General features: G+C 37.4%; 7 protein-coding genes across 11 annotated transcripts; 5 read left to right on the top strand and 2 right to left on the bottom strand.

Annotated features, from left to right (window-relative positions):
* Positions 1-535: 535 nt before the first annotated feature.
* On the top strand, positions 536-6,411 carry shbg (sex hormone-binding globulin). Its single transcript, XM_051914913.1, has 8 exons — positions 536-710; positions 1,881-1,972; positions 2,122-2,311; positions 4,480-4,641; positions 4,732-4,891; positions 4,970-5,106; positions 5,566-5,752; positions 5,930-6,411. Exons 1-8 carry the CDS (start codon positions 630-632, stop codon positions 6,085-6,087), a joined length of 1,167 nt encoding a protein of 388 aa, XP_051770873.1. The 5' UTR covers positions 536-629; the 3' UTR covers positions 6,088-6,411.
* Positions 6,412-7,328: 917 nt separating this feature from the next.
* neurl4 (neuralized E3 ubiquitin protein ligase 4) lies at positions 7,329-37,702 on the top strand. 2 transcript variants are annotated; one of them, XM_051914910.1, is made up of 30 exons: positions 7,329-7,534; positions 14,140-14,656; positions 16,322-16,387; positions 16,484-16,914; positions 17,448-17,559; positions 17,718-17,806; positions 17,885-17,957; positions 18,045-18,318; positions 18,437-18,618; positions 19,921-20,006; positions 21,174-21,336; positions 21,443-21,653; positions 21,767-21,843; positions 22,316-22,366; positions 24,296-24,374; positions 24,477-24,646; positions 25,433-25,561; positions 25,704-25,849; positions 26,454-26,672; positions 28,904-29,002; positions 29,092-29,244; positions 29,352-29,516; positions 30,196-30,354; positions 30,542-30,721; positions 31,679-31,772; positions 31,860-31,967; positions 32,118-32,262; positions 32,362-32,474; positions 32,597-32,756; positions 35,649-37,702. In XM_051914910.1, the coding sequence occupies exons 1-30, from the start codon at positions 7,370-7,372 to the stop codon at positions 35,851-35,853; spliced, it is 4,821 nt and encodes a 1,606-aa protein (XP_051770870.1). In that variant the 5' UTR covers positions 7,329-7,369; the 3' UTR covers positions 35,854-37,702. The 2 variants fall into 2 exon arrangements, with proteins under 2 accessions (XP_051770870.1, XP_051770871.1); XM_051914911.1 differs by lacking the exon at positions 22,316-22,366.
* Positions 37,703-39,646: 1,944 nt separating this feature from the next.
* hdlbpb (high density lipoprotein binding protein b) lies at positions 39,647-59,081 on the bottom strand. The gene is made up of 28 exons (XM_051914912.1): positions 58,996-59,081; positions 57,882-57,961; positions 56,710-56,808; positions 55,353-55,501; positions 54,975-55,190; positions 52,926-53,132; positions 52,636-52,851; positions 51,898-52,104; positions 51,686-51,793; positions 50,380-50,484; positions 50,078-50,156; positions 49,106-49,245; positions 48,897-49,001; positions 48,662-48,775; positions 48,124-48,210; positions 46,785-46,916; positions 46,463-46,681; positions 46,133-46,354; positions 45,837-46,055; positions 45,460-45,598; positions 45,238-45,353; positions 44,821-44,925; positions 44,140-44,274; positions 43,887-44,030; positions 43,523-43,702; positions 41,634-41,750; positions 41,378-41,527; positions 39,647-41,288 (listed from the first exon to the last, which is right to left on the bottom strand). The coding sequence occupies exons 3-28, from the start codon at positions 56,783-56,785 to the stop codon at positions 41,196-41,198; spliced, it is 3,780 nt and encodes a 1,259-aa protein (XP_051770872.1). The 5' UTR covers positions 56,786-56,808; positions 57,882-57,961; positions 58,996-59,081; the 3' UTR covers positions 39,647-41,195.
* Positions 59,082-60,005: 924 nt separating this feature from the next.
* Positions 60,006-83,703, top strand: arhgef15b (Rho guanine nucleotide exchange factor 15b). 3 transcript variants are annotated; one of them, XM_051915242.1, is made up of 16 exons: positions 60,006-60,419; positions 62,547-63,038; positions 70,378-71,142; positions 72,705-72,756; positions 72,880-72,941; positions 73,110-73,363; positions 75,374-75,534; positions 75,879-76,031; positions 76,128-76,257; positions 76,793-76,867; positions 77,382-77,474; positions 77,880-78,034; positions 78,244-78,408; positions 82,087-82,172; positions 82,323-82,427; positions 82,535-83,703. In XM_051915242.1, exons 2-16 carry the CDS (start codon positions 62,636-62,638, stop codon positions 82,696-82,698), a joined length of 2,823 nt encoding a protein of 940 aa, XP_051771202.1. In that variant the 5' UTR covers positions 60,006-60,419; positions 62,547-62,635; the 3' UTR covers positions 82,699-83,703. The 3 variants fall into 3 exon arrangements, with proteins under 3 accessions (XP_051771202.1, XP_051771201.1, XP_051771203.1); XM_051915241.1 differs by having other exon boundaries at positions 60,007-60,363; XM_051915243.1 differs by lacking the exon at positions 60,006-60,419 and adding an exon at positions 60,540-60,977.
* A 1,158-nt stretch (positions 83,704-84,861) lies between these two features.
* On the top strand, positions 84,862-113,449 carry nsfb (N-ethylmaleimide-sensitive factor b). 2 transcript variants are annotated; one of them, XM_051914793.1, is made up of 22 exons: positions 84,862-84,993; positions 88,127-88,212; positions 88,317-88,416; positions 88,962-89,001; positions 90,848-91,014; positions 91,131-91,238; positions 91,335-91,410; positions 93,431-93,586; positions 98,690-98,889; positions 100,361-100,526; positions 100,648-100,722; positions 100,801-100,988; positions 101,386-101,481; positions 101,697-101,853; positions 103,828-103,961; positions 104,098-104,164; positions 104,569-104,648; positions 106,398-106,532; positions 108,424-108,537; positions 110,688-110,743; positions 110,839-110,903; positions 112,368-113,449. In XM_051914793.1, the coding sequence occupies exons 1-21, from the start codon at positions 84,982-84,984 to the stop codon at positions 110,867-110,869; spliced, it is 2,244 nt and encodes a 747-aa protein (XP_051770753.1). In that variant the 5' UTR covers positions 84,862-84,981; the 3' UTR covers positions 110,870-110,903; positions 112,368-113,449. The 2 variants fall into 2 exon arrangements, with proteins under 2 accessions (XP_051770753.1, XP_051770755.1); XM_051914795.1 differs by having other exon boundaries at positions 84,908-84,993; positions 112,371-113,449.
* A 1,282-nt stretch (positions 113,450-114,731) lies between these two features.
* wnt3 (wingless-type MMTV integration site family, member 3) lies at positions 114,732-149,967 on the bottom strand. Its single transcript, XM_051915505.1, has 4 exons — positions 148,413-149,967; positions 128,623-128,864; positions 121,910-122,175; positions 114,732-117,327 (listed from the first exon to the last, which is right to left on the bottom strand). The coding sequence occupies exons 1-4, from the start codon at positions 148,490-148,492 to the stop codon at positions 116,848-116,850; spliced, it is 1,068 nt and encodes a 355-aa protein (XP_051771465.1). The 5' UTR covers positions 148,493-149,967; the 3' UTR covers positions 114,732-116,847.
* A 9,008-nt stretch (positions 149,968-158,975) lies between these two features.
* Positions 158,976-169,037, top strand: ormdl3 (ORMDL sphingolipid biosynthesis regulator 3). The gene is made up of 4 exons (XM_051914883.1): positions 158,976-159,260; positions 159,471-159,685; positions 160,922-161,073; positions 163,248-169,037. Exons 2-4 carry the CDS (start codon positions 159,512-159,514, stop codon positions 163,381-163,383), a joined length of 462 nt encoding a protein of 153 aa, XP_051770843.1. The 5' UTR covers positions 158,976-159,260; positions 159,471-159,511; the 3' UTR covers positions 163,384-169,037.
* Positions 169,038-243,793: the final 74,756 nt, after the last annotated feature.

Genomic DNA, 243,793 nt, shown 5'->3' with positions numbered 1-243,793 from the left:
AGTACTTAATGACAGAAATTTCATTTTTGGGTGAACTAACCCTTTAAATAGCACCAAAACAGTATTTATTGTTTGAATTTTGTAATAAAATGGACAGAATTTGAAAGCTGAGACTAAGCACAAAGCTTATTGTGATTTTTGGATGGGAGGCGCGCTACAAAGTTTTGTTTATCATCAACTGAAAACAGCATAAAAGATATATTTTTGGGATTTAAGAATTGATATCGGTTAATAAAAATGAGAATCGATTAAAAATGAGAAATTGATATTTTTTAACCCAGCCCTATCTGTTGTATGAGACTTTCTTAATTTTGTATTTTAGAAAAATGAACAGGGGCAATAGTCTGGAAACACAAATATTTTTCCATACTTATCCAGACCTGGAAATGACTCGAATCAAATTCCATACTTTTCCAAACTGCGTAGGAACCCTCAGCGTACAAAATACCTACACACTCAAACAAACAAGCCCAAAATCAATATTTTCCGGTTCTGTGATGTCGACATCTTTAGTCTCTTCCGGGGAGGCTGTGTGCTAGACTGGAGTTTACTCACTTCTCAGATAAAAAGAGAGAGAGTGAGAGTGAGAGAGAGGTAGTCTGACGGAGTCTCTCCGGAGGTAAAAGAGAATGAACTATTTCAAGGAAGCGGTCATACTATTGTTAGGCCCGTACCTGATTCTGCTGTGCAGGGGAGTGTCAAGTAATCAGGTGAGTATGAGATCTCTGAAGAATGGTCTAAAAAAAAACAAAAACAAATATTTTTAACTAGCGTTTCACAAGCTACAAGAGATATGTATATTCATCAAGGCCTTTTGTTTTTTACTATGCAATTATGTTGAGAAACCGGTGCTTTTTTACTATGTTACGTATGATATGTAAGCATAAAACTGCAAAAGCAAATGTTACCATGCAATTTAATCTTCAGAAAATTGAAAAGTAAATGCTACATGTTGACAGCACACATGAATGAAGAATCTATGTATACTGAGGCTTACCAGCTTGCTTGATCCATTTCACTAAAATACGACTTCTGGTAATATCAGAATAATTAGAATTATTTATATAAGCTTTACTATGAAATGAGTTCAATTGATGCCAAAAAAATAAACTTTCTTTGCCTTTTCTTTAAATTAATTCCTAAATTCAATTAAATCGCTCACTGTTAAGTGAGCATTACTATGTAATGGAAATATTATATTAAAGTGAAAATTATTCAAGCCAATTTCATTGGTTAGATATACAATAGATAATAATGTATAATCTATGGTGTTTTTTTTTTTTTTTACTTCCACATAAAATAAAAATTTAGTTATTTGGATTTATATAAAAGATTTTATAAAACTATACTTTTTATAATTTAAAATTCTTAATTCATCACATCTATGACATTTAAAGGATATATATATATATATAAGCTCTTTTTTGTAATAATTATATTTTAATTATTTGAGAAATATTAATATCCTTAACCAGTATTGGCATGTTAAATAAGATCAGATTGGAACAACAAAAAGAGCCTATGCACCTGCTAACGTGTTCAAATTCTACATTGGAAAACTTATTACATACGATAGAACATTGCAGGCAATGTATATTTTGAGCTGACTGGCTGGCCAGGAAGCAACTTTAGCTGACAAAGTCATTGCACCGTTGGCGTATTTGACTCTGAATTCGCTGAACCCTGGTTCCACACTTGCCCGGGGCAGCAGTATTTACACTGGCGGCTTGTCTGGGATATCACAGACGCTTGTGTTTACCTAGCTTTTAGCGAGAGTGAGAGAGATATGTCTAAATGTAATCTGAGTATGCTTGGCTGCTGCATGATGTTTGATGTATGATGTCAAAACCATTCTCTGGTTTTTGGGATGACTGAGACAGATATCCGGCACGGAAGTTGTCAATCTTGCACACAGACAGTCCAAATGGACTCCTTTAATGCAGACGAGTGCAAATCTCTCTGACATCACAAGGTGAGTTGATTTGAAATCTGTGGATTTCACTTTACTTTCTAAATTGTAATTCCTTTGTGCTTCGCTGCTGTAGTTGGTAATCGTGTATCTAATTTAAACATACAGAACATCTTAGTGGTAGAATTCACTGTCTTACCTCACACATACAGCATCAGATCTTACTTTGAGTTTCGGACCCTTGACCCAGAGGGGGCCATCTTTTATGGAGACACCAAAGAAGGACAGGACTGGTTTGTGCTTTCATTGCGTGATGGCATACCTGAAATGCAGATTGGGAAAGCAGACATCTTAGTGAGCATAAAGGGAGGTCGTAAACTCAATGACGGGGCCTGGCACTTGGTAAATAATGTTTATCTTTTTTAATCTCTACTGATTTCTTTGAACCCTGATGGCAATTTAAAGCAACAACCATTTGTATGTGCTACTAGTTTGGGCTCTGTGAAATTTTTAAAAGTTTTTGAAATAAGTCTCTTGTGTTCACCAAGGCTGCATTTACTTGATCAAAAATACAGCAAAAACAGTAATATTGTGAAATATTATTACAATTTAAAATAACTGCTTTGTATTTAATATATTTTAAAATGCAATTTATTTTTTCAGCAGCCATTACTCCAGTCTTCAATGTCACATGATCCTTTAGAAATCATTCTATTATGCTGATTTGGCGATCAAGAATCATTTCTTTATATTATCAATGTTGAAAACAGTTGTGCTGCTTAATGTTTTCGAAGAAAAAAGTGATAATTTTATTTTTAGGATTCTTTGATGAATAGAAAGTTCAAATATCAAATAGAAATAGAAATATTTGAAATAGACTTCTTTTATGACACACACACACACACACACACACACACACACATATATATACATACAGGTGCATCTCAATAAATTAGAATCGTGGAAAAGTTTATTTATTTCAGTAATTCAACTCAAATTGTGGAACTCGTGTATTAAATAAATTCAATGCACACAGACTGAAGTACTTTAAGTCTTTGGTTCTTTTAATTGTGATGATTTTGGCTCACATTTAACAAAAACCCACCAATTCACTATCTCAATAAATTATAATACTTCATAAGATCAATAAAAAAAGGATATTTTTTAAACAGAAATGTCAGGCTTCTGAAAAGTATGTTCATTTCTATGCACTCAATACTTGTTTGGGGCTCCTTTTGCATGAATTACTGCATCAATGCGGCGTGGCATGGAGGCAATCAGCCTGTGGCACTGCTCAGGTGTAATGGAAGCCCAGGTTGCTCTGATAGCGGCCTTCAGGTCATCTGCATTGTTGGGTCTGGTGTCTCTCATCTTCCTCTTGACAATACCCCATAGATTCTCTATGGGGTTCAGGTCAGGCGAGTTTGCTGGCCAGTCAAGCACAGTAACACCATGGTCATTGAACCAGCTTTTGGTACCTTTGGCAGTGTGGGCAGGTGCCAAGTCCTACTGGAAAATGAAATCAGCATCTCCATAAAACTTGTCAGCAGATGGAAGCATGAAGTGCTCTAAAATTTCCTGGTAGATGGCTGTGTTGACTGTGGACTTCAGAAAACACAGTGGACCAACACCAGCAGATGACATGGCAGCCTAAACCATCACTGACTGTGGAAACTTCACACTGGACTTCAAGCAACATGGTTTCTGTGCCTCTCCACTCTTCCTCCAGACTCTGGGACCTTGATTTCCAAATGAAATGCAAAATTTACTTTCATCTGAAAAGAGGACTTTGGACCACTGGGCAACAGTCCAGTTCTTTTTCTCCTTAGCCCAGGTAAGACGCTTCTGACGTTGTCTTTGGTTCAGAAGTGGCTTGGTATGTGGAATGTGACAGTTGTAGCCCATTTCCTGAAGACGTCTGTGTGTGGTGGCTCTTGATGCACTGACTCCAGCTTCAGTCCACTCCTTTTGAAGCTCTCCTAAGTTCTTAAATCGGCTTCGCCTGACAATCTTCTCAAGCCTGCGGTCATTCCTTTCACTTGTACACCTTTTCCTACCACACTTTTTCCTTCCAGTCAACTTTCCATGAATATGCTTTGGCACAGCACTCTGCGAACAGCCAGCTCTTTCAGCAATGACTCTCATTGTAGAGGGTCTTGATGATCGTCTTCTGGACAACTGTCAAGTCAGCAGACTTCCCCATGACTGCTATTGGGATTACTGACCTAAATCCAGTATTTATATCCTGAGAATGGTAATTTAATAGAACATGAAATTAAATATTCTAATAATCTGAGATACTGATTTTTTTATTTTGATGAGCAGCAAGCTGTAATCATCAAAATGAAAACAAAAAAGTCTGGAAATATTTTACTTATGTCTAATAAATCTAGAATATATTTAGTTTTTACTTTTTGAATTAAATTACATTAAAAAAAAAAAACTTTTTCATGATATTCTAATTTATTGAGATGCACCTGTATATATAAGCTCTGTTTAGAACATTTATCATTTCATAATCATTCATTAGGTGATCAATCTTCTAAGTATTCTCTGATGATTTTGGACAGCTAGAATTGCGCAGTGAGGGCAAATTTGTGGTGCTAGAGGTAAACAACAAGGCAGAGCTTGTAGTCGGTCTCCATTCTAACCTGACAGAAGATGAACTAACAGGAAAGATACGTCTGGCTCTTGGTGGCATGTTGGTGGACAAACAAAAGCTCTTCCATCCAGTAAGATTAACTGCCTTTTCCAATAATATTTTAATTGAAAAGTGGAAAAAAAAAAAACATTGACTGACCACAGTCCTTTTTTTTACTCAGTTTGAACCGGAAATGGATGCCTGTATTAGAGGAGGGCACTGGCTAAATCTCAGCACCCCCTGGGACACAGACTCAACATGGGAACCCAGGCCCTGCTTCTCTGAGATCAAGAGAGGGAGCTATTTTCCAGGAACTGGAGTGGCTATGTTTAATACATCTGGTGAGTGAAAAATCATGTATATTTAAACTTGCATTGCACATGAGATAACATTATCTTTCCATGCACATATAATGGCAGATCTTCCTGGAATTAAGACAGAAGAGGCCGGTATCACAGTCGAGATCTTTGGCTCTTGGACCGGGACAACGTTGAGTCTCCAAAGCCCAGGATTTCAGCATGTTGTGGGAGAGTTAGATGTGCATAAAGATGTCAAGGTATGTATATAGTACACAAAAGTCCATTGCATCATTAACAAAATGGTATTAGTATTTAAACGATGAAACCACTGATTATTTCACTGAAAACTGATGCATATATTAACATCTGATCCTCTTACTTTCATTTAAATGTATACAGGTCTATTAAAAGCAACCTTTTCATAACATTGAGAAATAATGTAAATAACATAATAACTAACAATGAGAAATAATGCTAAAGCATTTATTAATCTTAGTTCATGTTCATTTCAACATTTACTAAAACATTATAAAGAAAATCTGTTAATATTCATTAATGGACCTGTGCTGACATGAACTAACAATGAACAGTTGTATTTTTATTAACTAACATTAACAAAGATCAATACATACTGTAATAGATGCTTTGCTCATTGTTAGTTAATGCATTAACTAAAATTAACTAATGGGACCTAAGTATTATCTGCATTGTAACAGGAGGTGCAGTTGGGCCTGAAAGAGGGATCGGAAACTGTTGCCCTTCCCCGTGAACCTGCAACACTTACTTTCACCATACTGAAACATTCACTTGTGGTAAACAGCAAACCAGAGCTCAAAACGGAAAGTCTGGACTTTTTCACTATGTGGAAAAAGGGGATGCTACTGACTTTTGGGGGAGTGCCAGGTAAATTTGCGAGGTGGAAGTGAGCAAGAATTTCCGTGCTCAAGTACTCTTCCATTCACCAATATCCTCTATGTTCTGTGTTAAATTCTTTATATTTAACTTGTATCTGTCAAGTAGACAGCTGTGTCTTATCTCTGGGAGTATATAGTCAATTCTCTGAACTCTTTTTTTTTTCAGGTGACAGTGAGGCGGAAAAAAGTACACATTACCTGCGTGGGTGTCTGGAGAAAATCCTTGTCCAGGGCCAGGTCATTGATCTTGATCGGGCATTGTACAAACACACAGCGGTGTCATCTCACAGCTGTCCTACAGAAGCAATAAATGAACTCACTTAATAGAGATTTAAGGCAACAATCTTGGCAGGCTAAACTCTAGTATTCCCTTCATGGTCCACTCATCTTATATCTGGAATAGATAGGCCTGTTCAAAAATGCTGAATGTTCAGGTGACCCAAAAATAACCTCCAAAAATGTACTGATGGGCTGTTATGTTACATCGAGCAATAAAATACATTTGAAATTAAACGGTATGTCTTTCTAATACAGTAATTTAATGATTGAACAAGGAACATCCCATTGAACTGTTTACAAACACATCTAAAATTGAATGTTTATCAATGAACATCTTTCAGTGAACAAAATAAATCAAAATCAATAAAATATGTGGTTTCATTCATTTTATCATTCCACGAATGCCTCTGATGAGCAAATCTATATTTTTTCAACCCAGCTCCTTTGTTTTACAATAGATAATTTAATATCTATGTATACTAAATACAAAGAATTGAATAATATTTTGACACTTTTTGTATAATTTGACAACATTACTGCTTAACATGAGTCAAAAAATAGTCTAATCACAAGTTATATTTTCCCTAAAACTATTGTGGTGGAAATGACAACACTGTGGGTCAAAATCTTTGTTCATCATAGTTAATACTTAATATATGCATGGTGGATTTTCATATTTTGAGACAAAGTTTTTGTCTAGGACAATACTAATAAAAAAAAGACATTGTATATATAATATTAATATAGCAAAAACGAAATAAAAAGAAAAAAAAAATCTAGAACATAAATCAAAAACCCATCTAATATTTTGCCTTCACGAGCTTCATAAATCAGTTATGAAGGTTTATCTGTAATCTACTGCCATCTAGAGGATTTTTTCAACAAACGTAGTATAGTGCCCACAAATTTTAAATGGGGTTATTTTTTTAAACAATTCCCAAAAACAGCTAAGAACAGCTACTGATAGATTTGTAAACGCCAACATGATATATCATTATTGTTTTTCGTGTGAGTGTGTTATTTAATTTACCACTAACTTAATTTGATGTTGTGACCTGTAATTTGTCTGTATTTACATAAAACCTACCTTCATTACATTTATCCATTTTTATCAGCCCTTGCTCGTTTTCTGCATTCTAATATAAAAAAATAAGTATTTATTTTTGTTGCCCCATCTAAAAATTATGTTCTGTGTGTAAAACACTGAAGTTACCACTGCAACTGATACGCCAAAATATACCCACAGCCGAGGGCGAACTGCCCACAAGCGGCACTCTACTGTCGCAAAACGACGCTTGGTGTCGTGCACCGCGCCGCCCGTGCGAAGATGGCGGCTGAGCTGCATCCGCGCAGCGGAAAACTGATCGGTTTGTCGAACTCCAACAGAACCGCTCAACGGAATCAGCCGGTACAGGAATTTAATCACGGCCTGGTCCTCAGTCGGGAGCCGCTGAGGGACCGCGATGTCTTCACTGTCCGCATCGACAAGAAGGTAAACAAGCATGTCTCACCAGAGAGAGAGAGAGAGAGAGAGGGAGAGAGAGATCGAGAAAAGGGTGTGAGTGTGTGTCAGATCGTCTGCAGTGTTTCATTACCTAAGTATGACGGTCTGTCAGAGCTTATTCATAGGTCATGTGTGGTCTGTAGGTATGTGGATGTCTCAGGACGTGTGTGCTGCGGGTTTGCATTGATCTGTCATGGTTTGTCAGTGCTGTTGATGTTTGGATGCTGTCCTGCCTGGCTATTCCTGGACTGTCATGGGGTTAACGAGATGAATCCGTGTATGATCACAATGGCCTGGATATACACAGCATATTTTTGAGAAATACTACTATATTTGTCCCATCGGAAGCCCATGTAAAGTAAAAACCGTTTGTGATGCCGTTAGCTACAGATTTTGGCTCATTCCAGCGAATCGATTCATTTGAATTCTTTCAAATTTGTTCTCTGATTTGTTCAGTGACCCTTTCCGCAGGTTACATCAAGTGTATCTTCCTGTGTTATGAGCGAGTCACTGAATCACTCAGGTGATTCGTTAAAAAAATGACCAAAACAAGCAGAGCATGGTGACAGAGAACAAATAGGAACGTTGTTCCAGGCCCTATGACTAGAGAGGGTCACACTCTTTGGGACTAGGGGAGAAATGAACCAAACAAAATCTTTGTCCCAGGCTCCATGAATTTTAGTATTACATTTTTTTGTTTGTTTACAAAGTATGTAAAGATTGTTTAAGCAAACAAATATAAATCAAGTATTTTTCCTCCATTTTGTGAGACAAAATCAGTGACAACAGGAACACCCTAGATACATAATAAACATAATAATGCCTTTTTTGGTTCGTTCATGAAGAAGTTATCCCAGTTTTGTTGACATGTTAGCAGCTTCTGTTTCAAAAAACAAAAACAAAAAAAGCATTGGAAAATTCGAAACTTCGAAATTCACGTTTGAGGTGTTTGTAATTAATGTTTTGGAACTAAATGTGAAAGTTGCTGCCTGTATGCAGATGCTCATTGTCATTATATATTTCTTGTTAGTTTTCGCTTCACATCCACCTTGCAGCTAGCAGATTAAATCAGATTGTAATATCATCTTACTAGTTTAAAAATGATACAATTTTTTTGATGTCCTCTGCTTAATTCTTAAATTCTCTTAGTATTGTTTCACACCTTTTAAGACTGATAGACAGCTGATTAATGTAAACATGTTTAAAAATGTTTGTCTAGGATATCTTACTTTTATCCCTCTTAATACATTTCAATAGATGGTTGAGCAGCATTTAGTTTATGCTGGTAGTCTTTAGTGCTGTCAATGGAGTTTTCATTAAGATAGACCTTGCTGTCTGCTCACGTTCCTTATGGCTTTCCAGCAGGTCATTTCTCACACAGCCACTGCCACTTCCGTTTGTTTTTGTTTTGTTTTTTGCAGTGTATATAAGTGTCTTAAAGAGACTATGATTTTAAAAGTGAATAAAATAAAACCAGTGATTCAGTGATCAAGGTCTTAAGAATTAATGTAGATGCAAACTATGAAGGCAACTAAAACTAATTATAATTTCATCTGAGGTAAGATATATATTATGGTTCTGACCACCAGAGAAGGATGGTGTTATATTAAAACCTTGTTTTTTTTACACATTGGGTCAGTATAAGATAACTGAATTTATCAAGTAGTGCTGAACAGATGGCAAGCTTTCCAGAAAGTTTTCTGGGAAAATAAGTACAACCTAATACTCAACACATTCTCTAAGCATGTGTACACATGCGTACACATTTGTTATTCACCAATAACTTTATTCTAAATTTAGGAAAAAGGAAAGAAAAACTGAAACTGCATGTACGCAAAAATCACATACTCTGGGTGGCCTTATAACCATGTTAAGATTAAATTTTATACCTAGATATTTCATCTTAAATATATTTCATCATATGCATTGAAAAGTAAGAAAAGCTGTGTTTATATATAGCTCGAGCTGTTAAGGTTTCTCTGTATAACAGTGCAGATATGCATATGTACAGCTGGCTAATCAGAGGTCTGTAATCTGGGTTTGTAGGTGTTTATTGTGTAAGAACTGTTTTGAGGATGGCACACTTGGCATTGGTTGAGGACCTTGCTGCGCATGCTGGTATGTGCGATATTGACATTGACAAAAAATTATATCTCAATATTTTCTGGGATTTTGACGATGACGATGATTAGGCAGTATTTTGCTGAGTGTGTTATTGTGCTGGTACCTTGCCTACTGCTGTGGACAGCTGACTCCTAAACTTTTGTTATTCTTCATATTTTGTGCGATGGTGCACAGCAGTGATGGGTATTACATTTTCCAATAAGTTTAAATTGATTTTTTTTTACCTTTTATCTGCATTTTTACCTTTTTATAAGGGTATTTTTTCTCACCTAATTAAATAGCCTATTCATAATTTATTTATTATCTTTTTTTAATTTTAAATTTTTAAATTTATTTTTATCTATTTATGCATCAATGAAATCAGTATCAGCAAAATCAGTCTTTGCAATTCAGGGGAAACACAAGCAGCATCTGAAGTGGCATTTAGATGTATTTACATAGACTGTTTAATGCAGCTCAGAGATGACATAAATGCATTAAACTTGCAGTTACAAATGCATAAATAATGTTTTGATGTTTTAAAAATAAAACATTGATGATCTATAAAATGATTTTGAAATTAAAAAGATACTTTAAATATGAAACTAAAACTGCCAGTCACTGTTCATAAGTGAATCATTGTGACATTAAACCGATTTGTTTAAATGGTTGATCATTTCAAGAACAAAGCATTCAGGTGCGTTTGTCTTGAAGCAGCGGTGTGCAAACCGATCGGTGTATGACATAATCGAGAGAGTGATTAGAGAGCAGAGGGTTTTGTATGCTTTTGAATAATTCTCGCTCTACTTTGATGTCATACTCCGATAAAAACAGACAATATTGTGTCTAAAATGTAAGTCACTTAATTGTTTATTAAACTGTTGTATAAAATCAATATCGCATTTGCAATCGTGTTGATATTTAAAAAAAATTCAAATATGATTGCTTAACTATATCATATGATATAAATATAGCCTAAAAGACAAATACTCATACAGGGGCATTTTTACTACATTTTAATAGAGTAATCATGCAGTGCACCCTAAATGCGCACAAGCAGTTGTCTAACCTAATCCGAAAAGGCTACATCACGCAGTGTATGCACTTTCTAGGCATGGTTTTATTGGTTTTTGCAAAGTGAGGGACATACTCGATAATGTCAGATTGCACATAGTTAAAACAACAATTACGAAATTATCGTAGATGATATATATCGCACACCCCTACTTTAGAGAGCATCATATTGTTTACCGAGAGTGATGAAAGACTGTTAAGGCATGTGGTCGCTCATTTAGTACTCCAAATTCATTAAAATTTGCATAAAGTCGGCATGAAACATAAGTTGTGATAGTCTTTTGTTACGTATTGTGATGTATATCCGAGAAAATTGGCTTCTCGAACAAGAAAATGTATATTTTTGCAGATGCATGTTATGAATTAGGTGTTAGGTAAGTTCTCCTGTGCTTACAAAAACGAAATAATCCATGCAATTACTAGTGAATGAGACCCAATAATCTTATAAATATACAAATCATGGTACTGCAATAGTACTTTCTTGTTGTCATCTGGAAACATTTAGCATTTATAGGCTGATGCTGTGTATATAATATATATATATATATATATATAATTATTTTTTTATTTTTTTATTTTTTTTTATTTTTTTCCTCTCCTGCATCTAGTCAGCTCCTACACAAAGTGCTTGTTAGAAAAATGGATTTTAAGAGGATGTGTTTTAGACAGATTTGATCATTTAAATGCAGTCTAAACAATTTACTTTCAGTTTTATGTGGCTATGATGAGCTGGAAATTGAGGTTTGATAAAGGAAGTGCACAGCAAAACAATATTATTCATAATGTGCCTTGATATTATTCCTGTTTCCTGTATGTTTTCACTCTCTCTATTTCCTCACTTCTAGACAGAGAGGAAAATGACAATGAAGCAGATTACTGGTCACTTATGTAACCAGATTAGAGAAATGAGTTTATCACATTCAATGCCGCCTGTCCCTCTTCTCAGCCTGCCTTAACCCAGATACACACGGCCCTGCTCCACTGACAACCTACATACCATAAACATAAAGACATTTGAGGAATGCAATGATGATGCAAATCTAGAGACAACATTTCACTGAATGGTTTGAGATGGAAATTTGTTTCATCGAATGTTCCTTTATTAACGGCGTCTGTTGCATGTTAATTGCCAACGAAAATAATTTCACCTTGGTCTTTGTTAAAGAGGCCATATTAAGCCCTTTTTTTTTTTTTACAAAGTTTTTGTTTTGTTTTTGGGGTCTGCTAGAATAGGTTTTCATGCTTGAATGTTCATTGTTGCAGCACCTCTCTTTCCAGTCTGTCAGTAATACTCTGTTTAGTTCCTGATTCTATTAAGCCCCTCCTTCCGAAAAGTGCAATGTGCTCTGATTGGTCAACTGGACCAGTGTGTTGGAATTGGTGTACGTTCCCAGAAGAAAACTCAAGACTAGAATCGAAGCATTTCATGGAGTTCAGAAACAGTGCTTAGGTCCTCTTTAAAACAAACAAGTATGGCTTGTAGAGTAATGCAAGTAATGAAAGTCTGTGGGCAAGAAAATTAATGAATAAAAAAAGAAAGTAACCATCCACAAAGTACTGTTCTATTGGAACTAACCCCACACACAGGAAATACATTGACGCATAACTGTTTGTCTGTCTAAAACGGTAGGCCCATCACTAAAAGGATGATTTAGACAGCTTTCATAGCTCGGATAACACAATTTTGAACAGAAGAAGCATTATAATTTCTTGAACAGAAATATGAGTCACATAGACTTCAATAGTGGATTACTGTAAACATGATTCTTCTTTGGATTTTATATCATATATAAACAGTTTTCTTGGTTCAGTATAGCTCTAATTAAGGGTAAATATATATAAATGTACTTAAATTCAAATGTTTTTGAAAGAGGTCTCTTATGCTTAAATTTTGATCCTGCAGAAAATCATTCTAATATGCTGATTTGGTGATTCAAATGTGTAAATCAATACTGACTGAAAATTTGAGATCAGAGAGAACATCAAATAAATGTTACATTATTCTGAAACTTGTAAGATGATATTACAGTCTAATTTAAGCTATCTGCCGGCTGCAAGGGGAATGTGAAGCTAACAAGCAGTATATTATGGCAATGAGCATCCGCATACAGGCAGCAACTTTCACGTTTTGTGCTACAACATTAATAACAACTCAAACGTGAATTTCGAAGCCAGTGTTTTAAAAAAAACATAAGCTGCTCACATCACAACAAAACAAGGGGTGTGTGTGTTCACACTTGGCATGTTTGGTTCGATTAAAACTAACCCTGTTGCAATTGCTCTGTTAGTGTGTTTCTTTTGAATAAGGGTGTATTCACACCTGTCTTGTTTGGTTCGATTGAATCAAACTCAAGTTCATTTCCCCCCTTGGTGAGGATCTTTTGGGCAGGTGTGAATACAGCAGTCGCACTTGGGTGCGGACCAAACAACCGTACCGAGACCCAGCTGAAGAGGTGGTCTCGGTCCGGTTCCAAACGAACTCTGGTACGGTTCTCTGCTTGAGAATTTTTGTCCAATGAGTGGATGACCTTAGCACACGTGTGGTTTTGTTTACAAAGTTTGGTTCACTTGCAAAAAGGGCTGTGTGAAAGCGAACCACACCAAACAAAAAAAAAAATCAACATTGTATTTGGTCTGGACCAAAGCAAGCACTGAACTAGCAGACTTTCCTGGTGTGAATACACCCTAAGTGTGAATGCTGCTATCCGCACCAAACAAGCGGACCAAGACTGGGTCTCGGTCCACTTTCAAACGAACTCTGTTGTGGTTCGAATGAAATATGAGCTCAACAAATGCCAAAGAAATGTAAACAAAACAGGACATGATGTCACAAGATGAGATGTCAGCTCCATCATATTCCATCGTATGTACGCACATACAGTGAGCGTATTTAGCCCAGCACACAGCATTGTTTTGGATGTTCGACACATCGCAAAATATGTCATAAAAAACATTTCTTTTGTCTTATATCTTTAGGTTCTGTGTTAAAAATAACATCGTGAACACTAAGCGAACTAGAACTAAATGGTCTAACTACAAGTCGAACAAGTGTGAATACACCCTATAGTTTGTTCATGAACGAACTAAAAAAGGCATTATTATTACATAATTATTATGTATAAATAATATTTATTATTTATCTAGGCTATTACTGATTTTGTCAATTCATAGGAAGTTATTGAGGTGAACATAGGATCATAATATGTTGCAGGCCTGGCTTGAACTTGTGCCACTCAAATGAACACCAAAGCTCAACATGACATGATCGCATGCACTAACCAATGTACCATGGTTCTGAGACGTCTGAGATAATTTATAAAGGGAGAAATCAATGAAGATGCTTCATTAGTTGGGATAAACAAACTGTAATTTGACTAGCATTTAATTAACTCACATTTCTTTTCCCTTTGGTCCAGGTTAACTCTTGGAGCGGTTCTATAGAGATCGGCGTGACTGCGCTGGACCCAGCCGGTCTGGAATTTCCCAGCAGTGCCACAGGGCTGAAGGGGGGCTCGTGGATCGTGTCCGGCTGTTCTGTGCTGAAGGACGGCCGCTCAGTCCTGGAGGAGTACGGTCGCGACCTGGACCAGCTGGGGGAAGGGGACCGTGTGGGGATCCAGCGGAATGGGAAAGGAGAGCTGCACTTGTGGGTGAACGGGCAGGATTGTGGTACAGCCGCCACTGGACTTCCTTCTCGTTTGTGGGCTGTGGTGGACCTCTATGGGAAGTGTACCCAAGTGACTGTGGTAAGCTGTGAACCCCCATCTGAAATGGAAGGGGAAGAGAATGAAGAGGTGGAGGATGAGATGGTGTCAATGCAAGCAGTGTCCATAATGGCAGATGCTTGCCGTAGCCACGATGATAGGGCTGGAGCTGTTGTGCTGTCTGCAGCTGGTGCTACAACAGCAGTGATGAATGGATCAGCGGAGGAAGGTAAAACTAGACCACATAGTATAGAGTGATGGAGAGGTCTTCAAAAGTACTTGAATAACGTAATATTGTATCTATCATTTATTTAAAAATCCTTGACAAGGAAACCTTTAGTTTGGTATAATCTTCTATTATTATTTGTTAGAAATATATTTTTTTAACAAAACTGTTTATTAATATTTGAATAACTTTTGTCCACTAAAGATCTAAGTCATATGGTGCTTTGAAACCACACATAAATATGAAAAATACACACTGGTCAAAGGTTACTCCAATATACTCAGCCATTACTCCAGTCTTTAGTGTCACATGATCCTTCAGAAATCATTCTAAATATGCTGATTTAGTGCTCAAGAAACATTTCTTATTATTATCAATGTTGAAAACCATAATACAGTAATAATCGTAATTAGTAAACTTTTGACCCGTAATGTATATTTAAAAACGTTTTTTGAAAATAATGTTTCAGATGTGTACACTACCATGTATTCAAGTTTTAAGAAAAATATGTTATTACATTTTACTTGATGGTTACACCTAATACACCATTTGATATTTTTAGGGTTATTCAATTAAAGCTTTTCTTAAAGGCACAATATGTAAGATTTTTAGATTAAAATATTCAAAAACCACTAGAACAATGTTATATATTTTGTTGACTTGTATACTTACAGTATCCCAAACGTTTCCAATAATTTTTAAATCCAGAGAAATCAGTGACGTTATATCTGCGTTACCCTCGAATTTCCAGTTTTGCTTTCGTAGAAACCATGGAAACACCAAAGATGTTTTAATATATTATGTGTTTGGGTGAGCAACTGTTTGGATACGTTTATCAACAGAAAACTAATCATTGTTATATAGCTCAACACGGTTAGTTGTTTGAATCGCTTGTTTTCTTGATTTACCACGAGTACCATGTTTTTACCATGCCTCAGAGACAACACTATTTTGTCAAGTGGCTAACATAGCATATCAGAGAGAGATTTTTCCATCATACAATATATTTTTAAATTAATTGCATGTAATTTAGCAACACAAGTCATCCAGTTTTTATTAATATGATATTCTAATATCGATCTAGATTACTGCAAAGTGCAACAAGTCTCTTATACCAGCCACCGAGCGAATGCACAAACGTTATAACAACTTTCAACAGACTCAAACATATTTAGTATGATTGTTTTAACCATGTAAAACAGCGCTGCGTTACCCCACATAAGCAACGAAAGAGCAGAAGCAGCCGACTGCAGTAAATGCATAACAAAAGCTCCAGTGGACTCTCGTGGCTCTCGGCCCACCCTGCTTCATTCCACAAAATGTTAATAAAACTTTAATACATTAGCTCATCCATGAACACAATTTCTGCCCGAGTTTGTCGGATTGCTTTCCATTGGCTGTGGAGGCGAAAACTACAACTCCCATGATTCCACGCTCATTCACGGCATCATCAAGCTACGCCTTTGTTTTGAATAAGCGACCTCTAGTGGCGAAAATTACATATTGTGCCTTTAAAACCAACATGAAAAAAAAGAGTACATTTCTAAAAATCTAGTACATGAATTTTTACTTTTTGAAAGATTTTTCCATTTCTTTGTCATGGACACTCTAATATGTCACTGCCCCAATTGTGATGAACAAATGTTCACTGTTTTCTTTTCTCATCAGTGCCTGAGGTGTCGAGGACGCACAGTCGGCCGGACAAATTTCCAAACAATTTTGAGCCTGATAGTGGTAAGTCAAAAACCAGCCCAAGATAGTAATCGTTAATATGCGATGTCATTGTGGTTCACTGTATCTTTTGCTCTTCTTTTCCTGTTCTCCTCACAGTTTTGACTGAGCATCAGTTATTTGATGTGTTCAACAATGCCATTGTATCTCTGTATCGTTCAGAGGATGAGGGTGGGGAGGACTTGGGAGTGGGAGGTGGAGGAGGTTGCTCAGACTCCTCGAGGGGTGGCACAGGAAGTAGCGGTGGAGGCAGAGGAACAGGAAGCGATAGTGGCATTGGTGGCGGAGGAACAGGCGGAGGCAGTAGCAGCAATAGCAGTCCGGCGGGGAGCTCTGGTGGGGCAGCGGGGCTGGGGGTGGCCGCTGGCGGCATGACGACCAATGACGCACTGCTGTTCCATGAGAAGTGTGGCACGCTGATCAAACTTAGCAACAATAATAAGACAGCGGAAAGGAGGAGGCCGCTAGATGAGTTCAATAACGGAGTCGTCATGACCAATCGGCCACTCAGACACAATGAAATGTTTGAGGTATGAGCCTTTATATTCTAAATGTGATGACAGCCTTTATTAGAAAAAGTGTTAGTTGTGATATTTTAGGAGGATTTTCTGTGCAAAAAAACTGTATGTATATAATTATATGCAGAAGTGTAAAAAGTACTGGGGAAAAGTATCAAATTTTTACTAAATGTAATTTCTAAGTATAAACAAAGTAAAGGTTTCCACTTTTATTTGGACAGTATTTAAGATTATTTAGTATTTACCAAGTATTCTATCAAGTATTTAAAAATAAAATGTATTTTTTTTTTTCTTTGAATTTGATTATTGAAATAGCTGAAAAGAGATAAACACTTTTTCTTTAAAGTAACTTTATTTATTTTTTTATTTTTCTTTTCATTTAATTTTATTTTATTTATTTCAAAATTATTATTTAAAGTACAAAAGTTAGAATAGTCTTTAATCACTGTTTTCGGCAATTTTCAAGAATATACTTTGGAGGCAAGTTGTATAAATACTGTATATATCAGTTATTTAGTATATATTGCTACACTTGTTTATTTCAGATTCGCATCGACAAACTGGTGGATAAATGGTCTGGTTCCATTGAGATTGGAGTGACAACCCACAACCCAAATAATCTTGACTACCCTGCAACAATGACCAATTTACGCTCAGGTACACACTTTCTTATCAATAAACTTTTCTCACACAACTATTTCAATGTACATAGCAGGTACATTTGTATTAGCGATGCATTGTGTGGAGACAGCTGTATCCGACGGCTTTCTGAAATAACTAAATCACATTATTCATCACGTTTTGTTGTCTTTAAGGCACAATCATGATGAGTGGCTGTGGGATTTTAACCAATGGGAAGGGGACTCGTCGGGAATACTGTGAATTCAGCCTGGATGAACTCCAGGTAAGTTGGCTGCTGGATCTGTAGGTCTTATGTTTATCTCATGCAATCTAATACTCAAGATGTTGTTGTCATTTATAGGAGGGAGATCACATAGGGCTGATGAGGAAAGCCAGTGGAGCTCTGCACTTCTATATTAATGGCATTGATCAAGGTGAAAGTGGCACTTCAGATCTCAGAAATAAGAGATTCACACTTAGTTCAGAATTTTCTAAAATACTTTTGCGAAATGATTTTATAGGGGTTGCAGCTAATCAGACTCCTGGCGTAGTGTATGGAGTGGTGGATCTCTATGGCATGGCAGTTAAGGTCACCATTGTCCACAACCATAACCATAGTGACCGTTTACGCCGCAACAATGCCATTATGAGGGCGTTGTCACCTGACGTGGGCCGGCCTCGGCCTGCTCTCTCATTGACTCCTGAGCCTGATATCCCGGACCGCTTGCTTTTCCATTCAAACTGTGGGCAGAAGGCTGCAATCATCAGTGATGGCCGCACTGCTTTACGGCCTCAGTGAGTTCATTTAATCAAAAAATTACTATTTTAATTAACTGATCTCTACCTGCTTACATTAATAATAGTGGCACTGCATTGTGGGGGCAGTTCAATGAAATGTTGATCTCTGGCACAGTGCGACGGATGACTTCAACCATGGCGTTGTGCTTAGCAACCGTCCGTTGCACTCCAATGAGGTTTTCCAGGTGCGCATCGACAAAATGGTGGACAAATGGGCAGGCTCTATAGAAATCGGTGTGACGACTCATAACCCCGCCTATCTTCAGCTACCATCAACCATGACCAACCTGCGCTCAGGTAAGACACTGCCATAGTTGCCATGGCCATTTTTTAATGGGACAATCTATATTAATTAACAAGTACATCATGTAAATGTGCCAGATTTAGCCATACAGGCTAATTTTAATCTGTAGTCCCTGGCAGGTTGATGGTAAAAAGTCTGTAAGTACATAAAATATTAAGAATCATGTAAAAGCACATTTCAGCAAACATAGCCATAACCAGAGCATATTAACACAATTACTTTAAATATAAGGAGACAGAAACAAGCCATTACTTCAAATTATAAAGACACGTTTGATTATTCAATAATAACCACTGTTTTATAGGTGCAGAAAAATAAATAAAATATGTAATTTTTCTTAGTTCTGTGGGTATAGTATTCCAGGTATGTGCTGCTCTAAAATAAAAGGCTCTCTGCCAAAAAGCACTTCTTATATGTGGTATTTTACATCCCCTCTATTAGTAGCTCTAGTAGATGAATTATGATTTTGTCTAATAAACTCTTTAAGTGGAGGTGGAGCCATACCACGCAGAATTTTACATAAAATATCTGCCAATTTAATCATATTTTCCCATTTTAAAAGATCATATTTAGTTTTTTTTTTTTAATTTTTACAATGATAATATAAATTTGACTTTTTATCCAATATTTTCAAAGCCAACTTTTTTAACTTGTTCTTTGAATGTAATTTGTGAGCCTATTATTATGCCTAAATATTTATACTTATGCACTGCTGATAATCATCTTCCTGCTACTATAACATCTGTAGATCTCTGTTTGCAAACTTTGAAAAAACATACATACAGTTTTACTGATATTAAGATGTAAACATGAATTTTTTAACAAATTAGAGATATGTCAGGTGGGTCATTGATATACAAACTGAAAAACAAAGGACCCAATATTGAACCTTGAGGTACACCAACAGGATTGGTGACTATTTGTGAAGTCCGAACACACTGTTTTCTATCAGTAAAGTATGATCTTATCCATTTAATTACCTTTAGTGAGAAACTATAATTTGATAACTTATTAATTAAAACCTCATGATTTATACTGTCAAATGCTTTCTTTAAATCCAGGTAGACAGCTCCCACCACACCTCCTTTGTCCAATTTAGATTTTATATTTTCTAAAAGAAAACAATTTGCAGTTTCTGTGAAATAATACTTTGAAATGAAACCCAAATAGTTACCCACAGGTCACAACTGAAAGCACTGAATAAAGAGCCAATGAGTCAAGGCCACCTTACCTGTAGCATCGAATGTAAAATTCATGAGTGTTGGCAGATAACTAATCTAACGTTATCTCCACAGGAACCTGGATGATGACAGGAAATGGTGTCATGCACAATGGAACTACAATTCTTGATGAATACGGGCACAACTTGGACCGTTTAAAAGTGAGTTTGAAGTCCAGCTGAACTTCTGTTTTTAGTCTTTTTAAGAAAGTTTGCTTAAAATGAAAAATTACACATTCTAATATCATTCCAAATTGATCCAAATATGCTGTTATTTTTTTCTGTGGAACACAAAAGTAGAATTTTGGAAAAACCTTCAAACAGTTTTTTTTAACAATAGGTTTATAGTGACCACTAGTGATGTGCAGAAACTTTGGCAACTAAACAAAATAACATGTAATTTACTTTAATTGCTGCCGTCTATTTAAAATGTTTAATTAATCTGAATGAATTACTTAAAAAAATCGGTTTAAATAAATAATTCAATGACTCATTCATAAAGACTCATTCATTACTGGATGAATCAGCATTTTTTGAAATGATCTCTTGATTGAATGATTCAATGACAAATACATTTTTAACAGCCACGTGTCGCCACCTGGTGGCGTAACGATGTAATCAATACAATCATTATTTGAAGTGCCATGTTACTTTTAAAAGGTGATTTACTCTATTTTGATCACTTCAGTAGACATCAGTGTTTATATCTGAACTATAAACTTTTATCCCAGATCTTCTGTGATAATATGAATATTTATAACACAGAAATAACAATACTGTGCGGTTGAAAAGACTTTGTGAAGCGGTTTCATACCTATACATGTACCTATACAGCTGCTTTCTCTGGGTCAGCAGCAGCGCCAATGCAGATTAAAATGTTCCGGTGTGATTTTGTCAAAGATTTAATAGACACAGGCGAATCATTGTCATTAATCAGATCGGGTAGGTGTTTGAATTGAGATTGCGATCTTTTAACGATTAAGGATTTTTCAAAGATATGTAGTATCCTATCTATATAGGTCAGATATGACCTGTTAATGGTAAAGAGCTGCATGAAAATTCTTTAAAACATTTTTTATTTTTTATTTTTTTATTTTACAGAAGAAAGATAGTCATATGAGTTTGTACTGGAGTGATGTGACCGAATAAATGACAAAATTTTCTTTTTTTTGGTGACCTATTCCTTAAATGTCTCCTTGATATCTACCAGGGTGAATTCTATGAGACCTTTATGCCTGCTATAACAGTTATAAGTATAAATTCTTGGGAACTTATCCTAGTTTAGCTGCTAGGATTTTATATTCACATGCCTCATGTGAATGTTTACAGGCTGGAGATACAGTGGGAGTTGTCCGAAAGGAGGATGGGAGTTTGCATTTCTTTGTGAACGGAGTGCCTCAAGGCCCCGCGGCCTGGAATGTTCCGCCCAGCGTGTATGCAGTTGTGGACCTGTATGGACAGGCTGCCCAGGCCACCATCATGGATGATATGGGTGAGGGCAACAAGGATGGTGTAGAAATGGAAGGATGGTAGACAACCTAAAGTACCCAGGTGTCTTCAGACCTTTAGTTAAAAATCTTCATCTCTCTCTCTTTTAGCCGATCTCCCTCCCTTGCCTGATGACAGTTCTGAGGGCCCTACTGCCATGTCTCCTGGTAGCCCATGTTCAGTCTCGGGGGCTACAGCTGCCAACGACCTGCGCTTTCATCAGCTGCATGGCACAAACGCAGTCATCACTAACGGTGGCCGAACGGCACTTAGGCAGAACTGCCGCAGCGAGTTTAATGATGCCATCGTTATTTCAAACAGGTTACTTTTGTTTTAGCATGAACTCTTTAAAGTGCCCTTAGATCATGCTGGTTCATCCTAATGGATCAGACATTGATTAAATGAATATTTTATGTTTGTGTTTTACTGAACAGGTGCCTTCGGGATGGAGAGCTCTTTGAAATTGTGATTCAGAAAATGGTGGATCGCTGGTCAGGCTCAATAGAAGCAGGTGAGCTTGTATAAAACACCCTGAGTTACTATAAAACGCCAATAATTTACTAAAGAAATACCACTGATTATAGGCGCCGATTTATGTTTAGCCTTCCCCTGGCCACGGACTTGAGACTAGTGAATTTTTTCACTCAAACCACTGCCTGCTGCTGCTTCTGATTGCTTTTAGAGGGAAAAGCTGCCCATAACTTCTGGCCTAGGATCAGTTTTCTCCGTAATAATAGCATAATGACAAAACAGATTTGGCAAACAATCCAGTGTGTATCAGTGGGCCTGTTTACTCCTGGTCACTCATGCGTTTTTACTGATCGGATAGCTACTTGATTTGTTGAAATGGCTCCATTTACACTTGGCGACATAATGTGTCTCTGCAAAACGCACATAAATCCGATCTTCAATTCCCGCGCTATATGCAAATTCACGTCAATGAAAGCAACAGATATGAGCTGCATTTCATTTATTACCATCAGCTAATATCAAGATCAAAGACCACAATAGGAGAAGGAGCGGCATCAGCACTGGTAAGATCATTTAGTCTCACTACTTTTAATTAAGATGATTGTGTGTTGAGCGTCTTGCGGCAGTTTGCGCGTCGGCTTGCTGAAGAGATACACGGCTACTCATCTGCGGCGATGCGTGTTGCAGTAGCGCTGTCATACCTGGCTATAATAACATGTTTATTTTTTTTTAATTTTGGGAGGAGAAAAATTTACATACAGTGCCTATAGAAAATCATCATACCCCTTTGAAATAGTTTATTTGTCGTACAACCTGAAATCAAAACCCATTCCAAAAAAAAAACTTTTTCATCTTTATTTACAAACTTTGCCTTACAACATCAAAGCAATGAAAAAACAACAGTTCTGAAAATTAATAAAAAACTGAAAAACTATAATAACAGGGTTGGAAAAGTCATCAGTCCCCTGATTTAATACTTCGTAGAGCCACCTTTTGCTTTAATTACAGCCATTAATCTTTTTAGATATGTCTATACTAGCTTTACACACTTAGATTGGGGAATATTTTCCCCGTTTTTTTTCCTGCAGAATTGCTCAAGTCCAGTTAAATTCCATATTGAAGGGCAAATTTGACTGCTCCAGTTTCGCCTGGAATGCATCTCAGACCACCTTTTAAAGTGGATTAAGTGATAGGATTTAAATCTGTCTCGAAAGCGTTTCGGAGGGCATTTAAACCTGGTCTTTTCACGATCGGATAGTTATCCGATCAAAGAAAACTCATTAAGTGACCAGGTGTCAGGCCCTATGTTTGTTGGCCCTGTGTTTTTTATTTACAACGTCTTTTGCAGCGTTGAGTAATGCAGCCAATTACAGACATATCTGTTGATTTCTTGAATGCAATGGCCAATCAGAGGTGTTTAAATTAGTACTGAACAAAAACTCTGCACGCTCGCAAATCCTCTCAATATAACAAAGTGTAGACATTATGTAAATAAGAGATTCATTGTGCGGTCAGCTTCTTTATAACAGAACTTTGTGAGATCACAATGAACTAAGAGTGACAGATTTTTAGTGATTATAAAGGGAGCGCTCTGTGCACTTTCTGCATGCCAAATCTCGCATACGGTATGCTTGCTTTTTCTGTTAAAATTAACAGTGGTTTGTAAACATAGATGCTTTAATAACAAATATTTTATTGGGAGCATTTATCCTGGAATGTGTAGGTTGTGTGGCGACACGTAAATTGAAACTATTAGGCTACAAGGAAATTTATGTTTTGAGTTGGTTCACTCTCCGCCTATGATTACCAACCAAGCTAAATCTCACATTCTTTCCATGAGTGTTGTCGCAAGTCGCTCTCTCGCTGATATAGCTGATGATTTTGGAGTTAATTACGTGAATTGCAATTTATCATCGTGCACAAAAAAACAACAACAACAAAAAACAGAAAAATAAGTTTGTTGTTATGTTGTTATACTAAATATAACGGTAGAATTGTTTGTATTTTTGACCCACCGAGACCCGCTGTGAGATCCACCAATCAGACAGGTTCCCGAATCTCAATCGGATTTTGATTGGATATAATGAATGATGAATAGCTTGTGTTTTTCCGTGGGATTATCAATCGGCACCTATGCCACTGATTCATTAAAGAAATACTACTGAATCACTAAGAAAATACCACCGAGTTACTAAAGAAATACTTCTGAATCACTAAAGAAATACCTCTGGTTTGCGTAAGAAATACCACTGATTCATTTAAGAAATACAACTGATTTACCAACAAAATCTATAAATCTTATATTCACTAAAAATTACTGGTTCATAAGAGTCATCTGTTTGGGAATGTGCTGTAGTGCGGGAAACACTGTCAAAGTCATTTCGTTTGGTGTCCTGTCTGTATTGATAGAAAAATACTAGTTTCCAAGAAAATGTAAAAATGTAACCTGGATCTGAATTAGAAACTGTTGTTGATTTTTGTTTTGTGCATAGGAGTTACAGCAATCAGACCAGAGGAACTGGAGTTTCCTAATACGATGACTGACATTGACTATGACACATGGATGTTGAGGTGAGCAGTTGTTTAATGGATTTCAATATTATACACAGCATAAAAGTCCTTTTTTTGTCAGACTGATACCTTGCATCTATCCTTGCTCTTTCTCTTCTGTAGTGGCACAGCGATCATGCAGGATGGAAATACCATGAGGAATAACTACGGCTGTGACTTAGACTCTCTGACCACGGGCTCGAGGATCGGGATGATGCGTACAGCTTCTGGAGACCTGCATTACTTCATCAATGGACTCGACCAGGGTGTAGCTTGCACTGGGCTGCCATCAGGTAATTTTCAAGGGAACCTAACTTTATGTAACTGTGGCTATGCTTCCATCCACCGATTTTTAATGCGAATTTTGGGTTATCGCATTAAAAAAACACTGGATGGAAATGCCAAGATGCGCATAAAAATGTATGCGCTCAATTGAGGCTGATTTTTTTTTTTTAATTTTTTTTTTTTAATCTGATAAGAAGACATGGGCATAAACTAAGATAGAAACACGTTTACAGAATAAATCCCTTGATGCACAACAAAAAGACCCATGTGGCTTTACCTCAACAGAGGATGTGATTGGATAACTTAAATGTTGGTTTGGTCATTCTGAAATGCCTGAGTGAAAGACTGTCATCAGAATGGTGGGTTATAATGACCTATTAGAACCGTCTCACGCGATTGAATTCCCAAACACTAGGCATCTACCTCCAAATGCAAGATAACATGACAGAGTTTACTTTGTTTCATCTGCACCACTTTGAGAAGCAAGTTTATGATGTACTAAAAAAGAGCCACAGTGGCTTCCCCGATTGCAGCAACTCCCATTTTTATTACAAATATTTTGGCCCAAATTCCCAGGAAGTGATGATTTTGTTCTCTTGAACACATGGAACAGAAATAATGCTTTATTCGCGAATGTTTTATGCAATATTCCAATTTTGCACATAAGTTAAATTTGAAACTTTGAATGGAAACATAGCTATTGTCAGTGACTTTATATTATTTCAGAACTTAGTAATGTAAAATTTTCTGTCCTCCTTCTTGTCTTTCCTTCCTTCCTTCCTGTCTTTTTTTAGAAGTGTATGCTGTGATCGATCTTTATGGTCAGTGCGTGCAAGTGTCCATTACAAGTTCTTCCGGCCCTCTGGATAACAGTCTGTGCACCAGTAACATCACAGAAAAGAGCTTCCCTATACACTCCCCAGGTATTGTGTTTTCACAGTATATTTGCTTATGAGGCTGTAGGAATTTTTAAGATTGGAGAAACCATTTTAAAATGAGTTATAGATTATTTAAACCTGGCCTTAACATGGTCTTAACATCTTTTGTGTCTTTGTCACCCTCTAGTGGCAGGGGTTGCACATCGTCTGCACAGCAAACATGGGAAAAATGTGGTGTTATTAGGAGATGGCTGCCAAGCACTGAGGGTCGGGGGATATGCTCATGGAATCGTCTTTAGCGCGAAGGAGCTCAAGACGGATGAGTTGTTTGAGGTGAGATGTGAAACATGCTTTAATTTACAGCTGAAAAACTGAGGGAAAAAAATTGGTAACACTTTACAATAAGGTCCCATTAGTTAACATGCATTAGTTGATGCATTAACTAACAATAAAAAAGTTACATTGTTGTAACTTTGTTAGTTACTAACATTGTTAGTTCATTGTTAGTTCATATCAGCTCAGGCCATTAAATAATATTAACAGGTACAACTTTTGATTTGAATAAAATATTAGTAAATGTTTGAAATTAACATTAACTAAGGTTAATGAATGCTTTAGAAGTATTTTTAGTAACATGTTTAAGGTGTTTTTGTTACAGTGGAATACATAATAAATACATTTAAGTACTGAATAATATTAACATGTACATGTACTTACTATAGAGATTAGGGTTTGGTTTAGGGTTAGTTGCATGTAATATGCAGAATTTATAGGTATTACTATAGTAACTACATGTAACGTGTAACGAGGACACTGTAAAATAAAGTGTTAATGTATTTTTAATTATTAGTTTGTGTTAACTAATGTGGTAACTAATGTGGATCCTCATTGTAAAGTGTTATTGTCTTATTCATATATGGTTCTGATGTTCTTCTAGGTGAAAATCAACAAGGTAGATGACAGATGGTCTGGTTCCCTTCATGTGGGTTTGACCACCCTGCAGCCCCCCGACCTACCATCCTGCCCTCTCAGCGGCCTCTCGCCTTCGCTTACCCAGCTCAGGTCAAAGGTCACCTGGGTTCTCGCCGGCTCTGAGGTCAGACGCAACGGAGTGCTGCAGAGACAGAACTACGGCTGCTCTCTAGATCGGCTCACGGTAAGAGATTAATGGCCCATTCGCGCCAAGGCCGATTATTATAACATTTTAATAATTATTCTAATTCTATAAGAATAGGGAGCTATAAAAATATAATGACAAAAAATTTAAGGCAACAGATGATATAACTGCAGCGTGTGCTTAGAATAAAGGAATGTTATTGTGTGCTGGTGTGGACACTTATATAGTTCATTCTTGGTGTGAATGAGTCCTTAAAAAGCATTTGTTACTCATAAAAAGGCCCAGATAGAATCTGCTGGTTTTTGGGGTTTTTTTGCAGTGGTTTTTGGAGTGGAGATATTATATACATTCACACTACCATTTAGGGTCTATAAGAATTTTTATAAAAAGTCTATAAGAAGTCTCTTACGCTCACCAAGGCTGCATTTATTTGATCAAAAAATACAGTAAAACAGTAATATTGTGAATTATTAGGGCCCGAGCACCAATGGTGTGAGGACCCTATTGTAATTGCTCGGCCAATTATTCTTCTTCTCCAAAATGAATCACATTTTTGAGGGCCTAAACATGCTCAAAAACTCATGAAACTTTGCACAGGCTTCAGAAGTGGTGAAAATTTACATCTGATATGGGTTTCAGAATTAGGTGTGACAAAATGGCTCGATAGCGCCACCTACAAAATTTCAATTAAGTGCCCTTTGCGCTACGTTTCACGTACAGTTATGAAATTCGGTAGACACATGTAACATCCCAGTACCTACAAAAAAGCCCCTGTGTGCAAAATCTGTAAACCCAACAGGAAGTCAGATATTTTGAATTTTCTCTGCAAATTTTTGGCAGTTTTTGCCATTTCCACACGTTGTACTTTAACAAACTCCTTCTAGAGCTTTAATCAGATCAACATCATATTTGGTCAGTCTAATCTAAAGGCCTTTGTGACATTAAATTGCGAAGATCTAGAGTTTTCGCTGAAGGGCGTGTCTGTGGCGTCCTGACAAAGTTTAATGTTTCGCCATTAAACAGGAAGTTGTTGTAACTCGGGCATCCAGTGTCCGATCTGCCCCAAACTTCACGTTTTATTAGAGTCCTGGCCTGAAGACATCTACATGGCAATATTTAGTTACAGTCATAGCGCCACCTGCAGGCAACAGGAAATGACATGTTTTACACTGTGATTAACTCCTCGTAGAGATTTAACCAGAACCACATCATATTTGGTCAGTCTAATCTTAAGACTTTAATGATGTTAAATTGCGAAGATCTTGAGTTTTCTTTGAAGGGCGTGTCCGTGGCGGCCTGACAAAGTTCAATGTTTCGCCATGAAAGAGGAAGCTGTTGTAAGTCAGGCATACAATGTCTGATCTGCCCCAAACTTCACATGTGTGATAAGAGTCCTGGCCTGAAGACATCTATATGCCAATATTCAGTTAGTCATAGCGCCACCTGCTGGCAACAGGAAATGGCATGCTTTACACTGTAATTCACTCCCAGAAACACATTTAAATATGCCATAAAGTACCAAACATACTAGAAACACGTTAAATCATGCAACAAGTGCTAATGTATGTGATTAACGCCACGAAACAGGAAGTTGTTGTAACTCAGGCATACAATGTCCGATCTGCTCCAATCTTCAAATGTTTGATAATAGTCCTGGCCTGAAGACATCTACATGGCAATATTCAGTTACAGTCAAAGCGCCACCTGCTGGCAGCAGGAAGTGTGCCACTTTGAAATGACTTTGCCATAATTCTCCTGTATTTTCTCGCTTACATGAATATCGCCCACTGTTCACTGTTTTCCTGAGGCCAACGGGTGGCGATGAGCCCGGGTGCGAGGGCCTTTTCATCGCTGCTTGCAGCTTTAATTACAATTTAAAACTTTAAAAAACTGTTTTCTATTTTAATACATTTTCAAATTTTGCTACAGTGATGACAAAACTGAATCTACCCTTTTTGGGTCCATTGAATTCAAGATTTTTTTTTAGCGCAAGTTCTTGAGAAAGAATTTTCAAAGACCATTCCATTGTGCTTCAACTAGCTGTTTTTGTACACAACAACATGTCTTATATAAAAGGGGGGTGCTAAATTTTGCAGAATTAATTCGTTCATCAGAGCTAAAAGTACTGCACTCTTATTGGTAGTTGAAAGTATGATCATTTGCACTAAATATTTAATAAACCAACACACAAGGGACGGATGTGTTTAGTATTGCGAATGATTGATATCTACTTTCTCTTACACCTCTCTTCTTTGTTTATCGTAATATAGGTGGGAAATCGTGTCGGGGTGAAGAGATGCAGCGACGATACAATGCACATTCTCATTGATGGAGAAGACATGGGACCAGCAGCCACTGCAGTGGCGAAGGTACCAGTATCTTTCTATATCTCTTAATGGTGAACGTGATTTTTTCAGTTGTATGGTCTGCTCACCCACGTTTATACTGCATGTTTCAGAACGTATATGCAGTTTTGGACCTGTATGGAAAGGTGACGGCCGTGTCCATTGTCAGCTCCACACTAGTTGAGGATTCAGAAAGTGTGAAAGCGCCCTCACTCTCGTCCGACAGCTGCAGTGAGGGAGAGGAGGACAGCACTCCTGTCCGAGAGGTGTGTCTTCTCAAAGCATCATATTTTGAAGCTTTATCTGTTATATATTTTAATCTCACACTTAATTTGTTCTTGTTTTTTGTTGTTGTTTTTTTTCTCAAACTCAGTGTGAGAATGAGCCTCCACTGGTTCCCACGGTAATGACGTTTTTAGAGAATCATGGAAAAAATATCCAGCTGTCCAATCAGAACCTGACTGCTGCCCGGGTATCCAGCTACAACCAGGGACTTTTGGTTACAGCGCAGGCTTTGCCCCGCCAGCAGCTCTTCCAGGTGTGTGAATGTGTTTGGAAGTGACAGTGTCAATAGCTATTTTTCCATCCAAAGTTGTGAATTTAACATATTTGCAAAATTGGAAAATCACATAAAACCTTTGCGAATAAAGCATCTTTTCCATCCCATGTGTTCAAGAGAACAAAATCTTCACTTCCTACGAAATTGGTGCAAAATAACTGTATTAAAAATGGAAGTTGCTGCAATCGGGGAAGCCACTGTGGCTCTTTTTTCCCTACACCATAAATGACTTGCGTCTCAGATGGCACAGACGAAACACAATAAACGCTGTCATGTTATCTTGCATTCAGAGGCGGATGTGTGATTTTCGGAATGCAATCATTTGGCAATCAAACCAACATTTGAGAGGCTATGCAACTAAATTGGTCAGCTGGTTATTCCAGTTATCACATCCTCTGTTGCGGCAAAGTCACAAGTTTTTTGGGGTTTTTTTTGCGCATTGAGGGATTTATTCTGTAAATGTGTTTCCATCATAGTTTATGCGTATATTATCCACCTCAATTGAGTATATAAGTTTTTAAGCACATTTTTAGAATTTATGCGCATCTTGGCGTTTCCATCCAGCGTTTTTTAATGCGATATACAAAAATTTGCATAAAAATAGGCAGATAGAAACGTGGCTTATGCGATGCTAATTGTATCTCCATCTCTTTCTCAGTTTCAGATAGACCGTTTGAATCCATCATGGACGTCCTCCCTGTCACTGGGTGTGATTGGTCATTCGCCAGATCGTCTTAACTTTCCTTCCACAGCTTGCTGCCTTAAACGCTCAGTCTGGCTGCTGCAACGAGACTCTGTTTTCCACAACTCGCTGAAGGTGATTTTTATCCTCCTTTCCCTGATCCTTACATCCTTATTTTGTTTCCGTGCTTTTACTTCATTCCTATCTTATTTAGTTTTTTATTTTATTTCCTGATTTTTGTGTGCTTAATGTCTAGTTTCCTTCTTATTTCTTTACACTATTAGTATCGTTCCTAACCTCATTCTCTCTCTAATTTCCTCAGATTTGTGAGAACTATGGTCCTAACCTCGACACCTGTCCTGAAGGGACAGTTTTGGGGCTGTTGGTGGACAGCAGTGGTTGTCTCCATCTGTTTGTTAATGGCATGGATCAGGGCGTAGCAGCCCAGGACATCCCGAGCCCCTGTTACCCACTTATTGACCTTTATGGCCAGTGTGAACAGGTCAGAACCTATAACTGTAATATCCTGTGACTAATTAGGCCTCAACAAAAATGTCTCTTGTTTTATTTCCCCTTCCAACATTTTCACAGGCTGCATGCACCACAAAAAATAGTATTTTAAGTTTTTTTTGTTTTTGTTTTTTTTAAACATCTTTTTATAAATGGTAGAAAATATTAATATTTTTAATGAAACATTGTTTTATTGATATAATATTAAATATTTTTACTTGCCCTGCAAACATTTTCACAGGCTACACCACAAAGAAATTAGTAATTTGAGTCATATTTTTATTTTTTTCATTCAACATTTTTTATTGATTGATGTTTTCACAGGCCCCATCGCAAAAAAAACTGTAATTTGAGTATTTTATTTGACATCTTTTTGTAAATGTCAGAAAATATTTATATTTTTCATGAAACATTGAGTTAATATTATTAACTATTTATATGATATTTACAGTTCCTGCCAACAATTTTAAATGTCCCATCACAAAAAAGTAAAAAAAAAAAAAAAAAGTTATTTTACCAACATTTTTGTAAGTGTCAGAAAATATGTATACATGTAAACATTTTTTAATAAAACACTATTATACATTTTAAACATTAATTATTTATGTAATATTCAATATTGTTATGTGCACTGCCAACATTTTCACAGACCCATCACAAAAATTAGTAATTTTTTATAATAAAATTTAAGTAACTTTTTATAATATTTCTATTTATATATTTATTTTCAGAAAATACTAGTTTTATTAAACATTGTTATTATTAATAACAGCATGTTATTAATGTTGTTGTTATTATTATTATATTTATATTTGCAACAATATGTCAATAATATGAGATATTATGTTAATATATTGACATAAATAATTTTTCATAATTTCATCTTCTTATGAAAGCTATGTTTAGATGCACAGGAAGTGATTGTCTCCTGTTGGTGTTGTATACTTAGGTGACTATAGTGACAAATCACGTGTCGGTGGTTGGCGGGGAACGAGGAGACATGCATTGTCAGGGCGACATGGAGAAGGCTGATATGGTGGATGGTGCGTGAAATTTTGACCTTGTGTTTTACAGTGACTTTTGTTGTCACTCTGCTTTACCCATACATGTGTGCTGTCTGTTTGTGCCAGGTATAAAGGAGAGTGTCTGCTGGACGCCTCCTCCTGAGGTCAACCCCAATAAGACGTGCGAGTATCAGGCGCTATGCTCTAGATTCAAAGACCTGCTCACACTGCCCGGTATGACTGCATTACACAAATAAACCTTTGTGGGCACAGATTGAATGTTGACCTTCTTATTTACAATTTTATAGCACTTTTCTGATCGTTTCCAATGGTATATTTACTGAGTCTTGCTGTTTCCATATCCCACCCCGTCCACTTTTTCAGATGGTTACTTTAATGAGGATGCTAAGTTCAACCTGTGTTACTGTGAGTCCTGTCACAAATTAAGGGGCGATGAGGCCTATTACAAGCGAGGGGAGCCTCCCAGAGACTACGCTCTGCCGTTCGGCTGGTGCCGCTTTGCACTCCAGTCAGTTACATTTAAATTAATTCAGTAATCAAGCTCTGATGATGTGCATATTATTTAGTGATAATTACTTACAAAGAGCTCTTGTCTGTATTTTAACAGGATCAAGACCCACTGTGAAGTCTCCAATGCCTTCAAAAAGTGGCATATTGCGTACCATGGCACTAGTGTCGGCTCCCTTAGACGCATCCTGGACCACAACCAGCTCTTGTCAGGTTAACTGCCAAGCAAAATGTTTTGTTTTCGTTGATCTGATAATGAAATGCATGAATGTGTGAATTAGAGGGAGATCAGAATATTTTTGCACAGCTGAGCTTCTCTGTTTTCCCCTGAGCAGAATCGTCCTCCATTTTCTCTTCCTCCCCGGTGAAGACAGAGGGTCACGGCAGCTACGGGGAGCCTGAAGAGAACAGCGCACCAGAGCGAGAGATTCCGCGTGTGCAGCTTTCTCCAACAATGCGCTACTCTGGCCTGGAGGCCTTTGCCCCCAAAGTGCAGTAAGTGAATGGCAGTGCTTCTAAAGAAGACCAGAGAAAATATAGCATGACTGTCTAGAAAGTGCCCATATTATGCATTTTCGGATATTACCTTTCATCTAGTGTGTAATATAGCTGTTTTGAGTGTAAAAGGTCTGCAAAGTTTCAAAGTGCATGATAAATGGAAGAACTGATTCTGAAATGCCTGAAATGAGTCAGCAAGAATTCCAGTCAAATTTGCATAATGTCAGCCTATGGTCTTCATTGGCTTTCCACCAAAAACGTCTACTTTGACCCGCTCTCAAACACTGTAGTTGTAGCTGAGGCCTGGAAGCGTTTGATTTTTTTTTTTTTTTTAGAGGTTAAACAGATCATCGTTGATGCGTGATCCGTACGGACCAGGCCCCACAGTTTGGCACGCATGTGATTCGCGGATTAGTTTAACCACCATAGAGTGAAAGTTCATAATTTGCACGTGTTTTGTCTTTCTAGTTTACATATTCAATAGATTTTAAACCATTCCAGCGCTAGAAGAGGCAAAAGAGAATTTAATTCGGTACTCAAAGGCTGTTATCTGTGCGCACAGCTGCACACACCGTTTCACCGAGGTGCGTTTCAGTTAGTGTGCGAACTCCGAATTGATTCCTCTTTTGCATCTTCTTGCACTTGGATGGACACATACACACAATATTATGTCAAAATACCCATCTCGGCCAATTCTCGTAAACACAGTCGGTTGTCTTAAGTGAAAGTAAACCGGATCTATGCATTCGATCTTAAAGTGCCTATACAGTAAATACCTGCTGTTGCCTATATGTCATTAATGTTAATCAAACAACAAAACACAGCTTTAACAATCTACAGTCAAACCAAGATTTATTCAGACACCTTGAACATTTAATTCATTATTACAGTTTATTCACTATAGTTTAAAAAAATGGTAATAAAATATGACAAGATCTCAGAGTTAAACTGTGTCAGAAAAAAATAATCTTAATTATGTCAGATAACACTTAAGCAAAACATGGTCAGGTCAAAGTGTCTGAATAATTTTTGTTTTCAAATTTGTATTAATTTTACTGGTAGTCCACTGTATGAAGAATTTTTGGGTATAATATGTCACAGTTTACTTTATTTTGCTATCCTCACTTACATAAATGAACTATAGTGTCCTGCACCCACTAGTAAAAATATATAAAAAATGTCTGAATAATTTTTGGTTTGACGGTATATTAAATTTATACAGTGAACATAGTGTTATTTTACATTTAATTATTGCATTTCTGTACCTGAAATGAATACTACAATTAGACATTACTTTATTTGCTTGTAATAAGTGTACTTGACTGTTCACTTGCCTTTAATAATGCTTGAACTTTATTAGTTAGGCTATAAGTTGTATCAGCAGTGGTATCAGAGTATTTAAAATGTGCTTTAAGTAATAAATGGAAAGCAAAGTCCCCCCCCCCCCCCATTTTTTTTCTTGTTGATCCAAAAAATGATCCCATCCATGACTCAAAAACAGTAATATGATCCGAACCGTGAGTTTTGTGATCCGTTGAACCACTAGGCTTTTTGTTTTGACATGTCGGGAACACTCTGCTTTCTGTGCTGCGAAAGCAAATCCACTTTGCATGCACTTCCAAAGAATGAGGACTCGGGGCTCGAATCGATACAGTAAAACTGATGCCATCATTACTGTTCGTATCACTGTGTATACAAGTGCTGAGGAAGCTTTCAGAGCCGAAATTAACATATGGTAATGGCCGTGTTTTTTTTTCCGACATGCGCTGTAAGCAGTAGACCAATCAGAGCAAAGTAGGTTCTTGGAAAGCAGGGGTTTAAAGGTTAGTTCACCCAAAAATTAAAATCTGTCATTAATTACTCACCCTCATGTAGTTCCACACCCGTAAGACCTTCGTTCATCTTCTGAACACAAATTAAGATATTTTTGATGAAATCTGAGAGGTATATGTCCATAGACAGCAATATAATCACCACTTTTAAGGTCCAGAAAGGTACTAAAGACATTGATAAAACCGTCGACGTGACTGCAGTGGTTCAACCTTAATATTATGAAGCGACGAGAATACTTTTTGTGCGCAAAAACAAAACAAAAATAACGACTTTATTCAACAATATCTTCCCTTCTGCGTCATTCTCATACATTGTTTATGTTCAGCGCTTCCAGGTTCTACGTCAGAACGCAGACTCATTATTGGCTGGCTCCTGCGTCAGGATCACACCCATGCGTCATGCTGCTCACGTGTGCAGTGTCGGCCAATACTGAGCCGGAATTCGGATGTAAACACGGAAGCCTAATGACAGGGAAGAGAAGAGATTGTTGAATAAAGTCATTATTTTTTTGTTTTTGCTCACAAAAAGTATTCTCATCGCTTCATAAAATGAAGGTTGAACCACTGCAGTCACGTCAACTGTTTTAGCGATGTCTTTAGTACCTTTCTGGACCTTGAAAGTTGTGGTTATATTGCTGTCTATGGACGAGTCATCTACCTCTTGGATTTCATCAAAAATATCTTAATTTGTGCTCTGAAGATGAACGAAGGTCTTACGGGTGTGTAATGACACGAGGGTGAATAATTAATGACAGAAAATTCATTTGTGGGTGAACTAACCCTTTAGAGAGACTGAATCCTTTATCGAATCGTTTCAGACACTGAGAAAACAGGTGGTGCTGTATATTATAAGAAAATACAATACTCTCCTACAATAGGTTTACATGCATCCAAGGTCAAAAAACACTTTAATATTATAAGAAAATTTGTGTTTTATGACCTTGGATGCATGTTAACCCATTGTAGGAGACCTTCAAAACAAAATGAGGAACCTTTTAAAATAGCATAATAAGGGAACTTTAACACAAAATGATGACAGTTACACTTTTCTGTGCAGATTCCGAGACCCACGTTCCCTCCGCTGTCACCAGGCCCAGGTTGGCTTCCAGGTGTGCGTACGACCAGGCTCGTACAAAGTGGGGCCGACGTCGCTGGGGATCAGCGAACCCCTTGACCCTCGATTCAGCAATGCAGAAATCGAGTGGATCACCAAGGAGAAAGGAGGCACGCTCCTGTACGGCCTGCTCATACGGGTGGAGTAAAAAGAGACTCGAGCGAGGATATCGGCATCATCTTCCTCACTATCAACCAAATTTCAGCGCTGAGGCGTTGAGGAGTTAGCATTGTTTTGCTGCCCAGACTCATTCATCTCTGCATGTTTCAGACATACTTTTGTGTTCGTTGCATTTTGAAGGATGGTGATGATAATCCCCAGAGACAAAGACACTGCCTGCACTTTATGTTTCGGACACTGGTGGGCGATTTTTAGTCTTTCTCATTAAATTCACTTGCTTAGCAGGCTCTCCATTATTTTTTTTTCTGTCTCTTCATACATCTAAATCTATGTATCATCCCCTCAGATTTTTTTTTTTTTTTTTTTTTTTTTTTGCGCTTTTGGAGCCTGTTCTCACAGAAATAAAACTGGACTGAAGCAACACAAAACCACCAATTCATAGCACAGCCCTGGATTTATACTCGTTTTTTCTTAAGACTTGCAACGGACAAATCAACCTGGAAATAACCAAGACCTGTTTCAACAACAACGTTAAGAAATCACCTAATCAGGAAGAGACTCAGTGTTACTGTTGTTTATTTCATCGCTTTGTTTACTCACTTTACAGATTCTGCTCTATATTTGGTTTTATAGCTGTGTATTTATTCACAACTGACAGTAAATACAGTGTTTAGTGGATTAAAATGTCTACATAATGACAGGAAGCTAAGAAATGCCTCGGATGGCAAGAAAATGTTTTTTGTTTTTTGTTTTTTTTTTGTGGTGAATACATGGATATAACTGTAACCATCTATGGAGTGAGACTCTTCATCTGATCCATTAAACCTCTAAAATCAATTTTTGACTTAAACTGTGGCAAAAGTACATAATTTAACTGAATGGATGCATACAAACAGAATTTCACCCTCACCCCAAAGCACTCTAAAAAAAGCTGGAGAAGAGATTTATGAAGCTATGTGTATTTGTGTGTCTGTTTCGGCCAAATGCGCGTCCCAGTTGTCGTTTGCTGCCCGTTATTTAAGGTCAATCACCTGTGGGAGTTTTTATCTTATGTTTGACATGCTTCATTGCTTTAGACGTTGTTTACACGTGTTCGGGTTTGTCTTCTGTTCTGAAGTAATGTGTGCTGATAAGCCCATTCGTTTACTCACAAACTTTAAGAACTAGGGTGTGGGTGTTTCTGGAATTAATGGTGGCAGGTACAAAAAAATTGAAGGGTCTGTTTATTTTCTACATTCAACATCCTGTTCAACAGGAAGGACTGTTTATTCAGCTATCAGGTTGATGTGCCTGAACTCATGAGGAATCATGGGAATTGAAGTCATCTATTTGAATACCTGACCCCAGGATTGGTGTTTACACTGGGAATGTGATTTGTTTTTGATAGATTGTTTACTCAATGCTAGACTTATTGCCATTTTTTTGTATTCTCTTATGACTAAGGTTGCACAATTGTAAGCCCTCGCTGGAAAACGACAACAACAGCAACAAAAAAAAATCAACTCTCTTTTGATTGTATCTAGACTTATAGTACCCTCTGTGAAGGCATATCTATCCATTTGTTTTTTTATTTTGTTGCCAATGACATACTTGAGTGTACATTTTGCATTAGTAATCCCGCTTTATTGCCAAGGGCGATGTCGGAATGAATGCTTGCTATGTAAATTGGAAAATGTGAAAACACAGGGTTCATGTCGGCCCATTGCTGCTTTTTCAGTTGTTTGTATTATTTGTTCATGTTTGTGTTGTTTTTTTTTGTTGTTTTTTTTATGTATTTACGTTGTGTTGTACAGCCTGTTAAATAACACTAACATTAACATTACCTTCCTGGTTTGTAAGAAAATAAAAATCCAAAAAAGAGACAGTTATGCACAACATATGGAAAATGTGTCTGTGTCTTTAATTAGTTCTGGGTTACTGTCATGAAATAATCTCTTCAAGCTGTTATTACTGTAAGGCAAAAAATAACCATTGGCCCTATAAACAAAATATTGAGATAACCCTCATCAACGTGTTGGGCCATCGGAACCCAACCTAATTAATATTTTACAATTTTAGTATGCACTACTATTTAAAAATTTGTGGTTGATAAGACTAGGATTATTTAATGTTTTTGAAAGAAGTTTTTTTATGCTCACCAAGGCTGCATTTATTTAATCAAAAATACAGAAAAACGGTAATATTGTGAAGTATTACATTTTAAAATAATTGTTTTCTATTTTTAATATGTGATTTATTTGTGTGATGGCAAAGCTACATTTTTCAGCAGTCATTACTTAAGTCTTCAGTGTCACAAGATCCTTTAGAAATCATTCTAAATTTCATTCTCAAGAAACATTTCTTATTATCAGTGTTAAAAAACAGTTGTGCTGTTTTATATTAATGTGAAAATTGTGACACATTTTTTAATTTTTTTTCTTTAAATCCTCCGATCACTACCTTTTCGAACTTTGATATGGTTTGAGTTGACTTTATTGTAAGTACAGTTAAATCCATGAATTCAACTACCAGTATTTTAGATCCAATTCCTTGCTCAGTTATTAAGAACTGTCGTGTATCAATCTGCCCTCATATGTGAACTTATCATTGAGTTCTGGAATTGTTCCTCCAGAATTAAAAATAGCTGCCATTACACCAGTACCTATGAATCCTGGTTGTGATGTTTCTGACTGATGTTTTCCAACTATAGGCCTATTTCTAACCTTCCATTTTTGGCTAAAGTTCTAGAGCGTGTTGTGGCTACTCAGTTAAATAATCACCTAGCACTGAACAGTCTTTTTGAACCTTTTCAGTCTGGTTTCAGAAAAGGGTATAGTACTGTGACAGCTTTAGGGGTGGTAAATGATCTTCTTATTGCAGCTGATTGTAGTGCATGCAGAATCTTGGTCTTGTTAGACCTCAGTGCTGCTTTTGACAACATTTGCCATTCTGTTCTGCTGGACGGGCTGCATAATTGGCTGCGTCTTTCTGGAACAGTATTCAGTTGGTTTCAGTTTATTTAACCAATCGTGCCCAGTTTGTTAGCTTGGGTAATCACAAATCTGAAACCGTGCCTGTTCGACAGGGAGTTCCTCAGGGTTCAGTGTTGGGCCCAATTTTATTTAACATATACATGTATCCACTTGGGCAGATTATTAGGAAACAGTCTTGGGTATCACTGTTATGCAGATGATACTCAGATTTTCATTTTCAATCTTGGAGTTATTTTTGATCCACAGTTAACATTTGAGGCACACATAAAACATCTCTAAAACGGCTTTTTACCATCTTTGCTCTACTCAGACCTTTTCTCACTTTTGCTGACACTGTAAGGCTTATACATGCCTTAGGTTAGATTATTGTAATGCCTTGTTCTCTGGCCTTCCAGCTAAATCTCTAAGCAGGCTACAGTATATTCAAAATTCTGCCACTCATGTGCTTACTCGTACTTCTCCTCGGGAACTCATTACACCGGTGCTTTCACAGTTGCACTGGCTTCCCATTAATGCTAGAATTGATTTTAAAATTCTAATTTTAACATATAAGGCACAGTCCTTATACTCCATCATGCTCTCTCCGTTCTGCTAACTCTCTTTTACCTCATCAGCCTTCATGTAAAGGTATAAATGTAAATGTCATGTGTATATATATATATATATATATGACCTAAAAGGTCTTGTAAGATTTACTCATCAATTTGAAGTATTACTAAGATTTTAATATTTGAACTAATGTATCTATATTGTGTTTTTCTTTAGTCATAAACAAATGTCATATTCTCACTCTACATGTTTAGAGTTTGGTGAAATTGTCAGTTTTTGAAAAATAAAGAACAGCAAAAATGCAATTCTACTTTATTTTTATTTGGAGTAGGAAAGTTCTGTCACTGACATGTTATTGCAGTATTGCATACCAATGTCATCAAATCTTGGTAAAAATATCCTATGGCAATAACTTAAGGCCGATAGTGTTTCTATCTTCGGTTGGTTGTAGATGGTTCTTCACTCAACCATATACACAAGCATACATTCACACCACGACTCACAAGACTCAACAAGCAGGACAGGGAATGACCCTCATTAAAGTCAAAAGACATCAGAATTTAAAGGTGAAGTGTGTAGCTTCTGCACCACTAGCAACACCAAATGGAATTGCAAAAAATAATGACAAATAGGTTTCATGAAACACTTCCCCCTCTGCTATTAGTCAGCCAAACAGAATGCCATTGGTTGAGTCAGTGTATCACGCTGGTTGTGATGCTCCAACAAACAGAGCAATGTTTTGAAATGTTCTGATAGCACCACAGAGCCACTTATGAATGGTAAGGTGAAATTATTTTAACATTAAAAAAATTAAAAGTAAATGCAAATTGAGAACCAGCAATCTGCAAGAGCGTGTTTTTGTCATTTGTGTTAATAAGTTATTTACTTTATGTTAAAAAATGAAATTGAACAAATTGAAATTGAAATTGAACAAAAAATGAAATCACACAAATCTTTTCATTTCCTACACTTCAGTTAAAAGCAAAGATAAAATGAAAAATTCTTTATATATAAACAGCAAATTGAATGACAAAATTTTGAGATTCAAAAGAAAATCACACACACACACACATAGATCTTGTGAAAAGCTACGACTAGTGCACACACACATGCACACACAAATAATTTCCTGAAGCAAAAGAAACCAAGCATAGTGCAAAATAATTCCTAAAACTGTTTTATGCTTCAAAACCATCCACACTCATCAGTTTGAATAATCAGTCACTGAACAAAATCAATAAATAACAGACATATAAATACACTAATAAATACAGAAATAAATATCAAAAAGAGATCGGTATTGATCAGCTTTCATGTCTCTTACAGTATAGAGTGAAAACTCGTGAGCAGAATGAGTGCATTCAGATGGATCACACACACACACACACACACACACACACACACACACACACACACACACAGATAAAAACCAGTAAAAACCACCAAGGACTTAAAAAAGAACTAATACACAGTGAACTAGGGGTTCTCTTGCAATAAACAGTCAAAGAAATTAAACAAAAAACAAAACATCTGCCTCGTTCTCCAATGCCTAGCCATTTGTTGTCCGATTCAAAACAACAGGTGGATAATGACGCTAACTGCTACTTTAGGTTCCGTTTCTGTGATTTCCTTTAAAAAAGACAACAGGAACTGACGCGTGACCACCTGTGGGCAGTTGAAGAGTGTTGAATAACATCTATCCACCAATGCTAAGGAACTATTCAGGCAAAGGAGGGAGAGGACAGATGTAACTCCTGTAAAGTCACTAAATGCACCAGGAGAAAGACAAGAGCAAATAATATGGAATGTTCTTGTTCTTAAGATCTGGAGTCACAACAAATCCATTTGTTTAGCACTTTTTGGGTCCCCATGCAGATGCCTGTTTCGGTGCTATTCCAGATCCAAATGTAGGGAACTCTTCAGCACTGCTCATGTCTGGTGCCTGGATGTCACAAAGAGGAAAAGGGAATGATTATGAGGGCAGTTAAGCTTTGTAATACACAGCGGTAAAGTTATTCTTTTAGAAATGACCTTGTTCCCTTGTGCATTCCAGGGGGCGTCCCGCACAACAAAGCCTTTAGCCAAGGCTTTGTTATCCTCGTCATTTCCTCCTGTCCCCATCGTCTTTGAAGGAGGCTTCATATAAGCTGCCATAGTCTCGGTCTCTGTGACACTCAACATCTAGGAGGAAAGATGAGTGAGTGTGAATGTAAGAGAAAGGAAAACAAAAGAAATGGAATCTATCTGTCGTCTAGAAAGAAGCATTTGCAATGGATTGCCAACTCACATATTCTTCTTCCAGGTTAAGCAGATGGTCAATGGCATTGTCAACATTCTCTGGCAGTCCTGTGACAGTAACCTTGTTCGGGTCCTCAGAACCTGGCTGAGGAAACCGTATATCAACCTGGAATAAAGAAGATAACTATTAAGGCTTCTCTGAAGCAAATATATAGCAATTATTTGGCTGAATTATTCATTTTCAATGTTTATTTATTTTTTATTTAATATTTATACATTTTAATAAAATAATTATATTTTTTCTGAATTATTCTTATTTTTATATTTATTTATTAATTATTTAATAATAATAGTTAAATAAAAATAACAATAAAAACAACAAGAACAACAATTATTATAATAAATATTATTGTTGTTATTATTATAAATATTATTATTATTATACTTTTTAATTATTATTATGATAAATATGATGACCAAAGTTTAGGTGTTATAGTTCTGTCACTAGTAAATAAACAGTTCTTATTAAATATATATATATTTTTAAATTATATAATAATAATAATAATAATAATAATAATAATAATATCTAATAAATACTATTTTTTTAGAATTATTAATTTTAATATTAATAATTATAATTATTATAAATAATATTAAAAATAATTAAATTATTATTATTATCAATTGATGATGTGTTTAAATAATAAAATGTTTTGATTATTATTAGTTTAATAATAAAAATAATAGTTAATAATAATTATTATTGAGGATGATAATATTTTTAATAAATCAGTATTATTAAAAATATTATCATCCTCAATAATAATAACATTAAGTAATTTTTAATAAAGTAATGTTAATTAAATTTTACAATTATTATTATCCTTTTTAATATTATTATGTTAAATATTATAACTATGTACCAGGGTTCCTACACATTTTCAATTTCAAAATTCCATACTTTTCCAGACTCAAATTTCCAAACCTCTCTGTAGATTTTTTGAACCCTATTTAACATTAATGGTTGATAGCATTATATTTGGTATATAGAACAATCATCTGTAAATAGTTTCTCAGGAATTTTTCCATTGGTTTTCTCAAAGTGATAGCATGTGCTTACATGATGAGAAGAAACCTAAATATAACTTGGGCTGAAATTGTTAATTGACATTATCGACAACGTCAACAATAAAAAAATTGACGACAAATTTTTTTGTTGTCTAATAGTCGTTTGAACTCATATGACCTATTTTTAGGGCCTGCAAAAACGCAGTTTGACCAGTGGGGCGCTGTAGAGCAATTGTAATGTAATAATTGATCAAACATACTGATTAACCAGTGAAATAATCGGCGATTAGTCGATTAATCATTCTAATAATTGTTAGAATAATCGATTATCAAAATAATATTTTGTTGCAGCCCTATTTATAACCTGCACATATTCACCTCTGACACATCAGTTTGATACTGGAATCGTGGTTTGATGTTTGTCACCAAACAGCAAAGTACAGTCTGATTTAGATGGTTGTTTGCTCCTTTATCTGTTGCTGGTTCGAGTGGCACATACACATTTGTTTAGTGAAGTTCAAAAGAGACTGGCTTATGGTAAAAACAAACAGTTTTGTGCAATGAAAATGCGCACCTTGAATTCATTCAGTCGTGTGACAATCACTAAGCGATCACTAAACTTTTGTCATGAAATCACTCTGCTTGTATGATGAATTTATTTTTAGAAATTCTTAATTTTACATTTCAGAAAACTGAATAGGGGAAATATTTTTCCATACTCTGTTTTCTTTTTTCCACACTTTTCCAGACCTGGAAAGTACTAAAATCAAATTCCATACTTTTCCAGACTTTTCCAAACTGCGTAGGAACTCAAGTTTGGATGTTATATAGTTGTTACTATTGATGAATACACAAACTGTTACTTACTTTGAACTCCTCCATGAGCTTCCGAATAGCCTTGCCACGGGCTCCGATGATGCGTGCGTGAACCCGCCGGTCCAGCCGGATGTCCTCACTCACCATTTCCTGCAGCGCTGCCACAAGTTGCTCTATAGCTGCCCTGGCCTCATTAGCATTCCTCTCATAACCCGAGATCACGATTACATCCTAGAAGGGAGACAAAGATGCGTGAAGAAAGACTGACAGGAAGAGAGACAGAAACAGAATGACAGGTATGAAAGGTATGATTACAGAAAAAGCTGAAGAATTCTAAAACAACTAGGGAAGAACCAGTCTGGGTTAAAGAATGAGGAAATGCTGCTTTTAAAATGCATTCTTTGTTCACACATACCTGTTGCTCATCACCTTTGTCAGGGAACTGCACATTGACATCATAGTCTTTGCGTATTTGAGAGATGACGGCTCCTTTACGGCCAATAATTTTGGGGTGAAATTTGGGCTCTACAGAGAGCGTCACCTTATAGCTCCGTAAAGCCTACAAACAGACATTTATTAAACAATAAATGAATATATACTTTATTTCATGAAGTAAGTCTCAGGTTGTATGTGGAAATTATGTTGTCATTATATGTCAGATGTTGTACCCGATCTTCCTGCTCTGCCTTCAGCTCCTGGACTCTCTCCAGCAGCCCCTGTTTGGCCCGTTCCACACTGTCCACCTGTCCTGTGATCTTTATGACATCTGACTGTTGTTCAGGCTGAGGAACCCAAATGTTCACCTATACAACACAGTACAACCAAGCACATTCACTCGTCATTTTGACTTTCTTTCATTCAACACAAAGGGGACAGCTGAAAAGTGCAACTTCGACATTATTCTAAACATCTCCTTTTGTGTTCCACAGAAGAAAATAAAGCCATACATGTTTGGAATGAAATGAGGGTGATGTAACTGATGACAGGATTTTCATTTTAGGCTGAACTATCCTGTTCGACCGGCCATAATTTGGAACCAGGCATTTTTTTTCTCCAAACACATGACTGGTTCCGATTTATGCCTGGATTTATAAATTCATCGTATCAGATTGATTTGTGAAGGACCATGTGACAACGTAGACTGGAGTAATGGCTACCGAAAATGACAGGAATAAATGACATTTTAAAATACAGTTATTTTAAGTTATTTTAAACTGTAAAAAGTTTTTGATCAAATCAATGCAGGCTTGGCAAGCATTGAAGACTTCTTTCAAAAACATCAAACCTCCAAACCGACCCCAAACTTTTGAACAGTAGTGTACATAAAGTACCATTTAATATGTCTCTACCTCATAGTCCTCCATCATTTTCCTTATTCCAATTCCTTTCTGTCCTATGATGTATCGATGAAGGTCATAGGAAACTTCAACATCAATCGTCACAGGAACTAAAGCCTTGTGTGTAAAAAGAAGAGGAAGGAAAAGGTGAGTAATAAAGTGAGTAATAAACACACACACACACCATTAACACACACCCGGAGCAGCGGGCAGCGATTTTTGCTGCGGCACCTGGGGAGTGATTGGGGGTTAGGTGCCTTGCTCAAGGGCACCTCAGTTGTGGGTACTGAGACTCGAACACACTACCTTCAGGTTACAAGTCATACATTCTAACCATTAGGCCACAACTGCCCCAAAAGGCGGGATAGAGAGGATCAAAACTAAATCCACAAAAGGACAAAAGAGAGCTGAAATTCCAGCATTCCTTACGAGTAAAGCTGCACGCGCCAACTCGCACTTTTCGGCCCGACCCGTCACAGTGATGATATCGCATTTCCGAGGGATGAGGTCAGTATCCCCATTCTCCTGAGGTGCAGGTTCCTGAGCTGCCAGCCACAAATAAAACAAAAAATTACAGCTCATAAACACTGTCATCATCAATAAATACAATGACAAAGTATCTGAACTAATTTGAGAGAGTTAGGAAGAGACCTGCAGACTCATCTCTGTCTGGAAATTTGATCTGGACTTCATGTTCCCGTGTAATTTGTTGTATTCTGCAGCCTTTGGGTCCCATGATGGCTCTGTGGTACCGCTGAGGAATCGACACTTCCACACTCACCTGTGACTCCTGACGACACACAAGCAGATAATGAAGGTCAATGAGTGGAATGTGTTAGTGTTTCTTCCCTGAGATTTCCTTCATAAGCAGGCTACATACACTACCGCTCAAAGGTTCGGGGTCAGCAAGATTCTTTAATGTTTTTGAAAGAAGTCTCTTATGCTCACCAAGGCTGATTTTTTGAAGAAATCTTACCCCAAACTTTTGAACAGTAGTATATATAAATTTTAACAGTCCAAAAACTCACCAAATCTCGAACGATCTCCTGAATGCGTTTCTTAGCAGCATCTACACATTCTCTGGGTCCTTTGAGAGTGACACTGTCACTGTGTGTTCCCGTCCGAGGGAAGCTAACTGCTACGCCGCCATATTCCTCCGCCAACTCTCTCAACACCTGCCCTCTTCGACAGACGAAGTGACGGTGATGCCGGGGCTCCACGACCATACTGTCCTCTATCACATCATCCTGAGGGGAAGGACAGATAAACTGAAGGAAGTGCATATAGAGAAACACTAAATACACAACTTTCTCTTCTGTCATACCAGATTTTTGATGAGAGTCTCCAGCTCTCTCTGGGCGAGCCATACAGCCTCCTCTTTACCCATGATGGTAATGTGCTCTTGTTCTGGCTCATCTGGTGATGGGAAGATGATCCGTGCTCCAGTTCGATCCCGTACGCGCCGGATATTAGCTCCTCCTCTGCCTATAAGGAACTTGTGGTACTCTGGTTTGGCTTGAAGCTCCACTGAAAAGTTGTTGACTTGCTAGTGGGACAAAAGACAAATGTCTCACATGGACTGAATGACTGGAAATATAACAGCGTTTCCAGTGTTTTTTGTTTTTCTGTTGTACATCTTTATTCCATTACTCACCTTCTCCTCCGCTAGTTGCAGCAGTTGTTTCCTGGCTCTCTCCACCTCCTCTGCAGGACCTCGGATGGTGACCTTGTCCAACCCTGAACCCTCCGCAGGGAAGTGGATATGAACACCCCCACACTCTTCCATTACGGAGCGCACTAGACTGCCCTTGGATCCAATCAAAGAGTTATGCAGCTTGGCTGGGATGGAAACCTCAGCCTCCTTCAGGTTGGCCTGGGACAATTGAAAGATTAAGCGAGGATGTGAGAGAGAAGGAAAACTAAGAGTACTGGGAATTACACCTCTAACACATTCTCTAGCTTTATGTTTCTCTCACCAGCTCTTTTTGAATGGCGATGATCCGATCTCGTGCGGCTTCACAGCTGATCTTCTTCCCTGTGATCACAATCATCTCAGAGTTGCTGTTTTCCGTTGGGAGATCAATCTTGGTGTTGGTCTCCTCACGTATCTATATAGATTTACACAGCAACATAATCTCTCTCATTAAAAAAACATTAGTATGTTTAAATATCAAGTTCACTCAAAAAAATTTTTTTTAATTATTTAATCTGAATGTTATTGTTTTTCCCACAGAACTTTCACATTGCTTTTTAAAAAAATATATTTTTCTCACTATGAACCGGTGTTATTTTTAACTAAAACTAAAACTATTAAAATAGTAATTAGTAACTGCAATAAAGATTAAATATATAAATATTAGACTATAGATTTTTAGAAGATTTTTAGAAGTTTAGACATAAAAAAAAACTTAGAAATGTTGAAAATTACAACATTAGAAACAGAAATAAATACGTTTAAGTACTAAAATTAAAACTGAAAAATAAATGAAAGCTATAAAGAAATAAAACTAATACAAAATGACAAAACACAACAAAAATACTAAAATAAATTAATATGAATAAAATATAATAAAAACAAAAAATATTTTAATATTAAATATGAAATATGCATGAATATTATAATAAATAATACTAAAAACATAATAAATTATTACAAATTATAGACTATTATTTAATATGAATATAATATAGAATATTATAATTAATATAATATACAAATTATATATATATATATATATATATAATTTAGGTATTATAATGTTATTGTAGTATTATAATAAATAATACTAAAATAACATGGTAACACTTTACAATAGTTTTATTTGTTAACTGCTTTAGTAAGAACTAAGAATGAACAATACTTCTACAGCATTTATTAATCTTTGTTAGTTTTAATTTTAGCATTTACTAATACATTATTAAAATCAAAAGCTGTATTTGTTAATTAGTTAATGTACTGTGAACTAACATGACTTTTTTTAACTAACATTAAAAAAGATGAATAAATACTGTAACAAATCTATTACTCATTGTTAGTTAATACATTAATTAATGTTAAATGAGACCTTATTGTAAAGTGTAACCAATAACATTGCAATGAACTGTCGTTGTGTGTAAGTTTCTTCAAAATGTCCTATTCAAAATATTTTTTTCCCCACAGAAGTAAGAAAATAATACAGTTCTGGAACAACATGAGTATGATTAAATGACAGAATATTCAATTTTGTTTGAACTATCCCTTTAAAGGATTATTAATTCTGTTAAAGTATTAAAAAGTGATCTTTACAAAACTTAATAAAATGGCTGTTTCTTCACCTTTTTAATGTTGGCACCTCCTTTGCCAATGATGTTTTTGTGGAACTGCTTGTGGATGGGTACAGAAATTGAGAAGCTGCTCTCAACCTAATAACAAGATGAACAAACAGATAATTAGACATAAGAAAATTCAAAGACTTAAAGTTGCTACGTTGTTTTCTATGGGGGATAAAAAAAAAAAAAAAAACTCTTGGATTTCATCAAAAAAATATCTTAATTTGTGTTCTGAAGATGAACGAATGTCTTACAGATGTGTAACGACATGAGGGTGAGTAAAAAATGACAAATTTCATATTTGGGTGAACTAACCCTTTAACAACTTCTCGACTGTAAACAATATACCTTCAAAACAGACTACAGTAGCACTTCAGGAAATAGAAAATGAAAACTAATTTGTCATCTGTTAGCATGATATATGTAATGATAATTCCACAGCTGCCTGAGCACGTATTAGCAGCTGTATTTGTGAACTTGTATTAGTCACTAAGCAAATGTTATTCGAGAGCAGGAAGGAAGCAAGAGGAAATTACACTTGTACCAGCTCAGCGATGAGTTTCTGCAGAAACTTTGCACATTTCTCCACTTCGTTTTTAGGCCCTCGGAGCTGCACTATGTCACTTTTTTGTTGCTGGTCTGGAAAGATGATAATGACCTGCAGAAATGAAACCAAAAGCATCTGTATAAAATCATCTAGCATTTAATCCTACAAAAAAAAAAAAAAAAAAAAAAAAAACTATATGGCTGTCTGTTTTACAAAATGAATCTGGGAGCACCTCAGGGAACTTGTCCCGCACTTCTTTGATCTTCTCTCCTTTCTGCCCAATTATGGTGCGGTGAAACTTCTGCTCTATGATCAGGTCTTTTGTGCGTTCATTTTCCTAGAGCACCAAAAACGCTAGAAAATTACAAATCTTAAATCATGCATATGGGTTCACAATGTCATATATAGAGTGCTTTTGTGCTTCCATATAGTACATCTCACCATACGCTGGGCCATGTCCATCAGTTCCTTGCGAGCGAGCTGTACTCCCTGAGGATCGCCCTCGATACGAACCAGCCCGCAGCGCTCAGAGTCCTGAGGAATCCTCACTGATACCTTATACTGCTCCTTTATCCGATTTACTAGGGAAAAGTACCAAATAATTCAATTAACTACTCATTCATTCATCTTCTCTGTTGACTGATCAAAACTTTACTGGCACAAATATGTTATGGATAACTCAAAGGTAACAATCAGATCAAATGTGCAACACCATCAATTATTTTTCCCAGGTTCTGTGGTCATGAAGACACATGGAAAAAAAAAATTCAATCATGACAACTCTCGGAAGAGTTTTTGCATGTTAATGAGTGTTTTTGCATGTTAATGGGCATGTTAATAGGCAGTTGCGGCCTAATGGTTAGAGAGTCAGACTTGTGACCCGAAGGTCGCGGATTCGAGTCTTGCTACTGCCTATAGACACACACACACACACACACACACACACTATGCTGCTGCTGCATGAATAGACATATATAAATCATGTAGCAGACCTAGGCAGGTGGAGCTGGGGGAGGTGGAGGGTTTCAGAGCAAAATAGCATGCTGCAGGATTAGCCTACAACAAACACTGAACCAGACTATTTGAATATTGGCTGCAGGATCAGCAGAGACCAATTAGCTTGTGCCATGCAGTAATCATGTGATTGCTTGCAGACTGCATGTAAAGGACCTATCAGTCTGCACCTTCTAGAGTTTCATGACTGAACTAGATATTTGTATATTGAGAAAGAAGTACATTGGCAACTGTTTATTTTGACACTGTGTGCTGCTTGTAATCAAATAACGTATAAAACCACAATTTGACTATTCAAATATTACTTTTTATAGCTGTGCCTTGAGCTTTATTTTTTATTTTTATCTTAAACATGACAGCAGTTTCAGAATAAACATTTCAAAAAGGGTCTAAACTTACTGTTGGCTCCGTTTTTGCCAATGAGATGTCTATGGAAACGTTGGTCGATGTTAATCTCTGCATAGTCCATTCTCGCCATCTGAATGACGGAAAATAAAATACTTAAGGACTATACTTAAACAGCATGTTTATATTCCACAAATCCGGTCTAAAGCTGAAGAAGAAACCCTAATAGCATATGTGAAATGATTTGGCAACCAAAATTCCCCTGACATTTTTTAATTTAGTTTTTAATCACATTTCTATCTTCATTTTAACAAAAAAAAAAAAACTGATAATAAGGTAATCAAGTATTCTCTGACCAGGTCTTTGATGATCTCCTGTATCTGAGCCTGGGCTTGTTCTACCTCCTCCGTCGGTCCCTCCAGACTTATACGTTCGTCTCCATCAGTAAACTCTATATGAACCTAGTGATGACAAACAGTCACATAATCACCTTTATGCTTAAGGGTTTTAATATTAATGCTTTTTATGTGATAGCATATATTATTATTCATTATTCAAGGATTTAGACATTAAGGAATACAGTGCTGCAGGAATAAGTCCTAAAACTTTTTTTCTTTTGCTTAATTGCCTGAAAAAAGATCTGTAGCTAGCACAAGCTCAACATATTTTTACATTTTATTCTATGAAATAAAATACATTAGGAATACCCACTTGTGATTTTTTAGCTTTTATGTGTCTTGAAAAAGGCAGTTGCTAACATGTAGGACTACAGAGGTTGTCGGTGACATTAAAGGGATAGTTCACCCAAAAATGAAAATTTGATGTTTATCTGCTTACCCCTAGGGCATCCAAGATGTAGGTGACTTTGTTTCTTCAGTAGAACACAAATGATGATTTTTAACTCCAACCGTTGCAGTCTGTCAGTCGTATAATGCATGTCAATGGGAACTCCATCTATAAGAGTAAAAAAAAACATGCACAGACAAATCCAAATTAAACCCTGCGGCTCGTGACGACACATTGATGTCCTAAGACACGAAACGATCGGTTTGTACGAGAAACCGATCAGTATTCATATAATTTTTTACCTCTAATACACCACTATGTCCAACTGCCTTGAGCATCTGGTGTGTGAGGTCTGAAAACGCACTCTGACACCGGACGCACTCATTGAAGTATAAGCGCGAGAGATCACTTCCAGCATCAGAGTGCGTTTTCAGACCTCACACACCGGATGCTCAAGGCAGTTGGACATAGTGGTGTATTAGAGGTAAAAAATGATATAAATACTGTTCGGTTTCTCGCACAAACCGATCGTTTTGTGTCTTAGGACATCAACGTGTCGTCACGAGCCGCAGGGTTTAATTTGGATTTGTCTGTGCATGTTTTTTTTTACTCTTATAGATGGTTTTCCCATTGCCATGCATTATACGACTGACAGACCGCAACGTTTGGAGTTAAAAATCATCATTTGTGTTCTACTGAAAAAACAAAGTCACCTACATCTTGGATGCCCTGGGGGTAAGCAGATAAACATCAAATTTTGGGTGAACTATCCCTTTAAATGTCATCATGGCTAATTAACTTGTCCACTTTTGCAGTCTCGTTGTGTTTATACTTGTGCTCTTGCAAACTATTTTAAATCAGATCGCTTTTTAATACCTTAGGCAGCTGCTGTGTAATGCGACCGATGTTCTGTCCTTTCTTGCCAATGATGAATCGATGGAGCCAGGCCGGAGCAATTACCTCCACCACTATCACACTTTTAGCCTGCAGAACACACAAGTGCCATGTGAAAAGCTGCTTTTGGCATGCATTCTATTAAAAATAAGGCCAAAAATTGTGGATCTACACAAATCTTTAATACATCTGACCTTGGCGTACACTTGCGTTAGAGCCGGACCCAGCTTATCCGGTTCCCCTCTGAGGATGATGGTCTCCGATGCGGAGTCCAGAGGAGGCATCTCCACAGACACCCCAGTGTTCTCCAGGATCTCCTGCAGGGTGTTGCCTTTCGGGCCTACTATGTACTTATGTTGTGACTTCTTCACCTCCACTGAGATTGTGGTCGTTTTTCGTTTCTGCTTGTAAATATTAAGAAGGTGGTCAGGAAATGTCACCAGATGCATATTTGCATGTGTACACAAAATAATGTCATTAAAATACAATATAATTTAAAAGTTTGGGGTTGGTAAGATTTTTAAATGTTTTTTTAAAAATAAGTCTCACCAAGACTGCACTTATTTGATCAAAAATTGAGTAAAAACAGTAATTTTGTGAAATATTATTACAATTTAAAGTAACTCTTTTCTATTTGAATATATTTTAAAATATTTCTGTGATGGCAAAGCTGAATTTTCAGCATCATTATTCCAGTCTTCAGAGTCACATGATCCTTTAGAAATCATTCTTTTATGCTGATTTGGTGCTCAAGAAACATTTCATATTAATATCAATGTTGAATAAAGTTGTGCTGCTTAATATTTTTGTGAACACATTGCTAAATTTTTTTTCAGGATTCTTTAATGAATAGAAAGTAAAAAAACAAACAAAAAAACAACCATTTACAACTACCGTCCCCAAACTTTTAAATGGTACCGTAATTAAATCACCTTCTCTTCGTAAATGGCCCGGATGCGGGCAATTGCCATGGCAACTGCTTCCTTCTCGCCGGTAATGACAATCTCATCTTTGGGTACGCTGGGTGGCGGGATGCTAATACGAGCTCCAGTCTCTTGACTCAGCTCTTGAACGAGTCGATTATATGCACCCGAGATGAATGGATGAAAAGCTTTCTCAAAAGACAAGCGTTCCACGGCACGCTTATCCTAAAGCAGACAGTGAGGACATAATTAGGCTAATGGAAGGAAATATAAAACCTTATCTTATCTCATCTAATTACCTGCTCTGCAGAGATGAGCTGGATTTCATGGCGAGCTTTCTCAATGCCCTCCTTGGTGCCGGTGATGCGGATGTTGCCGTTGGGATCGTCAGAGCGGGGGATGGCGATCTTGGTGGCTGTTTTCAGCTCCAGCTCCTGCAACTTCTCCCCATTCTTCCCGATTACAAACCGATGATGTTCTTTCGGAATAAGCACAGTCGCTGAGGCCTGAGAAGTTTAGTATAAAAGGATTAGTTCACCCAAAAAATGAAAATTCTGTCATCAATTGCTCACTCTCACGTCATTCCAAACCCGTAAGATTTTCATTAATCTTCGAAAAATCTGAGAGATTTCTGTCCCTCCATTGAAAGTCTATTCACCCAAAAATATGAGAGTTCAAAACATTCATTAAGAGATCATAAAATAAATCCATATGAATCAAAACTCTCTCTTTAAAATACCATTTGGTAACACTTTATTTTACAGTGCCGTAGTTACACGTTACTTCATGTACTTACTATAGTAATAACAGTAAATTATGCATAATTACAAGTAACTAACCCTAAACCAAACCCTAACCGTAACTCTATAGTAAGTACATGTAGTTAATTATTAGTACTCAGTACTTATTTGAGTAATTACAATGTAACTACGGCACTGTAAAATAAAGTGTAACCTACCATTTTTACAACAGCAAAATAGGTTTAATAGATCTTATGTATCCCCGCCCCTTTTCAGCTCTGTGCTCGTTGTCTTCCGGTTCATATTTCCACAGTATAAAGGTAAGATCTTACAGATTTATGAATGAACCATTTGCTTTAAAATCTTCCCGGTCTCGTGACATTTATTATGTCATCCGCTTAAAACGTTACAATGCTCAAGATAACTTTCGCTAACTCTACAATAAGTAAATCCACTTCATCTAATTACTCTTCGACAGCGATGCCATAGAAATATACAGAGCTAGCGCAAAAACAGAAGTTCAAACACAAAATTCTAAAGATGGCTGCGCATAAGGGTGCTCCAATCAGGATTTTTGGGGCCAATCACCGATTACTGGAAACGGTATTGGCCGATACGATCGCCAATACTGATCACCGAAATAAATAATACTACTCTTAATAACAATGTATTTTAAGTATATAAAAAGATAAGAGACGAGAAAGTATCAGGAACTATTCATAGGCAAGCAACATGTGCAACATATTCCATTCCCTCTCTTAGAGGTGATTAGATATAGCATTTCTGTAAAATTATAAAAAAAAAAAGCAGAAATTTTTATCAACCAGAAAGTAATCAAATGTAAAACAACACTGCATAGTTTTCGCTGTATAAATTAAATATAGATTAATCCTACTAAATCTACTAAAGAGCAATGAGTGATTTTCTCTTTGTCTTTTGTTTATTTTTGTTTTATTTTTGCGCACAAAAATTATTCTCATCGCTTCATAAAATGAAGGTTTAACCACTGTAGTCATGTTGACTATTTTAACAATGTTTTTAAGCACCTTTCTGGACTTTGAAAATGGTGGTTAAATTGCTGTCTATTGAGGAGTCAGATATCTCTCGGATTTCATCAAAAATATCTTAATTTGTGCTCCGAAGATGAACGAAGGTCTTATGGGTGTGACAGAATTTTAATTTTTGGGTGAACTAACCCTTTAAGTTTGGGCTTTTAGGGAAGAATGAAAGCCAAGCACACCACTGTAATGGAAAGTAATGCACTAAAACATCACAGCTCTAGCTTCTCGCTGTCATTGCTGCAGGGCTGATGTCATTGCAATGTCTCCGCTCTCCGCAAAGACGTTGCAAATTTATTGTCCTTTTCAGACACCTGGTAGAACTGCCAAACCGGTTAATGTAGTGAAGCAATTTTAGTTGCGCTTAGAAAAATGATCTTGCAAGTTTTGTGTCATCTGATTGGCTCTTCCGATCAGCCTTTATAGAGACCACTGATCAAACTATATAAAGCTACTATCGGCCGATAACAATCAGTTGGAGCACCCTTAGCTGCTTGCTTATTTCTCTGGCGCATAAGGTCTATAAGAAAAACAAGAATCAAACAAGCACCTGCGTCTGCAGTCGGGCCACAATCTCCTTCCTCGCTTTCATGACTGAGTCCAATTTTCCAGTCACCATGATGGAGAGGCCTTGGTCCTTGGCAAGCGAGAGTTCGATATGTGCTCCGGTCTTTTGCATTATATCCAGGCACACTTTCGCCTCCTCACCCTCACCAAACTGACTGTTGTCTTTATACCGCCGCTCCTCCAGAGGGACATGGAACACCTGAAGGTGCAAAGAGTGTGAAAGGAGAAAAAGTGTGGTAGGCTCTCAAATAACACAAGAAACTGCCACACACAAGACATTGTGGCTTGACAAGAAGAATATTTTTCCAGATCTCTTGCAGCTTACTCACATTGTACACATCTGTGGAGTAATTATAGTTACCTGAGTGATGACAGAGGCTTTGATGGGTCGGATTTTGCTCCAGGCACCTGCCGGCTCACCCGTCTTCTCACCTGGACTGCCCTTGTCGGGCAAAGGTGGAAAGGCCTCCAGATAGGTGGGTATATATGCTTCATCCTCTGGCACACTACCTAATAACAGACAATAAGAAAAGAAGGTAACACTTTATTTTACAGTGTCCTTGTTACATATGTACTTACTGTAGTAGGTACTAACAGTAAATTAGGCATGATTACATGTAACTAACCCTAAACCAACCCTACAGTACCTGTCAAATGTTTGGAAACATTTCAATTTCTTAATGTTTTTGAAAGAAGTCTCTTATGCTCACCAATGCTGCATTTATTTAATCAAAAATACAGTAAAAACAATAATACTGTGAAATATTATTACAATATAAAATAATTGTTTTCTATTTTTAATACATTTAAAAATGTAGTTTATTCCTATGATGACAAAGATTAATTTTCAACATCATTACTCCAGTCTTCAGTGTCACATGATGCTTCAAATATGCTGAATTGCAGCTCAAGAAACATTTAAGATTAAATAAAAATAGAGAAATTAATACTTTTATTCACCAAGGATGCATTAAATTGATCAAAAGTAACAGTGAAGACATTTAGAGAAAATCTAAGAAAATCTATTTAATAAATGCTTTAATAAATACATTTAATAAATGCAAATTAATGCTTTCTATTCATACAAATCCTAAAAGAAGTATCACACTTTTCCACAAAAATATTAAGCAGCACAACTGTTTGTGTACACTGATAATAAGAAATGTTACTTGAGCAGCAGATCCGCATTTTAGAATGATTTCTGAGGGATCATGTGACACTGAAGACTGTAATGATGATAAAAAATTAAGCTTGGCCATTACAGGAACAAATTACATTTTAAAATATATTCAAATAGAAAACAGTTATTTTAATTTGTAATAAAATTTTACAGTATTTTTGATTAAATAAATGCAGCCATTGTGAGCATAAGAGACTTCTTTCAGGTACTGTATTCCTAAACCTAACTCTATAGTAAGTAAATGTTGTTAATTAATATTACTCAGTACTTAAATATACAATTACAGTATAACAAGGACACCTTAAAATAAAGTGAAACAAAAAAGAAAATGTAAAATGTATACAACAATTTTTGAATCACATTATTTTGATAATAACGGTATGACACTACATAAAGATAATCAATAAATTTTTGTTGATTATTAATGGTTTTATCGATTAGTTGTTGCAGCCCTCTTTATATATCCTGCCATTACACATGAGATAAATTGTGGTACAAAAAAATAGTTTCACCCCTAATTTTGCTACAGTCGTCATACCCGTGATCTCAAAGTCCTTCAAGCCACTGCGGTGCTCCGCAAAACTCTCCTGAGTCAACACTGCCACAGAGCTCATGTTTCAAGACCTGATCCGCTATCCTGCAGAGACCAGGAGGAAGAGGAGGGACATGTGGAAAGAAATACAGAAAAACAAAAATATAACAGCAGAGAACATCTAGTCCAAACACACAGCCTTAAACAAAACTGACTAAAAGAACATAGCAGTAACGGACTACTTTTATTTGAGTGATAAAGTGCATGCTGAGCTCTGTATTCTCTGCGGTTTCAGCAGCCCAGCAGGGCCTCGACACACACCTGCATCTCCCTGAGCCCAACAGCATCTCTCCCCACCTGAGCTCTCCAATTAAAGACGCTGCAGCTGTGAAATCTGACGAAAAGCCTTGTGTGACTTTGACTAACATAATGATTATTGATCGCTGTAAAATAGAAGTTTTTCAATCTTTAAAATGCCATGGACCCCCACATAGGATCAGCCTTGTATCAGGAATCACCATCCTAAAATTTAAAAGGCATCTATATAGTTTATTGTATAAAAAACAATTTAAAATGCAAAAAATGTTAAATTAAATCATTATAATAATAATTAAAAAAACAATAATTATATATATATATATATATATATATATATATATTATTTGAAAAATATTTGGTTATTTATTTACTAATTTATTTACATATTATATTCTATTTTTTTTCTAATTATTCTATTTTCTATTTTTTCTAAATGATTAAATATTCTCATACTTATTTTTCATACTTATTTACTTATTTTGATTAATTTTTATGTATTTACATTAATCAAATTTTATTTATTTATTTTTTACTTTTACATTTTTCGCTAAACTTTTCCATGGACCCCCTAGCAATCTGGGGGGTCCCTTAGAGCCCAGTCTGAAAGCGCCTGATTTAAAACAAGTAGAATTGCTAAGGAGAAAGATGTGACTATAAAAATGATATGATATTTTGCACTTAAAGTCACATTTTTAGTAAACAGTTCTCAGAAATTTTTTTGCAGCTTATAAACTGCACACATGCATTAAAAACAAGTTGTATTAAATTTTGTAAGTGTGTGCAACATTCTTGGTAGCTTTTTTGCTTTCATATACGCCTTAATACCACAATAACGCAAAAGACAGAACATTTTCACCCACCTGCAAAGGGTCGAAAACCAGAAAGTCCGTCCAGGTGGATGCTACTGAGAACTCTTCAGTGTCAGTCTGTTCGTTCAGCCCTGTGTGGGTGAGGTTAACAAAGAGAGATTGTAACCAGCCTTGTGTTTACATACACAGCATAAAAAACAGCATCTCATGGCAAGGCCCTCTGAGGTTGACCAGGGAGGGGGGCCGAGTCACAGTGGTCTGTCCTGTGGGAGGCAATATCTAGATGTGGTGCTAAGGATAGTCTTCACTTCACTCTCAGGTGACTAGGTGTCTAATTGGTGTGTAGGTGTTTGTGCTTACTGTAGTGACAGCAAAAATACAGACACACACATGGGATTGACAGATTTTATACATACCCATCTAACACTCAGTGAGAGGCAAATTACCCATGTAGTAGAATAATACATGTCATATAATAGAGATATGGGCTATTAGGCAGACATCTGCCATTCGTTATGGTCTAATACTGTGAAGATCTATTTGCAGAGTGTAATTTCGTCTACTTTTGCGATGATAATAAGTGTGAGTAGAGGAAAAAACCCTTATATACAAAGGTTTTCACATGTGATCATCTTTTAACTGTGCAAGGCACTTGCAAATGTTTTTACATAACCTGCATGCTCAATATTACAACAAACAACAACATATGCAATTACAGTACTCTCCTCCTGTCTATTAACATACTGTATAAAATGCGTATAGCATGCTCCATGCATGATCCATTTCATCTGCAAGCTCGGTGGAGAGCAGCAGATCTGTGTAAACAAATACAGGAGCAGGCTAACAAATCTCCCTGACATGTAGCGCAATTGCCAGTAAAAAACAGCTGTTAAAACCTCAAATATCAAAGTGTGGGAGAGATGCATTCTGTATCGTGGTGGTTGTCTTAGCAGTAAATATTCTAGTTTGCAGAATATATATTCAGAATATCTGAATTTAGCTGGCCAGCTAATCTGCTACATGTAACAGCTCGTTAGCTACAGAGATACTGTCTATCTTCCTTTTAAATACGATAATCTGATTGCAGAAAACGCGGATATGTTCATTCCGTCAATAAAACGGTGCGATAAGTAGCATGTCTACGGAAACAAAAACAACTGATCACCTTATCAGACGGAAAAGCCTAGCCGCTGGTCTGCTGACAGTAAACACTGCTGATGAGAATCGACTCTCCAACTGAATCGAATCTTTGATTCATGAATGATCATTTTTAAGATTCAAATGTTGTTTTTGTTTATTTATTTGTTAATTGTTCATATGTGGTAATAAATGTTAAATCATGCAAGCAGATAATTATTTTATTAAAACATTCTTAAAATGTAAAGTATTGGTGTACAATAATTTTTTTGAGCTTTCACGAAGACTATTTTCTGGTTTATCATTGTAGAATGAAAGAAATGGTCCTATCTGTGGTGTATATTTGGACAAAAAGAATATATGTACTTATTTTTGCATATTTGATTTAAGGTTTTCTTTCTTTCAATTTTTCTTTCCCTTCATTCCTCTAGTTCAGAAGAACAAATCAGTCAAATATGTGATTAGATTGTGGAGCAAAACTATTTAAACTGTGGGCATAAATTATTTTGAATTTGCAGGGTTTGCTAAGAAAAATAGTAGGTTTTGCAAACGCACCCCACCTGTTTTTCAAAATAAAAGTCTGAGAAGGTCCGTTGGTGTTCAATGCCTGTTTTACACTTCTATATTGAATTATTTCGTAGCTTAATTAGAACTGTAAACTAATCTCAAAGCATGTCGTAAAACACATCTTTTAAAAAATAAAATAAATAAATCACTAAATAGTCTCTTTATGAACAATATTTTATAGCAATTATGTTCTCACAGCTAGTATACACCAATGTATTATGTTGTATTGTTATATATGATGTATTATATTATTTTGTATGTTTATTAAACCGTTTTGCTTATGGGAAAACGGCCATTTCCTAACTGGTAGATGATTTCAGGTTTTCTTGATCCCCATAATACGGGCAAAATCATACACACACACACACACACACACACTGAGAGTCTCCGCAGGGTGGCAGCCAAAGGAGGGTGTGCATGCAGGAATGGGATGGGATGGGATGGGATGGGGTGGAATGGGAGGAGGGGTATGCACTAATCACAATGTCCCTGTCCGGCTGTTCCACCACACATGCTCACGAGCAGGAAAACAAAGAGCCGGAGATGCGCGTGGATTTACCGGAGAGGACAACAAAAGAGGAAAGACAAAAGTAACGTCTTATCAAAACCGTATGGATATGAAGTTCACGCCGGAATGTGGCGATCTGTTGCTGTCATTTTAAGGAAATGTATTAACATGGATGTCTATGAAACTATTATGTGTCCATGTGCACTGTGAGAGTTACTCACACGACTCTAATGTTTTTATTTTTATGAGGAAGTTTGCTCTGGACACATTTCAGCAATTCGCTTTTCTTTATGGATTATATGCGAGAGTGAGACATATTTGGTGAGTAGTCTGTGTAAATCAGATGAATTGTAACCAGCTCCTCAACTGTGAATATGGTAGGCTATGTATATACTTCATCTTACCTAATGTTTATTATGTATATCTGTCAGATATATAAAATGATACTAAATTAATGACAGGTTCATTGGTTACATCATGTGTCATTAACACCATTCATCATTCAGTTTACACAGCAGATCCTTGTTGGTCATGTTAACAACATAGTAGGAGTATTGACTTTTGGATTGGATCTGGATTTTTTCTATTATTTTATTCTTATATATATTATATATAAAGGTATTATAAATGCCACCCTAACCTACACCCTATGTGTGTGTGTATTAATTGTTTCTGATGTACATCACAACATCCCAGTGTATTTAAGGAATTTGGAAGCAAAGCCAAGGTTCACAACAGGAAAGGAGGATTCTGATCCCAGGATTGTTTATAGATTGGAAGGGAAGTGTCTTGTACACATTTTTGGAAGGAAAAAAAAAAACTGGCCATCAGAGAACACTTGGGTGTCCTGTTGCTTGAGGGGATGTTTATACCTTACTGAAGTTTGAAATGTCAGAAGGACATAAAGATGAAGAAACATTATCACCCTTCTAATGGTAACCATTTCAGCCTTCCTATTTCACCCCATGGGAAAGCGTTTCTTTTTGGCATTGTTTAATGTTAGAGCACACTAAAGAACCTGACAGACCTGCTGAGTCTGTCAGAGGGGTGTGAGTGATTCAGTGACGCCAGAGGGTAACCTGACTGTAGGACTGTTGATACGGGAAGTTGTTTTGACACACCCTTTCTCTTATAATATCCTTAGAATAGGTTTATTCCAAGCCAGGAAAGTTAAGCTAATTAAGTCATTCAAATGGTTTTGTTTAGTTTTATATAATGGGGAAACAGTAAGCCATAAAACAATGATTATATAACACTAATTATGTGGTTTTAATCCCATCTTGCATTCCTAAGACTTGCGTAGTCTTTTGGAATCTGAAGAGTCAAAGTACACGGCACTTAAACATGACATGCAAGCACATATAGCTATGTTTCATACTATATTTCTAGTATGCTGTTTTAGCAAAGAACCAGTCTGATTGGAAGTTCATCTCATATTTTATTTAAAAGTCTGACTGTTGTCTGTAAGAGCAAAGTCCAATGCAGTGTGTGAGGTAATTCCAGTACAAAGATCACTGTGCCTTTTATTTTATTTAATAAGTTACTAGATGCTAATCATCATATTAAATCATTATATTGTTCTAAGGATTTTGACTCCTACTACGGTTGTAATTACTATACTCTCTTTATGAGGGATATGAAACTGAAAGAATGAAAACTAGGGTGTATCGTTATCATATTGGTTATTTGCCGATATTAGAGCTTTTTCTTTAGCTAATTTATCGTATTGGCAATATTGGATATGTGCATGACTTATACATTTAGATTACCTTTGCCATCATCTAATGCTTAAGCTTAATCTTTAAAAACACAAATCATTTAATAACAACAGTGTTAAACATAAACATTAGCAAATCTAAAAATAAAAACCGTTTTTTTATTCTGTATATTACAATATTGTGATGTCTAAATGAATTCACTTTGAGAATTTAAAATGACTAATTTTGTTTTTAGTGTTTTTTTTTTTTTTTTGGATAATGCAGTACAAATAGTGTAAATTTTAACGTCGCCATGAAATGTTTTCTAAATGCATGCTGTAGATCTTATTGTGAACAATTTATCTGTTCATATGTTTCATTACTTTATTTTTTTTGGACCTCGTAATCGTTAATCAAATTGTCATATATGGATCTTCTGAAAACCACCACTTCTTCTGGTGATGTATGCAGGACTTCTCCAATCATTTCCCCCGTTTTAACCCCGCCTCTGCAAGTTTATGTTTCAAAATCCAATACACAATCGATGCATAGAACCAAGTCCCCTCAATACATTTTTTTCTTTTTCGACAACCTGTTACACTCTGATGTACATCACCATGTTGAAGAAAAGATCTGTTACTACTTCCGTTTCATCAAGACTTTCTTAATTATAATAATTACAAGTTCATCAGTATCGGCCAGAATTGTAATATCTCTAATAAAAAAACTACAATGTCAGATGATCTTGGAAAAAGTCTGTTAAGATGCATCAGTCATGTTTAAAATCTTTATTGTTTGTTACTGCAGGTTGAAGATTGAAGGCCCTCTTGGTGACCCTGCTGCCTGGCCTCATATTGGCCAGGTTGCTTTGGTTTAAAACATCAAAACCAATTAAGATGTCTTTTCAAGAGTCTCCAAATGTGGCTCCGAAACCAGAGGTTAAACAAAGACCCCCGGTTCCCACCAAGCCCTCTAATAATACCTCAGACGCCTCATCTGTGGAAGTTGCAGCTTCACAGAAAGCTGGGAATGTCAAAAATATAGTCAACAAATTCAGCCAGCCTGAGGCCAAGGTTCCAGGTGGAGATATAGCAAAGAGCACCAGCATAGAACAGAGACAAAAAAGACCTCCTGCAGTAAAGCCCAGGCGCAAAACGAGAAGTACATCCTTCACCAACACTGACAATGCACCTCCTCTGCCTCCAAAGACCAGGCAAAATCACAGTGGACAGAAAGACGAGGTGGAGAGCCAAGAGAGACAAGAAGGAACATTGAGTGCTGTTGATGGAGGCCGTTCAGGTACAGTGAATTTACTTTCATTTTCAGGAACTTTTTATCTACTTCTGTGAAATATCTATGCTTGTTTCCAGGAATTTTCTTCCACAAAATTCAGTGACAGTTAGTTGTCGATCAATATTGAATGAATTCAGCATTCAGAAAAATATGCATCTTCAGACTATGCTGCGCAACACGCATCCGCTGTCATGTCATATTCACTGTGTACTGTATGTAGTGTTTCCTAGACTTTATTTGAAAATGCCATAATAGGATTACAGAATTAAGAAGCTGCTACCTAAAGTATTTGTTTATATTACAGATTTTTTTTTTCAAACTAAATTTTTTTTCAAATTGATAGATTTTCCAATAATTTATTCCCAATTTTTTTTAGTACATATTATGTTAAATATTATGTAAATGTATGTATTTACTATGATTAAATTAAATAGTCTGATATTATATACATCTGCATTATATCTGCCAATGGCTACCCTTCTCTCTAAAATATTGGCATCAGCATCAGTGATCAAAAAATCCACGGTCACCACTACACAACACAAATAGCTATAATTATGTATATTTATAACTCGTACAACATTCAAACATCCTAAAAGTGTTTATGTCTATAGTCCCAGACTAAAATGCATGTTTGAGCTATCTTAACTAAAAGCAGCTTGCACTGACATATCTTAAAATATGTCAGAGCCTTTGTTTTGTCTCAAGATGCACACCAGAAGGCTAATGTATTTTTCTTAGGCATGTTTATAAAAGCTACTTAAATGTCCTACTTTAACTAAAGCCTACTCCTGCCTTAATCCAAGCCCTGTCTGTGAAACCAGGCCTCTGTGTGTTTGTTTGCTGTGAGTAATGCACTCTAAGGCCTAAAAAGATGGAGAGAGAAATAAAGACCGGGATAAACATAAAGAACAAGTAGCATTTGCAGGGTTAAATTCAAGGCACCAGCTACTAAACTCATATTTTAATCAGCTTTAATCAGATCTTCATCTGAGTGGGTGTTGTGAGGGTAAACTCTGCTGTTTTCTGTTAGTGTTTCTGGTAATCTTGGAGGGATGGAATGTAAATTGCTAGTTTGGTTTTTACAGTATAGCTGTGTGTGTGTGTGTGTGACATTTCAGAAATGCAAGCTATTTGTGTTACGTATGGTAGTGCTTCTAAAACTTAAGTCAGTTTCAGTTACTAATTAAAACTTCAACTTTGTTGTACTTTTTGTTTAGTTTTTTTAATTCACGAACCATCATTCAGGCACATCGGAGGTCATTTTCTTGTTTGTTGTTGGTCAGTTAGTGGGATTAGAGTGTGTGTCGTCTGCTGAACACACAGACAGATGGGGTGTGGGGATAAAAGAACCCCTCTTGGAACCAATTACATTAAATCTACACATATACCGGTCAAAAGTTTGGAGTCTGTAATATTTTAAAATGTTTTTTAAGAAGTCTGATGCTCACCAAGGCTGCTTTTATTTGATCACAATACTGTAAAAATTGTTGTAGAAAATGTTTGTGACAATTCAGAAGAAATGTATGGGATTTGTTGCATAATATAACTATATGCAAACACTTGAAGTCAAGCCTTTATTTGTATAGTGCTTTTTTCACAGTACATATTAGAGATGGACAGTATGACTAAAATCTTGCATCATGGTATAAGTCATTTTAATATTACTTTAATAGTGTTTTTATATAGTTATTTTGGTAACACTTTACAATAAGGTTCATTAGTTAAACAGTTCATGTATTAACTAACATGAACTAACCATGTGCAAAACATTTGTTACTGTATTTACTAATCTTTGTTAACGTTAGTTAATGAAATACAGTTGTTCATTGTTCATGTTAGTTCACAGTGCATTAACTAATATTAACAAGATTTTAATAATGTAGTAGTAAATGTTGAAATTAACATTAACAAAGATTAATAAATGCTGTATAAGTGCAGTTCATTGTAGTTCATGTTAACTAATGTAATTAACTAATGTTAACTAATGAACCTTGAAAAGTGTTACCGTTATTTTTGGTGAAAACTCTGATTTCTGGAATTTTGCTTTTACAAAAGAATGATAAGTCTCGCATCTGACGCAAACCTCATTAAGCTCATTATTTCCACAAAAATGCCACAGCAAAACTGTTTTAATCATTGATAATAATGACAAATGTTTCTTTAGCAGCAAATCAGCATATTAGAATGATTTCTGAAGGATCATGTGACACTGAAGACTGCAATAATGATGCTGAAAATTCAGCTTGCTTATCACAGGAATAAATGACTTTTTAAATATATTCAAATAGAAAACAGTTACTTTAAATGGTAATAATATTTCACAATATTACTGTTTTACTGTATGTTTGATCAAATAAATGCAGTCTTTGTGAGCATAAGAAAAAAATCATTAAATTGGATAAATATGAACAGGACTGCATATATATTTTGAAAAATTTCATATGAATACTAAGTCATATGAATACATTATTACATTTTGTTAGTAAGACTGATTAAATTATAAATGTCAGCCTCACTGAAAACACCTTTTGTTTGGATTTAGACTGAGAGAATGTGCCCTGGACACTCCCAGGAAGGCTATTCCAAAGTTTAAAGGCCATATAGGAAAAAGCTTGACCTTCTTTTGGTTTTACTTTCTTAAATTTCCTGTTGGACATCATCTGATGATGTATTGTTCATAAAACTCTTTTACAACGACAATTATGTGAATTGTGTTAGTGTGGCCTTTATGTGATTACTGGGGTAATAAACCAGAGTCCCACCCTTAACTTGACATACACGTTCAACTAGTTCAGATTCCAAGAGTGTTTTTAGCAGGTCAGTCACCGGTGTAGTGAAATGGCAGAAGGGCTAAAACGAGCATTTGGGAAGATCAAGCAAAATGTATTTGAGGTGATTGGAGAGCTGCGGGTTAAGGAAGGTGAGGAGGGACAGACACAGCGCAAAGGTTCCATACAGAAGTTGACGGCACTGATAACGGCAGGCTCAAAGGCAGAGGTGGAAGAATCAAAACAGAAGAAGCGGGCAAAAAGAAATGGTAATCTAATCAAAGATCTTTAATCACTTGAAATGGGAAAGATATGAAGCCTTTTTTGGCTCAACCAAAATCAAAATGTTGCATACATTTCAAGAACAGAAATAATTGGATAAATGCTTGTTTCATTTTGTTGACATACCAGAGTTCAAGTTTTTTTTTTGTTTTTACCACTCCATTAATTAGGAAATACTGTAAACAGTCAGAAAAATCCACCATGTCTTTAAGAATAAAATGGTATATAAATAGGCAAATGTATAAACAAAAACCTGCAAAAACCTTCAGAATATAAATAGGAATAAAACTGGAAAGTTTGGTGTATGTAAGTGATACTGAAGTAGACAAAAAAAAAAACTCATTTTGAGAAAACTGCCTTTAAAGATATGTATTGTAATCAAACTTTACAGACATAGATAAATTGTAGTAAACACTTAAATATGGGTTTTTGGATGTTTTCTTTCCACTAGACCAGTGGTGGTGAACTCCGGTCCTGGAGAGCCACAGTCCTGCAGAGTTTTGCTCCAACCCTGATAAAAACTCACCTGTCTGTAGCTTTCTAGTAATGCTGAAGACCTTGATTAGTTTGTTCAGGTGTGTTTATTAGGGTTGAATCAGAACTCTGCAGGACTGTGTTTCTCCAGGTCCGACGTTCGCCACCCCTGCACTAGACTGAAAGAAGAGATGTTTTGGAAGGAATATTCCAAAATTGACCAGAAAAAATGTAGGGACATTTTTTTCCCTGTAGTGTCTCGCCTTAATTCATAAATAGACCTTAGTCAGGTTAGACGCCATATTGAATTTAACATAGATCAGGGGTAGGCAAGTTCAGTCCTAGAGAGCTGCTGTCCTGCAGAGTTTAGCTCCAACCCTCAAAAAAATTCTCACCTGCCTATAGCCTTAGTAATCCTGAAGAGCTTGATTAGCTTGTACAGGTGTGTTTGATTACAGTTTTTCTCAGTCGATTTGACACATTTCTCCAAATGAATGTAGTTGCTCTCAAAACAATTAACACAGCAAACTAAACACACTGTTATGTTGGCAAAACAGTTTCACTGCATAATGAAACTATTAATGCATTTATCAAAAATAAATACAGTACTAACAACAAAACTACAAGTGTGTTCACTGTTGATTTAATGACAAATTCAGCTGTAGATACACAAATACATGAATGAAAATACATTTTTCTTGTTCTTTAATCGTGTTCTTCAAAGTTCTTTAATGACAAGTTTAGTTGTATAACGTTGAGTTTTAGCAAAAAATAAGTAAGTAAATAAAAAAATAAACTGTAATCATTGAATCAATGAACTTTAAAGATCTTGCCTCTCATTTACATCTGGCCAAAGAATTTGGCAAATCAACATCTCAGCATGTATTTTCACGAGTCATGCATCGTGGGAAATAAAGCAGTGAATGTAGGATCCATTCTTATGCCTCAACTTCTCCATAAGCCTCACTTGAAGAACACTTACTTGGTTGTAAGGGTTGTGATCATATGCTTTCCACCTCCAAGAGAAGAATATGCTGGAAAGAACACCATCCTAAAATGTGGGTGATGCTCAAACCACTCTTGTACCGGTGCTGAATGGTGAAAGTGGACATTGTCCCACACAACTACACAATTGCTCAGTTTGCTCCTGATCACCCTGTGGAAAGTTAATTTCATTGAGGGAGATTCTCTTTCCCTCTGTCCATGTCTTTATATTTTCTTCTCTTGCTCTTTCCACTAATACCATTGCCTTCCACTCTATCTTCTCCCTCTACTCCGGCCTCTTCTCGTCTTCCTACATCCTCAGCTCTTCTTGCTTCTTCTACATCCTCAACTCTTCTTGCTCCATCTCCTCTTCCTATATCTATTCCTTCCCTGTCATCTCTTTCTACCTCTTCCACTGTTCCTCTTCCTCTCAGTATTACCCTTCCTCTATCCCCTCCAAAACCTCTCACTCTTACATCTCTTCCTTTTCCCATTCTTCTTCGTTGTTGTTGTTGTTGTTGTTTTTCTTTCCCCTTTTATAGCTTTGGTAATTGAGATAGCTGTGTAAACAATTAGGAAATTTGTATTTCCTGTGTTGTGTGTATTGCTAACTCACATAAGATATTTATTTGGGGCTAATTGAGAACATTCCAAGTACAACTGAGATTGTAACAAATAACGAAGTTTTGTTTGTTGTGTTTGGAAAAATGGTGCACAAATGATTGTGATTTTTGTAAAACCAATAAAAAGGCTGCAATTGTTTTCGCCTGATATATTAAAGTTTTGGTTGGATGTATGAACTACTGTGAAAACATTTGGGAATTTTGTGCACAGTGTTTTGAGAAAATGATGCATGTGATTTAAAATTTGCATAAAATGAAGGAAAATTTACAACCTGTTTAGGACAATTACAAAGTGTTCAGATAACTGTGTTAACTGTTTTGAGAACAGTGACCTGAGTTTGGAGAAATGTGTCAAATCGATTGCGAAAAACTGTAAGGTTGGAGCTAAACTCTGCAGGACAGTGAATTTGCCTACCCCTGACATAGATGAAAACGAGGCTGTGAGGGATAGACTTACAGTCTTTACAAAGGCATGCACTGTATAAAGTTCCTACGTCACATAATTTTCATAACTCACAACTTTTTGTCACTGAAAGTTTTTTTTTTTTTCCCTGGAAAGACATTTCATCAGCTGAGCAATAGGTATGTTGTTAAACAACAGTACAATCCATTGAACGCACTGTATTCTATCCCTCACAGCCTTGTTTTCATTCCTATCAAATTTTTTTATATGGCGCTACCCTGAATAAGGGTCTATACCATCAATTTTTTTTTGACGTGTCGCACCACAGAGAATTTTATAACCTGAGCTGACCTTCATGGGTTTAGCGAACCCCTGGCAATTTGATTTAAAAAAAAAAAAAAAAATCCTGATAATAAGCAGTTTTGTTTAAATAAATAAATAAATAAATATATATATATATATACACACACACTATATTGCCTTTACGTGCACATGAACTTTAATGACATCCCATTTTTAATCCGTAGGGTTTATTATGGAGTTGGCCCACCCTTTGCAGCTATTACAGCTTCAACTCTTGTGGGAAGGCTTTCCACAAGGTTTAGGAGTGTGTTTATGGGAATTTTTAACCATTCTTCTAGAAGCGCATTTGTGAGGTCAGGCACTGATGTTGGCGAGAAGGCCTGGCTCGCAGTCTCCGCTCTAATTCATCCCAAAGGTGTTCTGTCGGGTTGAGGTCAGGACTCTGCAGGCCAGTCAAGTTTCTCTACACCAAACTCACTCATCCATGTCTTTATGGACCTTGCTTTGTGCACTGGTGCGCAGTCATGTTGGAACAGGAAGGGTCCATCCCCAAACTGTTCCCACAAAGTTGGGAGCATGAAATTGTCCAAAATGTCTTGATATGCTGAAGCATTAAGAGTTCCTTTCACTGGGACTAAGGGGCCAAGCCCAAGCCCTGAAAAACGACCCCACACCATAATCCCCCCTCCACCAAACTTTACACTTGGCACAATACAGTCAGGCAAGTACCATTCTCCTGGCAACCGCCAAACCAAGACTCGTCCATTGGATTGCCAGACAGAGAAGCGTGATTCATCACTCCAGAGAACACGTCTCCACTGCTCTAGAGTCCAGTGGCGGCTTGCTTTACACCACTGTGTCCGACGCTTTGCATTGCACTTGGTGATGTAAGGCTTGGATGCAGCTGCTCGGCCATGGAAACCCATTCCATGAAGCTCTTTACGCACTGTTCTTGAGCTAATCTGAAGGCAACACAAAGTTTGGAGGTCTGTAGCTATTGACTCTGCAGAAAGTTGGCGGCTTCGGCGCACTGTGCGCCTCAGCATGCGCTGACCCCGCTCTGTAATTTTACGTGGCCTACCACTTTGTGGCTGAGTTGCTGTTGTTCCCAATTGCTTCCACTTTGTTATGATACCACTGACAGTTGAGCGTGGAATATTTAGTAGTGAGGAAATTTCACGAATGGACTTGCACAGGTGGCAACCTATCATGGTACCACGCTTGAATTCATTGAGCTCCTGAGAGCGACCCATTCTTTCACAAATGTTTGTAGAAGCAGTCTGCATTCATAGGTGCTTGATTTTATACACCTGTGGACATGGAAGTGATTGGAACACCTGAATTCAATGATTTGGAGGGGTGTCCCAATACTTTTGCCAATATAGTGTATATGTATATTATATATTATATCAAGCTATTAGTATCATCCTGACATTTGTGAAATATTCCATATGATTTAGAATTTGATAAGCCTAACCATGACCATAATCCATGTCCTCTTCTAGCTCCTGATGGAAAAGAAGGCAGTAAACTGCAAGCAGATCGGGATTCCAGCCCTATTCCAGAACCTCAATGTGAGAAGAACTGCGGCTGTATTTGTCACCTGCAGAGGCCTGGCATGAAGCTTGTGTGGGTGCCAATAAGTGAGCAGGATGAGGACGAGGGTGAGGATGATGAGATCGAATTCAGTGACACAGAGGATCAGAATGAAAGAGCAGGAGAGGGCGAGAACGAAGACAATTCAAATAAGGAAGCGGAATCTTTGAGTGAGTCACTAGCTAAAGGTGAAAACAAGAACGAGGAACCGCAAATTAAAAAAAAAGACAAGTTTCAGGAGACTCGTAACCTAATAGAGCAGCAGCTGAGGAGGAAATCAGACCCTGGACCTCCGGCATTGATCGCCTCTGTTGTCCCCTTTCCTGAGACTCCTATAAACGTCCCCAAAGCCCAGTCTTTGGAGGTGCCGGAGGAGGAGTCCATCTATGACATTAGCCTAGAGGTGGTCACTCCACCTAGACCTCAAAAGGGGCCAGACACTGTAACAAGCAAGGACACCCCTCCAGCCGTTCCTCCCAGAATGCCTTTAGATAACAGGTGTCCGCCTCGCATTATTCTGCCTCCGTCTCTAGCACGCCCTGCCTCCCCTCTGCTGCCCCACAAAAGCAGCCCACCTGGCAGTCCTCGACTACAAAGAACTCCACCACCACCACCGCCAGCCAGGACCTATGAGAATGGAAGACGCCTCAGCAGTTATTCTCTCAAGTCTATAGGTACAGAAAAACATTTAAAGTGAAATCAAAATAGACCCTATTTACATTCTTAAAGGGATAAATTGAAAATGGCCATAAATCCTCATGTTGTTTCAAACAGTGTTGTTTTAGTATTATTTATTAGTATGTATTATATACTATATAGTATTTATTAGTATTTTGAATTAGCTTTTATTTTAATCTTTATCATTTTCATTTTAGATTAAGTTTTAGTTATTTTGTTATGTGCTTTTGGAATTTTTTTTTTTATTAGCGGTTCAAGTGCGTTGCGCTGAAACCCTAATGTAATTGTTAAAATTTCCAAGGATCAGCATTCTTCCCTAAAAGTGATTGGGCAGACCAAACTGTAAGTCATAGAGATGTGAAACTTTGAGGGCTGGTACTCTCACCGTCTACAACGTCACCAAGGCTCACCCCGATTGGCCTGACGGGGGCGCTACAGTGTTGAAAAATATGAAAGTTTACCTGGAGTCTGATTGTCAAACAAAAAAAAAGTCGAAAATTTGATACACAGTCTTTAAGGGCTGCCAAAATGTTCGAAGTGGGTGGAGCCACTTTTACTTAAATAGTTATAACTATATATGGTCTTTGTCCAAGGTGCCAAGACTGCCTTTGAGAACATTCACGTATCTCGAAAAATGCGTCCCGCGGTGGCCAATGAAGTTTGAGCGGCTATCAGAAAAGGTTAACGGAGGCCGATCGGAATGAAACTTGCTGGGCTTGTTTAACTCATGGCCATAGAGAACTGTGAGAAATTTGAAAGAAATCGGCCACCGGGGGGCACCTTCACATTTTTCACGTTCGTAAAGAATTGAATATTACGTGATTTTTCGCACATGCCCACAACATTCATACTCCATGATAGAACTCCGCCGTTCTCCATCGAATCGTTCGTGAAATATTGGAGATTATTTCAAAAACCAGCTTTAGCAAACTAGTCCTAGGTTTTTGGCTCAATCTCAATAACTGTTAAAAATCTTTATAAACCATATATTTTCTATTGCCTGTATTGGCTGTAAATGGTCTTTTCCATCTATGATCGAGATGGTTACTGGCTTGCAAATTAAGACATTATACCTTTTTACGCATGTGCTTGAACCCCGATAATTGCTGCTCGCAGCTATATTAATTATTATTATTTTTAAAATATTTTTATTTAGCTTTAATGTATTTCTATTTCAGCTTTAGTTTTTGTAATTTTATTTCAGTTTGTTGCCAAGGCTTCTAATTTTCATATTTTTTTTTTTTTAAGTTTTTTTTTAATCTAATATTTATATTTTATTTTATCTCAACTTTATTTCAGTTAACTAAAACAATTTTAATAGTTTTTGTTTCCATACCTGTTTGACTGATTTTCTTCTTCTGAACAAATTCTTGCAACACCCACTTTTCACAATTCAGTCAATCCTTATAAAATCAAGTCCTGTTACATTTTCCCCCTCTTTGACTATCCTGTTTCACTTAGAAATGCTTTATATCACAGAAGCAAAATGTGTTAGCAGCATTTCATTAAGTGAATTAAGTGTCTGTTTTACGGTACTTAATTGTTTCTCCTTCAACAGATGAGAACGACATTGCAGGGGCTGATGGGGAAAAATGTGGATCCAATGAGAAGTATTTTTCTTCACCTTTCATCCCTCAAACAGTTTCTGTTCTCTTAATCTTTAATATTGTAGTCACACTGCTGTCATAATTTTCTTTACTATGTGTGTAACTCAATCTCTGTCTTGACTCCAGGCTTCCACGAGTCATCCTACGTAGCCAACAGTCTGTTGACTTGGAAGCTGGGATGTCTGAGGGTATATTTTTTTCTGATCTGATACATCACCAATTTAAATTGAAAATGTTGAAAGACAGACCTCATGCAAGTTAATAAGAAAAAAATCACTATTGAGTACAGTCCAATAAAATAAAGAATAAATGATTTCTTGCATACAATTTAATGCATTATTTTGTGACCCTTGCAGAGCTGTATCAGTTTTACACAGAAACATATATACACAAGGAGATCAGGAGGACAGTATGTCGCAACATCAGTAAGACCAGCATAGACTTCCAGATGGACACACACCTCACAGCCAACACAGAGAAAGGAGAAAAAGGACCCAGATCCACTAGTGTTCCAAATCTCAAGCAGAGCAATTTATGGCGGGAACAGCCAGTGGTACGAGACAGTGGTGTCCTGCAAACCCTAAGCCCAGAGGAGTGCAAGTATCAAGAGGTGAGCAGAAATCCTCACTTAACAAGCTATAGAACTCTGGGAAGAGCAAGTGCTGAGTTTTGAGGTTTAGAGTAGGATTGTGGAAGAATTGTGTTTGAAATATGGAAAATGACTTGAGAGGAAAAGAGAAGAAAGACAGGATGGAAATCTGAGACATGATGGAATGGGAAAATGAGAATAGATGAAAGAAAGGGGAAAATGGAAAGGAAGTTCTGTAAGTAGGGAGAGGGTAAATTTCACGAAAGCTGTGTGTGTGTGTATATATATATATATATATATATATATATATATATATATATATATATATATATATATATATATGTCTATCTCTCTCTCTCTCTCTCTATATATATATATATATATATATATATAGTGATGTCCGGCCTAGGAAAATTGTCATCCTCATCCTTTATTTAAATATTATTAAAAATTATTAGTAAGCATATTACGTAGTTGTGCTTGAAGTCAATTGTTTTATTTGTGATAACGACATCATTTTTGGCCAGATATATACTGTGTATATATATATATATATATATATATATATATAATTTTATTTATTTATTTTTAAAGAAAATGAAAGCATTAATGTGTAGAAAGGCCATTGTGGTTTTTTTTTTTTTTTTTTTTGCATGATAAAATTAAAATTTTCATGAACAGAATTAAAAAAATCTCCTTCTTACTGTTGCAATGTGGAAAAACTGATAAGTTACTTAAATTATTTATATATATATATATATATATATAAAATATGTCTGTGTAAGGCCCGCCCAATGGCCCAAAGACGGTTTTCCATCGAGCGGGGAAGGTTTCTTGCGTGTTCAGTCTTTTCAGTGTGGCAAAGTAGTTTAATTCAAATTAAACTATTATCTGGCTCCATTTTATTATGACCTCAAATTTAGGTTGGAATGCCAATTGATTATTGACCATTTATATGATAATTTATCTAGACATTTGATTATTCTATTTAACTCTTTACTCTTATTGTACTTGTTCATTTGGATTCCTATAACGCTTTTCGTTTTGCACCAGCCGGGTATACTATCTCATACTCACAAACTCAGTCTTGGTCATTAGGCGATAACTAATATTCTAGAGGCAGTACCCACTTTGCTCATTCTAGAATACATTATTTAGTCCCCATAGATCTGAACACACTGAATTAAAGCAAGACTATATCTAACCAGAGGTCATGACCATTACCATAGAACCAAGCTGACCATTTTAACTTCTCTAATGGTAACTTTATATAATCATGCCATGGTTTGCCCTGTACACTTAGTTAGAATAATATTACAATAATCAGAGGTTGAGGCTCACTCTATTCAGACTGGTCTAACAACACTCTGTTGTTCTGAACGGAAAACCCATTATTAGCCTACACAGTCTAAGTATACATAACTAATGCCCATGTGTTAGTTGGAGCTCTAAAATATCAGTTGGTGTGCCCCACTGCTCCACCTAAGTTGTATTTTAGTCTGTTACTAACCTGAGCGTAGATTTGTGGGGTTATGGACTCAACGTAATCTACTAGAGTATTTACTATTCAGGTAAATGTAATATGCCAATTACATAATCAATTCAAAGATGATCAATACAAAAAAAAAAAAAAAATCAAATGCTCAGAAATAGAGTAAAAGATTAGAAAAATGCACATTGCTGAGTGTCCTGGACCAACACTCACCAGATGGGGGAAGAATGGGGTAAAGGGACAGAAATTTAAATTAAAGGCATTTTCCAGTTTCTCCAGTCTTACATCTGTATGTTTTTTTTTGTTTTTTTTTTTGAGGTTAATGTTCTGAATTGTTACAAAAATAACGTCAATATGCCAGAATTATTGCTAGTCCTAACATGCTTGGATGATGATAATAATAAAGAATAACAATAAAGTAGATAATAATAGTGAATGTGAAAAAACTGAGCTATTATTGTGAATATCAAGATTTCACATTTTGTTGAAAGACTAAATTGCATTTAAATAATATCTATGTTTCCCTTTACTGTGTGCAGAGCATGTTTGAGGTGATTACGTCAGAAATGTCATATCTGCGCTCTCTGCGTGTGTTAACTGAGCATTTTATGGAGTCGAGTGAGTTGAACGACACTCTCATTATCATGGACAAAAAAACCCTATTCTCGAACATCCTGCGCATCCAAGAGGTCAGCGAGAGGTGAGTGCATGTGTATGTGAAATTTACAGTTATTACAGTTCAGATTTGCTGAAACATCACTGCCTGATGAACCCCACAAATTAGTTTTGTTTGTTTACATGAACCCCATAGACTATATTTGCAATAAGAATTTGCCAGGTGTAACCCATCAGAATTTGCTGAGGCAGCAGTGTTTGATATTAATTAAATGAATCCAACTAGAAAACCATTAAATACGAATCTCAGGATAAACACATCAACTAATAGTCTGATGCTCCAGTAATGCAGTGTAGCCTGTAAAACAAGTCACAGCAGTCACAAACATCAATTTGCAAATACCCATTGTCTATTGACATTTTTCACAGGTTTCTGAAGGACCTGGAGGAACGTTTAGATGAGCATGTTATCATTTCTGACATCTGTGACATCATCCACTATCATGCCCAACATCATTTCCCTGCATATATTGACTATGTTCGAAATCAGATTTATCAGGAAAAGACCTACAGTAATCTAATGTAAGAAACTCATTTTCAAACTATTTCATTTGTTCTCATCCATTTAAATGTATTTTATAATCTCTCACTTATTCTTTTGACTATTATCTATCACAGGCAAACTAACACTCAGTTTGCGACCATTATCACCCGGCTGCAGGAGTCGCCCAAGTGTCAACGACTGCCCTTCATGTCCTTCCTATTACTGCCCTTCCAGCGAATCACACGCATTAAAATGCTCATCGAGGTGGGTGAATAATTCACATAATGAATGTTGGAATTCCTCTTCAACAAAGTAAAGGCATTTATAATGTTACAAAAGATTTTAAATCAACAGTTTCAAATGAATGCTGTTCTTTTGAACTTTCTATTCATCAAAGAATCCAGAAAAAAAAATGTATTATGGTTTTCACAAAAATATTAAGCAGCACAAACATTTTCAACATAGATAGAAATAAGAAATGTTTCTTAAGCAGCAAATCAGGATATTAGAATGATTTTTGAAGACTGAAGACTGGAGTAATGATGCTGAAAATTCAGCTTTGCCATCACATGAATAAATTACATTTGAAATATATTAAAATAGAAAATAATTATTTTAAATTGCAGTAATATATTTTCACATTTTATTATTTTTACTATATTTTTGATCAAATAAATGCAGCGTTGATGAGCATAAGAGACTTCTTTCAAAAGCATTAAGCAGAGTTATGTTAAAGCAATCCAGGTAATATGAACGCAATCCAGATTGCGATTTTTAATTTTTTTGTTTTTTTCATCAGAACATCCTGAAGAGAACGGCCGTTGGGGCAGATAAGGAACAAACGGCATCAAAAGCTCTAGACTCTGTGTCTAAGGTAAACATCCCAAGTTCACAGTAAATGGCTCACCCTGTTTTTCCTCTCATTATAAAGTCATTTCTTACACTGTTCCATAATCAAACTAGAACTCATTGTTCCGAAAATAGCCTATTAGAGAGGAAGATAAAAGGAAAAGAGAGCAAGAACGAGGGAAAAGAGGGGGAGAGAATGGAACATAAGGTTAAATGTGAGTTGGGTCACTGGAAATTATGTTTCAGATTATATAAGCCTGCCATATTTTTCTTATGGAGTCAAAGATAACTAACAAAGTGGATTTTGTAGCAGTTTATAGCATTAGAGAAATAAAGATCATTGAGTCTCTTGTTTATTTTCATGAAAGAACCAAAATGGGTCATGTTAAATACAGTATGTTTGTAATGTTATTATGCATGCAGATTCATTCGTCTGAATGGAAAGAATGTTTTGGTGTAGCTGCGTATTGTTTATGGTTTTTTTTTTTTTTTATGTTGTCAGAATGTTCTTAAATAACTTGTCACGCATTTCCTCACAGATCATTGAAGAGTGTAATACACAGGTTGGAAAAATGAAGCAGATGGAGGAACTGATTAAGATTAATGGTATGCTGGAGTTTGACAAACTAAAGGTGAGCTACTGATTAATGTTATATATTAATGATATCAATTGCAGTTACAGTGGGATTAAAAATGATGAGACCACTAGTGAAAATGCCTTTGTTTTGAATTTTTTTAAATAAAAAAAATCATTACAAATTATATTCTCAGTTTAACACAATGAGTGAAAAGTGGAATTAACATGAATTTTAGAATTCACAATCAGTCACATGATCAGTGTCACAATGTTTACTTTTCAATAGTGTCCTCAAATAGTGCAGTTTTTTTTTAAATTATGTCATATTTTTTCTTTTTAAATGTTTTAAAATCTTATTTAAATAAAATATTTATTTAGAATATTTCCTTAATTAATATAGAATATTTATTTGTCTATATATTTATTTTATTTTTTAAATATTGTCTCATCATTTATTCAGGCAGTGCCAATTATATCTCAAACACGTTACTTGGAGAAACAAGGAGAGGTGCAGGAAATAAACAGAGGAGGAACTTTCTTGAACCTCCGCCCCAAATTCAGCCCCGTCTACCTCTTTCTCTTCAACGACCTGCTTGTCATTGCAAGCAAGAAAAGGTAGAAAGCTGAAAAACCTGTCTTTGTTATGGCTTTACTCTGTTTTTATCAGGGTTACAAAACACTGCATACATTTCACTGCATTACATTCAGGAATTATCCATTATAAAAAGTAACATGCCTGTTTGCATTTGGTGTGGATGTTTAGTTAATACCATTGTTTCTGAATCAGACTTATTTATTTCTACCTCTCTTTCTCTGTGCTGCAGTTCTGAGCGGTATGTAGTCCTTGATCATGCCCATCGCTCCCTGGTCCAGGTGCAGCCTTTTCGGGAGGACACAGCTGTCCCCAGCCTGGAGCACTGCTTCTGTCTGACCCTGCTGGAGAATCACCAGGGACGCCAGATGGAGAGAGTTATGAAAGCTCCCACACAGTATGTGGAATTATAAATAAACCATATACTATTCATTTTACTCATCTGTGATTTATGTTCATTGCTCTGTTATGTTTTGTATCCATATGCTAATTTTTAAGAGACATTTTGCAAGTCTTTTGCAATGTACAGTACACTACCGTTGGGGTAGTGAAAACATGCTTACCAAGGCTACATTTATTTGATCAAAAATACAGTAAAACAGTAATATAAAATAAGTAATGTAAATTAAAATAATTTATTTTTTAAATATTTTAATATGTTTAAATTTATTTCTGTGATTGCCAAGCTAAATTTTCAGCTATTACTCCAGTCTTCAGTGTCACATGATCCTTCAGAAATCATTCTAATAGGCTGATTTGATGCTTATGAAACATTGCTTATTATTATCATCAGTTACAAACAGCTGTGCTGCTTAATATGTTTATAGAAACCATGATTAATTTTTTTAGGATTCTTTGATGAATAGAAAGTTCAAAAACTTTTATGAAATAGAAGTCTTCTGTAACATTATAAATGTCTTTACTGTCACTTTTGATCAATTTAATGTGTCCTGCTGAATAAAAGTATTAATTTCTTTCAAAAAACAAACATCTTACTCACCCCAAAACTTTTGAATGGTAGTTTACATATCAATCATCACTTTAAAATATATACAAATGTACAAAAAGTAAATGGGAATTGTTTTCTCTCTTTCTCTCTCTCACTATACAGTTGTGGTCAGAATTATTGGCACCCTTGGTAAATATGAACAAAGAAGGCTGTGAAAATAAATCTGTATTGTTTATCCTTTTGATCTTTTATTCAAAAATTCACAAAAATTTAACCTTTCATTGAAGTAAAAGAATTTAAATTGTATGGAAAGTCTCTTTATGAAATAAATGTTTTTCTCCAAAACACGTTGGCCAAAATTATTGGCACCCTTTTATTCAATACTTTTTTCAGCCTCCTTTTGCCAAGATAACAGCTCTGTGTCTTCACCTATAATGCCTGATGAGTTTGGAGAACATCTGACAAGAGATCAGAGACCATTCCTTCATACAGAATCTCTCCAGATCCTTCAGATTCCCAGCTCCATGTTGGTGCTTCTCATCTTCAGTTCACCCCACTCATTTTCTATAGTGTTAGGGTCAAGGGACTGAGATGGCGATTACAGAAGCTTGGTTTTGTACTCAGTGACCCATTTTTGTGCTGATTTTGATGTTTGTTTTGGATCATTGTCCTGATGGATGATCCAACCATGGCCCATTAATGGATTTCTAGCAGAAGCGGTCAGGTTTTGATTTTTTATCTGTTGGTATTTGATAGAATCCATGATACCATGTATCTGAACAAGATGTCCAAGACCTCCAGCAGAAAAATAGGCCCACAGCATTAAAGATCCAGCAGCATATTTAACTGTGGGCATGGGGTACTTTTTATCCCTGTGTGCACCAAACCCATCTGGTGGGTTTGCTGCCAAAAAACAATTTTTTTTTTTTAGTTTCTTCTGACTATAGAAACCAGTCCCGTTTGAAGTTCCAGTCGTGTCTGACAACTGAATATGCTGGAGTTCGTTTATGGACGAGCGAGGAGTATTTTTCTTGAAACACTCTCGAACAATTTGTGGTGATTTAGGTGCTGTTTGATCATTTTTTTTAGGCCCCAAGACTTAATTAATTTCTGCAGTTCTCCAGCTGTGATCCTTGGAGAGTCTTTGGCCACTCAAACTCTCTTCCTCACCGTGCATTAGGACGATTTAGACACATGTCCTCTTCCAGGCAGATTTGTAACATCTTTAGTTGATTGGAACTTCTTAATTATTGCCCTGATGGTGGAAATGGGAACTTTCAATGCTTTAGCTATTTTCTTACAGCCACTTTCACAATTTTGTGAAGCTCAACAATCTTTTGCTGCACATCAGTACTATATTCTTTGGTTTTTCTCATTATGATGAATGATTAAGGGAATTTGGTCTTTGTGTTTCCTCATATCTATACTCCTGTGGAACAAAAAGTCATGGCTGGACAATTTCATATTCCTAGTCACCCTGGTGTGCTAAAAAATGTAAATATGAATGGGAAAATACTTCAGAGATATTTTATTTATAAACATTTCTAGGGGTGCCAATAATTGTGGCCAACGTGTTTTAGAGAAAAACATTTATTTAATGTGATTTCCCCCCCACCCCACTTTCAATTCTTTTACTTCAAAGAAAGGTTAGATTTTTGTGAATTTTTTTAATAAAAGATCAAAAGGATGAACAATGCAGATTATTGCAAATTATTGGCACACACCTTCTAGGCCCCATTTACACTAGTGCGTTTTCGTTTTAAAACGGCATTTTAAAATGAAAACGATCCTCGTCTACACTGTCGTTTCCACAGCATTTCAGAAATGATCTCCGTCTATACTACACGACTAAAAACGCATGTCACATGACCGTTCATGCACACTGGGCATGCGCGTACAAGTGTAAACAGTTGCCTCTTGCGCATGTAGGTAGCTGCAGTATTAAAAAAAAATGCAGAGTTTAACTGCACAATGGCTGCTAAAAATGACAACAAAGCCAGCAAAGATTGCAGTTCAGACTCCATGTTATTGTTTACACGGTCGTCAAGGATATGCAGAGCAAACGTGGGCAGCCACGGCATCGTTTTCAAAAGTCTCACTTTTGCTAGGTGTATAAAATCATGCACCTAGCCATGGAAAAAAAAGAGTCATTCTGAAGAGCTCTAAATTCAAGCGTAGGATGGCATCTTTGCAATAAGCCAGAAATTTCATCCCTGCTGGATATTCCACGGTCAGCTGCTGATTCCATAGCTGAAGAGTTTGAAACTTCCACTCTCATTAATATCAGCACAAAAACTGTGCGGCGGGAGCTTCATGGAATGGGTTTCCATGACCAAGCAGCTGCATGCAAGCCTCCCATCACAAGTACAATGCCAAGCGTGGGATGGAGTGGTGTAAAGGATGTCGCCACTGGACTCTGGAGCAGTGGAAATGCGTTCTGTGGAGCGATGAATCATGCTTCTCTGTTGGGTGAGTCTGAGTTTGGTGGATGCCAGGAGAACGTTACCTTCCTCACTGCATTGGGCCAACTGTAGAATTTAGTTCAGGGGTTGGGCTAGGATTCTTACTTCCAGTGAAGGAAAATCTTAATGCTTCAGCATACCAAAACATTTTGGACAATGCTATGCCTCCAACTTTGTGGGAACAGTATGGAGAAGGCCCTTTTCTATTCCAGCATGACTGTGCCCCAGTGCACAAAGCAAGATCTGTAAAGACATGGTTGGATGAGTCTGGTGTGGAAGAAATTGACTGACCCACACAGAGCCCTGACTTCAACCCCATCGCACACCTTTGGGATGAATTCGAACGGAGATTGCGAGCCAGGCCTTCTCATCCAACATCAGTGCCTGACCTTACAAATTGGCAAAAATTCCCACAGAAACACTCCAAAATCTTATGGAATGCCTTCCTAGAAGATTTGAAGCTGTTACAGCTGTAAAGGGGGGAACGTCTATGTATTTACTGTAGAATGTGACGTCATTACCCTATTGGTGTAATGGTCAGGTGCCCCAATACTTTTGTACATATAATGAATATATAATAAAGTAGCAATATTTCAGATGTTTTCAGGATTGTATACTGATTTTAAGGCTGTATGGGTCACGTTTCTTCTCTCTCTTCAATCAGATCTGACCTGCACAGGTGGTTGGCAGCATTCCCTAATCCTGACGGCCTCATCAATGATCAAGAAGAAGTCATATATGAAGACTGGGGTAAGTGTGGGTGTTTATTTGTCTTAGCTGCTCAGGATTATACTCATATGAGCGACATGACATGTTAGTGCTTGCCTTTGATTTTAATCATGTTCACTTCTCTCTTCAGATAACTTTCTTTCTAATCACATGGGTGTCCTTGTGTTTCAGATTGCCCTCAGGTGCAGTGTGTGCAGCAGTATGTGGCAAACCAAGCTGATGAATTAAATCTGGAACCCACGGAGATCATCAATGTCGTGCGCAAAACCAACGAAGGTGTGTCACACTATACCTTCTATTCTTTAGAAGCGCATCTGACATGTTGAAATGTGTTCCAACTTTGTTTTTTGTTCATTCATCTTACCTCTTCTTGCCTTCCGTAGGATGGTATGAGGGGATCCGTCTATCTGATGGACAGAAAGGCTGGTTTCCTGAAGCAAACGTACTGGAAATCACCAATGAGCATGTCCGACGGCGCAACCTCCGAGAACGCTACCGTGTTATCCAGGCTGCCGGCACTGTCGCCAAAAATTTGACTATGCTATAGCCTAAGAGAACTGTATCCTGGCAGATCTGGAATTCCTAAAATGGAAATAGTCTTTTATACTACAGACCTTTGACTCTTTACTAAAGTGTTTTGATCTGTCTTAAACATCCTTTTCATGATCAGAAATATTATTCTATTGGAATTTTAAACAAAGAACATGCCGCTTTGGCACTTGTTTAACTAAATCTCATTTACGTGTGTCTGTTTCGTTTAAATATTCAGTTGTTTTGGATCCTTATATGGAATGTACATGAAATGAGTTTCAGAAATGAGTGTATCTGTGTGTGTGAGTCTATGCGTGCTTGTAATATTTAGCACTTCTTTCAAGAATGTCGAACTACTGAAATTCCAGTTGAGCAGAGCAGGTGGGTTGGTATCATATGGTAAAATGTCACATGATCTGATAGGTAAGTTGGTACAAAATATCATATGCTTCGATCAAGATGAGTCCTGAATGGCTTAGTCTTCAGTTTTAATGGAAGCATTACATGTGTGTACTATCAACAAAAATGCTGTAGTACATTCAAATTAAATATGTTTTTATTCAGTTTACTGTACGGTTGGACTTGTAGGAAAAAAAAAAAAAAAGATATAGCCAACTCAGCCAGGAATAAAACTCTTTACATACATATATATTTGTCATCTACTCACCCCATGTCCTTCCAAACCTGTGTAATTTTGTGTTTTGTGGAACACAAAAGATGTACTTTTAAATGTAAATAAGCATTCATCCCAACATGAAGGTAAGTAAATGATGACAGAATTTTTTTATCTTTGGGTGAATAATCCTTTTAAGAGTGTCATGATCTGCTCCAGATATTAAACATTGTTGTGAGTCATGCTAATAACTGACTTCTCAGAAAACATATTTCACTGTATGTGCATTTTCTGTTAATGTGGAATGCTCCATTAAAGCCACGCCTCTTGTTTTGTAAAACTCTGTTTGTATGTGGGTGTGGGAGTTGGTGTAAATGTACATTAAACTCTTTGTTTTTGATGTAAAAATATGTGATATAGTTTTTATTGTGATTGTTTTATTGCAGTTTGTTTAACTGTTTTTAATTATGACATTTAAGTCCTCCAAGTTTAACTTTGGAGAACAAGAGTTATATAAATTTAACACTGTATAGCCCAATATATGAAATAATAGATTTTTTAAAATTATTTTTGTAAAATTATTAGACAAAATATAAAAAAAAATCGGTAACACTTTACAATAAGGTTCATTAGTTAACTTGAACTAATAATGAACTGCACTTCTAAAGCATTTATTAATCTTTGTTAATGTTAATTTCAAAATTTACTACTACATGATTAAAATCAAGAGTTGTATTTGTTAACATTAGTTAATGCACTGTGAACTAACATAAACAATGAACTGCTGTATTTTTATTAATTAACAAAGATTAACAAATACAGTAACAAATGTTTTGCTCGGGGTTAGTTCATGATAGTTAATACATTAACTAATGTTAACAAATGAACCTTATTGTTAAGTATTACCAAAAAATCCAAAATAAATATATAATGCAATGGAATACAATAATGATAAGGAGATGAACAAATAAATCTTCCTCAAAAGACTGTTGTATCATATTTAATACTAAAAATGGATAATAAAGTAAACTGAAGTTTCAGTCCAGTAAATGTTCAGTTATATTGTTAAAGCAAAAAGACACGTTTGGCACGACCTCTGAAGGAGGACATTTTTAGTAGCTATGAACTGTCAAACAGAAGGCATGTGGATAAATGTCAACATTGATCTTGTTGATAATTTAGAGGCCTTAGAAATTCATGGTTAAGATCAATATTCCTCTGGCGCCATCTAATGGACAATGTGCATTGATCATTGCAATTTTAAGTGCTTTAATTATGGTATTTTGATGCGACAAACACTGTTGTTTCTCTCTCAGATTAACCCAGTAAGAAGATGCTCAGTTAGTTTGTTCTGTACAAAGACCTATGCCAGAGTAAACATGAGAGGGCAGGAGTTTATACACATGAGCTGAAACATTTAAAATGTAGGCTACTTATAATAAATAAAATGTGGTTATTATAATCACCAAATTAATTATTTTTTTCTTTAATTGTTTATATAATGTTTGTTGTAATTAAATGGTATTCTAAATACAATATATTATAATTAAAAAGTTCGTGCTTTTATTTTGATGGGTTTTCTCTTCCGGTTTAACGTTCGTGTCATAGCTGAGAGCGGTCGCTAGGGGGAGCGTCTAGTTGTGCCACTCTTACGGAATTCGTCTTGATCACCTGATAAACGCAAAAATGGCTGGCCGGGTGAGTATTTCTTTATGATTAAAGTTGATTTTGAGTCGCACAAAAATAACCCATAATTTCGGGAGTCTACTCAGCAGACTCAAAGCTGAGCTCCATTCATGCGTGTTGTGTTTGCACACGTCATTCACACTCATGCAGTACCGGAAGACGAGCTCCACATCTTATGACTTTTCAGTGAAACAAAACTTCATGCATTGTTTTGAACACCACATTTACAGGGGCATTTAAAGTTTCGAACGACATCTGTGTTTTCTTTAAACTAGTTTGAAGAGTGACTATTGCGAAGTGCGTGTTAATATAGCTGTGGCTGCTGTCATTACAGATGATTGAATCAAAGTGAATGAGAGTTAATATTATGATAAATAAATGCTGTTTTGACAGACAGCAAGGATATTGATTTATGAATATTCAACTACCTAAATGCAATAAAATACATGTAATATAATATAATAAAAACACAATATGTAGGCTTTAGTTTATGTCACATTTTGTATACATTTATAAAGCCTTAAACGCACAGAGGGAGGTCTGCAGTGTTATTGTTAACTATTAAAAACCGTTTTCGTTAGTTGAAATAAAATATAAAAGTACAATATTAGATGGAAAAACTTGAACTCAAAAACTTAACCGAAAATTAGAAATGTTGCCTTAACTAACTGATGTAAAATAAGTACTAAAATGACTGAAACTGAAATAAAAGTAGAATAGAAAAATGAATAGAATAAATAGAATTTTTAATACAAAAACGCATAACAAAATTACTAAAACAAACTAAAATAATATAAAAAAGCTAATTTGAAGTATTTAATAAATGCTATAAAAGTTTTAAATAATACTAAAATAACACTAGACTTCTGAGACCATAAGAAAACTATCAAATGTAATTTTTATTTATAAATTTATTTGTAAAAAAAACCAACAAACAAACAGCTTTTCAGCGTGGTCTCAGACCTTTGCACCCCACTGTATGTGTTGCTGGTGTCAGTTGCTAATGTACCATAGAAATAGGATAAGCACAGTTAAACACAGTTACAGTGCATAATGCGTTACCCAGGGTTATGATTAAAGGCTGTATATTTAAGGAGATTATGTGAGACTCAGAAGGTCTGGAATTCATCTCATAAAAAATCTCAGAAAAGGTAATGGGGGGAGTGACTCCTTATTCAGTGAGTGTCTGTCATGATGAAAATGAGGATTTTAGAAGGAACATAGGCTGGTTGTTTGTCATGTGTTTTAATACATTATACTTTCTAAAGGTGTAACAATGAATAGAGAAGTATTATAATGTATTATTACTGTGGTTACAATTATTCATGAGATCATACAGTGCATTATAAGGTACATTACAAGGCATAATTAATGCATTAAAAATACTTATAACCCTAGTGAAAAATAAATATACAAAAATGTATTTGAAAAATGTTTATTTTATGCTAAGTATACTACAAATACATTTACATATTTATGTACTTAATATAAATACCCTGCAATTGTATTTTTAGTATACTAAACTGGTATACTTGAAGTCTGCTAAATTGGAACAACTAATTTTGTACTTAATGGACTTTAGTTATCCGGAAATAGTACTGAGGTCCAACTAAAGATATATTTAAATATATTTGATTGTGCTATAGTGGAACTGTTGCAAGTACACTTTAGGTACACTTTTAATATCTTGCATTTAAAGAATGATATTATACAGAGATCATACTATCCTTACTAATAGTGATATTAAAACACATTTTAGGCTTAATATTAAGAAGTACTAAAGTACTAAAAGCACTAAAGAAGTACTTCAATAAAGTTTAATTATAATTTTTTATCAGAAAGTCTCAAGTGATACGTCAACAAAAATGTTAATGGATTTGTAGTGTACTTAGTATAAAATAAATATATTTATTTACAGTTACAGTGCATAATGCATTACCCAGGGTTATGATTAAAGGCTGTATATTTAAGGAGATTATGTGAGATTCAGAAGGTCTGGAATTCATCTCATGTTATTGGTAATACCACACTAGGGTTTAATGAAGCACTTGAGTAATCCTATAAGATCACACAGCATTACTGTATGTTGCTTCTTTAGAGCGAGCTACAGCTGGTTAAAAATGGAGATTTAGTGTTTGAATAATTGAATATCAGGGTGCAGAAAAGGTAATGGGGGGAGTGACTCCTTATTCAGTGAGTGTCTGTCATGATGAAAATGAGGATTTTAGAAGGAACATAGGCTGGATATTTTCATTGAAAAGTATAAGGGACACTTTTTGCTTTGGCTAATTGAATGGTCTATACACACACACACACACACACACACACACACACACACACACACTGATTTAGTGATTTTTTTTTTTTTTTACTTAAATATTACAAAGATACAATATTAAGTTAACTTTGGTCAGTGCTCATAATGTTATGCCTGGTCAGTATATATAAAAATATAGTTGACAAGATCAACATATGACAAGATCTCAGAGTTAAACTGTGTCAGAAAAAAATAATCTCAGTTATGCAATAATCAACACTTAAGCAAAACATGGTCAGGTCAAAGTGTCTGAATAATTTTTGGTTCCAAATTTTTTTTATCAATTTTACTGGTAGTCCACTGTATGAAGAATTTTTGGGTATAATATGTCACAGTTTACTTTATTTTGCTATCCTCACTTACATAAATGAACTATAGTGTCATGCACCCACTAGTAAAAATATATCAAAAATGTCTGAATAATTTTTGGTTTGACTGTATATACAGTATGTATGTGTATATATATATATATATATATATATATACACACACACACACACACACACTGATTTATTTATTTTTTATTTTTTTTTTTACTTAAATATTACAGAAAATACAATATTAAGTTAACTTTAGTCTTAAAATGCAACACAATATAACACAGGTCCATCTCTGCATACACCAAGGCCTGCAAAAGGTTAAATGATCTATGCAAAGGTGGCTTCTGGATAGAATTATTAGTAATTATTATAAACGATCAGTAAGTATGCTTGAGTTTCTGACTGGTAGTGTATATGCATGCTGAATGCAGCTGTGATTTGCAATCACTTCATCACTCCTGTGCTTTCCCCATACCCCCCCCAACCCCCCCACCCCCTTCCTGTACAGCTAATGCAAGCAGCGAGATGCCCGACTGATGAACTGTCTCTCACCAACTGTGTGGTTACAAGTGAGAAGGACTTCAAACCTGGACAGTGAGTATTTAATGTGTAATGAATCAGAAATGAGAGATGTGATTATATTTAAACACATAATGTCAGAACGTGTGTGTCAGATCAGCTGTTCTAATTCTTTCTAGGCATTTGACTATTAAAATCACACCCACTCAGAAATTTGTGTTCACGGTTAAAACTCACCCGAGCGTGGTCCCGGGAACCATTGCCTTCAGTCTACCTCAGGTACGTGTTTGTGTCAACATTCCCCATAGGCTTCTCTAAGGTCCCATATGCCTTTATGTGTCTTTACTGCTGTTATAGACATGTAGAACTAAGCTGATATGCATTAGTATAAAGATGTACATCAGTGTACTGTTATTGTCAGTGTGCTTATTTCTTAATATCTTGCATTGTTTTTGCCTGCTTCTCCTTCATCTGTTAACTTGCCAGCAGCAAGACTTCTCAGGTACTACAGTAACTTTCTCAAAGTGGTCTTATTTTATGGCAGGATGTGATATTTTATGAACAAGAGACCAAGAAATGAAACAAAACGAAACTTTTATCTACTTAAACTACACGATAAATTAATAATGTGCAATACAGTAGGACCATCTATCAAGAGAAGGTTGTACAAATGTGTTTGTGTGACTTTTTTAGTAGGATATTCTAAATAATAACTGTATAATAATTGTGTAAAAAGCCTGTAATATGCTAAAACTCTGATGAATTATACATGTAGGCTAAATGTAAGATACTAGAAACTGATTAATATGCTCTCTGTGTCATAGAGAAAATGGGCTGGACTCTCTCTAAACCAGGATGTGGAAGGTACGTAGTACAGTTCAATATTACTAATCTTGGACAAAAAAAAGGATGTACAAACAACACTGAATTTGATGAGCTGCTCAATAGTTCAATAATTCAGTGAGTTTGTTTCCTGTGTTTGCTGTTGGAATATTGATTATAGTGTAGTGTGATAACACTGTGATTGGGTTGGAGAGATGGAAGGACAATAGATGTAGCGGTAATGCCTTTATAATGTACATTTTATGTAACCAAAGTTCGAATGCATTAAAATAATAATAGATTCCTTGTTACAACTGAATTTGGTTGTTTGTCATGTGTTTTAATACATTATACTTTCTAAAGGTGTAACAATGAATAGAAAAGTATTATAATGTATTATTACTGTGGTTACAATTATTCATGAGATCATACAGTGCATTATAAGGTACATTACAAGGCATAATTAATGCATTAAAAATACTTATATAATGCATCATATATAAAGGCTTTGAGTAAACCCTAGTGAAAAATAAATATACAAAAATGTATTTGAAATATGTTTATTTTATGCTAAGTATACTACAAATACATTTACATATTTATGTAAAAAAATACCCTGCAATTGTATTTTTAGTGTACTAAACTGGTATACTTAAAGTCTGCTAAATTGGAACAACTAATTTTGTACTTAATGGACTTTAGTTATCCGTTCTGAGGTCCAACTAAAGATATATTTAGTATAAAGATATAAGTATATTTGATTGTGCTATAGTGGAACTGTTGCAAGTACACTTTAGGTACACTTTTAATATCTTGCATTTAAAGAATGATATTATACAGAGATCATACTATCCTTACTAATAGTGATATTAAAACACATTTTAGGCTTAATATTAAGAAGTACTAAAGTACTAAAAGCACTAAAGAAGAACTTCAAATAAAGTTTAATAATAATATTTATATCAGTAAGTCTCAAGTGATACGTCAACAAAAATGTTAATGGATTTGTAGTGTACTTAGTATAAAATAAATATATTTTATATACATTTTGGTATAGGTTTTTTTTTTCACTAGGGAAGTGTTACCGATGCAGCCAGTGAACAATAATTACTTTATTTAATTTTTAATAAAAAAAAAAAAGTTTTCTTATTGACTTAGTCAAATAGTTTTGCTTAAGAATTTGGAGACTCCAAATTAATATGTAAATCACCCCAAGAAATATGCAAATGTAGGCTAAGTTTCTTAAAAAATAATGTCTGTACAGTAAAATACTGTTCAAAAGTAAGATTTTATAATGTTTTTGAAAGATGTCTCAAAAAGTCTCTAAAACACTAATATTCTGAAATATTAAAATTTAAAATGACAGTGTTCTATTTTAATATATTTTAAAATGTAATTTATTCCTGTGATAGCAAAGCCATTTCTCCAGTCTTCAGTGTCACATGATTGGCTGACTCTTCCAGCACACATGGATTTGTTCACTGATTCTTTGGTATTCAGCCTCTGTCACTTTTTCGGTGACGTGCCTAAAATGTCTACATTTCAATGTTTACAACCATCAATATACTGCATTATATTGATGCAACATTGTCAACATGAACTCAGTTTCTTCAGCATCCCAAAAATAAACATGTGCACTTTGGTCAGGGTGGAATGGATGTGACTAAGTGTTAACATGGATGTTTATTGCAATTAAAATAGTCATATGTCACATTTTAATACAGTTATGTTAGCTATGATTATGAGCTTAAGCGCATCAATTTGATTGAAGTATTGTGTTTACATTAGGTAAAGTGTAACCGCAGTATTGCCTGATTTCCATTATAATCGCATTACGAGGGTGCATATAAACAATGACTGTCACTTCTCTCTGTTGTTGTATTTGCAGTGAGTATCTACAACTTTGACCCATCAAGACAGTATGTGGGAACCATGACGCTAGAGATTGACTTCCTCCAGAAGAAGAGCGTTGACAGCAATCCTTACGACTCAGATAAAATGGCCATTGAATTTATCCAGTTTTTCAACTCACAGGCCTTTACCATTGGCCAGCAGGTAAGACGTTTAAAGAGCTAATGTAATGAATGTCAGACCCACACGTAATGAGGTCTGAGAACTTTTGTATAGTGTGGATGTAGTGACACATTATGTCTGTATCGTCTTCCTGGCAGTTTGCCTTCAGCTTTTGTGACAGGCTCTTTGGACTGGTCATAAAAGATATCGAGGCCATGGATCCCAGCATCCTCAGAGGCGAGCAAACCAATAGCAAAAAACAGAAGGTACCTTTTTACTGCTTACTTTCAAGTCATACCAAATCAAGTGTTAAATGAGTTATGGCGCCTTCAATAGTGTTTATCTCCATTTTTCTTTTTCAGATTGAGATTGGTCTGTTGCACGGCAACAGTCAGGTGATTTTTGACAAAGCCGAGAGCTCATCTCTCAATTTGATTGGTTAGTGTTTAACCTGCAAACACACACCACTATTGTGGCTCTAACATACACAAGCAGACAGCGCTTCATATTTACTCATCTGTTGATAACGGGGTATAATATTTCTGATGTGAATGTGAGTCTTCAGAATATTTTTTAATACAGTACCTACAGTATTTAGCTCATCATGACAGATGGGTTAGGGTTCAGGAAGATCCTTAAGATTTTTTGGTCAAGACTTGTTAACCTAAGGACTTGTCATGGTTAATCCAACATTGTCAGCAGCTGCTGGTAACATATCATTAGTCTTTCTTGTCACAGCTTACTTAAAACTAGATAGGTCGCTAATTCTTGTGAGTTGGGATGAAACATGTCGCATACTTTTACTTACTATTGGTTTTGACAAAGTCGCCTATCTGATATTAATCATGAATCACTAGAATGTCCTTTATACAAATAAACCATTTCATCTTATGTACTGTTTAGAATGATCAGAATTACAAAATGCATTCAATCACAGTTTACATTTTAACTGCACACATGCTCACATTTATTTTCATGTAACAGACAGAACAAGAACATAACAAAAAAACAACAACAACAACAACTTCTCATTACCACCTCTATTTTTAGTCTTCTGTTAACATCTCAGCAACTCACCATGTTTTAAGAACAGTTTGAAAGGTCTCCAAACTCCAAAGATCTTATATTTATCCCTTTAAATATGTTATCTTTTCCATTGACATATTTGTTACCATTTAGCCAACATCCTATATAGTATTTGGTGCACAAAAAAGAAATAAATGTTTTTTTTGTTTGTTTTTTTGCTGCAGGATACCAGTATTTTAATTTATGAATTAGTTGTATTGATATTTTGAATTCACTTATTTTTTTATATTTTTAGTTTTAATGTTAACTTTAGTTTAATTTTTAGAAATTTTGTTATGTGCCTTTGTATTTTATTAGTTTTTTAAATTGCTGTTTAGGTTTAATTGATTTTTATTTAATTTTTAATTTTGTTTAGTTTTAGTTTTTATTTATTTCCAGTTAACAATTTTAGTGCTTCAACTTGAACATATTTATTTCAGTTTAATGCCAAGGCAACATTTCTAATTTTCGTTTAGTTCAAGTTTTTCTGATAATATTTATATTTTATTTAGTTTCAGCTTTATTTTAGTTAACAGAAATGTTTTTAATAGTTTTAGTTTTAGTTAACAATAACAATCCTGCAGGATACACATGAGTGTTTTTTAAGTAATTATTAAGAAATTAAATAATAGTAATTTCATACATTAATTTACATTAATTAAAAATTAATTAAATCATTTTAAGTATTTCATTTCTGTGTCAACCATCAAATGTCAGCTCAATGACAATGATTATAAAGAAACAATTTTTTTAACGATTTCCGTCATTTTACATAGCACCTATTATTAGCTAGCAGTGTCAGAAAGCAGTGTAATTAAATTGAATGTTTTTTTTCCCCAATATTTCAATATTTTTTTTTTTACCATATTGATTTTCTGTATGACTGGTGACAATTTAATAGATGGAGCTGAAAATCAATTTGAAAGCATCCTATAATGGTTATTAATTCTTAATCACATTTTGATTCTATATTTTCAAAGTATTATTAATATTTTACATGACTCTACATATTTTTTATCTCACGGTGTTGAACTAGATTGAGTTATAGGCAAGGAAAAAAGTTGAAGTGAGAAATTGAACCTAAACGTGACTGAACAGATTAATTCAAAATAATTCCTCTGTACATGAACTTATATTTCAGTTCTGTTGCCTGTGTTGTCCAATGACTCAACGAGCAGTAAAATGTTCAGACTTCAAATAATGTAACAACCAAACCGTACCACTAGATGGCAGTCAGAACACATGTGGTTTCACCTCAACTTCCTCACTTTGTCACCTCAAATGTTTTATACATCGGTTAATTTGACACAGGGTATAACCTTGGTAATATATGATGTCTTTCTTAATTTCTTTAGTGTTCCTCAGCAGCCTAATTTTGATAATTCTTCCCCAGGAAAATCAAAGGCCAGAGGGTCTCGGCAGTCCATCATCAACCCCGACTGGAACTTTGAGCGCATGGGGATTGGAGGCCTGGACAAGGAGTTCTCGGACATCTTCCGTCGGGCCTTCGCCTCACGAGTCTTTCCTCCAGACATAGTGGAGCAGATGGGTGAGTCTTCATATCTTCTCTCCCTCTTTCACTTTGAAGCAAAAACTGTGAAGCTGCACTAGTGCATGACGCTCCTGCCTCTGTCCTGGAAAGATTAGAGATCATATCTTTTTTCTTCTTCAACCACATCCCTCTCTAAGTGGCCAGTAGAGGCTCAGCATGTTGTAGGCGACATGAATCACAGAATGTTGTGACTCCAGTTCGAGAGAGAGAGGACCAAGCCAAAATAAATAAGAATGGCTAAAAGATTGGACCGACAGCTCTCGGACCCTCCCTGCACCTCATCCTGACCATAAATGAGAGAACTGCTCAGTTATATTCAACATTGTTATGTTGACTTCTCTTTTGCTGTTGGCTTACAGTCAAAAGCCTAGTTTGAATTATATTGTCAGCCTGCAGTCTGATTGTTTTAATGATTTACATTCACCCTCTAAACAGATCAATAATTGTTAAAGATGCTATCCAGCAGACAAATTCCCATCAGATTGACTCCTGCAGCGAAAGTATTATAATCATTTGCAGTTGAAGCTGCTGTCTGCGTTTCTTTCTCAGCTTTTAGTCACTGAGACTCTTTTGCTAATAACTGTGACCAAGTGTGCAAAAAATGTTCTCAGACAGAATTTCAGATTGATTCTCAACAGGTGCTCATGTTGATGAATCCTGAATAAGGAAGCGCATGTCCATAGTAAAAAATTAGCATACCACCATGTCCTAACCAGACGCTATGCAATAAGATTCCAATGACAAGCAATTTGTCTATCCACACCAGATGAGACATGACTACGAGTTTCCTTTCATTTATTTTTAAGATCTGAGGTGAATTATCCATTGTCGCTTTCAGTATGGCCATAAAGCTCATGTAAAATGATATTTAAACTCACATTAAATTATTTTAACATTAAATAAAGCACATAAGCAGTACCTGCAATGTCGCAGAAATGGAAACTGTTTGTAAAATAGTATGGCTGTCATGGCTAGTTAGGACAAAAACTCTGATTAACATGGAAAAGATACCTTTTATCGTGTGTTGTGTCACGTCTGGTTAGGAAATGGTGTAATACACAGCCAAACTGTCTTTATATAATGGCTTTCCACACATCATCACCTGTACTGATATAGTTGTGATGCACACACACAAAGATCTTTGATTAAAACCTTTTATTTGGACTTCGAGTACAGTTGAACTGTGCATACTGTTTAGCTTTAAATTGTGTTATTCTGAAGTAAGACTTATTTTAGTGTCTCTTATTTTTTTTAAAGGGTTAGTTCACCCAAAAATGAAATTTCTGTCATTAATTACTCACCCTGTTGTCGTTCCACATCTGTAAGACCTTCGTTCATCTTTGGAACACAAATTAAGATATTTTTTATTTTTAAGATATTTTAAGATAAGCAACGTAATTATTCAAGGTCATTCAAGGTCCAGAAAGGTACTAAAGACATCATTAAAATAGTCAACAAGACTACAGTGGTTCAAACTTATTGTTAAGAAGCAACAAGAATACTTTTTGTGCACAAAAATAAAACAAAAATAACAACTTTATTCAACAGTATCTTCTCTCCTCTGTCTTTCTCTTCATGCGTCGTGCTGCTCACGCGTTACGGCGTTAGCCAATACTGAGTCGGCGTTCTGACGTAGAACCTGGAAGCGCTGGATGTAAACAGTTTAGCAAAAAGACAGGGGAGACAATTTTTGACTATTTTAACAATGTTTTTACTACTTTTCTGGACCTTGAATGGCGGTAATTACGTTGGTTTCTATGGGAGATAAAAATCTCTCAGATTTCATCAAAAATATCTTAATTTGTGTCCCGAAGATGAACAAAGGTCTTACAGGTGTGGAACGACATGAGGGGGAGTAATTAATGACAGAAATTTCATTTTTGGGTGTACTAACCCTTTTAATTTCTAATAAAATATAACTAAATATTTCGGCTTAATTCAATCCATGTTTTCCAAGGCCACCAGGAATCTGTGGTTTTTTGCGTACATATGGTATCAGTTAGTTTATCCGTAAATGTTAACACTTAGTTTGGGGTTTGGTTATTATGTTATTCTATTCTGCATTTGCCAAACTGCGAAAATGAACAGTTATGAAGGGCATATTCCTGTAAGCTGTCAGATGACTTAATCATCTATGCAGTGCAGACACACAGTTCAGTGTGTGCGCGAGGGAGAGTGAGAGATGACCTTTGTGGTGTGATGGCTGCAGGAGTTGGCCTCTGGCTCGGGCAGCTGGCTGCTCTAATGAGATGGCGGGTCTTGATAGCGCAAAGGTGAGCACCTAATTGGGCTTCGTTTTGGAGCCCAGGTGCTGAAGGAAGGTGCGGGTGTGTGTCTGAGTATGTTATTGTCTTATAGTGCTTGGGTGGGAGTTTACACCAGTACACCCAGTTTCTCCCAAAACTCCCACCACCTAAAGGTCATTTCAGTCTGCCCAGCCACAGCCTCCTCCTTCTCCTCTGTAAAAAAAAAATTAATGTCTGCCCTCCCTCAACCTGAGGCTGTCATCAAGTGTAAATGGCCATACTGATTCCCATCTCAGGCCTGCTGGTTATCTCCAGTCTTCCCGCTCTTTTCAAATGGCAGCCAACAGATGTTGTTAACCATAAACAGGGCTCTTGTCTCAGAAATGCCATTGCTCATCAAAAAGACCCTTGTGCTACTTTGAAAACAGTTGTATTGGTTACTTGGCCATACTTCGGGTGTGTGTGGCTCACCAGCCATTTTATTAGGTACACCTGTTCAACTGCTCATTAACACAAATATCTAATCAGCCAATCACATGGCAGCAACTCAATGCCTGTAGACATGGTCAAGACAATGTGCTGAAGAAGTTCAAACAGAGCATTAGAATGGAGAAGAAAGTTGATTCAAGTGACTTTGAACGTGGCATGGTTGTTGATACCAGACGGGCTAGTCTTTTTTTATTTGACATATTTGGACAATTTCTGGTCTGATAAATCTCAATTTCCGCAGTGACATTCAGATGGTAGGGTCAGAATTTGCTGCAAACAACATGAAAGCATGGGTCCACCCTGCTTTGTACCAATGGATCATGCTGGTGGTGTAATGGTGTGGAGGATATTTTCTTGGGCCCCTTAGTACCAATAGAGCATCGTTTGAATGCCATAGCCTACCTGAGTATTGTTGCTGACCATGTCCATCCCGTTATGACCACTGTTTACTCATCTTCTGATGGCTACTTCCAACAGGATGTTACAAAGCTCAAATTATCTCAAATTGGTTTCTTGAACATGATAAAAAAAAAATTACTAATACTCAAATACCCTCGCAACAGTCACCAGATCTCAATCCAATAGAGCACCTTTGGGATGTATACACTATATTGACAAAAATATTGAGGCACCCCTCCAAATCATTGAATTCAGGTGTTCCAATCACTTCCATGGCCACAGGTGTATAAAATCAAGCACCTAGGCATGTAGACTGCTTCTACAAACATTTGTGAAAGAATGGGTCGCTCTCAGGAGCTCAGTGAATTCAAGCATGGTACCGTGATAGGTTGCCACCTGTGCAATAAGTCCATTCGTGAAATTTCCTCACTACTAAATATTCCACGCTCAACTGTTTTTCCAACAAAGTGGAAGCAATTGGGAACAACAGCAACTCAGCCACGAAGTGATAGGCCACGTAAAATCACAGAGCGGGGTCAGCGCATGCTGAGGTGCACAGTGCGCCGAAGTCGCCAACTTTCTGCAGTCAATAGCTACAGACCTCCAAACTTTGTGTGGCCTTCAGATTAGCTCAAGAACAGTGCGTAGAGAGCTTCATGGAATGGGTTTCCATGGCCGAGCAGCTGCATCCAAGCCTTATATCACCAAGTGCAATGCAAAGCATCGGATGCAGTGCTGTAAAGCACGCCGCCACTGGACTCTAGAGCAGTGGAGACGTGTTCTCTGGAGTGACGAATCACGCTTCTCTTTCTGGCAATCCGATGGACGAGTCTTGGTTTGGCGGTTGCCAGGAGAACGGTACTTGCCTGACTGTATTGTGCCAAGTGTAAAGTTTGGTGGAGGGGGGGATTATGGTGTGGGGTTGTTTTTCAGGGGTTGGGCTTGGCCCCTTAGTCCCAGTGAAAGGAACTCATAATGCTTCAGCATACCAAGACATTTTGGACAATTTCATGCTCCCAACTTTGTGGGAACAGTTTGGGGATGGCCCCTTCCTGTTCCAACATGACTGCGCACCAGTGCACAAAGCAAGGTCCATAAAGACATGGATGAGTGAGTTTGGTGTAGAGAAACTTGACTGGCCTGCAGAGTCCTGACCTCAACCCGACAGAACACCTTGATGAATGAATTAGAGCGGAGACTGCGAGCCAGGCCTCCGCCAACATCAGTGCCTGACCTCACAAATGCGCTTCTAAAAGAATGGTCAAAATTCCCATAAACACACTCCTAAACCTTGTGAAAAGCCTTCCCAGAAAAGTTGAAGCTGTTATAGCTGCAAAGGGTGGGCCAACTCCATATTAAACAGATTAAGAATGGGATGTCATTAAAGTTCATGTGCACGTAAAGGCAGGCATCCCAAAACTTTTGGCTATATATATATATATATATATATAATCACTTACATTTTTTTTCTCAAACTTTTGAACCTTACTACTTCTACTATAAAACTACTTCTCTTTTTCACAAAACTTATTTCTGCAAAATCAAAGTCATGTGACCCAGCCAATATGCATACAAAAAAATATATAATTATATTATAGAGAGGATCTATGCAGACCTTTATGACTGTCAATAAATCTCTGAAAATATCAGACTTTTTTATGACGGTGTCATGTGGTGCAACTCCCCAAAAACTGATATATAAAATTATATTTGTAAATTAAAGATTAATGGTATTTATTTAAAAAAATAAAATAACATTTTTACCTTGGAAAATATATGGAAAAAGATTAAGATTTGTACGCTCACATGTATTCAAGGTATATAGAAAAAAACACTACATTTTTAAAAGATTTTTTCTTTCCTCTTATACAGTATGTCATTGTTGCTTATACAAGTTTGTGATGTTTTATGTTTCATACTCTCCATTTTTGACTTTACACCTGACAACCCCTTTCTCTCTCTGCAGGCTGCAAACACGTGAAGGGGATCTTATTGTTTGGACCGCCCGGCTGTGGTAAAACCCTGATGGCACGTCAGATTGGTAAGATGCTGAATGCTAGAGAGCCAAAAGTGGTCAACGGGCCAGAGATTCTGAACAAATATGTGGGCGAGTCGGAGGCCAACATCAGAAAGCTGTTTGCTGATGCCGAGGAGGAACAGAAGAGAGTAAGAAACCAGGAAAAGAGATGGAGACAAAATGGCATTTCATACAAATTATTAAACATTACACACTTAGGAAAAACCTTCGTTCTTTCAAGCACTTCACAAATCACTGTTCGCTTAGAAACGGCCATACAGACGTTTTGCACAACCTTACATTCATCTGGCTCTGTGGTGGAACCCACTGATATTTGACACTTTAAAGTAAGGGTGCTCTGTCAACAGTCAAAAAAAATCATGGCAGGCAAACTTGGGTTTGCTCAAAGGATGCTGTTCCCAGTTTTGGGCCCTCCAGCCGCTCTACAAATAACTCCAAATTGCTGAAATATACTTTCTGAATTACTGTAAATGGCCTTGTGTTTGCTTAGAAACATTATCATAGTTTGTTTTTTTCCAAGGGTGATGTATCATGAAGTGTTGGCAGAGAACTGCTGGTTCTGGCCGTCGTTGAGTGTGATGTTGTGCTGGTAGACTGTGTGACTACATGACACTGAAGAGCTCACTCGTCACCTCTTAATGAGAGCATTCGGCTATCTCTAACCCCTCGCCCCAACTCATGGGAGGCCACGCACACTCATACTGGCCTCCCATCTGTGCTAAATGTTACAGCCTAGCCTCTGACAGCCTCCGAGATGAAGGAGATTAGTCTTAATTGTAGACCATTGTCACAGAGTTTATACAGTCACAGTCCATTCACCAGCCTGGCATTTAAGCAGAGAGCTCAAGACAGCTCTACACAGTAATTTTAAAGGGTTAGTTCACACAAAAATGAAATTTCTGTCATTAATTACTCACCCTCATGTCGTTCCAAACCCATAAAACCTTCGTTAAAATCGTTAAAATAGTCCATGTGACTACAGTGGTTCAACCTTAATGTTATGAAGCGACGAGAATACTTTCTGTGTGCAAAAACAAAACAAAAATAACGACTTTATTCAACAATTTCTTCTCTTCCCTGTCAGTCTCCTACGCTGTTGGCGTAGTCAACGCAGTGCAGCGCTTCCGTGTTTACGCCGAACGCTGACTCAGTATTGGCCGACGCTGTGAGCACCACGACGCATGGAGACATGTGTGATGCTGACACAGGAGCTGAATAAAGTCGTTATTTTTGTTTTGTTTTTGTGCATAAAAAGCATTTCCGTCGCTTCATAACATTAAGATTGAATCACTGTAGTCACATGGACTATTTTAACAATGACTTTAATACCTTTCTGGACCTTAAAAGATGCAATGACGTTGTGGTTCAGATACCTTCGGATGTAATCAAAAACATCTTAATTTGTGTTCTGAAGATGAATGAAGGTCTGACGGGTTTGGGACGACATGACATGAGTACTTAATGACAGAAATTTCATTTTTGGGTGAACTAACCCTTTAAGACCACATTAAAATAGAATTGTTACATTTTGAGGCTAGTCGAAAATGTATTATATTATATTATATACTTTCTGTCTCTTTTTTTGTTTGGCTTTTGAAGTTGGGGGCCAACAGCGGCCTTCACATCATCATATTTGATGAAATTGATGCCATCTGTAAACAACGTGGCAGCATGGCGGGCAGCACTGGGGTCCATGACACCGTAGTCAACCAGCTACTGTCCAAGATCGATGGTGTAGAGCAGCTCAACAACCTCTTGGTTATTGGTGAGAACTTCCTTTGAGATCGACCAGCATAAATAATGACCATGCATTATTTTGTTACATATTTAATATGTGTTTATTGATTTGGCTTTGTGTTCATCATTTAATTGTACTTTATTTAAAGGAATGACCAACAGGCCTGACCTGATTGATGAAGCCCTCTTGAGGCCAGGAAGACTGGAGGTCAAAATGGAGATTGGTGAGAACTACAGTAGCCGTCATGGATCACATATTCAAGGTTGCTTGAACAACTAGTTGACTTATAATCATTCTCCAGGCCTGCCTGACGAGACGGGTCGTGTTCAAATCCTGCATATCCACACAGCAAAGATGAGGCAGTCAAACATGCTGGCCAAAGATGTTGACATAAAAGAGCTGGCTTTCGAGACCAAAAACTACAGCGGAGCAGAGCTGGAAGGGCTTGTTCGGGCTGCCCAGTCGACTGCCATGAACCGTCACATCAAGGTCTGATCTCTTCATCTCGCTGACCCCTACACCACCACAATCATAGCTAATTATGGCTGATTTAAACTAAATCCATTCTTAAAGTAGGCATGAAACGGAAGTTGCAATAGTCTTTTCTTCACTTTTGTGATGTATATCCAAGTGAAATGGCTTCTTGAACAAGATTACAATTTTAGAAGCAGTCTATGGATATCTTTATATAGCAAGACAAAGTGTGTGTGTGTGATAGCAGCACAGCTCACACACTCCCATATTTGATGGTGTTGACACACAATTCTCCCATATTTGATGAAGCTTACACAGGTGTAATAGGTCTCTTGTTTTCTTGTTTCTAGACCTTTCATTTTGATTAAGTGGATGAGTTTGAGGATCAATCTGTGTGTTTTTGCTCCTGTAGGCCACTACTCAGGTAGAGGTGGACACAGAAAAGGCTCTTACTCTGCAGGTCAGCAGGAGTGACTTCTGGGCCTCTCTGAATAATGACATCAAGCCTGTAAGTCCACTCTCCATTATTGTGTATTCAGTTTGTATAATAATATGCTGATTCGAAATCCCCTGATTAGATTTTGTTGCCAAACTTCACTATCTGAGACTGAATCTTAAATGTTGCCAAATTTTTATCCAGTATCATTTATTGATCATTTTAGCAGTGAATAAAGTCATTTATCATTGCTTTCATATTTAAATGCATTTTTTTCTTTCATAAAGGCATTTGGAACTAATCAGGAGGATTACGCCAGTTACGTCATGAACGGTATTGTGAAATGGAGCAATGCTGTGTCTGACATATTGGGAGATGGAGAGCTTCTGGTGCAACAGACCAAGAACAGTGAACGCACACCGCTAGTAACTGTGCTCTTAGAGGGCAAGTCTTACACACAAACCTCACATGCATATACATAGACATACACAAATACAATGTTAGGGGTCAAATAATTAAAATAGTGGCTTTATTAACTTAACTCATTTTATCTAGTAGAGTGACAGACTTCCTATTTTTAGTGAGTAAAAAAATCCATTCTCGCTCCCTTAAAATAAGCATAGAAAGCTTAAAGCTTTTTTGTTATACTGGTTGAAAGTCTCTTCATATCCTGATAGCAATCAATATATTAAATGGTCTAAATGTATTTTTATAAATATATATTGTCTGTGGAAGGCGTAGGACCATAAAATGTTCAATTACTATATAAAACGATATCCCTGCCTGTCAACGTATATTTTTACATACCCTCATGCTCCCTGTTCGCGCAGACATCATACGGCATCAGCGCGTTTCACGCTATGCAGAGTTTACGAGTAGACAGACGTCAGTCACAGAGCACCGCAAACAAACAGCAGCGAACTTTTACATTTCCTACGGAATCAAAACAACGAGCTTATCCTGCGTTCATGCCATAACTAACGTAATAAAGAGATGGCAACCCGTGACGTTCTAACCGGAGCTGTTCACGTCCTCAGACTCGAATTTATGTCAGTATCAAAAGTATCAACACTGAAATTAATCTGCATCAGTCAGGTACAATCTCTCTTAAGTTTTTTACGTTCGTTATTATTGTAATGTTATGTGCTTTGAGACATGAGGTAGTTTAATGCAGTCTCTTGTGACGCTTTGCTTGGCTTTGCTCAGCGATTTGCAGGACGGGTGGGATCGTATGCTTTCAATGCTAGCAGGCTAACATTAGCATTACCTACTGCACCTTTAATTCAGTTGTTCAAATGCTGGAGGGATTTTTTTGTTTTGTTTTGTAGCAGTACACAAAATATTATTTTAAATAAAATAATTATGGCTGTCAATTCAAATATTCAATCAAAATTAATATAATAATGTTTTGTAGTTCAAAACACTGTGTCAGTCACTTTGCTTGTTTAAGTTTGTTGACACCTGTTTTGCTGACATTTCTTTGTTTTTGGGAAAGAGTAGGGCTGCATGATTTGGGGATATAATTTGTCAAATTTGGGAATTTTATTTTATTTTTATTATTTTTAAAGAGCTCCACGTTTGCTGTGCTTTTATAGGGCTGCACAATTTTGCCAAAAAATTGTAATATTATTTCAATGTAATTATAAAATAATCACAATAATTATTTTATTATTATTAAATAAAAATGTTAAAATAAGAAATATTGCTATTGTAAAATACTATTTCACTGTAAAAAAAAAAAAAAAAAGCAATTGAATATTTAAGAAAAATAACATGATTTAATTTTTTTTACTGAACCTGTGAAACTAATATTTTTATGTATTAATTTCTTTATTTTAATATGCTAAACACTTCTCATTACAAATCTGGTGAGTTGAGTGCTGTACGTTGTGTTCCTAAATGCACATTATAGCAACCCAAACTGGTGGAGTTCATGTGAAGCAGTATTTACTGTGAACCTGAAAACCCCAGATCATGAGCTGCTCACATGTGAATGGACACAGTGCTCTGAAACGTGCTGCACGTATATTAATTAAACCACAATCTTTGTGATTTGAAAATTGCACTAATCCATATCGCAATTTCAATTTAATTTTGATTAATCATTCAGCCCTAAGAGAGGGTGTGTAGATGAAGATGGCAGAATTAAAACCATTTTAATGTCAATGTCATCTAATAGGTATAGTTAAAATTAACCTCAAAGCTTAAATGTAATAAGCTACTTTTAATTAGTAGCTTTTAGTGTAGCTACTTGTTCAACAGGGTATAGCTTGAAAAGTTAAGGTTGCACACGTGTACACAAACGCTGAGAGAATAGCATTCCTCCCTGCTCTTGTACTCTGGTTCACATAAGCAAACATGCACCATAATGCTGCAATCTGATATGACTGAGAGTGTGAATGCTCTCCGCTCCCGCAGGGCCTCCTCACAGTGGTAAGACTGCACTGGCGGCCAAGATCGCAGAGGACTCCCAGTTCCCCTTCATCAAGATCTGCTCTCCAGACAAAATGATCGGCTATTCAGAGATCGCCAAATGTCAGGCCATCAAGAAGGTAACAACCTGGTTGCTATAGGTTAGGACGTGAAGAGATCTGTGCGTGTTGAAAGCAGTTGTCATGGGGGATGTTTTTGATGTGATATTGCAGCCTTATGACTTTAATGGTGGGTTTATGGTTTTCATCTCTCTAGATATTTGAGGACGCCTACAAGTCCCAGCTGAGCTGTGTGGTGGTGGACGATATAGAACGACTGCTGGGTGAGTCCATCACACTGAGAATGATGCACTTCCTGTCAAAACTGTATCCCTATTACCGTGTAATTATACATATAAGTACTGAGTAATATTTATTAAGTACATGTACTTACTATAGGGTTAGGGTAGGATTAGGGTTTGGTTTAGGGTTAGTTGCGTGTAATTATGCCTAATTTATGGTTATTACTATAGTAAATTGATGTAACATGTGTTACAAGAACACATTAAAATAAAGTGTTACCGAATCAAGATGCCCTTTTATTTATTATTTATAGGGATTGGTCTCATTTTGTCTGTTTTTTTTTTGTTCTTGTTTTAGTTGAAATGATCGCAATGTACAATGTAATGGTTGGTACATACCAAACTTACCCAACGCTGTCTTCTCATCTTGTTTATCCACTCTACAGATTTTGTTCCCATCGGGCCACGGTTCTCTAACCTGGTGCTGCAGGCTCTGCTGGTATTATTGAAGAAACCGCCTCCTCGGGTGAGAATTTCACCCATTCTCAATGGCCTGTAATACTGGCAGCCACAAATAGGGGGCAGCACCTCCTTTTCACAAGAAAAGAGTCCCTCTGATTGCTGTGGAGCCACTCACCGCATTGGTCCTTTATTCATAGACATATCCGAGTTATTTTAGTCTGCTAAAATTTATTATTTCACCCATAATGTTAGGGGCTTTTAAAACCTCTAACCAAAGTATACTCCTAAACTGGTGGTTCTCAGACTGTGGTCAGTGAAGGATTCCAAGTGGTCCTACATAAATAAAATTATTGACAGTTACCAAAATCAAATTATTGACTCGGTAGGCAACGAATTAACTCACTGTGTTAAAATGAATGTGTTATCTGTGTATTTTTTTTTTTTTACATTGTTTTTAAAGGAATTAATACTTTTATTCAGCAAGGGTACATGAAATTGATCAAAAGTGACAGTAAAGATGTTTATAATGTTAGAAAAAAATCTTTTTTATTAAATGCTGTTCTTTTGGACTTTCTATTAACCAAAGAATTGTGAAAAATTGTGCCATGGTTTCCAGAAAAATAATAAGCAGCACAACTGTTTTTAAACTGTGAACTTAATCGGCATATTAGAATGATTTCTGATTGATCATGTGACACTGAATACTGGAGTAATGGCTGCTGAAAATTCAGCTTTGCCATCACAGGAATAAATTGCATTTTAACATATATTCAAATAGAAAACAGTTATTTTAAGTTGAAATAATTTTTCAAAATATTACTGTTTTTGCTGTATTTTTTTTTTTAAATAAATGCAGCCTTGGTGAGCATAATTAAATAGGATAAAGGATAAATAAAGGATAGCAAAATAAAGTAAACTGTGACATATCATACCCAAAAATTCTTCATACAGTGGACTACCAGTAAAATTTATACAAATTTGGAACCAAAAATTTGACCTGACCATGTTTTGCTTAAGTGTTATATGACATAATCAAGATTAATTTTTTCTGACACGGTTTAATTCTGAGATCTTGTCACATTTTCTTAACATTTTTTTAAACTATAGTGGATAAACTGTATTAATGAATGAAATGTTCAAGATGTCTGAATACATTTTGGTTTGACTGTATGTGTATATATATATATATATATATATATATATATATATATATATATATATATATATATATAATATGATATACTCGTAACTAATATACTTCCAACTATGAATCTTGTTTTTATAATTTGGCTACATTTGAAATATTTATCCAAATGATTTTTTTTGCTGCAGCAGTGTTTTTCATAGTGGGCCTCCCCTAACAAGCTACTGTTGTGTTGTCCTGCCTGGTGGCAGTGAGTGTGTATGTCAGGCAGGAATAGGTGTTGTGCTGTGTTTGTAAGGTGTTTTGAATAGCTGAGGGTCTTTTCCTCCAGATCAGGCCTGCATAGAGCAGCACTCAGCAGGGAGTCGAGTCTTGGGTGAGTCGATAAAAAGGTTTTGTGAGAGAGCCGGGACCTGGCAGGCCCGCTGCCTGTGTGGCACCTCATCTGCATGCACTAGCATATACTGGGCACCACAGGGGGTGACCCATAATCCCCTCTGCTCTCTGGGGCCTCTGGGAATGGCCCACCTCTTTACTCCACGTACATAGGCACCATAGCATGGCTGCATAAAATCTTCGCAAAAGTTCACCAATGAGAAATTTTGACCTTTTTGTTTTAAAAAGTACCATAAATGGTAAACAAACTCATTGCTTGTATTTATACTGCAGGGTCGGAAGTTGCTGATTCTTGGCACAACTAGCAGGAAGGATGTTCTGCAGGAGATGGGCATGTTGGACACTTTCAGCACAACAATCCACATCCCTAATATAACTAGAGGAGAACAGCTCATTGAGGCCCTGGAGGTGAGGTTTTCAGAGACAGAAAGAATTCAAGAGATGTACAATGGCCCAAAAGTACCCTATAAAGCCTGCTGTGTCATATTTGATATGTGAATTTTTCAGGTCTCTAAATTATCAACATGATCAAGATGTTGCTGAAAAACCTGCTCTACACAATCTCCTTCCTGTCATCTGATTGATAGTTCATATTTTTTGCAAGCAAAAGGCCTTTTAGTATAATTCTAAAAATGTCCACCTTCAGGTTGTGGTTAACGTGTCTTTTTTTAATAAAATAAACATATGAATAACTTTTATATTATTAATATTTCAAGATGAACATTTACTGAAATGCAGCAACATAGTTTTACTTGATTATCCATACATTATTTTTTAGAAAAATCAAGTTAAAATGGAAGTATCAAATATTTTGTATGAAGGTTCGATATTCTGTTTCATTTACAAAATTAGATTATTTCACATGTCAGGCTTTACAGGGTTAAAACCACACTAATTTCAGAAATTTTTATTTTTTTTTTAATTCAGATAACAAAATATCAAAGTGACATCAGCAAAGAAATGATGCGACAGCTTTAAGTCTTTAATTTTGAACAGTAGATCATTTGAAACCAACACTCTAAAAAAAAAAAGTGCTGTATAGCACTAAAAGTGGTTCTTGGCTCGTAATCATAGGGGAACCACTTTTGGTGCTATGTAGCACCATATCTTTAAAGGTGCTCTACAACACCTTTGTCAAATGGTGCTATGTAGAACCCACAAGAGGTGCCATATCGCAACAAAAATGGTGTTAAACAGCACCAACAGTGGTTCTTTGGCTTGTAAATAACCTTTAAGGGGGCTTAACAGATTCTTTGTATGGCAGTGGTGCTATATAGCACCTTAACCACCCCAAAAAAACACTGAAGAACCGCTGAAGAACCATACAGGGGCTTAACAGGTTCTGAACACTGTAGCGGTGCTGGTAACACTTTATTTCAGGGTTCTTTAACTAGTTGCTTATTAGCATGCATATTACTAGAATATTGGCTGTTTATTAGTAATTATTAACCATATATTAATGCCTTATTCTGCATGACCTTATTCTACAATCTTAATCCTACCTAATACCTAAACCTAACAACTAACTTACTAACTATTAATAAGCAGTAAATTAGGAATTTATTGAGAAAAAAGTTGTAGTTAATAGTGAATACATGTTCCCTATACTAAAGTGTTACCGCGGTGCTATATAGCACCTCAGTCATCCCAAAGAACCAGTGAAGAACCGCTGAAGAACCACTGATGCACCAAGATTTGGTGCTCTATAGCACTTAAAGTGTTTCCCCTATGATTACGAGCCAAAGAACCACTTTTAGTACTATATAGCACCAGAGTGAAGAAACCTTGATATTTTGCTATATAATGTAAAACATTCATGCATTTTTAAGTGTGATAGGTATCCGAATATGTTTTGGGAACACAATATATAGGTTTGAGGGGGAAAAAAAAACAAAGTTCTTGAAGAAAACAATCTACATAGTAGAAGATGTTTCTGAGGACTCACTGACATTTACCTTAAAGCACATTATCTTGAAGGGATAGTTCTCCTAAAAATGTCAGTCATAATTTACTTCCTCTCATGTTGTTCAAAACCTGTATGACTTTCTTTCTTCTGTGGAGCACAAAAGAATATATTTAGAAAAATGCTGCAGTGTTGTTTGTCAATACAGTGAAAGTCAGTGGAGGTTCAGTGTTGTTTTCAGTGGACCCCATTGACTTTTATTGTATGACCAAAAACAATACCACTTCTTGTGTTCTACAAAAGTAACTTATACGACATGTACATTAGAATATGACCATAGTTTTTGATTGATTGTCTCTGGATCCATAACTGACTTCTTTTTCCTCTCTCGTTCAGCTTCTTGGGGGCTTCCAGGAAGAAGAGCGAGCAACTATTGCAAAACAGGTGAAAGGACAAACGATGTGGCTGGGCATTAAGAAGCTGCAGATGCTTATTGAGATGTCACTGCAGGTGAGACACAGAAAGACCTTTTCACCCTGAGGGTTGTCTAGACGACTCCCTGAGTCACAGCTTTCCTGTGAAATCATCTGCGGTTTGAGTCATTGTCAAATTCAATTACTTTATGGCATCATAATGAAAACAAGCCCCTCCAGATGCGCCTTCTTTCTTGACACACAAGTAAACAGAACTCCATATTCCTCATCTGCATGTAATTTGGTGTATGTGGCCCGCTTCTGGAGATGATTGAAGCGTTTCACTTTCCCTGCCAAAACAGACTGCTCACAAAAATTGTGCAATAATGTTAACAGCTTAATGGTATTACGTTAAAAATCAATACTAATAAAAAATATCTAAAATACATAAAAAATATATATTAAAAAATGTTCACAGTGAAGAACTACTATTCAAAATACATTTTTAATGGTACAATCAAACATTAATTGTTATAATCTCACTATAATCTTTCTGACCCTATATATACAGTCAAACCAAAATGTATTCAGACACCTTGAACATTTCATTCATTATTACACTACATATTATTCACTATAGTTTAAAAAAATGGTAATAAAATATGACAAGATCTCAGAGAATCTTAATTATGTCAGATAACACTTAAGCAAAACATGGTCAGGTCAAAGTGTCTGAATAATTTTTGGTCCCAAATTTTTTATCAATTTTACTGGTAGTCCACTGTATGAAGAAGTTTTGGGTATGATATGTCACAGTTTACTTTATTTTGCTATCCTCACTTACATAAATGAACTATAGTCTCCTGCACCCACTAGTAAAAATATATCAAAAATGTCTAAATAATTTTTGGTTTGACTGTATATGTAAATAAATATTTCTTGAGCAACAAATCATCATATTAGAATGATTTCTGAAGGATCATGTGACACTGAAGACTGGAGTTATGGCTGCTGAAAATTCAGCTTTATCATCACAGAAATAAATTTTTTACTTCAGTGTTTGTGATGTTGTGATTTCATCTCAGACCAGGTTGGTTAGAACACTTTATTGAAGACATTTTTGAAATCCCTGTGGAGATAATGTTAGGAGAATTACTCTCGGAACCAAGGCCACTGAAAAACTGTCCAGTCATTGTTGTGCTCTATTATGCCAATGTTGGCTCTATTGAAAATCTGTATTTTCGAAAATATTTTGAGTTCATTTTTGGGTACACTTTAGACCATTAGTTCTGGATTAGTGCTAGTCTTGTTTAATGAGAATTACAGAGGTGTTTGTTAGTGTTGTCTTGTTTTTGTGGTGGCATAATTGGAGTTGCAGTGGTGTTTGTGCTGGATGCTGTGTAATTGGTGTGGTATGCAGTAATGTGGCAGCGTGAGTGCTTCCCCTTAGAGAGGAATGAGACAGAGTCTGCCGGGACATGCTGCAAACAGCCGCACTGCGTTTTCCTCCCATTCCCTCTATTCTTTCAGTAATTTCCACTTCTTCAACAGCCCCAGGCAATTGAAAAGCTAAGTTATTGCATACACCTTCATTAATTTTCCTCCTTGGTGCCTTCTCCCTCCTCAGAGCTTTCCTCTGTTCTTAAATCACATTGTAGTCTATAAAGGAAAGTTAATAGTGCAATTTAGTTCATGAGTAAGATTAAACATGTCAGAGAATGTAGCTCCTTAATTAATTTTGTGTACATCTCCTGTAGACATTTAATTACAGTTTAAGGATTTTAATGGTACAATTAAATGAAATCTGGGATGTTTTATTATATTTTATTTATTAATTTGATCAACTTATTATCTTGGAAATAAATATCACTCTAAACATCACTAAAATTAGTATGTGAGGGGATCAGCACTGGGTTGTCTTCTTGTCCTGGGTGAACAGGTACGCCAGCCTGCTGGATTTATCTCTAGTCTTGTCACTTCCCCTTCCCAACAGCCATTTACTGCCGCCCCTTCACAACTCCTCACAGACAAATTCAGGGCCCCTCCGAACCCTCCAGGCTTTACATAGCTGACAAGGTTTTTGTCTTTTCAACATCCCAGAACTTTCCAGAAAAGGGTGGCTTGCAAGGAACGTACAGTAGTGTAACCCAAAAAAAAAACATGAATCTTTTTCAGTTGAAGATTCACTTTTAATCTCATCTCCATTTTTCACCTCCCCTGTGGGTATTTTTCTGTTTTATCTTTTAGATGCCTTTGGAATACAGAGTTAACAAGTTTTTGGCACTACTGAGAGAAGAAGGAGCGTAAGTCCATTTCTCAGTTGGCTTCAAATGGATTTTTCCTCCTTAATCATACTGATTTTGTTTTTCATTACCATGTTGTTCATGTTGTTTTCCAGGTTTGGCTCTGCTAAACACGGGGCCATATAGTCTCGGGTGCAGAAGACAAACCAAGGCTATTTTGGTAGGACTGACACACCAAGCCTTACTTTTGTCTGCCAATATTTCAGTGCACAATTTAGAGATGATCAAATACTGAAAAACTTAAAGAAATGATCAAAAACCACAATTGTAATGCATTTGACTTCTGTAATATGACATTTTAAGTGAAACAGAATATTCAGCATTCAGCGAAACTTGATTTTTTTTTTTTTTTCTCGGAGTTTGGTTTGTCAAAATTGACCCACTGGTTAAATTAAATTTTCCCTGTCTGCACAAAAATTTTCAGCATTCAAAAAAATTTGAATTGTTGGATTTACTTAAAAAACAGTATCAAGTGGTTCCACGCAACTATATTGAGTAATAAAACTAAAAAAACATTTTAATTGTCTGAACAAAACAAATTCAAGTAAAGCTGACAAAATTCCTTTTGAGTAAATACAAATCATTTGAATTTGTCACTGTTAAATAATATTTATATGTGCAGTTTACTTAATGTTATGTTTATTATGTAAGGTGAAAACATTTATTGACTTATTGTGCATTTCACTCAGCAATGTTAAGTTGCCTGAACAAACACTTAAGAAAAGCTGACAATACTCATTTTTAGTAGAAACAACTCAGTTAAATAAAGTTCACATAGTTACATTAGTTTTTTAAGTAATGTGAACAAGGATGGCTTGAGTGAAACTAACAACAGTGAAAGTTAATTTTTTGAGTGAGGTAGAGGACATTTTTATTTTTAATTAAAAATAAAGTTTCTGTTTTTTTACATCATTGTTCAAAAGTTTGGGGTCATTAAGATTTTCTTTTTGGGAAAAAAAAAAAAAAAAAAAAAAAAAAAAAAACTATATATATATATATATAATATTTTCCGGCAAGGATGCATTAAATTGCTAAAAAAGTGAATTTATAATGTATTTATAATGTTACAAAAGAGTTACATTTCAAATAAAGTATCCTGAAAAAAAAATCACAATTTCCACAAAAAATATTAAGCAGCACAACTGTTCTCAACATTGATAATAATCAAAAATGTTTCTTGAGCAGCAAATCAGCATATTAGAATGATTTCTGAAGGATCACTGAAGTACTGGAGTAATGATGCTGAAAATTCAGCTTTTGCCATCACATGAATAAATTACATTTTAAAATATATTCAAAAAGAAAAGTTACTTTAAATGAAAATAATATTTCACAATATTACTGTATTTTTGATCAATAAGCACAAGAGCATAAGAGACTTCTTAAAAAAAAAAAAACAATAAAAATAAGAAATCTTACCGACCCCAATCTTGTGAACGGTATTGTATCTTTTATTATCATTGCGATTTGTTTTTTTGTTTCTTTAAATAATAAATAAAATAATATACATTGATGAATCATCCACAATGTGACCAGGGATGTTTATTAAGAAAATCATTTTTGATTTCATGTTGTCTTTGTTTTATAAGGTTTCTTGATTGTGTTTTTGTACCATATCTTTCAGAAGCAGTTAAAGGAGTCAGGAGAACACTGGGTGCACTTGAGAGACTGAGAGAGAGCAGATGTACCTGCAGCAAATCTCTCTATCCCTCACTTTCCTTAAGTATAGTGTACTACACGGCACTGCCCCTGTTCAACACTAGCTCCTTGATTCCTCAATATAAGTGCATAGGGTCTCATATTTATACAGTTCCATCAGGAATTTTGAAATAGTACATGCATGTATTTGAAGACCCATAGGGTATAAAATATATCATATTTATGATGTGTTGTATTTACTGACGTGAACCATTCCTGTTAATGATGCCTTACTTTTAAATTGTCCATATTCAGATGTGTAAATTTAGCAATGCTGAAATTCTCTGACCAAATCCTTTGCTCACTTTTCCCTTTATCATGGATGGACTTGTTATCTTAGAAACAGTCAGTGCCTGCCAATAACAATATTGAAATTCTCACTCCTGTACCTTTGCATGCCAGTATATTGTTGTAGTTTGTTTATTGCTTTTATTGTTTTCAGACTAGAAGATTAGTTTTGTTTTTTTAAGAAAGGGAACTATCCGTCCTTCTTAAGTCACTCAGGACATTCCATGTCAGGAACATAGGAAAGGTCGTAGTCTTAGAGATGAAATTACTCCTCATCTCAGTCTAATGATTAACATAGTGGCCTTAAGAATCGTGTACAGGACAGAAACCTGTGACCTACCTCCCCTCTGCCAGTCTGCCAACAGTGCCGAGATAGATCACATTGGCCTTGAATTCTCCTTTTCTTTCTCTCAGAACAATTAAGAACATTATGCCCCCATTATGACATTTACTGTTGAACTGTGAAAGTAATAGTAATTGAACCACACCAAAAGGGCTTGCTCTTTAAATTTAAATGAAGAATTTGTGTTTTGTGTACAATTTGGGTCTTGGACTGCATGTCACACACTAGTACTTGTTGTAGATATCCTTGTTGCCAAACATTTGGAGTATAACATGCTACATGATGTTTTCACGGCATGTATCTTTGAGGAACTAAATAATGAAATATTTTTTTCCTAGAAAATATAATTATAAATAAAGTCTTCAGTGATTCCTTAATTACAATGTGGTTTTAAGATTGCAATAAATGACTGCAATTATTGTTTTGCAATTAACATTTTTTTTTTTTTTGACTTGATTCTATGGAAGAAAAAGATCACATTTGCTATCTTCTCACAGTCAGTGTTTGGCATTGACAACTGTTTTTAACCCGCTGCTCACGCGGCATGTTCCAAATTTGAGGTTGATATCTCAAAAAATCAACTTCCAGTAAAATTTTGTTTGGGCGCGGTACCAAATGTTTCCGCTAGATGAAATTCGCTACCCATTCGTTTCCAATGCGGTCATTTTGACTACGAACAATACAAAGGTAACTATTTTTTTCCAGGACCATTTAACCTTTTCATATCATGTTAATGATTTGTGTGTGTGTGTGTGTTATGTGTGTTCACATAATAAGTGCCAAAACCTTTTACAAGTTTAGAACCATTCTGATGAAGTAAAAAAAAAAAAAATCAAAAATGGTCGAACAGCACCAGAGGGTTAAAAGGGTTAGTTCACCCAAAAATGAAAATTATGTAATTTATTACTCACCCTCATGTCGTTCTACACCCGTAAGACCTTCGTTCATCTTCAGAACACAAATTAATATATTTTTTGATAAAATCCGATGGCTCAGTGAGGCCTCTATTGCCGACAAGATAATTAACACTTTCAGATGCCCAGAAAGCTACTAAAGACATATTTAAAACAGTTCATGTGACTGCAGTGGTTCAATCTTAATGTTATAAAGCGATGAGAATACTTTTTGTGAGCCGAAAAACAAAATAACGACTTTTCAACAGTATCTAGTGATGGCCGATTTGAAAACGCTGCTTCGAAGCTTTACGAATCTTTTGTTTCGAATCAGTGGTTCGGATTGCGAATCAAACTGCCAAAGTCACGTGAACTATTGAAATTTCGAAACGCTTATGACATAACGAAGCCTCGTTTACTAAAATCACGTGACTTTGGCGCTCTGAACCACTGATTCGAAACAAAAGATTTGTAAAGCTTCATGAAGCAGTGTTTTGAAATCGTCCATCACTAGATATTGTTAAAGTCATTATTTTGTTTTTTTGCCGCACAAAAAGTATTCTCGTTGCTTCATAACATTAAGGTTGAACCACTGTAGTCACATGAACTGTTTTAAATATGTCTTTAGTACCTTTCTGGGCATCTGAAAGTGTTAATTATCTTGCTGGCAATAGAGGCCTCACTGAGCCATCGGATTTCATCAAAAATATCTTAATTTGTGTTCCGAAGATGAAGGTCTTACAGGTGTGGAACGCCATGAGGGTGAGTAATAAATTACATCATTTTCATTTTTGGGTGAACTAACCCTTTAATAACAGTGTGACTCTCAAATTGTCCTATGCATACAACAGCGGGAGCCGACCGAATAATATCTGCATAAACAGGTAAAATAGGTTTTATTTCAGTCAATATTTGTATTGTGCATTGTGTCATGCTTTACTCTGTCATTTTGTTGAGTTACTGTAGTGGAGACACCAGAGGTCCACCTGCAAACCTACAGGATGATGTCAGCGCTGGAATGACAGAGTAGATGCAGACATGGGGGTCAGATGATTGTGATCAGGTAGATTGAACCCTTTATTTAGCTGCGTGCCAGTGTTGCACAGTACTTTATTTTTATACCACTATGGAGAATGTTAAAAGTGTTGTTATCAGCATTGCATATTAAAGGAGGCTACATATAGCATAATATACCAATAGAGCAAGAGTCAATCTTAAATTAAAAAGCAAAATCATGAGACTGTTTTGTTCTTCAAATATATAATCTTAGTTCAGTCATACAGATATATACATTGTGTAATAAATAATATTTATAAAAACATAACATTTTCAGATTATAAAATAAAAAGGGAATTATGAACTTTTAAAGGCTTTGTACAAAACTTTGGATATAGCGGAAGGAGAAATGGAAAAGGGAGCGTAGATGTGACCGGTGAGAGAGGGCTCCTCGAGGATCGGTGTGGATGTGAAGTAGCATTGCGTAGTTAAACTTAATTAACGGGAAGCGTATGGGACTGTCAGAACATGTCGTATGGAAACCTCCGCTAGTCTGTTTCAGCTTCGTGAAGCCAGTCTTTCCTCCATTTATCACACACTCAAACCCACAGCAGTCCTCCACTTCCAACACACTCTCATGGCGATTCGCAGCTATTTTACATTTTGGCGAATTGGTGGCTACTTCGTATGAAATTGTACGATCTTACTTGCTCCCCACTATCGGTTAGGTTTAGGAATGGACCTTCATGCTTACTTTTTTTCGTACAAATCCCATTGTACAAATTCATACAAAATCGCCACATCGTAAAATCTCATGAGATAGGGTTGCCACTTCCCTCCTTTATTTACCCTCTTATTTCTTTCCTTCACTATTCTCCTCCTGTTCACTTGTTCTCCTTCCTCTACGCAAACTTCTCATCAGGGAAGTGTTGAAACGGAGCCTTCACAGTCATATACGAGGAGCTTTATCAAAAAGAATATGTTAAAAATAATCGTCGTAATCTCTAGAATTAGTATACTCATTAGTAGTTTTGTAAGTGCAAATTTTACTGCTCGGGTGCACGTTAGCCCAGTGTGTGTAGTCGCATTCTGCTGTCATGCATTTCACCAGCTGTCATGCACTCATCCAGAAGAGTTACTGAAGGCTTTGCATGTACATGTTCTGCAAAAAATCTACTGAAATTTTGAAGGTACCCATAATGCCTTTTCCCATTTGCACCGCCCACAGCATTCTACGCTAATTTATCGATTGCATCCCTCCAAACTGCTGTATAAAGCAAATTAACAGGAGTTTTTTATGTAGCAAACAGCAATATGTCCCAGGTTTTGAACATATATAATTATAGGGAATATGGTAGTAGTGTACAATATGTCCTTGGATGAGGAAACCTCAGAGACCATGAGGGAAAACATGAGCATTGCATTGGATTCAGTAGTATAGCAGGGCATATTTCTAGACCCGGCGTTCAGTAGTTAACCGAGAGTTTCTCGTCGTCCTCCCTCCCTCCCCTCTTGTTCTTTCATGCGTGCCTAGTGTCATTGGTCGTAGGTGAACATATCCCGTTTCGGGCCCCTGGGCAGTAGGGCGATATGATCAGAGAGATGGTGTTACAGATAAAGAAGACTGAATGTGATAACAAGGCATTTTGTTCTTTTGCAGAAGTAATGCGTGCCACAAAAAAAGAGTGAGAGGAAATGGCAGTAGTAACCATGATGCTTACGGTGGGCATCTTTTGGGGCGTGTAGATCAAAAAGGGCACATTAGTAAAGAGTTCTACCACAGAAGTGCCACTATCATGTGTGTGTGTTCTCAGTCTTTCCCTCTCCTTCTCTTGCTTTCCATGCTTTAATGTCCACTTGTCCTTTTCTTCCTCCACCTCCTGCACTTATTTACACGTGTGCACATCGTAGACCCTCACACACTCCTGGCAGCTGACGTAGCAGCACCAGTGGAAGATGCAGTGGCATTTCTCCTTACGCTTTTCTGTCCGTGTGTTATGGCCACGGCCGCAGCACAGCAAGTCGCAGCCCTCAATACCGTGCGACGACACGTTGCAGACGCGGTCACGGGTACCAAATGAACCCGTCTCCGGGTTTGGCTCGCAGAAGTTGGGAGAGCCCTCGTAGTACACCAGGTCTCGCTCGGTGGGGTGTTTGAAGAAGGCGTATTTGGCACGTAGTGTTTCCACCCAGCCTCTGGACTCCCTGTGTTTCTCCACCACCATCTCGGAGGCGCTGTCGTACTTGTCTTTCAGGTAGTCCCCCAACAGCCTGAAGTCAGGCTGCGCCCACCAGCAGGTCTTCACTTCACAGCTGCCTGACAGTCCATGGCACTTACAGCGAAGGTGCATGTTTTCCAGGATAGTCTGGAAAAGATAAAACATTGGAAATTTGATATTAGTTTGGTATTAATTTTAGTCATCTATCAAGGATTTAAAATGAAATATTTAAAATGAATTTTTTAAAAAATTTTATTGCAGTTAAATAAAACAACATTTGCCAATTGCTTTTGAACCTTTGACTAAATAAAAAAAAAAAACTCCCTCTCCCACATGCCACTTAAAGTAGACGTAAGATGGTCTGTCATTGGACAGTATGACAGAATGCGCCATAATTAACTTTTTCTCCGCCATTGACGCAATCCATGTTTTCACTGTTGTACAGTAGGGGGAGCTATTACGCATCTTCTGAAAGAGTACAGAATTTCCGGATCAAAATACAGACGAAGAAGCAGAAACAAGCGATCAAAGCATTACTTGCACATATGTAAGTTACGCGATCATCAATGGTATTAAATGGCATATAAATCAAAACTGAATAAAATGTCGACCCAGGAAGAGTTATAGAACGGTGCAAGCTTAGCTGTGTTGATGGACTCGATCTATTCGGTCTATGTTTTGATTATCGTTCTGAATCTGATCCGGACGTAGTCTCTCTGTATTTGTGGTGTTTCAGACCAGCGTATGTAAGTGGAGATGAGTTTGCTTTTTGAGTGTTGCTGTCTTTTCTTGCTCCAAGATCGCTAAAGGTTTATCGAAGCAGTGATCAAATTTAGGGTGTGTTCACATTTGTAGTTCGATTTGTGTAGTTCGTTTGGTCCGGACCAAAAAAACATTTAGTTTTGGTCCACTTAGCCAATATATTTCATGGGATGTCAAGCCATTGGCATTTTTAACACCGAACCTAAAGATACCAAACCTAAAGTCATAGGGATACGTTCACAACCTGATTGGTCAGCTTTTATGAGGTAATTTTAATGACAGAACATACTGAACATCCAAAACAATTCTGTGCTGGGCTAAATGTGCTCATTGTACACCGATCAGGCATAACATTATGACCACCTTCCTAGTATTGTGTTGGTCCCACTTTTGCTGCCAAAACAGCCCTGACCCATTGAGGCATAGTCTCCACTAGACCCCTGAAGGTGTGCTGTGGTATCTGGCACAAGATGTTAGCAGCAGATCCTTTAAGTTCTGTAAGTTGTGAGGCGGAGCCTCCATGGATCAGACTTGTTTGTTCAGCACTTCCCACAGATTCTCGACTGGATTGAGATCTGGGGAATTTAGAGGCCAAGTCAACACCTCAAACTCATTGTTGTGCTCTTCAAACCTGAACGATTCCTGAACCATTTTTGCTTTGTGGCACGTACCCACTGTTGGCGCTTTTGGCGGTGGACAGGGGGCAGCATGGGCACCCTGACTGGTCTGCAGCTATGCAGCCCCATACGCAACAAACTGCGATGCACTGTGTATTCAGACACCTTTCTATCAGAACCAGCATTAACTTCTTGAGCAGTTTGAGCTACAGTAGCTCGTCTGTTGGATTGGACCACACGGGCCAGCCTTCACTCCCCACGTGCATCAATGAGCCTTGGCCGCCCATGACCCTGTCGACGGTTCACCACTGTTCCTTCCTTGGACCACTTTTGATAGATACTGACCACTGCAGACCGGGATCACCCCACAAGAGCTGCAGCCATCATCTAGCCATCACACTTTGGCCCTTGTCAAACTCGCTCAAATATTTACTCTTGCCCATTTTTCCTGCTTCTAACACATCAACTTTGAGGACGATATGTTCACTTGCTGGCTAATATATCCCACCCACTAACAGGTGCCATGATGAAGAGATAATCAGTGTTATTCACTTCACCTGTCAGTGGGCATAATGTTATGCTTGATCAGTGAAGTGGGTAGCCTACATATGATGGTATTTTGACCAGCTGAGAACTCGTGAAGAGCTTATAATATTTGTATAGGAGTCAAAACAGCGGCAGGAATCCATCTGTCACACAAACAAATGAAGATTTGAGATGCAGTTCGGACGCCTATACTGTACCGTATTGTGATTATGATGCATTCTGTCCTTTTTAGGGTCGCATCTTGTGACATCATGTCCTGTTTTTGGTTCGTTTGCATGTCTTTGGTCCGTGTTGCATTCATATTTCATTCGAACCGCACCAGAGTTCGTTTGGAAGTGGACAGAGGCCCATATTTTCAGGGGTCTCGGTCTGTATGTTTGGTGCACTAACAGAGCAATCACACCAGGGTTCATTTTAATCGAACCAAACATGCCAAGTGTGAACACACCTTTAGTCTGAAACTTCTAAAGCATATTTTTAAATCAGAATCCACATAAGAATCCAACAACCTGGACTGCAAGCTCTTCTGCATGCTCTCAGGCCACAGGTGTTGTTCAGGTGCTGAGCGTGCAGACAGGCCCTTGCAGTTCTCGGCTAATTCTCTTCTGAAGTCCCGCCTAATGGAGTATGCCATCGGCACTATATCTCTTTGTTTTGGTTTGTTTGCCTTAATTTGCTCGCTATATATAGCTGCAGAATTCCCCAGCTGCAGCGGAAGGCAGGTGTTTGCAGGTCCCTGGGGGTCTAGTTGGGGCCGCTGACATCATGTCCCGAACTCTTTGGGCCCTGGGCGGGTCCCTGAAGCTGCGTTGAAACAATGGAGTATGCAAGGGTCCTGACAGGGCTGACTGTCTCAGTGCCTGCTCCTGTGGTCCCTCGCTGATCAAAGCGGCGGCCTGTTGCAGTGTGGTCTCGCCTATTGCCCCTTAAGCACCTTTAGCGCAAAAGACTCCAATTCTGAGTCATGACAGCAGCAGTGACGGGCTAAACCCTGAACCCCAGTGTTATTCTTCCCTCCCTGCCTTCTTCAAACCACCAACTGAGTTTACACCTCTGTCACGGATTCAGTACAGATGCAAGTTATGAGAGGCATGAAAGGATAAGAGAGGTAATTACCCGGTAATTTCTCATGAAAATACCAGTTTTAAAGTTAAAAGTCTCTCGGAAAAGGGATCAGGAGATATTTGACAGATCTGCGGTGCATTAACACCTTTGTGAACTGTGGGGTAAGACCCACCCAGGAGCGGCACAAGTACAGCTTTGTTCTTTGTTTGGTTATCATGAACCGGCTGGCTTAAAGGTGAAGTGTGTAATTTCTGTGGTACTACCGGAATCACAAGCAGTTTTAATGGCCTGACTGGTACAAAAACAACATTTTGCTCAGCCAATCATGTTTGGGGCGGAACTACCTGTTTGTCCAAGCAATGACAAATGGAGTATTTAAAAGCAGTTATTATTTTGCAGTTCTGTTTGGTGTGGCGCACAAATTACACACTTCACCTAAGTGATTTCACAAATATGGTGTGTATTCTCAGCTTTTCTCTTTTCACAATACATACAGTATGTCACCCTTTGGCATGTAAACGGCAGACACAATATTAAATTTCAATAGTGTAATGATGATATCCAGTGGTACTAAGCAGAGGGAGATATAAGGATACCCAAGTAAAGGAATACACAATATGGCTATAAGTATGTAGACACCTAAATGTCATACCTTGGAATGAATTGGGGTCAAAGTCATTAATTAGAAGAAGGGTGTCCACATACTTTTGGTCATGTGATGTATTTCTCAATGCTGTTTTCAATATGACATCCATGACGCTTGCAATCCTGACTACAAGGTACACTATACTGCTCAAAAGTTTGGGGTCGGTAACATTTTTTAATGTTTACGAAAGAAGTATACGGAGCCCCGCACATGACATGCAAGAAAAAAAATTTAATCGTGCGCACGATTTACTAATTCGTTCCCTCGATTTACTAAAACGTGCACACGATTTACTATTTCCTTCCCTCGATTTATAAATCATGCGCAAGATTTATATATCGAGGGAACGAAATAGTAAATCGTGCGCACGTTTTAGTAAATTGAGTTAAAGAAATAGTAAATCATGTGCACGATTTAGTAAATTGAGGGAAAGAAATAGTAAATTGTGCGCACAGTTTAGTAAATCGAGGGAACAAATTAGTAAATCGTGCGCACGATTTAGCCTACTATTTTTTTCATGTCATGTCTGGGGCTCCGTAGAAGTATCTGTACTCACCAAGGCTGCATTTATTTAAGAAAAAAATACAGTAAAAACAGTTATATTTTGAAATATTACATTTAAAATAACATTTTTCTATTTTATCCGATTGACAGCACTAATTTACTATATTTTGAAATGTAAATTATTCTTATGGCAAAGCTGAATTTTTAGCCACCACAGTCTTCAGGGTCACATGATCCTTCAGAAATCATTCTAATATGCTGATTTGGTGCTCAAGAATTTTTTTTATTATTATTATCAATGTTGAAAACTGTTGTGCTGCTTAATTTTTTGTGGAAAACGCATTACATTTTTTTCAGGGTTTTTTGACGAAAAAAACCCTGCCAACATTTTGTAACCTAAATGTAACTTTTGATCAGTTTAATGCATTCTTGCTGAATAAAATTAATAATCTACTTTTTAAAAATGTACTTAGCTCAAACTTATGAAAGGTATAGTATACATATGGAATTATTCATATAAAATAGCATAGAATACTTACAATCAACATTGTTTTTTTTAAATGAATTAGAAAGATCATGGGTCTCTTACCATCCGTCCTGCCTCATTGTTGTGCCTGTTCATGGCACTCCGGGCATCTGGTCGGTTCTCACGAGCGTCGGCAAACTCTCGAGACACCAGAACCCCAAACTCAGCATCTTCACTGCAACCACCCCACTTCCATCCCTCTCCCGGCGGGCCTTTATGGTGGGAGTCACAGCCGCACATTGTGGAGGTCCCCTCTGCGCACGAACGGGTCACTGCAAACGCCACTCCAGCTGAGGCAATTGCATGAACAAATGCAGATTCTCTTGTGGCTTGAGAGAAGAAAGAGAAAGAAGTGGTTTGATGACATTTGTGTAAACATTTCTGTTATAAGTCTGTTATAAGTTTTTCATGTTCTTCTGACAGACATAATCTTGGTCCAAAGCCTAGTGAGCTGCCTACTTCTATGCAAAGACTGTTCCGAAAGGTAGGCAACTTAATTATGTTGCCTACTTAATGGGATGGTTCACCAAAAATGAAAATTCTGTCATTGCTTATTTCCCCTGAAACTTTGCTTTCTTTATTCTGTGGAATATAGAGATGATATTTTTGAGAGTTTTTTTCTTTTTTTTTTGGAAGATAACAGTTTAGACACATTCTTCTTTTATGTTCCACATGAGAAAGTAAGTCATACAAGTTTGGAACAACATGAAGGTGCGTAAATGCTGACAACATTTTCATTTTTGGGTGAAAAGCAGCATTGCGTGTGTTCTTTTTGGAGAAAGCAGTCCCAGAATGCACTGTGATGAGCTCGGTGAAAAATCCAAGATGGCAGATGGGTTGAGAGAAATATTCATTATAAATAAACTCCTATTTCATTCACTACCAAAAAGTATCAAAAAAATTTTTTGTGAGTGCACTATATATTTATGCCTGTTATGGTAGAGCTTTGTTAGCATCATGCTAATTGCAAACTCAATCGCGAGTTGAGTCTCCAGTGCTATTCCCCTTGTGTAAATCTAATAGATACAGGAAGTTATTTTATTTCTGCAGCGATCATGTTTTTAATGACTCATTATAATGTGTGTTACTGTGTAGGGATGGGCATTTTTGGTATTTTTTCCTTTCGAGTACTGGATATCTCGGTAAAGCGATTAATTGGAGGGGTGTTGGGGGTGAAGGGTTAATAAACTCAATCAAACACATCATATATGAGATTAACCAGATATATAGAACATAAAAGTAATATTACAACTTAAAAGGATGTGAATGCGCAAGTGAACTTGACCGTGCTTGTCTGAATGTGTAACTCCCATTGTGGATGCGCTCTTCCCGTAACAACAACTCTGAAATGGGCAACTATGTGATTTCATTAAAGTAATTACAGGCATTATTGCGCACTTTCAAAGCCATAGTTTCACTTTAGTTCAACGGCCTGGACTATGGCTGGCATGCTGTCCACACACGTACCAATCAACTACCGTCCAAAATGCCGCAATAACCAATCAGAAAAAGATAAATGGATTTTTTAAAGTCACGCCGGTCATCATTTTCATGAACAATCGTCGCTGTCACGTTCGAGTACTCATGCCCATCAATGTACTCCTCTCGACAGAATTAATTGCCTTTCAAGGATAATAAAGTAAAAATTCTCATGGCACATGGAGTTTCTGCATATCGAGAGCATTCCAAATCAGTCATTTATGAGGTTCCACGACAGTTAGGATGCTGCCTTAGAAGTCATGTAGCTAGACAATGAGACAGCTCACTCCGTTTTGGAGCTGAACTATAGTCTATCCTGAGGCTCTTGTAAAAGGTTTGAAGGAGATCCCTGCATCTTTAACTGTTGCCCTCCCAAAAGTCTCTCATCTATCTGTGCTGTGTCTTCAGGGCATGGATCATTTTCTGTGATGAGCTCTGGAATATACTGAAGAGGTGTTTGAGTGCTGCGCTGTAAACTTCTTTGACAGCACCGGGACGATTGTTGATCATGTCACTTGTGGCTAATGCAGCCCGAGGTTACACTGACGTTGTGTCATCTCAAAGGTGTGCTGGTTTCTCTCTGGATAATGTTTCAGGAGCCCCCCCCCCCCCAATCTCCCACCAGTCCGAGCCCCGCGGCCACGTGTGTGAAAGCCAGCAATAAGTCTGCGTGTTTGGTTTCTGAAGGCATGTGCTGAGAGATGGAGTTACGCCCCCTTTGAATGCAACAGCTTATTATGTAACCAGACACCATCTTTCACAATCGCAGCACACTTACTGTGGCTCACCAGTTCTCTTGGTCTCCACAGGAAAAACTGCAACTCAACCAACCCAATACAACTTCATCACCCCAAACATTTAAGTGCCTCTAATGACAGTGGTTCTCAGACCGAGTTTGTCAGGGATCAGTAAGGCCTATAATGGTGTAAGATTATCTAAGGAGCGCCCACACACATGGAATATGCTGGATTGTGGGTAATGTGAATTTGTGACCAAAACAGAGTGCCTATTCACAATGTTGTGTTTAGATGATAGATGTCATGGTAACGTATTATCGTTTTAGTACATTAATTCTGTAAGTCTGTCCAGCACTTCATTCTTTGTTTCATAAATGTCCTCCTGAGTTAAATCTTGGATGTATTTTGAGCTTTTAACTGTTTTTAGTCATGCATTAAAAATCTGTGAGGCTCAAAACAACATTGAACACCACCTACTGTAGTGGTATGGACCAAAAAGGAGACTTTTTTTCAAAATATCGCATGTGTTTTTATAGAAGAAAGTCATATAGGTTTTGAATGACGTGAGGGTGAATGAATGATGACAGGATGTTCATTTTCGAGTGACCTATTCCTTCAAATCCTTATTATACTGCCATGAGCTCAGTGAAAATATAAATCCATGATTGCGATTCAAGCTGCAAGTTGTAGTGGTAGAGAGTTTCTTTTTAATCACTTATTACGTTCCATGATGGTTAGGACGCTGCCTTAGAAGGCAGCTTAGTAGGCTTTGGTAGTCTATCCTGAGGCAAACCACAATTGTCAAGACCATCAATCGACCAAAGAGTTTTCTGATTTTTAGTCAGTGTTTACTAGGTTTGAAGTCATATAGCCAGCATCCAAATATGCCTACTTCCCTACTATATAGTAGCTGAAAAAGTATTCATAAAACATTTTGAGAAAAGTACCCGGATACCCTATACTTCAGAGATTCTAAAGTACACATCCAATGGACACTTTACGATCCCATGATGGCAGTGAAGTGGTGCAGCTTACACAAGTCACATGACAAAGCCAACATGTGGATGTAGCACGTCTGGATTTCATTCATACCGCACGTTCATACTATATAGAACATATTTTTTTTAACCATTGCAAAGTTTGTTCCTCTTTCTCAGTATGTGATTTTGGGCACAACACTACTGTATATTCCACTGTACAAAATGGTTTAAAAACAACCCAATTTGGGTTGAAAATGGACCCAGCGGTTAGGTTAAATGTTTGCCCAATCTGCTGGGTAATTTTATTTAACTCAACTATTGTTAAAAAATTACTGTATTGCTTGCTTAAAATGAACCCAAAATATGTTTGAAATTAACATTTATTAATATGTTTAATGAATAATAATTAAACAATAAAAATTTATTAAATTGGTTATTAGTACATGTTTACATTTTGATTATTATTGTTGCCTCTAATAATTATGTGTCTGATTTTTAATTCCCAACCTATTTTGGGTTCATTTTAAGCCAGCCATATAGTGATTTTTTTAAATAGTAGTTGTGTTAAATAAAAATGCCCAGCACGTTGAGCAAACACTTAACCCAACCGCTGGGTTAAAACAACCCAATTGCTGGGTTTGTCCATTTTCAACCCAACATTTTTTAGAGTCTAGTATGCTCCTGAAAACTAACGAAATCAACGTTTAGCAGATATACACATTTAAAACAGTCTTTCTATTCAGAAAAATACTGATGACTTATCCTACACTATAATTTTTTCTCCAATCAGATCTCTCGCTCTAGAATGAGAATTTCCCTGATTAGCAAGTAGCAAATTATGGTTATGTTTCAACAGGAAATGCATGAACACAGGACAGAAAACTGTGTTCGACAAGCAATTTCACTGGGTCTTTAAGACATTATGGATATTCGTTGCCGTCTAGCTGTTTCTCATGAATTTGCAGACTCATCTCACCCCTGGTATTCTTGTTTTATTCTTGCAGGAAGTTCATGTCCGCACAAATAGACAAACAGTCCTTTTTAATAAAGGTTGTGTTTGGGCGCGCACCTCTCTGGATTTGCAGCCAGAAGGAGGCCCAGTTGGTTCTGGCAGGCCCAGCTGGGTTCACCACAACAGAGAACTGTGAGCTCTGGGCCCCAGGAGCCCTGGCCAAGGGCCAAGAAGAGCGCAGCTCCCGCTACCTGCTGGGTCCATGAATCCGCCTTTGTCTCTGTGTTGTCACACCGTATTACCCACACAAAAGGGCCCAGCACCCCGCACCCCATAGCCCAGTTCAGTGCTGCCCAGAGCAGGGGCTGGCATTCCCAAAAAGGAGTGACCCCCCCACCTCCTGTGACACACATACACAAAACACACATACATCTCATACCAGCCACTATGCCAAAATATTCCAAAGCGTTTAAAAAATCCAGTCAGGACCCATCCGGCCAATCCAAACGCAGGCAGAGAACCTTCTTCCTTATCTTCACCTCATACTGTCCATCTCCTTCATCCTCTGCTTATCCCCCTCTTGAGTTCCCCCTGCCTTCCACCTCTCTTCCTCCATGATGGGGAAGGATGGGAGATTCCCTTTCAGCCTGCTTTCATGACACAGTCAAAAGGGCGTGTGAATGGGGCGTCCGTGGGAGCCGGGCGGTAAGAGGCACACAGGGATGGCTCATACTGGCCTTCATGCACAGTAGGGGTCGAAGTGAACCCTCTAGCCCTTTTCTATTGCTTGTAATCTCATTTGGCCTCCCTTCTCTTTTTCTCTCTCTCTGTCTCTCCCTCACTTACTGCCTGTTCCTGCTCAGGTCCTGCACTGCGGATAACTGCTTTAGCATCTTAACCGTCCTGAATGTATGTGATTTTGCAAGGGAGAGACCCATTTAGCAACCTTTCAGTCATGACTGGGAATCGATGTTCTGTCACATCCTTTATTTAGGAAATTATTTATTAAGTAAAGTTATTCTTGTCCCCTTCATCTCAATTTTTCAGAACCACTCGCATCTATCAGAAAATTTAAGGAAAACGCAACAAATGTAATGTCAATCAAATGTTTATAGCAAGATGTGCATGGAAATTGAAATTGTTACACATTCTAGTCATGAAATCGCTCAAGCAGTTTTATTTTCTGTGTTGACACATTTTCTATTGAAACAGCAAGTTTGGGTGTGGGGCATATCGAAGGAAGTGTTCATTTCTATACAGGTTTATGTTTTAGCCATAGTTTTTGTCTTTTTATGAAAATGTTCTTTAAGTCTATTGAATATTTCATCATAGCATAATTATTCATGTTCGTCCATTGTATTTCGACTGAAGTGGCATATACATTTGGTTGACGTAAATAACATTTATTTAATTGTTAATTTAAAAAAACGACAGACTTAACTTTATATTCATTTAGAAAAAATCATAAACATTTATTTATTTGATTATCTCAAAATATATAAGGGAAATACATCCGTTGAAAACAGCTAGCACATCATGACTTTTAGCTAATAGTAATATGCTTGATTTACTTAAAAAATTACATAGATCAAACAAGACTAGTTTTTGTACAAACTACTTAATTTTTCTGTCTGTTGAAAGAAAATTTGCACATAAAGTAAACTTAATTTTAGCATTTCTCTAATCATTTCTTGTGTGTGTAGTTGAAGTTTCCTTTGCAATACTTTTTACTCAAACAATATAACACTGAATTAAACCACTCTTATAAAGCGTATGCTTTACTTAGAAACATCCAAGTAAATAATACAATAGATATTGTGTAGACACCATATCTACATGATAGAAGTAATGCAGCACCTGAACACAGAGACCCTTAATACTTGGTACACACAGTAACATTCGATGGATCATTTTTGAGTATGAATATATGAATTTTAAGTGGAAAATGAACTCCATGGGTCACAAAATGGCAGGTTACTAAACCTAACAACAAAAGCAATGATAAAACAGTGTAAATACATAATTGATTATTCATAACCCAGTGCATGATGGGAACACCAGTATCAGAAAAGTTGAGTAGGTTTTACTTAATTTTATAATGTTGATAAGCTTGAATTTAGTAGAATTTACTTTGTTCTTTTTAAATTCTTGCCTGAACTATCTTTTTCATGTAGAAATTACATTTGCTTTTTCTGTAGTATTTACTTCACCACAAAATCATTTTTATCAGTGTACTGAATTTTTCATAATTTTAACAATGATTTAAATTCAGGTGTTTTGGAGACAATTCAGGACACTGACTTGAATGTAGCATGCTATGAAAACAGTGTTCCACCTCAACAGTATTTCAGCCCAATAATGTCTTTCAGTATTACTTTAGTCGTCATATTTTCATCAACAATATTAAAATAATTCAGTTATCATTATTTTTTTAAATGGTTCATTTGCTACTAAATCATAATTTGCTACTAGCCTGCTGTAACTTTTAGGAGTACACTAGCATATGGTTGACCTCAAAGCATATATACCTAGACTAAAAGCAGTTTTGCTATGTAGAAAATTTGATTATTCTAATTTCAATTTAAATACTATACATTTGGTAGACTGATGTGTGCTGTTAACCCATACCTTTATCAAGTACTGGTCCAAATATGGCTAGATTGTCCTTGATAGTGGTGCAGTTCCACCTGCGGCCACGGAACTGGTGCTGACATTCCTGGATTCCCAGTTTGACTCCCTCCGCTACGCTGGGCATGATCTCAATGTAATTGCGGCAGAACCGCAGTTGTTTTGGCACCAAGCCAGGTATGGAGCCACACAGGATGGGTTGTGATCCTATGGATGAGTACTGCTGCCCAAGGGCCAGGGACCTGAAACACAAGAGTGAAGATTAGACCCACATCTGGACACACTTGGGTCTTCTACTCGAGGAAAGTTGTTCAGAGTGATTACGTAATCTAATCTTTTAGTTAATGTGTATTTTTTGTCACTATTATTATAGTTTATATCATTTGCATGTTAGTTTAGTATTATATGTAGATTGGATGTTAGTGTTGGAAAGTAGTGATCTCGTCAGTTATTATAGTTATTATACCATCTTATAAATGATCGGTTATAACCCGTGCAAGAGGTGGATTTTTCTGTGTGTGGAAAATAGTGAAAGCTTAGAATATTTATGTCTTTGCCGATCCAGTTTTTAACCCAAATCTTTGTGTGTGTGTCTGTGTCATTAGATATTTGGCTGTTGTACGTGTATTCATGTGTGTGGTTGTGTGCAGTAGCTGAGCTGACAGCAGATTTCCTTCTGCTCCAAACAGTGAGTTGCTCAATGGTTTTATGAACACTTCATGGAAACACTTCATGGAAACAGGGCCAATCTATTAGTTATTCCAGATACTATTGTTCTTTCACATTGATAAATAATTTTATTGCCATCTTTCTCTGTCCAAAATAAGAACGAAATCACACAATTGTGATTATATCCCTGTTTTGACATGCATACTATAATATTAGGTGTAACCTTTACCCACCTTTAGCTCTTCTTGCTGATTATCGCATATTTTTAAACAATTTTGTGTGTGATTTGTCTGTTCGATAACATATGCAGAACACACGCTCTGACTGGAACTGTAATAAGTCAAATATTCAGTGTTGTAAATCCTGTCAATGTCTGGAAAAGATTCAGTTGTACAGCAGAGGAATCTATTAACAGTTCTGTCCTCATTTTCTCACAGACAATGCTATAAAACATATCTGCATGAACCTCTGAACCCACTGACTCCTTATCTGTTAATGTCGCATTCTGTAAAGATCATTTAAAAATGTATAATACAAAAAGTTCAGACTATAAATTCTGATCGGATGAGCCAATGCAACTCTTTAATGCGCTAAGTACCTGCCAAACCATAAAAAGTTACTTTGTGGAAGAATTATTTAATATGATTGTTAGTAAATCAAATTCAGCCGTCTTTTATCATATTGCTGTGGACACCAATTTATAAAACAATATGGTGTTTGAGGCCCCCCATGATTAAAGTCGTAATAAAATGTAAGTAGCTGTCTTTTTTTCGTATTGTGACATACATCTGAAATGGATTACTGAAAAAGAAAAAGGGTGGGGGTTCTATGGTCTTAGTTGTTGATTGGATGGAAGCAGGTTTGAATTTGTAGTTGATTGTAAGAAACGGGCAGGTTTATGTAGACAAAATGATTGAAGAAGTCCGTTGTCCGTTGAGGTAAAAAAAAAAAAATGAAAATGAAACATATGCACTGAAGTATTTTTCACAGTAAGATCAATAACATGCATTTAAAAAAAGGGGGTGAATTTAGCCTGACCTCACTGGAAAATGTAACTATGTTACGAGGTTGCAATTTTGCATGAATTTGTACAATTATTAGAAAAAGTAAGCATGGAGGTCCACCCCTAAACATAACCACCACTGGGGTGCAAGCAGGTTGTACGGAAACGTGCAAATAAGATTGTATGAAATCATACGAATTAGCCATTAATTCACCAAAACGTAAAATAGTTTTGAATTGCCATGAGATTACGTTGGTGAATTTTCATTTCATGCCGGCATTAAGGGATTTTCTATGGAAGCCCGTTTCTGCCACTAAATAAAAAAATAAAAACAGTAATTGCGACTTTTTATCTCAGAATTGTGACTTTTTATCTCGCAATTGCGAGTTTATATCTCACAATCCTGACTTTTTTTCTCATAATTCTGACTTTTTTTCTCACAATTGCGTGATATAAAGTCAGAATTTTGAGATAACTTGCAATTGCGATATAAAGTCAGAATTGCGAGATATAAACTCGCAATTGCGTGATATAAAGTCACAATTCTGAGACGAACTCGAAATTGCGTAATATAGTCAGAATTGCGAGATATAAACTCGCAACTGCGTGATATAAAGTCACAATTCTGAGATATAAACTTGCAATTGCGTGATATAAAGTCAGAATTGCGAGATATAAAGTCACAATTCTGAGACAAACTCAAATTGTGTGATATAGTCAGAATTGCGAGATATAAACTCGCAATTGTGTGATATAAAGTCACAATTCTGAGATATAAACTCACAATTGTGTGATATAAAGTCACAATTCTGAGATATAAACTTGCAATTGCGTGATATAAAGTCAGAATTGCGAGATATAAAGTCACAATTCTGAGACAGAAACTAGAAATTGCATGATATAAAGTCACAATTGCGAGATATAAACTCGCAATTGCGTGATATAAAGTCACAATTCTGAGATATAAACTTGCAATTGCATGATATAAAGTCACAATTCTGAGACAGAAACTAGAAATTGCGTGATATAAAGTCACAATTGCGTGATATAGTCACAATACTGAGATATAAACTCGCAATTGCGAGAAAAAAAGTCAGAATTGCGAGAAAAAAGTTTCACACAATTGTGAGTATATATCTCACAATTGTGAGAAAAAAGTCAGAATTGTGACTATATCACGCAATTGCGAGTTTATATCTCAGAATACTGACTTTATAACTGGCAATTGTGAGAAAAAAGTCAGAATTCTGAGATAAAGTCGCAATTACTGTTTTTATTTTTTTATTTAGTGGCAGAAACGGGCTTCCAGATTTTTCCGTTAACCAATCATGAAGGGGGTCCCAATAAAAGAACTCTACACTGCCAAATATATATTTTTGTAATTCTTTCTGACCCTGTGAATTTAAGCAGCAGCCTTGAGTGTGCAAAGACAGTATTCCATGTTTTTATGATGAGATATGCTGCCTGACAGCGCTGGCATAGACGCTGTCTTGTGGGCCAAAGGTTTACCTGGTTCCCCCTTCGGGCCAGTGGAGGATCACACCTATTAGAGATCAGCCGCTCACGATGACCTCAGGCCCCCCGCGGGGTGCAACCCTATCACAGCGCCAATCTCTCTGACAGATGAGTGTACTGCTGCACCCCTCACACACAAAAGCCCCAGCATTGAAGTCAGAAGAGAAAAATCCCCCTCAGAGGCTTCTCGGCTTTTCTTTTGCTCTCCTCCCTCGCTCCAGTCGTACATTCTCTCTGTTTGATGTTGTGTGAAACCGTGAACACAGAGCTGGGAGATGTTAACGGGCTGCCAGGTATCAGAGGAGGTGTGAGAGGTGAGTCTTTGTATTAAAGGAGCCGAGAGTCTTATGTTGAGATAACTTGCGTGTCTCACTGCCTTTGATGCATCACATGGGTGCGTCATAGCACTGTCAGCTTTGTAATTGAGTTGACGTCATAACGCTGATGTTTGTGTTTGTATGTAGGTGAAAGTGGAAGTGTTCAAACAGCTGCACAGGTAAACATTACATGTCTTTCTCTTATATAATATTCCATTCTACCATAATCTATGCTAGAATTGTCATCCCACATCCCTTAAAAGATTAGTTCACTTTAAAATGAAAATTAACCCAAGATTTACTCATCCTCAAGCCATCCTAGGTGTATACGACTTTCTTCTTTCTGATGAACACAACCGGAGTTATATTGATAAATATCCTGAGGAATCCAAGCTTTATAATGGCAGTGAATGGGAAACAACGAGTATGAAGCTCAAGAAAGTGCATCCATCCATCATAAACATACTCCACACGGCTCCGGGAGGATAATAAAGTTCTTCGGAAGCGAAGCGATGTGTTTGTGTAAGTTATACAGCAAAATATTTAGCTTCCGCCAGACCGCCTTCCGTATTCAACTTAGGAAAAGCATGACTGACTGCACTTTCTTGAGCTTCATACTCGTCGTTTCCCATTCACTGCTATTATAAAGCTTGGACACGTCAGGATATTTATTAATATAACTCTGATTGTGTTCATCAGAAAGAAGAAAGTCATATACATTTAGGATTGTTTGAGGGTGAGTAAAGTTTGGGGTAAATTTCATTTTAAAATGAACTAATCCTTTAAAGCAGTGGCTCTCTCTCTTTTTCTTTTTTTTTTTTTTTTTTTGTCAAAGGCCGGCCATTGTCCAATTCAATATTCAAAGGCCCCACATAGGCTAAGATATTTCCTCCAGTAATTTCTGCTATAGTTATGATAACACTGCTTGCAATGCCAGAAACTGGGAATGTTGATATATTAAACTAATTAAAGAAGATTCAAGATTCGGATTCAGTATAAACATACAGTCAATAAAAACAAGCTATTGTGTGTTATTTATTTAATATATATTAAATACATTTCTTTATATTATGTGATTTTAGGATTTTAATTTGATTTTTAATATAATTAAATCATTTTTTTATACATAATTAAATGAGGCCTTCCAATGGACCCTGGACCCCTGGCTGAGGATCACTGTCTTAAAGGGATAATTCACCCCAAAAAGAAAGTTCTGTCATAATTTACTCACCCTCATGTCATTCCAAACCTTTCTGACTTTGTTTCTAACCTAGGACACAAAAGAAGATGTGTTTTTCCACACAGTGAAAGTCAATAGGGTCCAAAAGAACATTTGGAATCCATTGAATTTCATTGAATGGACAAAAAACAACCAAGACAAATTTTTTTTATTATCTTTTGTGTCCCACATAAAAAAGATAGTCATACTGGATTGGAATGACATGAGGGTGAGTAAATGATGACAGAATACATTTTTTAGGTGAACTTTCACTAATGCCTGTTTTTCTTTGCCTGTACCATAAGCTTCACTGTTTTCCATCCAAGAAGCCATGGTTACAGTATGACATTTTTATAGTATGTCATTCATATACTCCACCATTATTCCTATCAGTTTAGATTATTATTTTCTAAGTGTCTGACAGAAACCCCAGCCCCTTACATAGGAACTTACTGGAAGCAGAGCCTGTTTTTCTGCTATGTTTGCTGACTGAGTAAGTGGCATAATTACACATTTGCTTGCAGTGTAACTGTCCATTAATCTCTCACCCATGTGGATGATTAGTGTGTTGGTGTGTGCGTGTTGTTCAACGGTAGCTCAGCCTTTCTCGGCCCTCTACAGTATCTATGCATCAGGTAGAGACTGCTAATTAGACGTAGATATGTTTAATTTAGTTCATTACTAAACCGCATTCTTTGATACAGACCCGAGCGTGCTTTCATCGCATGCTTCACGTCCTTAGTGATCTGTGGTTTGTGTGGTTGAGATGTGCACCATTGACTCTGAAGTGGATGAGAAGAGGAACACGTCAGTGTGGATTGATCGCAAATGCTTAAATACACACCAAAACCGTTTTGAGGAAAGAAGGGTGCGGCGACACAACCGAGTGAGGAATTGGGTTGATATGAGTTGCTAATTTGTCTGCTGGAATCTGCTACTGCAAGGAGACACAGTGAAGCTTTAGGGTCTAGCAGGTGCTTGTCTGAGCAGGTTTAGGGCCTCCTCTAGCCTTCAGGTGTTCTCGCTCACTTTCCGTGCTGCTGGGTGGGTGGTGACTGCAGCGCAAGATGAAAATAATGACGCAAGCATTAATGAGCCATTGCAAATCACAGCTACAAGGATTATGAAGTGAGGGAATTCCTTTCTACACAAAACAGAGAAATGTTCTTTTGCCATTGGCTGAAGATTAAAGGGATACCACCCAAACATTAAGTCTCTTGAAAATTTCTTTTCAGTATTATGAAAGTGAATTAAGACTGGGGTTGTCATAATAATTAATAAAATTGTTTTTACATTTCATTTAGGCTCTTATTCACATACAAAGACAAAAATAGGACCCAATGTACTGTAATTTTCTATACTGATATGTTTTCCCCATATTTTGAATTATGCATTGCATTGTGTTATGTTTTAGAGTTAAAGGAAATGTCCAGAAACTTAACGGATAATGTCCTGGCAGAAAATTAACAGTATAACAGTATATTACAATGCATTGACCAGCGCACATACATAGAGCACATCATATATGGTAAATTGAAGTGCAAACATACTTGCATGAGAGAACTTACCTTACTGGTTCTCACGCATCAAGCAAGCACATTTGAGCTTCTGGTTACCATATTTGATGTGCTCTATGCATCAAAGTTTATATGTGAATAAAATTAAATATGTTTATCATACTGTATAAACTTTTTGAAGCATCAAAATTTTGGTGGAATGGACTTTTAATAAAGGTACAGAAATCACTCAGATTTCATTATAAATATCTTAATTTGTGTTTTGAAAATTAACCAGTCATTCAAGTTTGGAATGACTTGAGGGTGAATAAATGATGACAGAATTTTCAATTTTGGGTGAACTATCCCTTTAAGTCTCTTGTAAATCTCTGTTCAGTATAATGAAAGGGAAGGGCTCAGTATTGGCAGGCTCATGCGTCAGCATCACACGCATGCGTCGTGCTGCTCACGTGACCAGAGCCGGCCAATACTGAGCCGCCGTTCGGACGTAAACACTGAAGCTCTGCAACAAAAATAGCGTAGCAGTATGACAGGGGACAGATGAATTTGTTGAATAAAGTCATCATTTTTGTTTCGTTTTTGCGCACAAAAATTATTCTCATCGCTTCATAATATTAAGGTTGAACCACTGTAGTCACGCCGACGGTTTTAACGATGTCTTCTGGACCTCAAAAGATGAAGTGTCGTTGCTGCCTATGTGTGGATCAGATACCCTTGGATTTTATCAAAAATATCTTAATTTGTGTTCCGAAGACAAACGAAGGGTTTGGGATGACATGAGGGTGAGTACTTAATGACAGAAATTTCTTTTTTGGGTGAACTAACCCTTTAAGTAATTATTTACTGAAAATCTTTCGCCCTTGCTTTTCTTGGTGTTGTTCATGAGTGAAGTAACGATTCCTGTGGCCAGTTGCATAAACATGGCCACTATGTTTAAGACTGTGTCTTAAAAACTAGTCTGACCAACTATCAGTTAGTCAAGGGATTATCAGTCTTTTTTTTCTTTTTCTTTTCTTTTTTACATTTTGTATTCAAATTAGGCCAGAATACTTTATGTAACTGACGTTTCGATAGTCTTTCCATCCCTATTGTTACTTTAATCCTAGTGAAAGGCTTCTTGAACAAGAAAAAATACAGGGTGGAACCGATTGGATCGTTGTAGTTTGCTATTGCTGTGATGTCATGTGAGTGACAGGTTGTCCCGCCCTCACGCCAGCAAACACATCATCAGAGAAGAGATGTCATTGCAAGAGAGAGGGGAAGTTATTTTGATTAAAGATTATGAGGGCATATTAATTTTTTTTTTTTAATAATGATGTGCACTGATAAATGATTATAATAATACTGCAATATTTAATAAAAAATAAGAAGTGTCATTTGATTTCATGGTGACTTTAAAAAGTTATGTCCACTCTCAATGAAAAAAAAAGAAGAGATGACTAACTTGTAAGACTAGTCTAAGCAGCTTATGTAACCGGCCCACTGATTCATGAATAAACTTCAGTTCCCATCCATTGTAGTTGTAATTAAAAAGAGCAACCAGCACATTTTTCAAATTTTTTCCTTTTCTGTTCCACAGAAGAAAGAAAGTCATACAAGTTTGAATCATTATGACGGTGAATAAAGATGAATTTTTGGAGAAACTATCTCGTTAAGTTTTTTTTTTTGCTCATTATCCAAATAAAACAACCTGGACTACGGAGCCCTGCACATGACATGAGGAGAATATACTGTATATATATATATATATATATATAGTGGCGAATTAAGAATTCGTTCTCTCATTTTAGTAAATAGTGGCCACAATTCATTCACTCTTCTTAGTTCAGTTGTGACAACAAATTAAGAATTTGTTCCTACAACTTATTCATTTGGTCCCTCGATTTAGTAAATCATAAGTAAATGATTTAACTAAAACAAGAGAGCAAATTATTGCAACATGGCCATAATTTATTAAAACAAGTGAACGAAGTACTATATCCTGCCCACAATTTACTTAAAACAAGAAAATGAATTAGTAAAACGTGCTGATGTATTAGTAAGTCGTGGGAACGAATTTTTAATTTGTGAACACGATATACATAATTTTTTCCCCACGTCATGTGCGGGACTCAGTACTAGACAAAGCATATTTTATTGTCATTCTCCAAATGTTTTTCAGCTCTCATGCATTCACCAGCTTCTCCAAAAAAGTGGGAGATGAGGCACCTGTCTATGGCCACACTGCTGAGTGTTCTGTTTTTGTCCAGAGGCAGAAGAAATAAGAAACTCTTTGAACTTGTGAGTTTGTGACATCCGACCCCTGGAGCTCTTGAGGTTGATGCCTTGTTAAAGCTGTGTTTGAGTTCATTACAAGGCCACAGCTTTGGCCTGCTACCTCAGGCCCCAGACAGGTCAGGGAACATTCACCACACATTCCTGGCCAGCTTCTGCTCCTCTTGAGAGCTGCTTGGAGATACAGTGAGGTGTGTTTTATATGAGAGATCTTCACATTTAGGCTGCTCATTCAAATATAAAGCTTTAACAAGTACTCTCATGTCTCATCACACCTTAGATGTATATCACTTTAGTGATCACTCCCATAAAGCATCTATGCCTGTCTGAGCAGCATGAGCTCCATCACTACTTTGACTTCTCAACAAGAGATTAAAGTCATGGCTTATTCAAATCCCAAACGTCGGTCAAGATCAACAGCACGTTTAAAGATCCTCTGTATTATTAGGTATGGATCTCTGCTCTTCCTCAACTCATACTTGACATTTTAAGACAGGAAGTAGGAGATTTTTGGAAAATAACACATACCTTTTTGTGTCAAATGTATGGAAAGCATGTGTGCCTTAGGCTGGATGACCGAAGAGAGGCTCGGAGAGAGAGAAATGGGGAGGAGAAGGATTAGAAAGAGAATCACCCTGTCATAATCAGTTTCTCTATTGAATGATGGAACATTTGTAATTTAACAAATGCCTCTAATTTAAATGTCAGTAATATAGTCTACAATTGATTAATTTACAATTTCCCATTGGGCAATACAGTGGGCCATACAGTATATTCTCCATTTCAGAGACTTGTGGAACATTACAGTATTTATGGAAAATATCACTTGAATTTTCAGAATCATATTTGGAATTTTATCAAATATTCCAAGTTGTATCTATTTCAGTTTAATTATATGCTGCTTTAATTTTGGTCAGTTGCCTTATTATGACTTGAGCTCATTTTCCACTAACTTAAAAAAGCCTTAAAAGAGAGAGAGAGAGAGAGAGAGAGAGAGAGAGAGAGAGAGAGAGAGAGAGAGTTGTTAGCCTGAGGATGGGGCTTTTCCTCATTCATACTGTCAGAACAGGAACACAAGCTCCATCAACAGTTTGGGTTTTTTCTCACCACAATTTTGATTGGCATTTCAACTGCTCTGGGCTTATCAAATTAAAAAAATGTTACCCTTGAAAAATGTTCAAACCTGTTTTCAATCTCTTTTCTGCTCTGTTCTTAATAACACCCCGTGTATCCTTGCTAGTGTGCGGCGTTAAACTAGAGCACAACAACGCACTGCTGCAAATGTGTCACTGCCATTGATTAATGCGTTGTTGGGTGTCTGTTTCTATGAATTTTTCGTGGGAGGTGCCCACCCCATTGCCTAATATAATGATCGAAATAACAGATGTTATTTTATTTCAGTGAATTGTTTATTTCAGAGAAATGTCTTTGTGAGCAGAATCAGCTGCATGCTGCAAATGCTAGCTATAGAGAAGCATACTGAGAAGACAGGTATTAATTACAAGAATATAAAAGTCCATCATGATATCCACCTGTAGGACTGTGGACACATAAGTCACAGCAGAGCTAGGCCAACAGTCTCAGTACTGAGGTTTCCAGATAAGTTTAGTTCCTCTTTGGCTAAGACTTTACTTGATAACTTCTTAGATATGTTTTTCATTAATGTTATTGAAGCTTAGAATGTTTGTCATCTTGTAGCCTATTGAATGTTATTTGTAGGATAATGTGTATACATTACAGTGCTGTGAACCTACAGCAGTATAGTTCCTGAAATGTTTTTCAAATATTTTGATTCAGAGAGGCTATTCATTTTGATGTTTTTTTGTGTGTGTGTGTGTGTTTTTTTTTTGGTTTGTTTGTTTGTTTTTGTGTTTTTGTTTGCCTTGCTTTTTGTTTTGTTTTGTTTTTTGTGTGTTTTGGTTTGTTTTGTTTTTTGTGTTTTTGTTTGCTTTGCTTTGTATTTTGTTTAATTTGTTTTGTTGTGTTTTGTTTTGCTTTGTGTTGTTTTGCTTTTGCCATGCATAAAATGTCCATGCTACTTGACAGATTTCAGATTGTCACAAGAGTGGCCTGCGTGATTTTATCCAATCAGGAAACTTGGGCAACCAGAGAACATTCTCTACCTTGTATACTTGGCAAAAAAAGAAACATTCTGTCACTTTCAACTGCTTTTTTTCCAGAAAATTGTACGAACATAAAAATATTCAACAACTGAGACATAAACTAAACAAATTCACAGACATTTGACGAACAGAAATGGAATAATGTGTCCTTGAACAGAGCGGGGGTCAGTATCAAAAGTAGCAGTCAGAATCTGATGTGTCCACCAGCTGCTTTAAGTACTACAGTGCATCTTATCCTCATGGACAGCAGCAGATTTTCCAGTTCTTGCTGTGAGATGTTACTCCTCTCTTCCAGTTCTCGAACACTGGGGGGACATATGGTTAGACGTGGTTTGGCACTGCAAGGACGATCAGCTGTTCTTCCTGTCTCACTGTAGCACTGTCTTACGCGTCTTACATGACGGACATTGCAGTTTATTGCTCTGGCCACATCTGCAGTCCTCATGCCTCCCTGCAGCAGGTCTATGGCATGCTCACGCAGATGATCACAGACCCTGGCCATCTTTCTCCTGGTGTTTTTCAGAGTCAGTAGAAAGGTCTCTTTAATGTCCTAAGTTATTGGAACTGTGACTTTAATTGTCTACCGCCCGTAAACTGTTATCGTCTTAAGGACTGTTCCATATGTGCATGTGCGTTAATTGTTTATGGTTCATTGAACAAGCATGCAAAACATTGTTTAAACACTTTCCAATAAAGATATGTAAAGCTAATTTGAATTTTACGTAATTATTATTAAAATACAGTATACTGAAAGAGGGACGTTTATTTTATTTTTTTTAGGGTGTGTAAATGAGGGTTTATATTCAGGTTTGCTGACATACATTGGATTTGACTGACATGTCTTTGGTGGGCAGGGTTTAGGAGAGAAGGAGTGTGGCTGAAGGGATTGGGGTGGTCTAATTCAGTCTAATTCAGTGGCAAATGCTTGTCTTACCCTTTACCAAGCATAATGCAAAGTTTGGCAGACAATTCTCCTTTCTGTTGCACTATTGTATGTGAACTGAACTGAGCTGGATGAGGACATCACTGTTTTCTCCAGAGCTGCTGTATAGATAAATGAACTAAATTAATAACTAATGATTTCTACAACAGAAATGAATCAATACTGAACTTACTTAAGCTGGACAATGTCACCATTTTCTTCTAGAGCTGCTGTACAGCCAAAATTATGTTCCCTCTATCGCTGTAAAGCTGCTTTAACACAATCTGCATTGTAAAAAGCACTATATAAATAAAGGTGACTTAACTTTCCACACGGAATGAGAAACTGCACAACGTGACACCATCACAGCTAATCAGCAAATATTTGATGTTTAACTAAAAGGACAGATATGGAGCAGTCAGATATTACAGGTGACAGGGCTTCCCAACACAAACAATGGTCAGGACAAAATCTGTAATTTACATGACAAAAGAGTATTTCAATAGTTGTTTGTACATAAAGTAAATATGTACTGCACATCTACGTAGTACAATATTTTACTATCAGTGTTGGATGTAATGCATTACAAGTAACACAAGTTATGTAATAAGATTACTTTTTTAAATTAACTAAAGTAACGCATTACTTTTAAATTTACAATAAATTTAATGTACGCATTGCTTTGTTTTCCTATTTATAGACTGACACCTCTCCTGTCCCCATGTTGAGAGAAACTGGGAGTAAGGTGCAGAGGTGTTGTGCACTGTGTAAACATGACGGTTATTGTAGTTCTAGACTAAACGTGAACATGCATTTACATTTCTCACTTGCACAAAAACAGATTCAGTATCCCTCAAAAAGAATAAAAACAGTGAAATGCAATCTCAGAATATTAAGCAAACCTGCAATAATTAAATGTTAAATAACACAAATGTATTTAATCTCACTTTATTACCAATGTTTTTGCTGCTGACCTGCGATTATCCACTTCAACCATACTAATAAGCAAAAATGATTTAGATAAACATCACATTTGTTTCATTTATTTATTTTTTTTCATTGCTGAAGTAACAGTGTTGAACTTCCTTCTCCTGCATCCTATTCTTCTGCAATCCAGAATGGAAGCACAGCTGAAAGGTTTGTTTGAGCTGCGCCCTCTACTGTACAGGCGTAATAGGCATTTCCTTCAGCCTGAGGCTTATTCATTTCACTTTTGGTGTGAAAAAGGGCCTTAACATTTGCCAAAAATAGAACTTTTGTGTTTTTGTTTTATAAAAACAAAAAGCAAGCCCAGCCCAGGTGAGAAAAAGTAACGCAAAAGTAACGTAACTCATTACTTTCCATAAAAGTCAAGTCAAGTCAAGTCACCTTTATTTATATAGCGCTTTTTACAATGTAGATTGTGTCAAAGCAGCTTTACATTGATAACTGGTACATTGTTTGGCTGCACAGCAGCTCTTAAAGAATAGTGTCAATGCAGGCAGATCAAAGCACTGTTGAATATCAAATGTCAAGTCAAGTGTCCCCAACTAAGCAAGCCAGAGGCGACAGCGGCAAGGAACCCAAACTCCATCAGGTGACATTAGGTGGCAGACAAGTGGCAAATTGGTGTTAAAATGGAGAAAAAAACCTTGGGAGAAACCAGGCTTAGTCGGGGTGCCAGTTCTCCTCTGGCCAACAGTGCTTTGTTACAATTCAACAAAAATACAATTACCATTTTTTTTTTTTGTACTACTATTGGTGCAGTGCTCCAAGTGATGAACTAACTAAGTAGCACAGTTAGTTACTTTTTTAGGGAGTAACACAATATTACAATAACACATTACTTTTAAAAGTAACTTTCCCCAACACTGTTTACGATTACATAGATTTATTAGTTTAGCCTTGGTTATTTAGGACTAGGTTGCTGAACATTTTTCCATTTTCACTTTGCTGCCAAAGTACAATTTTAAGAGGAATGATTTAGGATGCTTGCATTATTATTTTTGAGTTTAATAAAATTCACCACACTGTAAATACCCCTGAAATCCATCTTAAGCTCCTGTTATTAAACATAGTAGCTGGTTTCTAACATGTCCAAGCTGGTCATTGGCTACTCAACCAGGCACCATGTTCCAAAAACCAGCTAGACTTCCTGAAGCTGCTTATATCTGCTTGTAGCTGGTTTGTTGTTAATGACCAGACTGAACCAGTTAGCACATCGTAAAATACAATTACCATTTTTTTTTTGTTGTACTACTATTGGTGCAGTGCTCCAAGTGATGTAAGGGCAGTATGATAACTTCTGTTGTCATTAACTCTGCCCCAAACCTCAGACTGCTGGCCTTGTGCTGCGGAAACTACTGTGACGTATGGCTTCGGGGCTCTGTCTCTGGGAGCTGCCGCCTGTCACTGTACAACTAGCGGAGCTGTCAGGGAGCTAGAAAGCGCTAACAACTCTGACTCCACCAGCACTCCCTACGTAAGCGAGCTGACACTTTTGATTAAAGTTGTGATGTATTACACAACTCCCTAAAGTCCTTCTGAGTGAACTGAGATGGACGTAGAAGTTTGGTTTTCATCAGAGCCAAGATGGTTTTTCCAATTCCATTCGGAAGCCTGACCAAGCATTAGCCAAATGTCAAAATGTGGTAGCTACAGACTGGGCAGATAGTATGTCTAATGCACTTTTATTGTTAAAATTGGTAATTAATATTTTAACCATATTTTCTTCTAAAACTACGTAGAATTATGAGAGAATTGCAATCTTGCTTAGTGAACGAATCATTCTTCAATTCGGTCTTTTCAGTGAATCTGCTGATCCAATTCACAAGGCAGGCATGAATGATTCATTCTTAAGAAATTCTCATTTTCTGTTCCATGGAAGAAAGACATTTGGAATGACATGAGGGTGAGTAAATGATGACAGAATTTTCATTTTTTTGGGTGAACTATCCCCTTAAAGAAACCTCTCACCACTTTTTTTCTCTCTATTTAAAGTTTGTGTGTGTGTGATAGGATGACTCCAGAGATAACCTCAGGTGGTCTGGATGATCTAGAGAACACAGGTGTAGGCCGTACCCATTCATCATCGAACCCTGAATGAGGGTAACTGTGCGTTCCTCTTCTTAATCCAGATAATAAGGTTAATAAGGTACTTCTGTGCATGGCTGTCAGTCATATTAAACTTCTCTCTGTGCCCTAACAAGCAAATTGCAAATTGTCGAAACTGCTACATGAAAAAATATCAGGTAATCAAAAGTTAACTGTTTAGTGCTTAATATACAGTTATGTGGGGCAGAATTTTTGAGCAATGAGATTTCACAATAGGCAGGGCCCAAAACTGTGATTTATCAGTGTTGGGTGTAACGCACTACAAGTAATGCAAATTATGTAATCAGATTACTTTTTTCAAGTAACTTATTACTTTTAAATTTACATTAAAGGGTTAGTTCATTCAAAAAGGAAATTTCTGTCATTAATTACTCACCCTTTATGGCGTTTCACACCTGTAAGACCTTCGTTCATCTTTCGAACACAAATTAAGATATTTTTGATGAAATCTGAGAGGTTTTTTATCTCTCATAGAAAGCAATGTAATTACGGTCATTCATGGTCCAGAAAAGTAGTAAAAACATCGTTAAAATAGTCAACGTGACTACAGTGGTTCAACCTTAATGTTATGAAGCGACAAGAATACTTTATGTGTGCAAAATTAAAACAAAAATAACGACTTTATTCAACAAAATAACAGCTATGCTGTTTGCGTCCAGCGCTCAGGTTCAACGCCCAGGTTCTACGTCAGAGCGCCAACTCAGTATTGGCCGAGGCTGTAACAATAAATCGGAATTCTGACGAAGAACCTGGAGAACCAATGAGATTTCACAATAGGTGGGGCCCATGAGTAGATGTGACAAAAACTGATTTAAATGGAATTTAGATGGCTTTTATCACTTGTTTCTTTCACTTTTCTACACTATAATTTTTTTTTTTTTTTTTTTTGAAGTTGTAAATAAAGATTATTAGAGTACGTTTTACAAATTAATTAAAGGATTAGTTACTTTCATATTGAAAATTAGCCCAAGCTTTACTCACCCTCAAGCCATCCTAGGTGTATATGACTTTCTTCTTTCTGACAAAGACAATCTGAGAAATATTAATAAATATCCTGACACATCCGATCTGGCAGAAGCTACATATTTTACTTCATAACTTGTTAAATATGGATATTTGTTTTACACAAACAAATCACTATGCTTCAGAAGGCCTTTATTAACCCTCCGGAGCCATGTGGAATATGTTTATGATGGATGGAGACACTTTTTCAGCTCATACTCGTTTGGTAACGCATACTGCCATTATAAAGCTTGGATGCGTCAGGATATTTATTAATATATCTCCGACTGTGTTCATCAGAAAGAAGAAAGTCATATACACCTAGGATGGCTTTAATTAATTAATACTATTTCAGTTTATCTACTTCAAAAGTTTTTTTTTTTTTTTTTTGTAGTAATTATTTGTAAAAACTATTTCAAAGTAAATCTTACACCAAACTTTTTTCAATGTATACTGTACCTAAAACAATGAACCTACACTCCAAGAAAAAAGTGGGGTTCTATATACAGTAGAACCCTATGGTTCTTGACTCAATTTTAAAGAAGTTTTTATGCCAAAAGGTTTCTATATAAGGAGAAATGTCTTAAATGGTTGCATAATACTTTCATGTTTTACAGCTTATTTCATTTTTTTCCTAGTGATAAAGTATGTTTACGAGCTGTTTAATTTAATAACATTTAATCGAAATAACAAGTGAATTACAACAAAATTAATTAAAACTAATTCCAAAAAATGAAAAGAAGCACCTGACACAAGCCTATAGAACCTTTTCTTCAAAGAGATTGCTGTTCCACAATACTACTGCTATTTGATTTGCTACTGATATTAAACCAATACATTTGAAAAGTAATACTTTTCTGACCGGGCTATCTGTTTCACCCTCCTTTTCTTAAGTGGCCCCCATTATCCCCGAACATCCTTGATCTTTTCACACTGAATTGCAGCTGGTGGATTTTCTTGCGGTATCATTAAAGCAGTGACACCGGCTGACATGCAGGGGGGGTTTGGTATGAAGGGTGTATAATGACATTCCTCTCTCGCAGAGATGAGTCAAGTCCCATTGAAGCCAGCAGGAGACCAGAGCAGGTCAGAATGCTTACTGGCCTCCTGATGCTGTCTCCTTCATGCCTATTCTCTCAAAAAAGAGTTTTCCGAATTTTAATTATTTCAGAATTAGAGTTTTATGTTAAGTGTTTGTGTATGTTTCCGTCTGAAAGGGCTCTTTCTTTTTGAGAACTATGAATGAAAGCCTATATGTCCTTAAATCCGCATAGGCTTTGTTGCAATAACAAAAAGAGCAGCTTAAATCCATACTATATGTATATAAAAAAGAGCTATTTTGCAACTTTATAAGTAGATCTATTTTTTTTTTTGTAAAAAAAAAAAGGTGGATTGTGCACAGAATGAAACAATGTCAAATTATATTGATTTATAATTTCTTTTCATTAATGTAATTAATTTGAATACATTTTTAACGATTAACGCCTCTAAATACTGTATGGTTTTGCACAGTTCACTTCCACTGTTTTGACAGCTACTTCAGATAATAAGAGCTACTGAAAAGTGTTTCCAGGTCAAGCCGTGACTTGATCATCTGAGGTCAGGCCTCTTCTGAGCTGCTGTGTTGTAACCGAGCTGAAGTTTTGATAGATAACAGATGAACAGAGGTGCAAACAGCCAGCTGGATTCGAACGTTTGGTGGCTTTGCGGTGCTGTTATGGGAAGAAGCCACAAATACCTTGTTCCTTTCTGTCTGGTATTTGGAGTGACTGCTGATTGTGTCTCAGCCTGCTCATCATCTGCAATGCATGTGAAATTGAACAAAGCTAGACAGGCTGATCGCTTTCAATAGCTCTCCCTGCTTAAGACTGAGCTTAATTAGTTCATCTTGAGAGGATAAAGTCAGATATTAGCGGCCTGGTAAGCTGTTAAAACAGATTAGGGAAGAAATTGGCCTGATTATCGCAACACTGTTCATCATAGATTTAAAGTCCATTCAGATGTGAAGGGATTAAACGGAAAGGATCTACCAGGATGGAATAAATTCTCACTATAAGACACAAATATGTCACATTGAGACACAACAACCGAAAACACACTATAAAAAGTTATTACTTTTTCTATTATATTGTTTTTCTGTAATAGCCTTTAAAATTAAATAAAAAATATTAAAATAAAATGTTTTTTTTTTTTTTTTTTAAATCAGTTTGATTTTATTGATTATCATATTAATTATTATATTATTAGTTTTGAGTAAAACTAACTAAAACTTCATTTGTTAAGAATAACCGCTATACAAATGTATGGCTGCATCATATAAAATCACATGAATGTGAGACCAAAACACAGATTCTTATTTATTTTATCACAAAAAATAGTTAAATAGGCATATTAAATCACTAGTATGCATAGATTTTAGTTTATTAAATCTCCTACTAGAGATATTTCACCTGCTACATATTTTCTATTAATCCATTTCTGTACTTTTCGCAGGTTCGCTGATGCCATTCAGCAGGTAGAAGACAAGAAACAATGATTCATCTACCTGCAGCCATATATGTTTTTGCATCACTTTCTTTCTCACGCTCTCATTTTCTCTCCCCTCCACTTTAAATTTACCTAAATCATCAAAGAAGTTTGCATTGTCAGTAGGTGAATATTACACCGTCGTCAGAAGAAACAGCTGCGGGTCAATGACTCCTTTGCTCTTTGTCAGTTTCGTCTGGTGGCACTAAATGCCAGCATATGAGTATAAGCCACGCAAATAATAATGCTTCAGCCCCGTGGCCTTTATGTGTGTAAGCATATGAGTGCGACTGCATGTTTGGCAACCATCGCTCCATAAACGAAACCAGAAGATGCTGGTGGTTTGGAACGAGAGTGCATCGGGGACCACATGCTAACTGGGACTACTAAAGCACATTAGTTCTGACAAGTATTGTATCATGAGCCAGGGGGGCTTTTGTCGTACGCCTACACAAATATTTTTGCAAAAAGACTCATGTTACAAGAGAACCCTGTGAGGTCAGTGGCATTTTGAGGATGGGGTAATTAGTGGAACTATGACATATCAGCACCATTCGGAGGTAAATATGATCCCTGCAGAATTTAGCGAAATCTACTGAACATAAGTACTTTAACAGTACTAGCATAATGTAAAATCGGAATAATATCATTTGAACACATGGAAATATGTATATATTATGAATATATTTAAATTAAAATGATATATAATTTATATATTATATTTTTGTAATATTTTAATATATCTTTTATAATATTCTGTGGGATTAAATTAGTTAATTATTTAATTTGTTCTTATATGACTGAACTCAACATATCAAGAAAAATGAATGAAGAATTTTAGTTAAAATAGGCAGATTTCACTTTAATCTCTATTTTTAATGCCATGATGATATAAAATGCTTTGATTTCAAATCAATAAACTGAAAAGTAACCATATATCTTTTATTTCGGTATACTTCAGGCCCGTTTCGCTATACTTTTTATGGATTATGCTGGAAAATAAGCTTTTATTTGGAGAATTTCATTGAACAGGTTAATAGACAATCATTGTATTTTAAATCACAAATATGGTTATAATACACAACGCAACGATTTTAGAGAAAAATAAATGTTTAAAGCAGCTTCTGGTTTATAGTGTAATGATACTTAGGGTTAAACCCCAATGAATTTATTGAGAACCAAGCCAAGGGACATCCACACTAATGCCCCAATTAACACTCCTAACACGGCTGGAGTGCTGAGGCTATTAGCGAAGACAACAATATCCCCATCCAGCAGCCTGCTGGCTGACACCTTAACCTAACCTTATCTCTGACAAACACGCTGCATCTATTTCACAACATTCCGAGCTTCAAAAACAGCCTATTTCGAACATTCAACATAAATGGAGCCGGGCGAAACACGGCAGTGAGGAAAAAGACAGGCTAGCATTTCCGTCCCTCCAGTGGCTGAGGTTAAGATTCTTTGGACTGAGCCGAGAAGCTTTTTTCCACGCAGTCAACTGAAAGTGTTCTGTATTTACTGCCCTCTGAAAAATGATCACTGACCAGCATTCTCCCTCAGTGCCACTGGAGAAAGTGATGCAGAAAGTGGGGATTGTTGCTACTCACCACCAGATGGGATAGCCTCCAAGCACCCGAGAGCTGGACAACCACATGCACATGAGATATCCAACCAGGTACAAATCCATGAGGTATGTCTTGTGTGGATGGAAATTGTCTATTGATCAGTACATAGAATTCCTAGAGAGGGGTGGAAAATTAAGTCCCAGCAGGCAAGTCTTAAGGAAAATATGGATGCTTGAGAGAATAATTACAAATTTTTTGGGGTTTAAATGAAGGCAAAAAAAAAAAAAAAAAAAATTCTCCAGGGATTGCTGCTTCTTTGAGTTGGGTGAGGAAAGTGTGTGTCTCCCAGTAGTAGTTAGGAGAGTAAGTGTCTCTTTCACACACTCGTACACACGCTCCTACTCGTCCTCTGATTCCCTCCCTCTCACTGAGGTTCTTCCCTAAGGTACATATCTTTTTCTCTCCCCACTTTTTTCCCCCTTAGGATCATCAGGGCCAATATTAGAGAGAGAGAGTAAGAGAGAGAGAGAGAGAGAGAGAGAGAGGGGAAAAAAACGACAAGTGAGGTTTGGAGATGTCAGCTGGCAAGCCAATCACAGAGCATGGCCTTAGGTTACGCAAAAAAAAAAAAAAAAAATTATTATTCCTGCCCATCTGTCAATCATGCACCACCCCCTGGTAATGTAGCAAAGAAAGAAAGAAACAGAGGGAGAGAGAGAGGAGGCTGGGAGGGAATAAGAATGAAAGGGTGTTAGGACTGAGTTTCGGAGAGGTAGATTTGTCTTATTAAGATCTATATTGTCTGTACTAACATCAAGGAAACCTAGCTGTGCCAGACTCGGGCCTGGTGCTCGCCCGGTGACCGCTTCAGGGAACATCATCTCTGTATTTAAGCACGCAGTGCCCCAAACTAATTGTTCCCAATGTGTGTGTGTGCACATACATTCACACATTGAGAAGAATTTTGTCTTGGAGAATTTTGATGGCCGCGTCCTCCCCTTGTGATTATGGGACACAAAGGGAATACAATAAAAAGCTGTAAAAGGTGGTGTGGCTGGGCCAGGCATGCAGTGTTCTGTGCCCCAGTGGCCCAAAGGCAGCGCATTTTACATAAACACTATTGTCATTCGGAATGGGCTGAGGGCAGACGACGCTGAGAAAGAGACACTAAAAGATGACAATGCATTCTAATATAGCCTCTGTCTCAGATTGAGCTAAAATGCTGGGACAGAGGTGAACTGACAATGGTTTCAGGTAAAAATACTGGAGACTTGGGAAAAAATTCATATAAATGAGTTTTGTATCAGCAAGCATTTGCGATTTTCCATTTAAAACAGCCTAGAAATGCATTGAGATAATTTACTTCATGTCAGATTTTTGTCAGATTAAAAATAAATTAAAAAAAAAACAGTTTGAATAGAGGTAACAAAATTTCACAGAACTGCAATGCAAATTTGAAGGTAAGGAAGTATAATTAAACTTAAAATCGAAGAAATTCAAATAAACTAGAAAATAAAATAATACTAGAGAAGAATAGCAAAGACAAACTGATTGTTGGCTTGAAAAATTGATTCTTTGAAAGTTTTGAAAAAAGTTTAAAAAGCTTTGAAGTTTGAAGGTTTATAGGCCTTGCAGTGCTAGATAGATAGATAGATAGATAGATAGATAAACAGATAGATAGATAGAATTCAGAATTACTATTCAGCAAATTCCTCTTCCTTTTCCATTCTGATTGGAATTCCAGTTCAATTTCCTGTAGGTTGTGGCCAATTCATTTCAAATTCCAATTCGTAATAAAAAAGGTTTTCACACAAGTGCCCACCTTTTTTCGGGGAATGTTTAATTTGTGTTATTCTCCAGTATTCTCTTGCTTGGCTGTGGTCAGATAAAACTCTCCTCCAATCCAGTGATAAAGGACTGAAGCTGGTCTCTCTGTTTATCTGCCAGTGCATCTATCTGTCTCACTCACAGCAGGGACATGGACTGTGCGCAACCACTGCAAAGCCAAAGAGAGACACTGACAGCTCTGACCGCGGTCTGGAGGTCATATTTCCATTGCCCCTGTTCTTCGCCTTTATTCTCCCACATCAAAAGGGTCAGAGCTGCACTGCAATTACGCTTTGAGGCATGAGAGGTTATTCTGATACCTTAAGTGATCATTATAAACTATTTTCTAACAGGATGCTGCATCTTTGATCTGATCAGATATGAACCTGTTGCTTAGATCGCAGGTTCCATAGACGTTTAGTATGTTCTGCGTTCCCGACGTTGGGAATAAAGATCTGCTTTCCATCAGCTGCATTGTGCCTAGATCAGCAGCTTGATTCTGCATTCTTGAAGAGTGACAGACGTGGATCTGCTTGCCATGATCGTAATTTATGAGCGGAGACGAGGAACGGTCTGCGGTCGGCATCTCAACAACACAGAAACCACGTTTCCCAGGTCAAGGCCATAAGGCCACGACACAACGGACTGGCTGGAAATGAACTCACGATTAGAATCTCAAGGACTCAAACCCCAGAGTGCACCGCCATGGTGCGAAACCAGGACAAAAGCCAGAGATGCTTGACATAGCTTCAGCACAAACAAGGCTGTTCCCTCCAAGCATAGCCATTGTGTTTCGGAGGAAGTCTTGATTCTCGTATCAATCGCACTTAATGAATTTACTGAAGTGGGCCCTAGAGCATGGAAATGAAATGCACTAGCAGATCAATGGGAATAAAGAGACTCGCCCAGAGCTTTGACCTCTGGGTCAGGAGTCTCTCATCCTCCCTCATTAAGTCATGTTTGTGGACACTCCTGCTTTTTATTAGGGCTAGGATAATACATTACCCTACACACCCACAAAGTAGCCCCTGTAATCTGGGAAAGACACCCTTTTGGCTTCCTGTGAGTGGACAGAAGATTCAAGCTATCACAAATGACACAAGCCAGTGAGTTAAAACAGGAGCACAGTGTACGTTACACCATTAAGGTGCGGTCTCATTTACCGACGTTCGCGCATTTTCGTAGGTGAAATCCATTTCAGTAGGAATCTTTGCAATTAGGAAATATTTGCCCACACAGATTTTGCAACTGGTTCAAGTTGGTCCGCGTTGACTAGCGGAAAGATGCTTGGTTTGAAAGGGACTTCACTGTGAGTTCTGCTTCATTCATCACTACAGTATCGACACTGGACAACGGACCTTTTTGCCCACGAAATATCACCGAAAGTTTGCTAACGTGTTCACGTTAGCATTAATCCGTATGTGTTTGCTAGCAGCATGCGCCGGGAATGCAGAGACATACACAGAGGACCCCTGTGGCGCAGGTTTCTAAGGCGACCCGAAAACGGCCGTAACCAGGTCCGGCTCTTTCTCAGGCTTTCCTCAAAGAGGGACATGTGCAGACCCCCACTATCCCTCGCACACACACACTCAATCCGGACAGTGTGGCCGGACACAGGCAAGCAATAAAACCTGGATTAGCGGAGTGTTCACACATAACACTAGAGCGAGAAAGTTTCTTAACACGCCCAAGCCCACCCTCTCCTCACACACGTCTCTCCTCTCTTTCATTCCCTCCATCTCTCCTTCTTTTGTGTCTGCGTCTCTCCTCCCTCCTCTTCCTTTGCCCCTTTCTCTTCAGAATTTCATTGTTTGTTATTACCATGTTAGAGATAAAGGAGGTCTGAGGAATTAGCTTGTTCTTACAGTTGCAGAGAAAATCCGCTTAAGTCCGCAACCCCCAAATTTGCGGTACCCAGAAGCCCCTGCTCTCGGGATTTAACTAGAATGCGTATCTTTGTGGTGGGGGGAAAAAATCATTTTGTAAGGTGCCAACAGGGCTGAGATGGAGCAGTCCGACCCGTCTCCGGGCCCCCGTCCCTGCATCATGTCCTGGAAATGGGTGCATTTGTATAATATCACTGCTTTTGTCCCTACTTTGTAAGCTGGGGACAAAGCCCAGACACTCCTTCACCCCTCCCCGCTCATCCCCCCCCCCCCCCCAAACAAACCTTTTTCATTAGAGCAGCAAACACTTTCCCCTTCAATAGCCCTGATACTACACATCATCCCCAGCATCTCCGCAGGACCCGAGCGCTTTAAAGCGCCTCTCTTCTCTCAGGACACAGAGCTTGCTTAATTAAACCACACTTAAGCCAGACAAAAGGCTTCGTGCAGGTCTGGGCGAGCCCGCCGAGAGTATTCATGGCCGTCGTAAAGCGAAAGCCGCGCGAGAGAGAGCTATATGCCAGATACTTTGTTCACACAAGATGAAGAGTCAACAGCCACCCCCACGCCATTTCTCTCCTAATAACCACCTTTAGAAAGGCTCCGTCCCTACACAATGCTTCTCCGCTCCCCTCCTCTCGCTCTCAATCACCCTCCAGGACAATGCCTAAAGCTCCGCAGCCCCCCAGGACCCTCGGCCCCACAACAGACACTTCTTTTATTGAAATTCTTTGGTGTTCTAATCCTCAGCTTCCTCTATAGGACAATAATGGAGTGTCAGTACTTTAGCTTTTTCCAGTGTGGCTATCATTAGACCGGCTTGGGTCACAAGCCCTCTCTTCCTCCTATCTCAGGTTTGAAATTATTTTTGACTTAGGGTTACTGAAGCTTGAAAATGAATACATTACCAAGGCATATTGCATATTTCGGGGTACTGTTATCCTTGCAAAGCATGTCGTCTGGCACGCATTCTTAAGCAAATATCAAATCAGACGTGAGAAGCGTAGACCGTATTTATTTTAAGAGTGCAACAGTCCAAACCTCAGGCCTCAGATGAAGATATTAGAGTTTTGAATGAATGGATTTTATTTTATTCTTTTTAAAAAAGGGTTGTGGAAATAATGTCACTCGTTCTGTATGTGTTAAATATGACATTTGGGGATTGAAGGTTTGTCTGTGTCAGTCTAAAAAAGTTGTGTCAAGTTTTCACAGGATTCAAATCTCAAACCTCAGATTGGAAAGATTCTTACTAAGGTTTCATTTTCAAGGGTTGAAAATGAAAATTCTGAGGTTTGCTCGCATGTCAAGCAGATAGGACTGACTTCCGTGTTTACAATATTCAATGTGGTCTGTGTATGTGCGCTGATCAATTTTTTGTTTTTGAATTAAATCTGTTCATCATATAACATTTTTGTCTCTTCAGAAGACTTGGATTAAACTGCTCTATTCATATGGATTACTTTCATGTCAACTTTTTGAAGATTTTGGTGGAATGGATGAAGGGACAGAAATCTCTCAGTTCTATTAAAAATACCTTTATTTGTGTTTTGAAGATAAACGAAAGTCTTACAGGTTTGGAACGGCATAAGTGTGAGCAAGTAATGACGTAATCTTCATTTTTTGGTGAACTATCCCTGTAATACTCAGACGAGAGTAGCTAGACGTCTTAAAGGGCTATTTCACCTAACAATTAAGATTTTGTCATCATTTACTCACCTTCATATACCAAAATAAAAGGACCATAAAAGTAGTCCATATGATTTGTGTCTTATATTCCTTCTGAAGTCATACAATAGTTTTGTGAGGAAAAATCAGAAATGTTTCATGTCCTCTTATTAGTCTATAGAGGAAATGGGTTTCAAACGACATGAGGGAAATTGACACGAGGGAGTAATTGGTGCCAGAATTTCAATCAAAGTCCATGGTGACAGTCATTAACTACTTTACAGATGAATCTTTTTTTCAACTGACCACCCCAACCTCTTCAACACTTGGTAATCAATACAAAATATACAAGGTTCATATATTTGTTAGTAACACAGAGAGAAAAACAAAGATGTCTTCATTTCTTCTAAAGCAATAAACATTAATGTTCTAGAACATGAATAATCATTATAAAGTCAAATCACATTTGTTTATATAGCGCTTCATAATAAAGATTGTTTCAAAACAGCTTAACAGTAAAAACAACAAAAAAACAGAAAAAAGGCAAGGTTCAGGTCACATGACTCAGTAAAGGCGACTAAAAAGAGAATAAATGATGAGTATACAATAAAAAAAGGCAAGGTTCTGGTCACATGACTCAGTAAAGGCGAGTAAAAGGAGTATAAATGAGTATATAATAAAAAGTCAAGGTTCTGGTCACATGACTTAGTATACTCATCATTTGTAATCTTTTTACTTGCCTTTACTGAGTCATGTTACCAGAACCTTGCCTTTTTATTGTATACTCATCATTTATACTCCTTTTACTCGCTTTTACTGAGTCATGTGACCAGAACCTTGCCTTTTTTTATTGTGTACTAATCATTTATACTCCTTTTACTCGCTTTTACTGAGTCATGTGACCAGAACCTTACCTTTTTATTGTAAAGGCAAGTAAAAAGAGTATAAATGATGAACATACAATATCTTTTCAAGCAATTCATAAACATCGACAATGTGTTGATACTGACATCTTCTGGTTACATGCGGTACTGTCACACTTTTTCCTCATATTTTTTTCTTTTATAAAAAGCTGTTCAAATTCTTATGTATGTTCAGACTGCATACCAAATTGACTAACTTCTATGATTTTATTAGCATTAGACGTTCCTTTAGCATTGGTTGTGTCAGAATTACAATAATTTGAGACTTCTGTGCTCCTTAAATCATCAAATCTTGTTATTTATTTGGGAAAAGTGGAATCAGTATGCTAACATGTATTTTAAAGCTGGAATCGGTTGGGATTGGCCTGAAATATGTGAGGTATGCTGCTGGAGAATGTTCCAAATTCTAGTTAAAAACCTCTGGGGCAAATATGAGTACATTTGTAAGAACATGCATGAACCGTCAGCAAAACTTTCTTCTTGTATAATCTAGTATAAATTCCCTTAGCTGTTGTCTTCTGTAAGATGAACAGTAGTAATTATGGAAGCTCTTAAAATGAAATAACTTCATGCCTCTATACACTTTATGATTTTCATGCTCATAGACTCATCAAAAACCTCAATGTGACATCTGTTGAAAGAATAAGTATTTATAAAAAACATTGTAATTTGATAAAGCCACAGTTTAGTCTCTGTTGACTGTCATAATGGCAATTTGATCTGCAGCCAGTGATTTACTCTGTATAGTCATCATTTAAAGGTTAATTAATGTCACAAGTTTTGGCCCTCAGGGGACAGAAAGACACAATGATGCTGCAACTCTATAGGAGACTAAACGTAATCTTGTCTTTAAAGGTAGCCTGCTTCCAACAGCTGAAGGAATCGCATCACGTTGGGAAACATAAATCTTCGGGCCTAAGGGTTGCATTGTTAAAGAATATCAGAGTAGCATGTTCTGTGCTCCTAGATATAATTTAACAGCTTTTAAAATGTAGTAGCTCCTCGCCAAGAGCATTGTAAGAGCAAGAGAGGGAAGACCACAGCGCTTTGAAGTTGTGTGCGTTTTTTACGGTTTAATCATCAGTGAAGACGCTCCCACGTCATTCAGACACATGGCTCACATTTCATTTTCTACAGGGCAAAATGACAAAGTTTGTGTAGCAGAGCTTTACATTTCACAATAAAGGAACATCTTTGGCCCAGAGACTAAATAATCTTGCTTAGAGGCTGATTAGTGGCCTTACAGCCTATTAGTGGCCTTATACCATTTGTTGAAGCATTAGCTTCACATTATGCAACATGTAGGATGGAAAGGACATATCATACTGAGATGTACAATATTGCAGGAATATAGCAATCATGAGATGACTACATACCTGGTAGTAATTCTTCAAATATAGCAATTTAAGTAAATCAAGTAGGTTTTAGGTTATATATGATTGTAGAACATCCTCTGTTTTAGGTGAATATATTGGGTTGAGGTATGGTAAAGCTTCAGAATAACATTATCTTAATAAACCATAAACTAGTGCTTCCTGAACTATGTACACTTTCTCCTAGTAAACGTTTAGAAAATTGACTATTAAACACTTTTTATACTTTCACTAGTTTATTTATTTTGTCCATTAACCAACAGTGGGCATATGCATTAGAGATTTTTTGTCATGTTTATGAAAAGTAAATTACATTTCCACCACAATGTAATTTTTATTTTTTATCTGAAATTATGTAGTGTGTTTAATATTCTGTGGTGTCAATGACAGTGATGGAAATGACATTATAAACATTTTTGGAACAAAATGGCAGACTATTTTGTCTTGCTGTGACTACTTTCACAGCTAACATTGTATGTATTCTAAATACATATAATAAAATAATATTACTGAACACTGCATAATTTTACAAAAATTGAGTTTAATCAGAAATAATATACAAAATAAAAATATTCTGTTTACAAGTGATATTTAATTTGATTTTTATACATCTTAAATATATGTCATTTTCACATTATATATATATATATATATATATATATTAGGGGTGTAACGGTACACAAAAATGACTGTTCGGTACGTATCTTGGTTTTGAAGTCATGGTTCGGTACGGGCTCGCTACAGCAGGGTGAGAAAACATTTTTTTTTTTTTTTTTTTATTAAACAATGTTTTACTGAACCAACTGTGTCTCAGTCTTTTATTAATTTATTCAGTTATAATTAAAATATTCTTAAGGATAAAAAAAAAATCTCTCTCTGCTAATGCTGTAAACTATTAGGGAGCCCTTATTGGACATTATTATAATAAAGGTTACAATTAACAACAGAGCCCAAATTATTAAATTCAGTTGTTATTTATTTTTAGATATAATAATCAACAATGTAATAATAAAAAAAAAATTTATGTAGCCTATTGTAAATATGTAAATTACACATAAGGCAGTTTTTGCATTAACTTCTGTTTCTTCAATTCGTTGTTGAAATATAATCATTTACACAGTGGCTGTCATAACTTGTTTTCATGACGGATTTATTTAGGCCTTACATTAACTAACAGGTTAAGTAAAATATAATTAATATATAGGCTAATATAGTGCATATATTTAGCGAAACAGTTCATTTCTCTAGCAAACTAAAAAGCTGTTGACACTGAATGGCTTTTCTGAGCTAAATGTAATACTATGTGACATATATTGTTTACAAACTGTTTTACTGACATCTTTCCGCGGTTGAAACACTGACTAAGCGATTAAACGAGTTATGATACGTTTCAGTAAGTTGTACTGTATCTTTCAACATACCTTCATGTTCATTCTGTAGTAGTGAAGAGGAAGAGATGATCGCATTCACTCGCTGCCGTTTGAACTGAGGCGCCTATGCAGCGATCTGTCACGCCACATCAAAAAGCGCCAAAACGGCATTTATTGTTTGAATTTCCAAATAAAATGGACAGAATTTGAAAGATGGCACTTTCTTTCTTATCGAAAGTAACAAAACACAGAGCTTATTGCGATTATTGGTGGTTAATGCTGGTTAAAAATGGTTAGGCTAAAAAGCATTACCGCGCGCGCCCCCTTCTGGATTGTAGTGTGGATCGCCTGTGACTGACTGTATTCGTTGTCTAACTACATGAAGCGAACCGTGACGGTTCGGGACGAATACATATACTGTTACTATATATATATATATATATATATATATATATATATATATAATGTTATATTAAATTTAAATATTCATTTCACTCTTTGTTTGGCTAATTATTGATCATTCATGTTTTTTTTAGTTAAAATTAATAGTATGATTTTCTTGTACAAGGAGCAAACTCTACATGAAGGGCATTTTAAAAATAGCAAACTATATAAATATATGAATAAATAAACAAACAAACAAAACTATAAAAGCAGGTTTTGAGCGCATTTTCTATGTGAACTTAATATAAAAAGAAAGAAAGAAAAGAGTTCAGAAGAACACATCTATTAGTTTTAATAAATAAATCAGTGCCAGAAGAACTAGGAAACACCCATGATATTAAATTGTTCAGCACACAGTGGAGATGTAACAAGACATAACAAGTATATGAATTACCTAAGACATCTTAAATAGTTAAATAACACAGTAGTATGATATACTTAAGGGATAGTTCAGCAAAATGAAAATCCTGTCACCATTAACACATCTTCATGTTGATCCAATCCAATATGTCTTTCTTTCTTCTACTGAACACAGACAGAGAGGTTAGGAAGAATGTTAGGGACTGACAGCATTTGTCTTCTTTTTCTGTCATTGCATTTCCCCCATATCATGAAAGTAAGGTGACTGTGTCTGTCAGCCCCTAACGCTCTGCCTAACGTTGTTTTGTGTTTCACAGAAGAAAATGAGTAATACAGTTTTGAAACAACACGAGGGAGGGTAAATGATGACAGTTTTTCCCCTTTAGGTGAACTACCCCTTTAAAACAGTGAACGCATTGCAACTTTCATAACGGGATACAAAGTATCCATTGTGAAATCCTGTCACATTTGAACTAGTTATTACAAAACCTGTTATGAACTTGTTATTATAAAACAGCCATTCGCGACTACTACATTATGTATAATATTTCGTTTAAATAAACTACTATACCCATAAATCTCTGTATTTTTGCATAATCGCCTAATCTCTCTTCACTAGCACTTTCTATGACGTTAAAGGGGCGTGTGCCTTTTCAGCAAATTATCAACGCATCGAACGCTGATTGGGCAGCATCTTCCACGTGACTCACACCATCCAATCGGCGGCAATAACGATGAATATATTTCCATCTTTCTAAAGGTAAATTCTGAAAAATGATGACGTGAAACCATGAAGTCTTGCTGTGTTGTCACCATCTGTTTGCACAGGAACAAAGTGCTTCAAAGCAAACATAATGAAATAAACAGACGAGTCAAGTTTCGTGAGCGCAATACAGCAAGGCTACACGGCAAAAAGGCTCCAGAAAGGAAGATATCCTGATAACGTTTACGAAACGAGGAAAATAGGGCTATTATTATTTTCGTAAGGACTTATTGTGAAGTTTCTGCGTGATTCGTGAAGACTCTTGTGCAATATTGTACTGTAAGTGACCAGTGTTTTGTCCTACTTATAATTTTAAATAACAACAATAATTGAACAGTTTCAGAAGTTGCTTTTCCACACTCTGCATATTGATGGTGATTGTTACATTTTGTTTTATGACTTCTTATAGTCAATGCGTCCAAATGTCAGTGAACTAAATGTAATTTTAAACACATACTTACATTTACACTTGCTTCTTGTCTGTGACAGTAAGTGCGCAATAGTTCTAAGTGTCCCTCTGCTGCGCGAGGATGAATGTGGGCACGGCGCACAGTGAGGTGAATCCAAACACGCGCGTGATGAACAGCAGGGGTATATGGCTTTCATATGTGCTTGGCATCGGCCTACTACACATCATATTGCTCAGCATACCCTTCGTCAGCGTGCCTGTGGTTTGGACCCTCACAAACCTCATTCACAACATGGTAAGAGCTGCTGAATGACATATGCTAGAAAGTTAATCTGCTGATGTTACATAGAGCATTGCTATAAGATTTTAGGTCAGTGGTTGCTTTGCTAAATCAAGTGGTGATCTAACACCGTACCAAAGTTGTCTTTAAATCAAACACTGAAATGTATATAATAGACCATGAACTTTATAGGCTCAGCAATATACAAAATTATCAACATGACATATTGATTGAATAGAACAATTTCAGTTTCATGCTTTTGGCAGGCAATTTATTGCAGAGAAAAAATCGTGCTCAAACCATTTTTATCCTCACTGCAAGTGAACCAATTTCAGTTTTTTTTTTATATACTTTTTATATACTTTTTTTATAGTATTTAATATAGTCTATGTTGTATTAAGGACACAACCTGTCATATTACAGATGCCAACATAAACAAGTGTCAAAGTGACATTTGAATTTGTGCTGTGTATATCCAACAAAAGATATGGGAAGCATTTTTTCCCTCCCATATATACATTTATTTTACACTTTATTGTGCTATCCTAAAGTCCCATTCACACTGTTCACAACAACTATAAAGTTTAATAATACTTCTAATTCTATGAGAATAGGGAAGTCCACACCACAGCTGTAACAATAATGATTTCCTGCTGATGAACCATAAAAACATTGACAGCCAATTAAAATCGATCCCACTTTAAAGAGCTCAAGCATTTCAAGTGGCAGATGACATATTGTAACTAAATCATAAATAGAACCTTATCATACATTGATGTGAGCGCTAATATAGTTATCTTTACAGTTATCGTTCTTGGTGTGAACTGGCCTTAGCCACACTATAAACACTTCTATAGCATTGTAATTTCCTGCTATCAGCGAACCATAACAGATCTGCAACCCATTTACCATTAGTTTCATAGTGTAAATGTGCTCTAGCACAGATGCTTTCTTAAGAAGCAGAGGCTTAAAATAATCATTTGTTTTGTGACAGTCCCCAGCTGCAGGATCTCTGAAACGGCAACATTTTTTCTTGCTGAATTTTGGCCCGTTCAGTTGCTGACTCCAGGTTCTGTAATTTCAGCCAATGGTGGACTTACAGAGCCATCCTGTATCACCTTTCTTAGTTGTCCTGCTCCCAAAAAAGATCAGCTCTTGCTGTTATCCTAAGAGTTTCACAACATCTGCTGATAGAGCTTTGAAGAATTGTACCAAAGGTCATGATGTTCTGTGACTGTCTTTCTGCTGTAGTGCATGTATATCTTCCTACACACGGTAAAAGGAACGCCGTTTGAGACTCCGGACCAAGGCAAGGCCCGGCTGCTGACCCACTGGGAACAGATGGACTACGGGGTCCAGTTCACCGCCTCTCGAAAGTTTCTCACCATCACCCCTATTATACTGTAAGAGTGTTTGCTTTTACTCAGTGCTGTTAGGAGCTTCATTCTGTCTGTCACGCTAATTTGTCTTATTTGGTTGTGTTCCGCACACAAACTGTGAAGGCTTTCACAGCTTGCACTGCATGACCATGAGCAAGAGGCAGTGATGCTGACTTCCTGTGGTGTCTGCTGGCAAGGAGAGCCGGATTTAGAAACATTTAGTCAGTCAGTCAGGTCATTTGCTCTCCTGTTTTCTCTCTTGTGTCTTCTCCTCTCCTATTCCAAGGGTGTATCTGTCGGCTACAGTGAGGAATAAGGAGGTTGCTAGCCTGGCGTAGCTGGTGTTTAGGTTAGTCTTCCTGTCTGACCAGCAGAAAAGTAGCCAACAGATGAGCCTGACCAGTCTGAGAGAGCAGCTAAGATCAGCAAACCAGGTTTAAGATGTTGTTTTCAGCTGGGTTGATTATATCCTGTGGGAATTGGATGGTGAAAAGTGGATGTTACATTGTAGCAGTGTTATTTTAGTATTATTTATATATTATAAATAATATGGTATTTCTATATAATAATTTCTATTTAGCTTCAATTTCTTGTTTTTCATCTAATTTTTATGTTTTATTTCAGCTTTATTTCAATTAACAAAAAAGGTTTTTAATAGTTTTAGCTAACCATAACAACAACAACACTGTAGAATATATGTATGAGTATATGTACGGTATGTATAATATAGATTTTCTAAAACAGGGCCAGGCCCAGGATAAACAAATTATATTATATTATTGATTAAAAAAAAATTAACTAATTAATTGCCCATTTTTCTGTTATTAAAACAAAGTTTTAAAAGTTTTTAATGTATTTTTATATTGTAATACTTTAACACTGAATCTACAAAATAATGTAGAAACAACATAAAGATGATACATTTTAAATATTTGTTAATTAGCATATTTTCACTAAGCACTATGAATGAAGGCCAGTATCACTGATACTAATATTGATACTGATGTCTCTATTTAATGGATTTCATTCCCTCAATTTTAGCCATCAATTATAGCCATTCAACATTACTGTAGAACTGAAAGCTATCGATTTTAACATTTACTAGCCTTTAGAAAAAAATAACAACTTTTAATTTAAGTGAACATTAACAATCTTCACATAAACACATTAGCTGCTTTGAAACAATCTGCATTGTAAAAAGCGCTATATAAATAAAGGTGACAAACCCATTGTAATAAATAGCACATTTAGCTGTATTCAATATATCAGATCTCAACGTTTTTTTTCTACTGGTCCAGTCGGGCCGGTTCAGATTTGTACCTGCCCTACTACAATGCACAAAAAAGTTATTGTTTTCATTGTTTTTGACCCATGTAACCTTGTAAACTGTACTTTAAGATTTTCAGGTCTAACAGGTCAAATGAAACACTGCACAGTCCTCACTGCATAAATTATAAATTGAATAAAGATTAATCCTTATTAAAGCTACAAAAGTTATTCAGTCAAGAGCAACGAGTGATTTCTCTTTGTTTTTTATTCTTTGATTAACATTAATGACAAATAGCAGCAGGTTTATTAGGGCTGCTGTCTCTTTAAGACCTGACGCACATGATGCGGATCTGACACACATTCTATTTTCTCAACTTTTTACATTCATTTAACATTTTTTTAACTAATTTAAGACTGTGCTTACGAAGATACTCAACAAAACAGGAACTTTGACATAATATTGTGTGTTTTTGTCAGTTTAAGGTCGAAACAGAACTCAATGCGGCACCGATGCGCTGTCTAAAGCAGCATTCTGCGCGCGTTTCGGGTGTTTGGCCGCTTTACAGACAGTGTGCTAGTACAGATTTGAGTTCTTTTTTTTGCGTCTTGTAGTCCTTGAATGCTTTAATGGAACTTGAATGAATGATAGTGTGATCATACACTGTAGTGCAGCCAAAGGATGACAAAAAAAGAAGAAGAAGAAAAAAGGATGCTATGTTCATTGCATTAAATTTCGTTTTTCTTTAGAGTAACATGCTGTATTGTTCACAATATTACTATTCATTAAGAGGGAACCACATCCTGTGTTCCCATTAGATGCAGGGTTGTGCTGTGCTTGCTTGAGCAACTGCTGTAGCCTCTGCATCTGTGCATCTCATGTTGCTATTTGACATCTGACTTGATCTTGTCCTTGTCCTTCCCCTCTACAGGTATTTCCTGACCAGTTTCTATACAAAGTATGACAGGGTCCACTTCATCATCAACACCATTTCCCTGCTCACCGTGCTTATCCCCAAACTTCCTCAGTTCCACGGGGTCCGTCTCTTCGGAATTAATAAGTACTGAGGTTTTGTTCTTCAACACAAGAGGTTGACACACAGGGTGCTCATTGACTTACTCTGTGGAAATAAAAAAGGGGAAAATTGAGGGCTTCTCCAGATGCTCTTCTGCTTTGCGGTCGAACTGGTCGAATTGTTTGCTACAACATCACTTTTATTGATGTTTTTTTGTATAACATTTGTTAGATACAAACGCATTTGTTGAACCACCAGCAGAATGCAGCAGATGAGGGTCTCTGGAGATGTTAGGACCTCCGTTCTACTTTGTTGCTTAACAGCACTGTGTATGTCATGTGGACCCACATGTTAGCTTTCAGTCACTTTGGCAGAAAAGCTGCGTTGATGCAATGAATCTGATGGGTCAAAATGATCTGGTTCATCATGTCTTCTTAACTGTTTTGGGAGCCTGAGTGAGCATTTCCCAGTATTCAGCGCTGAGGAAAAAGAAGAAAGGTACTGTGTTTCTGAAGAAAGGCTATTTTTAGCCCAGGTGCAAAAGACTGGCTTCAATCCCATGGTTGAACATTGTCACCCTGTCCTGATAAAACTGTTGCCAGCCCTTTATTTCAAAACTTAAAACACGTTTATAGATTTAAAACAAAACTAGTTGAATTTTATATATGATGATTGTGCATACGTCGGTTGCAGTGATACATATCCAGTGTTTAACCGGAGCCCTAAAACCTTTCACTCTTTTATAACACGCACTTAATATTGAGTAATAAAATGAGTTAGCTGGAATTGCATGGGAATTAAAACCCTCTAGATGGAGAGCACAGATACAGGGAATATTGGATTGGATCCTTTTTTCGCCAAGAGAGAAACTTTAGTCTGGCTGTGCAAATGACCTTTGGATTGTAATCTGTCTTGTTGGACTTGTATGTACAGCTCCTGCACTTCACGTCCCAGTGTGAGTCAGGATAACTTAGGCTAAATGTTAATGCAGTTTGCTAAGGTACAGAACATTTCTGTGAAGCATCAACAAAATGTAAATAAGATGTTGAAGTGCTTATCAATGTTGATGGCCAATCACCATGTTCTCTTTTACCATGTTATCATTATGCTCTCTCACAGAGGCAAAACGCAGTAACTGTGGCAACACTGAAACAGAAAATTTGCTTTTATTGCATTTTTATTGATTTGATTAGCAATTTAAGCAAACCCAAGTGCAAATCCGTCTGTCATAATACAGATAATGGTCTAAAAGACTAGATTTTAAATTTGGCAAACTACGTACTGCGTTTTGCGAACAAGAGTATAGACTGGTGGACTGATATGCATTTCGCATAACATAATTTTCTCATAATTAACTCATAATTATCTTTTTTTTTTTTTTTTTTTTTAATAACAAGAAGTTATATTGGAATGATGTATGGTCTGTGACTAACCACACAGATGTATTCCTAGTACTGTGCAAGATTTTGAAAAGGTTGCTTTGAAAATGACATTGTTTGCGTTTAAAGTCTCATACAGCATTTCATTGTCATGTTTAGTAGCAGTTTGTTATAATGGTGTCTCAGTCATGATCTCTATGTTTGTTTTATTGCTGCCTATCTTCGATGGTATGGATTACTGTCAGAAAAATTGTGCAAACAGTAATCCTATGTACGTGGAGAAACACCTTATCAAATCAGTTGACCTTGAATCCCACATTTGTTCTTATCATAGTTTGTTCTTGTTTGTAAGTCATATTCTGTGTTATTGTACGTTTCGTGATCAGTATTTGCAATAATACTTACTATTATAGTGATAGAAACTGTATTATTTGCCTTCTCACATTACACACAGTTTTAGACGCAAAGTCATTTGCAAACGGTCTTACTGCAGTGTTGATGATTACTTCATACTTGATTTGTTGACAGGGTACCTTTTGCAATCTTGTTTAACTGCTTAATGCAATTGCAGATTAACATTGTGGTGGATGATTTCATGTGAAAGTCATTTAGAGTTAATTTGTTCATCAACTGGGTTTCAGTTCTCATTATTAATTTGCAGATGCTTTGAGACTCATCTGACTGGGTGCATCATTTGTAGCTGAAGTGATGTTCCCTGAAATGTGATTTTGTTACATACTGTATTAATACATTTACAAAGCTATTTTATCTTGTTTTGGGAACTGTAAGAACAGGAACTCTTGTGAAGTTGTGGCTTGGTAATTTGAGGTGTTGCGTACCGTGGTGCGTCTGGCCTTATCAGCTGGCAGGATGCTGATGTCAGGGTTCATGCTGAGTGATATCAGAGACTTTCTTTCTTGTATAGTGAAGTACAATGTTTTTTAGGTGCAGCAGAGCCTCACGGACAAATTGTCAGTTTTATTACTGTTCTGTCATCTATATACCCAACAGTTTCTCCTGTTTACCTTCACACAGTGATTATGATTGTGACAGCAGCAGCAAAACAACTCCCACAGCAATACACTAACTGCATGACGTGATGCTGTGCAAAGTTAAACAGCAGAAAAAATCTTGTGACTGATGAGGCGTATTCATCAGTGAATGTGCTGTAATGAATGAATGAACTCTACCTGACATTATACAATGTGCCAGATGAATAAAACAGAAAGACATTTGAATGGATAGATCACTCAAAAACAGATTTTTTTTTCTTAATTTATTCACCCTCATGTCATTCCAAAGCTGAGTTTCTTATTTATGTGGAACAAAAGAAGATATTTTGAAGACGGTTTCAACTTTTTTTGTCCATACAATGAAAGTTGATGAAGTTCCAACAACATTAGACCCCATTGACTTTTATTGTACGGACAAAATAAAATTAAAAAATCAAACTATTATTTGTGTTCTACAGAAAAAAAGTAAGTCATACAGGTGTGGAAAGACATGAGGGTGAGTAAATGGTGAAAGAATTTTCATTTTTTGGCTAGACTATCCCATTAAAGGGATAGTTCACCCAAAAATGAAAATGATCCCATGATTTTCTTTACCCTCAAGCTATCCTAGGTGTATATGACTGTCTTCTTTCAGATGAACACAATTGGAGTTATATTTAAAAATATCCTGGTTCTCTTAAGCATTGTAATGTTAGTGAACAGGGGTGTGTTTTGAAGCACAAAATAAATGCATCCATCCATCATAAAAATAGTCCATACGGCTCCAGGGGGTTAATAAAGGCCTTCTGAAGCGAAGCGATGGGTTTTTGTAAGAAAAACATCCATATTAAGTAAAATAACTAGCTTCCGCTAGACGACCGTACGCATACTGCACGATGTATGGCAGGATGTAGGAGTAGTGTAAGCTTGACTGATGAAGCGTATTCATCAGTGAATGTACTGTAATGAATGAATTCATTGAATTCTTATGGTTTAAACAAATATGGTTGGGCAACAAACTCAAACTCGTCTTCTCCTATATCCAAATCCTCCGACATTTCTCTTCAAAATTTCTAATTCATGACCGGTGTTTTGTTCCGCCGCAAATCAATGTGTCTGTCGGAAGCTAGTTATTTTACTTTATAAAGTTTTAAATATGGATATTTTTCTCACAAACACCTATCGCTTCATTTCCAAAGGCCTTTATTAACCCCCTGGATCCGTATGGATTATTTTTTATGATGGATGAATGCATTTTTTTGTGCTTCAAAACAGGCCCCCCGTTCACTACCATTATAAAGCTTGGAAGAGCCAGGATATTTTTAAATATATCTCCGAATGTGTTCATCTGAAAGAAGATAGTCATATACACCTAGGATGGCTTGAGGGTGAGTAAATCATGGGATAATTTTCATTTTTGGGTGAACTATCCCTTTCATGTTGATGAGATTTACCATAGATTAAATTAGGAAACTGACATTTCTAAGGTGATTTCCTCTAGTTTAACAAATAAAAAAAAAAGTACTTTGCAGACAGCAACACTATAAAGAAAGCAACACGCCAGGATTTCACTGTGCAACATGAGCCAGGGTCGTGCTCTTTGGGCTGTTACCCAAAGCCAGCAACTTTTTAAACATTGACTGGGTGAGAGTCCATCAGAATGGGCGAGAGTGAGGCCTCATGTGTCAGTCTCAGTTCTCCATTACTAGCTCCAGCCTGTGTAAGCGGTCTATCTCCCTGTCAACACGTCTCTCCCCTCAGTGAGCAGATACCTTCCAAACGTGAGGTGTTTCTTTCCTCCTTCACTCACGTTTCACTGTGTTTTACCTGGTATTTTATACTATCATAATTTTTTATGACACCCAGTATGTTTTATTTTTAATTATTGTATGCCATACTTCTGTTTATTGCATAAACATAAAAGTATCCTGAAAGGTCTAGCATTTAAGGTTGTACAGCAATATTTATATTTGCACAAAAGGCTATTGGCAACAGGACCAAGTCTTCTTGATGCAGCACACACAGCTGACTGTTCTTTAAATTATAGCCTGGAGCAGGCTGAAGATTGAGCACACTTTTGGGAATTTTTTTTATATACAGAGAGAAATTATTAATTTTGTTTGCAGTGTAGGCATACACTACCATTGAAAAGTTTGGGATCAGTAAGATTTATAATGTTTTTGATTTATAATGCTCTTATTCTCAGCCAGGCTGCATTTATTTGATCAAAAATACAGTAAAAAACAGTAATGTTGTGAAATATTATCACAATTTAAAATAACTGTTTTCTATTTTAATATATTTTAAAATGTAATTTATTCCTGTGATGGCAAAGCTGAATTTTCAGCATCATTACTGCAGTCTTCAGTCACACGATCCTTCAGAAATCATTCTGATATGCTGATTTGGTGCTCAAGAAATATTTCTTATTATTAGTTGAAAACAGTTGTGCTGCTTAATATTTGTGTAGAAACTATTATACATCATACTGACCCAAAACATTTTTGGTAGGGTAGATGGAGTTGCAACTACATGTCCACTAACTCTCATTAGATTACTAATACTCTCATTAGAGTATTAGTAAACTGTAAGGTTAAGGTTTGGTGTTAGGATTCGGTTTAATAGAATAAGTTGACAAGTGAAAATGACATGTGAAGACCAAGTATGGTAACCCATACTCTGAATTTGTCATCCAAGTTAGTACACACACACACACACACATTAGGAGTAGTAAACACACACACAAACTGTCAGCCGTGGACACACTCGGAGCAGTGAGCAGCCATTTTTGCTGTGGCGCCCGGGGAGTAATTGGGGGTTAGGTATTCAGAATTGAACCCGCAACCTTCGGGTTACCGGTTTGACTCTCTAACCATTAGACCACGACTGCCTTTTTAGTAGTTGGAAAGTTCCTTATTAGTCAGTAGAATGTCTGTTGTGGGACCATCAAAATAAAGTGTTAGCAGTCTACTAATACACTAATGAGAGTTAGTTGACATGTAGTTGCAAAGTTACTTATAGTTAGTAGAATGTCTAAAGTGGATTACCGAAATAAAGTGTTACAGAAAAAAAAAAAAAAAAAAAATCCTTAGAAAAATGGAAAATATACTTGTAATTTTTTTGCCAGGACATTATCTGTTAAGTTTAAACACAACATAATGCAATGAATAATTCGAAATATGGGTAAAACACATGTGAGAAATCTATATGTAAAATTCAGTACAATGGGCCCTTTTTAGTGTGGTAGATGTTACAATATGAGCTGTCCAACTGAAATGCTTTTAATTATCTGTTTGTGTAATGTCATTAAAAATAAATCTGAATTTGAAAGGAAATGTCTTTTGTCCTGCTTTTTAACATGCTGACATTATATGCAAACATCTGAAATAGAGTACCTGAGGTGACCACTAGGTGTCAGTGCAGCTACTGCAATAAAATGCATTTTAGTGCAGATAAAGTGGCCTTGCTGATTAATTAATTTACTGATATTCAGTGTAGTTTGTGGTTACCACAGAGACAGAATGATATGGGCATTAATAGGATTGTTATGGCCTTCCATTTTTCTGTATCTGTATGATTGTCAGGAAACAAAACAGGATATTTTTCTCTTGGCAGCTTTCACAAACAAAAAGTCCTTGACTGTAGTCTAATTGGTAATATAATCATCTGATCCTGTGCTGTCTTTGATAATGTGACTGAAGGCCACTGTGTCATATTCCAGTGGCAGTCTGCCAATTATTATTATTATTATTTTTTATCTTCTGTCCCACATTAAAAAATGTTAGTGTATACAGTATGGCTTTTCATCAATAATAATAATAATAACTTTACTGGACATCAGTGTATGTAAACTGCAAACCAAGTAAAAGTATGTCAATAAATTAATATGGTACTTTATGTATGTTATAATAGGCTAAGATATAAAATGCAACACTGAGTTTTATATAATATGTAATGGGTTCCTCCCTGCTCCATCTCCACCAAGGGGTCCTCCTTGGTCTAAAAAGGCTGAAGACTCCTGCTCATCTCAATTACGCTTCTGTTTTGTAGTATGTAGTGTCTGTTTCATTCAGCAGGGGGCAGTACATACTACAAATTGACGCTAATCCAAAGTGGCATTTGCCACCTAAAAATAGGATTTGCCAGAGGATAAAGGCTCTTTATTTATTATATTTTAACCTAGATATTTAGCAGACATACTGTTTTGCTTTAGTGTGTTAAATTCATTGCTGTTAACGGTGATATTTTGTCACCTTGGTTTACTATTTAACATTTAAATCGGTATCAAGGGTAATGCAAGTCTGTGATCTTTCATTTGAAAATACACAAAGGCTGCTTTATCTTTTGCCACCCACAGCTTTCATTCTGTCTTTCTTTCTGTCCTCAAATCCTCTATGCCCTTGACTTTCTTTCATTCTTTCGGTTTCTCTCGCTTTCTCTCTCTCTCTGTCAGGTTCTACCCATCAGTTCAGTCAGCTGGATGGGAACATGGCTTAAATCTGTGCACTGGGAACACAGGGAACCCCATGGGTTTTAAAATATTCCTCACTTTCCTCTGCAATGCGTTGGCATTTGAAGTTGCTCCTCTTCTGACGGAAACGTGATCTCTGTGATTTAAAGGAGCTCACTTTGAAAGGAAGCACATGTTTATTAAAAAAATCAGCTTTCAAAGCTCAGGATGTGAAATATAGATGCCCTGTGGTGTCTTATAGCTGTTTATGCTTGCGTACAAGTATTTTTTTCTGAAACTGAACTTGGGGTAAGTGGATTACATTTACACATTTTTAAATAACCCAACAAATGGGGACTATGTCAGGATTGTGTCCCCCAGTGTGTGAGGGCATGCAGGACATCGGACATCACAGTCATGTCCTACTACCAACAAAAAATAGACATACTAAAGGGGAGGTTGCTCTGAATTATGGATATAAATAGAGTTGCCCCTCATTAGGTGCGTTAAACATGAAGAATTGATCCCTCCAGGAACTGTATGATGGAGAGGACAACCACTGTTTTGGAGAGAGGCCTAAAAATGTATTTTTAAAGTAGGAAAGTATATGGATGGGAAGCAAACTTAGTGGCTAAACGTTTACACAGTGTTTGGCATTGGCGATCATATTTAACAAGTGTATCTCAAGGTGCGATCACATTAGCAAAAGTTTGCAGCTAAAAAGGTCCATTGTTTATTGTCAATAGTGCATCGATGTATGAAGCACAGCTCACACAGAAGACACTTTAAAACCAAGCAGCTTTTTGTTGGTTAACCCAGCGAATTCCTATTGAAATGTCTAAATTTTGCCAAAATTTGCCAAACAATAATAAATGTGGCTAGCGTGTCAAGTTCCTTTCCTATTATTGAGAGGTAAGTATCACCTGTAGCCATAGGGACAGTGCAAAATAAATCTCAATAATGAAGCATACATAAAGGTGCAGTTATAGTTACCATTACTCAGTGAAATTCACAGACGTAATCCAGTATTAATCTGAGTGATGGGGAGTTTTGCATGAGAATGAAAATTTCCCCAATTTCTCCCTAAAGCTGCTTGGTTTGAAAGTGACTTCAGAGAGAGCTGCAAAGTCCCTTTCAGGCAAGTCATTTCACTCAGCGGCCATCTTCGAAACTCCTCTCAGGCAGCTATTTCATTCATGCAAGTGCAGCTCCTATTTCTTTGAATGGGGAAACATCAAATTCTCTAAAGCTGTTTCATATTTGGAATCACCAAAGAAACTGGACAAGAACTGTTTCATAAATGTGGTTTCTTATCCTCATACCGTTAAAAAGGTTATTTTTTTCAGGCTGGGACAGCCAGTGCGCATGTGCAGTCTTAAGTGCGTGTCTCGTGATGCCTTCATGTGCTATTGGAATTAACGTAAATATGAGTTTCCTAGTTAAAAATTGGTCATGAACATCCTCTCAGGTCATATTTACCACTGGGAAGTTTGGGGTAATTTTGATGCCCAAGTTCCTGAGTTGAGCTTGCCATAAACTTTAAACATGGCAGAGGGGAGAATGACTGCTGCTGTGACTGGTTTTCTTTCTTTATTTATTTTTTTTTCCACAACTGCTACATCGCCTTGTTGTTAAAGTAGTGCATATTTACATACAGTATATGAATAATCATTTGACGCGTATTGTATGTATTATACACAGTGAAAATTGTCTGTATTTGACCGAAATTCCAGAATTGTCAGAAAGCTTACTATAGCTAGATAGCATGGTGAATGTTTATATGGTTGCCAATAAATGGGACGCTAAATATCATTTTAGCTTTACTGAGATTTCCCCAATAAAATGACATCAAAAGTGGAAAATGTTGGTCAAAAACATACATTTACACACAAACTGAACAGCAAATGCAACTTTCGGACGCCATCTTTATTTTTCTATCTCAACTGTCACAGAATGGACTGCACAGGATTGTGGGATATCAAAGGCAGCGAAGGATACATCTACAGGTGAATCTCAATAAATTAGAATGTCGTGAAAAAGTTAATTTAATTCAGTAATTCATCTCAAATTGTGGAACTCGTGTATTAAATAAATTCAATGCACACAGACTGAAGTACTTTAAGTCTTTGGTTCTTTTAATTGTGAGGATTTTGGCTCACATTTAACAAAAACCTACCAATTCACTATCTCAATAAATTAGAATACTTCATAAGACCAATAAAAAAAAAACAATTTTAGTGAATTGTTGGCCTTCTGGAAAGTATATTAATTTACTGTATATACTGAATACTTGGTAGGGGCTCCTTTTGCATGAATTACTGCATCAATACGGCGTGGCATGGAGGCAATCAGCCTGTGGCACTGCTGAGGTGTAATGGAAGCCCAGGTTTCTTTGACAGTCGCCTTCAGGTCATCTGCATTGTTGGGTCTGGTGACTCTCATCTTCCTCTTGACAATACCTTATAGATTCTCTATGGGGTTCAGGTCAGGCGAGTTTGCTGGCCAATCAAGCACAGTAACACCATGGTCATTGAACCAGCTTTTGGTACCTTTGGCTGTGTGGGCAAGTGCCAGGTCCTGCTGGAAAATGAAATCAGCATCTCCATACAGCTTGTCAGCAGAAGGAAGCATGAAGTGCTCTAAAATTTCCTGTTAGATGGCTGCGTTGACTGTGGACTTCAGAAAACATAGTGTACCAACACCAGCAGAAGACATGACAGCCCAAATCATCACTGACTGTGGAAACTTCACACTGGACTTCAAGCAACATGGTTTCTGTGCCTCTCCACTCTTCCTCCAGACTCTGGGACCTTGATTTCCAAATTAAATGCAAAATTTACTTTCATCTGAAAAGAGGACTTTGGACCACTGGGCAACAGTCCAGTTCTTCTTCTCCTTAGCCCAGGTAAGACGCTTCTGACGTTGTCTTTGGTTCAGAAGTGGCTTGGTACGTGGAATGTGACAGTTGTAGCCCATTTCCTGAAGACGTCTGTGTGCGGTGGCTCTTGATGCACTGACTCCAGCTTCAGTCCACTCCTTTTGAAGCTCTCCTAAGATCTTAAATCGGCTTCGCTTGACAATCTTCTCAAGCCTGCGGTCATTCCTTTCACTTGTACACCTTTTCCTACCACACTTTTTCCTTCCAGTCAACTTTCCATGAATATGCTTTGGCACAGCACTCTTCAGCAATGACCCTCTGTGGCTTAGCCTCATTGTAGAGGGTCTTGATGATCGTCTTCTACACAACTCAGCAGACTTCCCCATGACTGCTATTGGGATTACTGACCTAAACCCAGTATTTATACCCTGAGAATGGTAATTTAATAGAACATGAAATTAAATATTCTAATAATTTGAGATACTGATTTTTTTTTATTTTGATGAGCAGCAAGCTGTAATCATCAAAATGAAAACAAAAAAGTCTGGAAATATTTTACTTTATGTCTAATAAATCTAGAATATATTTAAGTTTTGCTTTTTGAATTCAATTACAAAAAAAACTTTTTCATGATATTCTAATTTATTGAGATGCACCTGTATGCTGCCTTCAAAAATCGATCAGATGAGGGTATCTCAGGAAACAGGAAATGAAGCTGACATTGGAATCGGACGTGCCTTGATGCCTTCCTACCTTGAAATTTGTCCTCCGAAGGCAGCGTTTTCCAGTTTTTGGACGCTAGCCAAAGTTCTGTTAGCTGGGTCTGTACAGTGACTAAATCTAAAACCTTTAGATATAAACCACAGTTTAGATTGTCTCTGTGAGTAAGCAAAACCCCACATGAAAACACGCAGTACCACATGAGTACTACACAGAGTGACACATTGGCTGCATCTGAAAACCTAAGCAGGTGACTTGTTGCCTCGCTGCCTATATATATATATATATATATATATATGTACGTATATATACTGATTTCACAGGAATTTTACGGGAAGTTCACTTAACGGGAATTTAACATATTTCATTTTATTTAGGTTTAATAGGCATAATAATAATAATAATAATAATAATAATAATACTATCACGTTCACGATCACGTTCCCATAAGTTAATATGACATTCCCACGGATTAATATCTCGTGGCCATGACATATTATCACGTTCCCACGAGTTAATATGTTGTGGCCACGAGAAAACTAAGTAAACCGAACATGTCCCCTCCCGGTCACCGTACGATTCCATTTACACAGCAGAGTTTACAAAAAAATGCAGTACTGGCATCAGTTCTGTTACAAAATGCAGCCGTCACTCTAGTTAATTATCGAATTGGGTGTGTAGCCTACATAACCGTATTTAGCGCCTCAAAACGGGACTGACATCTGTATTCCACTGCTGCGTGAAACCGAGCGCTAAATCTTCCGATTTCCATGATATATACCCTGTAAATTATTTTGCACACCTTTGTACAACGTTTTATTGCTTTCATTCTCATATGTGTTTTACATCTTGTTTTCCCCTAGCACTGTCTGCCCTCATAACTTCTTCAAATGCATGTAAGCACACCTGTTTTCACACAATTATGCTTTCATTCGCAGCTCTGAACTGACCACATTTTACCTCAGGCTAACCACAGTGAAAGCTGTCAGGTAAAAAAACACGACAAAGATGAATTTGTTTAATATCTGAGGGATATCATTAATATCAGTCGTTGTCAGCGGTACAAACTTTGAGGTTACTTTTAATAACTTTATATACGAGACATTAATCATGTCATGTATGAACATTCAAAAATGATTTAAAAGTGTACTGTATGTTTTGCAACCAAAAAAAAACTAATAAAAAAAAAAAACTATTGCAGGATTACAGCTTATGTCCCAGTGAAAATAAGTCAATTACTAGAGCTCTGATTAAGTACACATTAGGAACAAATTAACATCCCAAGCATAAGGGGATTAGCATCTCAAACAGTTAATCAGACACTTATCGGGCTGCTTAGAATCACTTTGTCATAAATAATGCCACTGCCCATTAGAGCAGATAATGCACACTTCCACAACAGATCTTCAGCGCACACACACTTTTTTGTCTATGTAGCAGCTGTGGTGCACATACATTTCATTTATTTTTGGTAATTTATTCATTGAGGGTACGTTTAGACAACAACGATGTACTAAAAAAGCTTTCCTTTGCTATTTTTGGTGTACAGAGTAGACGACCACATTGTTAAAATGATCCTCATTCACACGAACATGTGAAAACGACTAAAAACACTGTATTATGCATGCCAGGCCAGTAGTTGGCAATGTCACAGTTGACAAGAAACACTACGCACCTAACACGTAATACACATGACGTCACCATTTTCACAAATTCGTGTTTCGTAGTTTACATCATATCATTTTCAAAAACGTGCACTTTGAAACCCGTTTTCAAAAGTTTGCGTTTTCAGGCCCCCAAAGCTGTTGTCATTTAAACGAATGGCCAAAACACATTAAATGTTTTCCGCTTTTAGTTGAAAACGGTGTCGTGTAAACGGCTCCTTCTGTGAGTATTAAATACAAAATAATGATTTTTAATATGTTATTAATTTATATTATAATAACTAATTGTGTATATTATTTTCAATAGCAAATATTATATTACAATGCTATACATTAGTATAATTAATATTTCTGTTCTTGATTTGTTATTATTGGAAATGTCTGCAATAGGGAATATGACAGTGGTGTGTCCCTCACTTGTTTTTGATTGGTTCAGTCTTCTGAGATGTAAGAATTGTTACTGTCTCTTTAAAGGGTTAGTTCACCCAAAAATGAAATTTCTGTCATTAAGTACTCAGCTTCATGTCGGCCCAAACCCGTAACATTTCCGAACACAAATTAAGATATTTTTGATGAAATCCAAGGGTTTCTGAACCACACAAAGGCAGCAACGTCATTTGCACCTTTTGAGGTCCAGAAAGGTAGTAAAGACATTGTTAAAATAGTCCACATGACTACAGTGGTTCAACCTTAATGTAATGAAACGATGAGAATACTTTTTGTGTGCAAAAACAAAACAAAAATAATGACTTTATTCAACAATTTTTCTTCTTTTCTGTCAGTCTCTTGACGTAGTGAACACAGTGCAACGCTTCCGTGTTTACATCCGAATGCCGGCTCAGTATTGGCCACTACATTCACTACGTCAACAGTGTAGGAGACTAAGAGAAGAAGTTGTTGAATAAAGTCATTATTTTTGTTTTGTTTTTGCAGTGAGGGTGAGTAATTAATGATAGAAATTTCATTTTTGGGTGAACTAACCCTTTAAGACCTGTCTTTCTCCTTCATGGAGTTTTGCTGTGTTTAAGTTCACAGTATGTTTTTTTTTTTTTTTTTTTTTTTTTAAGCGAGTTTAAATTTTACATTTAATATCTATGCATATTTTCCTTTACCTGTACAATTTTCAAGCAGTAAACATGAATGATTTTATTGTATTTCAACATAAGGCAGAGCATTATCTAGTCATCCATCCATCCATCCATTCATTCTCCAAACCGTTTGCCATATGTAGGGTCGCAGGGATGCTGGAGCCTATCCCAGTATCTCGGGCCAAAAGCAGGGAATTAGGAGTAATAATTTTGTCATATTGATTCACCAGGTAATTGCCACTGATTGTTGTCTGGCTTTTGAAAAATGTAAACCCAGTGAACTCAGTCTCTTCATTCACATGTGTAGACAGGCAATTAAAACACATGTTGATTCAGTGTTCTCTTGATAATCACTCTCAGGGAAGGCTCTGGTACTCTCTTTAGAAGATCACATTAGCTTCACTTGCAATTAGATTGATTTTCAATGCTTTTAGTGTTGGAATGAGACAAGCACAATGACAGACACAAGTTTTCCAATATTGCGGCATGTCTTGTATGTTTCACCACTGCCAGTAGGTCTAATTGATTCCAGTTTTGCTTTACTGAATCGGGTACAGAAAATCCTTTAGGGTCGAAGTCTCCAGGCATACACCAATGTATTTTGAAAGAGATTTTTACCAACACTTAAGATAAATCACCTTTGCCATTTGTCTATATACAGTTCTGTGATATAAAGCAGTGTTTCTCAATGCCAGTCCTCATGTCCCCAGAATGTTCAACACACTAAGAAACTGATGAGTTGAATCAGGTGTTTTAATTAGTGAGACATATACAAAGTTCTCTGATGAAACTCTAGATGGCGCAGGCAGATACAACCCGAATTCTGGAAAAGTTGGGGCGTTTTTTAAATTTGAATAAAATGAAAACTAAAAGACTTTCAAATCACATGAGCCAATATTTTATTCACAATAGAACATAGATAACATAAATGTTTAAACTGAGAAATTTTACAATTTTATGCACAAAATGAGCTAATTTCAAATTTGATGCCTGCTACAGGTCTCAAAATAGTTGGGACGGGGGCATGTTTACCATGGTGTAGCATCTCTTCCTTTCAAAACAGTTTGAAGACGTTTGGGCATCGAGGTTATAAGTTTCTGGAGTTTTGGTGTTGAAATTTGGTCCCATTCTTGCCTGATATAGGTTTCCAGCTGCTGAAGAGTTCGTGGTTGTCTTTGACATATTTTTCATTAAATGTTGCTCTGAAACCTTTATATAACTTTCAGCATTCATAGTGCCTTCCAAAACATGCAAGCTGCCCATACCGTATGCGTTTATGCACCCCCATACCATTAGAGATGCTGGCTTTTGAACTGAACGCTGATAACACGCTGGAAGGTCTCCCTCCTCTTTAGAACGGAGGACACGACGTCAGTGATTTCCAACAAGAATGTCAAATTTGGATTCGTCTGACAATAGAACACTTTTCTACTTTGAAACAGTCCATTTTAAATGAGCCTTGGCTCACAGGACACAACAGCGCTTCTGGACCATGTTCACATATGGCTTCCTTTTTGCATCATAGAGCTTTAGTTGGCATCTGCAGATGGCACAGCAGATTGTGTTTACTGACAGTGGTTTCTGGAAATATTCCTGGGCCCATTTAGTAATGTCACTGACACAGTCATGCCGATGAGTGATGCAGTGTCGTCTGAGGGCCCGAAGACCACGGACATCCGATAAAGGTCTTCGGCCTTGTCCCTTACGCACAGAGATTTCTCCAGTTTCTCTGAATCTTTTGATGATGTTATGCACTGTAGATGATGAGATTTGCAAAGCCTTTGCAATTTCACGTTGAGGAACATTGTTTTTAAAGTATTCCACAATCTTTTTACGCACTCTTTCACAGCTCTGTCCATCTTTACTTCAGAGAGAATCTGCCTCTCTAAGACATCCCTTTTATAGCTAATCATGTTACAGACCTGATATCAATTAACTTAATTAGTTGCTAGATGTTCTCCCAGCTAAATCTTTTCAAAATTTCTTGCTTTTTCAGCCATTTGTTGCCCCCGTGCCAACTTTTTTGAGACCTGTAGCAGGCATCAAATTTGAAATTAGCTCATTTTGTGCATAAAATTTTAAAATTTCTCAGTTTAAACATTTGTTATGTTATCTATGTTCAATTGTGAATAAAATATTGGCTCATGTGATTTGAAAGTCTTTTAGTTTTCATTTTATTCAAATTTAAAAAACGTCCCAACTTTTCCGGAATTCGGGTTGTAGATCCTTAACTCACTTTGCTTACAATCACACCATTTTCTATAGGGCACAGCTGATTGGTTCCTGCTGTATCAGTAGCCAATGAGCTCACTAACCTTCAAATACTTGGTGAGCATTTGCTGTAGCAGTTGCAACTTGCTTTCAGAAACCCTCCACCTTCCCCAGCTCCACCTGTATAGATCAGCTACGGGTAATTCCTGTATGCAAAATTGTTCATCAGCAGCATGTCTTACTTGCTTACAGCAGAGTGTTGTGTATGTATTGGCAGTAGCAAGTCCTGTACTTACTCTGAATCAGCAATAACCAACAGCAGCAATAATAGCAGCAGCAGCAGCATAGCAGATCTATTCCGCCAAACATATCAACATTGTCATAGACATTACCATGCCAAACACTCCGAGAGTTGACATGACAGAACTAAACATTCTGGTAGGTTGGTCCCCAGGACTGAAGTTAAAAAAACACTAATATAAAGTAGTATTTGTGGAAACATTGCAAATTGCTAATTGCTAATTTTTCATAAAGTATTTGTACTTGCATATAAATTAAATCAGTGGCATTAGAAAAAACCCCAAAAACAAAGGATGCAAATTAAACTTGACTTAGCCTGATCCTAATCATATTTGACTCACAATTTTATACATTTTTGCATTTATCTTTCATGAGTATATTTGCATTGGTATTTTAATTGTATTGAGCTTTTAAATTGTCTTTGTAACTCTGACATAAAGGTGAATGTGGCCTGTGGGACTTCAAGAGGTGATTTGTGAAATAGTTCTGGGGGCACATGAAGCTGTCTTTGCCAAGTGGAAACCTGGTGATCGCAGCTTTTTATTGGGGTTAACATGGTTCTTCTAATGCCCTTCATGCCTTTACATCTGCACATTAGAGAATTTCATTATTTCATCTCCAGGGTGGCATACAAAAAGGTGATGTATATGGGACCCGGAGACACACAGGATGAATCTATTATAGTGACATGTTACATGGGCCGTCTCAAGGGAAATAGTACATCATGCTCTGTGTGCAGCACAGTTATACAATGTGTTTTTACTCCATTTCTATGCACCACTGCATGTCTGATTTCATGCTTAACCAGAATTACCCAGTAGCCTCTGATAACTCTGAGCCAACAGAGTGAGCTGTCTACTCTCGTTTTTTGTCTTGTTTTACAGTCTTTCCTGCTTTTTGCAGTCATTTGGTGAAAATCTATTTTAAAGCCACTAAGCCTTCAATTCAAGAGAACTCCATACCAACTATAGAAATCCTATGTTTTGACTAAAGGCAAGACCTCAAGCTCACCTTTACTCTCGGCTCAGTTATGATGTCTGCCAATGTGAGGATTGGCATGTTAGAGTCACGTGACAGTTGCTCCAAATACGGTTCCAGATGGCTCCCTTTATACAGAGCTATTGGGACAGTGACAGTGTTTGATGAGGACTGGCAGATCATACAGTACATGCAAACAGGTCTGTATGAGCACAGCATGCTCTGTTACATGAACCTTCCCTCTCTCTGATAAACGTAACCACCTCAGATCAGCTGATTGCAATGCAATGCATTAGGGGTCTGTATGTGCAACAATTGAACAGACAGGCAGTCCGTCACATCTCATTAAGCAGGAGAAATACTGTCTTCGCTTGTGGGTGACTAATATGCTTCAGTGTAGCAAGGCTCTCAATTTGTACAATTTGTTCCTAATGGCTGTTACAAAATCGTAGAAGACCTAATGATGCACTACAACGGTTGATTATAGTTTACAAGACAGAATGAGTTCACATCACAACTTCCTAGTTAGGGCCCGAGCACCAATGGTGAGAGGACCCTATTGTAATTGCTTGGTCAATTATTCTTATTCTCAGAAATGAATCACATTTTTGAGGGCCTAAACATGCTCGAAAACTCATGAAACTTTGTACGCACGTCAGAAGTGGTGAAATGATATGGGTTTCAGAATTAGGTGTGGCAAAATGGCTCGATAGCGCCACCTACAACATTTCAATTAAGCACCCTTCGCGCTACGTTTCATGTACAAGTATAATATTCGGTAGACACATGTAACAGCTCAATACCTACAAAAATGTCCCTGAGTGCAAAATCTGTAAACCCAACAGGAAGTGAGAAATTTTGAATTTTCTCTGCAAAATTTTTGCAGTTTTTGCCATTTCCAGACGTTGTATTTTAATGAACTCCTCCTAAAGATTTTATCAGATAAACATTATATTTGGTCAGTCTAATCTAAAGGCATTTGCAACGTTAAATTGTGAAGATCTAGAGTTTTCGCTGAAGGGCGTGTCCATGGCGGCCTGACAAAATTTGATGTTTCGCCATGAAATAGAAAGTTGTTGTAACTCAGGCATACAATGTCCGATCTGCCCCAAACTTCACATGTTTGATAAGAGTCCTGACCTGAAGACATCAACATGCAAGTATTCAGTTACAGTCATAGCGCCACCTGCGGGCAACAGGAAAAGTCATGTTTTACACTGTGATAAACTCATCATTGAGTTTTAACCAGAACAACATCATATTTGGTCAGTCTAATCTTAAGGCCTTAGCGATGTTAAATTGCAAATATCTTGAGTTTTCTTTGAAGGGCGTGTCCGTGGCAGCCTGACAAAGTCTGATGTTTCGCCATGAAAGAGGAAGCTGTTGTAAGTCAGGCATACAATGTCTGATCTGCCCCAAACTTCACATGAGTGATAAGAGTCCTGGCCTGTAGACATCTACATGCTAATATTCAGTTAGTCATAGCACCACCTGTTGGCAACAGGAAATGGCATGCTTTACACTGTAATTTACTCCCTGAAACACATTTCAATATGCCATGAAGTACCAAACATGCCAGAAACACGTTAAATCATGCAACACTTGGCTAAGTGCAAATGTGTGCGATTAACGCCATGAAACAGGAAGTTGTTATAACTCAGGCATACAATGTCCAATCTGCCCCAAACTTCATATGTTTTAGAAGAGTCCTGCCCTGAACACATGACAATATTCAGTTATAGTAATAGTGCCACCCACTGGCAACAGGAAGTGACTTGTTTAACACTGTGATGCACTACTAGCAACATACTAAAATATGCAATTGAGTACTAAACATGCTAGCAACACTTAGCTGAGTGCTAAAGCATGCTATTATCGTCATGAAATAGGAAGTTGTTGTAACTCGAGCATACAATGTCCAATCTGCCTCAAACTTCACATGTTTGATAAGTGCCCTGGCCTGAAGACATCTACATGCCAAAATTTAGTCATAGTCATAGCGCCACCAGCTGGTAGCAGGAAGTGTGGCAAATACAAATGACTGACATTGTCCTCCTATATTTATATACTTAAATGCATATTGCCCACCTTGCTCTGTTTTCCTAAAGCCACCGGGTGGCAGTGGCACGGGTGCGAGGGCCCTTTCATCACTGCTTGCAGCTTTAATCTTTGAATTGTTTTCGCTTTGGCACCCTTTGTTCAGTTTTTAAGTGCTATTGCAAAGTAATAGGCAGTTTATAGCTTTCAAGTAATTTAAACATTAGCTTCAGTAGCTGTTGTCAAAATATGTTTTTCCAATAACAAGCTACTTTTCCAACAAAGCTACATCGCTATTTTTGTTAAGGCTATAATAAATACACACTCTATTATTGAACTCTCATATAAATCAGTTTGTTCAGTTTAGAAACCAATCAGTGAATTGCTTTTTGAACTGAACAAACTGATTCAGAGTTCATATGCAGCACATCGAAGTCCAATTTGTGTGAATTGATTTGTTCATACGGTTCATGTTAAAGAATAATTCACCACCTATATGCGGCATTAACATCTTTTTTTGTAGCAAATTTTTATTTAAATGATTCTGTTTGTCACTAGGCTCAGCCTCAGATGTCATGCCCACGGACTGTTGGCTGAATGTCTGATGCATATGGCACACAAAATAGGAAACATTTCAGGAGTTTTGAAGTCATCATTTGAATTCTACAAGATTTCCAGGAGACATATGCGTCTCCCCCTCATGGAAGAAGAAAGCTGTCATGTTTACAACTGTGACAGAGCGCTTATCAGGATCAACTAAATGCTGGGTTTTCAAAAATATGTAAAGTATGTGAAGCTCGTGGTAAAGACTTTTTAAAATACATCCAGGAGTTTTACACGCTGGTCTATTATTGTTGGGACATTGACGTTACATTTTCACACCCCTAAACATGACGCTGAACAAAACGAACTGTTATTGGTTGCTTTACATGTCAGTCAGATAGGCTCTGGGTGGTCCTCGGCCAATGAAAGCCGTTTTTCAGGTGCATTCTCGCTGTTTTTTGCATTGCGCTAATTTTTAAATTACCGTAATTTCAAAGTTTCGACTTCTAAAAGCAAGATGGGACTTTTCTGAGAGTTGTACCACGTGACCACTGTACCACCTGACCGCTGCAGATTAGTTTAGGCTTTGATAGCGGTGCTATAGAAATACATAATTCCCAGTCTGAGGATGTGGTCCTTATGTTCTTGTGGACTCAAGAGCCACTTGCTCATGTCCATGAGACCGTAGGGTGTCCCATTTGACATTTTAGGTTTCAGAAGGGTGCTTGAGAGTGCCCCCTTTGCGGTGGATATGTGCCCTCGATACACACTTTTGCCGAGCCTGCATGTACTGAAGCGAGCTCCGCAGCAGACTTCTTACCAACAGTCAAAGCAGCATTACGTCACAAAAGTGCGGACTCATAGGAAGACCATAAATGTTTAGGGTGCCATTTGGGACACAGCCTCTGAAGATCTGGCTACAGGAGACTATTTTGATTTAGATACACAGATTAAATAGTCAATCAAAAATACAGTAAAACAGTACTTTTGGGAAATATTATTACACTTTTAAATAACTGTTTTCTATTTGAATATGTTTTAAAGTGTAATTTATTTCTGTGATGGCAAAGCTGAATTTTCAGCATTATTACTCCAGTCTTCAGCGTTACATCCTTTAGAAATCATTCTAATATGCTGATTTGGTGCTCAAGAAACATTTCTTCTAATTATTCATGTTGAAAACAGTTTTGCTGCTTAATATTTTTTATTGATAAACAAGTAAAACCAGATAAATTGTTTGATCATGAACATAAAGTTCAAAAGAACAGCATTTATTTGTAACTGTATTTTTTATGTAAAAGTTTTTATTCGTACTTTTGATGGATTTAATGAATCCTTGCTGAATAAAAGTAAAATTTTCTCTCAAAAACAAATCTTACTGACCCCAAACTTTTGAACAGTAGTGTCAATATTGCATCTTCTGACATTCTTATATTTAAAAAGATGCTGCCTCCTTTAACAAAGTGTGTTTGTCTATTGTTTTCTAAGTGTCGTTTAACAACTTTATAAAGCTTTAACCTTCAAAGTTGTAATGTAGCTTCCACAAGTACAAAACAAGTACAAAACAAAAAAAGGGTAATACTTTACAAGAAGGTCTCATTTGCTAACATTAGTTAATGTATTAACTAAGATGAACTAACAATGAGCAATTAATTTATTACATTATTTATTAATTATTGTTAAGTTAATTAATAAAAATCCAGCTGTTTATTGTTTGTTCATGTTAGTTCACAGAGCATTAACTAATGTTAACAAATACAACATTTGATTTTAATAAAATGTTGAAATTAACATTAAGATTAATAAATGATGTAGAAGTATTGTTCATTCTTAGTTCATGTTAACTAAAGTAGTTACTAATGAAACCTTATTGTAAAGTGTTACCATTTAGAGATATGAAAACCAAGAAAAATAATAAGCAGTTTGTTAATAACAGGGTTATGATGAGCAATTTCAATGGGGCAGTTAATAACAACTTGATAATGAAAGTACAAAACTAAAAGTTGCTGTTTTTAAAGACTACTCATTTGAGAAAATCCAGTGTTAAAATGCATCTGTCAGTCACTGATTCCAAAAAGTGCACATGATAAAGGGTATGTAATTGCAGTCATGACTCATGAGCATGAAATACTGTTGACAATAGTAATAGCATGCACTTTCAATTGCTGAAAGATAATTAATTCAATCAAAGTCAATGGCCAAGTGCCAACAAAAAGGCTTCAACAACCTTTGTACATGTACCAGATATGAAAGAAATAAAGCCAAACTGGTTTGTAATAATTGAATATGGTAATGCTGTTTTTGGAGTTGTTTAATCATTCTCTGGTGAGATATTGATTTTATTTGCAGTTGATTTCATCTAAGGCTGTGTGGCTGCAAGTCAGTTGTAGTTGTTGCATTTCTGCTCATCTCTTTTTTCTGTTCTTGTTGTTCCTATTATCTTCAGTGATTCTGCTTGTTAACCGAAGGTGTCATCACTAATGCTCAATCATCACTTGTGGAGTGAATCTACTTTATTTCATGCAATTCAAGCAAATGCAATATTGCTTCAGTGTTACTTTTACTCTCCAGCAAACCAGCAACCAGCATCCCATGCTGGTTCCTGTGTGCAAAACATACCGTATGCTGGTGACCAGCAATGCTGGATTTTTCAGTGTGGTATGTACTATTAGTGGAGCTAATGACTTTGCATGAAGGTATCTGATACCTACAACAAAACTCCACAGCACCAGCCTTGAGTCACAGGAGGGGTCGTCCGTCTGTTCTTCCTGCATGCATCACCCTGACAGTCAGAGCCGAGCTTGCATTTGTGGTCCCATTAGTGGTAATTTACAGGCATATTTCATAGGGAATGGAGGAGGATGGATAGCTCATATTAAGGGCTGTGGACGGGAGGTTCATATGTGTGTGTTAGACTTTAGGGGGCTCTTTCTTCATTTGCTTCGGAGGGCACCTACCTCAAGAGACAAGTGCTTCTCAGTGAGTGCTGAAAAGTAATGCTCACAAAGGCTTGCATCGATTAGCTGTTCACGCAAAATTATTCCTCATCTCCAGACTCATTAACAGCCCTCTCTTCATTTAAGTGGTGCCATTTGCATGGCAGAGTCCACACTGACATGGCAGTGCCCTTGTATTTGAGTGGGGCGGCTGGCAGACTTAGGTTTTGGATTTTAAAAGCTTATGAGCATTTTTCAAAGGGTGCTGTCAGATCATAATGTTGTACTCTAAAGGTAAATTGATAACTTGGTGATACTAAGCGAAACAGTTTGTCAGAGAGAGCGATCGTAATGCTGGGGTTTGCATTGTTAGGTTAAACCATTCATTTGACTTCCATTTGTTCATGAAACAGAAGCTCCCAAATCTGCTCATTGCTTTTATTTTTTTTTTTTAATTTCATTATTTATAACCTGATTGACCAGTATAACCAAACAGTATAATCAATCACTCAACCAACTACCAACCCAGGCTCATTGGAAAAACATGCCTGTGGCAGTATTTCTGCTTCTTGCTTGTTTTGCGACACTTTCAAAGTGAAATGTCCAGCAAGTGGCACTAAGTCCCTGTTTCCACCTGGTATTAAGATGTGTTTTGGTTGATCGGATCACAAGTATACGATGGAGACACATTCCCGTTTACACCTGGTCTCTTTTGTCTATTTTCAACTACTTCTGTCTTGATTTCTTCAGGGGGAGGGTCTATAGGCGGTATGTTTTTTTTTTTTTTTTTTTTTTTTTTCAGATCTTTCAATCTAATGGATGAAATAAGCTCATGCAATTTACATATGAACGGGAAAAGGCGATGGAAAAACATATGGAGAGCAGCAGCTTTTGTTTCTGCTCTTACAGCCGCAACACCGGCCGAACGCTGTGAGTGTGTGTTAGAAATCAGGAATGGTGAGAGAACATTGTGCTTGGTACAAACCAAACTTGGGTCTTTAGCCGACAAAGTTTAAATCCCGTCTGGCTAGTGCATTTCCCATAATGGTTACTCATTAGGTCACAGTAGGCGGAGATTAGGCGTCTTTTGCGGCTGTTCGAACACATACAATCACATGAGCGTTTCCACTACGAAAGCAATCCGGTCGAAAGTGTTTTCGACTACCTCTGGAAGTGGTCGGAAGTGGACAAGCTCAAAACGTTTTACACCCCGTTTACACCTTTATTTAGCGTCGTCCACTTGTGATCCGATCGACCAAAACGCATCTTAATACCAATTTTATCCAAAACTGATGAATGTGAACATGATCGTGGCAGTTCGGAAATGAATTGCTAATGTGCTAATGCTGTATCGCTTTTACATACCACCTAGATATTGTTAACAAAAGCAAGTGTGGCATGAAAGCACATCTGTTGAAGCAACAATGCCATTTTAGTTTCTTCTACAAGTCTTTGAGCTGTTCTGTCATGACTTGTTTTCCACGGGACTCCTACTCATGCTCTGCAATGCAAGTGCAATGCTGTACCAGGTGAGCTGCTGAGCAAGTTTACTACATCATAAAAAATGTATATATGGAGCTGGTTATGCAATGTAAAAATTTATTAGTTTCTATGTATGATGTCACTATGATTTAGCAGTTTTTTTTAGGTCACATCATAGTATGGTGCAAGGAACCAGACGAGAAAAAGTCTTTATTAAATGTATGCACTTTTTTGGAGTTTTGCAAAAATGTAGGTAAAGGCACATTTTTCCAATGCGCCTATGATGGAAATAACAGACTCTTTGGTGACTTATGCTGGACTTCTCTAATCATTTTGTCCGCTTAAACTCTGTTCCTTGCAAACTCAAAATCAGATCTTCCTCCATTCATTCAACAACTGTCTGATAGGAGCAAGACCCCTGCCTAATTTTCTTTTCATTCTTGATAATCTTTTTCACTCTGATCACATTACAATATAGAAGAAAAGATCTGTCGTTACTTCCATTTCATTGCACCTTTAATTAAAGACCTAAAAATATAGCAGAATATTACATTTCTGATTCAAACTGTTTAGTTTCAGTTATTAGATTTTGATCCACCAGAAACTCCAGCACTATCATCACCAGATTTTGAAATGCTGACAGACGTTACAAACTTGGCTTACCTTCTTCACAGTGATTGACTGTCATTTGGCACTCTTGCCTTTCATTTGCTTAAAATTCTGCAATTTTTTTGACACGCTCTTGCCCTACCTCTGTCAATATCTCAATCCCCCAAGCATGATGCTTATCTCCCATAGAGAATGAATTGGAAGCGCCAGCTTATGCTCCAAGTCCAATCAGTACATGTTCATTCATCTTTCACCAGTAAACAGCCACATAAATATCACACAAGCTTTTGTACTTTTTGAAAACCTTGATAATTTCAATGCTATCCCAACTGAGCATGTGACACTATGACAAGACTAAGAGTATTATTGATGAACACTAGTTCATTATTGAAAAGAATGCTTAGTCTAAGAGCAGTATTCATAAGGAAGTGCTGTCTGTACTCAGAGGGGTAAGTGATATGTGTGAGGGTTAGTGTGTATGATGCTATTATGAAGGGTGTTTTATGGGCCTCAAGGACATAAGGCATTATTACAGAGAGCCACAGCAGAAACAAAAGAGATGCCCACTAAACACTTAACATGAATGATTAATCAAAAAGAAGATTCTCACAAGAGGTCTCAGGGCTTTATTAGTCTTCAGTGACATCAATAGTCATACTGGATTTGGGAAAGTCCTTTCAATGGCTTGAAAATGAGCATGATTACTCCCTTGGCAGTGCATAGTATGTTTAGCAAATTCATACAAATTTCAGTTCTAATTACTGTCAATGTTTAGAAGGAAAAATGCATGCATTTCTTGTGTATTCAGTATAAAGTCTCTTTTGTTGAACAGGAAACAAGATTTTTACATTTTCCAAAGAAAGTATCAGTGGTCTTTGGTATAAAGTCACTTCTATGTTGCTGTTGTTATGTGGTAAGCTTGAGTGCTTTTTAGCATGTTGCTCTGTGGTTGCTGTTGTGTTCTGGTTGGTTGATAGGGCGTTACTTTCAGGTCCATGTTAAAAGAGACCAGCTTCATATTTTGATTCATAGTTGAGTCCTTCCTTCAGTGTAAGTCTTTGAGAGGCAATCAGCAGCAGTATAGAGCCAGTAACACCAAGTTCAAGGGTTCGATTTCCAGAGAATGCATGAACTGATAAAATAACCATAAATTTATAATAATCATTTTAATTCTATGAGAATAGCAGGTGATTTCAAAACACTGCTTCATGAAGCATTGAAGCTGTACGAATCTTTTGTTTTGAATCAGTGGTTCAGAGTGCGTATCTGCCAAAGTCACGTGAACCATTGAAATTTCAAAACACTTATGATGTAACAAAGCCTCGTTTACTGAAATCACGTGACTTTGGCAGTTTGAGATCGTTTGATACACGCTCCGAACCACTGATTCGAAACAAAAGATTTGTAAGGCTTCGAAGCTTCATGAAGCAGTGTTTTGAAATCACCCTTCACTAGATATTGTCGAATAAAGTCGTTATTTTGTTTTTTTGGTGCACAAAAAGTATTCTCGTTGCTTCATAACATTAAGGTTGAACCACTGTAGTCACATGAACTGCACCTTTCTGGGCATTTGAAAGTCTAAATTAACTTACTCTCAATGCAGGTCTCTCGAGCCATCAGATTTGATAAAAAATATCTTAATTTGTGTTCCAAAGATGAACAAAGCTCTTACGGGTGTGGAACGACATGAGGGTGAGTAATGACAGAATTTTCATTTTTGGGTGAACTAACCCTTTAAGTTTCTTTGGATAAAAGCATTTGCCAAATGTTCTTGTTACTCTTAAAGGAATAGTTTACTCCAAAATGAAAATTCTGTCATCCCTTACTCTGACATAATCCCAAATCTATATATATTCCAGTGGAACACAAAAGGACATTCTGAAAATGCCTCAGTGATTTTCTTGTCCATACAGTGAAAGACAATGGGGTATGATGTTGATTTGGGGTGTGTTCACACTTGGTTCTCTTGGTTCTTTTGGTCTGGACCAAAAAAGAAAAAGATACATTTAGTCCTAGTTCGCTTAGCATTCAAACTGTCTTTTAAACACCAAACCTAAAAGATACGAAACAAAAAACAGCTTTTATGATGCATATTTTGTGATGGAACTTATCGAACATCCAAAACAATGCTATATGGGTTAAGTGTGCTTATTGTTTGTGTGTATATATAGAATATAGTGGTATTTTTGATAGATGAGAACTCACAGAGAACTTATAAAACGTTCAAAGGAGTCAGAACAGCACCAGGAATTCCTCTGATGCACACAAACGAAGATCTGCTGCAAGGATATGGCAGTTCCAACTCCTGTATTGAACTGTAATGTTGAATGTAGTTCTTATGATGATAAGAACCAGGTAGGCTTGAGCATTCTGTCCTTTTTAGGTTCACATCTTGTGACATCACATCCTGTTTTTGGTTTGTTTAGATGACTTTGGTCAATGTTACATTCATATTGGATTCAAATCTTACCAGAGTTCGTTTGGAAGCGGTAGGTCTTGGTATGCTTTTTTGGTGCACACCAATGTTCGGATAGCAGCATTCACATTCATTCAAATGAACTGCAGTAACAGAGCAATCGCACCAGAGTTCATTTTAATCGAACCAAACCTGCCAAGTGTAAACACCCTTAGACCCTATTAACTTTAATTTTGTGGACAAATACAGTTGAAACATTCTGCACAATGAAAAGCACTTAAAAATTCATTTAAATTTAAAATACTTGAGAAAATTGAGAACATAATGTCTCATGTGAAATAACATTTAGATAAAGGCACCGGTGCTGTGTGTGCACTCTTTTAGACAACTTCAAAGGTGCTACATGCTGTCTGTCTCTCGTACCCTCAGGGCTCTGAAAAAGAGCTGTGTGTGTGTGTGTGTGTGTGTGTGTGTGTGTGTGTGTGTGTGTATGTGTGTGTGTGAATGAGAGGTGGGATTGACAGATGACTCATTGATGCACAGTTTTATGCATGGTTTTCAGTTCACCTCTAGGCTCTTAGCACAGTCATCATTTAAGGTGATTGCAGTGGAAATAGCAGAGATGACATGCAGGCCAAGAGACGACAAAAAATAGCAAAAATCATACTGACAGCCCCCTGTCTGAAGGGAGCACCTTGAAATCCATTTGCAGCCTCAGTATGCCTGTGTTTCTGGCTTCAGGTTGATCTAAATATTTTATGACATAGTAAATACATGATTAAGTAATGAATTTTAAAGGCGATGTGTGTAATTTCTGTGCCATAAAACTGTACAAACAGTTACAAACAGGTAGTCCCACCTAACTCATCCCATTGTTTAAGCCAGAATTTGACACATGTAGGCCACTTAAACAAATAGCAATGTTCTGAAAGCAGCAAAGGGTCACGGCATTTACACTATTTATGGGAACTTACCCTATAAAATGGCTTAAATTGGAGGAAAATGAAAACAAAACAACAACAAACAAAACCCCACAGTTTACATTTAAGCTAAGCTGATTTTGTCCATTAGTATTTTATCCGTTTCACACACGGGCTGTTTTTAAGTACCCTTCACCCAGAACCTTGCGAGCATGGTGTGTCAACGTGTCTCATGAATGCAGTCATATTTTATCAAAGATTTATCTTAGCCCACAGCAACAGGCAACTTAATCTGCAAAATGAAAATCAGCTATTTAATTTGCAATTCAGGTGATGTCTAATGTTCCACTGCATTTTCAGAAGGGTTATCAGCAGTGTAGCGACCTCAAAGGCTGTGTAGATAAGGGGAGCCGAGGAGCCCAGACTGTTACGCAGTCTTCGGACTATTTCCTTTCTAGCAATGTTATGATTCTAAGAAGTACATCAGTGTGTGTTTGAATGCATGAAAATGTGTAGTTCCTACTGTGCATATAGTACATATTACATATAGTACATATCATGTTCTCATCATATATGTATTGGATGAAATATTACGGATATATATTGAATACCACCCCTTTCTCTATCTCTCTCTATCACTCTTTTTTTTAATTTATCGTCTTACATCCTGAGGACACAGCACCTTTTTGTGTCATGTCCTTGCAGGTGGAGAAGGGAGGGTCTGGCTAAGAGCCATGCTGGTCCCCGTAATATCATCCATGATTCATATTTAATGCTTTAAATTACGGCCAACCCACTCCCTCTTTTCCTCCCTCAGTCCTCTACGTCTGACAGTGACATATAATGGTACTGATGGGCAGAAGATACTGTGCATGCTCAGGAAGCTTTGAGAAAAATGAGCTCTGAACTTTCTGATGAGAGGTTTATGGTTTAAAGGAGTTATACCATACTTACACCATACCATACTTTTTTAAAAATCATAATTTGAGGGGGGTTTTTTTTCACAAAAGTTTTGAAGTTGTAAAAGTTTAGGTATGTTTTTAGAGTATTTTAGTGGATGATATTAGTTAGCCTGTATAAAGATACTGAGTTCTTTACTTTAAAATAACTTTAAAGTCACCATGAAATCAAAATGAGCAATTCCTATTTTTTATGGAATATTGAAGTCTTTAATATAAATGATTTATCTGTGCACATCGTTATTTTTTTATTCATGTGTCCTAGTTATCTTCAATCAAAATAACAACTCTGATGACGTGTTTACTGGTGCAAGGGGGGGGACAAGCTGTCACTCACATGACAACACAGCAATAGCAAACCAAAATGATCCAACGATCCAAACAATTCCTGATGGACAAAATGAAGTCCCGCCCTACATTTTTTCTTGTTTGAGAAACCGTTTCACTTAAGGCAGGAACACACCAAGCCAACGGTCGGCCGTCGGGCAGTTTTTGTTCGTCGGCTGACTAAGTTTTCTCTGTGTGTTCCGCACCGTCGGCTGAAATTGGTCCTCAGGTGGCTTTTTTTCGGCCGATTCGACATGTTGAATCGCCGTCGGAGCTCGTCGGTCCGTCAGGCCATCTGATCATTCTGATTGGCTGTTCAGCTGATGCTACCTGCTGGTACGGAAAGGCATTACATCTTAAGCAGGCGCAGAACGGACGTGCTACTTGGCCGTCGGCTGTCGAGCGTTGGTTTGGTGTGTCAAGGCAACTTTGGACCCAGAAGCTACCAACGTGAGCCAACCCCGCAGTCTGCTTTCATCGCCACTAGTTCATCAGCGTCGGCTTGGTGTGTTCCTGCCTTTAGATATATGTCACAATAGGGAAGAAAAGACTATTGCAACTTCCATTTCATGCCGACTTTCATGAACTTTAAAGGCATATTTCACCCAATTTTGTCATCATTTACTCTTTCTCATGTTGTTCAAACCTGTATGACTTTCTTCTGTGTTGGTAACCATAGTTTTGGTAAACATCGACTTCCATTGTATGAAAAAAAATTCAGGGCCCTATTTTAACATGGTCGCATGGCGCAAGTGCACTTAGAGCGTGTCCGAATCCATTTTTGCTAGTTTAACAACGTGAAAAATGGTCGGCGGGCCCGGCGCATGGTCTAAAAAGGGTTGTCCCTATTCTCTTAATGAGGTGTTTTGGGCGGAACGTGCAATAAACCAGAGTCTCATCTCCCATTCCCTTTAAAAGCCAGTTGTGCACGCCCCATGGTGGATTCGCTATTTAGATGGGGGAATTTGCAAGCGGAAAAACTGAATGCTTCTCTAGCGAGGAAACGGATCTGCTCGTGTGCGTGTGTGTGTAAAAAGCAGAGTGTACTCGCGCCTAGAGGCGCATATTACTAACGCGCTCTTTAAATAAAAAAAAAATAAAAAAAATATTGCATCATTGACTTTAGACCAGGTTTCAGTTGGTCAATGGCGCAGTCTATTTCAGTTGCCTCAAAATAGCAACACGCCAACAATGCACCTGAACACACCTAGTTTTCAGACCAGTACACCCATGGGCGCAAAAATGGGCGCAAATGCAATTGCTATTTAAACAACATGGTGCAGGATGTGAAAACAATAACTGCATTTGGCTGAAACTAGCAAAAAACACTTTACTAGCAAATGCTAGCAAACTAGCAAAATGCTTCATGAGGGTGAGTAAATGATGACAGTTTTAATATTTGGCGTTTGGTTGAACTATATCTTTAAATGTTTAAGTCTTGGTTACACTTTATTTTAAGGTGATTTAGTTACGTAAGCAATAATGTACGAGAGGCTGTGCTGTATTATGAATAAGTCACGGCTGAAGGGCGTTGTCAGGCACAACGCGAAGCGGAGTGCCTGCAACCCCTTCAGCTGTGACTTAGTCACGATACAGCACTAGCCTCAAATACCTTATTGCTTTTATAAAACGGTTACCATACAATACAAATATTAAAGCCAGAAATATTTATCAATGCAACTTTCATGAAGTAAACTTTTTCTAAAAGCCTTCCTTCCGCCGGAAAAAATAATGCCTGACCGTGGACAGCGACAGAAGTTACATTATTATTATTACTCGATCTCTTTCTCATAATACTCTTCTACATAATACAGTAAGCTTCAATGAGCAATATCAACTGAGAACATACATTTACATTGCTAAGAGTGGTTGCTAAGGGTGTTGTGTAGTGATACACAGAACCGTTGGGTGAAGCTGTCATAGCAGTGTTTTATCATGAATAAAACACAGCTATTGACCAATCAGAATCAAGGACAGGAACTAACCGTTTTATAAATTGTACCTAAAGAAATATTGAGTAATGTTAATTAACTACATGTACTTACTATAGCATTACTTTTAGGGTTAGGATTAGGGTTTTGCAATGCAGCCAGAGTTAAAAGGTTTATAATGAATGCAGAGACATATGGAATGTTCTGAAATAACAAGAAATGGAGGCTGACCAGAGCAAGTATTTTTTAGTTTTAGTTTAGATTTAATTATCTCTAGCCTTTGCTCCATCATCACAGTGATTTTCAAATAAGATTGAAAGGGAGGAAGTCACTTTGGTGCTCACTTCATGTGGCTCTTTGAAGGCGTTTGCATTTTTTAACATGTTTTTGAAAAGTAATCTAAAGGGGAGGCCCAGAACTCATTTGGAGTTTTTAGATAGCTACTGTATAAAATATTAGCCCCTGAAGACAGCACCAAGAGCTTCTCAGGAAATTATTATTTCAGCATGTGAGTGAAGTGGAAATAGTAGATGTGTGCATCACACCAACCTTTCCTGACTACACACACACACACACACACACAGACACAGACACACACACACGCACACACACACACACACACACACACACACACACACACACACACACACACACACACACACACACATACACACACACACACACACACACACACACACACACACACACACACACACACACACACACACACATGTTGATATTCTCTTCAGTTGCCATTAAGGTGATTTCATTTATCTTTTTGCTTTTAGCTTCTGTCCTGACATGTTCTCTCCCCTCAGCCTGGGAGAATCTCCTGCAGCTGTTGCTTTGATATTAGCTTTATGAATTTGCGTGAACCGAATATACCTCGGTAATCTGCCCGAATGCGCTGCTGGCACTGTGCTATCTCCCTCTCTCTCCCTCCCTTGCTCCCTCTATCCTTTCTTCTCTCTCTTTCTCCCTTCATCTCCAAACATTAATCCTTCCATCAAAGTCTTGAATGTGCTCTTTTGGTCTCTGCCTGTGTTCATTAATGAAATGAACGCGGGGTGACAAGCCACTGATGGGACGAAGACCCTCCCCAACCCCACTCCTACTGTTTCTCATTTCATTGAATGTCGTGTGTTCTTCTGAATGTCACACACAGACCAGAATGCACTCTTACCTCAGGTAAACCGCAAAAATGAGTCTTGAAGCTTAAGGTTGTGCTCTTGGCCTGACATTCTCCTCTCTTTGCAGGCATTAGGCTGGAAAACGGCAGTGCATCATTGATCTTATTGTGAAATCCTTCTTCGGCATGGCTTTATGAGGAACTCTTTCCCCCGAGCTGTAAGATTAGAAGGTTCATTTTGATTCAGAAAACAAGAAAAATCTGTTTTCTGTTCTGTGCATCAGAATTTTTGGTTTGTGAATTTGTTTCACTTGTGAAAAAACTGTTAATTTATATTTCTGATTTATAATTTCAGCTATGCCATTCATCACAGCAGGAGTGTTCTCCATTGGTGGCCGGTTGAACGGTTACAACAAAGTGTTTTTTACAAGTGAATTTTATCTGTATACAGTTATTAGGACAGATAATGATGCATAGACATATATAGCAAACTGCTAGATATAAAAACGGCATTTTTCTCCTTGGAGATTAGGATCTATTTAGAAACCAGAAACATCACAAGCTGGGTTTGATGTTAGAAGGTATTCATATAAGGACTGCAGTTCATACCACACAATTATTTGTAAATTAAAAACATTTTTTATTATTATTAGTATATCGGATGGGCAAAATAAAGTGGCTTAGTTGGCTGCATGAGCTCTGTTGATTATAGTGGAAGTGATCAATATGAACTGTATCCAGAATTGCTCCCTATTCCCTACATAGTGCACTTATAGTGGCATTCACTAAACACTAAAGGTTCTTTATTGGCATCAATGGTTTCATGAAGGACCATTAACATCCATGGAACCTTTCCATTGTACAAAAAGCTTCTTTATAGTGGACAAAGGTTCTTTAGATTATTAAAATGTTCGTTACACTAAGAAAGAAATTATCACTGAATGGTTCTTTGGGGAACCAAAAATGATTCTTCTATGGAATTGTTGCGAATCTACCCTTTTTAAACCTTTATTTTTAAGAGTGTGTAGGGAATAGTGAATGTGGGTACAAGTTAGTTATTTGTGCCACAGCAGCTGTGTCAGTGTGAGTGTGTAGTGAAACTTTTTTTGTTTTGTTTTTTTATGGATTAGAACACAGGCTTGGCAACAATCGCATTTACAGGCCTGACCTTGAAAGGATGTATGAAAGGGATAGTTCACCCAAAAATGAAAATTATCTTATGATTTACTCACTCTCAAGCCAGGTGTATATGACTATCTTCTTTCAGACGAACACAATCGGAGATATATTTCAAAAATATCCTTAGTCCTCTAAGGTTTATAATGGTTGTGAATTGGAACCCAAATGTAAAAAAAAAAAAAAATGCATCCATCCATAAAAAACATAAATCCATACGACTACAGAGGGTTAATAAATGCCTTTTGAAGCGAATCGATGCATTTTTGTAAGAAAAATATCCATATTTAAAACTTTATAAATTCAAATAAATAGCTTCCGGCAGACGTTTTGTTTTGTTTTGTTTTGTTTTGTTTTGTTTTGTTTTGTTTTGTTTTGCTTTGCTTTGCTTTGCTTTGCTTTGCTTTGCATTGTTTTGTTTTGTTTTGTTTTGTTTTATTATTTTATTTTATTTCAGAAATATCTGATAAATGTGGCCTACAGCAATAATTAGACTGTAGTTTTTCTTTAACTTTACAAATAAGTGTATTGTTTTTTGGTCAACTTTCTAGTGTTTTATACATTGTAGCTCTGAAATGGCCCCATTGCTGGCCTAGGGACCCTGGCCATCCAGAACCCCTGCTACAAATCTAACACATGACGTATAATTCAAGCAGTTCCTGACCTAATAAGCTTTAAAGCAAACACGTCCAGGTGCTTTTCTAAGAGAAACCCACAGAGACATGCTTTATATACACCTCAGAGTGTTTTTCTGCTGTCAGATCAGAGGTGTCACAGTGTGACCCGAGGGGAAGTGGAAAGATGAAGAGCTGACAGCCTGACTCTGCTTTGACCTTACCCCAGCTTCCTTTATTGTGTGCTGGTTGCCATGAGAACAGTAAAGCATCACATGCTTTCTTCATTTAGTAACCGTGCAGGGGGTGATCACTTCCACAACAATCTGAAGTAAAAGTATCAGAGGAGAGTTTTTTTTGTTTTAATGCTTACATATTTCTGGCATACAAAAAATATTATAATTCCAACATAGTTGTTCCAATAAGTCATGAGTCACTTTTACTACAGTTGATTCATCAATTAGGAAAACTTTTCTGTCCCCTATAATGATTTAAATTGTGAAAAAACTTGACAGTGTTTGACAGTGTTATATGTTAAAGACCCCCTGAGGTAAAAATCAAGTTTTTAATGTTATGTCTATCTGGTGTTTTAACATGCTTTAAGACAAACCATGTGCAAATTCATAAGTCAACACCATTGCTGAGTATTTTCTCTTTAAAACTGCAGTAAACAAAAGACAGTCTCAAACCAGCGGTTTGAAATCGCTGGTGTTTCTGACGTCACAAACTACCTTACCCAATCACGTCAATGTGCCGGCGGGCTTCAGCATATTATTAACTGACGCAAGGGAGTCTCAAAAGAAGGTTATCCTGGTATATTTTTCTGTTGATATGAAAAATCATGTAGATTTAGCAATATGGCGGGTGTATGATGCATATTACGATGTTATGACGAATTATATGCCTTTCTCCACTGATAAGTTGTTCAAAGTGTTTCTAAGGATATTGATTGTTGGAAGGCAGCTGTCTGACTCGTGAATGTGAACATGGTTTGTGTAACATTAGCAGCACATTATCAGCTGTTTGATAACATAGTCAAAGCAAAACGCTAATCATATTAATTACCATTATGTGTCCGACGTTGTAAAAAGCGATACCATTGTGCAGCGTTAAGTAAGTTGACCGAGTGGATCTCTGAGCTTGTGCGAGTGAGTGGAGGCGGGGCTAATTATGATATTCATAGATCCGTGTACGTTAAACGAGGCAAAGGTGTCAAGTTACATTCAAGCTATTATAAGGCATTAAGAATGTTTTTTTTTTCACAGTGAAATACATTTAAATATGCAATTTTGGTGATCAAAGATGAGTTTTAAGGGATAAAATTATTGATTACAGGGGAACTTTAAAAATATTTTAAATGGTTTTTGTGTGTTTTGCATTTAACCCTTAAGCTTTTCTGTCATATGAAAAAAATAAATAAATAAAAGTTACGCCTTGCTTTTTGTGATCAAATTTGACCAGCCATAGGAAATTGTTGTAACATGATTTTGACCTGGCATGAAGTCATGTTATTTTTCTTTTCTCACCAGACGGCAGCAATCCAGTCCAAATACATGATAAATTCTCGTATTTTCTTTCTTTCAATTCAAAGATTTTTACTGTATAGTTTCAGAAGATTACATATTTGCTTATACAAATGATGGTGAAATAGAGAAACGCACACATAAATAAGATATAAAAGATGTAAAGTCCTGAAAGAAGTGCATCATTTTATTGTTACTACTTCAGGGAAATTAGTGTTACTTCAAGATTCATTAGTGTTTTTCAAGATTTCAAGACAAAAGTACTGCTAATTGTAGAATCCATGTATGTGTAAACAAAACAATAAATGGAGTTATTGTTGAAGCTACATATAATAAAAGTAATGTGTTGTAGTTTATTTCAGTTCCAGGAATAGTTGCAGTTGCAGTTCAGTTGCAGCTTAGCTCTTTATAGGATTGAGTGTTTCACATTGATGTACTGTTATTTAGCCCTCATGTTACTGTTCAAGAGCAGCCATTCTATCTGATCTCTGCGTCTCCTTCTCTCATGCTTTCAATTTTTATTTCAATTTAGTGTGAATTATTGGCATGACTAAACCTTCCATTTGTCCTGACAAAGACATAGCTGCGTATAATGAGAAATTGTGTGATGTACAAAAACAATAATACAAAATTAAAAAATGAAATATCAGTAGTGCTAAATAGTCAAAGTAACAGGTTAGAGAGGAATGAACAGAACAGATCAGAAAGCATGGAGAGGGAATGGACTGAGAGACAGATGAAAAAAAGGAAGTAATGAATGCAAGCAGAGAAAGTTTTATTCCTGGAGGGATGGGATGGGGTGGGGGTGGGGTGGGGGTACATATGTTCTTCATTTAGCGGGATGAGCGAGAGAGAGAGAATGAAAAAGGGTGAGACAAAGCATTGAACACTGGCTGTCTTTGATTTGAGCGAATGCACTTTAAGCTCAGGGATATCGCAGCCTTGATCCTGGAGACGATTCAAGCTACATTTAGGACGGTGCTGGATTACCGTTATGTGAATCGTCAGTGGCATGTGTTTATGATACAATGCTTATTGTACAGGTTGTGATCAATGATGGCGTTGAGTAACTAAGGGAAATTTTGGGCCTGGTCTGGACTTGAAACACATCCAAACTCAAATCGGACATGACAACCAGAGAGACCTCAAACTATCACATATTAGGTTTCAACAGCATGTTTGTTCTGGTTTTGATAACAAACAGAACATCTCCGTGAAGTGTTTAACCACGAATTCTCATCTCAGCCTCTTGAGACGAGTCCCTCTGGAATCCCACATCTATCTGCAAGACTTCTTTGCCAAAAGATAAACAAATAATCTCTCTTTCTCTCTCTGTCTTTTATATTTTCATCCAGCTTATTTATTGTGTCCTTTTGTCTTTCTTTAGTGCATATATTTGGTCTTAAGTCTCCTTTTCTCTTGGCAGCCATTTTCTTCTGTTGGATATTGTTTTGAATTCATCTTTGTTGAGTTGAATTATTATGAAACTGGAGCCAAGTAGATTTCAGTATATATTCCTCCAGCCCCCCCATCACTTCTTTTTCCGCCATTCTTCAGTAGCAGTATAGGGGTGCTTTCATTGCCCTGGTCAGTTGAGGGTTTGGCCTGGCTAACCGCAGACCTTTTTATCTCCATTTGCCTCCATGCAGACTCCAGCTATGCCTTATTGATTCGTTGTAGTCCAATTTGTTTCATGAGGAGGGTCTAAGCACTCTTCCTCAACTCCATGAACTGATGAAATAAAAGGCTACTTAAGTGTACTTAGAGAGAGTATACACTTTTTAATAATTACTTTCTTTACACACTTAAAGGGTAGTTCACCTAAAAATGAAAATTATCCCATGATTTACTCACGCTCAAGCCATCCGTAGATATGACTATCTTCTTTCAGATGAACACAATCGGAGATATATTTAAAAATACTGTTAGTCCTCCAAGGTTTATAATGGTTGTGAATGGCTGGCCAAATTTTGAAGACAAAAAATGCATCCATCCATAAAAAAATGAATCCATACGACTCCAGGGGGTTAATAAAGGCCTTCTGAAGCAAATCGATGCCTTTGTGTAAAATAAATATCCTTATTTAAAACTTTATTAAGTAAAATAACGAGCTTCCGGCGGACGACTGTACGCAGAATGCGCATGTCGATTCACGCCAAATGAGTAACCTGTGACGCGATGTATGACGCAGGATGTAGGAGTATTGTAAGCTTAGACGCCTCTCGCGTTTCAAACAAATAGCGCTGCGCAACAAACTCAAGCTCCTCTTTTCTTATATCGAAATCCTCCGACATTTCTCTTTAAAATTTCTCATTTTAGACTTATAATTCCTGACCGGTGTTTTGTTTTGCTCTCTCCTCTAAGCCTCCGCATTCGCCATTGCGTCCGGGTCAGAGGTTGCTCTTCTGCCCAAATCGACGTGCACATTCTGCGTACGGTCGTCCGCCGGAAGCTAGTTATTTGAATTTATAAAGTTTTAAATAAGGATATTTGTTTTACACAAATTCATCATTTTGCTTCAGAAGGCCTTTATTAACCCCCTGGAGTCATATGGATTCATTTTTTTTTTTAAATTTTTTTTATTTTTATGGATGGATGTATTTTTTTGCCTTCAAAATTTGACCAGCCATTCACTGCCATTATAAACTTTGGAGGACTAAGGATATTTTTAAATATATCTCCGATTGTGTTCGTCCTTTCAAGCGCTCAAGTCATTCACATATGTATGCGCTGTTCTTCTTCTGCTCTTTTTTCCTGTTGTGGCGGTAAGCAAACACCATTGTATTATCGCACATGCCCCCTTCTGGATTGGAGTGTGGATCTCCTGTGACTGACTGTATTCGTTGTCTAATAACTGCATGAACTGAACTGTGATGTCCATAACGTATGGTTAAGGATGAATACATGTATCGTTACACCCCTAGCATTTTGTAATAATGGCAAATTAAATGTTCTACATTTTAAATCATTATGTTTAATTTTTTCATTCTTTAAAAAAAGTACATTTATTTTGATATGTTGACTAACATGCTAAAGCACATGTAAAGCACTTGATTATAATTTTGACTGCAGTCTGTCTTATACATTATTACTTTTAAAAGTTATACATTTTAAATGTAGGGTACTAAATTGCAACTTCATCATTACAAATGTGTTTAAATACATGACAAATTTCAACAAACTTCTTCAAGTCACCAGAACCTATAATAATATTACAAATAGAAAACATTCGTTTACCAGTAAGTGTTCTGATGAAGAAAATGTGACTCTCTGACGTCTAGTCTACATTTGGTGTAATACATTTACTGTGTTGTTTATGTATAGTGCTGCACTGCTGATGAAAGTGGAGATGGTACTGAACACACAAGCACATCCATTAATGTAACCCCATACTGACCTCTTGTCTCCAACATGTGGCTCTTTCCAGGAAAAACACACAAATTTAATTTTATCAGCTTAAACTTGTACCAAAACGTCATCCGTTAGACTTAGCAAATGCGCTGCGAATGATAGTCTCTGATAAAGTCTGGTCTGCAGACTCCCCCAAATGCATTCAGTCACTGCTTGATCACTACATATATAATATTTAGGAGAATCTGTCCAACTTTGTTGCTGTTGTAACCTAAAATAGTCCTGCAGCAGAGTGTGCACTATACTCTTTCCAGGTACAGTTGTACCTGGAAATTTTATGGCTACACAGAAGAAAAAATATGTTTTTTAGTTTGTTTTACGGCTACATAGTTACGTTCATACACAGTGTGGTTATATAAAGTTTCACCTAAGTTGGACTTTTCATTAGCCCATTTATTAGCCTCATAAGCCACCATTTTTATACCATTTATTTTTGTATGTTTAGATATATGCTGTACTATATGGACATAAATGTAAATGTGTTTACACATACACATCTATGAACATAAAATATAATTTTTTCACTATATAAATACAGTTGCATGAAAAAGTATGTGAACCACTTGCAGAATCTGTGAAAATGTGAATAATTTTAACAAAATAAGAGAGATCATACAAAATGCATGTTATTTTTTTATTTAGTACTGTCCTGAGTGAGATATTTTACATGAAAGTTGTTTACATGTAGTCCACATGACAAAAACAAAATAGCTGAATTTATTAGAATAATCCCATTCAAAAGTTTGGGAACCTCTGGTTCTCAATACTGTGTGTGGTTACCTGGATGATCTACGACTGTTTTTTTTGTTTGTTGTGTGATGGTTGTTCATGAGTCTCTTGTTTGTTCTGAGCAGTTAAACTGCCCAATGTTCTTCAGAAAAATCCTCCAGGTCCTGCAGATTCTTCAGTTTTCAAGTATTTTTTCATATTTGAACCCTTTCCAGCAGTGACTGTATGATTTTGAGATCAATCTTTTCACACTGAGGACAACTGAGGGACTCAAACACAACTATTAAAAAAGGTTCAAACATTCACTTATGCTCCAGAAGGAAACATGGTGCATTAAAGGGATAGTTCACCCAAAAATTAAAATTATGTCATCATTTACTCACCCTCAGGTTGTTCCAAACGTGTATACATTTTTTTGTTATGTTGAACACAAAGGAAGAATGTGGGAAACTGAATAGTTCTGGGGCACCATTGACTTCCATAGTATTTTTTTTTTCCTACTATGGAAGTCAATGGTGCCCCAAAGCAGCCTGGTTACAAACTTTCTTCAAAATATCTTCTTTTGTGTTCAACAGAGCAAAGAAATTTTTACAGGTTTGGAACAACTTGAGGGTGAGTAAATGATGACATAATTTTTGGGTGAACTATCCCTTTAAGAGCCGGGGGGTGAAAACTTTTGAACAGGATGAAGATGTCCAAATTTTTCTTATTTTGTTGAAATATCTTTTTTTTCTTCCTTCATTTAATACTGCCCTTTGGAAGAAACAGAAGATACTTGCATGTTTCCCGGAAGACAAATTAAGTAGAATTTACCTTGATCTTCAAATTCAAAAAGTTTTCACCCCCCGGCTCTTAATGCATCGTGTTTTTTCTTCTGGAACATATTCATATATTATCATTGTAATTAATATCAATATAAACAGACTATTAATTCCTTTACTTCAATACTATATGTACATAAAACTATTCATTTGTAAACATTTGTAAACCTCTCTGTTTTCGGGTGCTGCCAGTATGTTAGTAATGTACATTTCAGTGTCTATGCAAACATGTTGAAATGTATGTGTGCTCAAACCACTAACATATGAATGCTTATACATTGAAATAATGTGCATGAAGCTTGACTCAAGGAGCCAGGGGTGTCACACAAGCATGGGAAAAATCAGCCAAACTTAATCTTGAGGAATCTTTCTGGTATTATTTTCTCTGTTTCTTTATTTGTTTTTGTTTAAATGCACATTTGTTCACATTGTTTTCAACACTCATTGTTGATGTAGTACTGTAGAAAACATTCAAGCTATAATCATGTTTCATTTCCTCTGTAATCTCACCAATGTGAAAGTAAGATTTGTTCCTTCTGTTTTCTAATCACTCAATTTACTTAAATAATCCTTTTAAACTCTCTGTAACTGGCTGGAATCAGATTTCTTGATTAATGAATATTAGAGATGCCAAATTTTCTTACTGAATTGGAAATACTGAACTATTTAAAAGTCATTCCACAACAACATCTGTACTTCATTAAAATCAATGAGAAAGACTAAAGAAAAAATACACAAAATATACAGCAAATCAAAAAGAACAGCTGTTAATCACTTTCAATTAACTCTATGACAGAGACCATAATTGCATTCCAAACGATCAGTTTCCCTCTTTGTCCATGTTGAAGTTGTCAGCCTCCTATGAACAAACCGTGAAACAGTCAATGATCATCTGTTTATGTACACTTGGCTCTTAAATTAGAATATTGTTGTCACACGTGAGCTGCTGTAATGAGATTATGCCCTGTGACTGTGGGCACTGTGCCCGGTCAAAAGCGTGTGTCTAGTTACACACAACGTGTACTGTTTAATTGGGTTACCTGCTGTCACTTGATAAGGGAGCGCTCTGAACTCCTCTACATGAGGAACATGACGTCCTGTTGTTTATCTCCTCTCTAGTGGACTGAATGGAATAGCTGGGTGCACACTGTGCGATTTTGCCTTCAATGTGAACCTTAACCTCTAAATTTTAGGCTTTGGGTTTGTGCCGTACTATTTCAATATTATGTGTCAATTGGGGTCTCACAATGTGACATAAATGACCAGCCAGTGAACTGCGTTGACCGTGACCAAAATCTTAAGATGTTATCAAACAGTCTGGCATAAAATAAAGTTGGTGACGCACAGTCTGACTTTTCTTTCTCACTGTGATAACACAGTATGAAAAGTAACAACCGTGAAGGACATAGTTTTGCTTCTTAGAGCACTGAATGTGTATTGTACTTCAAATCTTAAAACACTTTAAAACACTACACTTACAGATTTAGGTGCACTTTGTAATAATACGAACTTCGTTAACAGTTATTACATAATAACAAATGTGTAATTACAAGTATATTTACTGTAAATACATAACATACAAATTTTAACAGAAATAACATGAAAGTATATTTCAGTATACCAGAAATGCTTGACAGTACATTCAGCAGTACACCTTAACCATGTCAAAGACAATTGAAGCAATTATGAAATTACATTAGTCAAAAAGGCACTCTAAAGTTCATTTAACTGCATTTCATATAAAATAAAATTATAATACATTTTCATTTAATTGCAATTAACATGCAATTAAAGTTACAATATATAGTTTTTCGCTGCTAGATGTCGCTTATTCAAAACAAAGGTGTAGCTTGATGATGCCTTGATTTCATGGAATCATGGTAGGTGCTGTCTTCACGTCTACAGCTGGTGAAAAAGAAATCATATTAATGGATAAGCTAATGCGTTAAAGGTTTATTACCATTACTGCAGTATGAAGCAGGGTGTGGCTGAAAGCTGAACGAGGCTGCTGGAGCGATTGCTAATGACAGACAAGCGCGACACGCGGCACGAGAGCAGACGACCGCTTCCACTTCTTCCAGTCATGCGTATGTGGAGTAACACAGCGCTGTTTTCTTATATTAGATACATTTGTGTGTTGAAAGTTGTTATAATGCTACTCTGTGTGTTCGCTTTGCGGCTACTATGAGACACTTGTTGCACACTGCAGTAAGCTAGATTGATATTACGCATGGTAAAACATGGTACTGCATGTTACACACACAGGGATGCGCAGCAGCACACAAACATTTTTTAATATAAAAATAAAAGGATTCCTCTCTGGAGAAGCGCTCAGTCTTTCCACTTGCAACTTTCGCCATGTCAATAGCGAATCCGCCATGGTGCAAGCGCAACTGGCTTTTAAAGGGAATGGGAGATGAGACTCTGATTGGTTTATTGCATGTTACACCCAAAACACACCCATGACTCATTAAGAGACTAGGTACAACCCTTTTGGACCATGCGCCTGGCATGCGGATCGTTTTTTCCGTCGTTAAACTAGCAAAAGTGGATCGGACAGGTCCTAAGTGCATCTGCGCCATGTGCTTTAGACCATGCACTTAGATTGTTTAAATAGGGCCCTTACTGTGTTGAGCTATATAACAATGATTCAATTTCTGTTGGTGAATGTATACAAACAATTGCTCACCTGTCTAATAAAACACAAAATATATTAAAGCGTCTGTGGTGTTTCCATGGTTTCTACAAAATAAAATACAAAATTTGGATTAAAAAAAACCTTTTTTTTGGATTAAAAATATTTTAATCCAAAAACCTTACATATTGTGCCTTTAAGTGGCCAAAAATATTAAATTCACTTGACACTTATTCTATATCACTATTTTCTTTTGAAGTATATTCATTTGAAAATAAGTACTGGTTTTAAAAGTATGCTAAACGTATACTTTTTCACAAGGGTTGTTCATTTGATAACTGTAGATGCAGAGGTATTTCCAGAAGTTGCAAAGAAAGTACATTAGTCCTCATTTAAAAAGTTTGCATCATTTTTTTGTATAGATAGATAGTTAAACAAAAACCAAAAGATACAAAAGAGTCTTTGTTTCAGGCAGCCATTTATGCAGTGCCAGTCTGGGGGAAAAAGTATTTGAATGAATGATTTGTGCTAGTTTGGACTGTGAGAGCTGGCGTAGTTCTTGTCTTCACTCTCTTTTCTCCATATGGTAACTTGTTCACACTCCTCTGTGTATGTCATGATCTGACACGCATGGAACTTTTCCCAAACATAATCAGTGCAGCAAAATGAGCAAGGTTCCTGTCTTAATTGGTTTAGACACGCAAGATGTTCATTTTTGTGCAGCATAGTCATGAACTTGTACAATTCAGTACAATTTAGCATCAACACAAAAACGTCAGTTTATGCCGTTGGCTCACACAATTGAAATTAAATAAAAAGGGAGATGATGGACGCGGCTTAAAATAGCTTTACTCGGTTCTTTGTTCTGTCTGGAGCAAAACATCCCCAAGTCATAGATTTTGAAGTTTGAATCAAGCTGAAACGTGGTCGAAATGGTCCCTGGGAGCCAGAAGACACCTCAGTGGCATTTTCTTCATGTCTGGTTGCCATGTTTTTGGCATGTTTCTGGGTGGAGGGCAGTGCAAGTGTAAGTTAGGTGGAGGTCCAGGATTAGCTGTTGGCTAATCAAACATGTCATTTAACAGGCAATTTGAAGTGTTTTGACGAGGTAACTTCGTCTCAAATCATTTACACAGATCAAGAAAACAGTAAATTAGTTATTGTAGTCCATACAATAGGTACTTTAAAAATTATTTTCAGGTAAAATAGTTTGTTCATTTATTTGATTGATTGATTGATTTACTTTAGACTAGTTTTATCAATACTTTTCCATATGGAAATAATTATATGCATACTAATAATCAGCATTTCTCTCACTTCCATAATCTTGGAATTTTTTTTTTTTTTAAATCAATTTTAAATCTGGATAAATATGGTTAGTTCATTTGTCTGTTCCTCTATAGCAGTTAGTTATCATCACAAGCATTGCATTTGATTTGTGCTGCTGCTATTTGGAGACATGTCTGACATTGATTTGTTCTGTCTTTATTTCTCGTGACTTCTTACTCTCTCTCTGCTGTCTCTGCTGTATTAAACTGAATGAATATTTAATATGCTCACTACACATATACAAGCACATAGAAATTTTATCTTGCTTTCTTGTCCAGTCCAGTCCTGTTATTTTTACTTTTAACAAGTTTCTCTTTATTCTTTCTCATGTGGTAAGCAGTATCTTTGCATCTTCATTACAGTCATAAAGGGATAATTCACCCAAAAATGAAATCTGTCATCATTTACTCACTCTCATGTTGTTCCAAACCTGTACCAATTTTCTTCTTCTGTTGAACACAAAAGAAGATATTTTGAAGAATATGGGTAACCAAACAGGCCCATACTAGGGACTTCCATAGTATGGAGAAAAAAATACCATGGAAGTCAATGGAGCCCATCAACTGTTTGATTACCGACATTCTGCAAAATATATACTTTTCTGTGTTCAGCAGAAGAAAGACATTCATACAGGTATGGAACAACTTGAGGGTGAGTAAATGATGACAGAATTTTCATTTTTGGGTGAACTATTCCTTAAACCTGTTGTTTGCAGGTTTATATATCTCAATATCTCTCATATTATCACCTAACTCTTGGCAATAATATTGTATGCTGAAGTGCATAGTGAAGTGAAACACCAACTTTCTGACATTCTTCTGTGAAACTATAATGATGTAAAATGTCAGAGGGATTGTCTTGACGTCGGATGTCTTTATTGAAAGGATCTAAACCAATACTTGAGCACCAAAATTATGGAGGATGGCTTTGACAAACAGTGGGAAAGAGGCTTAGTGAAGAGCAGGAGGGAATAATGCAGAAATGGCATAAGGATTTGCACCATCCTGCAACAATCTTCTCTTCAATCTCCTTTCTCAAGCTGCTTTTCAGTTCAAAATTGAGTATAGAGTGATACTCACCCAGAGATCTTTACTGATTATAACACACTAGCTTCATTATCCTGTCCATTATCAGAAAACATTATAATTGCATTATTGTTGTTGAGGAATCATATATATATATATATATATATATATATATATAATTATATTATATTAAAAAACAAACAAACAAACAAACAAACAAACAGTAAAACAGTTAAAATCAGTAATATTATGAAAGTAGCTGTTTTATGATCCTTGAGAAATCATTCTAATATGCTGATTTGATGTTCAAGAAACATTTCTTATTATTAGTTTTCTAGTGTGTGCCAGTCCCTTGATTAATGATTCAGTTCACCTGTTGTCTAATTAATTAGCTCTTTTGTGTATTTAAGTCCTGTCTTTATTTAGTAGTGATGCAAAATCTGATTCATTTCTGCAAATCTGTTCTTTTCGGACAGCTCGTGTGTGCTATTTACAAGTTATTTGTGTGAACACATATCGCTGATTATTGGCTTTCATTCACTTAAGTTAATAAAGGTTGTGGTCACAGTTTCATTCACGAATCTTTATGTCGGGTACGACTGACCAATATTGAGTAGCCTTTATTTTGGATAAGATTTGCAACTACAGCACATATTTGATGCACAAACGTAGCCTATACATGTCTAAAGTATAGAAAGAATAAACCAATCTTACAAACTCATTGATTTCGCTTAACAACTTTAAATATAATCTGCACATACAATAAACCATAGTAAAATTTATTTACATCTCTCGACAAAAAGGTTTTTGCATGCTAATAAAATGTTATTTAATAACAATAGTCATAATACGCATATTTCAAGTACGTGCCTCAGGCTTGCATTGTATTGTCAACTCACTTAACAGACTCCTCACTCAAAAAAATGATACGTTGGATTATTATATGTTACTTTTTTTTTTTATCAACAGGTTCCACGTAATTTGGTTATGTTGCATTTAATTAACATTATTTATTTCAGTTAACTTAAATTTATTACATAAAGTTAACTCTGTGCCATTTAGTTGAATCAGGTTAACATTCTTAATTTTGTCTAAAACCATTACATTTAATTATCCCAAAAATCCAGTTTAATTGATTAGTTTATTTAGTGGATGCATTCAAGAACAATTTTCACAACTTTTACAAAATCTTTACTCTGAAAGACTCTTATTGTTAGGTTTTAGTCAGAAGATGGTTTTATTCCATCTATGGCATGCCCAAAATAGTTGTTTTTATTATTAAAACAACTTTAATTGTTGTTAGCAGGTCCTCAAACCAAGCACATGTTGTCACAGTCTGTTTAGTTTCAGTTTCAGTTTATGGACTTTCTGTTTGTTTTTCATGATCACATGTTCTGTTTCCCGCCTTCATTATTAGTTCATTAGTATCTCCTGTGTCTTATTAATCATCCTTGTTATGTTTGCTATTTAGTTTCCCCCTGTTCACTCAGTCTTTGTCCGTTCACCGTTTGAGCAAGTTGTGTTGGATCTCTATGCCTGTTACCCTGTGGATAACGTCATTAAACTAGTATTTGGATTTATTCTCCTTGTCTGTGCTCCTTCCTGCAACCAACCGTAACAGATGAACGGACCGCCCTGCTTTGATGAACAGGCTAAGTTCATCACCGTGGCCCGGGAAAGCCACGATTTTTTTCATTTGCCACAAACTTATGTTTTTTGGACAGACAGTGCTCATTGGAGGATGAAACCCTCAACAACCTGTTCTGGATTGGGGCCAAATTCTACCATGCTCCCACCTTACAGACACCACCGGACTTAGTTGGAGGGAAGTCGTATTTAGGTGTCTGGAATGCGTACGGTCCCGATCCAGAACCCGGCCAGACCCAGAGCCCAGCTCGTCACCACCGCGATCGACGACGCCTGAGCCCCCCGCAGACTGGAAGCTTCCGCCTGCCGCGACGCTAGAGCCTACACCCGAGGACGAAGGGGTGGAGCTCAACATCGCCCCGGAGCCGAAGCACCACCATGAGTCTGACCAGGGGTGTGAGCTAACGTCATCGTCCATCGCCATGGGAGTCCTCGTGGAGTTCGAGGGGATGGATGCGAGCCCCGCCCAAACCCCCCCACTGAGAGCGAGCACAAGATGGACTTATTGGACATTTTATTGAGTGTGGTGAGATAAATACTTTGTGTCCCTGCAATTCTTATGAATCTGAGTCTTCGACAGTTCTGTCATCCCCACCCAACCTCCTTCTCCCACCACCTCAAATTACTGCTATTAAGGACACTTTATCTTTGGTTTCCTGTGCCATTCTTCACGACCAGATCATCGCCAAGCCTGTCACCCAGCCATCGTCTCCTCCCATCAGTCCCGTCGATTCACCTCATCCTCCTCTCAGTGGCGAGGCTTCATCGTGGTCCTGCTGGGAGCCTACTGTTCCTGGGCGTCAGGAGTCCGTGGCTTCGCCTCCTGCCTCGTCGTGCTCTGTCCTGCCTCGACCCGTCGACCTGGCTCCTGCGCCTACACTCCTCCTCCTCTCGACTCCGGCTTCGACCATCGAGCATTCAGACTCGCCGGGCTCCCTCGGAATGTCGGCTCCCCCTGGGTCAGACGTCGCCAAGCCTCCGCTGCGGACTTGCGGGCCGTACGCTGCTCTCCGGCCCTCCACCCCTTCAGCTTTGGCAAGCTCCGCCCTCCCTCAGGCTCCACCTTCGCCCTCGGGTGCACCAGCTCGTCCTCTGCCCTCCGGATCTCCACCTCCGCCTCGAAGAGTCGTCACTGCGGCTTCGTCACGGTGGCCTAGGTCATCGGCATTCCATCACCACCTCGGACTTCCGTCTGCGCGGTGGACTCCACCTTGGATCATTGCCTTGGCTGAGCTCTGGGTCACATCCACCTGGCCACTCCTACCTCCTCCAATCCCGCCCTGGTCGTCGACCTCCATCCATCTGCCTGCCTCTGGTTTCTACCCCTGGCCACACCCTCGTCCTCCTCCCAACACGCCTTTTCGGAGGGGGGCGTAATGTCACAGTCTGTTTAGTTTCAGTTTCAGTTTATGGACTTTCTGTTTGTTTTCCATGATCACATGTTCTGTTTCCCACCTTCATTATTAGTTCATTAGTATCACCTGTGTCTTATCATCCTTGTTATGTTTGCTATTTAGTTTCCCCCTGTTCACTCAGTCTTTGTCCATTCACCGTTTGAGCAAGTTGTGTTGGATCTCTATGCCTGTTACCCTGTGGATAACGTCATTAAACTAGTATTTGGATTTATTCTCCTCATCTGTGCTCCTTCCTGCAACCAACTGTAACACATGTTGTACACTTCACCACAATGGTAACCCCAAAACTATTAACATAACAGAAACTTTTAAACACCAACATAATAGAACAGTAAACATTAAAAAGTCTCTCCATTTTCTCATGTTGCTAAAAACTGCTTAAAATAACGCTTTATTTCAACATTTACTCTCCCAGATCAGCCCCTTTGCAAAGCATGATGGGAAGTGAAAGTCCTGTTTGAGTCCTGGTTGAGTTTACTTGATTGAAACATGTTATTTTAATATGAAAACATCAAGTTAAGTCAAAAAGTAATCATTTCAAGTCAATTTAACATGAAGCAATTAAATTTGAACCAGAAACCTAATACAATGGAGTGAATCAAAATAAGTTGTTTAAATAAAGTAAACAGCATCAAAAAATGATTTTTTTTGAGTGCTCTGTATCCTCGGCAATCTTCAACAGTCAGTTGGACCAGCTCATTTGGCTCTTTTTGAGTCAGACGCGCTACTTCGGCTGTGCGTTTTGCGTCATCAACCCAGAACTAAAGTTCGATTCAGTTCGACTAGTGAACCGGCTCGACCGGTTACTTCCTGAGAACCGGCTCAAATGAACGATTCGTTCAAGAATCGAACATCACTATCATTCATTGTCCAGTATCATCAGTGTTAGTTGTTATTCTCTTTTCCAGAGTGTTCCTGTGAGTTTTTTGGATTAAAGACTATTTGCATTGAATTCTCCCTTTGTGTGCGCTTCCTGTTAGCAGCCTCCCGTGACAATTATCAGTGTAGAAAAATTGCTGATTCATATTTTTGTGGAAACCGTGATTCTTTTCTTTCAGAATTCTTCAAATATAAAGTTCAAACAAATCGCAAAATAGAAATATTTTGAAACATTGTAAATATTGTATTTTTACTATCATATAGTACTATACTAATATGCAGTATTTAAAAAAAAAAAAAAAAAAAAATTACTGACCCCAGTCTCATTAGAAAAACGTAACTGTGGGAATGTTTTCGCGAGTCGCAAAATACGTACCAATACGTACATATCACTGCAGTTTCGATGTGAAATGTAAACTGAGTGGCGCTAAAAGCGTGTTCATTTTTTTTTGCCGGAACAGATAAACGTGAATATGGTACATTTTTATGACGTTGGTTTTTATACGAATCACCGCAGTTCTGATTTAAAATTTGTCCGGTGAGTGGCGCTAAAAGTGTAGTGCTCCATTACGTTTTAAAATAACATACCACCAACACTACACCTAAACCTACCCGATAGTGTTAACAAAAGCAAATTTGACATAAAAAGCATCCGTAATCGTGCCGTTTTAACTCGTTCACGGGATTCGTACTTATAGCTTCCTCATCTTAAGAACAACTCCACTAACAAGAAGCGACACTCAATAGAACGTTTCATTGCAACACCGGCGCCCAACAGCGGCCCTGCGTTTCCGCCATTTTGGGGTGAAAGCGAGTCGGCAGTCCACTAGTTTCTATGGTAATATCAGCTGCTTTGTTAAAAAAAACATACATTAAAGCTGAAATCCAACCTGAATGATGACAACACAGAATAAAATAGTATCACTAGTGATCATCAAATCCTTTTAACATGTCATTTTACACACTTTGTGTTTAAGTCTTCCACTTTTTTCACAAAACCTTTGCTCTCTAGAAACCCAGTAAGTTTGGGTTAAAATTCTTTGAAGTTCTAGTATTACCATTATAAACACTGAATTAATACCAACATATGAAATTAAATTAAGGACATGCATCAGAAAAACTGGGAATGTTGGACAATAAATATATAAATATAACAGCTTGATTTTGCAGTGTTGTCTAATGTCCGTTAAAACAAAAGTGTCCAAAAGTGGGAATTATGCGATAACGGGTAAAGCAATGCATCATGTATTATAAGATCGTTATGTTTGTAGCGTGATCCATTAAAACATACAATATATATAGGCCTATTTAAATTCAGACCTATACTATTATTACTCCACTAGGTCTGAAATATATTGTTTGCTGCAAACATGATGATCTTACATTTATTAATTATTAATTTACTATTAATAAATGTGTAAAGTTGCATAAAATGGAAATACTCAATAAAGTAGGCTAACTACGTTACCTCAGATGGTATTTTAAGTTAAGCGAAGTCCACAATGTATTCATTTACAAATCGTGTGCTTTGGTAAAAAGCGTTTTAAAGTCATAACATAATATTGTGCGAGGAGACGTGAAAACGAGTCTTTATTAATTCATAATCTGACCCCGTAATCGTAACTGTGTATGAAAACGATTAAAAGTGCTTGCTGTTTTACTGCCACTAGTGTTCATTTTTGTTGGAAACTGCAGTGATATGTAGGCATTGGTAAGTATTTAGGCGATTTCGCGAAAACGTTCCAACAGGTACGTCTTTCAGGTTATTGTATGTCTCACAATGTAACTTATTATCTTGCAATTGGGTCTTTATTTCTCATAATTGTGACTTTTTATGTCTTATTTGCAACTTTATACTGTATCTCATAATGTGATTTTAATTCTTTATCTTACATATCTTACTTTTTAAGAAACTGAGAAACAGAGATAGAACTTAGCGGTACAGAGGAAAGAAAAAACTGACAATCTACATGCAATCCAATTAAAGTGTCTGTGAAATGATTTGAAAACACTCTATACTTCTTAAATCACCCTCTTCAAAATCACACAGATTACTCCAGATCTTGATAAAGGACAGAAATCCATTCTCTGCCTAACATGATAACCAGCACATCCCTGGCACAGACATCCACCCACCCTCTCTCTCAACTTCGGATGGCATACTGCCATAGGCAGATAAAAATACACCTCCATCATTTAATACCATTTGTTATTAATACTTTAAAACTCCATGAACATCCACATGGGCAAAAATCCAACAAAGATTTACATGGACAGCTGTGGTATCATCTTCAAAAGATCTTCTGTCATGTCTGCATGAAGGTGTTGCAAGGTTCGGCTTTGGTCAGTGTAAACTAAAAAGGAGCAGACTCGGCAGGAGCAAAGAGGAAAGGTTTTCAAACACAAAGACATTTTGTTTGGCACTGTACTTGAGAAATTAGCTCTCACGTCTGCTTCACATACCTCTGATAGCAGTGTTTTCCTCCTTTCCTCTGCAGCTCTGTTTTTTCAGGCCGGCATATAATAACATACATTTAGCAGGCCGGCTGAAGCCAGAGACTGAGCTGTGTGGAGGAGCTCTGAGGTTGGAGCTTTGTCTTTGCTTATGGATGTAATAAAAGCAGTTGCTGAGGGTCCAGTTATGTTGAAGCACCATTCAAATGTTCTGCTTCTAGGATAATTGTTAATATCAATAGAGTACAGATTAAACTTCTGGTTGTTTTGTTTAAGCTCTGTTGATCATAAGGGCTGGGTTTCCTCAAATCACTAAGTAGAATGTTACTAAGTCGTAATTAATCTCAACGGCACATTTCCCAAAATATCCTTAACTAAGTAGCATGTATAAGCATTCTCTGTGGCAGCAGAATGATAAAATACACAGTTAATACATAATTTACACAGATATTGTGCATCTTTTATTCTTCATTGTGATGCATTAGTGCTTCTGTGTTAAAAAAAATCATATCATGTCACAGTTCCAATGACTTTTTCTCATTAAAGCTGCACTTTTTCCATTCTTTTGTCATATTCATACACAATAGTGTTCAAAAGTTCAGGGTGGGTAAGAAGTGTCTTATGGCTAAGGCTGCATTTAAAAATACAGTAAAAACAGTAATATTGTGAGATATTAATACAATTTAAAATAACTGTTTTCTGTTTTAATATATTGTAAAATGTAATATATTCCTGTGATGGAAAAGCTGAATTTTTAGCATCATTACTCCAGTCTTCAGTGTCATTCTTCAGAAATCATTCTAATATGCTGATTTGGTGCTAAACATTAAAGGCATAATATGTAAGATTTTTGCAGTAAAATATCCAAAAAACATTAGGCCAGTGTTATATATTTTGTTCAGTTGAGTACTTACAATATCCCAAATGTTTCCGACTATTTGTAAATCATGAGAAAAATCGCGATTTTAACCAAGGATATGGGATGTGTCCAGGAGTCGCCTGTCAATGGCGTCATATCCATGTTACCCTCGGTTTTTGGTTACATTTATAGACAGAAAACTAAATCTAGTTTTCTTGATTTTCCGAGAGTACCATCCCTTAGAGAAAAACACTATTTTTGTCAAGTAGCTAAGTACTACAGCATTTTCTCCATTATACAATACGTTTTAAAATTAATTGCATGCCATTTATCAACATAAGCCACCCAGCATTTATTAATATAATATTCTAAAACCGATACCGATTTTAACAAACAATTATTGGCCGATACCGATATTTGTCACTTCCTGTGTTTATGGTCATTATTCGGATGGGGTCTGCTACACTTATGAAAGTTACAAAAGTTGTTTAATCAAGAATAGTGTGCGATCTTTTGTTATTTGATTAGCATTAAAGCGCAGACAGCAGCGCTAGGATTACGCAACAGTCATTATTGTCGTGAATATGGCTCCCACGGCTCATCCTCCGGACCGCCGGAGGGAGCCATCTCCGGAATATTGACTCTTTGCCATTCGGACTCCATTTCCCATAGGCCCTCATTCCTGGGACTGATTGCACTTTCACCTGCACCACATCACACACACACTATTTAAGCCTCACACGCACACCACATCTTTGTGAAGTCTTGATTTGCTACGGTAGTCATTTCTGAGCGTTATTTCTGTGGACTGATATCTTGTTATTACCCGGACCGTTTGTTATCTGTGAACCTCTGCCGCCTGCCCTGAACTTTGCCTGTATCTTGGACTGTGATTGTTTGCTGCCTGTCTTGATCTCTGCCTGTGACCCGTCTCTGATTCTCGCTGCCTGCCTCGACCCCTGCCTGTCCCTGACTACGGTATTGCTCTGCCCTTTTCTGTATTGCTGCTGTGTTTAATAAAGCTGCTTATGGATCCACACGCTGTTGACCCATCACTACAGAAGACTTCGCCATCCAGCGATCCAGCGGCTTGGTCACAGATTTCCACCGAGCTATCCGCTCAAGCCAATCAGCTAGCGATGCATCACCATCAACTGAACCGCCTGACGTCGCTAACAGAGGAATTGGTGAAGACGCTACAAGGCCTACGACTCACTTCCACCGAGGTCGTCACGCCGCCGCTCGCTGCGCCTGCCACGCCAGCCTTTCCCGCCTCTCCAGTGGTGAATCCCCGCCTAGCTCTGCCCGAGAAGTTCGATGGCACGCCAACGAAGTGTAAGGGTTTCCTTCTCCAATGTTCACTATACGTTAATCAACAACCCTCGCTGTATCCCAGAGAAACCAGTCGCATATCCTTCGTGTGCTCTCTGCTTACCGACAAAGCGCTGGATTGGGCCACTGCTGTCTGGAGAGATGACAGCTCAGTATTCCCCACATTCGCCGAGTTCCTACGACGCTTCAGAGAGGTGTTTGAACATCCCGCGGGGGGTCAAAGTCCGGGCGATCAGCTTCTCTCTCTCTCAGGGCAAATCAACGGCGGCTGAGTATGCTTTGCAGTTTCGCACTCTGGCGGCGCAAACCAACTGGGTGGACGACACACTGAAATTACTGTTTCGTCGAGGCCTGACCATGGAATTGCAAGCGGAGCTCGCCTGTTGGGATGAAGGTAACTCATTGAATTCATTCATCGAACTTTCCATTCACATTGATAATCTCATCCGCTCACGACGCCCCACGCGAGCCGCCAGTTCTACCAGCGCAAACCCAGAACCCATGCAGCTGGGCTATTCTCCGCTTCAACCCGAGGAGCGAGAGTGGAGACTTCAAAGGCACCTTTGTTTGTATTGTGGTCAGGCCGGTCACTTCAAGATTAACTGCCCAGTGCGTCCCGCGCCAACCAGATCCAAAGCGGTGAGTTCCTCTGTCCTATCTGATTACTCACCCACCTGCCTCAAGATTCCCGTTCAAGTCAGTGTTAATGAACAAATTGTCTCCGCACAAGCCCTTCTGGACTCTGGTGCAGCTGGGAATTTCATGTCTGACACTTTCGTTAAAGAACACAATATACCCTTAACAGACTGACATTTTCCGTTAACAGTGGAGGCGCTAGATGGAAAGCCGATCGGAGGAGGAAGAGTGGCATATATCACCGAGGAACTCGGACTGCAGATCGGAATCCTTCACCATGAACGCATACAGTTCTATGTCATTCATTCACCCAACAACCCCATTATCCTTGGTCTGCCGTGGTTTCGAACCCATGATCCACATATTTCATGGAAGGAGGGACAGATATTGCAGTGGGACGGCGCTTGCCATAAAAACTGCTTACAGCCAGTCATCCCCCTGCCAATCCAAACGGCCCAGCTGAACGACACCAACCCCGAAAAGCTTAACATCCCGGCCGAATACGCCGATTTGGCTGTGGCATTCAGCAAACAGAAGTCGACTGAATTACCACCTCATCGCCCTGGGGATTGCGCCATCGAACTGCTACCAGGTACCACACCTCCCAAGGGCAGAATCTTCCCTTTGTCACAGCCCGAGTCCGCTGCTATGAAAACGTACATTGAGGAGGAGTTAGCCAAGGGGTTCATTTGACCATCCACGTCACCCGCCTCGTCAGGCTTCTTCTTCGTGAAAAAGAAAGATGGAGGACTACGACCCTGCATAGATTACCGAGGTTTGAATGACATCACCGTCAAGTTCCGTTATCCCCTGCCTCTGGTGCCCGCTGCTCTTGAACAATTACGACAGGCTGAGTACTTCACCAAGCTGGACCTCCGCTGTGCTTATAACCTCATTCGTATAAGGGAGGGAGACGAATGGAAGACTGCTTTCTCCACGACCACCGGCCACTACGAGACCCTCGTCATGCCGTTCGGGCTTTCCAACAGTCCGTCAGTGTTCCAGTCTTACATCAACGACGTGTTCAGAGACATGCTGAACCGCTGGGTCATTGTATACATTGATGACATCCTCATATACTCCCGGTCATTGGAGGAGCACATCCAGCACGTCCGAGCCGTCCTACAAAGACTTATCCAGCATCAATTATACGCCAAAGCAGAAAAGTGCGAGTTCCATCAAACCTCCACCTCCTTTCTGGGGTATGTCATCAGCCGAGACGGGGTCGCTATGGATGATAGCAAGGTCAAAGCTGTACTTGATTGGCCCAAACCACATACACTCAAAGAACTACAGAGGTTTCTGGGCTTTCCAAATTTCTACAGGCGGTTCATACGCAATTTCAGCAGCGTTGCAGCTCCGTTAACCACCATGACTAAACGTCAGACATCTCGCTTGCACTGGTCCCCAGAGGCTGATAAAGCATTCACCGAGCTAAAGGAACAGTTCACCACGGCACCCATTCTTCGTCACCCAGACCCTGATCGACCCTTCATAGTGGAAGTAGACGCCTCTAACACCGGCATTGGAGCCATTCTGTCTCAGCGCCAGGGTACCCCTGAGAAAATGTTTCCCTGCGCCTTCTATTCCAGAAAGTTATCTACGGCAGAGCGAAATTATGACGTGGGTGACCGTGAGTTACTGGCGATGAAAGCGGCGCTGGAGGAATGGCGCCATTGGTTGGAGGGAGCCCAACATCCATTCACCGTGCTCACCGACCATAAAAACTTAGAGTACCTCCGCTCCGCCAAGCGCTTGAATCCCCGCCAGGCTCGATGGGCCATGTTCTTCACCCGCTTCCTGTTTAAAGTGACTTATAAACCTGGATCCAAGAACACTAAAGCCGACGCCCTATCCCGTCAGACAGACCAGGTAGAGAGATCGGACACCGAAGAACATATCTTTCCCACCTCACTCCTCCTAGCTCTAATCCTGTGGGATATAATGTCAGAGATAACTCAGGCCAACGAACAGTCCGCACCACCCACTGCATGTCCGCCGGGCCGCACATTCGTACCAGCTCCCCTAAGAGACAAACTTTTGCACCACGTTCATGACCTCCCCAGTTCTGGTCACCCAGGCATCACCGCCACTCACAGCCTTCTCCAAAATCAATTCTGGTGGGACTCCATGCTCCAAGACGTCACTCAGTTTGTCCACAACTGCACAGCCTGCCAAACATCCAAGACCCCTCACCAGTCCCCAGCTGGCCTGCTTCAGCCACTGCCCATTCCACAACACCCCTGGTCACACATCGCCATAGACTTTGTCACCGACCTTCCTGCTTCACAGGGCAACACCACCATCCTCACTGTTGTTGATCGCTTCTCAAAGGCCTGCCGCCTCATTCCTCTGCCCAAGCTCCCCACTGCTTTCGAGACCGCTGAATTGCTCTGCAATTTCGTCTTCAGGTTTTATGGATTACCTGAGGACATAGTGTCAGACAGAGGTCCCCAGTTTACTTCTCGAGTCTGGTCAGCATTCTTCAAGAACCTAAATGTCAACGTCAGTCTCACGTCTGGCTACCACCCCGAATCCAACGGGCAGACGGAGCGAATGAATCAGGAACTTACCCGCTTCCTCCGCACCTACTGCCAAAGAGACCAGCTAGAATGGAGTCGATACTTGATGTGGGCCGAATACGCTCAAAATTCCCTCAGAAAACCAGCCACAGGGATTACCCCCTTCCAGTGCATCCTAGGCTATCAACCTCCTCTGTTCCCGTGGTCAGGTGAACCCTCTGAACTCCCGTCAGTCAACGAATGGATGCGAAGGAGTGAGGAGACGTGGGACAATGGGTCTGGCTGTCCACCAGGGACTTACGGCTGAGACTTCCCTGCAAGAAACTCAGTCCCAGGTTTGTAGGGCCTTTCCAAATTACCAGACAAATTACTCCTGTTTCTTTTCGGTTAAATTTACCTGCTAATTATCGTATCTCTCCCACTTTCCATGTTTCGCTGCTGAAACCCTCCGGAGGGCCGAGAGGGGAGCCGGAGGGAGCCGAGGGCCGTCATCCCCCACCACTGATGATTGAGGGCGAGGAGGCCTATCAAGTCTGAGAACTGCTCGATTCAAGGCGCCGGGGTCGGAGACTGCAATATCTGGTCGACTGGGCCCGGAGGAGCGATCCTGGGTCGACGCGGGTAATATCCTGGACCCTGCACTCATGGAAGAATTCCATCGGACGCATCCGGAGAGACCGGCCCCCCCGACTACGTGGCAGACCCCGGCGTCCGCCTCCTCGCGTCTGGAGCCGCTCGCAGGGTGGGGGCTCTGTCGTGAATATAGCTCCCACGGCTCATCCTCCGGACCGCCGGAGGGAGCCATCTCCGGAATATTGACTCTTTGCCATTCGGACTCCATTTCCCATAGGCCCTCATTCCTGGGACTGATTGCACTTTCACCTGCACCACATCACACACACACTATTTAAGCCTCACACGCACACCACATCTTTGCGAAGTCTTGATTTGCTACGGTAGTCATTTCTGAGCGTTATTTCTGTGGACTGATATCTTGTTATTACCCGGACCGTTTGTTATCTGTGAACCTCTGCCGCCTGCCCTGAACTTTGCCTGTACCTTGGACTGTGATTGTTTGCTGCCTGTCTTGATCTCTGCCTGTGACCCGTCTCTGATTCTCGCTGCCTGCCTCGACCCCTGCCTGTCCCTGACTACGGTATTGCTCTGCCCTTTTCTGTATTGCTGCTGTGTTTAATAAAGCTGCTTATGGATCCACACGCTGTTGACCCATCACTACAATTATACAGCTAAGTGCCTTCACGCAGCCTTTCTCCTGCTAAAGCCAATATGCCGATGGTTGTAAATTGAGCAAAAATCGTCCGATAAATATTGGCGGCCAATACATCGGTGCATCCCTAGTTTTTATACTACTTACACATAGAGTATAATTACAGTACTTTAGATGAGGGAAATTTCACTTTGTACAGTTAACTGTATCACATGTTGTACACCCTCAAACTTATAATTGTCAAATTTATTTGTAGCCAATTTACTGTATATTGCAGAACTGAGAAATGACTTCCTAAGGGAAGTAGAGAAAGTCTTGTCAGAAGACCAAGAAACTGCTATAGTTCTGTATACTGTAATGAAATTTGGCAGAAGGTTTTTTTTTTTTTTTTTTTTTTACTGTACTGTAATTGACAGTTGTATAGCATGTTCATATTCAATTCTTTGGTATTTAAACTTTTCTTTTCTAGTGTTTTCATCTACTGTAGGATCACTTTAATGTAGTGTAATGAAAATGATTTTTTCCTAAAGCTCATTGTTGTATTTTACTGTATCTTATCTTCACTCTTTCATTTATGTTCTATACTGTAATAGACATTGAGCTGCAAAATAATTCCTGAAGAGTTTTTTTTTTGTTTGTTTGATTTTGTTGTTGTTGTTTTGTTACAGTGTTATGAATTGATCTCATTACACTGTAAAAAGTAATACACTATATCTACTCAGCAAAATTTTGGCAACAGATTACAAGCAATATTATTAATTAAATTCAACAAATAGAATTGAGTTAGAATTAATCAAATGAATTCCTTAAATGTCAACCATTTAAAATGAGTAAACTTTAAGTAAAATATCTGAATAACGGACGGACATCAAAGATGAATTAAGAACTCTTTATTTTTTATTGCCAACATTGAAGACACCTGATGATAACAAGCAGAATCACTGAAGGAAAGAGAAACACAAGAATTAACAGAGGTTTAGATGTTAATGTTGATTTTATTGAAAATGTTTGGTCATCGTTATGGTGATCAGTGTTTCATTTAGTTGTGCAGTTTGACTCTTTGCTTTTTATGTCAGTTTGTGGTTTTTGTAATAGTGTTTGCTAATTTTACACATTTTAAATGGTTGACTTTTAAGGAATTAATTTGAATAATTCTAACTGTTGAATTTAACTATTAATATTGCTTGTAATCTGTTGCCACAATTTTATTGAGTAGATAGAGCGTATTACTGCGCAGGAAAGTAGTCTGTATATTTCTTAGGTTTTGTGTGTCATCTGAGGCCAAAACTTGATTCTGACAAAAGAGAATATGTTTTTGACTGAAATATTGACATGGAAGTTTGAGGTTTGTACAAATTGGTGTGTAGTTATGAGATTGTGTTTATAGATGTGAGAAAATGGTAAATTGTTTCTTGAATTGAGTGAGTGTTAGCAATCAACAACAACAACAAAAAAAATATTTCTTTCAAATAATTAAAAAACAGTATTACTGAACTTTTAAACACTAGTGGATATAAAGACAATGAAATAAAAAAGGAAAAAAACCTGACTGTCTCCATGTTCTTTGATATATTGATTAATGTTTAGAGGTTTCAGTACTACACAACACTTCATTAACTAAGATTAATTTTGCTGCATTTAATTAACACTTAAATAGTAGCAGAGCAATAGCCGTTGCATCACTAACATTCAATCTAGTAACAGTGAACATATCTGGCAAAATCTGAGGACAGAAGTGATGCAAACTGCTGCAACCGTTGTACTCACACTACTAAAGGGATATTTACACTGAGCTTTTGAGTAATTTCTTCCTTAGTTCAGTGAGATTTTCAATAAGCTGTGCCCGTTTATTGACTGTTACTGTGTGTTTATTCATGGTAGCCTTTTGAGTCACTGAAGATAGAAATCGACGAGGTGGAAACAGCTGTAGGCGGATAATAAAATTTAATTTGCAGTCATTTCAGACAAGGATGTTTGTCTACAAGTGGACCAGTAAATTTCTCTGCTTTTTGATGTTCTTTATGTTTAAATGACTTGTAATTCACAGGTGAGAGGAGAAGAGGGGAGAAAAGAAACAACAACAAAAATGAGAGAAAGTAAGTTACAAAGACAAAGCAGAAGGTCTTTGATCTGTTGAGCTGAAGGGATGCCACGTGGATGACCTCGTTTCAGGAGGAGGCAAGCATAGGACTCAGAATGTGTGGTGTTTATTCTGGTTCTCAAAGGAAACGCTTGTGTGGGTGATACTGGCCTTTTGTGAGGCTCATGAGAATATACATAAGCACAGAGTGTGGAGTTGTGCTGACACACACACTCTCACTTTCTGAATGTGTGTGTGGATTCTCAGCATGGTGGGATTTTGTCCACAAATTTGACAATTCTCCCCTATGTGTTTGCATTGGAGCAACATTCAAATCAGTGTAGGTATCATATAAATCTGCACCATACATGTACACACGGCTCAAAGAATGTACAGCAATCCTGAATCATCCTCTTCCTGGAACTCTATTATTGTTTTTTTTCCTTATTTTGGACAGTCATAGAAACTTTATCATGGATTTTTATCCTTTGGTAATTGGGCAAATTGGAATGATTGTAGGTTTCATTCACCACTACAGAAGTTTACCTAACTATGATGACTTCCATTTCTGAAAATTCTGGAAATGTGAAAAGGCTCCATTTTTTGCTCTGTCTCTTCTTGACTCATGCTGTTTCTTCTTCTTTTTAGGGGTCAAACACCGAAGGGGCTATGGAACCTATTGCAGTCCTCAGTGTTCCTATTCTTCTTATTCTTCTGCTCTTGAAGTCTATGGCAGCCCAAAGAACCACTTGTGGGAAAGTTATAAAATTTGGTACAGGACAGTCTGAACTGTTACCATAGCAATTTTGGAGTTTCTAACTCAATCCCTGTAGCGCCACCAACTGTCCAAATTTTCACTCATGTTTATGCTAATAACTTTTGAACTGTAAGGGCTTTTTTCCTCTGATTCCTTGGCTCAAGATGATTCGGTTGCACCCTATGACGCCATTTTCTGTCATGAAAATTTTTCCGCCATCTTGAATTTTCCGAACTCCTTTTTCGAACTCCTCCTGGGCAGTTGCTCAAATTTTCATGAAAATTGAACCAGATCATTTTCAGTCCATGCCGACAGAAAGTTACGGAATTCAAGTTGATTCGTCAAACCTTTCTCAAATAACGCATGAACGAATTCAACAAAAAGTACGCCAAAATACGCTTTAGCGTATTCTAACCAAAATTGGTTTGTGTTATGACAACCATGACCTGAGGCTACCTGCACAGTTTTGGCGGTGCTACCTAGTGGTTAGGAGATATGAACATTTTTTGTTTATAACTTCTGAATGGTTTGACCAAAATTCACAAAACTCTCTTTAGATTTGGTGCAGCATGCCGAGTCCAATTTTCCCACATCAGCCATTTTGTGCATTGACCATTTAAAATTTTGTCATAAAATGCTATATTTCACGAATGCATTGGCGCATCGTTAAGAAACTTGGTGTGTGTCTTTGGCACCATGCCCTGAAGGCACTTAAAAAGTTTCGGGGCAGCGCCACCTTGTGGTCAAAAGTTATGATGATATTTCCAAAAATGATAACTTTTGATTAAATTAGCCTATTGTAATGAAACGTAATAGATTAATGGGTTCCTTGGGTCATGCCGAGAACACAGATACCAATTTTGATACCAACAGATACCATAACTGGTCGTTGTCTGCCATTTTGATTTTCTTTAAAAACATACTTTTTAAAAAAAAATTCCTTCTAGACCGTTTGTCCAATTTGTCCAATGATGCCAAAATGTCTCTGGCTGTATTTCTGCAATGCTTTGGCATATTGACACCAAACTTTCTGTGTCATTGTCACCTTACTCTGACCACATCACATCAATTTTGTAACAGCACCACCTATTGGTCAAAGGTGATATACCATTAACTTATACTACTAGTGATTTAGGATTAGTGATTAGGATCAGCCATTTTGCCTAAAATCATCTTGATATGTCTTTAATTGCTCCCAGTCATGGTTGCGCGACTTGTTGTACCTTTGTGCTTGGCCCCTTAATTGCTGCTTGCAGCTATATTTTTGTTTTGTTTTGTTTCGTTATTTGTTTTGTTTTCTTCTGCTTTTTTTGTCCTCTCCTTTGATATCTTTTTTGTCTCATCAAAACTAAAAATAAAATAAATTAAATCTCAAGAGTAACATTTAAAAAACAAAAAATACTAAAACTGACAAAAGCACATGCCATAATTATTAAACAATTTGACTAAAATGAAAAACTCTAAATAGCTATTTGAAAATATAAAAAACAGTATATAAATAATACTAAAATAAAACTGCTCTTAAATAAAAATAAAAATAATTAATTTGAAGCAGCGTTGGCAGGAAAGAGATGGAGAAGCAGAATGCTGGAGATTAAAGAGAAATGTATGTCACGTCTAATATCTGATGTGATTGACATGTACTAGAAGTTCATCACACAAACTGTGGTTCACCTGATACTTTTCTGTGTGCAACTTTCATGTAAAAGAATGAGTCTCATACATGCACAGTAGTCTTGGAAATAGTTTGGAAAAGATTGTTCTTTCTATGTCTACTCATACTCCTTTCACACACCGAGTTCATTCAGAGGAAAGATTGCTAATTTCAGAAGAAACTGACTCACAAGGCCCTATGTTGGTATTGATTCACTAACATCTGTTTATTCCAAAAGCTATCACAGCTCTCACAACACAAATTGATTCTTTGTTTGAGCAAAGAATCAAAGCCAGCTAGAACTGAAAGTGAAGGATGGTTCCCATTATCTAAAGCAACAATGCTGAACTATCATATAACACGATTTAATCTTTATTTCCACCGCACAACAGCAGTTCCAGGAATCAAGCATTCTCTGACAGGTAGCTGGCATAAACTCTCTCTGTCTGCTGAGACATACAGAACAGATGCAATCACTGACACATCTTATCACATTGTGGTTAGTAATGGCAGTACGGACACAGCCATGCAGAGGATGATGCAAGAGCACACAGTACCCAATGTGCCTGTCTGAAGAGGTACATGGAGTCTTTTAAACTCTTTGATATCTGTATCAAAGTATAGATCGTGAGAACTCCAATGTTATGAGAAACTTTTATGTATTTCTTGACTTTCATCTTGCTTTCCATGTGAAACCAGCGTCTTTTATGTCTCACCGTCATAAAAAGAAGTTTCTGAGTGCCCTTATTACAAGACGAGTACATCATATAACAATCATAAGACTTATTGTATGCATAGTTTTGCTATGTTAAATGTTATTTAAGCTGAAGTTATACATATACATATTATAAAACAAATAGATCCTTGCAAACTCTAGTTTTCTACATTATAATTAAATCTCTGTTATATTAAGTATATTAGTACTAATATATAAGAACTCTTAATTTACAGAAGAACATTCTTTTGTATTGTTGTTAACAGTGTTGGGGATAACACATTACATGTAACGCGAGTTACATAATCAGATTACTTTTTTCAAGTAACTAGTAAAGTAATGCATTACTTTTAAATTTACAACAAAATATCTGAGTTACCTTATTAAATAAGTAACGCAAGTTACTTTGTTTTCTCATTTATTGATTGACAGCTCTCCTGTCCCCATGTTGAGAGAAATCGGGAGTGCAGAGGCATTGTGTGTGAACACGATGGTTATTCTAGACTAGTTCTAGACTAAATCTGAGCATACATTTACTCATTTACTTTTTCTCCTGCGTTCTATTCTTCTGTATTCCAGAATGGCAGCACAGCTGAAAGGCTTGTTTGTTTGAACTTTGCCCTCTACAGTACAGGCATGAATTCTCATTTCCTTCAGCCTGAGGCTTATTCATTTCACTTTTGGTGTGAAAGGGCTTTACATTTGCCAAAAATAGAACTTTTTTTGTTGTTATAAAAACAAACAAACAGCCCAGCCCAGATAAGAAAAAGTAAAGGAAACGTAACGTAACACATTACTGTCCATAAAAAGTAACTAAGTAACGCAATTAGTTACTTTTTAAGGGAGTAATGCAATATTGTAATGCATTACTTTTAAAGGTAACTTTCCCCAAAACTGGTTGTTAATTATATTAATTTATTATCGAATTGCTTTTGCTTTTCCTTGTGACCACACAATGTGTGGTGTTTATTCTGGTTCTCAAAGGAAACGCTTGTGTGGGTGATACTGGCCTTTTGTGAGGCTCATGAGAATATACATAAGCACAGAGTGTGGAGTTGTGCTGACACACACACTCTCACTTTCTGAATGTGTGTGTGGATTCTCAGCATGGTGGGATTTTGTCCACAAATTTGACAGTTCTCCCCTATGTCTTTGCATTAGAGCATGTTGCATCTAAAACAACATTCACATCGATGTAGGTATCATATAAATCTGCACCATACATGTACTGTCACGGACAGAAGGGTAGGAGACAACAGGTTTGCAGTTTATTTCCAAACAGCAAGGAATAACAGAAGTGCAGGTAAGTAATGGTTAAATGGATATTTGAGATGGTGAAACAGAAGTGGTAATACTGTCCTTTCTTTTGCAGGTGGATGACTCGTGGATGGTCGAAGGCGAAGTGGTGGAGTGAACTCACGGAGACGGTAGGGAGACACACACAGATACTTTGCACGAAGACTGGGAGACATGCTGGAACGGTAAGGGTATGTATTCTCAATGAGCTGGAGCATTGGAAGAGTAGTCCTTGTATCTACGAGACCGGACAGTGAACTGAGGTGAGTGCTGTGCTTAAGTATCTGGTGGTGATTGCGTGATGATGGGGATCAGGTGTGTGTGTTAGAACTCTGGTGAGGGAGTGCGCTGTGATTGGCTGAAGGAAGAGCCTGGCGGGTCTGTGACAGTACCCCCCCCCCTCCACGGCCCGCTTCTGAGGGCCGAGGACCCTGACGTCGTGGTGGTCGTCCTCTTCCACGGGGAGCAGGTCGGTCTGGATGAGTAGCGTGGAAAGTGTCGAGCAGAGAGGGATCAAAGATGTCGTTTCTGGGAACCCATGAGCACTCCTCGGGACCATAGCCTTCCCAGTCCACCAGATATTCCAGTAGACCACCACGGCGCCGGGAGTCCAAGATCTCATTGACCTGGTATGCAGCTCCGTCATCCAGGATCAGAGGAAGGGGGGGTTCCTCGCCAGGCTCTGTGGAAACAGAAACAGCAGGGTGGTGAGGTCTAAGGAGTGACACATGGAAAGTGGGGTGAATCCTGTACTGAAGTGGTAGTTGGAGCTGATAGGTGACCGGGTTGATCTGCATCACGATGTTGAAGGGACCAATGAATCTGGGACTGAGCTTCTTGCATGGCAGGCGCATTCTGATATCCCGGGTTGACAGCCAAACCTTTTGTCCTGGCTGGTAAACTGGAGCAGTGGAGCGTCTCAGGTCGGCTGTTATCTTGCGCCTGCGAAGAGCTCGTTGCAGTTGATGGTGGGCTGCGTCCCAGACCCTCTCACTCTCTCGGAACCAGTAGTCGACCGCTGGAACATCCGATGGTTCCCCAGACCAGGGGAACGGAGGGGGTTGGTAACCGAGCACGCACTGGAAGGGAGTGAGTCCAGTGGTAGGCTGACGAAGGGAATTCTGGGCTTACTCGGCCCAACCCAGGAACTGGTTCCAAGAGTTCTGGTGGCCATGGCAGAAGGTACGCAGGAATCGGCCGATGTCTTGGATCTTCCTTTCCGTCTGCCCGTTCGACTGCAGATGGTAACCAGATGAGAGGCTTACGGTCACACCTAGGAGGGCGAAGAAGGCTTTCCAAACATGTGAGATAAATTGTGGTCCACGATCCGATACAATGTCCTCGGGGATTCCATAATACCTGAAGACATTAGCCGGCAGGATTTGGAGAATCTGTTGATGACCACCAGGATACAGGTACAGTTATCGGAGGGAGGCAGATCTGTAATGAAATCCACTCCTAGGTGTGACCATGGTCTGTTGGGAACGGGCAGAGGAAGGAGCTTGCTGGATGGAAGATGGCGAGGGCTCTTGGAGATGGCGCAGTCCTTACATCCCTGTAAGTACCTTCTCACATCCCTGGCCATGTTCGGCCAGCAGAAGCGCTCTTTCAGCAGTGAGAGGGTTTCATTGGCCCCTGGGTGGCCAGTGCCCAGAGATGTGTGGGAAGAATGGATGAGAGGAGTGCGTTGTGTTCTGTTGACATATTGTAATACGGGGGGACAGCCCGGCGGAGTGTTGGCGGAGGCATCGGAGGCTGGAACTGAGGTCTCCGACCACTGGATGGGACTCACGATGACACTTTTGGGGAGTATAGTTTCAGGAGCTTCATGGGTCTCTTCAGGAGCATAGAGACGTGATAAAGCATCAGCTTTAACATTCATGGAACCAGGACGATAGGAGATACAGAAGTTGAAGCGGGTGAAGAATAACGCCCACCGGGCCTGACGTGGGTTGAGTCTCTTGGCATCCCTCAAGTACTCTAGGTTTTTATGGTCAGTGAGTACGGTGAATTGATGCTTGGCGCCCTCCAACCAATGCCTCCATTCTTCGAGTGCCAACTTTATGGCTAGTAGTTCTCTGTTGCCAATGTCGTAGTTTCTCTCCACCGGGCTGAGTTTATGGGAGAAGAAGGCACATGGATGGAGTTTGGCTGGATTCCCCTGCTGCTGTGAAAGCACCGCTCCTACACCAGTATGGGAGGCGTCTACCTCCACGACGAAATGCTTCTCGGGGTCTGGGTGAATAAGGAGCGGTGCGCTGGTAAATGCTTCTCACAAGGTGTTAAAGGCTTCGGTGGCCGCTGGTGTCCAGTACAGAGACTTGGGCTTGTTTCGGAGGAGACTGGTAAGTGAATGCACTATGGAGCTGTAGTTCTGGATGAATCTTCTGTAGAAGTTGGAAAATCCGAGGAATCTTTGGAGCTCCTTGATGGTGGATGGAATGGGTCAGTTCTTGATGGCTTCCACCTTCCCCTCGTCCATCTGGATGCCACCGCAACAGATGTTGTACCCAAGGAACTGCACAGAGGATTGGTGGAATGAACACTTCTCAGCTTTGAGGAACAACTGGAATTCTCTCAGGCATTGAAGGACCACCGCAACGTGGTGGCGATGTTCGGCCATGCTCTGGGAATAGATCAGGATGTCATCGATGTAGACTAGGACGGATCTATGGAGGAATTCCCGGAGCACCTCATGGATGAAGTCCTGGAATACGGAGGGGGCATTGACCAGGCCATACGGCATAACGAGGTACTCGTAGTGTCCAGTAGGGGTCACAAACGCCGTCTTCCATTCGTCCCCCTCACGTATCCGGATGAGGTTATAGGAGCTGCGGAGGTCCAGCTTGGTGAACACAGTGGCACCACGGAGATGCTCCAGAGCCGCTGGGACGAGGGGAAGAGGATATCTGAACTTGACTGTAATCTTGTTGAGAGCCCAGTAATCAATACAAGGCCGCAAGCCTCCGTCCTTTTTGGCCACGAAGAAGAGGTTTGAAGCAGCAGGGGAAGTGGACGGACGAATGTAGCCTTGGTTTAGAGCCTCCTCTATGTACTCCTCCATGACCTTCTGCTCTGGGATGGAGAGTGGATAAATCTTCCCGCTCGGCACTGACTCACCCGGAAGCAGATCGATGGCACAGTCCCATGTGGAGGCAGCTTGGAGGCTTTCTTCAGGCAGAACACATCACTGAAGGGGGCGTAACACGGAGAATATCTACCAACTGTTTTTCTACAGGGCTCTCGATGGATGTGGAACACACAGGAAGTGACTCAGGAGGAGGTACAGGTGGCAGGAGTTTTTGTGGAAAACAGTCTGGAAAACAGGTGTCGCCCCACTTCAGGATCTCCCCGGTGGTCCATGAGATGACGGGGTTGTGCTGCTCCAACCATGGGCGCCCTAAGATCACATCAGCGGTGGAATCCTCCAGAACCAGTAGGTGAATTTCTTCCATGTGAAGCATTCCAACTTGCAGCTTCACCGGACCAGCAGATTTATGGACAGGTTTACGACCGAGCGGCTTGCCCGTTACTGAATGGATCTGGTAGACGGACAGCGTAGAGGTTGTCTTGAGCTTAAGCAGAGGGCGCCAGAGATGATTCCTCTGATTCCTTGGCTCAAGATGATTCGGTTGCACCCTATGACGCCATTTTCTGTCATGAAAATTTTTCCGCCATTTTGAATTTTCCGAACTCCTTTTTCGAACTCCTTCTGGGCAGTTGCTCAAATTTTCATGAAAATTGAACCAGATCATTTTCAGTCCATGCCGACAGAAAGTTATGGAATTCAAGTTGATTCATCAAACCTTTCTCAAATAACGCATGAACAAATTCAACAAAAAGTACGCCAAAATACGCTTTAGCGTATTCTAACCAAAATTGGTTTGTGTTATGACAACCATGACCTGAGGCTACCTGCACAGTTTTGGCGGTGCTACCTAGTGGTTAGGAGATATGAACATTTTTTGTTTATAACTTCTGAATGGTTTGGCCAAAATTCACAAAACTCTCTTTAGATTTGGTGCAGCATGCCGAGTCCAATGATACCCAATTTTCCCACATCAGCCATTTTGTGCATTTTTCTTTCTATGTCTACTCATACTCTTTTCACACACCGAGTTCATTCAGAGGAAAGATTGCTAATTTCAGAAGAAATTGACTCTCACAAGGCCCTATGTTGATATTGATTCACTCACATCTGTTTATTCCAAAAGCGATCACAGCTCTCACAACACAAATTGATTCTTTGTTTGAGCAAAGAATCAAAGCCAGCTAGAGCTGAAAGTGAAGGATGGTCCCCATTATCTAAAGCAACAACGCTGAACTGTCATATAACACAATTTAATCTTTATTTCCACCGCACAACAGCAGCTCCAGGAATCAAGCATTCTCTGACAGGTATCTGGCATAAACTCTCTCTGTCTGCTGAGACATACAGAACAGATGCAATCACTGACACATCTTATCACATTGTGGTTAGTAATGGCAGTACGGACACAGCCATGCAGAGGACGATGCAAGAGCACACAGTACCCAATGTGCCTGTCTGAAGAGGTACATGGAGTCTTTTAAACTCTTTGATATCTGTATCAAAGTACAAATCGTGAGAACTCCAATGTTATGTATTTCTTGACTTTCATCTTGCTTTCCATGTGAAACCAGCGTCTTTTATGTCTCACCGTCATAAAAAGAAGTTTCTGAGTGCCCTTATTACAAGACGAGTACATCATATAACAATCATAAGACTTATTTTATGCATAGTTTTGCTATGTTGAATGTTATTTAAGCTGAAGTTATACATATACAGGTGCTGGTCATATAATTAGAATATCATCAAAAAGTTGATTTATTTCACTAATTCCATTCAAAAAGTGAAACTTGTATATTATATTCATTCATTACACACAGACTGATATATTTCAAATGTTTATTTCTTTTAATTTTGATGATTATAACTGACAACGAAGGAAAATCCCAAATTCAGAATCTCAGAAAATTAGAATATTGTGAAAAGGTTCAATATTGAAGACACCTGGTGCCACACTCTAATCAGCTAATTAACTCAAAACACCTGCAAAGGCCTTTAAATGCTCTCTCTGTCTAGTTCTGTAGGCTACACAATCATGGGGAAGACTGCTGACTTGACAGTTGTCCAAAAGACGACCATTGACACCTTGCACAAGGAGGGCAAGACACAAAAGGTCATTGCAAAAGAGGCTGGCTGTTCACAGAGCTCTGTGTCCAAGCACATTAATAGAGAGGCGAAGGGAAGGAAAAGATGTGGTAGAAAAAAGTGTACAAGCAATAGGGATAACCGCACCCTGGAGAGGATTGTGAAACAAAACCCATTCAAAAATGTGGGGGAGATTCACAAAGAGTGGACTGCAGCTGGAGTCAGTGCTTCAAGAACCACTACGCACAGACGTATGCATGACATGGGTTTCAGCTGTCGCATTCCTTGTGTCAAGCCACTCTTGAACAACAGACAGCGTCAGAAGCGTCTCGCCTGGGCTAAAGACAAAAAGGACTGGACTGCTGCTGAGTGGTCCAAAGTTATGTTCTCTGATGAAAGTAAATTTTGCATTTCCTTTGGAAATCAGGGTCCCAGAGTCTGGAGGAAGAGAGGAGAGGCACACAATTCATGTTGCTTGAGGTCCAGTGTAAAGTTTCCACAGTCAGTGATGGTTTGGGGTGCCATGTCATCTGCTGGTGTTGGTCCACTGTGTTTTCTGAGGTCCAAGGTCAACGCAGCCGTATACCAGGAAGTTTTAGAGCACTTCATGCTGCAGATTTAATTTTCCAACAGGACTTGGCACCTGCACACAGTACCAAAGCTACCAGTACCTGGTTTAAGGACCATGGTATCCCTGTTCTTAATTGGCCAGCAAACTCGCCTGACCTTAACCCCATAGAAAATCTATGGGGTATTGTGAAGAGGAAGATGCGATATGCCAGACCCAACAATGCAGAAGAGCTGAAGGCCACTATCAGAGCAACCTGGGCTCTTATAACACCTGAGCAGTGCAACAAACTGATCGACTCCATGCCAGGCCGCATTGCTGCAGTAATTCAGGCAAAAGGAGCCCCAACTAAGTATTGAGTGCTGTACATGCTCATACTTTTCATGTTCATACTTTTCAGTTGGCCAAGATTTCTAAAAATCCTTTCTTTGTATTGGTCTTAAGTAATATTCTAATTTTCTGAGATACTGAATTTGGGATTTTCCTTCGTTGTCAGTTATAATCATCAAAATTAAAAGAAATAAACATTTGAAATATATCAGTCTGTGTGTAATGAATGAATATAATATACAAGTTTCACTTTTTGAATAGAATTAGTGAAATAAATCAACTTTTTGATGATATTCTAATTATATGACCAGCACCTGTACATATTATAAAACAAATAGATCCTTGCAAACTCTAGTTTTCTGTTGGATGAGCCATGTTCAGAGAGACGTTCAACTACATTGCTTGGTGACCATAAAAAACCTTTTCTACATTCCATTGGTTAATGTTAATTAATGCATTAACTATCATTAACAATGAAAAACAATTTGTTACTCACAGTATTCATCTTTATTAATAAAATTACAACTGTCCATTGTTAGTTCATGTAAGCTCTGGTCCATTAAATAATATGATACATTTATGATTTTAATAATGTATTTGTAAATGTTGAAATTAATATTAAATACACAGTTCTGTCATGAAACTCTAGATGGTCTTAACGCAAGCTGATGATAATTACAGCGTTGACTACTTGGCACAAGCTGATTGGTCCATGTCACATCTGCAGCCAATAAGCTTGTTGCTCACACATTTAAATGGCTGGTTACATTCACTATTTCAGAGTTCCTCTAAAACCCTCCACTTTTCCCAGCTCCACCTGTAAAGATCTGCTATGGGTTATTGATATATGAGTCAATGACGTGACGGGTCATTTTTTTGTCCAAAGGCCTTAATAATAATAATAATAATAATAATAATAATAATAAAAACAAAGATAAGGTAGTACACCTAGATCTCTTTTATTTAATCCAAAAGGTTTTAATTATATTTTGCTACATATAAAGGTATTTTAAAGATTTTGAAGTGTCAAAAGGTCATTCGGTTTAACCATCCAAAGGCCAATACAGCCATTTCATTTGTGATTAAAATATCTAAAAATGTAGTAAATGTATATATTTTTTATTCTGGCATGATTTTATAACATTATATATCAACATAGTGCAAAATGGTATTAAAATTATTTGTAGAAGTCGTTGCTTTGTTATGAGAAAGAATGTCCGAAAAAAATTAATTTCATTGATGTCATTCGGAGTAACCAATATCATGAGACAGGATGTGACATCATTTAGACACCTGCAAAGGACCACATGGTCATGAAGCAATGCAACTAACTCTCGCTTAACTATTTGAAAAATTCATGTTTTCACTTGCTCATACGCATGTCCCGAAACATCAGGTCATTTGGTACAACTGCTATAAAACATGGAAAATGTTGTAATATCTTGTTTGATTGTCCTTTTGCTAGTTAGCTAGCAATCTAATTAGCTAGCTAGCTAGCTAGATATCAGCCTGTTAGCATTGTTTGAAAATATTGTCATTTGGTATAACCAAAAGTGTCATTCAGTAAAACCGAAATTTTGGTTAAACCGAACTGACTTTTTGTTGACAAATTTTGTCCATCTTGTAAAAAATGACAAAAGCAGTGTTAATTGATTATAAAAACCACATAATCTCATTGTTAACACTTAATAAAACTTCAAAATTAGTTATATCTCCATTATGTTTTTTTGTTTTGTTTTGTTTTTTTACACTTTTAAAAACCTTATTTGTCAATGACAATTTGTCCATTTGCCATATGCTATTTGTGCAGCAGCACTATGTCTTACTAGCAGCAGCGTATCGGCGTGTGTATTGGCAGTAGCAAGTTCCTGTACTTGCTCTGTAGCAGCAGCAACAACAACATCTACAACAACAGCAGCAGCAATTCAGCAGCCACGTAGCAGATCTATTCCGCCAAGACCAAATACATTAACACTGTCATATCCATTACCATGCTAACAATCTTCTGAGACTTGTCATGATAGAACTAAGATTTATAAATGCTTCAAAAGTATTTTTCATTGTTAGTTCATGTTAACAAATGTAGTTAACCAGTGTTAACAAATGGAACCTTATTGTAAAGTGTTGCCTGTTTTTTTAGGTATTATATTCATTTGGGTAACACTTTATAATAACTCACGCTATGAAGCATTAGTTAAGCATTAGTTAAGCACTAGTAAATAGTCAATTCATCATTTATAAAACATTAATAGACATTAGTAAGCCATTTATAAATACAGCTATAAATGCTTTGTTCTTGATTTATAAGCATATCTATGAGTTTAATAATTGTATTTTCATACTTTATTAATGATCAATTTATCATTTCTAAATTATGTATTACATTATTCACAAACCAGTTATTTAGGAGTTGTCAGTTGTCAGTAAGATCATTTAGGAAGTGTAAGTAAATGATTAATAAAATATTTAAATGTACATTTATGCATCTTATTATTTAGTTACTTAGTATGTTAATAAATGCTTTATTAACACATATTCCTAGTGTCAAAACTACCTCAGTACTAACTTTAAAACATTAAAGGACAGCAGAGCAGAAGATCACTGAGCATTTAAATCTCCTTTATAAAAGCTTTACAAAGCATAAATAGTCCTCACTTTAGATGAGCTCACAACAGTAGTTAACTGACCACTTCTAAATGTTTTATAATTACCTGAATTAATCATGAATTGCAGTAGGAATATGTATTAATAAAGCATTTATTAACACACTAAGTAACTATTACTATATGTCTAAATAATAAGATGTATACATTAATGTTTAAATAGTTTATTAATCATTTACTTACGCTTCCTAAATGATCTTATGAACAACTGACAACTCCTAAATAACTATTTTGTAAATAATGTAATACTTAATTTAGAAATGATACATTGATTATTAATAAAGTATGAAAATAGAATTATTAAACACATTATAGATATGTTTATAAATCAAGAATAAAGCATTTATAGCTGTATTTATAAACTGCTTACTAATGTCTATTAATGCTTTATAAATGAATTGACTATTTACTAATGCTTAACTAATGCTTCATAGCGTGCAGTTATTATAAAGTGTTACCTTTATTCTTAACTGTATACAACTTTGAGTTGAGAGGATGGGAACTGTTCCTATTATTTTTCATTACAGGGAATACATGAACTGGTTGTGGACCTTGAACACAGTGCAATTTGCTTTGTATAAAAGTGTCTGTGAAATGTATAAATTTAGCTAACTGTAATTTAAAGTATAGCACAGAGTCAGAGTGTGTTTGTTTGTGGATTTCCTTTATTTTTTCCTTTGCACCACATCGCCTAAAGGAAACTTGCTTGTAAAATAGTTGAATTCACATTACAAAGGCTCCGTTGAAATACATAATTAAGTGTGTTTTTCTATAGCTCAGTCCATCCCCTCTAGTTCTCTGACTAAGACCTCATTATCACTCCTTCCCTATTGATCTTCCTTCTTGTTGCTGCACGTACCCTTAGGTCCTGTGTGTGTGTGTGTGTGTGTGTGTGTGTGTGTGTGTGTGTGTGTGTGTGTGTGTGTGTGTATACACTTAATTAAAATACCATGCCAATGCACTGAACGCATCTGTAATTCTCAAGCCTAAATATATTCTTTGGATTGAGAAATTCGCAAGTAATGTTTCACTGTCGGTGGCTCAGGTGTGCAGTTGGACTAAAATAAACAGTATAATAAATAATGTCTCATTCTTCATACAGTAAATGCATATTTCGCTTTGGGTTGACAACCACAGCCTCTTTCAGCTTCTGATGATAGAAAGCACGAAAACATGATCTTTAGCGTCTCCCACAAACATCTCATCCCACAAGGCGTATTTCACGAAGCGTCCAGCTGAGGCCTGCAAGTATTAATGATGTTTCTTTTCCATCCATGTCTTTTGAATACGACTGTCTGTCAGCTATCAGCATATCACTGTAGCTGTTGCACTTTGGTGCATTATTATTATTATTATTATTATTACAGTAATTGCTGTTTTGTGAAAACAGTGGTTATTTTGACATTGGCACAACATGAGGCAGGATTAATCTCCCACGCGCTCCTCTCTCGCTCTACCTCTCTCTTTTTTTCATGTGTGACATTTCCTTGAATCTCTAGCCTCCCTCGGGTGTCTGTGCTCATCTGCAGACATGAGCAACATCGGCACGTGCCCTCTTCCTTTTCCTTGCTCTACCTCCCTCACTTTCTGTTTCTTCTTCTCAAGTTTGATTTTTTTTTCTTTCCCCTTTCCCCTAATACCCACTTTCTATCCTCTTAATTTCTGATTCTCTTTTTCCTTCTTCTTCGAGATCTAAACTTTTTTTCCCCTCTCCAGCTTGCTTTATTCCCTCTCTAATTCCCTAGTCCTCATTTCTATCTTCATTTCTCATTCCCTTTCTCTGCTCTGTTCTTTTCCTTCTCTTTTATTTTTCATTCAAGATTCCTTAATTTCTCTTATTCTTTTTACTCTTTTCCTTCTTTCTGTTCATTTGGATGAGAGCGAGCAGTGTTAGGATGACATCCTGGGGCAGACATTTGGATATGTGGGGTGAGCAATTAGTCAATGTAAGAAGAAATAAAATGATTTTTATTGCAATTTTAATGACATTGATGTCCTGGATCTAACACTTATTACATGTGTAATTCATAAGTACATAACTTTTTTCTTCCATGAAAAAAAAAAAAAAAAAAAAAAGTTACAGCTTTTAAGATACATAAATTACAAACGAACACCAAACACTTGCTTAGCTGCTACATACTGTCATTATGATATGTGACGTGCTGTCAAAATGAGTTGAAATGCACAGATGCTAATTTTGAGCTACAGGCAAAACAAGTGAAAAATGTCTATTTTGGTTGAATTTGAGGTTTTCACAAAAATGAGTTCATTAAGCCCTCATCTAGCTATCCCAATGCTCCAAATAGCAATTAAACATCTAAAAGTATCTTTATTTGTATGTTTTCTGTACCTTTCCTTTGACCATGAAAAATGTTGTTTTTCTCTGATCGCTACTGGACAATTGGAGCTTCCTCTCAGCACAAGTTTGGTATTGTTGTAAAATGCAGCATTCCAATTATGAATATTCATAGCGAATTCTTGATGGCATGAGTCTGAACCAATGAAATTTGATTTTCAAACTCATGCTGATGTAAACAAAATGATCTTATGCTGGGTACTCGCCACCAGATAATAGGGCTGATTTTGAGCCGATTTCTCCCCTTCCGACCATCCTAGGTAATGTCCTGATTATCTTAATGGTTCTACAGATTATTTTATCAGATTTTCCTGTGGTGTGAAGTGTGTTAAGAGTCACTGAATCTGCTCAGAAGAACGTCGGAGCGCCCCCAATCGTGAATCGAAATCGTACCCAAACCCTCTTTTTTTTTCATGAATTTTCTGTCAAAATCATTCCAAACATTATCATCACAATTTCTTCCTGCCTATCGTCCGCCATGTTTATTCTGAAGTCTCGAGAGATTTTGCAAGATTTCCCGTGTTCACAGTCGGGACTCTGGTTGAATATCTGTTCGTGCGTGGTGTGCTGTCTTTGTCACATCACAGCACACCACACACTATAGAAGCAAAACGGTTAAATCTAGGATTTTTTTGTCCTCATGTTTGTGGTCTCTCACATTTTGAAAATCGTATAAGATTTTAAAAATCTTTAATGTGTACCCAGCATTACTCGCGCTGACTGCCAGATCCGAAGCGCGAGCACAAAGATGATACGATCTCGATATACACACATAGGCTACACAGAATTACAGTATTTAAAAAAAATAATGTCTTGGCGAGTATTCACACAAACATTATCTGTTATGTCATTTTAAAGGGTCAGTTCACCCCAAAATAAAAATTCTGTCATTAATTGCTCACCCTCATGTCATTCCACACCCGTAAGACCTTCGTTCATCGTCAGAACACAAATTAAGATATTTTTGATAAAATCCGATGGCTCAGAGAGGCCTCCATTGACCGCCAGATAATTAACACTTTCAAATGCCCAGAAAGCTACTAAAGACATATTTAAAACAGATCATGTGACTGCAGTGGTTCAACCTTAATGTTATGAAGCGACGAGAATACTTTTTGTGTGCCAAAAAAGACAAAATAAAGACTTTATTCAACAATATCTAGTGATGGGCGATTTCAAAACACTGCTTCATGAAGCTTCGAAGCTTTACAAATCTTTTGTTTTGAATCAGTGGTTCAGAGCGTGTATCAAACTGCCAAAGTCACGTGATTTCGGTAAACGAGGCTTCATTACGTCATAAGTGTTTCAAAATGTTTCTAAATTTCAATGGTTCACGTGACTTTGGCAGTTTGATACATGCTCCAAAGCACTGATTTGAAACAAAAGATTAGAAAAGCTTCGAAGCTTCATGAAGCAGTGTTTCAAAATCGCCCATCACTAGATATTGTTGAATAAAGTCGTTATTTTGTTTTTTTGGCACACAAAAAGTATTCTCGTCGCTTCATACATTAAGGTTGAACCACTGTAGTCACATGAACTGTTTTAAATATGTCTTCAGTACTTTTCTGGGCATTTGAAAGTGTTAATTATCTTGCTGGCAATAGAGGCCTCACTGAGCCATCGGATTTGATAAAAAATATCTTAATTTGTGTTCCAAAGATGATCAAAGATCTTATGGGTGTAGAACGAAATGAGGGTGAGTAATTAATGGCAGAATTTTCATTTTCAGCACGGGTCACATATATATATTGATATATGCGTGTACAAAAGAATATTCAGGTTATGTGAAGGCCCCTGCCACTGCAGCATTGGACATTTTGAAAATCTCTCTCAAAGACTGATCTACAGAACAGGAGATGGAGTTGATAGATTTGATCTGTCCATGAACCCAATCAATACTGTCTGTGCAGCCACTGGATGATCAGCATGTTACAGGAACAGTCTCTCATTAGGAGCTACAATGTAGAAGTTAGCTGACCACATCATAAATCAGCTTTCACTAGCTAATGCTGCAGCCATTCTAAGACACTATAGAACAGGGATGGGCAAATTCAGTCCTGGAGTGCCACTTTCCTGCAGAGTTTAGCTCCAACCCTGATAAAACTCACCTGCCTGTAGCCTTCTAGTAACATTCGGTCTTGTTCCTTGTAAACTTTAAGGATTTGTGCTCTGTAGGCCAATATATTGCAGTCCAGTCCCATACATGTGACACGAGCAGCCTCTTGGCATTCTCTTTGAGCTCTTCTCTTCATGTCCTCTATGGTATGTTGTTGCCAGAGGGCGACGAGCGTCGGCACTTTATAAATGGAATCTCTTCTGAATGTGTTCTTGCGTGGACAATCAAAACTTTAATCTTCCACAGAATGGTTGAGTCCAGAGTGTGCCATCAAAGGACATTTCATTGCTTTGATGGGCTCATCTCGTCTGAAGGGAGTGACCATTGGCTCCCGAAAGATTGTGTGGTTACACTTTACAATACGGAGGCACTAATATGCATTAATTCATGCTTAGATAATGCACAGATAATAATAAGTTAATGTATGACTCATGAAGAACTAAACCATTTGTTAATAAGTGCCGCATCAGCAACTAATAAAGAGTCTATCTGGGGTGCGTTTCCCGAAAGCATCGTTAGCCAACTATGGTCGTAAGTCCCATTGAACTCTATTGGTAACGACGGAACTTGCAACCATAGTTCGCTTTGGGAAACGCACCCCTGAATTGTAGATTAAGTCATGTTGATTATGTGTCATCATGGATTAATTTCCTTATCAACATCTTTATTAATAGTATAAAATAATGTGTTATACCACAGTGGGTTAAAGCGGTGTATTTAAACTTCCAGTTGTTTGTTTTAACACATATATCTAGAACATACTATTTCGTAACACTGTCTACACTTGATGCAACAAAACACAGTAGAACCATTATAATCAGTGATGCTGTTTACATTTGTCAGAATTGGAATTGGCCATCAAGACCTGCAGTGGAAATGTGGCCTTAGTTACCAGGAGAAGAAAATTTTAATGCTCCCAAAAACATTGGAAAAGTAAAGATGGATGAGAGTACAAAAGTTTAGACAGCGCAAGCAAGATCCTGACAACTACCTGAGACATAGAGCAAAAGGGAAGGATATTTCCACCAATTAGAACTGATGTAGCCTACGTCCCGAGTTGAGATGTTGAGACAGTGATCTGGAAAAACATGAACGAGCAGATGACCCTCACCTTATTTTAGCTCTGGACAGGCTGTTAAAAGCCCAACACTCTTGGTGAGGATAATGTGGTATAGAGTAAATGTTGTTTTCTGTAAGTATGGGATAGAGATAAAGGTAAATGTGTAGAGAAAATCTGAAATGAGATGTGAAACCTTTTCCATTTTGTACGGTCCATGAGGAGCTTCTCAAACGTACTGAGATCTGCACAACACACTCGTGTAGAAGCATACATCTTTCATTGCACACACGGACATAAACATGAGAATGGAGGGAGAGGCTTTTACTTAAAGTGATGTATTTACAAACTGTACTGTCACTTACATGCTTTAACACAAACACATACTGCATGAACACTGCACAGAGTCCCTCCGTACTTCAGATGTTGTTATCTTTACCTGAAGGACCACGTAAGTTTTGCTTTATTTCCAGGATTGCAGATTGGCTCTAAGAGGTATTGTGTGGATGTCTTGGGCTTCTTTTAACGCAAACCATATACACACCCTCTTATGAATTCTTCTCTGTGATTAATACCCAATATGAAGCTCTGATAAGGAAACAGACTTTTAAAGAAAACGTCACTGTTGATTTTTTTATCCTGCATCACAAAAAGGTACGCTGGCACTGTATATTTGCTGGACTTCATTACTTTACCAATGGCTAAAGTTTTAGGGTAAAAAGGATTTCAAAAATTTCCCTTTGTTGGACAATTCAATTACAACCCAAATTCCGGAAATGTTGGGACGTTTTTTAAATTTGAATAAATGAAAACTAAAAGACTGTCAAATCACATGAGCCAATATTTTATTCACAATAGAACATAGATAACATAACAAATGTTTAAACTAAAATATTTTACAATTTTATGCACAAAATGAGCTCATTTCAAATTTGATGCCTTTTGATGACATTTGTGTGAAATGGACGACTTTTTGGGTGCTTTATAGATTAAACTATGCACTGTAAACACTAAAAAGTTCAAAAAAAGTTGCAATCGGTTGCCTCCAAATTTTTACTTTAAGAAATTCAAAGTTTAAGTAAGCAGAATTGGCAGGTTTTTATTGTGTACTCATGCATTTTAATTGTTCTTAACTTGAAATGTTTGAGTACACTAATTCATACATTTAACTTAAAATTATCATGTAACCTCAATGTAAACATTTTTATTAGTGTAAACTTAGCTAGCTGTAACAAGCTAATTCAGAAAATACTAATTTGCTAACATGTTAACAATAACATGGTTTAGCACTTACTGAATAAGTACAGCAATATAAAGCATTTAACATACTTGTTCTTAAACCAAGCCGCATGCACCACTTGATACCATGTTGGTAACTCTCCAAAAAACCCACATTAACATAAACTCTTCTAAATTAGCATGACAAAACATTAATCACTACTAAATCCCCAACTTAACATTAATCTTGCAGAAAAAAACATTATATAACACTTAATTTTAGCATTTACTCTCC

This window comes from Ctenopharyngodon idella, chromosome 12 (genome assembly GCF_019924925.1).
Source record: "Ctenopharyngodon idella isolate HZGC_01 chromosome 12, HZGC01, whole genome shotgun sequence".
Classification (NCBI taxonomy): Eukaryota; Metazoa; Chordata; class Actinopteri; order Cypriniformes; family Xenocyprididae; genus Ctenopharyngodon; species Ctenopharyngodon idella.
This window is presented reverse-complemented; position numbering and strand designations above follow the sequence as displayed.

Coding starts and splice junctions, on each gene's coding strand:
- shbg (XM_051914913.1), top strand. CDS start 630: ATGAACTATTTCAAGGAAGCGGTCATACTATTGTTAGGCCCGTACCTG. Junction 5,107..5,565: donor ATGTGCATAAAGATGTCAAG/GTATGTATATAG, acceptor GCATTGTAACAG/GAGGTGCAGTTGGGCCTGAA. Junction 5,753..5,929: donor GACTTTTGGGGGAGTGCCAG/GTAAATTTGCGA, acceptor TTTTTTTTTCAG/GTGACAGTGAGGCGGAAAAA.
- neurl4 (XM_051914910.1), top strand. CDS start 7,370: ATGGCGGCTGAGCTGCATCCGCGCAGCGGAAAACTGATCGGTTTGTCG. Junction 25,562..25,703: donor CTTCCCTATACACTCCCCAG/GTATTGTGTTTT, acceptor GTCACCCTCTAG/TGGCAGGGGTTGCACATCGT. Junction 29,003..29,091: donor CAGCCACTGCAGTGGCGAAG/GTACCAGTATCT, acceptor TGCATGTTTCAG/AACGTATATGCAGTTTTGGA.
- hdlbpb (XM_051914912.1), bottom strand. CDS start 56,785: ATGAGCTCTGTGGCAGTGTTGACTCAGGAGAGTTTTGCGGAGCACCGC. Junction 46,056..46,132: donor AGACTCTCATCAAAAATCTG/GTATGACAGAAG, acceptor CCTTCCCCTCAG/GATGATGTGATAGAGGACAG. Junction 41,751..43,522: donor AGCTCATGGAGGAGTTCAAA/GTAAGTAACAGT, acceptor TCTTTATTCCAG/GTTGATATACGGTTTCCTCA.
- arhgef15b (XM_051915242.1), top strand. CDS start 62,636: ATGTCTTTTCAAGAGTCTCCAAATGTGGCTCCGAAACCAGAGGTTAAA. Junction 75,535..75,878: donor ATCCAAGAGGTCAGCGAGAG/GTGAGTGCATGT, acceptor CATTTTTCACAG/GTTTCTGAAGGACCTGGAGG. Junction 82,428..82,534: donor CGTGCGCAAAACCAACGAAG/GTGTGTCACACT, acceptor TGCCTTCCGTAG/GATGGTATGAGGGGATCCGT.
- nsfb (XM_051914793.1), top strand. Junction 88,213..88,316: donor AAGGACTTCAAACCTGGACA/GTGAGTATTTAA, acceptor AATTCTTTCTAG/GCATTTGACTATTAAAATCA. Junction 91,015..91,130: donor CCTTTACCATTGGCCAGCAG/GTAAGACGTTTA, acceptor TCTTCCTGGCAG/TTTGCCTTCAGCTTTTGTGA.
- wnt3 (XM_051915505.1), bottom strand. CDS start 148,492: ATGGATTTGTACCTGGTTGGATATCTCATGTGCATGTGGTTGTCCAGC. Junction 128,865..148,412: donor GGAGGCTATCCCATCTGGTG/GTGAGTAGCAAC, acceptor CTTGTGTTTCAG/GTCCCTGGCCCTTGGGCAGC. Junction 122,176..128,622: donor TGGACCAGTACTTGATAAAG/GTATGGGTTAAC, acceptor TCTTCTCTCAAG/CCACAAGAGAATCTGCATTT.
- ormdl3 (XM_051914883.1), top strand. CDS start 159,512: ATGAATGTGGGCACGGCGCACAGTGAGGTGAATCCAAACACGCGCGTG. Junction 159,686..160,921: donor CAAACCTCATTCACAACATG/GTAAGAGCTGCT, acceptor TTTCTGCTGTAG/TGCATGTATATCTTCCTACA. Junction 161,074..163,247: donor ACCATCACCCCTATTATACT/GTAAGAGTGTTT, acceptor TCCCCTCTACAG/GTATTTCCTGACCAGTTTCT.